The following is a 288,358-nucleotide window of genomic DNA, read 5'->3' on the forward strand; positions in this document are numbered from 1 at the left end:
AATAGGACTTGGAGAGCCTGGGTCTTTGTTTAAATCCATACCAAATCCTGCAAATAATTCTCTCTTCAAGCCAGCTGGCTGGGGTTGAAGCTTTTTACCATGGATGAGTGGACAGAAATAAAATGGTTCATAAACACACACACACACACACACACACACACACACACACACACCTCACAAGGAAGAAATGGATGAAAACAAGAGGACAGACTCTCATCATCTGAATTTAACTTCGTCAAAAATAGTGATTTAAAGCAGTACTGTTGAAATGCAATTGAATCCACAGCTCTGAGAATTTTTTTAAATCTAATGATATTTACATTAAAAAAATTGCCATTCCCCACTTCGGATGCAGGCTGAAATTGGGTTTGTCTTTTTAAAAAAAAATCCAACCCTTCCTAGACAGCAATTTGCTTTGTAAATTTTTTTCCCATTTCCCCAAAGGGCCCATCCCCCCAGGCTCCTGGTTGTTGATAACAAAAGAGCTCTGGGAGGTAATAATTACAATCATTAGTTCACAAAGGAGGCAGCAGACTGGGAACGAAGACTGATAGCTTTCCCTCTAAAGTAGGAGACCCACGCCAAAATCTCCAGAATAGCCCACTGCAAGGTTTTGTGGGATTACCTATTCCTTGTTCACGCCACCCAGAAATCCCTGTGGGGGGGGCGAGGGGGGAATCAAAGAAGGATATTTGGTACAAGTTTTCTCTCGAGTCCTTTTGTTGCTTAAATGTGGAGGGACTGAAAAAGGCTAGACAGAAAGAAAGGATTTGGAAACAACTAGATGTTGCAATCTTCCTTTTCCAGCCTCACTTAACCTGGGATGCTGGGTCTGCAGGAGATGTGCTTGTTGTGTTTCTACTCAGCAACTGAATATACCTTCGCAGACGGTCTTGCCAGGACTATGCGATGCAGGGTCCACTAGAACCAGGATTAAAGGGTAGCTCTGGCAAGCAGCAGAGCCCAGCTCCACCCTAACGCACCTCCTCCAGGTGGGACGGTGGGGCACAGGAAGCCTACTAGCCTGGACACCTGAACGTCTGTCTCCCCCGTATCATCGGTCTGTGAGCTCTGCTGTTCCGCTTTCTGGTGCCAGGTACAAGTTCTGCCGCTCCAAGGGGTTGGCATAGTTAGGGTGGGTCTTCTGTCTTGTCTGTGTGGCCCCAAACTGGAGCAGAGCTATTTAGAGTGGGAGCAGGGAGGGGGGGCACTTGAATTTGGGGACTTGGTCCTGTCACAACATGAGGCCACTCCTTATCAGGATCCTACTTGTAAAATGCACTGGCTACACAGAGCTTTAGAGACTGATCTGCAGAGACTGTGACCACGCCCAGAAGCAAAAGTTACCAGCGCCCTCTCCAAGTAGCAGGAGCCAAGCTTGACCTGAACAGAACTTGTTTGCCCATTCAGTCCTCCCTGGAACCCTGCCTGAACCTTGTTTATCCAATCTAGGTGGTGTAGACCTGGAAAGTGTCTCTTATGGAAGGATAACCTGAAGGGTTTGTTTCCTTCTCCTTCTCCTTCTCCTTCCTTCTCCTTCCTCCTTCTCCTCCTCCTTTTCCTTCTCCTCTTTCTCTTTATCTTCCTCCTCCTCTTCCTTCTCCTCTTCCTTTCTCTCTTCCTCCTCCTCTCTCTCCTCCTCCTTCTCTCTCTTTTTTTCCTCCTCCTCTTCCTCCTCCTCCTCCTTCTTTTGGATAGGCTATGGCTACAGCTAAGTGGTAAGGAAACTCCTGCCTCCCACCCATTGCCCTTCTGCTCACTTTTATGTGGCAAACTTCCAAGGAGGGGAGGGCTACTTCAAATCTGCTGAATAAGAGACCTTAAAATCTGATGGTCCTCAGTCAGAGGACCAGCCCGGCATGGACTGTCTGGGAAAGGCTTATGTGAGTGGTGAGGTTTGTAGGTTTGTCTGCAGCAAACGCTTCTAGGTGACTGAGGGCTGGCAATTTGTTGGTGAAGACAGAGGTCGTCTTAGCTCCTGCCATAGGCTCAGCTGTAAATCAGACAGAGGCCTCAAGGCACAACAAGCCCATATGAAACAGGCTTTCCAGGACACTTTATTTAGCAGAATAATCAAGAGAGGAGAAAACTCAAGTTTGAGATGAGTTCACTTTGAAGGCTCGTTCCACTCCCACCTTGCCTTTATTCTGGCATACCCAAGCAGGAGTAACTGTCATTTGGTCCTGGGATAACCATTTCAAGAAAGAAGAAATCTCTTAAATCATTTAAAAAACGAGCAGAGGGGTGGTGACAGCTCTGGCACAGTAAGTAACCCAAATCGTGATCAAGTAAGTAGAGGGATACATTAGGGGAATGGGGGTTACAGGTAGGTGGGAAAGTCCAGTATTTGGAACTACCGGAGGGATTTCAATTCTCTTAATCCTAGGGTTAAGAGTCTCTGTGTCAGGGCCTCAAGCTTTTGAGAGGGAACAAAGCTGGCAGTCTATCAGAGGTCTCAGCGCCTGCGCTTCCGCTTCCGGTTTGAGAGGGTACCCCGCGGCTGCTTTGATCCTTGTTCAAGGTCCAGGGCACTTTCGGAAGCTCCTTAGGTGTGCTACAACTGCTGCAGGAGGCGCTGCCGCTGGGAGGTTTTGCGCAGGAGCCTCCTGTAATCATAAGGGTTGGCTGAAATCCTCTCTTCCTCAGGGATCTCACTCTCTGAAGCGGTCCAACACCTGCAAGTCAAACCAGGTTCTGACCATCAGTGGCAACTGTTCTTGGGCATGCTCCATCCACCCTCCCACAGCTAGGCAGTTCTCACAATCAAAATGTCAGGCTAAATGACCCACCTCTCCGTAACTGTAACAGCTTTGCAAAGTGGAAACTAGTGGCTTTTGTGTTCGGATGAGAGCAAAGCAATCGCAGGCAGGGATCACAAAGGCTGGTTTTGTTTGGAGTGGTAATAATTCACAGCTAATAAAGAGATACTTGTTCTCGTGCCTTATTTAGTTTCTAAAAGACGTTCATCAAACAGGAAGATTCAAGGTGCATAAATAGATGTCCTCCTTCTGGACTTTAAGCCAGCCAAACATTTCTTTTAAAACCTGGATCTGACCAACAGCTCCAGTAGTGACACAGGTACTGTTCTATCTTTGGCTTCTCCAGGCTTCTATGTTTTTAATGAAACTGCGCTGCTGGACCCCTTGTAGGAACTCCAGTCCATGTTTACCTTTGCTTTCCGCAGCTTGCTTGAGGAAATGGGCATGCTCCCTAAGACACAGCTCCATGGTTCTCACAGCCATTCGGCACATACACAGTACCAGCGTAGATGGGTGACAGGAGGACATGGAGTTTTAAAAACCCCAGATCTTAAACTATCAGGTGATGAGAGAAAACTTGGAGAAAAAATCAGCAGTTCAGTAAGTCAGCAGGGTAACAGGACAATGAGGGTGTGTATGCAGGTGATCAGGAAATGGTGTGTATGGTGGTCAATGTAGGCCTTTGGTAAAGCAATATTTGAGAAGAGGTTTGAGGGAAGACCCAGTGAACCATGATGCTCTTCTGGGTGGGAAGAGGGAGCAGTCATTCCAGGACAGTAGATGAACCAGGGGAAAGGTCCCAAGACTTCAGCAGACAGGCTGTTTCAGGAACAACATAGGTTATGGTAGCCTGAGTGTAAGGAGATTACAAGATCTGAGTGAGTGCTAGAAGAATGAAGGTAAGTGTGGAAGAGAGCTTGCAAGCTTGGAGACTATGGTCTATACAAGCCATTATCTAAGTGGCCATGCATGCTGATAGAGAAAAAGAGTGGGATGTGCTAATGTTGAAGACAGGGAGAGGAAGAGGGATTAATGAAGGAGACTGGAAAAGAAGAGAGAAGTAATAAAGATATTTTTAAAAGTTGGGCAGGTGCCAAAAGTACAGAGTAAGGCTATACTTTCAAAAGCAAAACCAAAAATAAAATGTAAAGGCATTTGTAAAAACAACAAAATAATTTTGAAGAAAAAACCCCATAGGTGTTAAATACTGCCAACAGGGATAGGTGGACACTGAGAGAAGATGGATCATGGAGCATGGCAAAATGGCAGACACTGACAACCTTGGCAGGGTGAGTCAGTGAAATGGTGGGAGGGAAGGCTAAGTAAAGTGGTTGAAGAGCGAGTGGCACAGTAGACCACGAGAAGAGTGTCTCTCACTATCATTCCTGACCGAGAGCAGAATATATGTGGTATTGAAAATGGGGTGAGACTGTGCTATATGATGACTGCTGTCTGCATCTGGTTGACTGGTTACCAGAAGTGATTTCGTAAAGAGATTAGACATTAAAGATGCAGAGCAGGGGGGAAAAAGAAGGAGGGCAGAGAGACACACAGAGAGAGACAAAGACAGAGACAGACAGAGAGAGACACAGAGACAGAAACAGAGAGAGACACAGAGACAGAGACAAAGGCAGAGAGATAGACAGAGATGGAGAGACTGAGAGAGGCAGAGAGAGACAAAGAAAGTGATAAAGACAGAGACAGAGGGGGGTCAGAGAGACATACAGAGAGAGACAAAGACAGAGAGACAGAGAGAGACAGAAACAGAGACAGAGAGAAGAGAGGCAGAGAGAGACCAAGATAGAGAGAGACAGAGAAAGAGAGGCAGCAAGACACACACAGAGAGAGAGAGACAGAAACAGAGAGAGACACAGAGAAAGGCAGAGACACACAAAGACAGAGAGACAGATACACAGGGGAGGGCAGAAAGAGACACACAAAGAGAGGCATAGAGAGACAGAGAGGAGAGAGACACAGAGAGACAGAAAGAGGCAGAAAGAGAACATAGACAAGGACAGAGATAGAGATGCAGAGACAGACAGACAGACAGAGAGAGAGAGAGAGAGAGAGAGAGAGAGAGCACTGCAAAACTATATTCTTGTAAAGACCCAGACTCAGAGAACAACTGGAAGGTTAGGCTTTATCTAGGAGGTCACACAGGTCCCCTGCATCCCTCTGAGGGGAGTTTGAGTGACAGGTGTGTAGACTTGTAGTGGAAGGTGTGTCTATACTTGCTACTCCATTCTTCTTAATAAAATGGGAAAGACGATTATAAGAGGGGAGCCGGCAGTTAGATGGTTTGAGGAGAGGATGGGCTCTGAAAGGAATAGCCTTTGAAAGGTGGGTAATAGACTTTTAGGGGAGAGTAGCATTGGCAACAACTACAAGTACGTGTTTATGTGCGGCTGTAATTTTTCATGTGATGTTAGACTGAGCCTTTAGCCAAGTTCAACTATAAGGTAGAGAAACAGATCAGACACTAGGGCTTGTCAGGTGAATATTATTTAGAGAGAAAGGGGCAAAGTCACTGAGGACTTATTCTGATTTAATAATTTTATTTATTTTTTAATTTATTTTGGTCTATTTTGAAGAGGTCATTCAAAAGAAACTTTGTCAAGATCTTTCAGGGCATTTGAACCTAGCAGATTCCTTATAGGGAAGTTTTATACAGCACTTCAGTAGTTATCAACAGAATGCTCTCCTTTGAATTGTTGACCTGAATGCTCAGGAGTAGTTACCCCGTCAGGCTCAGCACACATATCAGCTCTAAATTTACAGACACTACTGCAAGGCATAGATACTTATACATAACACTAGTTCTCACAGCTAGTGTGATGGTTTGTATATGCTCAGACCAAAGAGTGGCACTATTAGGACGTGTGGCCCTGTTGGAGTAGGTGTGTCGCTGTGGATGTGGGCTTTAAGACTCTTATCCTAGCTGCCTGGAAGTCAGTATTCTGCTAGCAGCCTTCAGATGAAGATGTAGATGCCTGCACCATCCCTGCCTGGATGCCATCATGTTCCAGCCTTGATGATAATGGACTGAACCTCTGAATCTGTAAGCCAGCCTCAATTAAATGTTGTCCTTTATAAGACTTGCTTTGGTCATGGTATCTGTTCACAGCAGTAAAACCCTAACTAAGACAGCTAGCAAGAAGCCCAAACTGTCATGCTTCCTATGCCTTCTCTGTTGATACCAACTTTCATGATTCTCTTCTTCTTAATTGTTGTAATCTGATGTCCCCCCTATGTTTTATTTCTGCCTCCACTTCCCCTACATCTCCTTGCCTTAATTAAAGACTGAATATTCCCTGGACACACTACATTCTTCATGACTGTTCAACAGCACCTTCCTAATTTCAATCTTGGGAGTAATTGAGAACAAACTTTCTACTGTCCTCTAGTTAGTGCTGTTCTTTAACCTCTGATTCCTCTCACCAGTTTTATTTATTCGGAGTCCAATAAAAACAACAAACTGCAAAATCAAAATCAAGAAAACAATTTCAATGATGATTTCTGAAAATATAAAATACTTTGCAAGAAATATAAAATTTAAAATATAAAATATTTTTATATAAATATGTAAACATTAAATTCAAAATTTAAGCAAGAAAATGAAAGATCATAAAGCTACAAAGCACTGTTAAAAATGAAAAAATATGCCCTTTCCCCTGGCTGGCAGCGCGGAGGCCACACGATGCCTGGAGTTACTGTAAAAGACGTTAACCAGCAGGAGTTCGTCAAAGCTCTGGCAGCCTTCCTCAAAAAGTCTGGGAAGCTGAAAGTCCCCGAATGGGTGGACACAGTCAAGCTGGCCAAACATAAAGAGCTTGCCCCATACGATGAGAACTGGTTCTACACAGGAGTTGCTTCCACAGCACGGCACCTGTACCTCCGTGGTGGTGCAGGGGTTGGTTCCGTGACCAAGATCTACGGAGAACGGCAGAGAAACAGTGTCAGGCCCAGCCACTTCAGCAGAGGCTCTAAGAGTGTGGCCGGCCGGGTCCTCCAAGCCCCGGAGGGGCTGAAAATGGTGGAAAAGGACCAAGATGGGGGCCACAAGCTAACACCTCAGGGACAGAGATCTGGGATCGCCGTACAGGTGGCAGCTGCCAACAAGAAGCATTAGAGCAAAGGATGCTGGGTTAATAAATTGCCTCATTCATAAAAAAATGAAAAAATACAAATAAATGGAAATGTATACATTGTTCATTGATAATAGTTAATACTATTAAACTGTCCACATCATATAAATCAACCTACAAGATCAACACAGCTCCTATCAAAATCCCAACTTTTACACTTTTTTTTTTTTTCGGAGCTGGGGACCGAACCCAGGGCCTTGCGCTTCCTAGGCAAGCGCTCTACCACTGAGCTAAATCCCCAACCCCAAAATCCCAACTTTTTAAAAGAACAGAATAGGGCAAACAAATCCTAAGAATCTATTTGTTAGTACAAAGGGTCCTAAATAGCAAAGCAAAGAATAAGGCTTGCAATATAACATTATTTGGTTTAAAAACCTATAAAAAATTGATAGCAAGCAAAACCTCATAAAAACTGGCATAAAAACAGACACATAGATAGTGTGAAAATGAAAATGAAACAGAGGTCTTACACATAATTAGATTCATTCATAGCCTATTGGGTTTGACTAAGATGCCAAGATCTTACAACATCGTAAGGACAGTGTCTTCAACCGTTTTGGAAAACCTGGATATTCACACACAAAAGAATGATATTCAAGACTTACTTCACAGCATATATAAAAGTTCACTAGAGAATATTAAAGATTTAAGCTACCACCTAAAATAGCAAATGCGCTAGAAGAACACCCAGAGGAAACTGTTTACAACACTGGATTGGACAAAAGATCTTTAGATGTCACCACCAAATCACAGTGGTAAGAGTAAATACAGATTGGATTATAACAAAAGAAATGAGGCTAATAGGATAAGAACTTCTATACAGCGAAGAAAAGAATCAAAACTAAAGGGTAAGAAATGATCTGATGACGAAGGGGGACAATATCCAAAATCTCAAGGAATTCAAGCAGTTCACTAAAAACAAATGAACTGGCTAAAAACAGGCAAAGGACCTGAAGAGACCTTTTTCAAAAGGAGGCACACGAATGGCCAAAATTCACATGCAAAAAATTTCAATGCAAGATTAAATGATTATCATTTTCTAAAGATGTCAGAACCCATACAGCACTACTCAGACTAGAAATAAGAAAGAACAAAGTTCCTAACTGTCTGGCAAGAAGACTGGCCGTCTAAAGTTTGAGTAAACAATAAAGTGGTTTAGTCATTAAGTAGGACCAGAAATCTCCATGTTCAACACCTTAATAGACTGTGTAACCGTTCTGTTAGGCTGGAGAGATGGCTCACTGGGTATGCACAGTTACAGGCCTGATAACTTGAGGTCAGATCTCTGAAATTTGTAAAAAGCCAGCTGCAGGGTTGGATATCTGTAATCCCGGCACTCCTACAGCAAGGTAGCAGAGAACTGCTCAGAAGTCTGGAGTATGTAGTGTAGCCTCGAGAAACAAGAAGTCTTGCCTGAAAACAAACGTGGAAGGCAAAAACAACTTCCAAATGTTTCTCCTGGCTTCCACGTGAATGCCACGGCACACAATACATATGCTGCGCACCCCAAAATAAAGAAAAGAATATGCTAAGGGAAGCAGCCAGAACAGTCAGGCTACATGTGTATTTCCATTAATATGAAATGTTCCAACTAAGCAGTTAAAAAAAGCAAATTGATTCGTGGTTGCTAGGGAACACAGGTAGGGTTATGATATTGGGAGTCAAGGATGTATCGTGAAGTTAGTGATGGATATGTAATAATGTAATTTTTTCTTTTTACCTTTTCATTACCTAGGATCGTGTGGGCCTGGCTATTCTAGAACTCCCTCTGTAGACCAGGCTGTACTAGAACTCACAAAGTTCCACGTTCCTCTGCCTGTTGAGTGCTACAATTAAAGGCATGAACTGCCACCACCGCCATAGTACTGTTATGTGAATATATTAAACACACTGAACTGGACATTTTTAAATGGTCAAACAAAAAGGTCAAATTATGTGAGCTTTATCTTAAAATTAAAAAAAATATGGCTAACATCATCAATCGTCAAGAAGGTACAATTTAAAGTCACAATGAGATATGACCTCACACTAAGTTGTCAAAGTGTAAATGCTGAGGAGTGTGGGTGAGGATGTGAAGAAAAGGGCAGCCACGGACAGTAGTGGCGAGAATGTAAGTTGGCACAGCCATCATAGAGAACAGCGAATACATTTCTCAAAAACATGAAGCAACTACTGTTAGTGAGAAAACGAATCTCACGACCAGGCACATAGCCAAAGGAAATGAAGTGAATATCTGAGAGTTACCTCTAGTCTCATATCCACTGCAGTCTTATTTACAACACTCAAGACACACACTCAAGCCGCATTTACATCAACGGGTGAATGAATAAACAGGTGGTGGTGTTAAACACCATCGGTTATCATTCAGCCATAGAAAAAGTGAAACTTCTAGGAAATATGGATAAACTTGGAAGACATTATACTAAGTGAAGAGTCAGTAAAGTTTTGTAGGACCCCACTCATGTGTGGAGCCTAAAGTGTCAAACTCAGAAAGGTGAGCATTAGGGGTTTGAGACAGGAGTTTGGGGGATGTATTGACTAAAGGCTATAACATTTCAGTCAGTAGGAATACATTTAAGAGATTTACTTAGATAGTGAGGATAATTCATAGTAATACATTGATAATTTAAAATTTGCTTTAAGGTAGATTTTTAGGGCTATGCAATTGTAATCAGTTCAAAGGTAGGTATTCCTCAGTATATATGTATTTAAAATATTGTTTTCTATATAATAAATGTATACATTTTTAATTTATGCTGTATACTATGTTTCTGTGGTGCACCCTTCCCCAGGCATACTTAAACCTTACTGGGCAATGTCAACAGTTGGCGTAAATCTAGTTGTAGCACACATACATGTACATCTACATGTAGTACACTCACATGTAGATGTGAGTTGTAGCTCACATACACAAAAAGTTGTTCTTTCTGAAATAATACAACTGAGCACATAAGTTAGTCTCAAATTTTGCCAATTGTTGCACACTGCAATTTAGAGCTATTCTTTTGTGTTTGTTTTTTTAAACCCAGGGTCTTATTGATCTTATACTATGTAATGAGTTACCATCTCTCAGTCTTCCTTAGTTTAGAAAACATCCGAACCATGTGGGTTATTCTGTTCAACATTGATATGTGAGTATTGTTTCCCTCTAACCTCAAGATCTTTTGATGTGATATCTGCCACTTCCTTAAGCTACTATCATGATGCATAACTTGGGAATATTAAACAGCGGTTAAAAATCATTGACTCTTTGTTCACAATATCCTGTGTTCAAATTTTCTGTCTCCATCAATTATTATGTAGGTGATTCTTTACAGTCCCTCAACTCTGGAGGCTTAGTTTCTGCACTCATGAAAGAGGGCAGCCATAGAGTCTCACCAGTTCAACGAGGTAACAGACCTGTTGCCTAGAACAAAGCAAGCCCTCAACCATTGCCAGCTCTGGAATCCTTATTCTGGTGGCCACTAAATACACATCCACAACAGGAAGGGGGAAGCAACCTCATGAGCAGACTACGTAAGTCTGGGTTGGAGAACCCTCACTTAGTTTGTGACCTTGGACAAATCATTTGCTCTCTTTGGCACCTTCCATTCTACTCGCTGCTGCTGCTAGAACCCACTAAGCTTGAACAGGTTATAGTTTTTGGTTCCAAGATGGAAGAATGCATCTTCCTTTTGGAGACAGGCACTTAGAAATCAAAGTTTGGGTAGATTTTGAAAAAGCCATGAAGATAGATAATAATAGCCATCAGTCTTTATAGAAAACCTCTTTCATGGACATAGTGAACTAATCAGGTTATCATTTCATTTAATCTCTATCATAAGATAGTGAGGCAGGAATTTGAAAATTCCTCTGGAGTCATAAAACCAGTGGTGTAAAAAGCCCAGAAAACACAAGAAGCTTCTCAAGTGGCTCAATTAGTATCTGAACCCAAGACACCTAGACTCTAAAAAACCCTTCTCTATAACCATGTTTCACCGTGTAAGAGGGGGGTGGGTCTATGAAACCAGGGCTAACAGGATGATGGCTAAGAATTTCAGATTAGCTCCCAGTTGCCTGCCAGTGTTCCTACTTGTCACACACCATGTTTGAACTCTATTACAAACCCTGACTTTCAAAACTTTACAATGAGTTTTGGACAAAAGAGAAAAATTATTCCCAAAGTTGTAAATAAGCTGCAAGGTAAATTATTTAATGCCACAAAATCAGTGGTAAGATGGAAAAAAAACCCATATCCAAGACACTTATTTTTTCTATTAATTTTATTTTTATTGTCATCCCTGATTATTAAAAATCAGAAACATAACTAAAAAGCCCAGTGAGCAAGGTCAGTCATGTGGCACACACCTTTAGTTCAAGTACTTGGGAGGCAGAAGTAGGTAGATCTCTGTGACTTCTAGGTTAGCACGATCTACATAAAGTTCCAGGCTTGTAAAGGTAAATGATGAGATCCTGTCTCAACCCCCCTCCCCCAGAAGTGATTAAAAATTACACTATTTAGACCTTAATACAGATAAAAATGTGTCATGTTACCTATAGTTAGGATAACCATACAGTCTATTACTTTTGTTTTATCATTGACACATTTAAAAGGATATTGATAACTGTATCAAGGAAACATGTGAATGGGGACTTTGTCTAGGAAAAATAGGATGCGTGATTGTATGGCCATGATATACTTTGAGCAATATATTACCAATACTTTGAGCAATATATTACCAATAAGATGAAAGATTCAATAAAACATGATGTCAGCTTTCTATATATAAAACTGTTGGGAATTGGTTCTAATGCTTTGTCTTATTTTGATCCCAAAAGTCACACTTCTAAACCTGAGGGTCCCTGATCACTGCTGGCTTCAACTGATAATAAAGAATTGCCACACAGCCAATGGCTGGGCAGGGAGACAGGGTGGGACTTTTAGTTTGCAAGGACAAGGGACCAGGGGAGAGGGGTGCAGAATCACCTTGACTCAGAGGGAGCAGGATCAGATTTCAGAGCTGCAGGAGAGAAAGCATCCAATGATGTAGGAGGAAAGGGAATGTAGCCCAATGGGGTGCTGTCCAGAAGGAAAACAGGGCAGCAAAGATAAAAATAGATTTAGAAAGTGTGGAAGCCAAGAATACTGGAGGGGAGTGTGTGCTAGCCACAGGGAGGTTTAGAAGTGCCCAACCATTGAGCTAATCAAGGCATATCAAAATTAGCTGGTGAGTGTGTGTGTGTGTGTGTGTGTCTGTCTGTCTGTCTGTCTGTCTTTTATTCATAAATCAAGAGAACTCTTGGGCATGTGCAGTGTGTGGAACCCACCAGGGCCAAAGTGGTTTAACTAATTCACCACTATATAAAACAAACTTGCTTAAATTAGAATTTTTGAATTTCTATTCAAAGTTTATCACTGAGTGTGATACAGACTGAATGTTATTACCTCTCATTACTCTCAATGCGCTGATCCTGGGGTTCCTCCTGTGCTTTCCATTCTCTTGCATTAGAGCTATGTGCCTTGGGTCCGAAATGAGTGGGCAAAAGTTCCTTATAATAGAAATCTTCCAAACCTAATAACTTTCCTTGACTGCAAATGAACACACAGACATGCTACTTATCAGTCTGGTTTCTAGTCACTTGACTTACACGCTAAGTGCTTTCTTCTTTTGAAGCCTTTTTTGTAACTTAAGAGCATCACATACATGCTCACATACATGGGAGAAGTCTTGAAGTGCAAAAATAAGCACATCCTGTTAATTAAAAGAATCCCCTATCTCTTACAATGAATAAAACATCAATTAGCTGCTGAATTTTTTTTAATCAGGTTTAACTTAACATGAACTGGTAGTTTCTAGAACTGCCAGAGGCAATGGTTTCCAGTTTGGCCAGCCTACATTCACATTCACATCAGACTCATAGATAACTGTCATGAAAATTGGCCTTGATGAATTATTACGAAGTATTTTCAAATGTTTCATCCACACCCTCAACTGGTTTTTGTGATAGGTACCACCAGGTCATAGGGAACTTTATTCATGCTTTATTTATAAAGCCCCTTCTTCCATTCCTACCATTGTCTGAAAGTCATCGGACAGGATTGAATGTCAAAGATTAAAATGCCAAAATATTGAAAGACTGAAATATTATAGGAAAGGAAAAATCATGTGACGATAAGTGTACCATACCTACAAAAATCACAACACTTGCCATCCCCAAAATCCTCAAAAAGTACAAAATGTGACATTTAGCATGTATCAAAAGACCATAAAGTAAAAAGGGAAAGAACATCTGTAGATATTGAAGTGTTCTGATTACTTCCTCACCGTTATTAAAAGGGCAGAGAAAAGTAGTCAGTCTCAATGATGTAATGCATCCAATCATAGCTGGGTTCTACACAAACACTTGGTATAGTTCTGGCTCAGTATGTTTAATTTATAGGTTTCATATAGTCCTCACACTTAGCATATACATATGTTGGGGGTCATGCTATTTTACAAATATATGATTTGCAATTAAATTTGAGCATAAAGATTTATAGTTTTATTTGAACAAAATGGTGCTATAGTTTAGAAAAGATAATTACCTGTCTTTTCTTGGTCTCCGTTTTTCTTCTTGGGTTGACTTCTAAAGGGAGCAGAAAGAATGAAAAGATATATAGTAGTATTAAATCATATTGTATAATATTTATTATTTTAATGGTAGATGAGAGAGAGGGAGAATCAGGATAAGTGATTTCTAGCTGACAAAAGTATTTCATATAACGCATACTATGTGATTCTGTTTATATGGGATTCTAGAAGAGGCAATACATAATTGACAGTCGATGAGTGATTTTTCTAGGACATGGCTCAGGAATGGTGTGGAAGTGACTGATAAAGGATAGAGTTTCATTTTGGAGTGATAAAAATATTGTAGAATTTGCTGCTTTGATGGTTATACTAAAAGCCGTTTTGTATTCTCACGGCAATTTGTACGACATGCGATATAGCCCAACCCAGCTGTATGAATGAATATACCTGGATCTCTCTGGGTGTATGTCCATGTAGATTATGTAATAAACTTTAGGTGGCTTTCTATTTGCTTTTGGAACTAGAGGAGAGATCTAAGCCAGGGACAAAGGTTCTGACCTTGGCAATGGTCGGCATCATGGTGGTCAATGAGATTAGTCTAAGGAACTGAAAGGAGAAGAAGTTGTAAGTCTGAATTCTGGGCAACATCACGAGGGAGCAAAGCATCATGCAGAAACATGGCACACTGACCCAGTGTGAGCTACATTTTCTGCCTGTGGTGTGAGACTCCTGTTTCCAGTGAACTCTCAGATTCTCTGGGTTTTCAAGGGCATGGGGAAGTCATTTTCCTCTGTGGCAGCACAGAATGTAGATTGAATAAATATTAGAAATGGAGGGAGCTCTGGGGCCAAAGGCTTTGGAGGCTTAGAGGATGTTGATCACTGTGAGAGTTTAAGCAATTTTGTATTGTGTGTCAACATGGGTCAGAAGTTCTATGCCCAGTGAAGAAGACGTTGGATTCTGGACCTTATGCTGGGCCAGTCAGAGGAAAAAAATAATCAGATTTACAGTTTAGATATATTTTCTGGTGTAGGTTGGGGAGGATGAGATTTGAAGCCTGAAATAGTCTGACTGAGAAGTGGTGATAGTCACAATTGGGGCGTGGTGTGGGGGACTCTTGCTTGGTTGGAGAAGGAGGATACTTGAGTAACTAAAAGGTATAAGGTAGAACAACTGGCATAGGTGCCAGGTATAAAAGGAAGGACATGATCCTCTTGGTTTTGGAAACCAAGGTGATGTCAGTGGTGTGTAAGGAGGACTGAAGCATGAGGGGAAAGGAATAGAGTGTAGTAGAGGCCATACCAATGACTTCTCATGCTTGCCAACTGAGTGGATCCTGGAGAGCTCAATAAAGTTAAGGGTCCTGATGGGAAGGCTAAGCTTTTCACCTGTGTCTCACGATTCTGACCTGAGATGTGAACATAATATTAAGAGCTGGTTCTAGGATCAGCTCTCACAATGGTTGTGAATACATCTCACTATTGGCCTGGAATTAGCAGAAGCACAACAAACATTCACTTCTCTTTTACTACTTGGTTGACAACATACTCACTTAAATGAAGGTCTCTATCTGGAGGGGTTTCCCACAATGGACTAGCAGTTCTGATGCTGTCCTGTTTCCCAATTGGTCTTAATTTATCAGTGAATAAAGTCATGGGCCAATTGCTGGGTGGAAGGGATAGGTGGAACTTCCAGGTCCCTGGAGGAGGCAGGTAGATGCAAGAAAGGAGAGGGGGAGAGTTTCTGCATGCTTTGGAGGAAAAAGAAGCCAGCAGCCATGTGAAGTCAGGGAGGGGCTGGGACCTCTGGCCACTGCTACAGGTGGGTGGTCACGGATGTTTGACAGTGGCTAGGTGAGACTAGCCACTGAAGTTTAGGGCAGGTGGGAGGAGCAGAGATAAAAATATTGTTAAGGGCATGCTTTTCCAGGTGGGAGATAGTAATGCCCAGCAATTGTGTCCTAAGACAAGTTGAAAAGGAACAAACTGTGTGTGTGTCTTTTATCCACATATTCAAGGCATGCTGGAAGGGGCTGGTAGTGTGGTTACCTCCTGGAGCTAAAGGCAGGTAGAACAAAAGGAAAGCTGGAAGGGGTTGGTTGCACAGCCACCCTCCTGGAGCAAAGGTAGTAGCATAAAACTACACACAACATAAACTTTTTTTTAAGGTTGATATTTGTATGTAAACTCAGATAAGTGATGCAGTGGTTTGAATAGGAATGTCTTCCATAGACTCATGTTTGAATGCTTGGCCCATAGGGTGTGGCACTGTAGGAGGTGTGGCCTTTTTGGAGGAAGTATGTCACTGTGGGGGTACTGTGAGGTCTCCTATGCTCAAGCTATGTCCAGTGTTATCACATTCTCTTTCCTGTTGCTTGCAGACCAAGATGTAGAACTCTCAGCTCCTTCTCTAGCACCATATCTGTCTGCATGGTGCCATATTTCCTACCAAGATGATAACGGACTAAACCTCTGAAACTAACCCCAATTAAATGTTTTTCTTTATAAGAATTGGAGTGGTCATGATATCTCTTCATGGCAATGAAACCCCAACTAAGAAAAGCAACTACAGAAAACATTTCTAGGAGAACTCAGTGTAGGTCCAAGATTACAAAGAGAGGACAGGACTGTGAGGAAGAGGACTAGAGGAATACAAAGGTGCCATCAAGTGGGGTATCTGTGAAATAGAATCTAAGGAGTGTCTTCATGTTGTAAGGCCTTCTTCTGAGGCAGCCAATGCAGTCACAGTTTCTACTGGTCTTCAGTTTAATTGTAAGAATGAGCCACTTACATGGAGTAGATAGTAGTACGTGGAGTCTTCAGGGTTATTTAATGTTTTAGGTTTTCGAGGTCGTCTTGGAGGTCTCAATATTTTTGACTCTTCTCCTTTAGAGACACCTATAAGATGGGTGATCATAAAAAGTTCTGAACTCTGGAAACTGTACAGTGTTTTCCTTTAGATAAATAAGAGCTTCCGTGCATGCAAACTGTACTTGTTACCCATCCACCCATATTCTTCTTCTGGTTGTATGTTTTCCTCCGGTTGTCTGGAGTCTAGGACTTTGGAAGAGGGGAGATATAATAAAAGGCAAGAAGAGTTTGGCGATGTGGAAAAGGGACACAGGTTCATAGGAGAGATGAGATCAGGACCTTTCTTAGAATATATAGGTCAAATCTACTTATCTCATTTTTATCTGAATGGCAAAAATAGAAAAATACAGTATTAGTTTATATATAGATTATATAATATATGTATATATAATAAAGATGTTTTATATATACTTGGTATTTTTAGCAGGACCGAAAGTTGCCTGTGATTAAATTTTAATTTGACTCTAATACCACTTAAAGTTTGAATTGATGTATCAGAATAAGGCCGTTGTAACAAAAATAAACGGAAGATGGCAAAGAATTCGAATAATCGCCAGGCAAGCAAGGAACAAAAAGATTCTGAGAATAAAGAAGTTCTTGGCCCTGCATCTATCAAATTATCTCTATTTAGTCTAAGTATTCTTGCGGATCCCATTGAACATGGCTACCGGAACTGGTTAGGCACAAAGGAGGAAGGCGGCAGAGAAGGGCAGTGGAAGAAGAAACAACTAGACACATTTTGTTTAAGTTGCCACAATGAAGCCTAATATGTACAGGTGAGTAGTCAATCTGCATTGAGCTCCTGGCGGGTTGCAGGCCTTTCTATCCCCACCAGAGCTCTTTGGATTCGCCAGTGAAAGATATATATATATGTGAACCTCTCCACAGCCAGCACACACTTCCCTCTGCTATTCCTGAGTTAACATTCTATAAATCTATATTTTCTCTTTGCTGCCCTGCTCCCTTCTGGGCAGCCCTACTATGGGGCCGCTTTCTCTTAGTACCTACACTTTTGCCGTCTCATCTTCCTTTCCTTCATGGAGTGGTCACTCCCAAGCCCCTCTCATGGTGGAATTCCTTCTTCCTTTTCCGTGTTTCTTGCCCAAGAATCATAGAAGTCCTGCCTCTTTCACCCTGCCCAGCCATTGGCCATTGGCAACTTTATTTCCCAGTCAGAGCCAACTGGGGGGCAGGCTTCCTTTAGTCTATGTGCAGGACATTGTAAACAGGTTTGTGGGTAACATAATTAGTATGAGAACACAAGCTGCTACACTAATTCTCGAATAAGATCAAGTCAGCCCTATCCTAGCATGGCTTGTGAAGTCCCAACTCTTGACTATGAAGCTATTAACAAGTGATGGCTGTTGGGGGAAGGTGTTTTTTTCCTGTCCGAGGCCCCTGACATGCTACCCCTGCTCCAGTACTTCATCCCATACAATAAAAAGACTCAGTAGGTATTTAAACAAAGAGAGAGCACTGGCTGGAGAGATGGCTCAGTGGTTAAGAGAACTGACTGTTCTTCCAGAGGTCCTGAGTTCAAATCCCAGCAACCATATGGTGGCTCACAACCATCTGTAATGAGATCTGATGCCCTCTTCTGGTGTGTCTGAAGACAGCTACAGTGTACTTATATATAAATAAATAAATTAAAAGAAGGGGAAAAAGAAAGAGAGAGCACATGGAGTTGTTTGGGAAGCAACACGGTGAGAAAAGAGGGAGAGCGAGAAGATAGGAGGGTGGACTTATATAAAATATATTATGTGCACGTGTGAATATTAAATAAAATATTTCATTATTTAAAAAAATTGTATGTTTGCCTTCTGCATATGAGTGCTTTGTCAGCATAACGCATGACTGCCTAGTGTCGGTGGAGACCAGAAGATGCTGGATCCTCTGGAACCAGGATTATACAAGGCTGCGAGCTACCAGGTGGATATTTGGAATCTGCTCCACAAGAATAGATAGTGCTCTTAACCACTGGGCCATTTCTCCATGAACAGTTATTCTGAAAAAGAACATACCTTCCGGAAGGTCAAGGATGCCCCCATAGACATACTGTATGCCCCTTTCTGTCCTATTATCCCCAGTCCCTGCGTACTGGAGCATCATCCACCATTTCATACCGTCCAACCTAAGGACTCTATTTCTAAAGGTGGAATCCCTTTCTTGTTTATTCTTGAATCCCCAGAACTTCAGGAAACATATAAGAAAATCTAATGAAAGTTTTCTGGCTGGGGTTGGAACAACAGTTCAGTAGTTGTTAAACGTGCTTGCTGTTCTTCCAGAGAGCCAGAGTTTGGTTCCCAGCACCCACTATTGCGCTCTCTCTCTCTCTCTCTCTCTCTCTCTCTCTCTCTCTCTCTCTCTTTCTTTCTCCCTCCCTCTCTCTCTGTGTCTCTGTCTCCTTCTGTCTATCTCGCCGTCTCTGCCGGTCTCTCTCTCTGTATGTTGGTCAACAATAGATGTCTTTTTTTTTGTTTTTGTTTTTTTGTTTTTTTTTGATTGTTCTCCACTTTATTTATTGAGCCAGGGTTTCTTGATGAACCAGGAGTCTGACAATTCCTGACAGTCTAGACAGCCAGCCTGCCCCTGGGATCCCTGTCTCTGCCTCTCTACTGCTTGTCTTGTGGTCACCACGAATGCCTGGTTTTTATATGGGCACTGAGGGTCCAAACTCCGGTCCCTGAGCTGTTGTCCAACTCTGGCTGCTTTAGACTTTTGTCTATGATGCTTTTATTCAATGGGCATAGAAAGCTGCATGTGAGAGAGATTCTTATTTAGGTTTTGGATCCTCCTGTTGGACTCCTGGCCTTGGATGGTGGGCATCACTGGGGAGGGGTTTGGAGCTGTCTGGCAGTTTGCATCCACATTAGCTGACAGGCATGGTGCTGTGTGAACAGTAGATGTTCAGCACACTTTTATTAACTAGGTCACTGGCTTGTCATCACATATAAAACAAATATCCAATGCTCCATAGATAAATGTTAATAAGACAACCCAACGAGGCTCTGGGAAGAAAATCCATGTGAATTCATGAAGCACTTAAATACTATAAATACTTTAATCAGAATCCAGGAGTCAGAAAGCATACATATTTGCTCACCATGAATAGCTAAGGAACTGGGGGCTGTTAGTGGCTCAGTGATGCAACCCTTGCTTGGCATGTTCGAGGATCTAGGTTCAATTCCTAGCTCCATAGAAGAAAGACAAAAGCCCAAATGAACACAGATAAAAGATCCCAATGTGAAGACCAAGATGAGCAAAGTAATAAAATAAACCTGCACCAAGAGTGCTTTGACAGGGTGGGGGCATGCTGCAACAAGGATCATTTTACCCTAGACTCATGAGCAGTGCTTACAAAGGGACATAATTCTTATGGACAGGATGTCAGAACAAGTATACGTTCACAGATCGCTGAAGCCAATACCAATTGTTACAGTCTTCAAGGAAAGAAAACTCACAATAAAAAACAAACAAACAAAGCATCTCTCCTCTCAGCAATCCTGTCACCCCTGAAGTCTATCTCAAGCAATTATAATGCTAGTAAACAAAAATAACTTCAAAGATGTTTACTTCAACACTTCCCATAGCGGTAAAACTTGAGACATAGCAAGTAAGAACATAGACACATATTTACAAAAGGTAGGGAAGAATTTGTGTTTTATAACAAGGGTTCCAAAGAGGGGAGGAAAGCTGGTTGGAATGAGGGGAAGGGAGCAGAAGAACAGAAGAAAAGAAAATGCATGCTAAGAACACATTTATAAAAATATTTAAAAATACACACGTGGGTATGAGTATATCATAGCCCGAGCAAAGTACAAATTCACTGAATTGAAACTTCATAATTTCTAAGTTATGTTTATGTTTTATAAAATTCATATCTGCTTAGTTTTTCAGCCTCTCTTCTTCACCAGAACAACCTAAAACAGGGGGCTGAATATTATTCAGGGGTAGCTTCCTAAGACATTGTCCTCTGAGGTGGATAACCAGAAAATAAAAGATAAGTCTGATTGCTCTGCCAAATTTCCATGGACTGTTTTGTTTTCTGTTTTGTACAAACTTTCCCTCTCCTTTTTCTGTGAGTTTATCAGCACAGAAGAAAGGCACAAGTTTATTGTATGCCCTGATGTCCTTCCTCATTTTGTTCCTTTGGAGGAACACAAACCTTGTCAACTAATCACCCTGTCCCCATAATTACAAAAATGACACAAACATTTATAATCACGACTTTGCACAGTGTATCAATGTTGGCAGTAGCAGAATTAGGTCTGTGGCTATTTCATGTGATGTGAATGATAAACGTTAGCTTGCAAAGGTTACAGCCATGAGGCAAGGCATTTATTCATACTGTAGTGCTGGCAATAATTTCCCTAAGTGTTTTAATTTATCAGAAGTGTACCTTTTGGATAATAAATTGACGAGCATTTCAATATTTTGCACTCAGAAGGAGACAAATGTGAAACTCATTGCTGGCAGTTGCTTTAGAAAGTTAAACTCTAGTATTTTTTTTTCATTTTGGTAATAACCACACTATTTTATTTAAGTGATCACAAAGAGTATGATTTGCAGAAGTGCCTAAATCAGGTGTCAGCAGCTGCATTAAGCTACCTTAATCCTTTTCTTCAGAAACCATTGTTCAGTTTTTGTAAAATTCCATTTCCTCTCGGCAGGCTGTGACCTTCAAGAAATAGAAAGACTTACAGAATTCTTCAGAACCTCTTAGGCACCGTAGAAGCAATGTCATCCAGGGATAGTGACTGTTGGCATTTCCCCATCTGCCTTCCAGCCAGGGTCAGAAACCTAGAGATCTGAATCCAGGTCCTGAGTGTACAGCGTAGGTCCAAAGCACTCCTCTTTGCCTGGCTTGAGCTCCTTCCTTTCTATTTGGGAGACCTGCTCAGTTCTCACTGGGCTTACTTTACTCTTGCTTTTCTTCTGGGTACTCCTGGTTCTCTTGAGCTAACCAAGGGGAGCAGGGGTAAGGTAAAGGGCTTGTTTTGGCTGAGCATCCTTGCAGCATGGATGGGGTGTGTTTTCCTGTTTGAGTGGATCTGTTCCAGTCTTCTGACCTTCTCAACATGATAGCTACTGCTCCTTCCCCATCCAAGCGACACATCCCAAGACTTTGGACATCAGGACTGGCTCACATCCATTGCTACCATGGACTTTCAGTGTTGTTAATTCTCTGCTTTGGGCACTTGTTACTAACACATGGAACTTCGAGATTGTTTATGTCCCTGCCTGGCTCTCCTATCACTTTTTAAAAGATATATTCCCCCACATGTGCTGGAAGGTATTCTGCCTGCTATTGGAGGAGGAGAAAGGCAGTCATAAATATAACTCAAATACATATCCTGTGACCTCCAGCAGTGACCTGCCTGCAAGGTACTCTGTTGCAGTAATGGCACAAATGTTATGGAGTAACCAATCACTTTTTGATTGGATTTAGGCCCCAACCCATGAGATGGAATCTATACCTGACACTGTTAGTGGCCAAGATCCAGAGACTTCTAAGATAGATCATGGGCCTAACCATTACTCTGCTAAATAAACACAACAATAAAATAACTCCTAATGACATATCACTATACCCATAGATCAGCCAGGGCCTCACTCAAACCTCATCAGAGAAGCTTCTTTTTGCATTAGATGCAAATAACATAGAGATCTACAACTGCACAGTGAGCAGATGGTGACTTTGGAACACTTCGTCCTTAGCAGAATATTTCCATCAAACTCCTCCCCTCAAGGTTAAGTGATCTCTGCATAAGAGAAGGCAGAGAGATTGTAAGGGTCAGAGGTGATGGCCGTCTCCAAGGCAACAGTGTCTCCCAGAGACACATAGGACTGATGCGCACATGAACTCAGAGACAGTGTGGCAGCACATACCTCCTGCCATTTTTTTTAAAGCAACATCAAAGAAAACAAGGAAAAAGCAATCCCTGCTAGTAGAAGGAGAGCCATAGCCCCCCACTTGGTGACTCTTGCCTCTTGAACATATCCCTACATATATACTATGTAGTTTTGTCATCTTCATTGAGCTGAAGTCGGCCATTTTAGGTCTCAAAGACTGGTCTTGTTCTAGCCTATGGGATTAGCTCTGGCTTTTTTTTTTTTTTAAAGGAGTTATTTATTTATTTATTTAATGTATCTGCATACACTGTACTGTCCTAAGACATACCAGAAGAGGGCATCAGATCCCATTAAGATGGTTGTGACCCACCATGTAGTTGCAGGGAATTGAAATCAGGACCTCTGGAAGAGCAGATGACTCCCGAGTCATCTCTCCAGGCCCTAGCTCTGGTTTTTGCCCAGACATCTTGCACGGCTGTGTCAGAGGAGGGTACCCCAGCAGAGGCACACAGGGGCATATAGTGGTTCAGATGGTGACTGGGAGGGCACTGCTGTCCTAGGACGGCGAGCCTTCATTGTGAACCGAGTCAGCAGCTTTATCTTTATGATTTGCCTTTTTCTGAGCACAGACACTGAAGTAGTCAGGCCACGCGTGGTGCTTTCTGTATTCCTCAACCTTAAAGGGAAAACAAATCTGGGAAAGGTTTGCATGGTCAGTGAAGAGTAAGAATCTATGGAACGTCTTCTCCTTCAAATCAGAGACAGTTTTAAGCATCTTGTTGGCTTGCAATCTTCCGCTTAATAAATACCAGGTTGATTTTAGGCCTGCTCCATCTCATTATTGTGTAGTTGACTTTTTATACTGCGTGTTTAGTGAACACATTATTTTATTCATTTTGCTAGTCACATGCTTTTTTGTCTGAAATTTGTGAATAATCTTTATGAATATTAATGTTCTAGGGCAGACATTTTGAATACAACACTTTAAATCCTTCCAGTTTCATGATATCTCACTTTGCACACACCATCCTGTCATGGATCTTTGTGGTTTCCTGGTAAACCTCATTTCAACATATTAATTTTCCACTATTATTTCTAATAAGTTCTTTTTCCATTGTACTATTTTATGAGAAAGGTTATCTATTATATCTATCATCAATGTATGTATCATCTACATATGTATGTATGCATGTATGTATGTATGCATGTATGTATCTATCATCTATCTATCTATCTATCTATCTATCTATCTATCTATCTATCTACCTATCTAATCTCTATCATCTATCTACCTATCTATCCCATCATCTATCTATCTATCTATCTATCTATCTATCTATCTATCTATCTATCTATCTATCTATCTATCTATCTATCGATTGATCGATCTATCTATCGATCTATCTATCTAATCTCTATCATCTATCATCTATCTACCTATCTATCCATCATCTATGTATGTATGTATGTATGTATGTATGTATGTATCTATCGATCTATCTATCTATCTAATCTCTATCATCTATCATCTATCTATCTATCTATCTATCTATCTATCTATCTATCTATCTATGTATCTATCTATGTATCTATGTATCTATCTATCTATCTTCTATCTCTATCATCTCTATCATCTATCATCTATCATCTATCTATCTACCTATCTATCCATCATCTATGTATCTATCTATGTATCTATGTATGTATCTATGTATGTATCTATGTATCTATCTATCGATCAATCTATCTATCTAATCTCTATCATCTATCATCTACCTACCTATCTATCCATCATCTATCTATCTATCTATCTATCTATCTATCTATCTATCTATCATCTATCTATCTACTATCTATATCATCTCTATCATCTATCATCTATCTACCTATCTATCCATCATCTATCTATCTATTTATCTATCTATCTATCCACCTACTTATCTATCTTCTACCTATTATCTGTCTTTATATATCCTTACTTTACTTTGTTGCTGGTACAAATTATTACTGAGACCCATCCTTTGCATCTTTAAGGCCGGACTCATATTATCTTGTCATTCTTACACCATCTTATCTTTCCTCTTTGATAATTATGCCCTTCAGAAACTTCTCTACTTTCCGGTATCTGCAGCAACACATATTGTTGCTCTTTCGCATTTAATTTTACCTCACCTCTTTAATAGAAGTTTCTATTGTTTCATAGTTAATTGTGATATTTGTATTAGCTTAGGAGATGTCCATATTGCTAAAAATATCCTTCAGTTTTTAGTTTACGAGGCTTACACGTTATCAATACAGGTTCTGAATTTTATTAAAAATGGCTTTGCTATTTATAAAGACAGCTTTTTCTTCTGACCTTTTAATATAGTATTATATCCACAAATTATTTGGACAGTCTTTCCTATATGCAATTGCATTCCACCGGCAAGCACTATTTTCAGGAATTTATTTCTAAGTCTATAACAGATTGACTGACTCAACTTTTAAGGAAATGTTGCTTCCAGAACTTTTGTTCTAAGACATATGGACTTCTGAAAATAGATGCCTTTATTTTTCACAGTTTTCTTTCAAGCATAACACATACACCATGGATATTCACTATTCTCTGAACATCTCAAGGCATTTGCCTAAAAATGGTTAAGTTCTTTGAAAGGTAATTCTTGTTTGCAAGTAATTATTTGATGGAATTACTATTGCAATGTTTTTCTTAGAAAAGCATATTATATCAAGTAATTACTTGTGCAAAATTAATTGCTGTTACAGAAGGCAGTAGTTTAGTATTCTCATAGTTTAGTCGGTACAATCTTATTTCTATTTATTTGTAGATTAAAAACAATCCGGCCCTAGCTTCATTTATATAACCATATTTTTGTCCTGTAGCCCCAATTAACACCATCATATTCAAACTCCACAAAGACGAATCTATCCATTGGGTGAGTCCTCATGATCCGTGGTTTCAGGGAATGCCTTTCCAGACACATGCAGAGGTGTGAGTCACTAAATCTAGTTGAGTTGGCAATCAGATCAACTGTGCCACTTCTTTATTTCAAGTGTGGTCTTTATTGACAAGTTTATAACCAAGAGTCATTTAAATTAATATTGAATGGTGATTCTTAAAAGTAATTTAAAACATTATATTCATAAAATATAAAAAGTAACAGATCAAATATTGTTTTAAAGCTGTTTGTCTTACTTCCACAAGAATGGATTCCTGTCATGCTGACTGAATTCATCACAATAAAACACTTCAAAACTAAAAGCTTGAAATGCAAACAATTAAAATTTCTGCAGCCAAATTATTTTTCATAACACATTGATTTTTATCTTTTCAAGACTACAGAGGATGTGGAAATAACACAAAAGGAGAAAGGTAATTACCAATGTGCTTCCAACTGCTCATTAAATTTTTAGTAGAGACACACACACAAAGGCCAGTAACTCCAGCAGCATCGACACTGAAATGTTTCTTGGCATGTTTGTACACTATAGCACTGACTAATACAAGATAGAGTCCAACAGAATTATATGGTTCACTTAATATAATATATTAATATAATAATATTAATATATTATTAATTTATTAATGCAGTGATAATAAATATCTTTTATACATTAATAACACAACAAAATAAGAGATTGTATACTATACTAGAATATAGTTATATAATATATAAAATGTATAATGTAATATAATAATAACATTGTAAGAAGGATAAATTCACATATGATGCATTTATTATTTCATACTACTAGAAAGAAAGGCTTTAAAAGAACTAGCATGGGGTCAGGTACTGGTGGTGCTTGGCTTTAATTCCAACACTGGGGAGAGAGAGGCAGGCAGATCTCTGAATTTGAGGCCTGGTATACAGAGTGAGTTCTAGGACAGCCAGGGCTACACGGAGAAACCTTGTTTTTAAAAAACCTAAAGTAAACAAACGTACAAACAAACAAACAAACATAGCATATTTTTAGGCACTGATCTTACAACTAATCTTCATGGGTTAGTATCTAAACTTTTCAAAAGAATTATCAGGCCAGGGTACTTTCTCTGATTGTCATGAATGCCATGATAGTCTAAGGGAAGAAACAGATGAAGCCTTTGCGAAATCCTCCTGCTACCAGTGCATCCCTCCCCCACAAATGCAACTGAGCATAAGTCCTTGGAAGCCTGAGTCAATTCTCCCTTGTGTTGTTCCTGCAGGAATTTTATCACATGACAAGGAAGTAACCAACACATCCACACTATTTTGTGAATGACATTGAAATTTCAAAATAAGTAAAAATGTGCTATTTCCCCTCAAGAATTTACTCTGAGAACAATATTAAAGTTTTTCCTTTGATCAACTGTATATGTGCAGAGCAAGGAGCTTCTTTGACTTGAATGGAACAGACCAACAATACTATATCAATGAAATATTATAGCATCCTTATTCGTTAGGCATGTGCCATCCAAACCCAGCCTGGTAGATTAGTCAGGCTTCTCCATGGGACCAGGGTTATTTATCCCACAGTCAGTCTGTTTCCCCTCTTTACAATGGTCCATTCAAATGCCAGGTGTAACATAATGAAGAAGACCCTCCCATCCTCCCCGCCTCCTGCTGAAAGCACTGGGCAGGAGAAATCATGCAGTTCAGGTGACATGACTGGACATGGCTGAGTGCAAGAGAGTTTCTTAGGATTTGTAACCAAATGGCCAACTTCTAGCTCACATATCCTAGGCACTGTGTTCTTGTCTTAGTTACTGTTGCTATGTTGAAACACCATGGCCAAAGCAACTTGGCGAGGGCGGGGAGGGGGGAGGGTTTATTTGGCTTACACTTCCACATCACTGTTCATCACCAAAGGAAGTCAGGGCAGGAGCTCAAACAGGGAAGGAAACTGGAGGCAGGAGCTGGTGCAGAGGCTACGGAGGAGTGCTGCTTGCTGGATAGTTCATCATGGCTTGTTTATCCCTGGACTGCAGCCCAGGGAAGGCACCACCCACAACACCCTTGCTGATTAATCATGAATTAAAATGTCCTATGGGCTTGCCTCCAGTCCCATCTTATTCTCTTAATTGAGGTTTCCTCCTCTCGGTGCTTTAACATGTGTCAAGTTGACATAAAACTATACAGCACAATTCCTGTCAGTGAAATGTGGTACAGTTGGCTCTTATCAAGTTCATTTAAAACAGGACCAAATACATAAAATGAATACACACTGCTGTGATTTCTAAACTTTGTAATTAGCCAGTTAGCCTTCATTTGGACATTGTTCTACTTGACATTTTGGTATAAGCTCAATATTTCACAGAAATATATGAAGTTCTCTTTAAGGGCATACTTAGTTAAAATTAATTTGAAAAATATATGGTTCCTCCTAGGTTTTATATGTTTTCTAGGGCTTTGGGGGGGTATGACTAAAACATTCCAGTTTTTGCATAACCTATCAGAGGCTTACTAAGTTCTTAAAAAGAGAATTGGACATAGCAATGAAGAAAGATACCTGCAGACTTTGATGCATGAAACGATTAATCAAGTCTGCATCATTTTAATGGTGGAATTATTTGAAAGTGAGCCTTATTTGGTTCACTAAATGGATTTTTTCTTACAGGTACAGGGTATGGGAGGAAGTGCAGGAGTGGCTTGCTGAGTTTGTGCTCATAGGGGTTTACAGTATATCAGCTGTCTGCCTGAATCCTTTCTCTATAACTGAAGAAAGTCTCCAATATAAAACCCTTTCCTTACATGAACTGTCTGCTGTTCCAACTAAGAATATCTGTTTCAGGTCTTCTTTGACCAGAGGAGCTTAGAAGCAAGCCATATAAGAAAACCAGCAAGGACTGAAGGAGTGAATTGTGTGTTTTGGACAGGAACTAAGCCTTGGCCCTGGGTGTCTGTATCTACTTTGTGAGTGCTGGTATTATGAGCAGGCAGCTGCACTCAGCAGGCTCCTTGCCCCTGTGCTGGGGATCCAGATTCTGGTGTTCGTGCTTGCACGGCAAGCACTGTATTCTTTGGACCACTCCCCATTGCCTTCTCTCACTGTTTTCAGCGAATTCTGCTCACCGTGCTCACTTTCAGTTGTCTTAATTCAACATACGAACATCTGGGCTTCCCCTTTTCATAATTGGAGCCACATTCAAATTGGAGAGGAGGGGGAATGTTAGCAGCTCCTTGCCATTAATGTAGAGAGGCCGTTTACTCTGTGGTCACATGTCAGTATCTGCTAGGCGACCACCTCATCTAGCTCTGCTTCATGATGGAAGGCACCTCCCAACACTGCACTTTATTCCTGGGCTCTGCTCTGTCGAGCCGTGTTCGATCCAGATCTCTCCTAGGCACTTTCTTGTTACTACTGAGCGTGCAGGACATTAGAGGTAGAGTATAACACAGGTTCTCTGCACACGCAAGGGACAACACCTGGAGTTACAGCCTTCTTCCTGATACACATCAGCTCAGAAGGAGACAGTGGGAGGTTGGGGAATAAAGTGAGCACCTGTGGGCTTTGCTCTCAGTCCTGCCCAGCCTTCCCAAGAAGAACAAAGCAGAAAGCTGGGCAGCATACCAGCAGCCTAGATTCCTCTCCAAAACTCTGCCTCCTACCTCACCTCCTACCTTTGTTCAGTGGACTGAGTGTGAACTGCTGGCCTTTGCCTGGCTTTTCTGAGTTCTCACACCACCTGCATCTTCAGCTGCATATGAAACCTAGAGCAATCTTCAGCTACTGTCCTCTACCCCATTTTGTCCCTGTAGCACAGGACGTGGGCAGGAGCCAACCTAATGGGCTCTTGCTGAATTTTTTTCTTCTCACTGATAGATGTTCTGGCTAAAGCCAGGGGGCAGGAGAATAGCAGCACCCAAGGCCACTGTGTGTACAGCTGTGTTTGTTATGTGTCACGACAAACAATGTGACCTGGTAACTGACAGGAGCTTGAAGATACTGTTCCTTTCTGCCAGGTCAGGCAAATAGCCACAGTCATTTTTTTTTTTTCACTCAGAGATTTTGGAAAGGAAAGCAAAAGAAGCTAAACAAGCTCACAGGACTCTCCCTAGCTTTGCTGAAAGCTACACACTGGAGAAATGGAGTTGGATATCTGTCAAGAGAGCAAAGGTCTTGAGAGTGAAGGGAAATAAAAGATTTTCTTAGAAGACTCCTGAAGAGTCAGTAGGGCTGGGCTGGTTGGGTAGGACTCCTGAGGCTTTTTAGTAGCAGCACCCCCACTGCCTCCCCACCCCTACCCCATTCCACCCCACAGCTACCCCAGAACATGATAAGCCACAGAGAAAAGGCTTCCTGGAACGAGAGTGAATGAGGTAATACTTTGGATTTCTGGTTTTCTGATCCTGCTTGGAGGACATCCTGCTCCCATTCTGGAGGTTGTAGAGGCCAGCAGGGGTCATGGTTGTCCTGATGGTAACTCATGGACAACTAACTGGGGACTGTGAGCTCTACCTGATCCTTCAGAGACATAGAGGACCCTGAGGCCTTTGCATGTCCTGAGAGAACCAGGACTAGATAATTCCAGAGATGGAGCAGACTGACTGAGGATGCTGCTGCTGAGGATGTGGACTCAAGAGACCCCTTACACACTACTAGTGGGAACATAAACCAGGCCAGCCTATCTGTGGAAACCACCATGGAGGTTTCTCATAAAACTGAAAATAGACCTACCATATGATCTAGCTAGACTACTCCTGGCTATTGGGATCAAAGGATCCCAAGTCATCATATCGTGGAGATAACTTCATGTAAGTGCTGGTCACAATGCTTTTCATACCCGCTAAGTTACAGAACCGGCCGAGGTGGTCAACCATAGAGACATGGACACAGAGAGCATGTCATCCACACACAGTGGAATTGTTTTCAGCCCTAAAAAAATGAAGTTGCAACCTTTTCAGGAAAATGGCCATGTTAAGTCAATTAAGTCAGCCCCAGAAAGACATTTTTATGTGTGTTCTCTTATTTGTGGTCCCTAGGTTTTGTGCAGATGTATGACATCTCATATGTATATATGACATGGAAGGAGAAAAGAAACTGAGTAGGGGAACAAAGGGGACTAGCAGGAAGGGGAAGGGGTGAGGAAGGGGAGGGTGGAGTTATGGAGGAGGTGAAGCTCAGCCTGCAACATGTATGAACGTATTCTTAAACAGCACAGTACCATGAATGATCAATAAACAGCATGGAAAGTAAAAGACAGCATAACCCTTATACTTCCATGTCTCTGAACAGAGAGGTTCACGGGCTTCACACTCTTCCAGATGTGATCTTGAAATAAGGATATTTCACGTTTGTTTTTCATATTAATCTGACATCACAACCCCCTCTTTGAGCTCCCTCTTGCTCTCTGATGGTATGATAGGTCAAGTTAAGGTTAAGCTGTATAAAAGGGAGAAAACAATGAAGAAAAATACCCAGGAGAGTGGTATCAGAGACAGCAAGAGTAGGTAGAACATTCTGGAGAATTATGTGTCTGCTTATAAGATATAGAATGAAAGACTTCAGCTCTCCCATTAGGCAGAACATTGCCTCAAGTCACAGAACACAAGTCTAAGACGCAAAGAGTTTGGCATTTCCTTCTCTTTGGGTGGCTCTACCATTACTGATCTTTACCTGAGAGGCATTGATGAGTAGAAATGTGTCTGTTGATAGGTTTATGTCGACAGATACCCAGATAAAGTGGCTTCAGTTGCTGGGCCAAAATAATTTCGTTCAAGTTTTTCTGCAGAATGAAATATTCTTCAGATAACTTTGATATCTAAAAAAGACCACATATCAGATTAAAAAAGAATTCCAGGTCTCTACAGGCACACAAAATGCACAGTTCTATACCAGACTCCCTAGGACTCTCAAATCCAGGTCTAATAAATCCTGACTTTCCACAACCTTCCACTCTTAGCTAACTGTTCATGTCACTTTACTTTTTTCCTCAAAAGTTACAAACCCTCAATGCATGTTCCACATCTATCCACCTGTCATCCTGGGCATCGGCACTTGTAACTGTGGTGGTCTACTTCTAATGTCCCTACTAGCCTTTGGGTATGTTAAGTCTTCTTCTGTCTTCTTGGCTGGCTTGGTCCTCTTCCTCCCTTGCTTCAATCCCTCATGTCCACATTACCACACACAGTTACTCTGCCTTCTGTCCTTTAAAACCTGGCCCTCTTACTAGGGTGAGTGCAGGGTTCATGATTTTCTGATTTTAGGTTTGGACTAGCCAGTCCTTCTACCTCTCTCAGTTGCAGATCAGCTGTGAGTTTCTCATGCCTAACTTAATCTTTCATTAAGAAATCTTTAATACATTTGAGAAAATTTGTGCAACAAAGAAAAAGATTACAGGCATGTAAAACTCACTTTTCCAGCTGTTTAAAACTAGAAGAGGAAGGGTTTAGGGAAATTAATCAAAAGCAGATCTCCATTGAGAACTGAAGGGCAGAGATGCTTGGGCCTCACCTCAAGCTCAGGTGTAATACTCTCTCAGGATGCAGCTCTCACAGGGAACAAAACTTTGATTAGGGACCAGGGATATTAGATATCCTCCTTTAAAACCCCCACTGCAGAATTTCCTCTGTTATTTTACAGACTACTGGCTCTGCTAGTGATTTATTCACTCAGAAGTCATCTAGTTAACATCTATCACTTGATACAGGATGAAGTAAAAGTGCTGATACAGAAAGACATTTTCTTGAGGTCAGATACCTAGAAAGAGAGGGCAGGAAGAGGCCTTTGCTGCTCTTGTGATCTCTCCCTGGACTATTCTTGTCAGAGATCTAGAATTGCTTATTGTTGGGAGACTTTCATGTTCATCAAATACAGACCCTGCTCAGCCACCTATCAGACTTTAACAGATCATTATGCTGTACAATATAAAATTTGGGGAAGGGAGGAAACCTATGCTTTCAGTTTTTTTAAAAGTTTTAAAAACCTCACGTTTTTACTGATAAAAAAGATCTCATGCATACATGGAACTCTCTACCATCCAGTAGCCTCACTAACGTAAACCAGCGTCTGGGGTCTTATTACACGTGGCTTCTATCATAATTTTATTCTTTATCCTATCACCATGTATGGGCATGAAAGTACATGGCTGCTTAAATAGCACATCCATCAATAGAGTTTATTAAAAATGTCTGATAAACACAGATAGAGCACGCCTCCAGTCATTTATTATTTGTTGAATCAGTTGTTGGATAGTTCTCAGAGACTGTCAGTGAATAAGTTTATTTACATACCTGTCTTGAAAACATTGCCAAATCGCACGCTTCTTTTTTGGAAGCCAGTTTTGATTCTCTCTCATCCACCATCTTGAGATGATGGATCCCCTCCTGCTTGGTCGGACAGGAATAAACATTGCGAGTGTTTCTTGCTACTTCTGTGGGTGATGAAAGGATCTTTTCATTCTTAAAGGGAGGGGACAGATTGTCCTTTCCCAGCTGTTGCTTTTGCTTGGAATTCCGGTATTTGCTCTGAATGAACACAGCGGCCTTGTCTTCCTCCTGGGCCTGGTCCACTGGTCCAGTGTCTTTTTCTCCAAGGAACCCATGCAGGTGATAGTCTCTCCCTAGGTTGCCCAGCGGTGCACTCTGGGTAACCACTGATGTTTTCTTTTCTTTTTCGTTGCTGTTTGTATTTTGATGGACTGACTTTTGGCTAAGACTAGGATCCAAAGTTTTCCTCAGGTAAATCTCCTCTGTCAGCCACAGTCCTGGGCAGCTTGGCTTTTCCCATGTCGCCTTCCCTTCTAGACATGTTGCTTTTGATTCTTCAAAGTTGCTCCCCTCTGTGTACCACTCACAGTAACTCTGGATCACAGCATCTCCTTTCTCCTCTTTCCTCAGCTTTCTGCTTTCTTCCAGGTCTTGCACATACTTCTGCCTGGGGCTTACTTCTACCCAAGAGTCCCCCACAATATACAGCTCTTGATTCTGTCCTTCTGCATACACATTGCTCATTTTCTTCTGAGTCTGGTATCTTCTGTTGTTACTCTCAACATTGGTGGCTTTTGCCTCTGTTCTGAAGGGAGCTGTCATCCCAGCAGATGGGCTCTCTTTATTGTTTGGAGTTGAAATGTTGGATTCATTAGTAGGCACTGCATTTTCTGTGTGTTTCTTCACAAAAGATTCCCTGTGCAAAACATGGAACTGGACATAAGATACCGCTAAGCTAGAGCACATTGCTTTTGGTAGTAGCCATGTGCGATACTGTGTTGTAAGAAAGGCAAAGGAACGAAAGAAAACTCAAAATAAGAAGTCAAATCTCATTAATAAAGAACTTCACAAAACATTCTCTGTACTGATGCCTGGGATGGCTATTTGAATAAGAAAAACAGTTTCAACTTGGAATGAAAAACATGCTAGAATGGGAAGAACAACATTTCTATTTGATGAGATACCAATATTCTACACACGATCAAGTCAGTCAAACATTCAGAATAGGTGAGAGGGTCACAAGCTCCACTCCTGGCTGAGGGGCATTGGCCTTGAAGGCGAAGAGAGCCAGTTTTCTTCAGGGAAATGACCCTTGTTAGGTTGGCCATGCTCCAGTGGATTGCCCTACATCCATGCCCACAACAGTGTAGATTGGAGTCAGTGGGCTATGAAAGAGAACATGGAGTTGTGAGGGGATGTGGCAGGAGGTGAGGTGTTCTGGGATGCATTGGACAGGAACAGGGTGGAAAAATATCAAAAATTATAGGAATTTAATCCTTTCAGAATATAACCTTAATGACAAAAAGTACATAATGATAAGATGAAGAAAATGAACCTACTTTTGGAGACAGTAATCAGTGTGTTCATCAGGGTCATGTACTGGACTTTACCAAGTGCCAAACTGAATGAACGCAGGAAATACCTTGCAAAATTAAAGTTAAGTCAGTGTCATCTGTCCACTCATGATTGTGCAGTACACAATGATTCTCTGCCATTTTTTGAGGGTCTTCCACCTCAGTATCTTAAATGAAGGGATTACAGGCCGCACCACGCCTACTTTCCTAGTTTTATTGAATACTTCTTAGACACCTGGTGGCATGTTCATGCTTGTATCAAGAGTATAACAGAGTCCTGGGATGATCAGTCAGCAAATATGGTAGCGAATTATAAATCCTCTTAATTTCACTTTAGTAGTTACATTAGTATTTTAAATTCTTTCGTAGAACCCTGACGATAGTAATATTTGATCAAAATATAACCAAGATAAGGCAGACATGTAATCTCTAAGTGGCTATGTGGCAAGATCCATTGTAAATTTGTTTTGAAACTTTTATCTTACTGCTGAGACCCAGTTTGCTGTCTGCATACATGGCTAAGATTCCAAAGTTTGCCTCACCACAAAGACACATATGAGTTCACTGTGTACCTGAGGTCATCCAGCTCTTGGAGGACCTCAGTGCCACATACAGGATGCTTCCCAGGAGAACATCTCAGACCTCCAGCCTGGGAGGAGCAGCTGAACATTTCTGACATCTGCTGACAGGCTCGGAGGGCTTAACCTTTCTAAACATGGGGGTTTTGTAGGCCACAGATTAGGAGTGTTTGGTAAGGGTAGAAGTAAATCTAGGATGCAGATGGAGAGGGGAGCTATGGGGTGTGTGACTGGGAAGGAAAGGCAGAGGCTGTAAGAGAGCTCTGGAGCTCAGGTCTTGGGAGGAGGTGTGTGCCAGGCCTCTCCTTTGCTGGCCTTCTTCTCTGTTTAATGTTTCCTGTCTTTCTTTGAGTCTACAAGTTGCAATTTCTAGAAGCAGTAAAAGTTGTGTGCAGTATGTAAGTGTAAGTGTACATGTGGTATATGCATATGCTCATGTAGATGTGTGCATGTGTATGTATGTATGCATGAATATGGAGACCTGAGGTCGATGTTGGCTGTCTTCCTCAATTGTTCTCCATCTTTTTTTTTTTTTTTTGAGACCAGGACACTCACTGAACTCAGCAAGTTGACTTGTCAGTCACTTGGCTGCAGGGATTCATCTGTTTGCTTCCATTTCTTTTCTTTTTTAACTTTTTTTAATTGAATATTTCTTATTTACATTTCAAATGTTATCCCCTTTCCTGGTTTCTCCTCCAGAAACCTGCTATCTCCTCCTATCTCCTCCTGCTTCTATGAGGGTGCTTCCCCTCCCCCACCCACTTCCTCTGGCTTCTCTGCCCTAGCATTCCCTTACACTGGGGCTTCGAGACTTCACAGGACCAAGGGCCTCTCTTCCCATTGGTGCCTGACAAGGCCATCCTCTGCTACATATGTGACTAGAACCATGGGTCCCTCCATGTATACTTTTTGCTTGGTGGTTTAATCCCTGGGAGCTCTGGGGTATCAGGTTCATTGATACTGTTGTTCTTCTTATGGGATTGCAAACCCCCTCAGCTATCTCAGTCCTTTCTCTAACTCCTTCATTGGAGACCCCTTTCTCAATTCAATGGTTGGCTGCGAGCATCCACTTATGTATTTGTCAGGCTCTGGTAGTGCCTCTCAGGAGACCGCTAAATCAGGCTCCTGTCAGCATGTATCTCTTGGGATCCCCAGTAGTTACTGGATTTGGTGACATATGTGGGATGGATCCCCATGTGTGGCAGTCTCTGGATGGCCTTTACTTCAGTCTCTGCTCCACACTTTGTCTCCTTATTTTCTCCTGTGAGTATTTTGTTCCCCCTTCTAAGAAGTACTGAAGCATCCACACATTGGTCTTTCTTTTTCTTGAGCTACATGTGGTCTGTAAATTGTGTCTTGGGTATTTGAGCTTTTGGGCTAATATCCACTTATCAGTGAGTGCATATCATGTGCATTCTTTTGGGATTGGGTTACCTCACTCAGGATGATATTTTCTAGTTCCATTCATTTGCCTAAGAATTTCATGATGTCAGTTTTTAATAGCTGAGTAGTACTCCATTGTGTAAATGTACCACATTTTCTGAATCCATTCCTCTGTTGAAGGACATCTGGGTTCTTTCTAGCTTCTGGCTATTATAAATAAGGCTGCTATGAACATAGTGGAGCATGTGTTCTTGTTATATATTGGAGCATCTTTTGGATGTATGCCCAGGAGTGGTATAGCTGGGTCCTCAGGTAGTGCAATGTCCAATTTTCTGAGGAACCTTCAGACTGATTTCCAGAATGGTTGTATCAGCTTGCAATCCCACCAACAATGGAAGAGTGTTCCTCTTTCTCCACATCTTTGCCAGCAACTCCTATCACCCGAGTTTTTGATCTTAGCCATTCTGAGTGGTGTGAGGTAGAAATCTTAGGGGTATTTTGATTTGCATTTCCATGATGAGTGCTAGGATTATACAGTTGTGTTGCCACTCCTGGATTTTTGTGGTAGTGGAAATTAGAACTCAGTTTCTTATTCTTGTATGGAAATCACTTTGCTTTGCATTCTTTCTATCTGTCCTATCTGTCTGTCAGTCCATCCATCCATCCATCCATCCATCCATCCATCCGTCTGTCTATCTTAGTCTTTATATGGTTTATAAAAGCACATAACTATATATCAATGGGGTGCTATGTGATGTTTTATACATTTATATAATACCCAATCAGATTAATTCTACTCATCTCAAACACGTATCAGTTTTTTATGGTGAAAATATTCAGTATGCTTGCATGTTTTCAGTGTCTGATTGTGTGATCAATCTGTCCAATGTCAAATATTCTAGATTATGTTTGGACAGTTTCTTATTAACACATGGTTACCTTAAAGGGAACTTGTAGACAGTAAATTTCTAATCATAGCACCTGTATTTGTAATAACCAGAAACTAGAAACAACTTAGATGTACCTCAATCAAATAATGGATAAAGAAAATGTGGATACATTTACATAATGAAGTATGACTCATCTGTTAAAAAGAAAACATCATGAAATTTGCAGGCAAATGGATGGAACTAGAGAAAAGAAAATATCCCAAGTGACATATACCAGACCCAGAAAGGCAAAGTGGTATGTACTCACTTTTAAATGGATACTAACCACTTAAAGGTTAAAGGGTCACCATGTTAAAATCCATAGTACCAAAGAAACTAAGTAAAAAGAAGGGCTTAAGGGGGATGAATGGCTCTCTCTGGGAAGGAGAAAAGGAAGAGATATTGCAGGAGGACTGACTGGGCTTGGGTGAGGATAGTATTAGGAGGGATCAGGTTAGGAGAAGATGGAGAGAGACAGTACTGGGAAAGCCAACTGGAATTGGGAGGCATCTCAGAATGAGCTAGAAACCTAGTGCAATGAAAACTGCCAGCAATCGATGAGAGTGACCCTAGCTAAGATTTCTAGCAGTGGAGGATATGGAGCCTGAACTGGTCATATCCTGTAACCAGGCAAGACTTCCACTGCAGGGTTGGGGACACCAAACCAGCCCCAAAACTTAGACATACATCTTGTGCTGCCTACAAGATGTGCTGGGGTAAAGGAGGCACAGAAATTGTGGGAGTGACCGGCCAGCCAATGACTGTTCCAGCTTGAGACCCATGTCACAAGAGAGCCCACTCTTGACACAACCTAGGGGGACAGGATCCAGAGGCTGGATAGCCCAAAGACGTAGGATAGAACTAAACAGAACATGAAAAAAGCCAATGAAATGATCCCTAATGATGCTCATAGACTGAAGCCTAGCATAATCATCATCAGAGGGGCTTCATCTAGCAACTGATGGGAGCAGATGTGGAGACCCACAGCCAAGTGTTTGGCAAAGCTCAGAGAATCCTTCAGAGGGTGGTAAAAGGGAGTGTCGGAACCAGAGGGGTCAAGAACATCAAAGAAAACACAGAATCAACCATCTTAGACTCTTAAGGACTCACAAAGACTGAACTGACAATCAGGGAGACTGTGTGGGTTGGACTAAGGTCCGCTACATATATGTTATGGTTGTGTGTAGTTTGGTTTTCTTGTGGGGCTCCTAACATTAGGAGCACGGACTGTCTCTGAGACCCTTCTGCCAGCTTTTGGGACCCCCTTTCCTCCTACTGGGTTGATTCATCTAGTGTTAATATGAGGGAAGGTGCCTAGTCTTAGTGCAACTTGATATTCCATATTTGGTTGATATCAATGGTGTGCCTGCCTTTTTCTGAAGAGAAATGAAGGAGTGGATGGAGGAAGGAAGGAGAGAAAACTTTTCTGGATGTAAAATATGAGCAAAGAATAAATAAAACAATTTTAATCAGTGTTTATATGCTGAAAACAAGTCCTTGGTGTCTGCAGAAGAAAGACAGAAGCAAGTTGGTATATAATTGAACTGTAGATTTCTTTGATACATGCAATGTCTACAAGCAGTCAAAGTATTAAATTTAGTCCGTCTTTCTTCCATCTCCTATCTGCCACCTGTTTATATTTTTCTGACTCCTGTCATATAGGTCCTGCTCCTGAGGCAGACTTGGGGTCTCTGTGGAGTGAACAGGCCAGTTTCACATCATTTGGATCATTACAGGCAACGTCAAAGGGCACACATACAGGTCTCTGAGCACACAGAAACCTGAAAATATAAGATGTCTCCACAATCTAAATCAACATTGATGTTTCTTGAGTAAGGAACTGAGACTGGCCTGTGTGATATGGGGGTGTGTGCATGAAGGGAGGGGCGGTAACAAGCTCCCATAGCTCACTGCTGCATGAGTTTTGGGTGTGAGAATAACACATGTTGTTGAGTGGAGATGAAAGGACTCCATCTTAGTAGCTTGCCTCTTCCTCAGCTAATTCTGATGTCGAAGACAAAGGGTAAGGGGCTAAGTGTAGAGTGGCCTTCATGTCTCCAGAGAACCGTTTACTCATATTTTCATCAGTTCATCTTACCATGTGGATCAAAGCTATTTTACCTCCATTTATCTGTAGTAATCAAGACAGAATTCTCTACACTTTGTCCCTCCATGCTCTTTGCATAGTTAAATGACATTTTCCCTTATATAATACTACTAAGGATTGAACTCAGGGCTTTAATTATACCAGGTAAGTGCTTCACCATAGCTATGCGTATATATATATATATATATATATATATATATATATATATATATATATATATATAATCTAGCCAACTTAACTAGCAATTTATTGGTCATATTCTTTTTTAAGATGCTGTGAGTCATTCGAGAATAAGGATTTGTTTCTTCCATCTCTGTATCCCCACTACCTAACATAAAGTCTGATGAATAAATGAATTCTTGTGCTTCTTCTAATAGGTTCTTTGGAATCATACATAGGAAGGTTCATGGGAGGAAAAGGCAGGTGGTGATTACAACTTAGAACTGTTGGCCTATTGGCTGCTGTGCCACAGGAATAAATGGTAAGGGTCAGGGCCATTTACATGGGAATGGAGATGTTACTGTGGATGTCAAGAGAATTATTACCAAGGGACATCCCAACATTAAAGTAGAACTGCAGAGAGCTGTTCCCTAAATGTCATCATGAGCATAAGATGCCCACAGACTCACAAGAGGACAAGGTGGCTATGCATTTCACTGGTATTTGATAAATCAGTATCAGAAACCCAGACAGGAGCAACAAACACTGGGAACATTATTCTATGATCACCATGTCTTATTCTAAGACACCATGTTGACCAAATAGTGTCAGAAAGAACATTATTGTACCTTTTAGTTTCAAAGTTTTTCTTGTAGTCAAATTCCTGATCCTTGGCACGGACACTCATTCCTGCTGTGCTTTGCACGTTAGATGTCTTTTTTCCTTGTTTTCGCAAGAGATGTCTTCTTGCAGCTGAAACCCATATGGAGCAAAGGACTGGTTATCAAAAGCAATAAAAAAATATCAAATGAATGCAAGCCAGTAGTTCTAACCATCATTGTCACAGAGGAAAATGAAAGTAAAGATGCCAAACAGATCAGTTCTTTCTTCTTTTAAAGATGGGTTCATTAACAAGACTATTTTTGATATAGAGTACATAAATGGAATCTCCATGGAACTACAGAGGCAGACACCGAGAGCATGGAAAACAGCATGCTCCTTCACTTGAAGTTATCCCCTTTTCTGCTATGTCCAGTTCTTTATAGAGAAGGCCCTATTTATCTGTGTGTTTAGTCTGGACATTTTCACCAATTACCCCCAGGAGTCATATATATTTCAGAATTTCAAAGTTTCATTTAATTTAGAAAGGTAACATGGAGTACCTATATATCCAGTAACATTCCTGTCTGGAGAGCTTCTCAGAGCAAAACTCAGGCCCATTTCTTCACAACAGTAGACTATTCTTATAACTTGGAATGAAGGAATAACTAAATAGCCTTACTTCTTATCAGGATACATTTAACTGACATGTGACTTATGAAAAATCTTTTAAATCAGAGCTCTGTGCATTTCAGAGCTGAGTATGAGATCCCAAAGTACTTTAATGTTTTGGGAGGAAATGAACAGTTTGAAATCCCCAAAAAGAAACGGTGGCCCATTACTGACTGATGGAACTGGGAATAGAACATGGGTTGTTTGACAGTTAGCTACTGTGTTTCCCATGTGAATGTTCTTCAGAATGTGGCTGTGTATGTCAGTGAGCTAAAATCAATTTAGTGAGCCCAGGCTAGCACCTAAAACAAAACAAAACAAAATAGATCAGAGGTAAATGTCAGAGTGAAAGTAAGGTACATTTTTCATTATGGTAATTTGGACAATTAAAAAAATATTGTGGCAAGTCATCCCAGGCATGATTTAAATTTATATCTGTCTTTAGAGGCAAAAATAGCAAAATCCAAAATCTATCCATATATTTTAATAAAAATTTGTTCAATATGGTTCTATATATAACTTTTATGAATTAATACAGAGAAATGAATGCCCTTTAACAAAATAAAATTTAATTAAATTGTCAAAAAATTATGAAAATTGTAACCTTTGGAATAGAGTTTGAAGAATCTTATCACCTTATGAGTAATGCTATTGTAATGTGGTTTTTGAGACCCACAATTAATCCAATTGTTTGCCACATCAAGCAGGATAGGTCAACTGTGTTTCATTAATCCTTGACAGGAAACTCAAAACCTTAAATTATTTGATTTAAGACAAAAATATTTACTCAAATATTAAAAGTGTCAATCAGTGTAACAATCTAATTTACAGCAGCACAGGAATAAAGACATGTCACATGAGAATCAGAGGTCTGTGCATAAGAAGATCCAGTTTTTACATTGGAAGATCACCCTGGTGATCTACCAGGAAGATCTTACCTGACTGTATTATTACAGCACTAGTCTTCCTCTTCTGCTGTAGTTCTTGGTATCTTTTGGCACCCAAGAATGCTCTGACACTGGCTTGAATCAAAACAAGCTTGTCAATGGCTTCCTTTCGCATTAGATTCAACTGTTCTACATGATAATATTTAAGGAACACCTTAAGAGAATTAAAATAAAATACAGTAAGATCATGACACATAGATGTCACATAGATGTATAGTGGCCGTGCATTAGGTTTAAAGAACAGATTGTATGTTGAACCTTTTTGGGTTGTAGAAGACATTATTTGCTTCTTGGGCTTTTCTGTTGCTTAGATTTTGATGCTTAAAGAAAACTTGTCTTTGAGAAGAAAATAAAACATAGACTCATGAAACTCTGGGGTTCTTTGGATCTGATATTTATCATCATATATTTATCATCAAATATTTATCATCATATATTCTGGGTGGATCTCATTTTCATACTTAAAACATTTAAAAGACAATGCTGTTTCCCAAATTTTAAAAGAATCATACAAATCTACCTGTAAATTAAAGAAAGGGCAGTTTGATCACAAACTATTCATTTATCAAATGATTTATAAAACATTGTATTTCTTTATCTGCTGTATTTTCTTTATTTACAAAGATGAATATGGCAGGGGACTTTCAAGGCATTGTCAGTGGGGAAAATGAGGCAGAGAGAGGGTCTCAGCGGAACCAACAACTTTCTTAACAGACTGAACAAGAGTTGACTTCAGATCATTCTAAAGTTAACTTGAACTTGAGACCAAAGGCATTTTGCACACCTAAGATTTTTACCTTTACCTATCCCTTAAGGGAATAATATATTACTTTTTTTAATGGATAAATTCATCAACAAAGATTACTGCAAAGAGTTCATTGTGCCCATCAAGAAAATTACTTAAAATCAAATGTTATAGCTGAGTCATAAGATCTGGTAACCTTGACTGTAGAACTCTCTCAGCATGCCATTGAACATGGGGGCCTGGCACCAAAAGCAAACAGTTCAGCATTATGGATTTTGATTGAATTCAATTTTAATTTCTACAGGATTCTAGATGTTAATATATTTAGTCCATTCTGTTGTTGACAATTCATTTAAAATTCAATGTGTTTAAAAAGGTCATCATTTTTTTGCATAGCATTAGAAATGCTCTTATATTAAACACTTTTATCCATGTTAATGAGTTGGAAAGGTGAAGTGGAAAAATACAAATAGCTTTAAAATGCTACTTAAATATCATGCAGACTGGGTAGGCAAAGGGCCTTTTTACAAGTTAAAACTCCATTTGAAGTCACACATGCATTTCTGACCATAAATGATGAGGTTTTAGCCTGACAGAGTTCATCCTTGTGAGCATTTAAAAGAAAACAGACTGAATAAAATATATATCCTCTAAGCACCTTGAATTCTCCTTTATCAAATATCAAAGTGTTACTGATGATCAGAAAAATCCCTTAAATTGTCACATGGATTCTCTGAATATCATGAAATTCTCTCCCCTCCTCCTAAGCTCAGGACACAATACTCAGACTTCTTAGCAAATGAGGGTGTGTGTTTTGGTTGATGGGGTGGCTCATAATAGTTATTCTTGAATGGTCAATCTGTGAGTATTTCCTTCCTTTAGCTTTGTTGTTTCCCCATCCTGTCTTGGGGGGTTATCTGATATACATTCAAGATACAATTAGAATGTACTGGCACTTACCCCACCTCAAGATGTTCTAAGCACATGTGCCTTTTTCCATCTTCAAGAAGTTGTTTTTGTTTTTAAAGTTTTGTTCTCTAAGAGGTTAAATAAGATCCCCAGGCTCCCAAATTTAATAATATATGTACCAGTATTCAAATGTATAGTGACTCTCATGATGATGCTTAATATTTTACTTGAGATACATTTCAAGTTTATAATAGATACCAAATAAGAATTTAAAAAAGAAGAGAGAAGCAGAAATCCCATTCTGATCTTTACTCTAGCTTTCTGACTGCTTGGAAGTGATAAGAAGCAGTTGTGTCTCTGTGAGTTCAAGGCCAGCCAGGACTATAAATTGACTTTCAGGCCATTGAGGAATACACAGTGAGATCCTAGTCCCTTCCATAGATAAACACATCAGTTTGCCTGCAATACCATTTGAAGTTAAGTGTATTTATTGCCAGTGTCATTGGGATTTTTCTTTTGAATAAATAATTTAAATAAAAATTTCTCATACTGTTTATATCAGGTTTGCCTATGGGCATGTTTGTGGAACTTTTTATTTTTTTAAATTTTTTTCGATTTTTAACTGATAGAAAAGACCTAGCCCATTGTGGGCAGTGTCATTCCTAGGCAGCTGGTCCTGAGCTTTATAAAGATCAAAAGTGTTTTTATCTTCATTAAGGAAGGCTATATGAATTACGTTTCATCCCCAATTTTACATATTTTGTAACAAAACTCATAATAGTTTCAACCATAGTAAAATGTTACAACTCCTATAAATCCAGTCATAATTTCCCCATTAAAATTATATGAAAACATTACTTTCGTTTTTCCAAGAGCCCAATTATCAAGACCAGCCTTTTCCAAAATGGTAGCACAGGTGTCTGGGCTCACTGGGGGCTCTTCACTCGATTTGTAGCAGAGAACATAGTACCTGAAAATGATAAAAATGACTGGTTGGTTTGTGCAGTGGTACAACATCTCAGCTGTGGTAGCCACCCAGGAGCTCTGTTAGGTTGAAGGGATGAAATTCCCAGATTTAATGCTTGTCTTCCTTATATATCTCCAGAATGACAGCAAAGTAAGACAGATACAAACTGAGAGCCATTTGTAGTTTCCCTCCTGTGGTTGCTCTCCATTGGTTCATATACTTCATATATACGAAATCGTTTAATACTCATAAGCACATGAAAATAGAATGTTTACGATCTGTGTGTGCAGATCACTAGAAAGTCACATTGAAAGCTTACATAACTTAAGTCACATTGAGGATAAATATTTAGAAAATGACAAGATTGGAGTTCATGTGAATTTGACTTTAAAGTGCAGATATTCATTGTGATGGCTAAACTGGCCTTCACTAGTTGAAGGCAATTGAAGAAGCGCTTGCATCAGATTTGCATATGCATATGCGCATGTCTGTGGGGCATTTCCTCATTGCTAATCCATTTAGGAAGGGCCACTGTGAGTGGTATCATTCCCTAGGCAGGTGGGCCTGGGCTGAATAAGAAAACTAGCTGAATGTGAACCTAGGAACACACTATTAAACAGTATTTCTGTTGGTTCTCCCTTCAAGCTCTTGTCTTGAGTGTCTGCCTTGACTTGTCTCAATGATGGACTAAAACCTATAGGCTAGAATAAACCTTACTTCTCCAAGTTGTTTTTTTGTCAAGGTTTTATCACAACAACAGAAAAGAAACTAGAATCTACTATACTACCCTGCCATCAATGAACTGTGCTCAGGAGATTGTGAGCAAAACGATTGTGAATAGATATCACTATGAAGTGGAGCTCCTTTCTCTGGATCTGAGGATAGGGCTCATTTGGGAAAAAACAAAACCAGTAAAACTATGTTACAGTTTAGAGTTCACATATCTTTGATGGCCCATGTGTTAAAGACCTGTTCTGTGGAACATCTTTTGGATGACTGCAGAAATCCTCAGATCCAGTGGGAAGTCTTTGCGTTTTTGGGGATGCACACTTAAAGAGATTTCTGGGACCACCATCCCCTTCCTTTTCCATTTTTCTTTGTTCCCTGGCTTTGATGAAGCACCTTGTTTGGTTTCAACATGTAAGTGTGATGTGCAACCGTAGGCCCAAAGACGTTGAGCCAACAAGTGGATTGGAAGCCTGAACCAACCTTTTATCTTTATTAGTTGGCTATTTCAGGTGGTTCATTATGATTGGTGGAAAGCTGATACATATGCCTAGTGTCTTATGCAAATTAAGATCATATTGGGTACCAGGAATCTTGCTAAGGTAGAGCGGGTCTGAGACCCTGATACTTGGGTACCCACCCGAGACAGTAGGTGCCTCTCTGCTTCCTGCCAGATTCCTGGCCTGGAACACATGTCCATACTCCACACGTTGGTCATGTAGCCCAGAAAAGTTTTCCAGGCTAATGAGGTTTCTAGAGCCCCAAGGGTTTAACTAATAAGCTTCCTTTCCCAGACACTCCTCCCTGCAAAAGGTATTTAATCTCTGGTCCACCCTGAGGAGGTGGTATGCACCCATTTTCCATGATGAGCAGTCAATAAATGATATGGGTAAACATGGACTGTCTCTTCCACCGAGAATCACTGTGGGGAGCATGGAGGCCTTTGCCTACACAGCCACAGCCTAAGTCTCCCATAGACGGCCTCTCTGTGCTTCCAGACAACCACAACCAAGCTAAGGACAATTTCTGATGAGCTAAGGCAGAGTTCACATTTCCTGGCCCAGGCTAGTTGCTGTTCAAAGCCCAGGCTAGTTGCGGTTCAAAGCTTGTGGGCCTCCAAAGGTCCTGGCCCATGGACCCCTCAATCCCATTCCTGACTCTTCTGTACAGCGCCCCAGCAGTAACTGGGTACCTTGGAGCCAGGGAACCCCAACTTTGGCTGCACCACATCTTAGACTGCATTTTCCCACCCCTAGTGGGATGGTGCTCTGTGCTTCCCTAAAATGGCTGCACATAAGATAAGCACAGTCAAGCTCCCCACGTTTCGCTTCCCTGAGTGGACTGCAGAACTACATTACCTTAGGGTTGTTTTCTGGTAAAGCAGAAAAGCTTATCTGTAGTCACTGAGAAAAGGTTTGGAGAGTTCTCCATCTGGGGAGGATTAGTCAGTGCCAGAGAGCTATGAAGTCCTACTGAGTAAGCTCCAGGGGACCTTTCTAAATTATTCTGCCTTATGAACAGTCTCTGATGAGTTAGGTGACAGCTTTCAAAACAGTGACAGAGAAAAGATTTAGCCTTTTATTTCTGGTACTTCCTGTTGTTTATAACAGAGATTTATTTTCCCTCTACTATATCCATAGCTTTTACCTTCTTTCAGATTTATCACATAGAAATCTGCTATTTTATCATGGGGCTTTGAAACATAAGTAATTCTGTTTATCCCCCCAACACAAGGTTTCTCTGTGTAGCCTTGGCTGCCCTTGAACTCACTCAGAGATCCCACTGACACCACTGCCCATCTAATTCTCACTTCTTAATTTCTAAAGAAATAATTTGCCTACAACCAATGCATCACCAACACAATGGATTTAGTTTTCCTTGTGGTCTATACTACAAAACCATGGGTATTTTGAAAGCATAAAGTTCATACCTTTTAACTCAAATGGTTGCCTCATTTTCTCTCTTGTTACTTCACTAATGCCTACTCTTCCAATCCAACGTAATCCAAATCCACATAGGTTATTGGCACATCGTTTTTAATTGGGACCCCAATAGCTTCCTTTCCATTTCCTTTTCACTTCACTCGCTAGTCCCATGAGGTAAGCAGTTTTTCTTGAATACATAACCTGGTGAGCCATTACAGTGACCTGTATAAAACCCTACTTCCTGTCTTCCCTACTAACTGCATCCTCTGGCAGATCTTGGTTTGTGAGTCCTCATCTTGACATTTTAATGTAATGGTCCTTCGCCCTGTAGACTCTTGAATTGTGCATACCAGACTCATGAACACATTGTCATTTACTAAATTGCTTGTTAACTTCCTCTGTCTTTGGCTTTGATAATCCTAATCAGATTGCCAATTACTGAAGATAAGCCAGTTTTGAAACTGTCTTTACAGTTCTTAGCACAGTAGCTTAGCACACATATATTAGTAATAGTACTGTATTAGTAATACTTAAGGAGAAGGTGGAAAAGACCAATTCGTAGATGATCATTATAATGGTTAATATATGTTTGGCCCAGGGGAATGTCAGTATTTGGAGGTGTGGCCTTGTTGGAGTGGGTGTGTCACTGTGGGCATGAGCTTTAAGACCCACTCCTAGCTACCTGGAAGCCAGTATTCTGCTAGCAGCCCTCAGATGAAGATGTAGAACTCTCAGCTCTTCTTGCACCATGCCTGCCTGGATGCCGTCATGCTCCTGCCTTGATGGTAATTAACCTCTGAAACTGTAAGCCAGCCCCAATTAAATGTTGTCCTTATAAGAGTTGCCTTGGTCATGGTGTCTGTTCACAACAGTAAACCCGTAACTAAGACACTGATTCATTGATTTATTTAGTAATTTACTTAAGAAGTGATTTACTGCTTATTGCCAAGCATGACTCCAGTAGCTGCCAGAAACAGAATGACCTGAAGAGATAACTAAATAGATGAAACAACAGTTGTTACCTTTGGCAACCTGGGGGCAAAAGCTTACACCTGTCATATGCCTTTAGAAACCAGACTCCCAAGCTGACTGCCATATATGCTACACTTCTGGGAAAGTCCCACTTGATTGATTGTTCTACTTTGTGGTTTCATAACATAAAATGTAAACTGGATATGGACTGAAGTCTTTCAGGAGCTATAGGTCCTGGGTTGAGTCCTCTGGTGAGTATGTCTCCTCTCTTTCACTCTTGGTGGTGTAAGAGTGTTTACTCAAGAGAGATTCTTGTAACAATATTTATATTAACATTTAAGAAAGGTCTACTTTCCTCATGACATGAAATACATGATAACAAATCAGATTTTAATTTTAACCTCAAAACTCCTTTACATTTAATATTTTTAGGTTATGCACAGTCATGAACAGAACTATTTATATACTGACTAAATAAAATTTCCAATATTTTAAGATTTCTCATTTAGGTACATATTTGAGACTGAGCTAAAGAAAATAAAAGTAAATTCAATTCTATTTCTGAACTCTAAAATTTAAATGTATACAGTTGACTTAAACATCTATAAAAACCCTTTAATATAAAATCCAGAATATAAATAATATATACATATACATATATATATATATGTATATATATCATGAAAAAGTGGCAATGTCTTCTTGATTTCAGGGCATTGTAAAAAAAAAACTGCCTTTATTTTCCTTTTTGTATTTTTAAAGAAAAAAAAAGCTATGGTGAATGGCTGAAAAAAGAAGAGAATCATCAGAAAGAATTTTCACTACACTGAGTCTTAGACACTCTTATAGGTCGGGTAGGAAGTGTTCCCCCAAAGGCACAGGTGTTGAAGGTTGATCTGTGTCTGGTGTAGTGGTGTTGTTGAAAGGAACTGGATCACAAGGATACTAACTTGTCAGTGTGAGAGCTGATGGGCTGTTAGGAGTCGGGATCTCATTGGAGGAAGCAGCTACTTGAAGGCATAGAGGCAGATTCCTGCATCCAAAGGGTGTACTATTCTTGCTCCTTTCTTCCACTACACCTTCCTATCGTAAAGCTTCTACCTTGCTACAGGTCTGAAAGCAATGTAGCCAGCTGACCACTGGGCAAAACCACTGAACCTGGCAGCCTAGGCAAATGTCTCCTTTATCAAGTTGCTTCTCTCCAGTATTTATCACAGTGACAGACTACCAACAGTTATGTAGGCTATGTAAAAGACAGCACGAAACATCTTTCTTCTCCTTCTCCTTTTCCTCCATCTCCTCCTCTCCTTTTCCTGTTTTATCTTCCTCCTCATTATTTATTATTATTATTTACTTATTATTATTATTGGTGGAGGCATGTAATCAGAATTTGTTGAGCAATCAGAAACAAAGCTTTGTTTTGTTCCCAATCTTCCTTTGCATACTTTAAAAAGAAAGACTGGAGATTTTACTGATGGAGAATTCTTTAAACATTAAAATTTCCTGAAATTGCAGAATATCTAAAACTTGAAATTTCTTTAAATATGATGATGAACAGAAATGACAGGATTGACAAGTATCACAAACATGGGCATTTAGAATATTAAATATTTAAAATATTGAACCTTAGCATCATCACTAATGTATTGGTTAAAATACATTTGCTATATAAAAATTTAATTTTATAATAATTTTAAGTGTTAAGAACTCTTTGCACTTAATGGATTCTTTCTTAAATTAGAAAAGATTAAATTGACATATAAATTTAATTGACTTTCTATATCTGCCAAGTCTCCATAGACATGACAATATTCAACTTGATCATTATAACCATTCTATCAGATGGTCATAGCAGACTTAGGAGGTGAGGAAACGGAAATACCACAGGGGCCAGTGTTTCCTAACCCAGCATTGAGTCTGGAGAGCTTTGTTGTGGGAGCAGCCTCTGAGCTGTAGACACCTTGATTAGCTGCATACTGAGCTCCTACCCTTCAGGTGGGAGTACCCACCTCTAAGGCATGGCATTCCCAAATGTCTCCAGATACTGGTAGGTATCTTTTGAGGTACCTACTTCAGAACTGTTGGTGTAGTCCCATCGCTACATAGCAAGAGGTAGCATTGGGCTGAGAACTCAGATCTCTCAGCTCTTCAGTACAGAAACTTAGACCCTTGACCCTCCAGCATCTACTTCCTAGAGCCCACCAGATTCTCCCAGACTCAACTAATAATAGCTACATTCTCTTTTTACCACCTGAATAAAATGCTTCCTCCATAGGCTGCCTAGACTAGTCACTGTTTTATGTTCTTCAATCCTCCTGAAGATTTTTAAAAATATAGACAGCACAATGGAAACTTAGAGCATCCACGCACCTCTTTATAAAGTTAGCAAACAGTATCCGATGTGAGTAACCAAGCCTTCGAATTCTTGCTGTTTCCAAAATCCCGGTGCAGCGCAGCTGCATCAGAACTTTCTCTTTGTCATACTTTCTTGCCTGTCGCTCATTATTTGGCTTGATGCAACGGACAAAATGAGGCTGGCCCACCACCATTTTAGATAACAAATCCATCAGGGAGTACTGTAACATACAACAAGAATCAGTTTCACTCCATGATCCTTAGAAAGTCTGAGTTTGTAGGTCTTCATTTTTATTACAAGGTTACAGTTTTTTAAAAATTAATGTTACAAATGGCTAATCACAGCAAGTGGAAAAAGATCTGAAATAATGAAGATCAGTCCTCCAAATATTACAGATTCAGTGATAAACATGTAGAGGCAATAACTAGGAGGTTGCCTACAAACTCTTAAAGTAGCACTAATTAAGCGATAAATGTATTTACTTACTTTTACATACTTTCTAAGTAATTATATCCTATCAACCAAACATACCAGATTACAATATCGAGACACACAATTTGGATAATTTACTTTATATGCTAATTTCCTTGTCCTACTCTGTCTTTGTAGAAAGTGTAAGAAGCAAACACTTTAATTTCTGTTGGAATCGTCTAGTTTAAAATTAGGGCAGAGAAGTTAGTTTCCTATATAGGACACATATAAAAATAATCAAAGGGATATGCGTTTAACAATTACACCGTGTTATAGTTTATTATCAAATTGATTTGGGGAGAATATTTTACTAATATAGATATTAAAACTATTTTCTGTACCAATGCTTTATTAAAATAGTAACTGCTTATCGGTCAATTAAGGATAACCTATTAGGATTAACGGAGTCCATTAAAAGTGGAACCTCAGTAAAGTAATCATCCCTAAGACTAGGATCAGGATCAGAACTTCCCGGCAAGAGAGAGAAGAGACACAGCATGGCAGACCGGGTTTTAGTGTTAGAAGCACACATATCTAGAGCCCCAGCACCAGTGCAACCCAGATACTGAAGTTAGACAAATCTGCTGCACTGCATACTTTCCTAGGGGACCAGCTCAGATGTCACCCTCCTAACCAGTTGCATCTGCCAGTCAGAAGTCCTCTCGTTATATTATCTGTGAGTCGTCCTTCCTTTAGTCTTCCAAGCACTGGAATCCAAAGGTGACAAGGGCTGCTGGCTTTCTGAGCAATTTAGGCACCTGGAGTTTCTTAGAACTAAGGCATAGTCACCCTTGTTCCATTCCAGTCAGCAGAATAAAAAAAAAAATAGCTCGAGAGCATATTACAGACTGCATGGAATTCTCCTCTGTCAATTTTTACTTCAGCCCTATGATGAATATGATCTCATGCCCTGATCTGATTTAACATACACACGGTGTTTGATGTTAACCACAGTGGTATGATAATGGTGTGGACACATAACTTAAAAAATAAACTAGTCTGCCTGTAAGTATGTTTAGTGGTTTGCATGTGCTTCCTTGACGACATAATGGCACTTATTAGGAGTGGACATAGGCTGTAAGCGTGTACGTGTGCCAAGCAATATTCAAGGAGGATTTGATGGTGTCTGCTATAGACTTAGGGCCGGGAGAGCATACATATTCTCATATACATGAGTATTCAGACAGCTTAGAAAGTGGCTCATGACTCCATTACAGAAATGCCTAGGTTCACTAGACACCAATAGTATGTTCAATTTGATTGCATCCCCATCTTCCATAGTAAGTGACATTACTAGTGATTAGGTGGCATTTTCTCCACCATTCTGGTTGGCTGGTTCAGAAGAGATAAGTGAAGCTGGAACTAAACTGGGAGTGGTTACCTCAGGTGCTTTAACACAGGGAGGAAGAGTGCTTCCTTCCTTTTCTTTCTCCCATAAAGTCCAAGGAAGGTCACCTTGCTCTTAAGCCCTGGTGTGCTCCTATGTCTGGTGATCTCTTCCTTGCCCCACTCCTATAATGGGCTCTCTCCTCCTGCTCAAGGTATCGGTTTGTGTATGTGAAAGGAAATATGGACCGGAGAGCCATGCTCAATCTTGCCCCATCTGTCCGTCTCAAAACCGTTCAAGGGCATTGAATTAAAAATCCTCCTTTTAAAAAATTTATATTTATTCTAGTTGGAGTTCATTTGCATGCACAGACACATCTATCTACCTTCTATCTGTCTGTCTATCTGTCTGTCTATCTATCTATCATCTATCCATCAACCCATGCATCCATCCACCCACCGATCCACCCATCCATCCATCCATCCATCCATCCATCCATCCATCCATCTATCTATCTATCTATCTATCTATCTATCTATCTATCTATCTATCTATCTATCTATCTATCTACCTATCTATCTTTCAAGATAGGGATATCACTATGCAGCCCAAGCTGTCCTCCGTCCTCCACCTTACAGAGATTTGTCATCCCCTGCCTCCTGAGTGTTGGGATTAATGGTATGCACCATTCTCTCTCTCTCTCTCTCTCTCTCTCTCTCTCTCTCTCTCTCTCTCTCTCTCTCTCTCTCTGTTTCAAACAGGGTCCTGGAACTTGCTGCATAGACCAGGCTGGCTTTGATCTTAACAGAGATCTGCCAGCCTCTGCTGGGATTAAAAGCAAGCGCCACCATACCCAGTTCATAAGGAAAAACTAATGAAATTGTAGAATTCCATTACAATTTTCCTGGGGTTCACTACATCACAGGAGACATATCAAAATAAACCAATCCACAAATGAAACTATGTGATAAGATATCCTGTATTCATTGCAGTTAATGGGTACAATAAACATTGCATTTTGCCAGTTATACTTTTTTTTATATCTAACTCATTTAGAATGAACAGTAACCTTAAATACAACGTATCACAGTTTAACATCTTACTCTAAAGTATGATGAGACCGTTTGCGTTTTCACGTTGGTGGTTTCATAGGCATGGCGCGTGACGTCTCTAGTTTCACTCTAAGGAGACCAAAGAAGACAGTGAGGCCTTACCATCTTCTGCACATTGTGATCTACAAGAACTATGTGGTATTTTCCATCATCTTAGTCTAGGTGTTAAATTCACACATTCACACATGTTATTGCTATTTGTACTTTAAGAACTGCTGGGTTAGCCTCATTGGTATATAGACTGGTTCTGTGCAGAACATGAAGGTTTCTGACCTTGGCCACATGCACATTTTTATTTGGCGATTTTATAACATTTGAAGATTAAGAAAAGCTATGTAACAAAGGCATGGTGTTTTAGGAGCAGTCAGTAGAACAATCATAATGTACACATCTGCTAATAGAGAAGAAAAAGCAGAGGGACACAGAGAGCTGTTTGCTTTCAGGGGCACAGAAGCATCACCAAAGGGAGGCATAGACGGGCAGCCCGGGAGTTGCATGATCTTACCTTGGTCAGGTTTGTAGATTTTTCTGAATTCTGCATCTGATAGTTTATTATATTTTTAGTTTTAGAAAGTGGCAAATTACCTATGGGAATGTAGATAACATTAATTTGTCTTTTAGAATCCTTAGCGGCTGGACAATTTTCCACTTATTTAAAGTATTCTGAACATGTTAAGACTCAGAAGTTTGGTTACTTATTTATTCAAATAAGGATAAAGGGAATTATGTGAAAAATAATTTTATCTGTTTTGTTTTTCCAGACAGGCTTTCTCTGTGTAGCCGTGACTATCCTGGACCTCACACTGTAGACCAGGCTGGCTTCAACTTCACAGAGATCTGCCTGCCTCTACCTCATGAATGCTAGAATGAAAGGCACATGCCACTGCAGACAGGCTATAATGAGTCTTTTCCTGTTTTTGCTTTTGTTTCCTCCTCCTCTCCCTCTTCCTCTCTTCCCTCCTCCCCTTCCTGTTCCTCTTCCTCTTGCTCTTCATCTTTTTTGAGAGGATCCTGCTATGTAGTTCAGAATGACCTTATACTCCTGCGTCAGTCTCTTGATTTCTAACGGCACAGACATGTACCACCACACTCAACTACCACACACCCCAAATTCAGAAAAAGAAAGAAAAACCCAACCTCCTCATGATCCAATGGGAAAGATAGAGGTCACTGACAGCTTTCCTCTCAATTATGAGAAGAGATGGGCAGATTATGATGAAAGATGAACTTACTTTGCATTCAAGGTGTGTGTGTGTGTGCACGCATCTGCATGTGTGCATGTTTGTACTTGTGTGTGTGATAGGTAGCTTCTGAGTTTTTTTTCTAATTCAAGCTGGGCTTCACAGTGAGCTCTAAAGTCACATGAAGTGCTTTTAGCGAATCAAATGGGAGTGAAGTCAATATGAACTTTCAGTCTTAGCCTTCAGATGTGTGCTCTGTACCGTTCAAGGCGGTGAAGCAGTGAAGGTTGTAAAAGTCAGCAAATTGAATCACAGCCATCGTTCTTACTTGGGGTGCTATTCTACCAATATTCTGTAGTTTCAATACTTAAATAAAGCTTAATTATTTAAGTATTTAAATAAAACATGACCATGCAGATGACATGCAAAGGGTCCAGAACAAGACTTTTCCATACATGTTTGAGGATATGGAAGGAATTCAAGGGAGGGAGAATAATGTTTTCAACAAATGGTGTTTGGACAGTCACAGAAGGGTTATGGGGAGGGGAGGAGAGATCGCAGGGGCTATGAAGGAGATCATGTGTATGATCAATAAGCTCTCTATTAGTTATGGGGATGTATATATAGGGTCTTTATATATGCAAAAACATCCAATTTTATTGGCTAAATATATCAGTTATACATCAATAAAACTACTAAAAAGTTTACAGAAGTGTTTTAAACTACAATGTGAAAAACTTGAACCAGGTATTTCCCACAATTAATAAAAGTGAGGATGAATAAGGAGAGGAGTAAGGGACAGGATGACATGAATTTAATAAATAGAGATCTTGCCAATACCGTGGGCCATCTCCGGCTCTCTGTTCCAGAAAACAGCAAGCTTTCTTTTGTGGAGAGCGAACTCTTCCGTATTTTCTGGTGAGGTTGTTATATACTTTTCTTTATAAAAACCTTGCTTCTTTATATTACTTTTTTGCCTCTCTTAGGTTAGGAATAAGTGAATATTTAGTGAATTGAAAAATAAACACACACAGAATATTGAGGACGATGGTCACAAATAAATCACATCAATAGAAGCTACTGGATGGGGCTTAGAGGAACTTTTCCGAACATCAACTGTCTTACCTGTTTTGGTCAGAGGGTGGTTGACAAGCTGCCGAATTACACTGTTTTCTGATGACCTCAAAAGCAACACAATATCAGTTGGGAGAGTGTCTCTGTTTTTAGCCAAGAACCCACTAGCACTATAGAGGACCTGTTGATACACAGTGTTGTGGTGATTATTACAACCGGTCACTGTCATTCTCAACGCTTTATGAGAGCTCAGTCCTTTCTGAGCAACAGACATACAAGATTCTGTGTGCAATTCCTTACCGTTTGGTCAGAAGTGTTGTGAATCTGGTATGGTCCTTTTCTTTATTTGGAGGGATGGGAAGATTAGAACCTTCCCCATTTCCCTGAGGACTGGTCCAGCTCTACTGACTTCAACATGAAAGGTCTTACCTAACTTGGAGACTGCATGCTTTAGGGGTATGTTTCTGGAACTTCTAAATAATTTTAAGACTTTAAAATTATGAACACATTCCCAAGATTTCTGATGAATAGCCAAAATGTGTAGTTATGGATTGAATCATGTCAATCAGAACTTGTGTTAAAGATATCTATAGTAGTCACAGAGAGAATAGACTATATGATGATTGGGTGAATTGACATCTGTCTATAAGCCAGGAGAAGAGGCTTCATTAGGCAACAACCTGCTCAGGGTAACTTGGACTCACAGTTTCAGCTTCTAGAATAACAACAGTAAGTTTCTCCTTTTTTGGGCATTCAGCCAGTACTCTTGTTATAAACAAAGAAGGGTAACCAAAATGCAGATGCTTCATTCCTTCTTTAAAAGGGGAACAAAAATATCCATAGGAGGGGATGGGGAGGCAAAGTTTGGAGCAGAGACTGAAGGAAAGGCCATTCAGAGCCTGCCCCATATGTGATCCATATGTATATAGCCACCCAAACTAGATAAGATGGATGAAGCTGACAGGAACTGGATATAGATCTCTCCTGAGAGACACAGCCAGAACATGTCAAATACAGAGGTGAATGTCAGCAACAAACCACTGAACTGAGAATGGGACCCCCATTGGAGGAATTAGAGAAAGGACTGAAGGAGCTGAAGGGGCTTGCAACCCCATAAGAACAACAATGCCAACCAACCAGAACTTTCAGAGACTAAACCACTACCCAAAGACTATACATGTGTTCCAACTTCATATGTAGCACTGAATGCTTTGTTGGGGCACCAGTGGAAGGGGAAGTCCTTGGTCTTGCCAAGGTTGGACTCCCAGTGTAGGGGATTTTGGGGGGGGCGTTAATGGGGGGTGGATGGGGAGGGGAGCACCCATATAAAAGGTGAGGGAGAGGGGTTAGAGGACTGATGGACAGGAAATCAAGAAAGGGAATAACATTTGAAATGTAAATAAGAAATACCCAATTTAATAAAAATGGAAGAAAAAAGTGATTGGATAAAATGATCATAGGCAACTCTTCATTGGCTGTCAAAGCAGCCTTGATTTGGTAAGGCAAACACTAAGAATCAGGAAGGGTTATAATGAAAATATCTTAAGATATATATTTCTTAAAAAATTAAAAAGATAGGTGTATGTATGTTTTGCCCACATGTATGCCCATGCACCATTTTGCATAGTGCCTACCAATGCCAGAAGAGGGCATCACATCCTCTGGAATTGTAGTTACAGACAGTTCTTAGCTGCCATGTGGGTGCTGGGAACCAAGCCCTTTGGTCCTTGGGAAGAGCAGCCAATGTTCTTAAGCACCGAGCCATCTCTCCAGCTCCTCAACTTAAGTGATATATTGTTAATGACAGAGATCACTGGGACATTCTTTGGCCCATGGAAGTGGCCAAATGAATGAAAATATCGACCTTCTCAATTAGTTTATTTGTCAATTATTTCTTGTATCATACATTCTTTCTTGATTTTAATCTTCATATCTCAACAATTATGGCACAGCTCTGAGGAGATGGCCCATTATTCTCCATGAAGGAGAAAGTGTTACCTGGGTATAAGACAATATACCTGAGGTTTGACAGATGTGCAGCTGTGTTACAATAAATGTATGAATGCCTCCCTAAAGTCATGACCATCCATTAGTCAGCTGCATACATCTGAGGCAGCACTACTAGCTGACTACTTCTCTTTGTTTCTCTCTCTCTCTCTCTCTCTCTCTCTCTCTGGCCCCCTTTCTCATTTAGAGCATTGGCTGGAAGTGTTCAGATGAGGAGAGAGGCAGGGGGAGGGAGGAAGAGAGAGGGAGGGAGAGGAAAGAAAAGGGAAGAAACTATGAAAGAAAGCGGGAAAGAGAGAGGAGAAGAGGGGCAGAGAGAGGAGGGAGGGAGAGAGAGATGGAGAGACAGAGAGACAGAGAGACAGAGAGACAGAGAGAGACAAAGAGACTGCCCCAGCACCATTCTTGGACAAAAGGTAAGAGACAGGTCTGGAAAATGACCCAAACTACTGTGTAAAAGAGTAAAATATAGTTAACCACTGCCAGCTAGTCATTGCCATCAGACTGAATGATCAGGAAGATACAGGCTGATAGGAGAATTAGGACCAGATAGAGGCAGGATATTAGGGATATGGTCACCTCATTAGAAATATCTCCCAATAGTTTGGGGTCAGCTCCTCCGATACTATTGGTAGAATGGTAGACAGACAGTCACAATTCTTGCAAGTTCTTACTTTTCCTGCATAGTGGTGAATGCCAAAACTGAGCTCCATCCTTTTGGGTCTCCAGAAGTATTGTGATTTCAGGTTGTCTTCAAATTTTTCTGTGGAAGAAAATTGAACTCTAATATTAGGCACACAGGAAATCCTCAAGTAAAATTGATGGTCAGAAGTTATTTTTCCCACACAATGCATGATGAACAGAGAAACTTTAATAAAGCAATTCATGAAGATTAAGAATATTAATGATAAAGCAAAATTCTCAAGCAAATGTTGGCCACTGCTTCACGGTTTAGAGCAGGTATCAGGTGTCAGGATGGGTCAGTCATCTGGAAAATAGGTATAGGTGCAGGGTATTTACCGCCATCCTGTGATCCTGTGATTGCAACACTTGGTAGGGCTGGAAAGAAGCCATGAATTCAGTAGCTCCAAGTACTGATGACGCTTTCAGTGTGAAAGCCATACTGTGATGCCAGGCTCTGACCCCAAAGCCCTAGGGGCTTGGCTTTCCTATCTATTTGATTGGGTTCATAAATGTAGGGGGTAGTTCTGAGGCTTTGTTCAGGAATCTGTTTACCGATCCTGAAGGTCCTTGCCTTCTGTTGGTTCTTGATCTATCAATAAAGTTGCCAATAGCCAATGACTGAGCATGGGGCATAGATAGGACTGGGAGAGAGAGAAGGGGATAAAACTGGGAGAGCAGTAATGGAGGAGATAAAACCAACCAGCCATGTGAGTTTCAGGGAAGTGGCCAGACTCCTGGACTGGTCCTGGGATATCAGGGGACGATTTAGGAGGGTCTAGCCATTGAGTTAGCCAAGGCATTTTGAGAATAACTGGTGTGTGTGTGTGTGTGTGTGTGTGTGTGTGTGTGTGTGTGTGTGTGTGTGTGTGTGTGTGTTCTATTCAGAGATCTGAGATAGCTCCTGGGCGGGTGCACTCATGCTACCAGCCAGGAACACAAAGTAGTAAAGACAAAACTACACATACACAGAAAGGCACAATGGGTTCATAAAGGCAGAATTTTAACACATCCAAGCAGTTGCTGTGAAATTATTTTCCCCATGACACTGAGATATTTTTTTCTGTCTGATGTACAAGGAACAAAGCAACCAATGTCAGGAGAAAGCAATACCACATTTCCCAAAAGTAAGTACGGAAGAAATGAATCTACACTTTCTTTAAGTACTTGCATATATGTTATGACTATTCTCACATGCAGGGAATAAGGTGTTCCACGTTAAAATGACCTCTTTTCTATTACAAGCTGGACATTTTCACTTTAAGTACTTTCTTTCTGAGAGTGTCTCATGTCTCCCTTGCTATGTAGACAAGGATAACCTTGAACATTTGACCCTTTAGCCTCCATATCCTGACTGCTGGGATTCGAAGCAAGCACCACTGAACCCAGTTTGCAAAGCATGAGCCATCAAATGCAGAGCTTTGTGCATGCTGGTGTGATATTTAACCTCCATTGTCACTTTGATGGGATCTGGAATCAGCTGAGAGGCCTGTGGGCAAGGAGATTTCCTGGAGGGAAACCCTCCCCTAGAATGCGTAGGGCTCTCTGGCTGTGGCCCAGACATAGAAAGGTCTGAAGGAGAAGCAAGATGTCTGTTTGCCTTCTTTCACCTCTGGCTCTTGAGCTCACTTCCTCCTTTGGCGTTGCTGCTATCCTCCTCTGGGACATCAGAGCAGCTTCTTTGGCCTTCTAACATGGGCAGGAGGTAAATAGCCCTCTGGGAATCCTACAGGGGCTTTAGTGCTAGACTAGGGCTGCTGAGGTATCTAGCCTTGTGGACAGAACAGTTACCAGTCCTCAGCCTCTCCAGCATATAGACAGCCGCTGTTGAATTATTCATGCTACGCCATGCCAGCCAACCTAAACACCTTCCTTTTGTGATGTGCATTCACCCCATAGGTTCTCTTCCTCTAGAGAACTCTCTGTACACTAAGCAAGTGCACTTTTTACCAGCTGAGTTGTGTCCCCACCCTGGGACATTTTTTCTATGGTTGTGAGAGTCTCGCTTTATCACTAACATCCCAAATCTGCATAAATTAGATATATTGATATAAAATTTTATTTTTTTGTGGGGGCTGGGGAGATGGTTCAGTGGGTAAAGTACAGAGGACCTGAGGTCTGCTGCCTAGAGCCCTCTTGTACCTGTAACCCCAACACTCTGAACAAAGGTAGAAACAGGCAGAAACAGAGGCTTGCTGGTCAGCAAGGATATCTGAAACAGTAGGCTCAGGTTCAGTGAGAGATCCTGCCCTCCAGATGAGGCAGATAGTGGTAGAAGAATGCATCTGAAGTTGACTTCTGGCTTCATTCTCACATGTACACACACACACACACACACACACACACACACACGCACACTCACACACACATGCACAAACACACACACAAATACACACACAGACACACACACTTACACATGCACATGCACACAAACATCTACACACACAAACACATTTACACATGCACATGCACACACACAGACACACTCTTTCTTACACACACACTTATACATGCACAGACACACACACAAAAACACACACAGACACACACATTTACACATGCACAAAGACACACAGACACACAGGCACACACACAGATGCACACTTACACATGCACAAACACACACAAACATACACATAGACACACGCACACTTATACAAACACAAATACACACACAAACACACACACAGATACACATACACACACAGACACACATTTACACATGCACAAACACACACAGACACACAGACACACACACATGCACAAACACACACACAGACAGACACACAGACACACACACACAGACACACACACATATTTACACATGCACAAACACACACAGACACACACACTTGCACATGCACACACACACACACACACAAATAAAATTTTTGCTCATGGCACTGACTTTATCTTTCTGTTTACGATTTCTTTTACCATTCCAGAACTACCTCTCTGTTCTTCCCATCAACTTCTAACTTGGGGTTGGATAATTTTTATGGTTTATAATGATTTATTATCTAAGATCCAGCACTTGGGTTTCTACCACAAGGGAAGCAGACATCCGATCTCCAATGTTGTTTAATTCCCCACTAAGAATTTTACCCTATTATAAACACTTACTGGTCAAGGTCCAAAATCACTTCTTGAAAACCAGTTACTTCAGGCATTGTGACAGCGGTTTTCTCCTAAATAATTTAAGATAAAATCATTGCAACTTTTCTGGTGCCCCCATAATGCCATATAGTCATTTCAGGCTGAACACTCACCTACGAGAGTCTGGTCAGTGGCCTTGGGAAACCTGCTTTCCTCATCAAGCAGAAACAATAAGCCCATGGGTTTCTGTAGAAACATGTCTAAGAGGGGGCGGTTGTCTTCATATTCAATAACTCTAGCATCTACATCTTCATTTAGGTATTCATTCTGTAATAGGTTCAAACAGAAAAAAATCACTCAAAACTGAATAATGTATAGGTGGATAGGAATTGACAGGGTTTCTACTTTACATATATTATAATGAATTGCTCTCTTTGGCATTACCTTAAACGGAGTATATAATTTTGTTTCTCCCTTTGCACAGTTTCTAGCTTATTAAAATCAGCACCAATCATAATCAGGAGACTAGTCAAAGGGTTGCCAATCTCTCAAAATTACAGAGGACCAGGTTGTCAATGGAACGTGGAATGGCTGTGTCCCAGAATTTGTGGAGCAAGGAAACTGATCTCGGGGTTATGCTGTTCCCATTGTCTCTGTCAAGAACCCTCACATAATGTCTAACCATGATTTTAGATACTGACATTGCTAGCAGTAGCAATGGGAACAATGTATAGGTTCAGAATCAAGGACATCCATGTCCACATCTCGGCAGCTTCATAATTCATTAGAATTTCCTAACTCTCTAAGTATTTTCCTTTTCAACCATTTAACCAACTCATAAGATAAAAATATCTGGTATACTGATAATAATTTGTGAGTATATAATAAGATGTGTGAAATATAACCACACATAATCAGGAGCCACTGACCATGAGTGCAGAACATGGTGTGGTGGCTTGAATATTCTCAGTCCAACATATATATTTAAAATAAGACAGAACTTACATCCTAAAGAGGTGAAAAAAACCCACTCAAAAATAGTTTGCCCAACATTAAATGAAAAACATTTTCTTGAAGCTTTACAACTCTTATTTTTGAAGGTAACCTTGGGGGAAATCTGTAAACCTAGAATTATTTTACTGTTAGACACATTATGCTGACAGCCTATAATAGCTTAAATCACAGCTGCAAAGTTTAAAAGAGTTTCCCATGCTTTATAAAGAAAGTGCATGAGGTTACATTCTTAACTGATGCAACTGTCATTTCTATTTGTTGGTGTCAAAATCCACTGCACACTTTTGTGGCAGATCTCGGAGTGCAGAGAAGAGTAAGCTGAGGACAATGGTTTCCTTTGAGTACTTTTGTTATTATGGACTCCAGATAAACCATAGAGAAAAAAGATACTATTATTTTATTCAGGGTTTATAAAGGATGTATTGTAAACACACACACACATAAAACAACACACTGAATCTTATAGGAAAGATTATGGGAAAATGCTCAACCATTTTTAAGCATATGTGGACACAATGCTCATTATCCTTAGTCAGTTCCTGGTTCTATCCAGCACATCAAAAACACATTTAAAGACGATCGTGGGAACAGTGGGAACTGAATACAGCTGAAGTGTTGAGAACATGGACGCCCTCCACTGCTTGTACTGTCTAAATTCCCATTAGAAAGTGGGGAGGTGCTTTCTAAGGCTCAGGGACCATAGTGGGAGAGAGGGAGGAAAGACTGCAGGAGCCAGACGTCAGGGAGGATGGGAGGGAGACAGTGTCTTCTCTTCTGGACAAGACAGGGCCACAGCACTTAAGAATTCAGAACAGCCATGTTTGGCTGCACAAGACTTGCATGAGATTAAGCCGGTTAACATTTTAGCAGGGGAGAAGGAAGAGCTTATGAACCTCAACCACTAACTGAAGAGCTAGCAACAGTTGACTGCTTCTGAGAGAGAACAAGTAGATCAGCTCCTGGTAGATCAACTAAGTTGCACATTCTCCTATACAAAGTATATGGACAGCACAAATTGGAGTTCATTAGGGGCACACACACACACACACACACACACACACACACACAAAGTTGGGAAGAGGTAAGGACATAGGGGTGGAGGACTTAAGAGGAGGAATGGGGCTTGGAAATAAGAACAAAACACATAGTATGACTTTCTCAAAGACACAATAAAAACGTTAAAAACAGATAGAGGTGGAAAATCATTTAACTACATAATAAAAGGCAAAGGAAATCAGAAGGCTTGAAGGTTCTTCAAGCTACGGTTCTCACTGCAATTTGAGTGTGAGTGGGTAAGAGCCCATATGAGATGCATCTGTGAGGCCGTGGCCCAATGGAACTTAAATACGTCATGCTTACATCATCATCTCCACAGGGCAGATGAAGGGTAATTCCACTGAACCCTTGGATTCACACAGTAGTGTGAGAGAATGGTTCCATGTTCTGATAGAGGCTTTGGCAAGGCTTCTCGGTGTCAATTTAAGCGTACCTTCCTTAGCACAGGTTAGTAACAAGGTAAAGAACATTCATTTTCACTTTGGTCTCACCTCCTCTGACAGAACATCCCTTGATCTCTCAGACTAACTTAACAAATTCCGTTGCCCAACTGGTCATTCTTTGTGCATCCTACCATACTTTAAATTATTTTTATAGTATTCATAGTGTGTGTATTTATTACTTTCCATGTCTCTCATGTAATGAAAATTCCACAAAAAAAGAAATTTTCTATTATTTCCCTCCATATCTAGAAGGAATCTGACATATTACACATCACATGTATGTGAATGGGAGTTCACATGAGCTGCACTCTTATGTTCAGGCACTAGCATGCAGTCTGATTGCATTTAAAGAAAGGATTTTAAGGAGGCAATTTGTAAAGAGGTTCCTAAGTGTGGGGCCCTAGTTCAGTATGACTGCTGTACTTCTAAGGAAACTAACAGACATCTTGAGTCCCATGCACAGAAGAGACCCCTGTGAGGACACATGGACATGATGGGTATTGTGACTGTAGAGATGCCCTGGCAGAAACCAAACCACCAATGCTTTTATCCCAGACCTTTAGGTCTAGAGCAATGAGAGCATTAACTTCTGTTGGTTCAACAAACTTTCTTAAGGTCCATAGTAATTTATTACAACAGCCTCAGCAAACTAGCACAATGACCTTTCTGGATTCTTTCTATCTATAAGAATTGTTTTGAAAAAAATCAGTTTTCCACAAGTGACAGCTCACAGTGGAGAGGATGTGGAGTAAGGTGAATACTCATATTGTGTGTAGACTGAAAGCTCATATAATCACTATGGATATTAGTGTGGTGGTTCCTCAGGAAGATAGGAATTGATCTTCCTCAAGATCCAGCTATATAACACTTGGGCATATACCCAAATGATGCTTCACTCTACTATAAAGACAGATGCTTAAACATATTCAGTGCTGCTCTATTCACAACACCCAGAAATTAGCAAGACATTTAAATGCTCCTCAACAGAAGAATGGATAAAAAAAAGTGGTACATTTACACAATGGAGTATTACTTAGCCATTAAAAATGAGATCATAAGATTTGCTGGTAAATGAGTAGAACCAGAAAAATCATATTGAATGAGATATCCAAGACACAGAAAAACAAATATGGTATGTAGCTTGTACATGTGAATATTGCCATTAAGTTAATGAATGATAACCACGTTACTATCCATAGAACCACAGATGGTAGGTATGGCATAAGTAACTAGAGATAACAGATAGCTCTCATTTGGAAAGTGAAATAGAATAGATATTTATGGATGTATGGGGGATTTGAATGGGATGATCAGATGCACTGAGAGGATAGTGGGAGGGAATACGGGGAGAGAGAGCTAAAATTAAGGACCGTTGGAGTGGTGGTGTGGAAACTGCCTATAATATATGCATATCTGAAGATGATCTAAATCACCAAATACTGGAGGAGACAGAGACACAACTGGCCATCTCTTCTCAGTAAATGAAGCATCCAGTTCAGAGTTTGGATTACATCTAATTGAGTTGTTGGCCAAAGAAACCTCATGGGAATCTCCAATCAACCTAATCTGTTGCCAAGAGTTGCTCTCCACAAACAGACAGGAAGGTCCCATTCCTAAAGACAATACCTACATAATTCATTGAACATTGAGATGTCAAGCTGTTGTCTACATAGAGCCTTCATCCTGTGTTCCAGCATCTTTGCTACAGGTGCTTTGCATGCTATCAAAAGGAGTATGTAAACATCCAAACAACCACAAGCCCTTTACCTACAATGATGTACTGCCTGCAAGACATGCTAGGGCAAGGGTGGCACAAAGCTTGAGAAAATAACCAAGCAATATCTGATATGACTATAGGACAACTTCCCAAGGCAGAATCCATACTGGATACTGCTTGGGTGATCAAGAATCTATAACTTGGTAGCTTAGGGACCCAGGGCAGATTCAAACAATACCAGTCTTAAAAAGAGAAAACAGTGAAAAATGACTAATGGTATTCTGGCGTACTCACAGATTGGTACCTTGTCCAACCATCACTGGAGAAGCTTCCTCATTCAGCAGATGAGAACATATATAGAGACGCCCAACTAGACATTGCACAGAGAGTGAGAGACCTTGGAACACTCAGCCCTAACTAAAATTTCTCTATCTAATCTCTCCTTTCCAAGCTCAGGTAACCTTGTGGATGAGGAAGCAGAAAGAGAGGATGGAGGAAACCAAGAAAACAAGGCCCTCTAAATTAACATCAGCGGCATGCACAAGGCCTGCATGGGTCTGCACCAGGTCCTTTGTGCTTATGTTATGGCTGTCAGTTTAGTGTTTTGATAGGATTCCTGAGTGTGCAAATGACTGAGTCTTTGGCTCTGTGTTCTCTTTGGGCTCTATTCCTTCTGTTGATCTGTCTTGTTCAATATGATAGCCTTTTTCTTTTAATCTTGTTATACTTTATTTCGTTACATTTTTAAAAAGGAATGAATGAGGGTAGAGTTAACAATGGAACTGTTTATTCCTGCTGGGGAAGGGAAAATCTGTTTTCTCCAGTGGAATGACACTGGGGTTAATTAGTGATAGTTTGGTAGATTTTTTTGGGGGAGGTGGTTTGTATCTTATTTCTGGTTTCTAGGTTTTGTTGTTGTACTGGATTTTGGTTTGTTTCTTGAGAAAGAACTTAAAGTTGGCTGGGCAGAAAACCCAGCAAGTAGGCCTAGCTGTCATGCTGTCACAATGTCTTGACTAGCATTGACTGAAGCTGCTCGTAGGAGAATCCCCAAGAGCTAAAAAATGAAAGTCTGGGATATGATAGCAAGCAAATCTGGATGAGGCTTGAAGGGAGGGGAGGACTATACCAAATAATGGATGACCCATCATGCCTGATTTATGCAGTGGTAAGTCTTTATCCCAGATTGTGGTTCATGGAAGACAAACATTCTACCAGCATTCTCATGTCATACTATAAAACTTGCAGATCTGACAAACTTTTTAAATAAAGTTGGAGTTTACAAGATCAACATATAAAAATCAATAGGTTTTCTACATAACAATAACAAACTTGCCAAGAAAGCATTTCCCACTGACAAGAGCTTCTAAGAAGCTAAAATATGTAGGACTAAACTCGGAAAAGGAGGTAAAAGACTTCTGAAATGAAAGAACTTCAAGCCCCTGAAGAAAGAAATTGAAGAAGATCTCAGAAAATGGAAAAAATCTCTCATGCTCATGAATTGGCATGATTAATATAGTAAATATGGCCATCTTGCTGAAAGCAATCTACATATTCAATGCAGTCCTCATCAAAATTCAATCTCAATTTTTCAGAGTTAGAAAGAGCAATTTGCAAATTCATTTGGAAAAACAAAAAACCAAGGATATCGAAAACTATTCTTGACAATAAAAGAATTTCTGGGGAAATCACCATCCCTGACCTCAAGCTGCATTACAGAGCAATAGTGATAAAAACTGTATGGCATTGGTACAGAGACAGGCAGGTAGATCAATGGAATAGAGTCGAAGACCCAGAAATGAACCCATACACCTATGGCCACTTGATCTTTGACAAAGGAGCTAAAACCATCCAGTGGGAAAAAAATAGCATTTTCAAGAAATGGTGCTGTTTCAACTGGATGTCAGCATATAGAAGAATGCAGGATGATCCATTCTTATGGCCCTGTGCAAATCTTAAGTCCAAGTAGATCAAGGACCTCCATGTAAAACCAGATACACTCAAACTCTTAGAAAAAGAAGTGGGAAAGAGCCTTGAACACATAAGCACTGGGGAAAATTTCCTGAACAGAACACCAGTGACTTATGCTCTAAGATCAATAATTGACAAATGGGACCTTACAAAACTGCAAAGCTTCTATAAGTCAAAAGACACTGTCATTAGGACAATATGGCAATGAACAGATTGGGAAAAGATCTTTACCAACCCTACATCTGACAGAGGGCTAATATTTACTATAAACAAAGAACGCAAGAAGTTAGAGTCCAGAGAATCAAATAACTCTATTAAAAATGGGGTATAGAGCTAATCAAAGAATTCTCAACTGAGGGATACTGAGTCGATGAGAAGTACCTAAAGAAATGTTCAACATACTTAGTCATCAGGGAAATGCAAATCAAAACAACCCTGAGATTCCACCTCACACCAGTCAGGATGGCTAAGATCAAAAACTCAGGTGACAGCATATGCTGGTGAAGATGTGGAGAAAAGGAATACTCTTACATTGTTGGTGGTATCAAACTGATACAACCACTCTAGAAATCAGCCTGGAGGTTACTCAGAAAATTGGACATAGTGTTACCTGAGGACCCAGCTATACCAGTTCTGGGCATACACCCAAAAGATGCTCCACCATATCACAAAGGCACATGCTCCACTATGTTTATAGCAGCCTTATTTATAATAGCCAGAAGCTGGAAAGAACCCAGATGCACTTCAACAGAGGAATGGATACAGAAAATATGGTACATCTACACAATGGAGTACTACTCAGCTATTAAAACAATGACTTCATGAAATTCTTTTTGCAAATGGATGGAACTAGAAAATATCATCCTGAGTGAGGTAACCCAGTCATAAAAGAACACACATGGTATGCACTCACTGATAAGTGGATATTAGCCCAAAAGCTCAGAATACCCAAGATACAATTCACAGACCATATGAAATTCAAGAAGAAGGAAGACCAAAATGTGGATGCTTCAAGTCCTTTTTAGAAGAAGGAACAAAATAATCATATGAGTTAGAGGGTTGGAGGGACTTAGGAGAAGGAGAGGAGTTGGGATTGGAAAAAGGGGATCAGGTATGGAAGGAGGCAGATATGATATACAGAGGTCAGGAATTTTAACAGAGGTGAGTAGCAATAGGGGATGAGGAACTGGGGTAGTTAACAGAAAGACCTAGATGCCAGGAAAGCAAGAGGCTCCCAGGACATGGATGAGATTACCTGAAATGCCCAACAAAGGGGAGGGAGAACCTGTAGAGACCATATTCAGAGGTTAAGCATGGTCCCCTGTTGGGGGATGGGGCCACCCACCCTTCTAAAAATTTTAGCCCAGAATTGCTCCTGTCTAAATGAAATACAGGGACAAAGAGTGGAGCAGAGACTGAAGGAAAGACCATCCAGCGACTGCCCCCCCCTGGTGATCTATCCCATCTGCAGACAACAAACCCAGACATTACTGCTAATGCCAGACACTATTGCTGACAGGAGCCTGATAATGATGTCTCCTGAGAGGCTCTGCCAGAGACTTACTGATACAGATGAGGATGCTTGCAGCTAACCATCAGACTGAGCATGGGGACCTCAATGTAGGAGTTAGGGGAAGAACTGAAGGAGCTGAAGGGGTTTGCAAGCCCATAGGAAGAACAACAATATCAACCAACCAGACCCTCCAGAGCTCCCAGGGCCTAAACCACCAACCAAAAAGTACACATTGAGGGACCCATGGCTCCAGCCACATATGTAGCAGAGGATGGCATTGTCTGGCATTAATAGAAGGAGAAGCCCTGGGTCCTGTGAAGGCTCGTTTACCCAGTGTAGGGGAATGCCAGGGTGTTGTGGTGGGAGTGGGGGCATCTTCATAGAAGTAGGGGGAGGGGGAATGGGAGAGGGGGAATGGGGAAAGGGGATAATGTTTGAAGTGGAAATTCATAAAAATATCCAACAAAAGAAAAAAAGGAAAAAGACACCAGGAAGTAAAACAAGCAGAAGACAAAGGAAAACTTCCAATGTTTATGAACTTGGCAAAAATCAATAATGCAGAAACAACTGTATTACCAAAAGCAATTTGGACAGCCATTACAATACTCACCAAAATTTCAGTGACATTCTTCATAGAGGAGAAACTATATTTAAAAAAAATCATATGGAAACACAAATGATAGTAAAGTAAGCCAAAGCAGGGAAAAGAAAAACACATGCAACGACAAAACAAACACATAAAAAACAGAAACAAAGCGAAGCAAATACTCTGCAGGAAAAATAACAACTGACCTTAAACTGTACTGCAAAGCCCCAGTGATGGGGACAGCACCGTGCTGACACAAAACAGTCATCAACAGGAAGTGATAATGGAGCCAGCAAGTAGCATACACAGCCATGTCCCCATAGCCCCTGAGAAAGCTTTCCTATCACACACCAGAAATAAGGTGGCTTATGCAATAGCTGGTGCTGACAAAGTAGATATCCATATTAAAAATGAAATTAAACCCATATCTCTTACCCTGTACAAAGATGAATTAAACCCATATCTCTTACCCTGTGCAAAGATGAATTAAAAATGGATCAAAGACTTTAATTTAAAACTTGGAATGTTGAAACTGTTAAAGGCAATCATAGGGAAAATACTTCAGCATGCAGGATTTGGCAAAAATTTCTGCTAAGGATTCCAGTAGCTCAGGAAATAAACCCAAGAATTGATAAATGAGATCACATGAAATTGAAAAAGCTTCTCCACAGTGAGCTATCAGCAGGAGCTTCAGTTCAGCTTCAGTTCAGAAATGAAGTTAATATCCAGAATATAAAAAAAGTTAAATGTCAAGAGCTCCAATTGCCAATCGATTAATGCTAACAAACCAGAATGTTTTCAAAAACAGAAACCACAAATGGGCAATCAATACTTTTAGAAGTTTTAAAGAAGAAAACATCCATAGCCATTGAAGAAATGCAAATTAAAAGCTAATTTGAGATTCCACCTGATGCCAATCAAAATGGCCGTCATTGGGAAAACATAAGACAACAGATGCTGATGAGGAGGTAGAAAAAGAGCAACCCATAGTCACTGTTGATGCGAGGGCAGACCTTTAGTTAAACTTGGAAATCAGTGTGGAGGGTTCTCATAAAAGGCAAAGGGAAGCCACTGTATAACTTAGTTACACCACTCTGCATCAGACCTCGGAGATGCTTGCACATGCTTATTGTGAGCTGTTCACACCAGCAAGGGAATGATGCCAGTCTAGATGCCCATCAGTGGATAATGGCCGAAATTATGGTATTCGCACCCAGTAGAATTTCATATAGCCATTGAGAAAAAGTCATGAAATTTGAAGAAATTGGATAAATTTGGAAATGTTAAGTAAAATAATCCTGACTCAGAGACAAATGTTCAGTGTATGAGTTCTAATGTTTAACTAGATACATATATATGTATCTAATATATACATATATATGTATTCAATTAGAAAGAGAATTATAAAAGGGAAAAAGAGGTTTTAAAGAAGGCAGGAGAGAGCTGGAGCTCAATGGTTAAGAGCACTCACTGCTCTTCCAAAGGTCCTGAGTTCAATTCCCAGCACCTACATGGTAGCTCACAACTATTTGATACTGTTTTCTTGTGTATGGATGTAAATGTAGACAAAATATGCATATACCTAAAATACATAAATAATTATGTTTTTTAAAAAGTCAGGAGATCAGACATTTGACATGAAAGTGGACAGGAGACTACTTGGAGTGTACAAGTGGGGAAAGAGAGGGAAGGGGAGATAAAAGTGGGGGGTGGGGCATTACACTAAAAATAAACAAAATTACAGCAATCATATGGATCTATGCTAACAGTGCATTTCATTGTAATCATCTTTATTAAAAAACTTTGGAATCTTCAAGGAGAGCAAAAGACCAAAATGAGTACTAAAAGTCCTCACACCACACTGTTGTCCCAGCTTCATCCAGGAAGAAAGAGACAGCGTGAGTGAGTGATAAGGATTCTGAGATGAAGGACTGTCTTCCCACACTGCCCCTGTTACACTTGAGCCTCAGATGCTGTGTGTGAACCAGAGGGAGGGAGGCATCAACAGACTTCCATCACAATCTGCTCAGAGCTACAGAGAATGATCTGAATATAAGCTTCTGTACTCCCTGGGCCAGAAGCTAAACCTCTATTTGGATGAGCTCTCAATCCCTGAACCTGGGAGTATTTGAAAACAAAGATCTGTTTATCAAAGGCTTCTAAATGTACTTGACTGTCTTGAAGATTAAATAAAATGGTTAGCAGAGTGTGCTGGTGAATGCCTTTAATCCCAGCATTCAGGAGGCAGAGATAGACAAGCAGATCTGCACTAGAGACTGTGTTGGTCTAAAAAGTAAGTTCTGGAATAGCCAAAGCTACACTGAGAAACCCTGTCTTTAAAACAAGCCAAATGAATCAATCAACCAGACAAACCCTAAACAAACCAACTGACCTATAAAATCTTTTTATTAATTAGAAAGCTAAAATATGACAAAAAAATTTTCACTGGTATGCATCAGTTTTAACAGGGAAGAAATTAGGGCATTAAAGCAATCACTCTTCCACAAAACAACTTGGAGTCATTCACAAAAGGTCTGTTTGAATTGTCTGTATGTGTTTTTAAACATCAGATGTCTACTGATTTATTTATAATATTAAAAAGTTTGAAATATAGGCATTACATATTGAGTACGTTTTCATTCTTTGGAAGGGCCACAAATGATGTATGGAGGGCTACATTAGAAATGTGCAGCACTCCAGGCTGTGAACAGTGAGTAGAGACAAAATTATCTACATCTCTTTCCCCAGGAATGGCCAGAGCAGTAATTTTCACTTATTGTTTTGATGTGTACTTTAGTTTCCTGCTTATAAAACAGCTTGACTTTCAACTTTTACTGAGAGGAGCTTATTAAATGATATATGTAATGGACTTTGTCTGTGTAGAAACTAATATGAACATGTCACCTTAAAATCCAACTTTAGTCCAGTTAATTGCTAGTTAGATGTGTTACTTTAATGCATGAGGAAAGCTTATCCAACATATTAAGAAGAATATATGGAAACAGAGTGTGTTTTCAGTAATCAAAACAATGTCTTGCTATTCCCATACATCTGTACAGAGTGACCTGGTACAGAGTGACCAGTGGTTCTTAGGAAGAGTGGCATTTGTCCCAATTCAGACTATTGAGTTGAAAACTATTCAAACTGATGCGTTTTCCCTCAGTTCTAAATGTAAATCTGTAGAGAAGCTTCATACATTGTTTACATGTTCGATACCACAGTAAACACACAACATTATAAAATTAAATTAAATCAGAGGACAAAACCCACTACAGAACCAACATGGAAAACCTTTGACAATGGACACACATTTCTAACATGGCAAATGTGATACACACAACTTAAAACTTTCTAACACACTTGGATTCCTATTGGGTTCTCTCTCACATGAAAGAAAATCAGAAGACACACACACCCCCTCCACACACACGTGCATGCACACACACACTTCAAACACAACTAAACACTTGGAAATTCAGACTAAAGGCTCTTGTAGGACTGTGCCTTCTCATTGAAAATCAGATAACCTCCTTGCTGCCCCAGGCTCTATCAAGGAAGAGACTTTCGGAAAATACGAACATCAACAATGTATCTATTATACAAATGTTAACAGGGGAGGTAAACATGAGTGTTACATCTGTACAACTAATACCATTGAGATGCCCATGTACCTTCCGCTACAGCTCATTAGGAAGATTTCAGCAATACATTTTAAAAAGATTCTACAGTCACACTCTGGGTGATTGTCCTGGGGTTTCAGGGAGAGGGTCTAGGTAACTACTGATCTGTCTCACATTATCGTTTTTAGATACTATTGATTTAAATGTTCTTAAGATCAATATATGTATGTATGTTTGTATTATGTATGTATGTGTATAAATTTGTTCTATAGACAGGGAAAAATAAAGCATTAAATATCATATGAATACTGTATGCTAAAAATTGTCCAGAACAAATTGGAAAAACAGTGTTATCATAGGATACCTAGATGATAAGAAAAAAAAAAGAGGTATGTATGGATGCTTGGGATGTTTAGAGATCTTGATATATTTAATCAATGTCCAGAGAAAAGCAGGTTATGAAGAGAAAAGATGCATAGCTGTCAAAGAATGGGTATGTGTTTTGAAAGTAAGCCAAATAGTTCATTAGTTGGACATCAACTTCCCATTGACTGTAACACTCTATTTGAGAAGTTATCAATTTAGATACCATTATATGTGTTTTATTACACTGTATGGTTTGAGAATGTCTACAAATAAGTGTCAAAGCTTGACCTTCAGTTGGAAGTGCTATTTGAGATGTGATGGGAGTGTCAGGAGGTTGGCCCTAGCTGGAGACAGTGGGTCACTAAGGGACATTCCTCTCAAGGTTGTAGTAAGCCCGGTGGTCTCTCCCTTTTTTTTTTCAGCCACAGACAAGATCCTCTTCTGCTACACTCTGACTGCCCAAGCACACAGGGCAAACAACCAGAGATGGAACGTTCAGAAATCGTAAACAAAATAATTTTCCTTTTAAGTTGTTCTTTTAGGTGTTTTGATCACAGTAATAAAATGTAACTAATACAGTATATCCTATCCGTTTTGTTTTACAACAAAAGGAATGTTTTACTCTTAAAACAGAGTAGTAGAAGTAAAACCTGTGGGTGATACTCAAAATATCTTTGTAACCAATTTTCTTAAAGTGTCCTATGAAACACTGCAACAAAATTAAATTTACAAACTCTTACAGTAAACCATTGTCTACAGTTCACAGTCATCCCTGCTCTGCCTTTTGGCTAAGATCAAGTGTAGAGTTCACAGTCAGAATAATCCATGTTTTTGTTTCCACAAGACAAGTGCTCTACTTGTGAAGATACTGTCTGGGGCATTTTGAGGGGTGGTATTTCTTTTAAACCTCTGGAAAATACTTGAAGGTTTCTATGGAATAGTCTCCTTTAGCAAGCCCCAAAACATAAGAAAAACATTAGAATAATGGATAAAAGGAACATTTACTAGTCAACATACTCAGTAAACATCAACATTCTAGATGATATAAACATCAGTAACTGCTGATCCATCTGTACATGGCTCTAAGGCTAGCCACAATGAAAGCAGGTTTTAACTCTGTGAGAAAGCAAAGACAGTGGTCTGACAGCACAAGTCAGTAACGTCTCAGGTGGGTGATTCATGTGCATAAACTGCTCCCTTATGGTAGTCCATAGACAAACAAATCTACTTATTTCAGTCTCTTGTCTGAATGAGTTCTGTATTGAGGTATTAGAGAAAGTGACACTACTTTAATTACTATGTATTAAAAACTTGTTTTTGAGATGGTCTTGATCTTGGACATAGGAGTTTGTGGAGAAGGCCATTTCTATTGTAAGGCTGGGGCCATTTCCGTGTTGCAGATGAGGTAGAAACAGGTGGTTTGTACTAAATATGTGGAGGTGGGGGAAGCAGTCAGTGCAATGAAAGGGATGTTAAACATGCTTTCCTGGAGGTTGGCTTTGAGGATGATAGAGTGAAGGTTTTCGCCGTAGAGACATACAGAGTAAAGAAAGAAATGAAGGTTTCTATTTGCTCTTTATGTTAAGGTGATTTAATGATACATCTGAGCATTCAGAGGATGCTAATGGAGAGAGGTGGCAAGTGGTTAGGAAGAACAAGACACTGATTATTCCCACTAGAACCTGCTATGTGGAGGGAGAACTGAACCAATGAGTTCTCTTAAATGTGTGTCCCTTGCTTGGACTAAGGCGTGCCAAGATTGACAGGTCTTCTTTTGTGACCAGTGTTTTCAAACTGTAGTTTTGAAATGAAGCCTGAACCTTCTAAATAAGAAAACTCATGCATTTCCAATTTACATAATTTAAATTAAAACATCAGTTCTAATCAGTGAACACCAAACAAAGCGATATAATTTGAAAGTGACAAATGACAAATGGACTGATATTAAGTACGGCTCTTTTAGATTTAATAAAATAATTTGAATAGTATTAATAGGACAGTGTGCCAAATGCAATTCAAGTAACCCTCTGCTTTCTCTAAAGAGAAATATTGTTGAAGCTGAACCGTAAATTATACATCGTACCTGACAAAATTAGTGCTTCATGGCATTTGCATCAAACCCATTATCTTCAATTCTGTTGCCTGGATACTAGGATTCGAAAGTTTAACGCACCGCAGATGAGTATTGAAATTTCAAATGGCATGTCAGCAGTGCAGTCTAAAAACAATAGATACTCATGGGCACAAAGGAAATGTCTTTGTTTGCAGGGGCTCACAGTGGTTAAGTTTTAAAGAGAAGTGCACTGGTTCTGAGAGAAGAACTTAGAATATCACGTGTCTAGTCAAACCAAATTCACACTGTACCTTTTGTTTGCATTTTTATTACAGACATGGAGAAAAGTAAACATTTTTCTTGCCTTTGAATTTTAAGGCATGAAACATATGGCCTCTGTCCCGTTTATTCTATGTAATTGTGAACCAGCACACACACACATACATCGTTAATCCTTACTTCAACATACCTGCTCCCATGCAAACACGTGCTGATTAAAGTAATACTGGATCTGTTCATTTGCAATGTTAATGCACAGCTGCTCAAAGGAGTTCTTTTTGAAATTTTCAAAGCCAAATATATCAAGAATGCCGATGTTTAGCTCCTCGTTCCCACTGGAAGAATTAAAAAGTGTTCGTTGAGTTATTGCTTATTTCTTTAAGAGGCCATGTGAAACAGAGTGCCTCAGAATTCCCAGTGGTGACTGAGTTAATTACACATCTCTCTCAGAAGAAAACAAATACGATGGAGGTGAACTAACTTTGATATGCACACAGAACAGCGTTTTTCTTACTGCAGAACCCACTCCCGTCCTCATCTATACCTAGGAAGAAGTGGGGATTTGCTGACATGGGCTGGAATCACAAATTCATAAACCTATGCCAGTCAAGCATCATAGGGCAACCTGGCCAACACTCAGAGCATTGTAAACATAGAGACAATCAAAACTGTAGCAGGAAAGCAAACATTCTTTTAAAATAGAAAATGTCTTTCTGTAAATGCCTGAATTATTCTCAAAGAAATGGTATTTATTTTTATTTATTTGCTTGTTCATATTTAAATACAGATCAAGTGATGACATAGAGAGAAAGAGAGAGAGAGAGAGAGAGAGAGAGAGAGAGAGAGAGAGAGAGAGAGAAAGAGAGAGAGAGAGAGATACAAATATGTAGGGATTCATCTTATAGTTGACTACTGTAAGCCAGCTGTGGTGCATACACCTGTAGTCTCAGCAGGAGACAAGACAGTTCAAGTCTGGGATGCATAGTGATATCCTGCTTCAACCCCCCCCCCAAATAATGAACGCAAGGGGGTGGAAATCAAACAAACTTTAAAATACAAGTAAATATTATTTTACACATGAATTATCTCAAATGCACATTCTGCTATTCTATTTTGTTGGTGGCAACCATTGGAAAACCCATATTCCTAATGGTCTTAGGAACCCCACAACAAATGTATTTTTGTTGCTACTTCATAATTGTAAAATTTTGCTTCTGAGTGGTGTCTTGATTCCTAATACCACAGGAAATGTGTGTTTTTTGATGGTCGAAAACTCAGCCATCTTAACAACCAAACCAAAACCAAAACCTAAGGCTGGGCATGGTGGCACATGCCTTTAATCCCAATAATTCGGTACCTGATAACAATGTTTGTGTCTCTGAGTAAGACCGAAGTAGTTTCGATGTGTTCTTCAAAAACAAACTCTACAAGAGCTTTCATTTGTGCCCACCTTTAGTTAGTGTAGGCAATGCTCAGTGTTGTGCTTGGAAGAGGTGGGACTGGCAGCAGAAAGTGACCAAGTATGAGCTCAGAGTGAAAACCTAAGACTTCTAAAACGTTAATCCCACTGAGTATGAAGTCACACATCTATGATCTCAACACGGTAGGAGAATCCAGCTTGGGATGCACAACCAGACTGACACCACCACCACCACCAACAACAACAGCAACAGCAACAACAACAACAACAGCAACAGCAGCAGCAGCAGCAGCAACAACAACAACAACAACAACAGAATATCTTAGTGTCTGTCTTGACAGAACTAAACTATCACAGCAGGTCTTGGTTCAGTTTTTCAAACTAACTTCAATAAAAACCCTAAGTCTTGGCTAGCTCTGGTTAATGTATGGGCAATTATTAGTTAGTGGATATGGAACAATGGGGTTTGAGGCATCACCCACTGGGTACCAGCTAGTGCGCTACCTGCAGACAGAATTACTTTGGTACTCTAAACAGACTGTGGAAACATTCCGTGTTCCATTTTATAAAGATATTGGTGTCCATTGGTTATTCTAATAAAAGCCATTTCTTTTATTAAGTCATTCTGGGAAAATAGTATTATGGTCTGAGACTCTGTCTAGTAGGCCTTTGGTGGGAAGTTCATGGACAATTGTGACATTCAGGGAGTTAAGCCCACAGGACAACAATGGGTAATCTACACAGTCTAGCTGTATAATATGATATAGAATGTGCTTTAGTCGAAAATAATGTAGAATTGAATATGTGAAGTGTGTGTAAGATGATGTTTTTGAGCTTAGTAAGGAGCTGCAAGTGAAGACAAGGTCATCTTAATCTTGGCTTTTCTACATGTGACATTCCTAAAATTCCTATGACCTATGGCAGAAAAAAAATCAGAATATAAGGACTTTCATCTCTGCAAATCTGGTCAGTGGTGGCTATGATTCCCTTTCTTTCAAATATGAGGCTGGAGGGCCACAGATAAAAGGTCTGGTGTCAGTGCTCATATGCAGGCTGCGATCACTATTACCCACCATGCTCTTGTGCATTTCAGAATCAAATTTCAGTAGAAGTCACAGCATCTATTCCTGCAGGGTGCAGTGAGAGTTAAATGTCGAAAAGATAGTCTGGCTTTATAGTCACGGTTTACTTTCAGCCCATGAAACAACAAAGAGCTACTGGACTGACATTTTATACAAGTGTAAAATAGTAGACACTTCATGGTACATAGTCTAATTAACAAAAACATTTGAATTGATAATATGCTGCCACACAAAATCACTTTCTATCACAATTACTAACATTGCTACAGTTCTCGGTATAGCAATCAAGATGTTTCATGGAATAATGATGTGACGGTGCTAAGAGATAAATTGATTAAATTAAACCCATCAGAAACATATTCAAAGAGACTCGTACAAAACAAAACAGATACACTGCCTAACACTTATGGAAAACAGTTGTGTAAAACATTTACCTTGGTGATGTGTCATGCTTCAGCAAACTGTTAATACAATTGACTATCCAGCTAAAGAGACGTCCGTATAAAGTTTTAGCTGTGGCATCTCGGACGTCCGTAGCCTTTTCCACTGTGTTGGGTCGTATGATTGTTTCTCCTCTAGTGACCACACAATGTGAGGTGAGCGCTTCCTGCAGCTCATCTGCTTGAATGCAAAGCAAAGAAGCGGCTGCAAAATCGGTAGATTATTGTTAGAAGACAATGAAAGCGACCCTAGTTTCAGAAAACAGAAATATTTAAATTCAACCGCGGCACCTGACATTACATAACTCAATGACTGTTTTGTGGTCTCTGAAGGAGCCACTGTTGAGCATCAGCCCTCCCTGCCTCCATGACGGTCCTCTTCTTGCCTCCACTGTGCAAACTGGCTGCTGCATGCTACAATACAAACCAAACCGTCTGGAAGGCAGAAACGGCTGCGCCGGTGTGCCACTGCTTACGCGATGCCAGCACCAATCTCTCCAAATTAGGCTAAATATTTTAAAAGCACACTAAGTAGATTTGGAGTCACTTTGACATGATTATTCCGTGATTATTTCTAGGATGTAAGCCATTGAACCGTCCTTTAAATACTTTCCAATTCTGTCCATATCGGCCAATGAAAGTCCAAGAAGATAAAAATAATTTCATGGATGCCAGGCGTTTTACATTTTTAAAGTAGCCAGTTTGATACGAAAAATTTATTTTATTTCAGTGGTTTTCCACCCATGGGTCATGACTCCTTGTGGGAGGTGCTAAACAGCCCTTTTACAGCATTTGCATATCAAATATCCCACATATCAGATACTTACGATTCATAACAATAGCAAAATTACAGGTATAAAGTAGCAATGAAAATAATTTTATGGTTGGGGATCAGCACAACGTGAGGAACTGTATTGAAGTGTTGCACACTAGGAAGGGTAGAACCACCATTCTCTTTGTCTTGATTATTCCTTGTAAAGATGAATACTTCTGACCCCAAAGTTTTGTGACTAATGGTTCTCATTTTATGGCTGCCTCCCGGGCTCATCTTTTCCCACCAACTTTTGAGAGCTCTTTATGTTTAGAGAGAGCGATGTTTTGGTGTGTAGATTACAAATATTTTCTCCCATTTTCATTTTCAAAAAACGTTCATTGACTTTTAAGTTTTACAGTTAAAAGCAACTTTTAAAGATCGTATGTCTTTGGTCTTCTGGATATAAAGTCATCTCGCACCTCAGGATTTTGTAAGTGTGTTTCATGAACTTTCTGGCAGTGGAATTTATAGCATTCAGAATTCTTTAGAGGGCCAGTTAGAAAGCTTAGTGGGTAAAGGTGTTTAATGTCAAACCTGATGACCTTGGTTTCACTCTGGGATCTGGGTGGGAGGAGTGAAGCAAGTTGTTCTCTTACCTTTACACACGTCATATAATGCATACATAAACAAACAAGTGCAAATCAAGGTTTTATGGATCCATTTTGTCATATGGTTCATGTCCCTCAGCTGTCTCTACAATGCTGTCTCAATTGAATTGTAATGCCATCGTGGTCATTTTAGTCCAACGCATTGCTGAATGCTATCTCCCATGAACCTGTATGTTCTCATTCAGATACTGTTCATTCATCTGACATATACCCATTGACTGTCAGCTACATACCAAGCATTTTGCATGAGGATATAGTGTTATGTACAATGCTTTGGAAATCAAGTTTCAGTCTTAATCGTCTTTGGCACAGGAAAGGGAAGCCAAGCAAGAAATTTAAGTGGGAAGAAAGAGGAAAGAGGAAAGAGAGAGAAATGGATGGGAAAATAGAGGGAGAAGAAAGAGGAGAGGAAGAGGAGAGAGTGCAATGAAAGAGGACAAGGAGAGACGAGAGCCCACAGATAATTGGCTAAGTGGTTTCTGAATGAGTCAAGTAACTGGTGAAAGGTCACTCACTTCAAGCAATATGTAACCATGTTGTGGATGTAATGGTGACCACAAACATAACAAGCAGAAATATGGAGATGATTCCTGTTGAATGAAGTTATAAATAATTTTAATGCAAATTAATAAACAAAATTTTCTATAAATGGCTATTCTGGGAAGTGATTTGTTTAATTCTAGTTATATACATATTAATAGTACTCCTTTGTGGACTATTTGGTTTTTATGCTATATAAAAATAGGTTTCAATGATCCGAATAACTTTTTAGTTTGTTTCTAAGTATGTTCTTCTATGCACCTATTATGTTTGGGTTTTAAGTGTCTCCCAATGGCTCATATGCTCAAGGCTTCAGTCCAGAGAGTGGTACTTTTGAAAGGTGTTGAAACCTTCAGGATATATAGCTCAGTGGGTAAAATTAGCTTTACAGTGTTGTGCTCTTGAAGGGATGCTAGATGTTATTATAAGGTGAACAGTTTGCAAGTGTTTCCTGCCTTGATATTTCAATAGGCCTAAAACAGCAAGCCAACTGACTACACACGAGAAACTCTGAAACCACGAATCGACATGTATCTATTTTCTCCCTTTAAAGTGGTTTATTTCAAGTTTGTGTCTAATTAATGCAAAACATAATAACATAAACCAACAGTATGTCTCTCATTCTGCTAGCTCCTGATAATATTTCAGTTATGACTGAGGTCTTGGTGGTAACAACTGCATGTTATCAATGATGTTACATGGTTATTACTTCCTGTCTAGTAATTTAGCATCTTGGGCACTAATCAATTACTTTATATGTAGAGAATCAGGTTTTCTCAAGGTTTCCAGGTACATGGAACCTTAAACAACCTTAAACATCTACTCTCCTCTACTACAAACTACTTCCAAAGCCACGAAGGATAAAAAAATTAAGCATCTTAGAGACAGGAGACAGGAGACAGGTCTGGAACAATTAAATAAGTAAAATGGAAGAAAAATTATTTAAAAATTAGCCTTATGATTTTCTAGGCTGTAAATGAAATTCACAACAACTGAGGTAATTATGGGATTGTATGCCAGCATTAAAAATAAAAGGACAAGATATATCTGAGTAGGAAAAAAAGCTTTGTCACTGGAGAAAATCAGTGGGATGTCTGAAATTATTGAGAACACTTTGCCAAACTCTACTATTGAGAGAAAATTCGATTTGCAGCAATAATGATGTGCATCTTTTGTAAGAAAAATTAATTAACCCATGATAAATGAGTGAATGGAATTCAACAGTAAAAACAGTACACACGTTTTTATTGCTTTTTAATTGATACAGGTCCTAAACACTAGAAGACAATTTTAATTCTTTTTCTTGTACAGGTCAACTATATCTTATGAATATTTTTTGCATTTTCATATTAAAACCCAATCTATAAAATAGTCTCTAGAAATACTGTCCATGGCAATCAGTTCGCATGTGTAAAGATTTGTTTTGTTTGTTTGCTTTTGGTTTGCTAGACAGGATTTCTCTGTGTGGTCCTACCTATCTTATATGCTACACTGGACTAAAACTCAGAGATTCACCTGTTTCTTCTTCCTAAGAGCTGAGTACATGACCCACCACACCCAACTCAATAGCTTATTTTTGCAACTTGGTTTTATACAACTGAACCAGAGCATGCTTTGTAGAATCCTTATGAGTATCAGTATTTGAAATTATCCCCATGTAACCCAGCGTAAGACATGGAAGAGTCCACTTTTGGATGGAAGACAAAACAACTCACAGTTTTCCAGAGCCGTGTGGTTGCAGATGTAGCTCTTGTCCATCTGGTACTCAGTTGCCACAGAGGAGAATTCAATGTTCCCAACATTCAAGATTGCTGCGAGCACACTATATACACTTCCAAGTTGCTAAAATACATCACAGAAATAGTAGCATCACATCTGGACTAAAACAACGTGGGGAGTATGGCTGTGGACAGATGGTGGGAAAGCCTTGGGTTCCAACTTAAGAAGGTCACTGTGAATACTGCAATGCCAGATGCAAGCATCAAGGATCTATGTAGGCTCAGCCTCATTCATGACCATAACTTTGGAGATCAGCACTTAACATATTTTGTGAACATTCATATGATCCTAAATAGAAATGAGGAGCGTTCCTTAGAGGAAGTAGAACTATTCATTGGGTTATAGATAATCTATTAATGTGAAACTTTAGAACTTAGTGTTGTTTTTATTTTACGTATATTTCCTCATCTTGGAAGTGAGGTTATGTGTGTGAACAGAGGAGAGTCTAGAAAGGAGAATCAAAAGATTGCAGCACCCAAATCCAACGATACATGCAGGTTGAGACTAGGCATAAAAGCTATATACTACAGCTCAGAGTTTAAAGTATTTATTCCTATTTAACCTAGATATTAAATGTTCAGGAAGATGCATGCACCCATACACATGTGCACACTTATGCTTCTCTCTAAAAACACTAGGAAAATTTTTCAAGGAGTCTTTATAACTCATGGTGTTATTCCAGATACCTTCATGGTACAGGAGGCTCAGAAGACAGAAAACTATTATCCCAACTTAGCATGCCTTGCAGCTATATGATGGGGCATAGAGGAACTTAGCCTCAGGTCCAGGCATGGTTGTGACTGAGAGAGAAGTTGGGTTGTTCAGAGCATAAAGACTCAACTGTCCACCCAATTATCTACCGATCTCTCCATCTCCAGGGCTTACATCAACAAAGTGCCTAAAGTAGTTTGTGTTTGATAGTCAGTGAAATGTTTCTTCTTACATATACAGTCAAGGAAAACTTTGATTGATCTAAGACTTTCCATGGATTTTGAATGGACTGGGAGTTGAATCCTGTCTCCCAGCTCAGGATGCACTGTCCTTTTCCACTGAGGAAGAGGAGCAGCTTGGAAGAATGGACAATGGTCCCAGTTCTGTGGACCTATGCCAACTCCAGCTCTAGTTTCTCTTTACCTGAGGGATGAACAGAATGTGAGACATACACAACATGAAATTCCAGAGTCCCAGCCACTTCCCAGCATGCTTCAGCACTAACCTGAAGATATTATCAGCCTTAAATTCTGGCCCTTTGGGAAAAAGTTTTTTGTTTTGTTTTAAACAAAGAAATGAGATAAAAAAGAGACTGTAGATTCTAATGTGATTTTGTGAACATTCAATAGTATCAGTGGTTCATGGCTCTTGATGCATTTTATTTCTAATTTAATTTCAGCTTATGTACTTTTTCTGATACAGTTATTATTAATACTGCGAATATAAAATTATTGCTTGGGACTGGTAAGATGGCTCAGCAGGAAAGATGTTTGCTTTCCAGTCTGACAGCTGGAGCTTAATCTCTGAACACACATGGTAGAGGAGGAAAATCAGCCCCCAGCTCCCACGAGTTTTCTTCTGACATTAACAAGCATGCTGTGGTACGCATTCACTCACACATGCGCGTGTATACACACAACCACACACAAACCATAAGTGTACTAACAAGCTCACTAAACCCTGAAGTGCAGAAAGCAGTTCTTTTATCATAAAGCTTATGGGATAGGTAAACCCAGTACAACAGTGAAGAGATTTTATTGGATGAAAGTCAAAAATCTTTCCCATCCAAATCTGTACAGAAGAATCTATTCCAAAGAAGCCATGTTGGAAAGACTGAAATTAGTAGGAGTGACACCTGAAAGATGCTCGTGTTGTTTTCTTCCCATACGAATTAACTCTTCAAAATAGCAGAGCTGCCTGGATGGAGAAGCTGTGATACTCATTGCTCTGACTTTGTTCTGAGAATGGAAGCCAAAGTCCTTTGGGGTTGGTGACCCTAGTCCTTCTGGTGACATTCTTCACCTGACAAATCCACACCTGATCATTCCTGAAACCCATGCAAAGGAGTGGAAGGAGAGGAGGCCACTGCCCGTACCGAAAAGCAGGTCACTAGACACATAGTAGGTCCGGACAAGGGGATCATTTCCCTGTAGAATGCGACACCACACACTCTGGTCCCGGGAAGATCAAGGTGCTGATGTTCCCATTGACAAAGGACAGAGGAGGCAGACTGAGGACCTGATGCTATGGAAACTCACAAGCTCTATGCTCAACCTAGGGACACTGAGACCCTAGCATGGAATTAGTTTACTCCAGCTGCCTCCTTGGTCTCATTCATCAGCTCAAGCCGTCATTGATGGCTGAATCATGCAATTCTAGAACTGTAATTTGTTTTATGATTTTTGGATGAAAGCCATACTAATGCATCGAAGTATTTTATTTTTGTATTTAGCATTGTATTATTAGTAAATGATTGGGTAGAAGGGGCATGCACACTCCTTCTACAACTGGCACAACTAATCTTAACAACTGAGGTATTCAGGGAAGCACAGAGCTCTTTGTGATGCTTAAAATGCTTAATTTGTTTCATAAGTACTATTTGACCTCAACTAAAATTCTGGCTGAGAATCCAAAGAAAACATGTCAGGTTGCGATTTTAGATTGTTATAGGAAATGGAAAAAAAAATTAAAGGAGGAAACAAAGGTCCCTCTCATTTTAGACCTAACACATGGCTTTATGCAAAGAAAAACAAAAATACCTGTTTTAATGTGGGACTAAATGGCATGGTAAAAATGTTCTGGAAATGAGTTGAGTCATCAGACCTCTCATTATTTATTGTAAAAGTAAAGAAGCAAAGTGGTTTAGGACATCACATGGTTTAAACGTTTTGAAGTTTTCCAATTTGTGTTATTTTTAGAAAGTGTTTAACTTTGATTTGTCTGACATTACTTTGGTTTGTGCTGAATCACAAATGCACATGTGGATTGTAAACCTTGGGAAGATTTTGAGGGACATGGGGACTGTGGGTTCTGTCTAAATGAGGACAGAATTGGGGGAAGGAGAGAGAAAGGCAAAAGGCTGTGAAGATGGGATGCTGTGCCCAGAGTGCATGGGAACTGTGCTCCTGGACCCTGGACTGAAGCTCTTCCTTCAGCTACTGGAAAAGAAAAGATCCAAGAAAGCCAGAAGGAGGAGTGTAGTTGAGACTGGGATACAACAAAAATAAACACCCACGAAGTTCATGTCTAATGACTCTGAACCAGGCCAGGCTGCTGTCATTTAGCACTTGGAGTAAGCCTGAGATAGAACTTCCAGGGAGGGTCACCTTGACCCAGAGGAACAACTTTCAAAAAACAACTAGCATAGATGATGCTTCATGACCAGAAACAGACGTTCTAGACTCTTCTAACCTAAGGTGCACATTTAGATGTTCAGTATACTCTTAGTATGTTTAAGTTTGGAAAACACAGTTTGGCATGCATGAACAATAATTTACAGGTTGATCTAGGTACAAAGTCGTTCTCATTTCATTGTTACTCAATGTTGTCTGCCATCAGGAGAGACGTAAATGAACACTGCCTCTTATAAGTATGTCTTAGATGTAAACAAACCAATTTAAGCTAGCTCCTTATTTCTAAGACAGAAAGGGACTGGTAAGAACTTAGGAAGAGAAGTGATAAAGAAAATGGCCATGCCAGATTTGAACTTGAACTTCGACAGAGGCATCGGAAGTGGCTATGTCCAAGAAAGGATCAGCAGAGGGATGGAGTTAGGGTTATACTTGTTGTATTACAAAAGGTAGGTGCAGGAGGTCGGGGAGATCTTTGTTTTTTGAGCAAGAATAAGAGCAAATATTTCAAACCAGTCCTGGTGGTACAGGTTGTAATACCACCAGTCCGAGGCAGGAGGATCACATGTTTAAGATCTGCCTGGGCCTACAGAGTGTCATTAAGAAGTTCAAGGCCAGTCTGAGTAGCAAAGGGCTAGACATGTATTTCAATGGTACAGTATCTATAGTGCAAGACTATAAATTAAAGCATCAGTATGAAGAAAATGGGGAAAAAATTCAAGTGGTCATTTCTAATACCCTGGACCCCGATTAGAGCAATATTAAATAACACTGAAATGAATTTAGTTTTCCATCAATCTGTGAATATCATTCACTTATTTCAAACAATGCATTTCAAATTTAAACACTTAGGGTTTATTGAATAGGAAAGTATGAAGCTATGTTTGTAAAAGAATGGAATCTCCATGAGGCATCTCCACAGCTTTCCTTCCACTTCTTCATATCACCCCCATATGGCTGAGTGTATAAACTCAAAGGCTGAAAAAGGCTCTCTCAGACTGAAAGCCATTTTGATCTGTTTCCTGAGAGCTCTCGGTCATCTACATATCTAGATGCTATAGTTTAGACCTTGTTCCCTAAAATTAAGACCAAAAGCAACGATCTCAACATGACTGGATATCTACCATTTAGACTGCATGGAACATATAGACACAGACACCGCCACCCTTCACATGGTCCATAATGAGTTCATTCATATCACGGCACATAACATGCAAAGGGTGTTATTATGCAAATTCTCCTGTCTCCACACAACAATGCAGTCACTCTGCCCTGTCCAGTGCCTTCACTACTGTCGTTTCCTCCTCCTCTTCCTCCTCCTTCTCCTCCTCCTCCTCCTCCTCCTTATCCTCCTCCTGTATTTTGAGTACAAACAGGCAAATGAATTTCATACAGTAGAGTCAAGAACCAGATGCTCTCTCACTGGAAGAAAATTCTTGATAGTCTGTGACTCAGCTAAGAGCAAAGTCTGCAAGCTTTAAAGAGATATTGGATTTTTGTTCCATTTTTATAGGCTAGAGGCTATTTTGTGCATCAGTAGAGAAAAGGGAACTAGTCATCTCTCTTTGCCATGGAAACCACAGCACCATCAGATTCCCAAGTAACAGCTATAGCTTACTAGTGACAGAATAGAGAGCCTAAGCTACCAAATGTGTGTGTGTGTGTGTGTGTGTGTGTGTGTGTGTGTGAGAGAGAGAGAGAGAGAGAGAGAGAGAGAGAGAGAGAGAGAGAGAGAGAATATGTGTCACTGAAAAATATTCACAATGAAGTTGGAATGTCTACTTCTAAAGCAAACAGTTACTCAGCTTTAACTGGAGGCTGTAAGTGAAATAATTTCCTGAGGATGTGTTCACTGTGTTCAACCTCAGCTTGTCACTGAATTTAGACCATAGTTTTCTTGCCCTTATAATTTACTACCTTGTTGTAAAAATAGAGAACTCCTATAGAAGAAGCAAATGTAATGTTACTTCTGATTCCAGAAAGAGTTAATTCTCCTTGATTGGTTCCTCCAACAAATTTCCATGTCTCTTCTGGTTCCTCAAATGGTCTCTCACTTAATTTTCCCTACAATCAGCTGAACCATTTAGAAACAAAATAGCCATGTATATTCAGAACTTGATCTCCCAACCATAAATTCCAAGGCTATAAAAGTAGCCAGGTAAGTAGGAGTCTCTCCATCAAAGGTAGATTGTTCTTAGAAGGGAGGACTTCAATTCTGCTATGCTAGTCCTTATTCCCCTGAGTCAGGGTCTCTGTCAAAGCTGGAGCTAGGCTGGTGGCCAGCAATGCCCTGACATCCTCCGATTTCTGCCCCTCACAGTGTTAGAGTCACAGGTGCACCTTTGTATGTGGGGTCTGGAGATTTGACCTCGGCTCCTCAGCTTGTATACCTAGTGCTTCTACCCATTCAGCAATTTCCTCAGCCCTGTTTGGTTTCCAAGAGAGTATCTCACTATGTAGCCTAGGCTGGCCTCAAACTCACGATTCCCCTGCCTCTGCCTGTTCAGTGCTAGCTAAGCAACAGTGGTCAACAGGAACAAGTTGGAGGGGCTAAGACAAAAGACACCTAGATGTGTTCTGTGAATTCTGTGGGCACACACACACACACACACACACATACACACACACACACACACACCAAAACAAGATTTAAAACATGTGTAAGCAAAATTAAAGCCTTTGTACGTGGAGACTTTGAAAGGAAAATAGACTGTAAATAATGTTAGAGACCAGAAGCTGTCTCCAACTGATATAGTAAAGAGAGGTCAGAATAAGGGGAGAAAAGGATAAATTATATCCCCAAAAGAGAAAACACATTGAACACCACAGAGAAAATGACGAGCATCAAATGTCAAAAAGAAGCAAGACAAGCTGAAGGGTGGGGAAAGAGAATCAGAAACCGCATCCTAAGGGAAACATGAAAAAAGCAGAAGACACAATAAGGGGGATGTATAGGGGAATACTCGTATGGGGGGAGGGGAGGGAATGGGGGCTTATGGCCAGGAAACTGGGAAGGGGAATAACATTTGAAATGTAAGTAAAGAAATATATCTAATGAAAATTAAAAAAAGAATATATATATACATATATATACATATATATATACACATATATACACATACATATACACACATACACACACACACACACACACACACACACACACACACACATATCAGAAGACAGATTATAAGGGACCAGCAAGGAAGGCAGGAGGTGTGGAGGACAATTGGGGAGGGGATGACTTGGAGTAAAGAATAATACCACACACTTATGAAGAAGACTCTATGAAACCTTTTACTGTCTATGCTAAATTTAAAAATTAATTCTTTATTTAATTTTTTCTTCTCTCTCTCTCTCTCTCTCTCTCTCTCTCTCTCTCTTCTACTGTTTCAAGACAATATTTATATTTGTTTCAAATTAGTCCAGTGACTCTGGAGTTAGGATTTTTTTTGTCTTAACACAATTTCTTAATTCTTTCTATGAAATACAAATTAATGCTAATTGTTAGTGGTTTATCACATGATTAAAATATTGGCATTTACAATTAAAGTAACAAAAGAATATTTATAAAAGCAGTATGGGAGTTCATAGCACAATCCCATTTCAATTCTGTGTGAACATACTCTTTCACAGAGGTGAGGTCTCACCATGCATTTTCAGTGCTCTAGGCTGTTGTAGATTAGAAATGGTGATGACATCTACAGTTCAAGAAATAGATTTCTTCATAGTTCCAAGCCACACCCTGTAGAGAGCTGCGACGTGCCACACCTCAAAGATGGCGCTGGTTTCCGCCTTCCACCCTCCCAATGGTGAGAGCTCCTTGCAGTAAACAAGTCCTTATTTGGCTATGTCTGCCTGGCCCGCTAGCTTCCGCATAGTGACAGCCTATCTACATGACCCACCTGGCTTGCTAGGACTGGCCAGTGCTAGCTATTTAAGTGTGGTGCAGGGCGTTCCCCGGAGAGAGACAGTCAGAAAGAGAGTCAGGGAGAGAGAGTCAGAAGAGAGTCAGAAGAGAGAGAGAGAAAGAGAGTCAGAAGGTTGTATCAAGGTTCCTGAGTAAAACTGCTTGAAGAAGATCTCCTGTGGTCGTGTCTTCCTTGCTAGTCGAGGTTGGGCTTTCTACCTAGGCCAAATTCTTTTCAGATTAAGATCTGTAGTAGGTTTTATTTAATTTTTAAAGGAAAGAAAAAGCCACACAGGCCTGGTGAAGAGACTGGCAGTCCTAAATACAGGATAAACTCACAGCTATCGCAAGCCTCAAGTCCAATACCAGGTTTTGGTAAGAAGGAGATTCCCCTAGCACAGTGGTTTTCAACCTGTGGGTCTCGACTCTCTTGTGGGGTGTCACATATCATAAGATATCCTGCATATCAAATATTTATGTTATGATTCATAACAGTAGCAAAAGGAAGTAGCAACGAGAATAACTGTATCATCTGGGGTTACCCTAACACGAGGAAACGTATAAAAGGGTCTCAGAATTGGGAAGGTTGAGAGGGAACAACTGCTCTATCAGAATGTCAGCAGTGAAAGAGAACACATGTCATCATTCTGTAGGACTCAGGGGCCTGAGGTGGTGTCTGAGACCTGGCACTGTCTCAAGAAGGACTTAATGCTTAAAATGGAGCTATCCTGGGGCCTGAGAACAGAAGATAATCACACGTTAGGAAGACTGGGTTTAACCAGCTCTGGTCACACGGTAGAGGGCAGTCCTGTGAGCCAGCTATGAAGAGAAGGAGACTGGATGGCAAGTTAGAAAGCAGAAAGCAGTTTGGCTCAGGTAACAACACACCCAGAGAAAAATGCCCTCCACTCTGTGGCCAGGAGTACAGCTATTCTACTAAGAGTAACCCCAAAGTCTGACCCCTGACCCCGAGGTCAGCTGATGATCTCTCATAGAGTCTATGATCTCTAAAGCTCAAACCAGAATATCTGATACCAACAGCACATTCCTCCAGCAAGGTGAATACTTAGAAAGTATTTGTGGAAAGTACAAAGAAAGTTTCTGTCTGTTTGGATCTCAATGCTGAGGTTGTTCCCACACTTTCAACCCACGTTGGAGTTTGGGTTTCCAGACAAAGTATTAGCCATCCATGTGGGTACAACCTGAGGGATCTCAGGCTGGTGGAAAAAAACTATTCTGTCTGCAGGCTGCAAGGTTTCTGTAGCCAACACAGGCATCAGGAGTGCAAAGAGGAGTTCCTACAGTGACAAAGTCATGGTGGACATCAGGCGCTTGTCCAATACAGGCTCAATATCAGCATAACCACAGGGTAGGAGGCCTGACACTCCTTCTACCATAACTGGAGGTCTCTAACTTCCAAAGATGTAGACAGAAGCTGGTTCAACACCTCATTGTTTCCTTTTTTGTCCATTTATTTTTCTTGCCTTGTCTTTGTACCACAGTCTTCTGCTCTTTTTCTTTCTACTCTTTTATTAGTAGCGTTTTTGCTTTATTATCTAGAGAAGACATGTCAGGGTTTGTTTTGTAATTCCCCTTCATACATCTATTTTTATTGTTTTCACTCTTTTTACCTTTTCATTTCTGAGATTATAACTTAATTACATTTCTCCCTTTCTCCCTCTATACCCTCCCATAAAGCCCTCTGTGCACTTCTTCAAATTCATGTCCCCCTTCTTACTGATAGTTATTGCATGCCTATATTCCTTTATACAATTGCTCAGTCCATATAATACATCTCATATGCATGTTTTCAGGATTGACCATTTGGTACTGGACAACCAAATGGTTGTTCTTACTGGAGAAAAGGCTTCTTTCTCATTCCAGCTTTCCATGGTAGCCCAGTTCTTTGGAGGTCTGACATCTCATGGGCTTTTTCCTGTCCAGTTTAACTCACTAATTGGTGTCAACCCTGTTCATCTCACATTTGGGAGGTCATGCTGGTGAGACTTAATGGGCATAGCTTCTGACAAGAACAGGAGACAGAATCTTGTAGAAAAGTCCCAGGCCCTGTCTCTTAGAATCTTTCTGCCCCCTCTTCCACAATGTTCCCTGAGTCTTAGATGCAGGAGTGGTTTGTAGACATATCCACTGGGGCTAAGCTCCACAACTCTGCATTTTGTTTGGTTGTAGTATTCTGTAATGTTCTCCATCTGTTGCAAAGAGACATTTTCTTGACAAAAGGTGATGACTATGATTAATTTTTATTATGTATTTTTCTTTATTGGGCTATCTTTTTATTCTTTCTTTTCTTATATTTAGTTCCATGGGTTTTACATTTTTCAAAACAACAAACAAACAAACAAACAAACAAACAGTAATCCATCCAACCAGACAAAGAACCAACAGAAAAGTTACAAAGAATCAGTAAACATTTCTCAATAATTATCTTAAATATATATAGCTTCAACCCAATAACCAAGATACAGATAGAGATTAACTGAATGAACAAAGGATTCACTCTGCTTTTCCCGTGTTTCTCCAAGAAACACATTTCAATGGAAACTATACACAAAAACTGAGAATGAAAGAATATAAGTCTATTTAGCAAAAGGACAGAAGCCCTAAACTGGCTGTCATTGCTGTTCTGATATGAAATAAGGTAGATTTATATATAAAACTATCAGAAGAGATAAAGAAGGCCACTGTAGACCTGTGAAGGGGATGGTTTACCAAGAAGATAGAACAATTGGAAGTATATATGCATTGACAGGTGGGACTCCTATTTTCATAAAACAAGCATTAAATGCTGTGAAACTTTAGCTCAGTCCTGAAACAGTTATAGTAAGTGAGTTTAATACCTCAATCTTATTTACATAAGTCTTTCAAATGAAAAATAATTAAAGGAACTGTAGCATTAAATTATGCTATAGATAGAATGATTAATAAATTCATAATACTTAATCTAACTGATAACTTCTCTTTAGTAGTCCACTGAATCCTCTCTAAAATAGAGACTTAGGTCATAAGTCAAGTCTTAACAAATATAAAATTATCAAATAATTTCTTATGCCTTTCACATTACAATGAAGATAAAACTAGGAATAAATAAGATGAAAAACTATACAATACATGAAAACTGAACAACATATTCTTGAATGACCAATGAATGACTGAGAAAACATCAGGGAGAAGAAATTTAAAAAAATAGAGCCCAAAAAAATAAAAGTAAAAATTACCAGCATGTTTAGGATACAGCTAAGGCAATTCCAAGAGGAAAGGTTATAGCTATAAAATTTAGATAATTTCACATAAAAGCTTAATGATACTTATCTGAGTGCTATAAAACAAGAACAAGAGAAACTCCAAGATGTTAAGAGATAATAGTGATCAAGACAGAAGTTAATGAATAGAGATTAAAAGAACAATGTATAGAATAAATTGAACATATAGAACCAATCAATGAATTGATGTTTTTTAAAAAAGTAAATGCCTAGATAAATTAGTCAAAAGACAGATGTTCGAAAGTTAGAAAATTAGATATGAAAAGGGGCAAATTACAATAGATTCCAATGAAATTCAGATAATCAGTAAGTAACACCTTAAATTTGTATTAGAAAACACTAGGAAAGTCTAAAAGAAATGATAAACTCCTAGGCACAATATCACATACACAAAATGAAATCAAGAAGATATAAACAAAGCAAGCAGATCCACAGCAAGTAATGAGATTGAAGAAATATTAAAAACTCTCCCAAAAGACTCTAGGAACACACTGGAGGGATTCATTGCAAAATGTTATCAAACCTTTAAAGAAGAGTTAAGACTCTTCAAACTGTTCCTGAACAGAAACACACACACACACACACACACACACACACACACACACACAAAACCCACTGCCAAAGTCATGCCATGGAGCAAGCATTATATTAACACCAAACTGGAAATGGACACTACCACCACCACCACCACTACCACCACCACCACCACCACCACCACCACAGCAACAACAATAACAACAACAACAAAACCTGTAGACTACATTTCCCAAGAAGGCCATTCATAGATATAAACATCATTAACAGAATTTCTGCAAGTTGAATTCACTAAGAAGTTAGTACACCATGCACAAATTAGTTCATTCTAGAGATGGGAAGATAGGTCAGTATAGAAATGTAATATAGTACATGAACTTAAGAACTAAAATCACATGATATTGCAAGAGATGCAAAGGACCCTTGACATTGTCCAGCACATAAACCTATAATTAACAAATGAGGAAAATGGAAAGGTGTTTTTTTCCTCTAAAATCAGAAATGAAGCAAAGATACCCAATCTAGTGTTCAAAGTCATAGCTAAAGCAACAAGAAGTAAAAGAGATATAGGTGGGAAAGGAAGGAGTAAAATTACCCCTATCTATTGACTTGATGATTATATCCTTAAATAGAATAAAGATTCCACAAAAAGGAAAAACAAAAAACCTTGGATCTGATAAGCATGTTCAGTAAAGTAGCAAGATACAAAACTAACACCAGAAACTACCACTTTTTCTGTATCCCAAGGACAAATCTGTCCAAAAAGGAAAGCAGCAAGCCAATTTCATGTATAATGACTTCAGTAAAACCATCATAAAATACTTCAGAATAAGTGCAACCAAGGAATAAAGGGCCCCTACAATGCAGACTTGAGGGGAGGGAGAACTTGTAGAGATCAGATCCAGAGGTTAGGCAGGTCCAAGTTTTTAACCCAGAATTGTTCCTATCTAAAGGAAATACAGGGACAAAGAGTGGAGCAGAGACTGAAGGAAAGGCCATCCAGAGACTGCCCTACCTGGGGATCCAGCCCATAGACAGACACCAAACCTAGACACTTTTGCTGATGCCAAGAAGTGCTTGCTGACAGGAGCCTGATATAGGGGTCTCCTGGGAGGATCTGTCAGAGCCTCTGGCAAATACAGAGGCAGATGCTCCCAGCCATTGAACTGAGCACCGGGTCCCCAGTGGTGGAGTTAGAGAAAAGACTGAAGGAACTGAAGGTGTTTGCAACCCTATAAGAAGAACAACAATATCAACTGACCAGATACCCCAGAGTTCCCAAGGAGTAAACCACCAACCAAAGAGTACACATGTAGCAACCCATGGCTCCAGCTGCATATGTAGCAGAGGATGGCCTTATCTGTCATTAATTGTAGAGAGGCCTTTGGTCCTGTGAAGGTTCGATGCCCCAGTGTAGGGGAATGCTAGGGTGGGGAGGTGGGAGTGGGTGGGTTGGTAGGTGGGGGAGCACCCTCATAGAATCAGGGGCAGGGGAATGGGATAGGGGTTTCGCGGAAGGGAAACCAGAAAAGGGGATAACCTTGGAAATGTAAATTAAAAATATCTAATAAAAAAAGGACACTGGGAGAATTGAAACCTCCATGATCATGGATGTGCACAATTTACCGTGAAATGGCCTGTTACTAAAAATAATAACACAAATCCAACACAATTCCCATCAAAGTCTCAATGACATTCTTTATAATATTAGGAAATATTAATCCTAAAATTCATGTGAAAACATAAATGATCCTGAACAATAGACACAATAAAAGCACAAAACCCAAGATGTTAAAACCTCAAATTACAGTACAGAGCCACAGTACCAAACTTGCACGGTAATGTCATAAAGTGAGCAAGCAGACTAATGGAGTAGATTAATGTTTCAGAGTAGCCTAGACAGCTTCAGACACTTAAAAATGCTGTCAAAATGCATTTGACAAGATATAGCTATTTAAAATGGGATTGGGAGAACTGTATTCCACATGTCAATTAATAAAGCCAGATACTCATGTCCTACCTACCCCAAATCAGATCATAATTGATCAAAGATGTAAGACCTGCAACTCAGAAACAGCTAGAAGAAAATCATGTCAACTCACAGTCACAGCCAAGCCAGGCATGATGAAGCCTGTGTGAAAAGGACTCAAACCACACAGGAAGTAACTCCATAAATTGACAGGTGGGGTTGCATGACACTGAGAAGTTCTGTATAGCAAAGAAAATGGGACAGCTTACAAAATGCAAAAATTTGCCAGCTTTATATACATTAGACTAGGATTGATATGTAGACTTCATAGAACTGTAAAACTTTAACCCTAAACAGCAATCAATCAATCAATCAATAAGTGGAGTAACAAATTGAGTAAACAATTTTCAAAAGAAGAAATTTATGTTCTTTGAAAAATATGGTATTTCATTATGTTAAACAACATAGGCTAGAGTCAGAAAGATAAAACATTACCTGGTTTCACTCAAACGTGTGTAGATTGAAATTTATAAGACATGCAAGGGCATATGTGTTTATGTGAACCATGAATGTAGAAAGAGAGATATCATGGGAGGGTGACGAGATGTAAGTGAAAGTAGGGGAGGAGAGGAAAGACGAGGAAGCCATTGGAAAGGAAGAGGGCAGAGGTGGAGGAACAAAGGAACCAACCAGAAGGCAGCATGGGACAGGAGATCATTAAGTGGGCAAGTACGATGCAATAATACTTATAATAGAAATGTTACAATAAAACCCAATAGTTTATATGCCACCTATAAACATATTAAAAATGAAACTAAAAAATAAAGCTAGAGATACAGGAAAATTTAAATAGTACAAGAAAACCCAGCAATCCAATCTATAGCTTAAATGTGAGAGTTTATTTTCTAGCAAAATTCAAGTAACTAAAAAGGACATTAAAAACATGAATAGGTATGTATTATAGAAGAATCAAAAACATGATAAAATACTTTATATTGAGGCTGAAGAATTGGCCCAATTATCTGCTAGAAACATGAGGGACCCAAATTAAGATCCCCAGAACTCAACTGGGGGTTGGAGTATGAGTGGAGGCATAATGTTTTTGTGAACTGTGTTGTCCTTGTGTTATTTAAATGCTGATTTCTCTGCCCCGACATCTTGTTTCACAACATTGTAATGCTTATTCTCTGTCTTGTCACTAAATGCTGATTACCCAATGGCTGGGCAGAAGAGAGATTAGGACGGAAACTTATGCCAGAGTGGAGTGGGGTCAGTGTAGTTCAGATTGTCTTGAGTAGAAGAGGATCTGAGAAGACACCATGAAAAAAAAAACCTGAAGCCCCAAAAGCCAGGTCAATAATAAAATGTGTAAGTATCGCGGGATGGGGCTGCAAGGAAGCCAGATCAGCAAGGGCTTATTGAGGTACAGCTTGAAATAAATTTGGTTTTTATGTGTGGCTATTAGATTAACTCACTGGTTACTGCTTATATTTTTATTAAAATAATTAATTTTATATAGAAGGGTCCCTCAAGTTATCTGTCAGTCAGGCTAGCAAAATTGATAAGCTTCAGGTTCAGTGAGAGACCCCATCTCAAAACATAGGTGGAGAGCAACCAAGTAATGACACCTGATCTTGACCCCAGGGCTCTAAATGCACTGGTAGACAGACATATGTGTACATACCACACACACATAGAGAAACACCCACATCTCCACCCGTACTCATAATAGGAGTGACTTCTATATAAAACTCTGAGCAAATTTCTGACATGTTAATCAGCCAATGAGTTGGGTAATTCTCATCATTAGTGAAAACTTTTAAAAAGATACTTACAAAATTGGTTCAAATGTCTTTGGTACTTACCTCCATTGTAAAACCTATGACTTTGAAACATTGTTCAATTAATTCATACTGGGATTTATAGAAACTATTGTTCATCATGTCCTGTACCGTTCTGAGGTTATCATTTTGTAAGTACCTGAAGAAAGTATGAGAAGGGGAAAAATCTAAAATTACATTGAAAGAGAAACATCATCCCAGAACTTGGGAAGGCAGAGGCAGGAAGATCTCCATGAGTTCAAGGCCAGCCTGATCTACAGAGCAAGTTTCAGGGCAGCCATGGCTACACAGAGTAACCCTGTCTGGAAAACCAAACCAAACCAAATCAAACCAAACCAAACCAAACCAAACCAAACCAAACCAAACCAAACCAACTAATCAACCAAGTACAGCCTGGTGGCTTACCTGGGCGGCTTATTTTCAGGCAATTTGTAAAGGGCCAGTTTCTTCTTTTCTGCTAACCCAGCATAAATATAGTAAAAAATATGGAAATTTTTTTCTCCTCTGAAAAAAAATAAACCACTTTCAGGAAGATGGTTAATAAGAACATTATTGACTATTGAAGTGATTCACTTATACTGTTGTTAGATCTGTGATTGCCCACCCAGGGGTCCTTGGGCATCAAGTTCTGACTTTCTGTTGCTCGTGCCATTATTTTCAACTATAAGCATCACAAGGTGGTAGCTCTTAACGTCGAGACATTTGTGAGTGACTTTCTAGGAATTTTTCTAGGCACCAGGAACATAAAATGAAACAGTCAGGAACTTTAAGCTGCTAAGACATCGTATGTCATCAGAAATGGCCAGAAAAAGAAATGAAAGGCATAGCATGCCAGTTATCTCAATGACTCTCCGAGAGTCCTCAGGGCAGGTCTGGGCTTCCGCTTTCCATGTTTAGGAAACTGATATGTAGCACGTACCATCTCAAACACAGCCACAGAGCTGACTTCAGACCAGGCCTACCTGACTGCAATAGCCACATATGCAGTGGCTTCATCTTTTTATATTATGTTTTCCATATATGTGAGACATCTAATAATAGTTAAGGTTCCATGGCTCCCTGGTTCTCAGTATGAAGAGTACTCCCCACATGCTAGAGTGAATCAATTAAGGCAGAAGGGTTGAACCTCTGGCTTAGAATGTTCCACAGCATGCTGGCGAGGAGTTAGGGTCCTATGTCCCCCAACTTCTTCCCTCAGATCCCCCCTTTGCAAGATAGAGGAGGAGTCATCTGGCTTCCTATTGTACTCTTTCTATAGTCTCCTTTCTGTCATGCTTCAGTTTCACCCCGATGACTCAGGTGACCATCTGGCTGTGCAGGATTCACCTTTCCGTGGCTTTCTTGTTTCTGTTTTCCTGCTCAACCCTACTATTCTAGGATGTTCCTAAATCCTGAGTGGACCTTCCAGTATCTCCAGGCCCAAGGTGGGAGTCCAGGTAGGGTTGGGAACCTCTTCCAAGGGCGAAATTCATTATAATGTCACAGACCGCTCGCAAGCCATACCTTGTCTCCCTATTGTTACTCATCTTCCAGTTAACATAAAACTTACCCTCTCACAAAGGTCAAGGTGTTCCCACAGTCACTGCTGTGGATTCTCTCCTCCTGGATGCCATTGGCAGTGCCTGACCTGGTTTCTGGTCCCTTTCTATCATTTCTCCCCACACAAAAATGCGAGGGCAGATTGTCGTGCTTCTTGCTCCCTGCTCCTTTCTTTCATCACTACACAGCTTGGGTCAGTGGGCTTCAGGGGCCATTGAAAGATTTAGGAAATGAATGATAATTATCAAGTTGATACCTTTTCCTGAACAAGAACTTTTTTAAAAAGTCTTCTACATGAAGACAGAAAAGGCATACATTTTAGTGTATAATTCTACACAAACTAATTACTAAAGGATTAGAAAGGACATTAAAACTCTTCTACTTCTTATCCTAATTATGTAGTATACCCTTAATGGAGACAGATTTTGGATGATGTTATTATTCTTATTATTATTACTACTACTACAATTGCTACTATTATTGTCATTTTTGAGAAGTCTCCCTATACCCCCTAATCTAGCCTTAGATTCACAATACATCTGCCTTGGCCTTTACAATGCTTGAGATTAAGGAATATACCACAATCCTAGCCTTTTAAATAATATTTTGTTCTGTTACATAGAAAAGTTCCTTAGAATAAATGTTAATTGAAACTTATCTATACAGATCTGTGAAGATTTGAAAGGTGTTAGATTTTCCATGGGTACAGGGCCTAGCTCAAACAGAGACTATGGGAAAAGCACAATTTGGGGATGGGCTTGGTTGAACTGAAATGCAAGATATGTGGGTGGTCCAAAATGGAAACGGTGAGCTCAGGAACAAGTAAGAAGTGCTGACTTCACAGAATTACATGAAGTCAGGGAGTCAAAGAGAATATGAACTGATAGTAGAGAGGGGAGAGAAATGCCTCAAGGACAAATCATAGTAAAATATACATTTTAGGAATGGATGAATGAAATTTATATGAAGAAAATGTATCATACAGGAAGGAGAAGAATCTGGAGTAGCCAGGGCGGGGGATTGTTAGTTAGGGTTTTACCGCTGTGAACAGACACCATGACCAAGACAACTCATTTCCTGGTAACCAATGAATATGGCTACAGCAACAGGGTAGTGGACCTCATGGCCTACATGGCCTCCAAGGAATGAGAAACCCTGGACCACCCAGCCCAGCAAGGATACTGAGAGCAAGAGAGAGGCCCTCAGTTGCTGAGGAATCCCCATCCCAACTCAGCCCCCAACACTGAGCATCTCCCTCACAATTCCATCCCAGACCCCATAATAGCAGGAGGGGCCTAGGGAGCCCTCCCTTCTCTCTTGAATACCATCACAAAAAAATAAAGGACAACATTTAATTGGAGCTGGCTCACAGGTTCAGAGGTTTAGTTTTAATCATCATGGTGGGTGCATGGCAGCATCCAGGAAGGCATGGCATGGGAGGAGCTGAGAGTTCTATATCTTGATCTAAAGGCCTCTAGAAGACTACTGTCTTCAAAGCAGCTAAGAAGAGGGTCTCAAAGTCCACCCCCACAGTGACACATTTCTTTCAACAAGGCCACACCAACTCCAACAAGGTCATACCTCCTAATGGTGCCACTCTGGGCCAAACATATTCAAACCACCACAGGGATCAAAAAAGACAGGGTTTCAAGGCTGGGTGATGACCCAAGAGCAGATACACCCTTTATTTTACACTTTTTAACTTAATTCTGAGCAGCGTAAGAATGGAATTGAGGGCCTCGTACATGCTAGGTAAGCAGTATACTGCAGAGATTCACACAGCCTCCACATTCTTCCTAAAAGGCCATGCAGATTCTCATCTTCAATGCCACCACCTGTTGCTTGTTGCAGGTACCACTGAAACAGAAGAAATCTATTACAGACAACATACTGTTGTGTGTATGCTGCATTGTATGCGATATGCAATTTGTACACTGCAAAAGGACTCATAAAGACATGAAAGTGGCCTGGGAACCTGGTGCAATGAGGGAAGCTGTAAGGGATAAGAGAGGATGCAGACTGAGCATGACTAGAACTCATTATATACTGCTATGTCAAAGAATAAATTACCTTCTTAAAAGTTAGAACAAAATCAACAACTTAGTTTAGTTCTCATCTATTAAGCACTACCAACTAATCAAGCGTCTCTAGGATTAGCACGGTATATAATTTATTTGCTTTGTTTTCTAGGCATCACACTGATTGCCCTGCACGTCACTTCTTAAAGCACTTCAACAATGCAATGTATAATTAGTGAAGTGACTCATAAATGTAGACACAGGAACCTAGTAGATTTCTCTAGCATTATCGGTTTACATCAACCAAGATGGTAATTTTACAAGGCCTGGAGTTACTATGAGAAATGTACTGACCTTCAGTAAATAAACAACCAGAGAGTTAAAGGAAAAAAAGAAAGAAAAACAGCTCCAAAGGATTCTCATCTCAGGTCAGCCACAAACATCAAGTGTGCACTGAAGATTGAGTGTTACAAGGCACAGGTACTATTCCTATATTAGTGCTCCCAGGACCAATGCGGGGTCTCAGTGAGGTACAAAACATGGTTCTCTGACCATGGCCCCACTATTTTTAGCCTCTGCTATTTCTTTGGAGTTCTGCTCAGCCACTTGTAGAATGCCCTCAGGATGATCTTATATGAGTTCAATGGCCTTGGGTGGTGAGGATTTATCATGCAGGAAAGTCCCCTGAAACCTGCAAAACTGAGGCAAAATCCTCAGTGATGTGGATTCACGGTTTAACTCTGAATCTTTGCAGGAGATGCTCAAAGGCTGAAGATAAAGCTTTGCACACCCAAAGCTCCACAGCACGTCCGCACATTTTGTCCAATTAGAACTTCTTCCCCGTAGACACCGTCTCCTCCATCTTTCTCCTTATGATTTACACGCTCATTCTCAGGCAGCTGAACTCATTTCCCACTCTCCTGACTAAACTAAGTGGCTGGTGAGTTTGAGTCACAGAACACAGAATTCTTAGAGAATGATGAACTACTTTGTTGAGTTAAATACTAATTAATAAATCTCAGCAGTGGGTTCGCGATCCACCTCAATGGTTTGTGTTCTTGAAAGACACATGCACAGCCTTAATCAGCACAATAGCTAGGCCACTGCCAAATCTCCATGTGGTTGATTCCTGCCAGTCATCTGGAGTTATTACTTACTAAACTCTATAATCCATCTTGGCTGCTCTAGACACAGGGGGCTGCCCAAATGGGCTACACTCTGGGCTGCCTCTCCTGGCTCATTAACATGGTGGCCATGCCTCTCTGTACTGCACTCTTCTCCGGTATGGTGTCTCTCTCTCTCCTCTCCTCCACACTCTCCTAGCATGGTGGATCTCCTTCCTTCTTCCTCTCTTCTAGTCCCAAGTGAGGGGATACCAAAATCTTTACCTCTGTCTGTCTGTAGAGAAATGAGGAGAGTGCTCCCAGCTTTCTAGTTTCAAGCAACATAGGGTCTTTGTGATTCTTAGCAGACTGAGACAGACAGTGGAGGAAGCAGACATTCTCAAGCAGAGAATCCTGATGTTCTGCCAAGTAAGCTGCAAACCTGAGGAAGAGACCTTCTTGTTTTTAAGAGTTTTACTGCTGACAGATTTCTCAGTCTGCAAGGAGGTTTGGGTCACTTTGAACCAAAATAAGCTATTGCTAGGTAAACAGCACCTGGTATAAACTGCAAACTGTGGGAAAATTTTCATTCTGCCTTTTGTATAAAAGATACTGAAACGTTCAATAAACTGTGCATTGGCCGACTTGGCTGAGTACCCCCTGTGTCCTGGTTAGGGTGGCTCTAATCTTGGGACTCCAACACACTAGACATTGACAAGTGGTGACCCGACAAGGCTCTGTTGTTGCAATATATGTCGACATCTGTCATTCCCAGGTATTGACTGTTGGCATTTTTAGTTACCAATCAGAACCAACTGGGAGCAGGATCTCCGAAGCTAATGCAGGGTATGTAGTTTTGGGGACCCAAATTAACATTAGAATACAAGCAGCATCAGACCAAACCTACTACACTACTTCCACCAAAATCTAAGTTGGTTTTAAATCTCCTGTGTTCACCACATAGTAGACATTCAAAAAATATTTGTCAAATAGATGAATGAATGAATGAATAAATGAATGAATGAATGAATGACTATGGGGCTTTGGAGACACAAGATTCAAAGTTGAGCTTTTGGCATTAATCCATGTGTTCTTTTAGTCTGTATCCTCCTGAGAGATGGAAGAGACAATATAGCAAGACACAGACAGTGAGGTGCTTAGCACAGTGCCCTATTTGTCCATGACAGCAGAGAACGTGCCTGCCGGTCTGTTTACGACTCTTAGCGAGACTTTAAAGGGCTGAGGTGGGAGATTGATGCAATCAATGCTTGCTGAACTCTAGCCATTGCAAGAGAAAACCAGCAGATACAGCTATAATTTATATTTACGAGAATTATCCAGCATTGTCTTCAATGTGCTCATTTTCTCCCAAGCAGCCTCACTTTATTTTTCACCTTAAAATCCACTATATTTAACAAAGGGCTTTAGTCACAAGCTATTAGTTTACCATTGTGACAACGGTGCTCTAAAGATGAATGCAGTCAGACACTGACGTGTGCAGAACAGGGCAGAGGAAAAAGGGAAGGAAAGAATCGATCCTCTTAGTTAGATAAGATACATGCCTGCTCTGGTTCCTTTCTGCTTCTCAGATTGGCTCTCCAACCTTGTTATGATCCCTGTTCCTATTGGCTCTCCAATCTTCTGTTTTCTTTATGACCCTTGTTCCCCAGTGCTCTATAGACTGCCAGGACCTGAGTCCCTCGTCCTCTGGCTCTTGAAGAGAGGAAGCAAATGAAGGATCTATTGACTCACATTCTACTTGGTAGAGGATGCAGTCCTGTGAGGGCTACAGACCTCCAGGCAGCCCCTGTCCACAGCTGTGGTTGTCCTTGGGCTCTCAGATAAATTTTTCCCCTGGTCCCAGAAGCCTTGGGGGTACGAATGTTTTTTTTGCCCTTGCTAATCTGGACTGAACTATTCAGCCTGGGCTTAGCATTCATTCCTTCTTGATTCTTTGATGGAATTTTATCTTGTAAATAGGGTTTTCAGATAAACACATTGAACTTGTTCCTTCTTTGTAATCATGATTGATACAATCCACTGAAATTCATAATTTAAAAGATGTATCTATGGAGCTGGGGAAGTGGCTCAGTGGGTAAGAGTGCTAGCTGTATGAAAACGAGAATTTAAATTTGAATCCCTAGAACCCACATAAAAAGCTCCCCATGTATGAACGTATGACCATTCTTATGTCAACATTGTGGCTCCTCAGAGCTACCTGGCCAGGCAGCCTGGGACAAATGGCAAACAATTGAGAGACATGGCTCAAAAGACTAAAACAGAGAATGATGATAGAGGGTGACACCTGACACATTCCACTGGCTTCTCATGCTATGAGCTTCCACATATGTATAGATGCCACACACACAGAAGACCAACATCTATCTAGATATAATGCTTCTTCTAATTTTTAAAGACCACAAAATATTTCTGCATCCTGCCTCCATCCTCTTCCTCTGTTTCTCTTCAGAAACTGGCAGGCTTTCATGGATTTTGACCAAACAGGTTATATCAAGTTGCAGCAAGACTAGGCACATCCTCACGTTAAGACTGAATGGGCAACCCGGTTGGAAGAAAGGGGTCCCAAAAACAAGCAAAGGAGTTAGAGACAGCCTTGATCCCACCAGAAGGAGCAGCAGCTCCTAACAAGAAGATCAAGTTACACATGGTGACATTTGTTTAGAGGGCCTACCTCAATCCTACAAAGGCTCCTCGTTGGTTCACTCTTTGGGAATCCCTATGAGCCTGGATTAGTTGATTCTGTGGGTTTGCGGTCTCCTTGACCCCTCTAACTCCACCTAACACTTGATTGTGGGTCTCTGTATCTGTTTATATCAGCGTCTGAATGAAGCCTCTCTGATGACATCTGGGCTAAGTACTAATCTATGAGTAGAGCAGAGTATCATTAGGAATCATTTCATTGACTTTGTCTTTTTTGTTTTTGTTTTTAACAGTCATATTTGGTTCTGTCCTTGGCCTCTGGGCTATCCAGCCTCTGGGCCCTGACCCTCTAGGTAGTGTCAGGGTTGGTCATGGGTTTCAAGTTGGACCTTTCGTTGGTTGGCAACTCCCATAATTTCTGCACCATCTTTATCCCAGGACATTCTGAAAACAGGGCAAATTGTACGTCGAAGTTTACGTGTCTGTGTTGGTGTCCCAATCTCTATGCTGCAAGTCTTGCCTGGTTACAGGGGATGGCCAGTTCAGGCTCTGTATCCTCCACTACTAGGAGTTTTCACTAGAATGACCTTTTCTGGGAGTTTTCATTGCATTAGATTTCTAGCTGGTCCCCAAGATGCCACCAGTTCCTGTTATCTTTCCCAGTACTTTCTCCTTCCATCCTCTTCACCTGATCTCTCCTGTTCCTTCCCCATATCCTCACAACCCCTGTCCACTCTTAATGACTATTCTGTTTCCCTTTTCCAGGGAGATTCATGCATTGCCCCTTGAACCCTCCTTGTTACTTAGCTCCTCTGGGTCAGTGGACTGTAGCATTGTTCTCCTTTATTTTATAGTTAATATCCACTTATAACTGAATACATGTCATTGTTTGTCTTTCTGTGTCTGGATTACCTTGCTCAGGATGATTTTCCTTTTTGCCTGCAAATTTTATGATGTTATTGTTTTTAACAGTTAAGTAGTGCTCCACTGTACCACATTTTCTTCATCCATTCTTTGGTTGAGAGACATCTAGTTTATTTCCAGTTTCTGGCTATTATGCTATGAACATAGTTGAGCAAGAGTCCTTGAAGTGAAAATTTCTGGTGTCTTTGGAGACACAGTTGTATCTTGTGATGTTTTTCTGGAAACTGTCTTATGAGAGGATGTTTTGTTGAGGTAGATATGTGGGAGGGTATTTTGCGGAGAACAGGTGTGATTTTTCTGGAGACTGTCTACCAAAAGGGCATGTGATATTTTGTTAGAGCAGATGCTTGAGGGAACATGTGATATTTGGAAAGGGTATAAATATAACCCAATAGACAGTGGACAGACAATGTAGTGTGGCACGGGTTCATCTTGTCATCTTCACTGATCATCATTTGTAGTGACATTGTAGAGAGAAACTCACCAATGAAGTTCTCACGATATTCCAGTGGCTTCTTGCTACATCTACAGACTCAGGCCAATTGGCAGAGTCTTGTGGTTTTTTTCTGGATTGAACTGTGATTGCTGATTCGTGAATAGTGTTTGCAAGTAGATTGAGTTACCTTTGCTGATTTGTGTGAACTGAACTGCTGATATCCTGATAATGAAGAGTGGAACTGTCCAAAAGAACTATGTCTAGACAGGACCATATCCCTATTTTTGGGGTTAATATGCCATATTAACATTTCCTTTCCACTACCTCTTGTGGGTGGTGGGCTAGAAGGAAGGCTAATGCAACTTAAGAACCCTTATTAAAGTAGGTTTTGAAAAATCTAAGCTTACATCACCTTATGATAGGATAGCGTATCCTTTGGGCATATGCTAAGAAGTAGTATAGCTGGGTCTTGAGATAGACCAATGCCAAATTTACTGAGAACCTGATATAATGATTTCCAAAGTGACTGTACAAGTTTGCACTCCTCCCAGCAATGGAGGAATATTCTCCTTGTTTCACATCCTTGCCAGCACGAACTGTTTTTTGGTCTTAGCCATTCTGACAGGCGTATGATGGAATCTCAGTATTATTTTGATTTTCATTGACCTGATGGCTAAGGATGTTGAATATTTCTTAAGTGCCATTTGAAATTCCTTTGTTGAGAAGTCTATGTTTATATCTATACCCCATTTTAAAAATTGGATTACCTGGATTGTTGCTCTCTAGTTTCTTGAGTTCTTTATATATTTTGGAAATTAGCCCTCTGTCAAATGTGGGATTGGTAAAGAGCTTTTCCCATTCTGTAGACTGCCATCACAAAACATTTCTTTAGAATATAAAATGCAATTCAAATGAACTAAAATAGAAACAAATATAGGTTTTAACCAGTTTTCTAGCACTGTGTATGAGGTCCTCCTGTAGAGTGAGACTCTTTTTGAGGTATTCCTGTAGCACAGACCTAAAATCCAGCCAGAGAATACTTGGGATAGCTCAAGTGGTGCATTTGGTTTCTGCAGGTACTTAGGAAGCAGGTGGTAAACCCATAGCAATCATGTCACTAGTACATCTCACTGGGAAAATTGGTGTTGTAGTTCAAATTTTGACTGCTATTGATGGATTTTTTCCTTCCAGTGACCTGCTAGAACCTTTAGGCATGATGAAAGGTAGCCACTGGGGAGGAAGTAACAGCTCAGTTTCAGCTCAATTTCAACTAAAGTGTATAGTGTGTATGCAGCCTTATGACCTTATCATTAGTTTGAGTAGACAATCAAGTCGATTGGCAAGAGTCTATATTATTCTGTGGCTTCTGGGGCCTCCATAATAAACACTTTAAAAGAATGCCCCACACCCAGCACTGAAAGTCTTATTTAATAACCCATTGCTTCTGAGAGCAGCATATGCAACCACGCAGGTTGTCTTCTTTTAAGTTCTATTTTTTTTTTACTTATATCTTTAAAATCAGCTTACATAACATCAGGTTTCTATGTAGTTTTTTCATACACAGTTCATTTGGGTTTAACCTCCCCTCAATAATATCTCCCCACCCTTCTCCCCCAGCCCCATGGAAACCTTTCCATCTCCAGCAATCCTTTCCTCTACTATATTTGACTATCTTCCCTACCTTGCAAATGTCTCTCTTCCTGAGTGGTCCCAGCCTAACTTCCTGGCCTCTATAGGTATTCTAATTTAAATACATAAACCTAAGAATTCTAAGCTAGGATTGACACTTGAGAAAGATCTAAGGTTTGTCTCTTGGGGTGTGGGGTACCTCACGTAGTATATTTCCCAATTATGCCATAATTCTTTTTAATAATTTTATTTATAACTCAGTAAAATTTCACCACGTATGTCCAAAGGTTCTGGGAAGGCTGTAGACCCTGCAGAGGAGCACCTACTATTGTTATATTGCCATAAAAACATTTGTTTAGATCTATGTACCACTCTCCCCCTTGGTCAGATAAGCTTCTATTTGCAGTGATTGTTAGTCCAGAGTTTCACAACTGGTGAATGTGCTTAGATCACATGACTGTTGGATTCTAATACTGCCCATGCTCAAGGAACACAAAGAAGCAGAGACACAGTGAACGTAAGGATGGGAAGGAATGCTATAAAAGCTTGTCTTCTGGCCATGACCTGACTCCTGTATCCATAAACTCACAGCAGCAGGGTCTATCTGCATAAGACCTGCCAATCAACATTCCATCAAGGATGGGAGAGGGGCTCATAAGGCTATAAACATAGTATGCAGGGGAGGGGCAGTCATACCCTTAAAAGGTGTAAACACTAGTATATTCCCTCCACTTAAGCAAATGACTCTCACCAATGCTTATGCAGACAACTCTTAAACACAGTACTTATCATACATATGCAGTTTAGACATGAGAATGGGAGGGGGATTGGAAAGAAGAAAGACTTTAGTGAGAAGGAAAGGAGTAAGAGGATAATGGGAGGCTTTGATCAATGAATATACTTGTATAAAATTGTAAGCAAATTCTTACAAGAGTAAAAATGACAAATAGGACCATAAAAGTATATATAAAAATGAAAAAAGCCATTGTATAGAAATTACAAAGTAATTGGTGTCTAATTTTATCTGAGCTATAGTTCAACTCAATGGCAAATTGGGGCCTTAAAGATTCCTCCCCCCTCCCCATAAGTAATGTAGTGAAACTAAAACAATTTCTCTAGATTATTTAGGAGATTGAAAAGCTTGTTTAACATACAATATGCCTCAAATATGTTATGCCAATCATGTTGGTTTTGGAATACACGTTATAATACTTGATAATCATAAAGGGATTAATTTTAGGACTACAAACCCAGGACTTCATTGGGTTACTCGAGAAGGTATTGATCTCATGGTATTCAATATGAGTGATATTCTGGCTCTTAAGTCCATATAAAATGCTGGAAATATGTGTCTTGACATTGTGTAACACGATGGCTCGCCTTGAAATATCAAGGTTTCTCTCATATAGTTCTTTACGCAGGTGAAGGAAAGGGTAAAACTGTTATGAGTACAGAATAAAGAGTTTCAAGGTGTAGTTGTTTCTATACATGAACAAGACTATAGGACTATAGTTTCCTTTATGGGCAGGTGGTATGGTGTGGCTACCTGATTCTGGGCATTGGGCACTCATCAATAATGTGATGTGACATTCATTAATTATCTTCAATTCACTAGATGCCATTTCTAATCTTTGCAATCACCACAGCAATTATGACTATTATTGGTGTTCAAGCATGCTCAGCCTTTTCACATTGTGACACACAGTGTCATTTACAAAGCTCATGTCACAAATCACATTACAAAATAGAAACTATAAAACTGTTGATAGTATTTTAAATGTATTTACAGTTCATTGATGGGTGGCACTTACAGCTGTCCTTGGCTGCACTGACAGCATTCTTATTATGTATGCTTCATTATTCTAAATTCTTTGCTACAGAAATTATCTTAACAGAAATGGATGCACTAATATTTTGCTAAGTTAATGGTGAAAACATGCAGAGAGGTTAAGTAAACTGTGTTGAATCACATACACAGTACTTTACAGAGTCAAGATCTTATGAGGGTCTTAATTTTAAAATATCATACTCTGCGTAGACTAGCCCATTCCCAGCCCACCATGTAAAATCCATAGTTATCAGTTTTTTGTTCATTTATATTTGCTCACTGGTAACAAAATAACCTATTATGTACACGGAGATCCTTAGCATCATAAAAGATGTACCAACAAGAATTTGTGTTCCAACAAAATTAGCTGACATATTACTGTAGTGTAAAAGTACATTTAACAAGAAATCAACATGAGAGATTCTAACTTTATACCCTCTTTAAAAATAATATCCCTTCTCATAGGGGGAGGGGAAGGAGAGATGGGGAATGGATCAGCTGTGATCAGGATGTAAAATGAATGAATGAATGCATAAATAAAAAATGAAAAAAGAAAATAAAGAGGAAACACAAATAAAAATATTAGTAGGGTAAAATCCAAGAGTAACAATAATTTTCTCGTAAGAACAGTAGGATGTTTTAGGGTATTTCAGCAGTGAAGAAATCCGTCATTTAGGTATAAACAGCTAAAAGGAACTCAGTAAATCTAATATCAAAACAAAATGAGACCTTCTTGTTCTTGCCTGAGCCCAGAGCTGAAAGCCAGTCACCAGGAACGCCTACATACTTGAGAGCAGAGGTAAGACCATCTCTTCTACTCTTGCCTAGTGGCCTCAGGACACACAAAAGCAGAAGTCATCTGAGACAGGACACTATTGGTTTCTTCCTGCTCCCGGAGCTGAATCACTCCCACAGCTCTCTGTACCCAAATTCCATGAGGGAGAGAGCTGGACTTTTCAAAATGCATACAATCCTGAGAGCTCAGGAAAGACAACTACTTGTGCCCACATTCCTGAACCAAGAGGAACCCGCCTAGTGCCCTCTGAGCCCTCTGGGCACAGGAACCTAGGAGCAGGCAGGGGTAGGACCCTTCCGGTTTCTGTTTGCTCCAAGAGCCAAAAGCTAGTCACCTGGAACACGGACAAACCTGAGAGCAGAGGTAAGACCAATTCTTTGGCTCCAAGCAACCCACCTGGAGGATTCAAATAAACAAAATCAGAAATGAAAAGGAATACATAACAACAAAATCTGAGGAAATTCAGAATATCATCAGATCCTGCTACAAAAGCCTATATTCAACAAAATGGGAAAATCTGGAGGAAATGCACATTTTCTAGACAGATACCAGGTACCAAATTTAAATCAGGATCAGATAAACCATCCAAACAATCCCATAACTCCTAAAGAAATAGAAGCATTTATTAAAAGTCTCCCAACAAAAAAGAGCCCAGAACCAGATTGGTTTAGTGCAGCATTCTCTCAGACCTTCATAGCAGACCTCATACCAATACTGTCCAATCTATTCCACAAAATAGAAACAGGAGGACTACCCAATTCCTTCTATGAAGCTACAATTACCATTATACCTAAACCACACAAAGACCTAACAAAGAAAGAGAACTTCAGACCAATTTCCCTTATGAATATAGACACAACAATACTTAATAAAATTCTTGCAAACTGAATCCAAGAACACATCAAAATGACCATTCATCATGATCAACTAGGCTTCATCCCAGGGATGCAGGGTCGGTTCAATATACGGAAATCCATCAACATAATCCACTATGTAAACAAACTCAAAGAAAAAAACCACATGACCATCCCATTAGCTGCTGAGAAAGCATTGATAAAATTCAACACCATTTCATGTTAAAAGTCTTGGAAAGATCAGGAATTCAAGGCCTGTACCTAAACATAATAAAAGCCATATACAGCAAACCAGTAGCCAACATCAAACTAAATGGAGGGAAACTTTAAGCAATCTTACTAAAATCAGGGACTAGACAAGGCTGCCACTCTCCCCCTATCTATTCAACATAGTACTCAAATTTCTAGCCAGAACAATCAGAGAACAAAAGGAGTTCAAGGGGATACAAATTGGAAAGGAAGAAGTCAAAATATCACTATTTGCAGATGATATGATAGTATACTTAACTGACCCCAAAAGTTCCACCAGAGAACTCCTAAGCTTGATAAACAACTTCAACAAAGTGATTGGGTATAAAATTAACTCAAACAAATCAGTAGCCTTCTTCTACTCAAAGGATAAACAGGCTGAGAAAAAAAATTAGGGAAATAACCTTCACAATAGTTCCAAATAACACATAATACCTCAGTGTGACTCTAACCAAGCAAGTGAAAATCTGAACAAGAACTTCCAGTCTCTGAAGAAAGAAATTGAAGAAGATCTTGGAAGATGGAAAGATCTCCCATGCTCATGGACTGGCAGGATTAATATAGTAAAAATGATCATTTTGCCAAAAGCAAACTACAGATTCAATGCGATCCCCATCAAAATTCCAATGCAATTCTTCATAGAGTTAGAAAGAGCAATTTGCAAATTCATTTGGAATAACAAAATGCATAGTGAAATCTATATTCAACAACAAAAGAACTTCTGGGGGAATCACCATCCCTGACCTCAAGTAGTATTACAGAGCAATTGTGATAAAAAAAAGTAACAAAACAAAACTGTATGGTATTGGTACAGAGATAGGCAGATAGATCAGTGGAATAAAATTGAAGACCCAGAAATGAACCCACACACCTATGGTCACTTGATCTTTGACAAAGGAGCTAAAACCTTCCGGTAGAAAAAAGATAGCATTTTCAATAAATGGTGCTGGTTCAACTGGAGTTTAGCATGTAGAAGAATGCAAATTGATTCATTCTTATGGACCTGTGCAAATCTTAAGTCCAAGTAGATAAAGGACCTCCATTTAAAACCAGATACACTCAAACTCTTAGAAGAAAAAATGGGAAAGAGCCTCGAACACATGGGCACTAGGGCAAATTTCCTGAATACCAGAATACCAGTGGCTTATGTTCTAAGATCAATAATCAACAAATGGGGCCTCATAAAACTTCAAAGCTTCTGTAAGTCAAAGGACACTGTCATTAGGACAATATGTCATCCAACAGATTGGGAAAAGATCTTTACCAATCCTACATGTGACAGAGGGCTAATATCCAATATATACAAAGAACTCAAGAAGTTAGACTCCAGAAAGCCAAATAACCCTAGTAAAAATTGGAGTACAGAGCTAAACAAAGAATTCTCAGCTGAGGAATATTAAATGGCTGAGAAGTACCTAAAGAAATGTTTAACATCCTTAGTCATCAGGGAAATGCAAATCAAAACAACCCTGAGATTCCACCTCATACCAGTCAAAATGGCTAAGATCAAAAACTCAGGTGACAACAGATGCTCGAAAGGATGTGGAGAAAGAACATTCCCCCATTTTTGTTGGGTTTGCAAGTTGATACAACCACTTTGGAAATCAGTCTGGAGGTTGCTCAGAAAATTGGACAGAGTACTACCTGAGGACCCAGCTATACCACTTCTTGGCATATACTCAAAAAATGCTCCAACATAAAATAAGAAAAAAATGCTCCTCTATGTTCATAGCAGCCTTATTTATAATAGGCAGAAACTGGAAGGAACCTAGATTTCAAAAGAGGCATGGATACAGAAAATGCGGTACATTTACACTACCCAGCTATCAAAAAACAATGACTTCATGAAATTCATAGGCAAATGGATGGAACTAGAAAATATCATCCTGAATGAGGTAACACAATCACAAAAAATCACACATGGTATGCACTCACCGATAATCAATATTAGCCCAAAAGCTTAGATTACCCATGATACAATCCACAGACCACATGAATCTCAAGAAGAAGGATCACTAAAGTGTGAATACTTCAGTACTTCTTAGAAGAGGAAATAAAAATATTCATAGGAGGAAATACGAAGACCAAGTTTGGAGTGGAGACTGAAGGACCAGACATACAAAGATTGCCACTCCTCCGAATTCATTCCATCTACATAGACAATAATCACCAAACCCAGACAATATTGCTGATGCCCAAAAGTGCATGCTGACAAGTGGCTCATATAGCTGTCTCCTGAGAGGCTTTGCCAGATCCTGACAAATACCAAGTTGAATGCTTACAACCAACCATTGAAGTGAGAGCAGGGTCCCCAGTGGTGGCATTAGAGAAAGGGCTAAAGGGTTTCTCATCCCATAAGAACAACAATATCAACCAACCATACCTCCCAGAGCTCCCAGAGACTAAACCACCATTCCAAGAGTACACAGGGATAGACTCATGGCTCCAGATGCATATATAGCAGAGGATGTCCTTGTTGGGTGTCAGTGGGAGGAGATGCTCTTGGTCGTGTAAAGACTGGCTGTCCCAGTCTAGGGGAATGTCAAAGTGGGGAGTTGGGCAGGAGTGGGTGGATGGGTGGGGGAGCACCCTCATAGAAGCAGGGGGAGATAGCTAGTTTCTGAATGGGAAACCACAAAAGGGGATAGCATTTGAAATGTAAATAAAAAATATTCGATAAAAAGCTGAAAAAATAATTTATTAATTATTTAAAAAACAACTAAACAAAACAAAGCACACAAAGAACCACACAAATAAAAAACCCACAGGAAAATAGTGGAAAATATGAGTGATGAAAATGAATGAAACTATCCTTAACCTGAAAATAGAAATAGAAGAAAAGGAAAACGCAAACTGAGGGAGTCCTGGAGATGGAGAACCCAGGGAAGAGAACAGGGATTACAGATGCAACAGAATACAAGAAATGGAAGAGCGGATCTTAAGCATAGAGAACATGATTGAAGTCATCAATTTATTGCTAAACCAGAAAAGTTCATGACACAAATATCCAAAATATCTGGAACATTATAAAAAGACCAAACCTAAGAAAATAGGAGTAGAAAGAGAAGATTCCCAGATACAAGTCCTAGAAAATATTTTTTAACAAATCATAAAAGAAAATCTCACCAAGCTAAAAATATGTTTACAAACACACAGGAAGGTTACTGAACAGCTAATCAATTGGACTAGAACTGAAAATCTTCCTACCATATAATATATATTACATTATATGTATAGAACAAAGAAAGAATATTGAAAGCTGCAAGGGAATGAGGATAAGTAACAGATAATGGCGGATGCATCAGACTTACAACTGACTTCTCAACAAAGACTGTAAAAGACAGAAAGTCATTGGCAGATTTCTTAAAGACTCTAAGAGAACACAGTTGTCAGCCCAGACTAACATACTGCAAAACTTTCAATTACCATAGATGGAGAAAACAAGACATTCCCTGACTAAATCAATTTTAAACAATCTTTGTCCACAAATCCAGACATATAGAAGGTATTAGAAAGAACTACAACTCAAGGAGGATAACTCTACACAAGAAAACCCAGGACATAAATAACTTCATATCAGCCAACCAAAAGAAGGCATAAACACACACACACACACACACACACACACACACACACACACACACACACACACACACACACACCCTATCTCCACCAATATAAAAGTAATAGGAATTAATAATCACTGATCATTAATATTTCAGAACATCATGAACTCAATTCCCAAATAAAAAGACATTGGATAACAGAATAGATGCAAAACAAGATCCATCATTCTGCTGCTATAAGAAACACACCTTAGGAAGACATATAGTCATTATCTCAGTATAAAGGCCTTGGAAAAAGGTTTTCCAAGCAAACAGACCCAAGAAGCAAGCTGTCATAACCATCTAATATCTAATAAAATAGAATTTCAACTAAAAATAATCAAAAGAGATGGGGAAGTATATTTTATGTTGATCAAGGAAAATTCCACTAGGATGTTGTCTCAGTTCTGAACATCTATGCCCTAAATGCAAGGGAATCCACATTTGTAAAAAAATTACTAAAGATTATATCACACATCGAACTCCACACATTAGTAGTGGTAAACTTCAACACCTAACTCTCACTGACAGGGAAGTAATTGAAACAGAAACTAAACAGAGAAATAATGAACCTAACAGGGGTTATGAATCAAATAACCTAATAGATATCTATAGAACATTTTGCCTAAACTGAACAAAAAAGAATATACTTTCTTCTCTTCATCCCACAGAACCTTCTTCAAAGTTTGTCGTATACTCAGTCACAAAGCAAGCCTCAACAGATACAACATAATGGAAATACCGCCTTGCATCTTATCAGATCACCATGGAATAAAGCTAAACTTCAATAACAGAAGCAATAGAAAGCCTACAAACTCATGGAAACTGAACAATTCTAGACTCAATGATCACTGGATTAGGATAGAAATAAAGAAAGAAATTAAAGACTTTTTAGAATTCAATGAAAATGAATGCACAACATCCCCAAACTTATGGGACACAATCAAGCAGTGCTACAGGGAAAGTTCATATCACTATATGCCTTCATAAAGAAATTGGAGAAAATCTCATACTAGCATCTTGAAGCACACCTGAAAGTTTCAGAACAAAATAGAGAAACTAAACTCAAGAGAAGTAGACTGAAAGAAATAATCAAACTCAGAGCAGAAATCAGGAAATTAGAAACAAAGAGAACAATGTAAAGAACCAAGGAAACAAATAACTGATTTGTTGAGAAAATAAGCAAGATAGACAAACCCTTAGTCAAACTAACTAAAAGGCAGAGAGAGAGAGAGAGAGAGAGAGAGAGAGAGAGAGAGAGAGAGAGAGAGAGAGAGAGAGAGAGAATACATCCAAATTAATAAAATCAGAAATGAAAGGGGTATATAACAACAGATACTAAGGAAAACCAAAGAATTATTAGTTCTTAATTAAAAACCCTTTACTTCAAAAAAGTGGAACGTCTAAATGAAATGGAAAGTTTTCTTGATAGATACCAGTTACCAAAGTTAAATCAAGGTAAGGTAAGCAATGTAAACGGTTCTATAATCCCTCAGGAAATAGAAGCAGGCATCAGGTTTTTCAACCACACAAAAGCCCAGGGCCAGATGCTTTTAGTGCAGAATTCCAACAGACTTTCAAAGAAAAGATAATACCAATATGCCTCAAACTATTCCACAATGTAGAAACAGAAGGAACACTGGCCAATTTATCCTATGAGGCCACAGTCACTTTGATACTTAAACCACATGAAGATTCAACAAAGAAAGAGAATTTCAGACCAATTTCCTTTATGAACATTAACGAAAAAAGATGCTCAGTAAAATACTGACAAATTGAATCCAAGAACACATCTAAACATCATCCACCCAGATTAAGTAGGCTTCCCAAGGACACAGGGTTGGTTCAACATACAAAAATACATCAATATAATCTATCATGTAAACGAAATGAAAGGAAAAACCCCACATGATCATTTCACTAGATGCTGAAAAAGCCTTTGACAAAATCCAACATCCTTTCATGGTAGTCTTGAGAGTTCAGGGATACAAGGTGCACACCTAAACATGATAAACACAATATACAGCAAGCCTATAGGCAACATCAAATTGAATAGAGCGAAACTTAAAGCAATTCCACTAAAATCAGGGACACAGCAAGGCTGTCCACTCTGTCTGTATCTCTTCAATATAGTCTTAAAGTAATAGGAAGAGCAAAAAGACAACTAAAGGAGATCTAGGGGATTCAAATTGGAAAAAAAGAAGTCAAAGTATCAGTAGTAGCAGATATTATGATTATATATCCCCAAAAATTCTACCAGAGAACACCTGTAACTGATAAACTCCTTCAGCAAAGTGTTTGGATACAAAATTAACTCAAAGAAATCAGTAGCCCTCCTTTCTATAAATGCTAAACAGGCTGAACAAGAAATCAGGGAAATAACACCCTTCACAACAGTCACAAATAAATAAAAATATTTTCGTGTAATTCTAAGTTAGCAAGTAAAAGACCTGTATGCCAAGAACTTCAAGTCTCTGAAGAAAGAAATTGAAGAAGTCATCTAAAGATGGAAAGACTGCCCATGTTCATGGACTGTTAGGATTAAGATATTAAAAATGGCTATGTTACCAAAAGCAATCTACAGATTCAATACAATTCCCATGAAACTTTTGACACAATTCTTTACAGATCTTAAGAAAACAATTCTCAACTTCAAATGAAAAACAAACAAACAAAAACCCAAACAGTCCTGTATCTAAATAGGACTAAAACAGTCCTGTATAATAACTATGTGAACTGGCGGTATCACATAACTGATTTCAAGAGAGCAATAGTACAAAAACAACATGATATTCACATAAAAACCAGACAGGTTCATCAATGGAATCAAACTGAAGACCCAGAAATAAATACACACAACTATGGGCACTTTATTTGTGACAAAGAAGCCAAATCCATACAATGTAAAAAAGAGGATCTTCCACGGATGGTGCTGGTTTAACTGGATGCCTGTGTGTAGAAGAACGCAAATAGATCCATATTTCTCACTCTGTACAAAACTCAAGTCCAACTGGATCAAAGACCTCAACATAAAACTGATCAACCTAAATTTAATAGAAGAGAAAGTAGGGAACTGCCTTGTTCAAGGCACAGGAGACAACTTCCTGAACAGAACACCAACGGCACAGGCACTAAGATCAACAATTAATAAATGTGACAGCATAAAACTGAAAAGCTTCTGTAAGGCAAAGGACACTGTCACAGCCTACAAATTGGGCAAAGATCTTCACCAACTCTACACCCAACAGAGGACTAATATCCAAAATATATAAAGAGCTCAAGAAATTAGACGCAAACAAACCAAATAACTGAATTAAAAAGTGGGATACAGAGGTAAAAAGAATTCTTAGCAGAGGAATCTCAAATGACCAAGAAGAACTTAAAGAAATGTTCAATGTCCTTAGTAATCAAGGAAATGCAAATCAAAATGACTGTGCAATTCCATCTTACTTCCCATCACAATGGCTAATATCAAAACTCAAGTGATAACACATGTTGTTGAGGATATGGAGAAAGGGAAACATTCCTCCATTGCCAGTGGGAGTGTAAACCAATACAACAACTCTGGAAGTCAATTTGGTGGTGTCTCAGAATATGAAAATAGTTCTATCTCAAGACCCAGCTGTAGAACTCTTGGGCATATACCCAAAAGATTCCTACTATACTATAGGGACACTTGCTCAACTATTTTCATAGATGCTTTATTCATAATAGCCAGAAACTAGAAACGACCTAGATGTCTCTTAACTGAAGAATGAATAAAGAAAATGTGGTCCATTTACACCGTGGAATACTACTATTCAGCTATTAAAAACAAAAACATCATGAAATTTACAGGCAAGTTGATGGAATTAGAAAATATCATCCTAAGTGAGGTAACCCAGACCCAGAAAGTCAAGTATGGTGTGTAGTCTCTTATAAGTGGACATTAGCCATAAAGTACAGGTCCACAGACCCAAAAACCTAAGTAAAAAGGAGGCCCAAGAAAGGATCCTTGGATTGCACCTAGAAGGGGAAATAAAATAGACATTGGAGGTGAGTGGAGGGAAGGAAAAGGGGTTAAGGAGGGGAACAGGGCTGTTGATCAGGTGTGGGATAGGGAGGGCAGGAAAAGGCTAGGGGAGGGAATAGAAATCGGTGTGGGAGGGCATCTCTGGGACGAGATTCGGGAGACCTGAGAGACCCGGGAACAGGAGGCTCCTGGGAGTCTATGGAGGGTGATCTATCTGAGACTTCTCTCAGCTGGGGATATGGAGTCAGAAATGGCTATCTCCCAGAGCCAGGTGGTACTTCCTGTGGAGGGAGGGATATTCCAACCACAAAACCTTTGACCCAAATTTGTCCTGCCTACTAGATGTGTATCAATAAATATGGAGCTGAGATTGAGGGAATAGCCAACCAATGACTGACCCAACTTGAAAACCATTCCATAGGTGCAAAGACCCACAGACAAACACTAGACAGAGCTCAGGAGCCCAAGGAGTCAAAGAACACCTCAAGAAAGCATACAGAATTAACTAACCTGGGCCCATGGTGGCTCACAGAGCCTGAACTACCAACCAAAGAGTACACTTGGCAAGATCTATACCCCCTACACATTTGGAGCATATATGCAGCTTGGTCTTCACGTGGGTTCCCTAACAATTGGAGTAGGGGCTGTCTCTGACTCTGTTGCCTTCCTTTGGATCCCTTTTCCTAGTTAGCCTGCCTGGTTGGGCCTCAGAGGGTGAGGCAGTGCTTAGTCCTGCTAGGACTCAATGTGCCAGGGCAGCCCCTTGGGAGGCTTTCCCTTCTCCAATGAGTAAGGAAGGGTGAGTTGGGGTAAGGGTTTGTGAGGGAGAGACTGAAAAAAGAGGAGGGAGGGGGTTGTGACTTGGATGTAAAGTGAATAAATAAGTTAATTGATGAAAAATTGTAATAAGAATTGAAAAGCAACAACAAAAAGCAAATATGAGTTGTTTTAATGGTCTAAAATCAAGTAGGAATAAAAATAGCCACACAGCAGAACATTCCTGAATATTTTATTAGGTCTGTTGTGTGTAAACACAAGAAGGAGAAAATAAAAATATCCATGTTTATTTAGAAAAAGAGTAATAGTTATATTTAAAAGAGAAGCAGAGTCTATTCTTTTTTTAATTAAATTCCTCATTGATTTTTGTCTGGAGAAATGAGGTCTTTTTACTTGCTCTTCCCAACTCTGTTCATATCTCCTCTGTGGTAGCACAATTATTAGAGCATTCATTAATTCCTCTATCAGGTGCTAATATATGTGAGAATAAAGCACTGGTGAGGGGGGTCTCTTTACTTCCAATAATAAGTAACTTACACAATGTAGACTATCACTAGAATAAGGAGTTTGGGAGAACTTTTAAATATATAGGCATTATTCTTGCATAATATTATTACCCAGAAACTGAGGTACCTCTGACATGCACTTACATGGCTTGATGAATGACACGGGATTTTTCCAGGAGATATTCAGAAATCTGTGCTCCAACTACAGCTCCAGAAGAGGTAAATTTCATTTCTAAGTATTTTCCAAATCTGCTGGAATTATCATTTATAATAGTGCATGCGTTGCCAAAGGCTTCAACCAAATTGTTCATTTGCAAAATCTTCTCTTGCAGGGATCTATTATTAGCCTGGGTAAAGATGTCAAGATATAAAAAGCAGTATAAAATCAATTAGTTGCTAATAAGTTGTCTTTTTATAAGTACTTTATATGCAAACAAAAACATAGGAGAACATATCTTGGTACACTGCCAGATGCTACAATGGGGTCCATATGCCCCTCCTGTACATGTTTTCACACACTTTCTCAGGAACACAGGAAGAGACATTTTCTCTCTCCTTATTCACACACAGTTCTGTGCTTGACATGACTTGAAAACACACCCTCAGGTGGTCTGCACAGAGTATACTGTCTCACTTTAAACCTAGATATTGGACTACATCTAAATCTTTCTTAAAGCCTAATCAACTTTCCTTGTGTTTACAGAAATTTCCAAGCACCAAAGTAAGAGAATAAAGATATTTTGTGAATGCAGACATGGAGGGAACAAATCACAAACAATCAGAGCAGCTCATCAGAGTGAATGGAAAGAATGGAGTCCAAGCCAGGTCACAACTTACCTGGCTGCCCAGCTATCCCACCCCATCTTTTAGAAAAGCATGTTCACATCCTATCCCCTTCAAGCAGTGATTCGCGACCTTCCCAGTGCTGAGACCTTTTTGTTTTTTCCATCTTTATTAACTTGAGTATTTCTTATTTACATTTCAATTGTTATTCCCTTTCCTGGTTTCCCAGCCAACATCCCCCTACCCCTCCCTGTCCCCTCCTATCTGGTTGTTCCCCTCCCCACCCTCTCCCCATTACCACCCTCACCCCCAACAATCATGTTACTGGGGGTTCAGTCTTGGCAGGACCAAGGGCTTCCCCTTCCACTGGTGCTTTTACTAGGCTATTCATTGCTACCTATGAGGTTGGAGCCCAGGGTCAGTCCATGTATAGACTTTGGATAGTGGCGTGCTGAGACCTTTTAATACAGTTCCTCATGTTGTGGTGACAACCCCCCCTCCAAATCAAAATATTTTTGTTGCTATTTATAATTATAATTTTGTTACTATTACATATCATAATGTAAATATCTGATATGCAGGCTGTAGGTGATATGCAACCCCACAAAGGGTTTGCAACTGACTGGTTAAGAACTGCTGCCTTAGAGGGTTAGGGGTACAAGTCATTTTGCATCTTGTTGGACATTAGCTTAAGGACCTTAAGCCTAGAACCTTGCTGAGGCCACATTTAAGGAATTAGAAGTTTTCAAGTTGATGGAGAAGGCTACTACTTAGAACAAACCTTTAATACAGTTCCTCATGTTGTGGTGACCCCCAAATATAAAAACTAATTTTGTTGCTACTTCATACCTGTAGTCTTGCTACTGCTATGAATGATAATATAAATATCTGATATGTAGAATCTCTGATATGTAGCCCCTCAAGGAGCCATGCAGCTGACGCTGAATCTGTCTTGATGAAAGAAAGAGGCTATCACAGTGAGGCTGAAAAGTAGCACAGAGATTTTCAAGTATAGAGAAGCAATATGGGGCAAGAGAAAACAAATGGATTCTGAGACAAACTTGGCTCTGTCAAACATTTTTGGGTGGCTTTTACCTATGACAAGCAAAAGAGCATCTTCACTACCTGTATTAAATAACCTTAACCTGCTACGTGAGGACGAGAGGACTGCAAAGGAAAATTCCATTCACCAGACAACCTATTTGGCATCTGTGAAATCTTTATCAAGGACAAAAGTAACAAACAAGACAAGACCAGGCAAGGGCAGAATTAGCTCTGGGTGTGTGTGCTACACACACACACACACACACACACACACACACACACACACACACGATCTAATCATGTCAAGATCTAGAACAAGGTAAAGATTAGATTAAGCAATTTGCTCCCGTCTACAGAACAGCATCCACAGATTTCTAATCCATTATTGAAAACCTCTATCAGCTTAGAAATCAAAGACTAGCAAGGCCCTTGTAGACAACACTTGTGTCCCCTAATTCCCATGTTATATTGTAGTGGTCTGAGTCCCACTCTTCCCCTGTTATATTTCATTTCAGTGTCCTCCAAGAACTTTAAAATGTTCTTTACTGTAGCAGGAAGTTAATGGGCACGGGGACAGGAAGGGACTGACATGAGATCCTTATGACAGCACAACCCTGAAGAGACATGACCTGGAGGGCATAGGTCAGAAGAAAGCATGCTTACGTACGCTCCTTATCAGTACATGTGGCAGGATATATGGAGGGAATTTCCCTGAATGTAACATGAGCATGGAGTTCTTTCTATGCATAATCTTGAAAATAAGTTAGGCTCAGGTGAGCTGTTGCCTTTGGCTATGCGGCTCTTACCTTTTATAATAGATTGTGAGCCATGTACCAGGTTTTAGTTAAAACAAGGTTTTAGTTTTCTTACGTTGCCGGGAATAGAGTCCAGAGTTTAAAATATGGCAGACAAGTACTTTATCATCGAGGGGTAGTCACAGCTCTATAACATTTACCTTTTGGGCTTATTAATAGTCACTGTAAATATTTGTATGTACATGGGCTTTTATTTCCTTGCTAGGTAGCAGCAGGGTTCTTGAGTTGCATGGAAAATGCAGTTTCACTGTTGAAGAAGCCCTAAGTTGCTTTCCAAAGTGACTGTGCTGTCTTACTACCATTGTTCTCAGTCACCACTAATTGGCATTGTCATTAAAAACAGATGAGAGCCCAGATGCTCCAGGACTAGTCAACACTTCCTCTTCTCAAACTCTTAAACAACAATCTTTAGCCACTTTAGTAAGCATACGGACGAATCTAATTAAAGTTGTAATATGCATTTCCCAGTGTTGAATGATATGGAGCAACCTTAGGAATGGTGACAGACATATACACAGCACTTTTAGAATTGACCATTCAGTTGTTGTCCATTTCTTGTCATTTAATTTCTTAATTTAGGGTTTAGTGCATTTTTGTATTTCTATCTTTTATTAGATATAAATTTGTTAACATTTCCTCTTGAACAAAGCTTACATAGGCATTTGCTTTAACGTTAACAATATGGTCAGATCATGGAATCAAAGTCTTCTTTTTATGAGTTGTGTACTTTGTGTTGAATTTAAGAAATCTTTTATTAATGTAATACCACAATAGCCTTCCCTACTTTGTTTTATAGTCTGTGGTTTTCTATTGATACTTAATATCTATTCGAGTTAACTTTCTATAACCCGAGGTCTAGACTGAGGTTGTGCTTGTGAGGGTACACGAAACTCCTCAATACTGTTTTTTGAAAATTAATTATATTAGGTGACTAACCCTGTTTGACAAAAATAAGTATGTGCAGACTCTAGTCTGTTCCACGAGTCTGTCTGTCACCATTTGGAACCCTGTAGTAAGTCAGAAAGAACACAGCCCTCTGAATTCGTTCTTTAAAAAAACCTGTTTGGTTCCTTTGCCTTTTCATGCAGCTTCCCCCCTCCAACTTGGCACACTAATGCCCATTCAATACTGCTGCTGGAGGAGAAGGAGGAGGGGATGGGGGATGGCAGGTTATTACATACAAATAATTTTATAGGGAAGACAGAAAGGGGGGCCTTTTTAGAGAAGGGGAGGGAGGTAAACACAGAAGGAGGGAGATGGGTAAAATAACAATAAGGAAGCCTGAAAAAGCCACAAGGAATCAAACTATTGACTACTCGATTTAAAAAATTATAATACACATAATTATGCAAATATAGTTTTAATGACCTTTTCTCTTCTGGGAGGATGGTGCTCCTTCCAAAATCCAAAGACCACCTACCAACTGCTCCAATACCAGACACGAGAAGCTCTTTCTGGAGTTATTCACCAGGGCTATCCAGGAGATCCCCAAAGCATCCAGCCTCTGGCTGTTACCTTTGTTTTACCCCGAGAGGTGAAAGGCCTCTACTGCAGAAGACATCATGCACTTGGGAAGCAGAACCCAGAGATCTTTGAACTGAAATTGATGTAAACACACCGTCTCTGAGGACTAGCTTTCATGGTACCAGAGGGAACTATGCAAGTTTCCAAAGGAAGAAAGCAGCCAACAGTCCTATCCAGCCATGATGCCTGTGAACCACATCAATGATCAACCCAGAATGATAGCTTAAGTGTCCAGTATGGCATGCATACTTTTAGGCAACTAATGGCTTTTTAATCGGACTTCAGACCCACTCAACAGAACAGAAAGCCTTGCCTGTTACCAGAAACCTAGCTAACAGCTCAGTGCCAATGAAGACACTGTAATTGGAGGAGAATCTACAATCACTAAGTTACTAAACCAGCATAATCTCTTAAACCTTATAAAAACTTTTGTCCTTGTACTTACAGATAAATGTGGCATCCACCCCTCACCATGTAAACTCCTTTTTGTACCAGAGATCATGAAAGAAAACCACGATCAATCAAAACACAGAGTTGAAGAACACAGTCCCAGTGGATACGTCTACAAAACACTCCCACACATGAGGCTTAGGGAATGTTGCTCCTAACCACTGAGATCGCTCCCATCCCTGTTGATATATTTTAAAATTCAAATGGTAAGAATCGTATCTCACCATTTGCATGCATTATCAAGTATGGGAGCTAGTGAATACTAATGTAATTATTTATCGAAACACAAATATTTCTATTATGACAGGAAAGAAATAATTCTACCTTTCCAAGCACAGTGAGGTGTTGGACCAGAAGATGAGCACTCTCTGTCTTGCCAGCACCACTTTCTCCAGAAATAACAATGCACTGCAAAGGAGGGAAAGGAAGTCGTGAGAGGACTGCATCTCAAGGAAACTCAGTGGCTCCCAGTGAAGTAAGGGATGTGGGAAAGCCTGCCTTACCTGATCTGCATTATATGTCACCATAGACTGGTATCCCAAGTCAGCCATTGCGAAAATGTGAGGGGGATTGGCAGTTCTCTTTGCTCCAATATACAACCTCGAAAGCTGCAGTTAAAAGTGGATAAATCTTATAGAGATTTTTTTGTCTTGTTTCTGTTTTTATAGATTATTTATATATATATATACATATATATGTATATATTTATATAGACAGTTTTATTATTGGAAGCCAAAGATAAACAAAATCTACTGGAGCAAAACATTATTCACATATGTTCTTCATGTATGTATGTATGTATATATATGTAGTATTATATATGCATGTATGTGTAAATATGCATAAAACATCCACAGTGTGTGTGTGTGTGTGTGTGTGTGTGTGTGTGTGTATGTTTGTGTGTGTGTGTGTGTGTAGGGACTAGTTCATATACTGAATACAACATGAAATGACAAAGTGACAGAGTGGTGGTGGCATTTAAATGATTCTACATGCTATTTCAATGGAGAGCTTAAGGCTTCCAAATGTGATTATTTGTTTATGTGAAAAACTTCACAAATAATAGAATCAGAAATTCAGTTTTGACTACTTCTTGGATATGGCAATGTCTGACATGTGACACCTTTTTCCTATCTCTTGATTTAATTTTTACAATCTCACTTGATTTGTATGAAATTGTCTCATTAATTGAGAGCAGAATTTTACTAAGCCCAACCTTTTTATAGCCCAGGCCAATGTTGGGAAGCATATTCTTATCCTGTACATTTTAGACTGGCATTTAAATGAGCTATTAAGCATAATATTAAATAATGTTTTAAAATGAATAGATAACTAAAAGACAATAGGTCTAATTAAAAATGAAAAACAGTCTTGTTTCATTCTATATTTAAAGCTTTAGTGGCTGAGTAATTGATAATTAAATACTTTTCCTCATAAAGCATACAGTGTATGGTAGCAATGAACCAATTACCACATTAAGAGAAATTAAAAATATCACAATGACAAATTTTACAGTCCTTATGTATGCTATATGTAAAAATGATGTAGCTATATTTTGACTCTCCAATGCTCAGTTCAGAGACAGACATTGAGTATATTCATTTTTAGATATCATTTGGGAATAGGCTGTTACTAGGAAAACCATGTAATTCACAATCTCACACATATTTTTTGGAAAAAATACCATAAATAGTACTTACATTGATTTCATATATTTTTCCTATGAATATATCTATGTTTGAGTGACCAATTTGTAACCGTTTTCTCAAAGGGTTGGCATCCATTTTAATTAAGAGTCTGACTACTAAAGTTATTTGTACAAAGGGAATATAAACCACACACATACCTTTGTGGAATAAAGACCCAGGCTCTGAAAAGGGTTAAGCGCAATGAGTATATCTCCCACATAGATATAGATCTGATCTCTGGAATAACACTTCTCAAGGTGTTCAGACACTGTGTTCTGCAACAAGATAAAAACAATTTCCCTCTCTTAATCAGCATTAAGTACAGCGTCAAAGGCCTGCAGTCCTAGCATGCAGGATGGTGAGTCAAGAGGATCCGTGGAGAGGGGGAGGAGAAGAAACAAAGTCGTTTGAGTCCAGCTGCACTTTAAAAGCTGAACAGGAATTAATATAAACACTTGGAATCTTGACTGAGGCTTAGAACGAGATCCCAATAGCGAACCAAATACCACCATGCTTGTAAACCAGGTGACTTCACAGGCCATCATGCTCGTAAACCAGGTGACTTCACAGGCAACCACATGACTTTGAAGGGTAAAGTAGAATATCATTTTTATTTTTTTTTAAGATGGGGTCTCATGATGCAGTCCTGGTTGGCTTGGAATTCATTATACAAAAAGGCCAGCTTAGAACTTACAGAGTCTTTGGCTATGCTATGCTGGCATTAAGGTTGTGTACTGCCATGCCCGCTGGAAATGCTGATCTTAAGTGCACTTTACGAAGGGTCTATATTTTGCCCATTATATATTGTATGTTATATCTACATACAGTATGTTAAATTACTAGTTAAATAATCTTCAAGGAAATAAGTCAGTGTAGCAGATGAAATAAAGAGGACTCTAGAACAAAAAGAGAAGAAAGAGTGTGCATGATTTTATCCCAATTCAAGGTGATTTAATGGTGGTGTGCCTTCTACTTAGACATATGGGTATGTGAAGTAAAAAAATTCAGAAAGTAACCTGTCCAGTTAATCACATGATTATATGAATTGATTTTAACAGTGTTCCAATTATCATGGGAAGTCCACAACACAAAATAAAAGCAAAAGATCTCGAGTAAACCAGGGAGAAAAATATAAAACTCAGACAGGAAATTAATATGCAGACTGATAGCTGATATGATTGGTGAAATATTTACACTACTCAACCTATGTCTTCACAGCATTGGGAGATTTGGTAGGAAATGATTCAGAAAGGCAAGAACGATCTCTGGCTTGCAAATACTATTGGATTTCAAGATCTATGATGATCCTGATGGTTATTTTGAGGAAATTGTTTACATATTCTGAGTTCACTACAATGACTGTGTTAATCATCTTTCCACAAATAGTTGAGATAAATCAACTTGTAAACAGAAATGGATTGTTTTGTAGGATTAAAGTGGTATTTGTTCTTTTGTTTTTGGTCCTGGATGGGGCTATACATCGCAGTGGAAACACGTGTCCCATATCACATAAAGAAAAGGCCAGGATGTACCTACATTCCCCTTCAAGGGCGTGCCTCATATTGGACTAAGACTTCCCATCAGGTTCTGTACAGCAGCCCCTTCCGGCCCAGAAAGCCCATTGTTTTCATCAACTGATGTGGGAACAGGACTGAGGAGGTGGTGGGAGGTGGGATGAGAGGCAATGGTGTCAGCGAATGAATGAATGAATCCTGGGAATCAGACTCCGGAGACCAGCATCAAGGTACAAGTCTCCATCACACTTTTTTCTTCAGAAGATTGATCGCCACATCCCTTATAAACTGAAGCTTTGCTCACCCTTGTTGATGTAATTTGGGTTTGGGGCTTTATAAATCCTAATCTGCCTTTCTCTAGGATTGAAAAATGTTGTCAGCATGAGCGTCTCTTGACTACATGCCATTAAAAGACTCTTACTCTGACCCTCCTTGAATGCCATTCTTCTGTATATTTTGTGGGTAGGACATGAGTCAGACATGGTGGCTCATGTCTATAATCTCACCACATGGGGAGAACAGACATAGGATTGATGCAAGGTTGAGAACAGCCTGAGCTATTTACAATGAGTTCCAAAGCAGCCAGGGCTACATAGAGAGACCAGGCCTCAAAAAAAGCTAGAAAGAGGCACATACACAGAAATATATGCATGCATGCACACATACTGTACACAAGCAGATATCATGTATGACATTATAGATGATATTTAAAGAACCTTTTGTATATATCAGTTCTCGAAATAAAAAAAACATGTAGATGGAGTGGAGAGATGTCTCAGAGTTTAGAGCCATTGTTTCTTTTTCGGTAGTCCCAAGTTCCATCCCCACTTCCCACATGGCAACTCACAATTATCTATAACTCGAGTCCTAGGGAATCTGATGCCCTCTCCTCTCCACCAGCTATGCACACGGTGCACAAGTAGGCAAAAGATTCACACATACAAAATACAGTAATTCTAGATCTCATAAAAATTAGAATGTTTAAATTTAATTAAACTCAATCTTACCTCATCCAAAACATCTAGGGTGGCCAAATCATCTACATCCTTCAGACTGGAAATGAGAGATCTATTTAAGTTACCTTTCTTGGTATGAATTCGTTCATGCCTGTGAAGAAAATCCATTTCTGACTTAGGAATTTATTGCTGATCTGTGTGGAAGTTTTAGGTACACAGGGTACTGGAAATCTCTTCGGTGCTGTTTATAGACTGAATGAGAGCATGCTAGAAAATATCATCACATATTTGGATCTTTAATTTTCTCCTTGGCATTAGAAAAACACCACATATTAAACTTACAGTACCTCACAAATGATTGAAGGGACATCATTTCTAGTATGAACCTTCCTTGAGTAATTTGAAATGGGAAAAGAAGGATTATCACTGGTTAAAAATATGAAGAAGTATCATTGACATTTCGATATGTGGTTGAAGCTACTACAGATATTGAATTTAGAACTCCTGAATTCACTTGGTATATGATTTTTTTCTGAGGTAATGTCAGGCCACTGACAGTAGAAATACAGTCATTTTCAAATCTTTCCAGGAATAAACATTACAAAATTTTGAAATATTAAATGAGTACATAGAAAATTGATTTCACTTTTGGCTCTGAAGTCTCCCACCCCTAATTAGGAAGCTACCTGAATTTGCTATCTGCTAGCAAAGGAAAATTAATTTTCTCTACTGGTGTCTCACTGGGTATATTAACACACTTAGGAGTAGGTTCTGTGGTCAGCCATAGATGGTCAACACAAAACAAACTCCATGGTGTTTTCGTAGATCCAGAAGGTTCTATACGAGCTGCTATAGGAAGAAAGCAATCAATATCAGTAATGCCCATAATCCATGTCAATGGTCAGCATGTCAAGATATCCCCCTAAGTGTACAATAGTGGCACTTATATCCATGTAGTAACCAACAGTTATCTAATTGGATGTGAGTCCTGCTCAACAGGAGAGAAATTATGCAGGGTACATCCTGACTTCTCCAGCAGGATTTGTGCATAGTTTTTCCTCCACATTTTCTATATTAAGCAGACAACATCTTTTATATTCTGCTACACACAAAGAGATTAATTTGTTTTGATATATCCTTTTTTAAAAAATGGAAAAAGAAATCCAATTATCCATTTTGACTGAGGACAGTCTCTAGATTTTTCACCTATTGCTACGAGTCCATTTAGCATAAAAATTGTTGCCGGAGGATGACAAGGGGCAGCTGGTAAAGAGCAGAAAGGTCAATATTTAGATGGCTGAGGTCCAGCCTGCCTTTCTGTGAAGCCAGCCTCTGTGATGCTTTTGGTTCTGGCTGTCAAAAACCTAGGCAAAATGTGGTTATATGATGCTTAATAATTCCAGATGGTGCCTCATTGTCTACAGACAAACTTAACACTTCCCTGGCATGAAACTCATGATCTTCACAATATTGTAGCACTTTTAGTATCATTGCCTATCTCTGGGCATGACATCCTCCAGGCCAGGTGTTTTAAAGACTCTGTGCTAGTCTCTGTTTTTCTTGCTCAGAATTGTTTCACTTTTATGTGTGGAAAATTCCACTTATCCTTCACAGATAAGTGTAGATATACCTGCCCCATGAAGTCATTAGAAAACTTGACAGAACATACTATGAAGTTCTCCAATTGGTTAAATGGGTATATGCTCATATTTTTCTACCAAACAGTGAAAACCTAGGTTTATCCATATCCATATCTGTGGATATAAGATCTTCTTCTTCTTCTTCTTCTTCTTCTTCTTCTTCTTCTTCTTCTTCTTCTTCTTCTTCTTCTTCTTCTTCTTCTTCTTCTTCTTCTTCTTCTTCTTCCTTCTCCTTCTCCTTCTCCTTCTTCTCCTCATTATTATTATTATTATTATTATTATTATTATTATTGTTTGCCATTTGCATTTCCTCCTTTTTTAAATTGTCCATTCAATTCATTTGCCCATCCACTAACTGGATGATTTGGAGTTCGGTGTTTAATTTTTGAACTCTATCAAGTCTGTTCATTAATCTCCTGTTTTGCGGGCAGTTGGCAAAGTTTTTCTCAGATTTGGAAGGGTATCTTTCCATTCTGCTGATGTTTATTGTTTTTGGTTTGTTTTGTTTTCTGTGAAAAAGCTTTCAATTAATTCCCTTTGTCAATTCTTGGGAAGATTTCCTGTGTTCCTTTTAGAAATTCCATGAGCATGGGGTAGAGTCTCTCCCCTTAGTGGCTAAGTTCATGACTAGGTATTTTATTTTTATATTTTGATTTACCATGAATGGGAATTTATTCCTGATTTCTATCTTGCCAAGTACCCTATTGATATGGAGAACAGCTACTGATTTTGGTGTGTTGACACCAAAGAGTAAGGACAAAGAGTAATGACACTGGGCACAATTCTCATGTTCCTGGAATTAGAAGAAGTGTTTCACTGTCCTGCATTTAGTGTACTGTTGGCTGTACATTTGTTATACTGTGGTCTGTTCCTTACTTTCCTATGTTTGTCTGTATTTTTATCATGAAGTGATGTGGGGCTTTGTCAGAGGCCATTTACTGCATCTGTCAAGATAATCATGTAATTTATCATTTATGTCTATTTATGTGTGTATTACACTTGTTGATTTTCATATGTTGAAGTAGCCCCACCTCCCTGGAATAAAACCAAGATCTTAAGATTTCTTTTTTTGTGCTGTGAATGTCCAGGGGATCTGTAGAAATGTGTTCTCTTTTGTTTCTTAATTATTCTGGATGGAGGCCTAACAGTTTTATTGATCATTTCAAATTGCCAGCTTTGTTTTTTTATATTTCCTGTCTTGATTTCCTGTTTTAAATGCCACTATTTTCTGTAGTAATTTTCAATCATATATTTCTTTTAACATACTTTGAAATTACTTTTGTAGTTACCTAAAGTAGAAGCCTAGAAGATCGAATTTTAGATTTATTTCCTATTTTAGGCATTCAGTACTACGAGTTCTTGATCTGATGATCTCATGTGTCTACCATCTCTAAGTCTGGCTATAATACTTGTTTTGATTCTTCCAATTGTATTGTCACTGTATGTATATTTCAATGTTTTGGGGTGGGGGCTCTGGTATTTTCTCTTGATAACCAAATAGGATGCATTGGGTAAAATGAACACCCATAAATTGGCTTCATTATATCATGGAGGGAGGGGCTGAAAATCAATGCAGCATGCAGTAGACTGCTGTGCCGATCCAGTCTGATCCTCCCAGGGATCTGCACTGAGAACATAGCAAGCACTTATGATTCTCCTGTGTCTCACCTCTCCTCCCTGTTCTTGGAAGGTAGGGTGGGGGGTGGTTGATTATTTTCCTTTTTCCAGGTGGGCTAAAGTTGAAGAACCCAAGTCTCTCTAGCCTGTGTTTTACTTTGATAAAATACATCCTGTTGAACTCATTTTTTCTCTCTCTCTGATGTTTTCCAGTATTCATTCTGAGAAGCCAGTTGGTCTCCTAGAAGCGAAACAGAAACATGGGAGTTTCTTGTGACTGTGACTTTTGTTGTTTTTAACTCTCTAACTTGCTCAAATGTGGCATCCAGGAGGTCATCAAACACCGTGCTCTTGTCTCAGCACACTTCTAGAAAAGCCCTCTACTCATGGGTTCCTGCTCAGTAAGAAGAAATTCTCCTCATCTGCCTGCTCATTAGTTCAAACCTGCAGGCAGCAACTCCTCCCATTATTCTCTGGGATAGACTCAAGAATTACTAATGATTGCATCTGTTTACCTTTCTGCTAGCTGTTAGGAGGAGCAATGACCTCTGAGATCTTTTACACAGTAGAATGGAATGAGCCTTTAAGAAATTGTATTTGTGAATGACAATGACAAGAGAAATACTTGTTACTCTATTCTTATAAATTTAAGGGGAAGAGAATATGGTTGAATTGTAAGACTTCCTCTTTCTTACCAATATGTCTGAATTACTGCAAATAATGAGGATGGTCATTTTAAACACAAGTCCAAACTGCCACCCTGCTCAGTATTCTTAGGTATCACTCAAAGAAAAGTTGTCAGGTCTGACTCCAACCCTACCCTATTGTCCCCCCTGTCTTCTATCATTACATCATTATGTTTTAATTTAGGATTCTAATATAATTACACCATTCTCCCCTTCTTTTTCCATCATCCAAGCCCTCTCTTATAGACTCCTCCTTGTCCTCTTTCAAGTTTATCTATCTTCTATCCTAACAACCTCCCTACTCACCACTCTCTAGCCTAGTGACTCCATGTTGGCAATGTCTCTGACACTCAGAACACTCCTGTGTCTGTGACTCTGCTGTGACTTTTTTCTACCCAGATAGAGAGCCACACAATCATACACCACCCCAGGATCAGAAATCTAACTGACTACTTTTAACACTGGAGTCACACTCCCCATCCAAAGAATTCTTAGTCCTCCTTTCTGCCCTTTTTTTTTTGCTTTGTTTTAATTTAGTGTGGATAACTATCTAACTATCTATTATACTATGACTCTCTCTCTCTCTCTCTCTCTCTCTCTATATATATATATATATATATATGTATATATATATATATATATATAACCCATAGGCATTTAAGCCCTGCCAGAAGAGAGTTATTTTGTTGTAATTTCCTGGCTGATAATCCCATATTCTCCTTGAACAGATTCTTGTAAATGATAAGTACCCAAAATTTATTTCTTGGGTAAATCGGTGAATTTTTTACTTTTGGTAAAGGTTCATTGCTGTAATACTGAAGACAACTCATTTTTTAAAAAAATCATTTTTATAAACAATAGAAATACCCAAAGAGAGATATAACTGTATATTTCAAGATGGTTTTATACTTTTAATATCTTTTTTCTTGGTCTTTATTTCATAGACTTGGCTGACATTTTTGTTCCTTTATTGAATGTTTGCTTTCTTTAAGGCTCAGAGGAAGCAAAGCCAAAGTCCTTCTATAAGACTTCGTCCTCTTGTGAGAAGTACAGCTTGTGAACCAGACCGTATCTCCTATTTACTCTGTAATACTGGAGAGACATAGCTTCACGCTGTAAATAATTTCTTTTTGTTGTCAAAGGTCACCAATACCCTCAGGGGTAGTTATTACAGCTTTGTGTGTGTTTCAGTTTTACACACTGAAGAAAGAAATAACTCTTGCTGCCCTGAAGTTAAAATTTCATCGTTACTATTTAGTTGTATGCCTGTAACAGAGCAGCCTTGTTTGCTTTACTTTAGTTAAAAATACTCGTGTAAATGGCAACTTTTATCATCTAAGGTGATCGGGGAGCCACTGGGGTTGAAGAGCAATCCTTGTCAAACAGAAATCTCATCAATGCTTTTGTGTTTGTTCTTTATCCATCTTTACATTTCAGTAACAAAGACAACTGTTAGGACCAATGGGGATTCAGACTCTCACTACTGTGCCCTGGAAAGCTAGTCTTTATTTCCTTGCTTCTTAGCTCCTTTGCCTTAAGTGTGCTATCTTGAACTGATGGTGGAAAAGAAGGCAGCACCAGCCCAGTCAGCTCTCCAGACCGTCCTGTCAGCTACAGTAATTGATGCTACAATTGCCCAGTTCCTACTAAAGTTTGAACTGCCCTCTCCATTCACAGAGACCCAATACTTCCCTAAAGATGTATTTCCATGTGACATGAAGAGATACATACATGTTCATTAAACTTGTGGCTGTACCAGAAGTGGGGTGAAGTTGGAAAGTTATGTAGAAAAGTATAAAAATTGAAACCTTCAGCTGATACTTAAAGCTCACACTTCATTGAACAATTACAAACAAGTAAAAATAATTTCATCTTTTTTGTCCAGTTACTGTTTACCTCTTTGTTTCCAATGGAGGAGCTTCCTGGACCTTGCACAAAGGCCAAGTCCTTTGCTATGTGATTGTGTTCTTAGTTCACTGCTGTGACTATCTCCTCTCCTGTGTATTGAGCTAGCCCAGTCCTTCCATGGGCATCCAGTAGTCTAGGACCTCTCATTTGCAAATACTCTTTGATCCCTGTCTTCCTAGCCTCTCTTCCTTTTCATTTCTTTACAGTTAGTTAGCAACTTCACTGTCCTGTCTCTTCATCTCCCTGTTTTCCTTAATTTCTCTCCATTCTGCTAGTCAAAACCATCAGAGAACTCCATGTTTGTCCCTCACTGACACAGGCAACTCTTCTTTTCTAGCTCTGGTTTATCTGTCTGTCCTTAAGTATGGGCTTCTCCATGAGTACCACCTACGGCCTTCACCTTTTATTGTTGGCACCCACTCAGTAAGCTCATTGCTTACCATGTCATTGAACACTTCAACAAACAAGTGACTCAAAAGCTGTGTCCAACATGAATCCCTCCCACAAAGTACAAACTATAAATATACCAGACTACCTACTCAATTAACTCTATCTTGATAGTTACTTGCCATGCTAAATTCAACATGTCTGCAACAGAATGCATCACTACCTTCACCTTATGTGAATAAAAACAAGGGATTATACTATCATCCCTGGTCTGAGGCCATAAACACTGAAGTTTGGGTTGCCTACGTGAATATGTGAATACATGTATCTATATACATATTTTATTTGTATATTACACATATAATTTTTCTACATATAATACAATCAGGTATATGTAACACACACATACATATGGTTCTCTATTGATGCAGGTTTCGAGTTGATAGATTCAATTAATCTAGATAGAAAATAGTTGGAAAACTTACATCTTCATGTAACTTGTTTTTCATGTCATCATTTTTTAAAGAATGCATTATAATCTAGAGGTCACTTAAAGTATACAGGAGGTTATACTTTGATTATTTACATAAGGGATTTGAGTGTCTAAGGATTTTGTCACCTGTGGGAACCCTGTAAACAATTCACTGTGAATATCACATGATGACTACATACATGTGTGGATATACAAACACAAGCACACACAAACACAAATATACACACTTCGTACATACATACATACACACATATATCACATGATTTTAACAGATTGCAATATTGTCAAATTTATATAAGAATCAAATACAAGTAATAATAACCCATTCAAATTTGTTTCTATTACCAGAATTGTCATAGTTAGATATTTATTAGATATTTATATTTTTCCTTTTCTTTCTTTTGATAAAATATTGTGAACTTGACTTCAGATTTTTCACTCAAAAATAAAGCTTCTCTCTCTCTCTCTCTCTCTCTCTCTCTCTCTCTCTCTCTCTGCGCGTATGTGCGTGCGTGTGTGTGTGTGTGTGTGTGTGTGTGTGTGTGTGTGTCTGTGTGTGTCTGTGTGTGTCTGTGTGTGTGTTTGGGCCTGTGTATGTTTGATCTCTGACTTCAAAATGAATCAGAATTTTTCCAAACTTGCTAAGTCTAGTATTTTTATTTTCCTCCAATTCCTTTCTCCTTTCTCCTATCCTCCTCTGTCTCCTCCCCCTGCCTTCCTCTTTCCTCTCTTCTTTTCCACTCTTCTTCAGCCATTTTGCAGGGATTATGAAAACAAACTAGGAAGCAAATGAGATCAGGGCAGCTGAACAGCCAGCAATACATTTCAACAAGGCTGGCAGTAAGGCAGGAGGGAAACATGCTGAATTCTACTTATAATATTCTACTTTAAACTTGACTACTATCCTTAAGAAGCAATCCTATTTGTGGTTGGTGAGATGGCTCTGTGGATAGAACACTTGCTGTACAAGTGTCTCTGGTTTCTTTTGTTCTCAGCCATAGAGATTGCAACACACCTGGTGCTGCCTTGGGCAGGACACCTTAATCTTCAAGGTTAAGGATAAGGGACCAGAGGTTAAATAACCCATAGATGTAGACTAGAATCAAACAGGACCAGCAAAAAATAAATGTCAGTGAAATGATTCCTAGTGGTACTCTATTATACTCATAGACCAGAGCCCAGGGTCATTGAGCACATACAGAGACCTACAACCAAACCTTTGTTTGAGCTAATTAGGGGAGTCCTGCGGAAGAGGAGGCGGAAGGATTATAGGAGACAGAGAGGTCAAGGGAACCACAAGAATATGGCCCAAAGAATCAACCAACCAGGGCTCATAGGGGCTTACAGAGACTAAACAGACAACCGTGTATGGGTCTGACCTAGGTCCTCTGTATATGTTATGGTTGTGTAGCTTGGTATTCCTATGGGACTCCTTACAGTGGGAGTTGGGCTATCTCTGACTCTTTTGCCTGCTTTTGGGACTCCTTTTCTCCTACTGGTTTGGTGTGTCCAGTCTTAATAAGAAGGTAGGCACCTAGTCTTTCTGCACCTTGATATGCCATGTTTGGTTGATATCCCTGGGAGGCCTCCCCTTTTCTGAATGGAAAAGGAGGAGGAGGACGAGGTCTGGGGGAGAGGGGAGATGGTGGTGGGATACTGGAGGAGAGGAGAGAAGAGAAACTGCAGTCAGGAGGTAATATAACAGAGATGAATTAAACACAGCAAAACTTTTTAAAAGAGAAAGTATAAACCTTATGAAGAAATTATACAGAGAAAAAAAATAAAAATGAACTAGTTATAGCCTAAAAAGGAATTGAGGAAATAAAATCGTGACTGAAGAGTTCTGAGACACTGCATCAAATGTGACTGCACAGAGAGGAGAATATTATACACACTGTCATGATTGGCAAGCTCTGCTAATGGGAAGAATACAGAAACTTATAAAAAAGCATTACTCTGAGAGGTCAGACTTAAGGGATGGCTTGAGAGGGATTCAGTTTCTCTACTTTTCAAAAGAAGGAGCCACATGAAAAGCTCTTTTCTAGAAACAACAATCTAGGCTTGTATGACTATTCTTTGGAAATTCGAAAGGTACGGAAGATTCAGACAGAGACCTAAGGCCACATAGAATCTGGACCCAACACCTCTGCTTTGTAGATCTGCTGTGTGAGCATCTGCCCCTTTCACTCTCAGCTTCCTCCAGCAGTGATTGAACACGGATGATGGGTAGATGGCGAATGTTCTTCCCTCAGTTTGGAGGCATCAACATAACATAAGTTACTCTTAGAATTACAGTGTTCAAAGGTTTTTAGGTTTGTACTGATATTTCCTCACCTTGCCTAGTCCAATTTCCTTTATATAGTGTTGCTTAGGAGTAGAGATATTCAAAGAACCTCCCCAAGTGATTACTCAACCAGCTGCTTAACTCCAAACAACTTAAGAGAACCCACAACCCTACCATATATTTATATACAAATCGAGAGGTTTATAATCCCCAAACGCACAAACACTAGCTGCTGTCTCTTGATCTCGGCTTGGTAACTATCCGCCAAGTCCAAAGGCAACTTATCCTTTCAACACTCACAATTTACCACCAGGCTTTGTTAATATTAGAATTGTCTCTCTCTGGACTGTTCTTCCTTTTCTATTTTTGTTCTAAACTAGCTGCGACCTTTAGTCAAAGTACTGGATTGACAGATTCCTACTTAAATAAAAACAAATGCTGATTATCTTGTTCTTAAACTTGTGTCCTATTGAATCTTTGCTAATTGGAGATACTCGGAGCTCTTGCCTCATGCTCAAAGCCGTAGAGTTAATGCACGCTCTAACTGACTGAAGAGAAAATCCTGAGTCTCTCATTTGTTGTTGTGAGTCTTGCATGATGGAGATGCCACCCTGGTGGTTGAAGCCAGGGGGTCTGTAATGAGAACTGGACATGTGCAAGGGTTGCACCTACTATCATTGGCAGGCATGGTCTGAAGTCAAGTCCCAGCCAAAGCCATTTAAATATGAATGTTAGATGCACACAGTAGGGATTGAGTTAGCTTGCTACCCAAAATTATAATAACTGAAATTCAGAAAGAAGCACAAGGAGAAAATGGTCATACAGTTAACAAGAAAGATGGCAGCATTGCATGTCTTGGGATAGGCACTATTCACTTTTAGAACTAAAGAAATACTTTTGCATTGTAGGACATATGAGATTTGTAAGCTAGCACAGGCCACCACCTCCTGCTGTGAAGGATGTGGGTTTAGCCCTTCTGAACATCAGTGCTATCTGACCTCCAGAGCTCTCGAATCCTACCCCAGAGTTTAAGAGCATAAGTACATGACTTCCTTTGAGTACATCTTACCCTCATGATTTTGCTCAATCCATATAACATTTATTTTGTGGCAGCTCTATTTTCATAAGATCAAGCCAGTTCACCTCTTCTATTCAAAGATTTCCTATTCCTGCTAGAAAAGGAAAATTTTGCTTCTTTTGGACTTCCACAAGACATAATTTGGATCTCCTTTATGGTGCTGAAGCTTGCTACTCTGCATAATGGTTATTTACACACATGTCCTACCTCATCAATCTACTAGAGGATAAGCCCTCCTGCCCCACCCCAAGCAGACTCTCGAAAGCTTTCTCCAGTCAGATCTTCCCATACACCCTCCCTTTCCCCATCTTCAGTAAATATGGAGACCACAAGGATGCATCACCACCTATGACTTAAACAGTAGCAAACGTAGTCAATGATAAGCTTGCTGTTCATTTGAGTAGCAGCCCTGGCCCCTCGAAGCTGGAGTCTTGCTTTTGACTAAAAATGTAAACTAGAAGAAGATAACAAGAGTCAACCCGGATTTTCAGTTGCCACAATAAATGAGGGAAGGTAACATTGTGAACAAAGAGAATAAGAAAGTAATCTGGGGTAGGGTAGCAAAGAATCGAGTTTGGAGATGTTGAGTTTGAAGTTTCCTTGAGACATGCACATGGAGAATAGAATACTCTTGTAAGAACTACTAGAATAGCATCATAAAGTCTTGTCTGCTAAGGAAGATGGCAAATGTCCCCAAAAGGTGACTAGTCCCTACCATGACCAGCAAAGTCCCTAGAGAAGAATTATTGTGCCTAGAAAATAGAAAGTAAAATGGAGTCATCCGTTATGTCTCATTAAAAGAAGCGTTTTATTACTTCCTATTGATTTTCCTGTTTTCTTAGCTCACCACTCTGTTTTGTAAAATTAAAAACCCGTTTGTGTCACTTTATACTGCTTAAAGTCCCATACCTAATAAAGAGTTGAAAGCTCACACCAGGCATGGTAGCACTAAATGGTCGAACAAGTTTTCAGTTCATCTTTCATTTGTTAATCCTTTGCCTTCGACTGCATTTATGTGTCAAGGGGGACAAAGTGCCACAAAGAGAGGTAGTATTTGGAGTCTAAATAACAATGTTTAAGTAATTAAACCTTGTACATAGTCCTGTTTGCTTCTGTAAAATTATATATAGAATAATAATTTATACACATAAACATTAATCATCATGAGAATATGGAGGTTACCATGTAAAAGTACTAAATTAATTTTGATTATTATATAAATATGAAAAGATATGCTAATTATTATAATTATTAATACTACCAAAGGAAATCTTAATTTCAAAACTGTTATCATTTAAGTGGATGCTGTGCTATATCTCCCAAGGACTGTAAACCATACTCTAAATAATATTTTAGGTAGAAGTTCAAGTTTTTTAAATTTTTTTTTTTATTAACTTGAGTATTTCTTATGTACATTTCGAGTGTTATTCCCTAGAAGTTCAAGTTTTATAAAATACTTTTGGGATATAATTTAATATTCTATAGAATAGTCTATAATATATTATATGTTTTATATATACATACATATTATATGTATGTCACCTATCCACTGTTTTTACTGCTCAGAATTTCTTTCTGAGAATGAGGAGAATTTCTAAAATGGCTAGAGCACAGGGTAGAGGGCACGTCATGTAGAATCAGATGGTCCTGAGAGGTTCCAAATCTTGGAGGAATGATGACAAGCTACAAGTTAGTTTGTGAGTGTTGAGAGGCTGTTAGGTACCCAATCCTCAGGCAATGATGGGGGCAGGTGAGTGGGCCCCAGTAGGCCAGCAGTTCTTGAGGAAGACAATGGGATCTGGATTCCTTTATTACACATGTAGGTCAGCCCTTTGCCTTCGTCTCAGTTCTTATGAGACACTAAGCTGCTTGCCCATATTTGCTGACATGCATTGTCTTGAGGAACATGAGTTACTCATAACTGATTTTTATCTATGCCCATTAACTGAGGTAACTGCATATTTATAAACATCATATTCAGAACTTGAAACTATACTTCAGATTCTTCCTGATTTAGTACACATGCTAACACTGTCAAGTTTAACTATTGTGAAACCGTTCCCCAGGGTTTGGGGAGTCTGTCATGTGCCCATGCCCCTTCATTCCTCAGAACAGCTGGACAAACAGCTGGATGAGATCTAGGTGATTGGTTAAGTCAGGTCTCTCTTTGCTTATGACAGAAATGTTCCATATCCATCCCCTTCCCATCAAAGATGCCTAACTTTGAAGGGAATGGTAAATGAGACATCAATACCAACGAACACATATTCCAATGCTGTTATAAATTATAATTTTTGTTCTGATAAAGTCATTTTAAAAATGCTGCCAACATTTTGAATAACATGGGGGGACAAGACCTGGACTCAACAAGTAACACTCTCTCTCCAAGCAAATACCCCATTAGATTGAAATCACACCAAGAACATGTGAGCTGCTTTCTCCTCAACAACTATTACATAATAAAACTTTCTGGAATCTTGAGATGCTTCCTTTCGGAAACCTGAGACATTGTTTAATTACCTGGCCTTCTCTGTGCTTCCCAGGCATTGGTGAATATCAATGAATTCCATGAGTTGTTTCTGCAGTATCGCATCTCTGCCTTCAATCTGAGTAATGAATTTATGCTTCAAGAGATCTGACACTGTTGGACGCTTCTCGTAATCTTTGGTCAAGCATCTGCACTGGCAAAAAAGGAATACGTAATTATTAAATAACAACGTTTTGAAATTATCTTTCAGGTTCTTTTTTTTTTTTTAAATCTACTCTGACTTGATGTTTCTCAAAGATGTCAGTTCAAAGCACATCTCAGAAATATGAAATGGCAATGTGAAATGTTAATGAAAGTGGCCATATCTGTAGGAGATCAGACTGTAGTGATATCACATCTCTCCCAATACTACTGTTGTTTATCTCCCAACAGGCACTGCTGCATAGTGATAATCAAACTGTCTCCACTCCAGTCTCCTTCAAAAAATCACTCAAAACTGGAAGTCTTAATGCTTATTTAAATTTAACACAAACCTTTAGTTTTACTTCACCATGCTTTTAAGATTTTTAATCAACATACTTCTTTCTACATATTTAATCAATATATCTGCATACATTTCTGTTAACCCAATAGAAGGCTAACCTGGTAAGGCGGCTTAGACGCTATGCCAGTAGGTATTTCATGAGGCCCTGTGGCAGACATTCTAATGACTATCTCGCCTGTCTGTGTAGAGGTCAGCCAGGACATATCCCACAGGAAGATTAGGCTAGTGAGTACATTTGCCTGGGCTGTTATCACAGCAAAGCACTTGAATAAATATGGGATGTTTATTCAGCTGTGGCGGCTGTCTTCAAATATTTGGAAGAACGTTTTGTTGTTACTAGAGGTCAAAAATCCCATGAGTGTGAGAAGAGACCTCAGATCTGTGTGATTTTCATGTGCTCGCCAAGGTAGAAGGCACTGCACTGGACGCATACGTCTCATGAGGGTTACAAGCTCCAAATGAATGGCTGCACATGCTCATAAATCCCTTTGTCCCTGAGATATCGTGCCTCCATTGTGAAAAATTGGACTGTTATTTGGGGATATCAAAAAAAAAAATAAGAAAACAACCAACAACAAAACCAAAAACCAAACAAAAGCTGGGCCTGATGGCATAGGCCCCAAATCATAGAAGTTCAGTCTAGCCAGCTGCAGAGTAAATTTAAGACTGAACTGGGTATCTTAGACACTGTCTTTAAAAAAAAATTCCAAAAGAGCTAGGGAATGTAGTTCAGGAGTTGAACACTTTCTGAGGATATGTGAAGCCCTAAATTCAATCCCAGTGCCTAAAAACAAGAAGAAGAGGAAGAGGAGGAGGAGGAGGAGGAGGAGGAGGAGGAGGAGGAGGAGGAGGAGGAGGAGGAGGAGGAGGAGGAGGAGGAGGAGGAGCAGGAGGAGGAGGAGGAGGAGGAGCAGGAGGAGGAGGAGGAGGAGGAGGAGGAGGAGGAGGAGGAGGAGGAGGAGGAGGAGGAGGAGGAGCAGGAGGAGGAGGAGGAGGAGGAGGAGGAGGAGGAGGGAGGAGGAGGAGGAGGAGGAGGAGGAGGAGGAGGAGGAGGAGGAGGAGCAGGAGGAGGAGGAGGAGGAGGAGGAGGAGGAGGAGGAGGAGGAGGAGGGAGCAGGAGGAGGAGGAGGAGGAGGAGCAGGAGGAGGAGGAGGAGGAGGAGGAGGAGCAGGAGGAGGAGAAGCAGGAGGAGGAGGAGCAGGAGCAGGAGCAGGAAGAGGAGGAGGAGGAGGAGCAGCAGCAGCAGCAGCAGCACCTGCTGCCCAGTCCTTGGCTAATCAGTGCCATTAGTAATCATCACCATTGACCTCCCCTGGGATGATAACTTGGCAATTTCTTTCATTGAGCTTAACTAAAAAGTTTCCCTAGAGATGCTAAAATATGATATGGAATGAGGTTGGTGCTATCTAGACCCCCAACAGGTCCCCTCTGGTTTCATTCAGTTTAACAGAAAGAAACAATTCTGTATCTAAGCACATTTGCATCTGCCTTAAGAAGCATGACAATTTTTTTTTTATTCAAGGTCAACTTTGCCCAACAGCCAATGACAATCCTGGCCTTGTTAGACAGGGGAAGTGACAGTAACAAAGAAAGCCACAGTGTTCTAGAGTTGCTTATTATCTAGTTAGACAAAAGGACATCAGAAAAGGTAGGCTCAATAGGGTTGGAAATGTTGCCAGTGGGAGAGGGACAGAAGAACAGCACACAGGACAGAATATTAACAGGGTAGGGGAAGGTGGGAAGTGAGTCTCAGGAGGAAACTGAGAAAGAACTCAGACAAGCCAAGATCCACTGAGGGCCTGCACAAAAGGCTCTTGTATACCCAAGACAGACACTTAGGGGAATTCCAGCCATTATCAGTAATTTCCCCCAGAGACTTGAGGAATGATGGGATAGCATGCCCAGTGAATGCTTATGGCACCTTGACCATGAAAACGTCCACAAAATTATCAATCCCTTCTGAGTCCCTACAAACTCTTTAGGTAAGTCTCTGTCTTTAGAACATGTGGCTATCTTGGCAGGAACCCCAGTGACAGCAATGTGCCCTGTCTGCATTTGCAGAGTGATTTGGCACACCATATTCTTACTGTCCTTCCCTTCTATTCACAACCAGGAGCCTACCCCTACCTTCTTTGTTTTAGGTAAAGACAGTAAAAATTGGGGGAAAAGTTCCAAGGACCTGACTTTTCTAAATGGCTGACCCACTTCTAAACAATTGTGGAGAGGCAAATCACTTCTGTTAAACTGATGTCACGTGAAATCGTTCTCTGGATTTAAAATGCAAAAGCCTTTGATAAATATGATCCTTGGAGCCACTGACTGCAATGAAATACCTGTGGCTGTAGTGAGAGTCAGTGAGGCAGACAAATGAAGGGTTAAATCACTGAGCGCATAGGTAATAGATGGGAGCAGGTGGGAGATGCTGAGGCAGTGCCTCCAAGGCAGCTGCTGGGCAGATGAGCATGTCCCGGGATGGATGCTAAAGGGTCCTTGGAAACATGACTACAGACAGGTGAATGAACTTCACTCAGAGGTTACTGTTTAAGTAGCAGTAACTCCACTAAACCCTTAGCAGATGATACATCTTTTCTTTCTCTTTCTTTTGCTTGTTTTAGGGGGTTCGGTGGGGTTCGGTGGGAATAGTGGACACCTCCGTAGCTGCTGAATAGAAAAGAAAATAGGATTCTGAAAACGGTGGTAACCTAGAAGCCTCTGTTCACATAGTTCACAGTCACAGCAGTCTGGCTTTGTTTGATTTGTGTTTCTGACTATTGTTACTCACTTGCTAATGAAGTCATTGAACTCTGCGGACCACAGCTCAGGCTGCCGGAGTTTAGGGGGTGGATTCCTGGAAAATAACAATTCAGGTTGGGAGCCTTACGTGATCAGAGGGTGAAAGAGGAGAAGCAGAGCCCAGGGCAAAGAGTTACTGCCGTCCCAGGTTCCGCCTGTATCATCAAAGATTGTCAGTTCCCAATTCCAAGAAAGAGAATTTGCTATTCATCATTCTTTATATAAAATGACAGCTTCCTCGATTCTCTGAAAGCATTTAATGTATTAACCCAATTTTCCTGTTATTATTTTTTCTCCCAAAGAATCTTCTTGGCTTTTATGTGAAATCACTTAGTAGGAAATGCCAATATTTATCAGAACAGAAACAGTGAACAACGGCAAAGACTTCTACAGAGTCTCCCAGGAAGGTACAGGTGCACAGAGGAGCCCTGGAGCAGGTAGCACGCCACAGTGGAGGGCCAAAAGCCTCCCTGAGCTGTTCTTTTGTTCCTAGAAACATGGCGCGAAGCATGCGCGTTTGTATGTGACAAAAGCAAAGAACGGGAAAATGCCATTAGCTATAGTGCTCTCAATGCTGCTTAAAAGATCTTGTTATTAATTCTTTTCGTTTTTTAGGCTGAACAAATTTCTTTTGTTTTTGGAGCATCTGTGCACACAAAGGACCGTCACTTGACTGTGAGGCTGATGTGACCGTAATCAAGCAGCATTGATCAACCATGATGGCTAAATTTGCTGAAGTGCCGCTTTATGTTAATTCTAACAGCTCTTTGTTTTCATTAGGGGGATGGAAATACTTTGTCCTCAGTCCTGCACTGCTCCTTAAACAGCTTATAATGAAATTAATGTACAGTCGGTACAGGCTCATTAAAGCCAAGTGCAGCTACACATCTAACCGGATCACGCCGAAGCGCCCCAAAGCACCTCTTAGTCTGGAGGACTAGTCGAAGACTGCTGATTCGTGCATTTGAAAATGTACTGTTTTTCAGCCGATAATTTTATTTTGTTTCTTGTCCACTGGAAACTTCCTTTTATGAGCTATAATTGGAATGCTTTGGGTATAACAAAGTTTGTCAATTTCAGAATACCCAGAACTGTAGCTATTCAGGTCCCCCCTTTCCACATATTTCTACAACCGTCACTCAGTGTTTCATTTAAAAGACACGCTAGCTGCAGAACAGTAAGAAATAATTAGCATGATGCTCGCTGTACAGCACCGGGGGGGGGCAGGGGGGAGCAAGTGTTATCAAGGCACAATAGATCAGGGCTCTCCCTCCTTCCTGTTTGGGTCCTTACCACCCAGTGTGAAAACACAGGGTAAATAGGAAGGTTTGCACTATGACTAAGGAGACTTAGGTATGTATAGTTTCACCTTATACACTGAATTACAATAGAAGTCAGAAAAAACATATTTCTCTTGAAATACTTTTGGTATATAGTGGATTTTCTCTTTCCGCCACATCTTGTTTTCCCCACATAATCGATATGTTTTATAAGACCCAAGATAACACTGGACACTGAAATATAAAGAATGATGTATTATAACTCAGAGATAACACAGGAAGTTCCAAAGCAACAAACAACTTTTAATGCTTTGTTACTGGAAAAACTAATTACACATAAAATATTCCAAAGCGATCCCCATTCAGGAATAAGTATGACATGGTGGTATCATTTCTTTAGGACTACAGAACTCAGTGTCCAGCCTCCCTATCCCCAGCTCCAGGTATATATTCACATGTTGATTAATAGAGTGTATAAGTATTGACTATCTCAGGTCTACTCTCTCTGATTCCCTGGCAACACAAGCTATGTGTGTATCTGCCTTAAAATCAATGGGTCAGAAGAAATTCTTATGATTCTGAAAATAGCTTACTTATAATTGAGATGGATTCTGTCACATTCTGAGACACCTAGAACTTAGTAATACATATTTAAAATAGAAGAGAAATATTATCCAGCCGAAGTAGTACAAGCTGGCAGGTAAATACTGTAGATAAGAAGGCCAGATGGTCAGTTGAAGGGTAGCTAAGGCTACATACACCCTTCAGATGGACATAGTAGGGCACATCTTTCAGCCCACAAAGGAGATGAAGTAGGAAGATCATCTTCAAGGTCATCTTCAGCTACATAATGATTTCAAAGACAACTTAGGTTACTTGGGGTTTTAGTCTTCAAACTTTCTAGAACACTTCTGCCTATTTCCACGGTAGGAAGTCAGTCCCTAGAAGAAAAAATATGGGCTGCTGATCTTGGACCTGCTGGTCGCCTGACCTTGGTATTTTGAAGAGTGCCCGCATGGGATGCAGCTCAGCTAGTGGAGGATCTCCGTCACCAAGCTCGATAGCCGTGATGCCCAGGGACCACGTGTCACACCTAGCATCGTAAGTGGTATCTAATTGCTGTTCGCAAGCAATCACCTAGAAGACAAAAGTAGAAAGGAACGCTTCAAGGTTTCAACAAACAAGCAGCAAAATGTGCAGAGAGAAGTGCTTAATCTGGCAAAGTTGAAAGCTGAGTAAAGATAAAAGCAGGGATTTAGAAGGAAAAGGAATGATACAAGCAGTCGTATTTTTATTCCAAGCACAGGCAACACCACAGCAGGCTGGCAGATAGAGGATTTGCAGTATAAGGAAAGCACCTCTGAGAAGAAATAGCTTAGAAACTATATTGCAAAGAGGAAAAAAAACCCACAGCTCCCTACGTGGAATGGGATCAAACGAACAGCTAATGACCATGGCCTGTTCTCTCTGCAGTCATATGAGGAGGGGAGAGGTGAGGTGGTCACCCAGGAGCAGAGGGCACATCTCAGAATGAAGACAGTTAAGGAGGCAGGGAAATAAACTCAGGGCAGTCTAGTTAAATAGCTTGTAACCTTACGTGCAATTAGAACACAAAAGCACCCTGGGATAAATAAGGAAAACTGGAAAGACTGCAAATGGCTTAAACCATTAATGACAAAAAAAAGTCAAATCAATAAAAATAAACACGGAGGGAAGGCTACAAGGGCTTATTTGAGCCTCACTAAATTTTAAAACTGCAATCATTGCCACCAACCAAACATGACAGGGTCTAAGGGATAAAGGGAGGGGAATGGTTTTATAATATTGTAATATAGTACTATACAGAAAAGTCATTACATTGATTTCCTTTACAGCATTTCTAAATGTGTAAGTGCAAATACAGAAGCCCATAAATGATCATTGCTAACGGCGATCACAAAACGGAAATTCAACTTTACATTGTGAAAACCACTAATTATTATTATTTCTTTTATTCTGAGATTATAATCTAATTACCTCATTTCCCCTTTCCCTTTCTTCTCTCCAAACCCTTTATATAACTCTCCTTGTTCTCTTTTTTAAATCCTTGGTCTTTTTTTCCATTAACTTTGTTACCTGCAACATGTATATACATATACATACATACACACACACACACATATATATATACATACACATATACATACATATATACATGTACCTCTAAAGATATAAATATAACCTTCTCTGTCTATAAAATGTTCACTGTATGTTTTGGACATTGGACAACCAATCGGTGTGCTCTTCACTGAGGAAGACTCTCTCTCCTGCTCTCAACATTGCTTAGTTGCTTGTAGCTTTCTGTGTAGTTCGTTGTGTGGGGCCACTGCTCAGTTTGGCATGTTTACTGTCATCAGCCTTGCAGTTCATACTTAGGTAGTCATGCTGGTGAGATTTCACGGGTATAGCTTCTGCAATTACTACAGACGAGTCTCACAGCCAACTTCCTGATCTCTGTCTCTTTCTACCTCTCAATAATCTCTTGAGCCTTAGGTGAAGAAATGTTTGTAGACGTATCCAAGAGGACTGGGATCCACAACTGTGCATTTTGATTGGTTGTGGTTTTGCTGTAATTCTTTAATTGCTATAAGGGGGAATTTCCTTGATAAGGATTAAGAGCTACAGTTATCTATGGGGATAAGGACAAATATTCAAAATGTAGTTATGGGTTATGTTGCTTTAGCAAAGTTCTGATATCCAGTTTTTAGCATTATTTATTTAAGCATGTGTGTGTGTGTGTGTGTGTGTGTGTGTGTGTGTGTGTGTGCAACTGTGTCCATATACACATGGAATTCAGAAGATAACTTGCAGGAGTTCTCTCCTTCCACTGTGTCGGCTCCAGGCTTTGAATGTAGGTCATCAGGCTTGATAACAAACACTTTTTTACTTGCTGAGCCCTCTTACTGGCCCTTGAAAACCAACTTCTGTTTATTTTTTTCATTTTGTGAATGTCAATTCACTAGACAAAAGTTAATTCTGAGAGTGATGGCAGCTTTAAGTTGTACCACTTAATTACAGTATGGTAGTCTCTGAGGGAAATGTTCTTATCTGGTGACTCCAACACACATCAAAATCCCACAAGAGTTGAGCTGGTAACCGTCACATAAGCTTTCCAAGAAAGGGTACTTCTTCATGATGGATGAGTCCCTTCAGACCTGTTACTGAAACCCGTAACAGGAAGTATCTAAGTATAATCATGGCAGTGTGTTTAAAAATAATAGGCAGATAGATGATTAATATAGTGATAGATGATATATATATATATAGTTACATATAGAGAGAGTGATATAGATATATAGATATAGATAGATAAAAAAGATAAATGATAGGTGATAGCAACATGAGTAAATGGTAGGTACATGATAGATAGGTAGATAGATAGATAGATGATAGATGATAGATGACTGGTAGATGATTAACAGATGAAAGATAAATGACAGATATACTATACACTATCTATACACATATGAATAGCATATCTGTATATTTATTATTGGTCTTTAAACAGTGATCTGCTTATGCCTTTTTGTTTACTTCTTGTGAATTTGCCCATAGCCAAGAACAAAGGCCTACCGGCAGCACTTGTCTGCATCTGTCTTCCTCATCCTTACCCCAAATCCTGTGATGTCTCATAGATCTGTGGCTTTTTCTTTCTCAGTCCTGCTATATGTTTGTGGCTTCATCCTCTAAGGCCCAGAAGCAAGCATGAGGGTCCTAGGTTCTACTTTAAAATTTCATATGCAGATTATTAAGGCAGTATTGCCCACAAACAGAAAAAAGGGTAGAAAAACCAGTATCTCTAGACTAAAGAATAGGTGCACATGACATGATATATACATACAGAGAAATTTTACTTAGACATAGAAGGAGTACTGATAAATGCTACATCAGGGGTGAACCCTGAAAGTAAACCAGGTGAAAAGAGCAGGCACAAGGGATACAAGCTCAGATTCCATTGTTTCAAGCTGTTCAGAATAGACCAATCCATACATTGAAAACTAGATCAGTGCTAGACTAGGGTCAGGGAAGAAACGAACAAACAAACCAACAGTCGCACAGGGAAAAGTTAGTTAGGAACATAAGAATGTCTCAACTTAGATTGTGGAGATGATGGTGCAACCCTATCTACTCTCAGTCATAGAACTGCATATCAATTAACTGTAGGGCCTGTTCAAGCTATGAAAACACATTCACATGAACTTTATGTTCAAGTGTTCCTCTCTGTTGTCTAATACATCATGGCTTCTATGCAATTTTTGCTTGTGTGTAGAATTGGGAACTCAGGGCTTTCATCCTTCCTCCCATTCTTGTCTGATAAACAGTTAGTCAGGTCATGGGGTCTCCTATCCCATTCTCTAATCCCCTAAATGTCTTGTATGTAACTCAGAACTCAGCCTTCTCTAGCATTAGGATTCTAGCCTTTCCAGCATACCCGGTTTCATCCCTCACTTTTTCTAGTAGCATTGTTCTATCAAGGTATGAATACACATCTTTCTGGATAACAGTTATCTGGAACCACAACTTGGGACACTTCCCTTTATGTTTGGGTGAACTTATACACCAATTTGCCCAGAACAATCCTGGTTTGTGCGTCCTTGGATCTGTACACACATCTTGTACATTCCCTAGGTTAGTATAATAAGTTGTATGGTTACTTGCTATGGTCACTTGACCCTTCGATTCTGGTACACTTATTCTAGACTGGAAAGAATGGCTCTATGTAACCAAAGGATACTGTCCTTTGAGTAGAATTAAAATTTAAAATGTTGGGCTGGCTAGATGGCTCAGCAGTTAAGAGCACTGCCTGCACTTCCAGAGGTCCCGCGTTCAATTCCTAGCAACCACATGATGGCTTACAACTATCTGTAATGGGATCTGGTGCCTTCTGGTATGTCTGCAGACAGTGACAATGTACTTACATAAAATAAATAAATCTTTTAAAAAATTAAAATGTTCACCAAAAATTTTACTTTCTAAATGATTAATTTTAAACACTGAAATATTTCTTAATGATGAACATATTATATATGTTTACCTAGTTACTTCTAATTCTTAGAAATGTCCCATTAAGTGTTTTGATATCCAAGTGCCAGGGGTTGAACTCAGGGCTTGAATGCAAGCTGGACATTTCCTCCTCATAGAGCAGCATCTCCACTTAACAGAAATGTTATTAGTAACAATGTAGAAGGAGTAGATGTGGGATACCTTGCAGCTAGAAAGCTGGTTATTCAGAATGTTCTTCAAGATCAGAGAGTATGCAGTGCAGAGAGAAGAGAATAGGAACAAAACAATGATGTCAAAAGAGTGACTACTGGTCCCATATAAAGGAATGCTTCTACTATAGGCAAATATGTAATAGTGATTTTCTTATCATAAACTCATATAAAACATAAAGCCTCAATATTTCTTATACAATGCTTAATCACCTTATACTCTAATTATGAGTATATGCAAATAAATGCAATATTTAGCATAGAATTACATTTTAAATACTTCATTTACATTTATCTGAACATTTTATTACATTTTAAAATTTATAAAACTGAGGACTTCTCATTTTGAGAATTTTAAAAATACCATTATTAGGTCTGAACAAATTCTGAAGAGGCTCTTATCTCAGATTCTGTTAATAAATTTTGTGCTGGCTTCTATAACTATAATTCCTTTTCTTCTCAGATGTGGACCCTGCTAAAAGCTTTCTAAACCAATGCAGCTTCAAAAACACTTACTGAAATTGTATCTTTCCCCTCTATGTTACATTTTAACTTTTCAAAAGTAAGTAATAACTGAATTAATAGTTAAACAGAAACAGCATACAGGATTTCATTTTCAAACAAATTTAATTGGAAGATTTTGCAATATTAATGTAGCATTTAAACCATTTCTCCCTTTGCTCCCGAGAACATCATATATAAATAACAGAGCTTTTCCCAATGGATGCAGAGTTTTCAAAAGTACGTGTTCTTTATCGATCAACATAATTAAAAAGATTAAAGGAATTAAACAGGGACTTTTGTGAGAAGATTTAAATCTTGAACTTTCAGCCACATTAGCAGTTTATCTGCAAGACCCTCAAGATAATAATGAAAAAAAAATAAAAAATAAATCCTACTAGAGTTGTACTTACTTCCCAGGCTGTCGATTTAACATAAGAACTCAGCACATGGGTAGGTGAGCTGGAATCTTACCTAACAAAGTCAAGGGTTATCATAAAATATTTATTATTATTATTTAAAAACAAAATATAGTCAGATAGTGGGCATAAGTGGGAGTGCAATGAAACCACTGGACTAGACTCTGTGGGTAAAATGAACGGTTTATTAGGGATCACACTGCCCGGGCCATCTCTTGGTGTGTGTGGGGGGCATGGGGGCCAGAGAGAAGAAAGAGAAAAGTCCGAGAGAGCAGCTGACTGGGGATTGCCTGAGTTATGTCCTGAGCGCACAAATGACAGTGGAAATGATCTGTTCAAGGGGCGGGGCATCTTGTCAGTTTCAAGGGGTTTTGTTGTAGTAGGAGGTAGGTCAGTTACCTGAACAGTCTGGGAATTAGCTTGGAGCTTTGATCTGTTGGGGGCTTGTTTGAGTGACTAGAGAACTAAATGCTCTCTCTAAATTTGAGGGCTGTAGGATCCAACAGGAAAGTAACGACTTTTCCTGAGAAACAGAAACCCACTTTGCAAGGGTGTCATCTGAAGATGCTGAGTGCTTACTGTGTCAAAGTCCTGCTTGAGCTGAGCCCTGGCTGCTACTTTTCGGGTTTGGGCCCTGACAACGATTACACCTATAGTCCCAGCATTCAGAAGAATGAAAGAGGAGGATACAGAAGCCTTGTATCAAAACATCAATCAATAATGGAAATACAGCAGTAATAACACAACATAGAAAGAAAACAATATGCAAACCTCCAGACTACAGACACATGTGTGACAACTAAAAGTAAATTAAAAAAAAATAAGGCCCCATGAAGCCTCTTCATTTGACTTGTTCATTCACCTTTCATTTCTTCACACATTCCTCCACAGTTAGTTTATCCAGAATGCCCCATGATCCTCCTTGCCCACATAAAAATCCCACGTTAAAACAACACAGGAGACATTTTCTTAGGGTATAGTCTAACGTATTTAGGGAGAAAAAGTATCTGTGAAGAGGAAAGGCATGAAGAGTCTAAAAACATTAAACCTGGCTCCCTCAAACCTCTCACCTCGGGAGCCATCCAAAATGGTGTTCCTACAGAGGTGTTCAGGCGGTGACGCGTGCTGCTGAGCTGTGCAGACACACCTGGAAGAAGCGACAAGATGGAACCTTGTATTAGCCACCCGTGTAAAGAGACAGTAACTGCTGTGCACTTTCTTACACATTCACACGAGAAGTCTGTTTCCTCGGAGCTGCCACTGGGCTGAAACATCACCTTCAAGGAGCTTAAATCAGGACCTGCATGGAGCTAAAATGCAGAGTGATCCTGGTTCTATTTTTATGTCCAAATTCTATACAACTGCAAGTCCCATCTCAAGTCGCAACATTCCCACAGTGTCTTTTGTTGGGCCAAATCACACTGGTCTCCCTCTCTTTGGACAGTCTCCATAGTAAACTATTTGCACCCCATTATTTGACAAGTGTTTACTTACTGTTTGAATGGTGTTCCCTATCCTCTTCCTTCCCCTGAACAGATTTTGTGAACCAACGTTTCATATGGTATTATACACACAGCAGTTGAATTGAGAGTATACACACAATTACTCTACTCTCATTAACCTTGTTCAAGTTACATGTCATCTGACTCAAAGTTTCAAACTGCGCACATCTACCTAAACCAGTACTTACAATGACATCTGTTCTTTCTAAAAATTTAAATTCACTTTAACTGATCGAAAAATTCACAAAATTATACACATTTATGAGAAATCTCATTATGTTTCAATATACACATAACAGCTGCACAGCAATGTTTAAATCAAGCTACACACATCTGTCTCCTCGAATGCTTCCTTATGTTCAAAGCACTCACGATCGCATTACATATATCATCTCATACTTCCAGTGGCCATCTAGCTAGGATCAGTTCTTTCTTTGTTAAGATTGCAATCTGTAATAGACAGGTATGACCAAGTCCTCCAATCCTCGTTCTGTCATGTCCACCTGGTTACAAATAACACCTACTAAACATCATAAAAATGTGGATTGAGGTATCTTCCCTTAATTTTCACACACACTGTGGCTCCTCATGAAGGAGACTCGGTCACCCTCAAAGGCACAGTGCTCCTGACCTCTGGACTTTTAGGCCTCCACACATACCCAAGGTTTTGCTCTCTGATGTCCCCTGCTCAGTGAGTCCCATTAAGGAATTTCTAGACAAAGATGGCTCCCAAAGACTTTCCTTCTTCATGACACAGGGAGTATAAATGGGAAGGACATTAAGGACAGAATGTAGGGTGTGGCATGTGGCCCTGTGGTGTCACTGTTTTTCTTTTTAAAAATGGGAATCTTGAATGGAGACACCTGAGGGGACCAAGTATCAGAGCTCAGCTAAGCAGCAAGGCCTTATGGTTCCATCTAGTACTCTTCCTCCCGAGGTCCAGGGTGGCCATAGCTGTCCTTTGGAGACCACGCCCCCTGCTTCTCTCTCAGTTCTGAGAGTAGCCAGTGCTGTTTGCAGCAACTGGATTTAACATTGGTCAGAGTTAGTTTATAGTGCTTAGAACAAAGGAACCAAAAATACAAAGCCTCAGTAAGCTTAGACCTTAAATACCAAATTCAAAAGGACAATAGGCAATCTTGAGTTTTACGTCTGAAGAGGCTTTAGATTTATAGGAAATCATATTACATTTCTAGTTTGCAATTGTTTGGCATTAAGAATTTTCTGAGACAAACACTTGGCCTCTAAGAGTTTTGATCAAACAGCTCGAATGTGAAGAAATTCTAAGGAAGTCCACTGCCTATAGAAACAAAGGCAGTTCTCCATACATTTACTAAGAGGGTAAATATATATTAAGAATCACATTGACAGTCACTTTAAGGGATGGCATTATAGTAATAACGTGACAGAGGTATAACTATTCCTGAATGCTAACAATAGTGTGCACGCACGCGCGCACACACAAACACACACACACACACACACACACACACACACACACACACACACACACACACACTGGTGCTGATACGCCCTATGAAGGCCACTGGCAGGGCTCATGTAACAGACTACAATACTACAATAGAGTCTCATGCATCATTTGGTGTGTGCTGAGATCTTTAGGAAAAAAAGATACGTATTACTCCCCCAGAGCAAACTGTAGTAAACTAGGAAAACACAAAGACACAAATGAAATAAAAAAAAATACAACCATGTAGAGAAAGGGGTTCCTGAGAATATTAAGTGATTATAACATTTAAAACAGGCACACATTCGATTCTGAGACAGCAAAACCCAGCATTGGCTAAACTCTACATTCAATATGCTTCTGCAGTGCCCATTAAGCCTCACGATCATTTTACCCACAAAGATCTGAATCCATAGAGAGCATGTCTAACTTTCATGGGGTGAAATAATGCTGAGAGGAACTTATCTTCTGAGGATTAACTGCATTTCTACTTTCCATAAATTCCCATCAGGAAAACAGCTAAGGAGATTAAAAAAAACACGAAATCATGGAAAATTGGCATAAATGACTTTAAAGGGCTACAAGGATCCGAAGCACAAGTTCAGTAGCCCGGGGAAGTAAAAAGATTAGGAAAGGCATTTTGTCCAGAGAGTAACGAAAGGGATAAGTCACCAAAGTGGATCGTTATATAACTGCCTCCAAAGGGAGGATGCTGAAGGCTGGAAAATTCCAGGCAGAGAAGTTAAGATGGTGAGGTACTGTGGAAAGGAGCAGGATGTCAAAGAGAGATCAGGGCTAACAGCCAGGGCAGTACTCCACTGGAGTCACAGCCACAGGGACACGGCAGACACAGGTTTGTGCTAATGATCTTCAGCTTTCTGCTTTGTTGGGGGAATTTGCAGGCTACTCCAGGCCCAGCCAAGAAGTCTTGCTGGCTGTTCCTATTGTAGAAGTCTCAAGTCCGGAATGAGAGATGTACAGGCTTGGTGCTCCAGAGTCTCTTTGGTGTTTTTGAGAGATGGTAGAGATATCTAACACGTTATATGTTTAATATGTAATCTAATATGTACCAGACATGGTTTCCTATAGCCCATACAACAAAATTCTAAAAGTAATGAGCAACAGTGACAAAACTACATGAATGAGAGTCAAATTAAAAACACATATACAGAACTTTTCATGGTAAAAGGCCACAGAACACATCCTCTAATAGTATCAGTATTCTGCATTAAGACAGTGTGACCCGTAATGCCATATGTCTAACTGATGTGGTTATAATGCACAGATACTTGCTCAAACATTATTGTGGATATTTCTGTGGAGGTGCTTTTTGGATAAATCAGTATTTAACCTTATGAATTATAAGCAGATAATACCCCTGCAATGTGGGTGAGTCTGAATCAATCAGCCAAAGGCCTTACTAGAATAAAGGTTGTGCTTCCAAGCAGAAACAGGACACTGCTTGCAGTCACCCTTTGGACTTTGACTATAAGGCATTCCCCATAGCTTATACTGCAAACTGGGGACTGGCCAAGAGTCCCCAGCTAATTCTATGAAATCGGTTTTGTTAGGTTACAGGCATTCTGCTTCTGCTTTGAGAGAATCAGATGTGATGTCTTTGGGGAAATCAGACCACATCCCCTACATCTCTCTCTTGGTGGTTTGGAAAGAAACTCTGCCATGGCTCTGGAATTCTCCCATACCCTCTGTAGCTGTAAGGTTGGCTCCACTTGTGTCCCTCTTGAAGTCTTCCTTTTCTTAAGAGACAGGAAATTAAAGTCTAGAACATTCAGAAGCAACTCCCTCAATACCCACCCCCCAATGGGGATACAGCTCAAAGGTAAAGTGCTTATCTGTTATGCATAAGGCCTGAGATCTGATCCTTAGCCTGAAAAAGAAAATGTAAAATTAAGCTTTGTTTCAGGCAGGGACTTAGATGAGAAAATAGATGCCAGGCTTTAGAAGAGCCTAAGGAGATTCTAAGTTTGTATTTTAGAGTGACCCTTGGCAGAGAGAAAGCAAGCAAAGCACATACTTATATCCACAAAGTCTGGAAAGGCAGGAGAATCGGCTTTTCAGAGTTGCTACATCGTCAGACTGAAAGACCTAGTTTCAGTAGCAAAAACAAACTCAAAGGCAAACAAAAGACATGGGGAATACTGGCAAAGAGAAAAGAATAAGCCCATAAAAAGCAGGCCTGAGAAAGAACTATTCAGACATGCTCAGAGAACTAAACCGAGACACAGAAATACTTGACTCTAAATGAAATTGCAGAACAATTAAAAAAAAAACTAAGAAGTTCTTTGTGATAGCTAATTTAGACTGTCAAATTTATTGAATGGAGAATGACTAGAGTAGCAGTTCTTAACCTGTGGGTTGCGGCCCCTTTGGGAGTTGAACGACTCTTTCACATGCGTTCACTAAGACCATTGGAAAACACAAATATTTACATTGAGATTCACAGCAGTAGTCATATTATAATTATGAAGTAGCAACTTAATAATTTTATCGTGGGGGGTCACCATGACGTGAGGGACCAAATTAAAGGGTTGCATGGGAAGTTTGAGAACCACTGATCCACGGTTAATGAGATCTACCCTTGGGCTGTCTGTACAAGGTTTCTAGAGAGGTTTAAATGGAGAGGAAAGTCTCACCTTAAATGTAGGTGGTGATGGATCATGGACTGTAGTCCCAACCTGAATATAAAGGTAACAAGGGACAGCAAGCTGAGTGCTAGTTCTATTGCTCTCTGTTTCTTGGTCTATCTTGGATGAGGATTCCTACCCCTTTATCCTTGCCACCATTTCCTCTTCTATGCTCTTACCTCCAGAGCTGTACTCTGTTAAACTGTGAGCCTGTTTCTGATACTTCATCACAGCCATGAAAGCAAAGTAATGAAACATATTCTTACGGGAAAAGTACGAGTGGACAGATTTAAAGGTCTGAGAAAGCCATCAGTGAGTTTGAAGGAAAACAGGTGAAATTTTAATCATGCAAACACAATTAAAGATTGAGGTGAACAGAGCCCAAGAATTTATGACACACTATTGAGAGACACATAGAGGCATGGTAGGAATCCAAGGAGAAAAGAGAGAAAGGGGAAAGACTATTCAAAACGTAACAGCCAATTTCTGAATTCTATGGAAGGTGCGCATGAGCACATATGTAGGTTAATAAACTGTAAGCAGGGTGAGATCAAGGACCCTGCTTTACATCTGAACCTTCACCAAGACAGTCTGAGGCAGGGTCTTGGAAAGGAATAAGACAAGTGACTTCAGATACAGGGACACACAGAAAGAGTAGAATCCATCTTTCAGGAAGAACTTTGAAGCCAAAGATAATGACTGTAATTTTGAGAAATGTCTATTACTATTCAAGAATTCTATATCTGTTAAATTATCTTCCCCAAATAAGGGAGAGACTCAGACATTCCCAGGTCAACAAGAGCTGGAAGAGCTTGATACACTACAGTTTTCCTGGTAGGAAGTTGAAGGAGTTCTGCTTATATTAAAGACCCTGAAGGATGACTGGGACTAGCATGGTGAAATAAAGATTTCTGCAATCACACAGACTGAAAAGAGGGTACTTTCAATCTGTTCTTGTGGCTGCTGCTGTTGTTATTTTATTTTTAGAGACAAAGTCTCATTCCCAAGCCTTGGTTAGCCTAGAACTGGCACACACACATTTCATTTTGTTTTTCAATGTCTGTTTCATTCGGTAGTAAATGGCCCAAAACAATGCTATTTTCATCCCTAAACATTTTATAATTAACTACAAACAAGGATACTCTTACTTTATAGTCATCAAATTTTTGATTCATATATTTCTGTCATGAAATCTACAAACCTCAAATTTCAACAATAGTATCAAAATTGTCCATTATAACAAAATCAAAATGCAACCAAGATCATGCTCTCTTTTTGCCTTGTCCTATCTCTATGATCTGCAGCCTGACCAAGAACTCCTCTATCATGCCTTGAGTCTCCAAACCTAGTGATTTTTAAGATTTTAGGCCTGTTAGTTCATAGACTACTCCTTAGTTTGACCTGATATACGTCACCTCATTATCTGAGCTTTGGTGGGAATATAACAGGCTGATCCTGTCAGGTCAACTGATTTTCATTCTTCTTTTGACCAGTCATGTTCACTAGGATCACTTGATTGACACTTGACAGTAGATTTCTCCTTCATGAAGTTTCTCTTCTTCCTTTGTGCCTAACAGACAGGTATTTCAAGTTTCTGAGACAGCCCTGTTTCTATTAAACATCTGACCCACTAGCATAGGGCATCTATTGGATAAGTTAATTATTACTATAGTGGCAAACAAATGATGACTTGAAATCCCATATTCCTTCTATCTTTATCTGAGATAAAAGGCATTCTCTTTCCCCATCTATCCATGTGTACATGTATGCCAGTGTGGTTTAATGGACTTCTGTTTTGTTCAGTGAATTTCCATGAGCTCATCATTATTATCGTCTTAAAACTCAAATGCTCCCAGGTATGGTGAGTGGGCCTTTCTCTAGTTGGTGTCTATGTTCCTTTGACGTGTGTCTTCATTCACTAAGAAGTTTTTTAATGTTTTGGACAAAGTAGGTTCCAGGTGACTTTATTCAGCACTAAAATCATTCTTTCTCTAAAAGCCCTAATTTCCACCTAGTTGGGAACTATTATTTTAAAATTAAGACCTACAGGAGTGTTGTGCTCTGCATTAGTGGAGATGGTGAGGGAATATATAACATACACACATTTCACATCACATGTGCTATATTTTAAAACTGTTTTTATTTATTCTTTGAAATTTTCATACAACATATTTTGATCAAATTCATTCCCTTCCCCCAACTCCTTTCAGAACCTCCCACTTACCTAAGCACTCAATTTTACATTCTCTCTCTTAAAAGTAAAAACGGGAAGTCTACCTAGTTTGTGTTGACTGATTTCTCCTGAGAATGGAGCTTATATTGTTATACTCATTTTGATACCTACACGCACATTTATCCCTCTTCATAGTTGTAATCCTTTTATCTATCAGGCAAAAGCTCGACTCTTATTGTCCTGGCTGCAGTGTCTAGTCTTCACCCTCACCTCGTGCAGACGCTGACTCCACCTTACTTAGAACTGAAAACTCACTTGACATCACCACTACTACCCCTCATACCTTCCCTTCTTGTTCCACTTGGGGAACCAATACCCCATTCCATGCTACCATGATCAACACCCTACCAGTGTGAACACTTTCCTTACCTCTATGAAGGTTTAAGTTGTGTGGAACTGCGTTCCATTTTCATTTCTTGCCTGTCCCACCTTCTAATGGCTCTTGTTTTGAATTCTTAGGGAGAAAGAAAGGGTACTTCTAGTTCTAAAGTTTAAGTTAACCTTCCTCATTTGACCCTAATAAGTGGCTTATTAATGACTAAGTCACAACTTCTCTTTGACCTACATTACACATTAGGGATTAGTATAAAATGGGGCATGTAGATAATGAGAGATTTAAGGCCATAAACTATTCTGTCATAAGAACAATGTCTAAATAAATCACTAGATATGTATCTCATACACCTGCTCTGAAATGCTAAGTGCCCTATTAGAAATGAAGCTCCCCAGGGAAAAACCCACAGAGAGGAAAGCTGGGGCCTGGTTTTAAACTGAGCCTCTTTTTAATTTTCTATTCAAGATACAAATTGCTTTTTTTTTCAGCATTAGTTGACCTGCCTAAAGAAGCTGATCTCCTGAGAGCTCATTTTATTTATTGACTGACCACGTACCCGTGACTGCTTATGCAGCTCATTAAAGATGTTTACCACCTCACTAGTCTCTTAGCTCTCTAAGCGGTCTGGTGGTTTTCTGCAATAGTGTGTCTCACTTAAGAACAAAAACTGCTCTCAGACAGACTATGCTTATTGTTAGTAGTATTATCAAGCTAATACTACTTACTTTTTGTGTAATTAGATTTCTTAATATTTAAAATAATACTGGCTTTGTTGTAATAAAGGGCTATTTATTAGAAGCATAAGGACACACTGGGAATACTGATTTCATAATTTAACAATCGTGCATTAGGTATTTACTAAGTTTAAAGCACTTAATAGAGATGAAAGGCAAATATTCTGAGTTTTAAATGGTCTTACGTTTTTGTGAGATTCATGCATGCACACTGCATCACTCCTGTTCCTCCCTCTACTAGCTCTGACTCCATTCTCCCTTCCATTCATGATTTCCTTGATTACTGTTGTTCAATGCATATGTACATAAATGTATGTATATATATGGATACACACATAAACACACACACACGCACACATGCACACAGACACACACACTTACTAGTCTATTTAGCTTTGCCATTTGTAAAAGAATGAAAATAGACCATATCTATCACATGTCACAGAAAACTCAACTCCAGATCAATCAAACTCTTCAATGTGAAACATGCATGACATGCTAAAATTGCTGGAAGAAAATATAAGAAGAGCCCTCTAAGATTCAGGTTTAGGAGAGGACTTTCTGAATTAGGATTCCATCTGCCTGGGAACCAAGACCAACGATTGACAAGTGGTACTTATAAAACTCAAAAACTCCTATATGGCTAAGGGAACAGTCAACCAATTGAAAAGGAAGCCTACAGAGCAGGATAAATCTTTACCAGTTACATATCAGTCAGAGGATTAAAATCTAGAATATATAAAAAACTCAAAAGGCAAAGAATCAGGAAACCAGATGACAAAATTAAAACTGAGGTATGGAACTGAACATAAAGTTCTCCAAAAAAAAAAAGAAATAAAAATGAAAAAAATATCTAAAATATGTTCAACATCTTTAGTAATTAAGGAAATGCAAGCTAGAACTACTCTGAGATTTCCTCTTATTCAGAATGGCTAAGGCCAAGGAAACAACTTGACAAGTGCTGTTAACAGAAGAGGATTCACAGCTTGTGAGGTTGCAAACTGGTATAGTCACTTTGGTCACCAGTGTAGAGAGTTCTCAAAAAGCTAAAAAAGAAAATAAACTTACCATATGATCCAGTGATAGCACTCCTTGGCATATACCCAAAGGGTGCAGCATCCTACTCCAGGGGAAGTCACTCGGTCATGTTGATTTCTACCGTATTTACAATGACTAGGAAATGAAAGCACCGCGATGTCTTTCAATAGATAGATAACGCAAATGTGGCACATATACTCTATGGAATAATGCTCACCCGTAAAGAAAAATGAAATCCTGAAACATTTAGGAAAATGGATGAAAGTACAGCATATTATAGTGAGTGACGTCAGCCAGAACCAGAAAGATGAGCCTTGCATGTTCTCTTTCCCTGGTGGTGCTTCGCCCTGGATACTTGGCTGTGAACACTTGACCTAGTGTAATGGCCACCTACTACCTCACTGTACTCTAATGAGCTCAGAGCACATTTCATGATACAAGAAGGTAACGGAAAATCTTCTGTTGCAAGAAGCAGCCATCACTGAAAATTTGATTGACACGTAAAATGAGGGTATTACTTTGGATGTTGTAATTTTTGCTTTACTATATCTTGTTCCTTCTGCTCTCAAAGAACATTGCTACATTATAGAACCCTAGAAGTTTTAATTCATAAAAACCCCAAAAGAAACAATAACAACAACAACAGAAACCCCACCAAACTACCCGGCTATTTTAATCAATTAAATCCTGTATCTGCTTATTATGGAGAAGGAAACATAAGCATTATGTTACATGTAAATAATATGACGTGGGTATTGAACAGCAAGAGAACATTTAATAGACAACTGGCCCTATTTTCTAATGATTGATGAAAGTCTACAAGCAAAATAATCTAAGGCCCGAGCTCTAATTTTGTTTTATTAATCCATATATAGTAAACTATAAAGATGTCACATACAAGATTACCTAGGCTGGGAGCAAAGTTTGACACAGGGTTTGCCTGAGATGTATAAGGTTTAACACTACAAAACAAAACGAACAAAAGACAAGCAACAAAGCAATCATCTTACTTATAATTTGGATATATGTTTTTACTTGACATTGGAAAATATCTTTGAAAGTACATTTGTTAATGCCACTGGCTTGTCAGATTTTTCTTTGGTATCTGGAGATGTTTTTATAGTTGCTTTTAAACATCTTTCAACTAAGATGGTGTATCTGAGAGCATAGGAATGGTGAACGCTTAGGTCCAACATCAAGTTCTTCACTGGGCGTGCTTAGAATGGACACAGCATCATTTTCGAGGTAGATAACGGAACACTGTGGAGCAATGGAGCCAAGGGTTTCATCGTTCTTGCTATATTGAATTTCAAAAGGAAGTCCTTATCACACTTTAACCTGCCTGATCATTCAGTCATATAACTCTGAACTCAGTCAGCAACATACACAGGAAACACTCAGTTTAAAAATCTGACATTCACTGCCAATCTCACTGCTGCTCAAAAGTTTGTGAAATTCAAGGGAGATAAACAATAGTGTGCAATGCATAGTGGGTAGGCATGATATTCATGTGGATTTTTCTGTATCCCCTGAAAATCAAGCCTGGGCTAACTCAAAATACACAGGCATTATAGACTGATTTTATAGTAATTTCTAAAATTAATCAGTTATTTTGTGAAGCTTCAGTTTCTAGAAAATGCAAAATGAAAGGAAGTTTGCTGATTCAATTTATATTCTATGAACTGCTCTGCACAAAGCAGCAATTCTGAAGACTAGAATGAGACAGACTTGATTTTGAAAGACTCTCCTCATCTCCTCATACCTTATATTTCTAAGTGTCTTAGTTTACCTATTATGCCCAAATAATTCTGTTTGATAAAATTAAAATGAAGGAAATTCATAGGATCTTGAAGCACAAGGTTAGGGTTAGGGTTAGGGTTAGGGTTAGGGTTAGGGTTAGGGTTAGGGTTAGGGTTAGGGTTAGGGTTAGGGTTAGGGAACCTTGACTAGCTGGAATTCTCCAAGAGGAAAGAAGAGAAGCTTAAGAACAACACTGAGATCTCCTGCAACACTGTCACAGGCTTAGATGTTCAAATGTGGCAAAGTGCAGAATCATTTTCAACATGAAAACCATCTGACTACATAAAGCACATACTGTGTGTCTTGAACTATCACACAGAAACAAAGCTGGCCTAGTAAACATGAAAATTTACTGTTATACAACCGAGAAAACAGAGGACTATGACTGATTTTTTTTTTTTGGCTCAATTATGTCATCTAGGACATCCACCTAGTCTTTTTTTGCTCAGCTGGGCCTTCTTTGAGAACCATTAGTTTCTCGAGGTGAATTAAGATCTTTTGGGCATCATGATAAGACACACAGAATCTCAAGAACATCTTTCCCTGTTTCCTGCTTTGGGGGCAGGGAGTATTCCTCAGTGATCCTTGTAGAGCTCCCCATGTCAAAATCTCAGAGTTGGACATGTGTTTCTTTATGAATATATGTGTATACATACATACATATATATATGTGTGTGTGTGGTATATGTATGTATGTGTATAGGTATGTATGTATGTATGTATGTATGTATGTATGTATGTATGTATGTATGTATGTATGTTATGTGGGGCTATGCTGGGTGACTCAGGAGCCGTGAGGATCATTTGCCAAATTATCTGAATGAGATTCTGATTGATTTTCCTACTTTCAACTTGGAAAATGTGAGCCTCTTGGAAAGAGATAAAAATCACGCTACTCCTTGTACACTTGCAAGAAAACTTACCAAAATCTACCAGTTTGACTCCACCTTCAGTAGTCAACAGGATGTTATTTCCTTTGACATCACGGTGGATGGTTTTGTTGCTATGCAGATGCTGAAGTCCCTGGAAGATGGAAAATGTATAATGACTTTTAAAAGTACAAAACAATCATTTTTCAGGTAGTGTACTTGTGCAGAATTAATCCAAATGTGTTAAAATCAGCATTCAAAATCCAGTGGTTTGAATTGGTTAGTGGAATCCAAATTTATCATTTCTAACTTGAACTATACAAAAAGTCACAAAACAAGAGCACATTTCTCAGCTTTTTCCCAAATCTCTAAATGTTTTAATTACATTTATTTATATCTAAGTGTGTATGTGTGCGTGTGTGTATGCATGTGTGTATGTGTGTATATGTGTGCATGCATGTGAAGTCAGAGGATAATCCATGGGACTCAGTTCTCTTTCATTTTTCAGGTCCTAGATTGAACTTAGGTCATTGCGTCTGGCAGCAAGCGCTACCACCTGCTGAGCCATTGGCTTGCTCTCCAAAGTCTTAGAAATGTGTTGATTCCAATGAAGGATATTATTCTAGATACACTTATTTAAGATGGTGGCAAACAAAAACATAACTTTTAGAAACATTATTTTCTATCACAAAGATATTAAACTATTAAAGTTAAAAAATACTTAAGACCAGAAATAGGGTTCCGAAGACACAGACAAAGCTGGCATCTAAAAAGAGTCCAAATATGACCCTGTACTAGTCAATACTAACGTAGTTATAGTTTTCTAAAAATAGAATGCACGTTTTTATTCAGTTAGAACTACCTCCTAATTATTGCACAAAGAGTTCAAATAGCCTTACCATTAGTGCTTCATGTAAAATGTATGCAATTATAGGCTCGCTCATCCTTTCTCCCCTCTTCAGAAATCCTTTCACAAGATCAGTCACTGATCCTCCATTGCACAGCTGGAAATGAGCAGGTCAGATGGACATTAAAGCAAGCGTGGAACTGTGAGAGTTCATTTTGTGGAACTGGGGATATTTGCTAATGTAGAAGTGCTATGTACAAAGCGGTCATAGCTGGCTGAGAGGGAAGGTCATGAAAGAAGTTGTCCTGTCTTAACTTGTGCTGATGGGCACTATCCCACTGTATATTTTTCACTGATAGCACAGCAAATCTACTCACTTGTGGATTTTGTTTCACTGAAAGAGTTAATGACATTTCACAATACAATATATTTTGATTTAAATTTATTCTGTTCATCTTTCTTAAACAGTAAATTATTACAAATGCAGCTATCCATTACTAAGAGCAGAATTATAAAAAAGTAGGGGAGCTTTTCAGAACATATATGTCAGAAGGACATTTTGAAATAAAGCTTTAAAATTTTTATGAGAAATAATGCATACATACAATGGGTTTGTTATGAGTCCAATTTGCTAGCTTACAAGATTACTGCCAAACCACAAAGGCTGAGTTAGGCAAGAGTCTACCTAACTCAGAGAGGAGGCTTCTAAAAACAGACAAGATGATCTAGCCATGGGTGATTTCTTCTCTGCAAGTCTAGAAGTCTAGATTGCTATCATAAAACAATATTTGACTCATGTTGTCACATATATAAATTGTGTGAAAACATACATGAACATTTATGTACTCTAAAAAACAAAGGATTTTTACATAGGATATATTATGTCCTACTCCATCTACACAATGCTATTTGTATGTATGTTCTCAGGGATGACCATTAAAATTGGATAATCAATTGTTGTGCTATTCCCTGGAGAAGCAAGAAGGATATATAGGGAGAATTAGATAGAGGAAAGAAAAGAGGAAAATGATGGAAGATGACATCAAAATAAAAAGAAATCATTTAAACTAAAAGAACGGATGCTTGTTATATGAAATAACAATCTTTTTTTTTTTTTTTTGTTCTTTTTTTCGGAGCTGGGGACCGAACCCAGGGCCTTGCGCTTCCTAGGCAAGCGCTCTACCACTGAGCTAAATCCCCAACCCCGAAATAACAGTCTTTAAAGAGATTTCCTCACTTTCTTCAACTCTTCACTATTGTCACTGTTCCCATTCTCCATGAAATAGAGTTCCTGTGTCAGCCTCTGAAACACTGATGGACCTACTCCTTGTGTTACATTTTATATAAGTAAGCATATTATTACCAATGGGAAAAAGAACAAATAAGCTTCCAAACAATTAGGAAACTTCCCTAATTTTTAAAATGACATTTTCTTAAGAGGTAATTGGACAAATGACATTTTCTTTTATTATTATATTTTGTTTGTTTTCTAAATTATTCATAATATCATGTAAATAGTTTTAATAAAAATCATATTTTTCTTTAAAAACAAACACATGATGTTTTACACTTCTTACTCTAAAAGCTTCCCTTAAAATGTTTCTAAAACTTGTTCTGGTATCCTGTTGTAAGAGGTCTCCTGAATGACTCCTTCTCTTCACGGTCTCCAAGTGAAATGAGCAGAGAGTTGTACTTGCATAGGACTGACAACTAGAGCACAGCTTTCATCTAAATTAATCTGCAGAGGAGAATCTCCTACTTAAAGTTAGGGATAAGAACTGTGACTTTACAAATGTATTCCCCAATTTACGATGAAATCACCAGAAGCTATTCTGGTTTCTGATATTTCAGTTAATATAGTTCTAAGGCGTTGACGGATATACAGTGCTTTAAATGTACACTGTTAAAAGAAGAAACAAACCCCCCTTTTAGGCAAAGTTGGCAAGCACACTGAAGGAAAGATGAGAGGACAATACTCTAGGAAACAATCTAGAATATCACGTAGCCTCTGCTCTTCGGCATCCTCCCTCTCTGTACACAAAGCAGGAAGAATCTAAATAAGACAAGAAGAAAGAATATGGTAGAGAAAAATTTCATATTTGGGCTCTGCAAAATTAGGTAACATTGAGTTCCACTAAAACCATACCAGGGAGGCATCCCATCTGCAGTAAAGACCAACACTGATACAGCAGTGGATATGAGAAGAGAGGTCAGAGGTTGAACGATCTTGGACTGAGACAACATTACAAGGATGGTTGGATTCTGCAAGTCATTGATCCCCTGATGCCATATACTATCATCCTTCCCTCAGCGAGGGTGAAGGCCATTAGCCAGGACTTTTATCTGTGGTCTCCCTTGCCCCAGATCTGATCTATGGGCCCTCCTTCATTACCTGCCTTTCCGTCACTGCCTGGGACCCTACACAGCAACCATTTTGACCCTCTAACTCACATATAGGCAGGGAAGAAGAGTGACAGCAAATGTATCTTTAGCATTCTAATTGGAAATATTAAGTGCATTTTCTCCAACATCTTTTCTAATATGGTTGAATTTTACTGGGATGCTGAACACATCAGGGTTAGATAGCATCGGACAAGATTCAGCACTTACTGGGCACAGGGCATATTCCTAACACATTGGCACAGATTATCCATGAACCTCACCATTTTTGGAAGCAAGCATCACTGTCTCCATATTAAAGATGAAGAAATGGAAGCACATTCATTCCAGCTAATGTGGGATTATGTACAGCCTGGCATTTCAGGGGCCGTGCTTTCTTTTGTATCAGGAAGAAGATATGCTTGTACCATACAGGGTCAGGCTGCCTCCACTATAGGTCGGCAGATTGTATTACAAAATTATTCTGGAGGAACTGAAAAGAAATGGAGTCCTTTAACATGCAGGCTCATCTTTTAAAAGACCCAGACGTTACAGTTAGTTAACAATTAGCAAGATTCTGAAAGCTAGAGATTCCATTTCTTCTTCCCCTTCCTTTGTTCCTTCCTTCCTTCCTTCCTTCCTTCCTTCCTTCCTCCCTTCTTTTCTTCCTTCCTTCCTTCCTTTCCATTTCTTCCTCCTCGTTTTCTGTCCCCTCTCCTCCTTCCTCCTCTCCTTTTGTAATGTGTAGTTTTTTCTGATTCACATTCTGTGGTTGACTTAAAGTGGAGTCCCTTATGTCAGCCCTATCAAAAGTAAAAAAGAGAGACTCTATGGCAGTATTGTCGGAGCATGCCTATGACCAAAAGCTGTCAGGACCACACACTCAGAGGCCCCCATTGTACCAAGTAGCTTCTCAAGCACATCTGCCTAGATCTGCATTCTCAGCCAGACTGATGTCACCCAGCTAATGTGTCTTTGAAAGCTGCCTCCTTATCTTACTGTCTTTGAATGTTCCTGTATTTACTCTGGTTGTTGCATTTCCATAGTTCTAAAATATTGGTATTTGGAGAAAATCTCTGGCTAATTGTTTTGTTTAGGTTGACACCACTATGCTTATAAAGAAGTCTGAATTCTGGCTTCTTTGATTCAGCATAGTCCATTCACTGCTTTTTAAATATTGTTTGACTGTTGATCCTCCTCTTCCTCCTGTCTCTTCCTCTGCCTCCTCCTTCTATTCCATGAATACCACTGAATGGAGGGCCACTCTTTACTTGATAACTGAAGAATGCCTGAATTGTTATCAGTTTGTAGTATTAGGTTATGTATCATTATTGGCTTGTGAATGGCAACAAACACACCCCTCTACTATAAAATGTCAGGGCAGTGACCACTTGAGTAAAGGGCTTTATCATTATGATCTGTATTTTCAGTTCAATCTTTCTGTAAATCCCAAACGACTCAAAACCTAACATTTGTTCACTAAACAAGCAAACAAGCAAAAAGCCAAGCAAAAGCCCAGAAGCTAACACTAACACAGTGAAGGGCCATACAAACCTAACCCCAGTTCAATAAGAGTTAAAGCCCTTTCCAGTGTATGCTTGGAAACAATTTAGTCTTGGTTAAACTTTTTCAATTGGCTCATTATTATTCTTTCATGGTGTTAAGCATGGATATAATGAATTTTAGTCATTTTCACTCCTGTTACCCTCCCTCATCCCTTATCCCTCATCCCTCATCCCTCTCTTGTTGAAACCCTTCTTCCCAACAGATCACCTTCCTACTTTTCCTGTCTTCATTCTGTGTATGCCCTACCATGTGTAGTTAGAGTTGTTTGCATGAGTGGGTGGTTATTTACTGAATCATGAACAATGGAAGAAAATGGCAATCTTCCCCAATAACCACTAACTGTCTACAGACCTTCAGAATTGAAGTTTATATCCAGTGTGAAGTGAGGTGCTGACCCAGGAAATAGTCTTGACACAATGCATGCAGATATGAATTCATCATAATAGTATTTCAAGATAAATGTGTTTTTCAAGAATCACAATTCATTTCTTCATATTATGCAAATACTTATTGAGCTATTAGCAGGTACGAAGAATGGAGACAGGTCTTCAAGTTGATCAAAGGTAACAAGGACACCTGTGGTTCTCAAATCCAATCCCAGGGATACCTCACAATACTTAGAGACACATTTTTTTTGGGTTGGGGCTGGGGAATTAATTGCTATTGGGATCTGAAGGTGAGCGATGAGGCCAACCATCGGAAAGCTCAGAGAACAGCCCTCCCTCCACAATGCAGAATCACTCAGGGCAAAATGCTAACAGTGCCAGGATTAGAATAAATGATTCCTAATTAGAGAAATAATATCCAATCTCATGAATTGTTTGTGGATAGGAGATGCATATGAGAATACCCACAAAGCTCAGAGAGGCAGGCAACACAGATGGAGTCTGCCATCAAAGGCAGAGAGTAGTTCCCACCAGGTTATTTGAACATTTCACTGTGGCTACTGTGAAATTTACCGTGTCTTATGAAATTCAGTAATGTCCTTTGGAGGGTGCAGCTTAGTTTTATCCGATTTTTCTTTATGCCCCCATCTTTCTCATTATTGGGATGACTAGGCTTTTCTCCAAACATAACATTTTGTGACCCTCCCAAGATGGAAATTATATAATTTTCCTATATGATTCTACTAAAGCTCACTAAACTTTAAAAAGGTGTGTATATTTGAACTAAAATAGGGGAAGTTTTTTAGTGGCAAATAAAGAAAAATGTTCTTCACACCAGTAAATATGGACACTGGCCTCGGCTGCGCAGGAGCCACTGGGCAAGCTGGCAGAGAGAGAGCCAGGGCATGAAAGACACAAAAAGGGGGTTGTAAGCAGTGCTGGATTGTTCTGTCTAGAAAGATCAACTGAGCCACCCAAGGATATCAGAAGAAAGACACGACTGCTATTTAAGGAAGAATTCTATGAAGTCACCAATGACCCTCAAAAATTTTATTATCCTCTAATTTAAGGCTTAATGGGACAACATAAAAAATTACAAATCTTTCCAAACAATAAAATAATAGACAAGAGATCACAGTCACATTCTTTACATTTTGAAATTATTAACCAAAAATATCCATCATGGCTTACACTTCATTATCAACTTGAATAGATACAAAAACCACAAGGAAAACAAACATGTAGGTGTGTCTGTGAGGATATTTTCAGGAAGGGTTAACTGAGGAGGGAAGGCTGTCCTCAGTGTGGGTGGCATTATCCTCTCTGTAGCCTCTGATCCCAGATTGAATAAAGAGGGGAAGAGGAAGCTACTGGTACTAGAATTCAACTTTGCTTCCTGATGGTGGACACGGGAGCATTCGCCTCACTCTCCGGCCACCATGCCTTCCCACCATTGTCCCCACAAACTATCAGCCCCAACAAACTGCTGCTTTAGTATTACACTTTGTTACAACAAGAAAAGTAACAAGTTACCTTCTTACCCAAAGCATAAACACACAAACTGTCTGAAAATATAAATGCAGAGATTTAAAGTGATAAGCAATCTTTACTCTTCAAATTTACATTTTGTCCTTTGAATTTCATTTTTAAATCCCACAAAAGAAAGTGTGGGTTACCTAAGTAATTAAGACAGTAATGTTTTACACAAGATCTATAACTATTTATCATCTAATATCTAGTACTTAGTATCATTTACAGACATTAAAATGCACTTTAGGGAGTCATATTAGTTAAAACTTTCTTTAAAAAGCATAGTCCAGATAAAAGTTAAAAAAAATCAAAATCACTATCTGGAAAGAATAGACTCAAGAAAGTCAGATTGTTTGATTTTATTTAGAGACAACACGGTATGCTTGAAATAAAGGAATTTTATATCCTTCATTTTTAATTTTATTGACATCTTATACTATATTATAATATGGTATGAAAACTTTCCATACTAAGAAAGCAGAGTTTTGGATATAAAAGTCGATCAATCAACCAAATAACCAAACAGCCAATCACAAAACTGCAGAGAGGGCAACACTGAAATCACGCAGAATCTGTCCACTTGCACCAGATTCAGTGAACTCCTCCAGGATGTCCTGGCAATGGCACCTTTCTCAATTTGGACACAGTGGAATGGTGAAGAGAGAGGAGGAAATGCTTGCCTTTGTCTTTAAGGTCTATTCTACAAGATGGGTCTCATGCCTGGGATTGTAATCAGGGCCTAAGCCTTAGGGGAGAACCTGCTATTATTCTGCTAAATAGACAAAGAACACTGACAACTAATGATTTAATGCTAACCATAGATTAATTTATCTCAGCCCTTCCATCAAAGCTTCCTTCTGAATTAGATGCTGACTAATAGAGGCCAAACTAGTTCTCATCAGAGCACAAGAACCTGCAGGGCACACAGCCCTACACAGGACATCTCATCACTCCCTCTCACCAGTGCACTGGTTCACTGTGGTCTTATCACCATGTGAATCACAGGGGAACGTCTACCTAGACGTTGATTAGGAGGAATACAAGCTCTAAATAATTCCTTCCATCCAGATGTGTCGAAGCTCAACAATATGTTTTCCATCCAAGAAATCCATTTCCCAGGCAGCTTTTGGCAACAGTGGTTTAGCCTGAGCAACACAAAACTTTATTACTGAATGAACTGGATAGAGTTATGGTAAAATGGAAAACAAATGGAAAGAGGTATAAAATATGAAAATTAGTGTAGGAATAAAAATCAATGTTTTATTGATGACTCTGTGGCTCACTCTCTTAAGCAGTCAACAAACAATATGGTTATGGCCCAAACTCTGATTCTTCCCTGACAGTTAGTGAAGATTCAAATACTGTCCTGATGAAATGAACTGTCTCTACCAGTCTAAACACCATCCCTATGAAGGGCGCAGAGTAAAATTTAAAGTGAAACATGACAATTCTTAATGGACAAAAGAATGGAAATATCTAAAATGAACTGCAGACAATCTCAAGTTAGACAATAGATCATCAAAATAAAATGAATGCCACCACAAAGAGTGAACGGTGCTATATTTATCCTAAGCGATTTTACATCTCCAAGATAGACTGGAAGGGAATTCATGATAGGAATTTATAGCTCCCACCTCCCAAAGTATATAGCTTTGCAACATAATCTGAAAATAGATCCTGGAAGCTCTTTAATCAAACAAAATTGAGGGATAATTTTCCTAAATCAGAGCTCCACGAACTAGGAGCATTCTCAAGCCTCTAACACAGCAGACGTGAGCCCAAACAACCAGGAGAAAAGTGAGGTCATTCCGTAAGCAACAGTGCAGTGCTTCTGAAAGGCAGCTTTTGCAGATCCTCTAACTATATTCTGTTCCCATTGAGACAAAGAGAGCGATTTTGACGAAAGGATTGTTAATATCTGCAGTTAGAAATTCTTACTTTCCCTGCCTTTTCTTTGCTTTGTTTTGCTCTCCGTGTCTTCTGAGGTCGTCTGCTGAAATAGACCGTGTTCTGTACTGAGTCACAGAAGCGCCATCATTTTCCAGAGCTTAGTTCGATTTTGCTCTGTTCATTTTAGAAAGGCCAACACTCACGTTGGAGCCTTTCTCTAGACATGTGTCTACATCAGCACACGCGGGGAAGGAGGTAAAAGCTTGCTGTGAGTCACACCTTCCTGGTGACTACTTCATTTACACTGCCATGAGCAATGAGCAGGAGTTCAGTTTGCCCCACAACCTTATCAGTTCCTGGCATCATCAGCTTTTGTAGGTTCAGTCATATGACTATTATACCAAGTAGTATTTTTTATGCTTTTAGCTTAACTTTCCCCATAGCCTAAAAGTGTTAGACATTTCTTTTCATTATAAATTGGATATTTTATTTATTTACATTTCAAATGTTATCCCCTTTCCCAGTTTCCCCTCTGCAAACCTCCTATCCCATCCCCCTTACCCTGCTTCTATGAGGGTGTTCCTCCAGCCACCCACCCACTCCTACCTCACTACCCTAACATCCCCGTACATTGGGGCATCAAGCCTGCATAGGGCCAAGGGCCTACCATCCCACTGATGCCAGATAAGACCCCTTTAGCAACTTCAGTCCTTCCTCTAACTTCTCCATTGGGGTCCCAGTGCTCAGTCTAACATTCAGCTATGAGCCTCCAACTCTGTATTGGTCAGTATATGACAGAGCCTCTCTCTAGAGACAGCTATATCAGGCTCCTGCCAGCAAGCACTTTTTGGCATCAGCAAGTGTCTGGCTTTGGTGTCTGCATGGGGATGGATCTCCAGGTGGGGCAGTCTCTGGGTGGCTTTTCCTTCAGTATCTGCTCTACTCTTTGTCCCTGTATTGCCTTTAGACAGGAGCAATTCTGGGTTAATTTTTTGGAGATATGTGGGTAGCCCCATCCCCAGGGCAGTGGGGAGAGTCATACCTAACCTCTGTATATGGTCTGGACAGGTTCTCCCTCCCCTTTGTGGCTTTTGTGGGGTATTTCAGTTAATGTCATCCCTGTGGGGTCCTGGGAGGCTCTTGCTTTCCTGGCATCTGTGACTTTCTGGTTGCTATCCCCAGTTCCCCATCCCCCATTCTACACATCTCTGTTCAATTTCCTGACCCTCTGTACATCTTCTTCTCCTCCCATAGACACTTCTTATAAATTTTGTAGCGAAGCACTCACTAATATGTGTGGTGGGTCCATTTTATTAGGTGAGATTTCTACTATTCTTATTAGCTGAGAGCATTTAAAGCATGGGCATTGAATTTCAACATACAGTTTCAGTGTTCCTGCCTACCACCCCACCCCCAATTTTATTAAATGCAATTATTGTGTGAGAATTTTTGTTTCATCAAACTTATTTTAAGATTTCAATAAACTAGTATTTTTGGAACAAATCCCTGTCAGACAACGCAAGTGCATGCAGAATGCCAGATTTGCTCCTTACAATGTCTTTGTCTTCCTTCGTCAGTGTAAGGCTGGTCTCCAGAAAGCAGTCAATAAATCCAATTCTCTTCAAAATATTTCAAAAGATTCTTGTTTCAAAAAAAAAAGTCAGTATAAAGAATTCATGGATGCAGTCATCAATAAAAATCAGAAAAACAGAGAATTATTTAAAGTAACAGGGACAAAGCTGCATCCAAACCACATGCATTTCTCATGTACTCCCAAGCCTGTGCTGTAGAAGCTACATCCTAGGTAAGGGTGAGGGGCTTCCTTCCTCTGCTGTGTCCTCATTCACAGGATGGAGGCCCTAATTCTGGTAAGCAAGCTGATAACACTCACTCGCTCCCGGCTTGTTCGTTAGGTATACCATAAAAGGCCAGAAGAGAAAAGTTGAGAATAGAGGGTTTTTCCTTAGTCCAGAGTTCTGCTCATTCTCGAGGTATCTCTGCAAGAGATGTGGACCCCTGCCCCCGCTGGCAGCTCTGAAACAGTGGACCAGAGATTTTGCCCACAGGCTGCCATAGGGACAGAGGGCTGCAAAGTCCTCCCCAGTGTACCTGATATTACTCATGAGAGAGTGAGATATTCAAATCTAAGGAAGCTTTTGAAAATAGTGGGAACTCTGGTAATTGTGCAGCTCAGTGAGAGCAGCAGGCTAACTACAGACTGTGTAGTATAGGAAGCAGGATCAAAGAAACAGCTAAGAACTCTGTTGGGGTCCTCAAAGACTACTCACAGAAAGTGTGCCTGCATTTAGCTGATCAAACTGTGAAGCAATTCTTTGGCCCAGGACATTGCTGAAATCTATAGAGAAATCAGCAGACAGTAGGTGGTGTTCAACAGCTTGGTGTCATACAGAAACAGACTGGTTTAATAGAAAAATCAAAGGAAGATCTAGCTAGGGCTTGAGAGATAGCTCAGTCAGTAATGTGTCTGCTTTACAAGTGCAGGAACCTGAGCCTTGTTCCCAGAACCAGTGTCGGGGTAGCCGAGGTAACATGTGTGTAATCCCAAAATTGGGGAGGTGGAGCCAGTAAGATCCCAGGGCCTTGCTGACCTTAGCCTAAGTGCTAAGAGTACCTGACTCATGAGAGACCATGTTTCAACAAAAATGGCAGACAGAGCCTAAGGAATAACAACTGATGTCTCTGACCCCCACAGATCCAAACACCTACATGCATGCACCCACACGTATATGTGCACACTCCCCAACCCAAGAAGTTCTTGTTAGAAAGCACCGTCAACTGTGAACATGCCAAAGCAAGGCCTCTAAAGAGTAATGTAAGGGAAACCCATTTTATTAAAATACTTAGTCATATTTACTAAAGTCCAGACAGTAAGCACTCCGAGAGAACTGGCATTTAAAATACCTACAGGAGGATTACCTAAAACATCCAGTTTTCAACCACACTATGAGACAAAGGAAGACTTAAGAAAATGCTACCATCTAGACATGAAACAAATAGGCAGCAGGAACTGTATGTGAAAGGACACTGATGATGTACCTGACAGACAAAGGCATGAAAGCAGGAGTGAAAAATGTTTTCAGACTCTAAGGGAAACCATCATTAAAGTGAGAAAGGTTTGATGCTAATGCCGCATAGAGAATATTAAAACGGAACTAAATTTTTTTATTATAGTTACTTTATTTTCTTCTTCCCTTTCCTTCCTCCCATGTACCCCTGACTACTTGTGCTCTTTCAAATTCATAGTCTCTTAACGGGGCTGGCTTAAGAGTTGAGAGGTTTAGTCCATTATCAGCATGGCAGGAAGCATGGTAAGCCGCAGGAGGACATAGTGTGGGAGAGGTAGCTAAGAGTTCTACATCAGGACCAGCAGGCAACAGGAAGAGAGAGTGACACTGGGCCTGGCTTGAGCATCTGAAGCCTCAAAGCCCATCCCTAGTGACACACTTCCGCCAAGGTCATACCTACTCCAACAAGGTGACACCTAATGGTGCTAATGCCTGGGGTCCTATGGGAATTGCTTTCATTTAAACCACCACAATACTTGTCTTTATTTTAACTGTAATTTGTGAATAATTTAGTTGGGTCTTGAATTCTAACATGACATCAGTTTTTACTCAGGACTCAGATGTCATTCTGGGGTGTCCTAGGAAATGTCAGACTCCTGTGTGTCTTTTGTCCTTCTCTGCTCTGCTCATGATTATCTCCAGTATTAGTTTTTGGCATTTCGATTAGGATAAATCTTAGTATAATTCAGTGTGGGCAACTGTGATGTTCCTGTATTTAGGTCCATACTCTTTTTTCCTACCACATATCTCATCTAAAGTTAACCTCAACAGTTGTTGTTTATTTTCTTTTCATAGTTACTGCCATTTCAGTTCTAAAAGTTCTACTTACTGCTTTACAATTTCCATTTAATTCAATTTCATTAATTTTCCTTTCTTAAAAAAAACTATTTGCAACAGCATTGAAGTTCTAACTTGCTAATTCCAATGTCTCTTTCTACTGATCACATTTTCTTCTGACTGGTTCACATTGTTCATATACATGTATATTTATATGTATATATAAATGTATATTTATATATATCTATACATATAATACAGATGTAAACATGTATATTATATATTTATAGAATGTAAAATATATATACATATGTATATATATATATAAAACTTAATACTGGAACTGGCCATTGTTAATGTTATGTTATTGAATTTCTGGGTTTTGCTGTCTTACATGAATGAACACTGAATTTCATTCTGGAAGGCAGTTAATTAGCTTATAGATCAATTCAAGTCTCCCAGGAAGCTCTTCTCCTAAGGTTAACTTACCCTTCCCTCTAACTTGAAGCCTTTCTGAGGTCTCTAGTAAATGCTTCAGGTGTAGTCACATCACTCTGCAGCGAGCTCATCCTGTGCATACTGCAGCATCACAGAGATTCATTCCTCCTCTGTTTTGTCCTCTGCCCAACACCCGCACACTCTGTTCTAGTCTAAGAATGTCCTCACTTGTATTTCATCACATACACACTTTTCCCCTTTGGAGGAAGTTTACTGCATGGCCTCTTCTAACCATGGACACCTTTCCAGTCTTTTCAGATAGATGGACTTGCTTTGATCTTGGCATTAACTGCATTTCTCATCACTGTGGTCAAATATAGGACAGAAACAACTTCAGTGGGGGCAGGCTTCATTTTGGATCATGTCAGAGGGTATGTTCACTCTGGAAAGGAAGGCATGGTGGGTAGCACAGCTTCTCACACGGTATCACAAGAGGTTTATCTGGAGAAGAAGTGAGGCTGAGCCATAATTCTGCAGTACCACCTGGTTCTCTTGGTGGCTTGCATCTGCCAGCTAAGGCCTATGTATTAAAACAATGGTTCTCAACCTGTGGGTTGTGACCCCTTTGGAGGACACGATCATGCATCGGATATCTTACATATCAGATATATACATTATGATTCATAACAGTAGCAAAATTACAGTTGTGAAGTAGCAACAAAAAATAATTTTGTAGTTGGGGGTCATCACGACATAAGGAACCGCATTAAAGAGTCTCAGAACCAGGAAGGTTGAGAAATAGGCTAAAAGGTTTCACAACGTCCCTAAATATCACTACCAGGTGGAGACTCATTTCAAACAAGAGATTTATAGAGGGATTAATATCCAAACCTCCTAAGTGATGCCTTTCTGTGGCCTGTGGTATAGGCTTGCCTCTAAGACTAAAGGAGAGCTTCATAATGTTCAGCGCTTTCCCATTGTTCGAAAGATGCTGTATATCTGTGCAATTCTGTCCAGTGTTCTGTCTGTGCATGTAAACACTGCATGCTGACACCAGTACCATCATGTCAGAAGTCAGAGATTTCCACTAATTTCTCTGCTAACTGGAGAACCTGTAAGAGCGCTTTCTGGCCTCTCTTTAGGTAAGAGTCATCTGAGTGTTTGAGAACAGCTTCAAACTGGATATTGTGGTACATACCTTCAACCCCAGCATTTGGAAGGCAGAGATAGGAGAAGGACAGCCTGGCCTACTGAGTGAGTTCCAGGAGAGCCGGGGCTACATAATAGAGAGAGCATCCCGCCTCAACCTAAATAAACGAAGTAGCTTCCAGATTTCATTCATGAATTTCTCCTTCATTGGTACAAGCACTCTATGTTTATAATCAGGAAGTCTGGGGGATCTACAGAGAAGCAAGCCTCTGCAACCACATTTCTTTTCTGTCAGCAAGTTAAGATGACAGGCCTCCATTGTGTCTCCTTGCCAAATGCCTTCTCTTTTATTCTCTACTATTATGCCTGTTTATACTCTCCACATCACTAGCAATAATAAGTAATTTAGCTTTGAATCATTTCTCCACCACTATACTAATCACCTCTAATGTACGTTCATCTTAGTCCCCTACTGAGAGCCTCCAACCTTGGCCAGCCCAAAGTAAGAGGTGAGTTCAGGAAGCAAACAACTGACTAGATGTAAATTCTACAAAGGTATCCACACAAGTACACATGTGTGCACAGTAAGTAACAGGTCAGCTTTTCCTATGGTATAGATAGGGTCTGCTTAAAGTGTGGTGTGTTTCAATAAAATGTGTGTGTGTGTGTGTGTGTGTGTGTGTGTGTGTATAAAATTCTAAATGCCAAAAACGTGATAAAACGATTCTGAAAGCAGACACCACCTAAGAGGCATTCCCTAATATGTGCTCATATACCCGTGTGACGTGTCATGTGAGCTTTCTAGTGTGAAACCATTGGTTTGATCTTGTCACCGACAACTGATTCCTTTGGGATGTATTTTGGGAGCTCCGACCACCAAATTGAAATTCAAAACAGTTCTCTCACTCTAAGATGTTTCAAAATTCTCGGGGAAACACTTGATAACTAAAAACCTATGAGAAAGGAAAATAATTTATCAGATGAAATACTTGAATGCACATAAAGAAAACCTATTAATCTATCAATTAGCAACACAGTCCCTGAAGCAACACTATCTGTACACTGCACTCCTGTGCAAGCAACACTGACTTTGGCACGCTCTGAGGTGTACGGTAGGGCAAGAAGGACAGTGAGACTTATTATGTTATTTATGCATTTAGGACAAACAACATAAAGGAGGACGCTAAGGTTCTTTTCCCATCTTGCCCTTTAAACAAAACCATAAATAAAATTACTCCAGGTAATCGCTGTCTCTTCTGTTGCAGACACATGAAATACTAGCCTTTCAGATGAGAGCTGGGAACGGTTTTCCAGCCCGAGAGCATGAAAGGAATCATGCTGTCAGTCTGCAGCTCCACTGCAATCGTGAGCTGCCACAGGGAAGAAGGAACAATACTGGGCTAGCAGAGGAAGGCTTCTGCTCCTGTCCTGCTTCCCGACACAGCAGAAAGATTGCCATGGCTTTGCAGCCCCTCTGCGCTACATAATATTAATGTGTTAATACCGAACAAATAGAAAACCCTCATTCCCTGTGTTGTCTTTTATTATCCAATTTTCCCCCTTATGGCAGACCTTATATAACTTCTAGATGTAAGTATAAGAAAACCCAGAATAACAATGCCTGACACACGGTATACTAAGACACCCCAGTGACCTACAATGCACATTTGAGAGGCTTCGTTACTATTTACTGAATTTTTTGTGCTTTCAAACACCACCTGTAATTGACAGCCTTTGATCTCCTGAAAGGGATATAATTTCAAAGAGAAAATTTTCTATACTTGGAAGGCCATGAAAGAAAGCAGCGTCACTATTACAAATGAACAAATCAGGGATGATTGAGATGAAGACCAGGACACGCTCTGCAGCACTACTACCAGGGAGTAATTAGCACAGAGATGCATTAGGCCAGAAAGACTCTTTTAACAGGAGGATGTCCTATTCTGAATTTTGTCTCATTACTGCTGAAGGCACACTAAACAAATGGCTTGAGTCTGGACTCTCCTTCATAGTTAAAACGTGGCTGTTAATTCCGCCAAGGAGCGGAAATTACAGGAAAATCTCAGGTCTTCTTTTGTGCTCAGCAGCAGCAGCACGGGATTGATGGAAATGTTTTAAGTCAATATGGCTCTGTGGGTTTGCTCTCCTGCTTTGGATGATAAGAATAGTCAGAAACCTAACCCACCTTTCACTTTCTCAGGCCCACACCACCCTTTTCCTTTATGGACCTCAATAGGAGACACTAGGGGTTAAGGAAATTCAAAGTCAAAATGTCATGCCTGTATTTTACCAAACAGGACAAATTGATACATTGTATAAGGAGGCATGGGGAAAACAGATACAATCACCTGTCCTGCTTGAATATGTTCATCACTACAAATAAAAACCCTCCACAGGTGTTCCATAGACTATGGACAAAGGCTGAGCCACGGCTACCATGGCGCCCTTGTCTTTTTATGAAGTGGTTTTGTCTAAGTGGAATCAGGAAGCAATGGCTGCTTTCACTAAGCTGGGGAAACTTTAGACTGCACATGAACATACAGACCAGTCAAATGGAAGCGGTTCCTGAAAAGAGGCTGGTGCACTGTCGATGCTCAGACATTTGTGGTGTTAGGGGATAGATGAAAATAAAAGAAAGATTGATCGATTTGAAAAAGATAATTTAAAAAAGAAAAACACAGTAAAAAATAGACTGCCCTAGTAAGATACGGAGAATTTCTATTCTGACAATCTCAGTTCTGGATTAAAACTTAAATGAAAAGAGTCTTCATCTCGAGTTAGAAGCTGCTACAGCCATTTGCGTTTGCTGGCCTTCCGCCTGGCAGGCTGATGGCTCTGGAGGCCTGTCACTAAGAGCTCAGATTAACCCCTCCTGTGCATACCTTATTTATAGGGACTCACATTAAAAGCAGAGTGTTATTAGCATGCTTCTTTGGGTAACATCACCCCTCTTTGCCCAGTCTTTGGATATATTCATGTAAAATAATTTATTTGGGCTTTATTATGATAAGAGGTATAATTAGCAGTCATTTCGGAGCACACAGTATTGATGCCACAGCCAATTTTGTAAAATGTGCCTCTAAGTAGCACCTGCACCATTCACACTTACAAATAAGGTAATTGTACTTCTAGCCACTTCTGAGTATGTGTGATTAGTATAATTTACATATTCAAATTATAATAATTATATCCAGTTTACCAACTTCTTACTTTCTTTATGCCCACCCCAACTTTGTTAGTTCGGCTAGATCAGATTCTTGAAATTTATATTATTTGCTTTCTTCGTTATTTCCTAAGGGAGGGGGGACTTATTTCGGCTCACAAGCTAGGGATTCACGGTGACAGGTGACAGAGAAGCCCTTGATGCACTTGGTCACACTGCAGACAGGGACGATGCTGATGATCTCCGGATGCCCTTTTAATGCTATCTGGGACCCCCTGGAAACTCCCTCACAGGCACCTGCAGCAGTGTTTTACAAGGGGTGCCTGATCCAGTCAGGCTGACAATGAAGAATAGTCCTCATGCTAGCTTACTAAATGGCATTGTTATCTTCTCGAGCCATTTAGGGAAATGTTCGATATTTCCGTATGGTGAAGCAATGGCATTCCTTTTTGTCAGTTTAATCCACTAAAACTATTTGGGTCAACCATTTCACCTTTTCTCAAAAAGCAAAACAAAAATTCAACAATAACCACAAAGAAAAGCAAGAACAACAAGAAAAAAACCCCACACTTAACTATCATTGGCAGTCTTCAATTCAAATAAACCCTAGTTTCAAGGCTTTATACTAACAAAAACCAGTGTAATCAGAATGGAAGTTTGACAGGTTAAAAGGCAAAAATTGATCTTATTTTGAGCTCTGGGAAAAATGTCATAAATTGTTTCCTTGCCCATTCAGATTCACATCAGCCAAAGAACTCAAGTCTTTATTTCAGTGCCAATCTATTTTTAAGCTAAACAGACATATTAAAAGTAGTTGATGTCTACACAAAATTGCATCCAAGACTCGCACAGCAAAACACCTCAGATATATAAATGCAAAAATGAGATAAAGACTCTAAAATTCTTCACTTATGTTAAGAAAAAAGATTGGAGTTCGCAATTTGCATTCTGTTTCTTGGATAATTAAATCTACATGAGTTAAAGGTTTAGCTTTGTTTAGTATGTAATTTAAGATTTAAAGCTATCTTACAGTAGAAAAATATAAAGCAGCTTTGAAATAATAGATTGCCTAATACTAAAGGGCAGTGATTTAAATTTTATAAATGTCATACAACAAAATATACATCTTCAGAATCCAAACAGCTTCTTAAAATATTATTTTATATTTTTGAAGGTTCTATGATATAATTAAAGGTTGCAGGTGAGAGACAGGCTAATTTCCTCTTTCTCATGAATATCTATTTAAATGCTAATAAAGGAATAAAAAGTCTAAGATAAAGAAAAGAGAAAACGGGATAGTGATGGGCCAGAGATTCCAACTCTTACGTATGGAATCACATCACATCCGCACGTCAGAAATGATGTAGTGGGGCTGAGGAAGCTACGGACTGGAGAGCTCGCGGAGGTTCATTTTGTGCTTGCCAGAACAGATTAACCCCATACAGTATGAGGGAGGGAAGGCCTCTGTAGAAGGCAAGAGTGAGAAAACAAAGGGTCGTCTGAAAGCATCCAATCATAAGATTGAACACGCTCTCATTCAACACACATCAGCATCCAGGAGCCTGCCTGGGTGTCACACACGCACGCACGCACGCACACACACACACACACACACACACACACACACACACACAGACACAGTAAGAGAGTGGCTCTCCCGTTACATTAGAAACAAGCAGCAGGAATCAAGGCCATCATTGGAGTGGTTAACAGAAGTGATGCTCATACTATTAAATGATAGGCTATGGTTTGAATATGCTTGGCCCATGGGAAGTGGCAGTATTTGGAGGTGTGGACTGATTGCAGGAAGTATAGCCTTGTTAGAGGAAGCGCGTCACTGTGGAGGTAGGACTTTGAAATCTCATATATGTTTATGTGCTTGGTTTTCATTTCAGTTTTTGAATTGAAGGCAGAGTCTTACTATGTTGCACTGTTTTTCTTCTTTATAAATTACGTCTGTGATATTTTTTATTATAGCAGCACAAAGACCAGCTATCCCAGGAAAACAAATAGATGTTCACAAGAAGCGATCAAATACTGAGACAGTAGTTGACACAGAAAAGATTATGCTGTTACTTCATCAAATAAAGGCTGTGGTCAGAGGATGCTTTTCAGGAGCTGGTTCTCCTCTTTTACCATGTGGATTCTAGTTACCGAATGCAGACAAAGGGTTTGGTGGAAGCACCTTCACTTTCTGAGCCATTCTGCTGGCCAAAAAAGCAACATTTAAACTTCCTTATAGTTTTTGTTTGAATTAATGATTACTTGAATAGTGGAAAATTGAACTCTAGAACTGCAATCAGTGACCTTAGGGAAGGGTGGGCTCTCAGTAACCTGCCCCAGAGCACACTGCCCGGTATAAGAAACCATACTCTGGAGAGAGATCCTACAGAGCTCTTCACTGCTATACATAGCAATTCACCCAGAAAACAATTTGTTTTCTCTCTAAAAGTAGAATTTTAGTTCTGTAAGTCATTAGCTTTCAAATAAGAAAGTCATTAGGTCAAATAAGAGCACAGCTATTTCTAAGGAGGCTTACTTAGCATTAATATCCTCTTATATCCCAAGCTAAGAAATTCAGTCATGTCTTAACTAAATATTTATTTATCTATTTAGCTAGTTAGGGAATTTTTTGTTGTTGTGTTTTGTTTTGTTTGAGATGGGGTTTCTCTGTGTAGCCCCTGCTGTCTTAGAACTTGTTTTGTAGACAAGGCTGGCCTCAACCTCATAGAAATCTGCCTGCGTCTGCCTCCCAAATCCTGAGATTAAAGGTGTATGCCACCACCACCTGGCCAAATATGTTAAAAATACATATGATGATGAGATTCCCCTGTAATTTTTTTCCCTGTATGACAAGATCACTTTAGTTTCTTTCATCGTTTATCGTGGACTCATTTTCTTTTAATCTTTTGTGGTCTTTGTAGACTTTTAATTTCCTGACCTGTCTAAGAAGTCAGTGCCCAAATTGGTTCAGTATTATACTGGAGACATCAGCAGCAAGGAACACACTAAACACAGGTTTTGCGTGCCAAAGATGAGACGTAAACACTAAGTCCCACAATACAAATCCCCATCACACAAGTAATGCTGGCACTCACCTCAAGAACCAGCCATAGCTTATCTCCATTTATCTTGTCCTTCTTAAAGTAAATCCCATAGAATCTGACCACATTCGGGTGGTCAGAAAGTGTTCTTAAGATGTTATACTCTGCTTCAATCTCTTCATCGATATCCTACGTCCATGCAGGTCATAAAAAGACAACCATAAGAAAACACATATGTCAATAAAATAGTATTAGGATATTAATATTATTCTAGCTTCATAAAAGCAAGGTCGTAGTTGTTGGGATTGTGTTTTGTAACACAGTACTGAAATCTCTCATTACATTATCTTTGTACTGATTCAGTGCATCTCAATCTGTATTAATTTAACCAAATTTTAAAGGGAAGAAACAAAAGGCTACCCTTGCATCCAAACAGAGAACTAACTACTTCAGGTGATTTTATTTGCACTATATTAGTGATTTGATTATAATGACAAAGACATTGGCCTAAAAATAAGACTGAAAAATTAGTGTATTTGGTTCAGAACATGGTATATTTGGAAGTTATCAAAAATATGTTACACAGGAAATAAGTTTCTAGTTGGAACACTGAAATGGTGTTAAATCATATGATACAACATATGGTTAAGTTAACTAACAGCTACCCACCCGAAGCAGACTGAGTGGACAAAGCGGGAAAACCACTTGGGCATGTTTCTAGAACACCGTGTCTATGTGAAGCAACTTACAGACAATAAAAGAACATCTTAGTGGCACTGTTATAATAAGCATAATCTCTTTGTTGTTTCACCCCAGAATTAACAAAGAAAGTGTAAGTTCTAACAAAGAAGTTAGACTCAGAGATGATCAGAGAAAACATAGGTCTATAAGCCTACCTTTTTCTGGTTCTACTCATGTCTACCTTTCATTGCAGATGTCCAAACCTCAACACTTTGATAAATCTACAAAATATTAAGGCCCCTTCATCTTAAAAATAAACTCTATTATTTATTTTTAAAAATATGTGTCTATTTGAATTTCTTCAAATGGAAATCCTTGGCTATGCCTTATTATTATTTAACTTGTAGCATCATGAATGAAGAACAAACAATTTTTAGGAAAATGTATAGATTTTATGATAAGGATAAAATCATTATAATAACTAATTGCTCTAGTTATGATTCTTTCATTAAAGCACAGTAGAAAGCTGCAGAACTGGCTCAGCTGGTAATTCACTCACAAGCCCGGGGATCTGATTCTGATGCGCAGGACTCAGTAAAAATGAAAGGTACAGTGGTGTGCACTGTAATCTAGCACTGAGGTGTAGAGACAGGAAGCTGAAGGCTTGCTGGCCAGCCCATCTTGCCTAACTGGTGAGCTCCGGACCAACATGGAGAAAAGACATGGAAAGTATGCCTAGATAATTAATTAGATAGAGGTGTTCCTCTGGCCTCCGCATACTTCCTTTGTCTGTCTGTGTCTGTCTATCTGTCTCTGTCTGTCTCTGTCTCTCTCTTTCTCTCCTTTCTTTCTCATCCTTCCTTCCTTTTCTCTCTTAAGCATATTTAAGGACTTGATTTCCAAGTATTGTAAGAACATCATACACAAGTAAGTCTGTGGAAGAGAAAGATCACGTGCATCATAAATTACTTGTTCTTACTGATGAGGAAAGGAACGGGAAAGACAGGTTCATCTGGGGTGCATGCAGGAGTTGTTCTAAAGTGTTTTCTGCTGCTGTTCCAAACAACCCTAATACCAAGGTAGCCGAAGGGAAAGAATTGTTGCCCCTTTAGCAGAGCACAACTGTCTCTCTTCCCTTTATGTAGATGACACATTGTTCCAACCAAGTGCTGTGAACATGCAAATCAATGGAACCTGGACTTACATTGCCTGTTCTTCCCTTCCACCCTGTCAGATTTCCTACTTTCAAATAAAGCTTCCTTCCCCCAATCCTCTGCTTAAAGCAGCAGAGAATACTGAAGTTAAAATGGCTTTAGCAGGAATAAGTAATTGAAAAATAATCACTCTCAAGATGAATAAGGAACCAGGTAGTCTTGTAGTAGCCTTTGTTAGTGGACAAGCCATGTCAAGGTCTCAGAACTGCAGTGCCATCCTTTATCATTTCTACCTTGGCACACTTCCACAGTGCGTGCAAGAGTCTCTTAATAAATGTGAGTCTCAGTAGAACTTGGGGAGTATACGATTCTGATCTATTCGACTCCCTGGTCTGTTATGGGAAACTTAGTTATTTCTAGGAGGCTCAGATAGTTACAAAACTACCAACTCTTGCTGGGTAGTTCAGTGTAGGGAACCCCTGCTGGTACTTCAGGGAACAGCACGGCTGTATAGGAAGCTCAGTTCTTCAAAGAGAAACTTGACCCTGATAAACCAACATTTTCTGCTGCGGAAACACGTAGGCAAGTGTTAAAATTTCCTTCTCTGAACAAAATTTAACATTTTTCTCTATGAAAACTTTATTAACAATGCCACTTTTTAAATATGTATTTTTTAATACTTGGAATTTTCACATATAAGTACTGAATATATGTACTATATATATAATATACTGAATGTATACATATATATGTACTGTATATATAATATATAATTTCTACCCCTCCCTCTCCTTCTCCCACCTCCAATTCCCCCCTCTGTACCTGCCCCACTCCCTCTCAAATTCATGAGTTCTCTTCTCCTTATAGTAGTTATACACACACACACACACACACACACACACACACACACACACACACACACACAGTACTTTTAGTGCTGATTCTGTCTATTGAAGACTGACTACTTGGAATTGAAGTAACAGGGGACTCATCCCCATAAAAGACTGATTCACCCCTCTCTCCGAGGTCAATAATCGCCTGAAGCTCTTCGTCCAGCAGTAGAACCTGAGTGCTTTCCCCATGCATGCCCGTGTATCAGCTGGGGTCATTGTACAATTTAACACTTTTTAAAATCCGCTCCAGTTTGGCTTAAGAGGAATACTACCGGAAGCCCAAGTGAATATAGGATAAGTGGAACTCAGGTTACTACAACCAGATTTTCAGGAGAACTTCTCGACCCAAGACTTTGTTTCAATGACATTTTTTTAAAATGAATAAAGTGCTATACAATCAACCCAATTCAATAAAGCGCTTTATTATGGAGAGTGCATTTATGTGCCGATGCATTTGTTTAGGTACTTATGGCACTTTGTTACATGTGGAAAACACGTAATAAATAGGAGGAGCAAATAATTCACCCTCTACTTACTTTTCTGATTGCTCCTTATATCACAATGACACTTCACTGAGTGCGCCAATGTAAGACACTTTCAGACTTTCAAAGTGCTTAATACAAAACAAGGGTAGAGGCTTGAAAAATAAGAGCTAGTGATTGTAAAGTGCTTACCTTATAAGCAGGAAAAACAAGTTCATTACCCGCTACTCCTAGTCCCAGGTAAGAGTTCTGAATGTGGTGATGCATGCTTAGAAACCCGGAACTAGGACGCTGGGTGGGTCGGCAGAGTCAGGCAAATCCCTGGCCAGCCAGGTGAGCCTAAGTCGTGAGTTCCAGGCCAATGAGAAACTCTGCTCCCAAAACAATGTAAATGTAGGCTGAGGAATAACAACTGAGGTTGCCTTCTGGCCTTCATGTGCACCCATAGGCACCTACATGCACATTTGCCTACACATGCACCTCCACACATGAACATGCATAGTCATATATGTAAACAAACAAGTAAATGAACACATTCTTTAAAAAAAAAAAAACCCTTAAAGTGACTCACATGGATTGGATCCAAAATTTTGACTGCTGCTTTCTGGCCATTTTTCTTGTTTAGGACTTTAAAAACCTTCCCATAAGTTCCTTTGCCGATGGTTTCAGTGATTTCCCATGTATCAGAAGGATCAGGAAAGTTATCAAAGATGATTGTTTTTCCAATTAACGGAAGCATCGCAAAGGTTTCTGTCACTGGAGAGACAAGATACAGTTCCACACACATTTGATTGGCGGTATTACAATGCATGCATAAGTTGATGGGAAATTTCCAATATTTTCACCAATGTAATAGAAAGTGTACAACTAACCAAATATTCCTCAGAGGCAGAGGAAATTTAATTTCTTCTATGCAGGATCAATTTCTATATATAATGTTATTTCATATTGATTCATTAATACACTCTAGGTAAAAATGACTAGTTCTCGTTGTTTTGATGTTATTTTAAGTAACTTTTTCCTCCTTGAGAATCATAACAAAGTGAATAGCTTTAGAATAAACTCAGATATAAATTCTATGCTTTATAAGTGATCCTATTTTTTTGAATCTGTCCATAAAACCCAGTAATAGGTTCTCTTATTTTCTTACCATAAACTATGATGTCCTTTAAAAAATCAACCCATCACCTCCTTGGCCTCCTATTTCATCTTCTGCTTTCTACACTAAATGCAGCTACTTCTGGCTCATCAGCCGGTTTCTTCATAATTTTAACTCTGAATTATCTATCCTGAGGTCTCATACTTCCAAATGTGACCACTATGTATGTCAACGGTACCCTGTATTGCCACTTGACATCTTAACTTTCCAGAATTTTGGCACTTGATACAGTGCCAAAATTTTCATTTATGTATATGAAAGCACATTTTCTCAATGTTAAAATTTGATTTAGAGTTTATATGTATGTACATAAACATCTACTGCTAAATACATTGGCTTTCTCTTAGCTGCAATGAACTACCCGGCATAAAAAAAACTTAAAGGAGAAAAGACTTATTTTGGTTTATGGTTTCAGAGGTGCCAGTCACTCATAATGCCAGGAAATATCCAAGTAGAGTAGAAATGCTCACGGAGAACAAAACAAAACAAAACAAAACAAACAAAACAAAACAAAACAAAACCAATAACAACAACAACAACAAAATCAGAGAAAAATGGAATTCAGGAAGGAACTAAGACAGGTATATATAACTCCCAAGGGCACTACCCCAGTAACCTACTTTCCCCAAATAGGTCCAGCTCCTACTCTTTACTACCATCACACTGTGAATCCATCAAGGTATCAGGAATCATAGATCAGACCTCATCTCTGGAAAACCACTGTACCCATAGTTGTGCTGATTTAAGAATCCTTGAAGCATCTTAATCTGGTCAAACTGATTGTGAAAATTAACCATCATAACAGATATATTAATACTCTATAATAAGCACACAAAATTCACTTGTTAGGCCACACTATTGGCTTTCAACATCATCCACATGCGCAATCTGTGCACTGTCTGCTTCCTTTACCACGTCAATCAGTCTTCCTCTGCCTCCACCCCATATTTGCTTACTTCTTAGAGTAGACCCTCTGACTTACACTACTCCAAGTCCTTTCAATGTTCTTGTTTTGCTCTCTGTAGAAACTGCAATCCTATAGGTAAACTAATCAACTCTGAGTAAGCTTTGAGTGTTTACATCTGTGGATTGAAACGAAAAGTCGCACACAACCATGCTGACCTCAGCACACCTACATGTAGACCGCCCATAGCACCTAACTCTCGTACTACACTTACCTCATTTGCAGTGTCTCCTCTAACAGGAGTCACTGCCGCACACTACCCTTCTCCCTGTCCTCTCAAATTGTTCCAATGCTGTCCACTGCCTCCTGGATCACCTTACAACTTTAATTTATGTGACAGCCTTTACATCATTAATTTAAAAATAAAATTCTTAATCTTCTTAATCAAGAATTACAAACTAATCTACCTCAAACCCAGTGCACTCCTTCTATTTGCCATTGATTGGTTCCTTCTTACCCTTACCTTCCAGGTGAATCAGGTCTTCCTGAGAAAGGCCTTCCCAACCTCATACTGCCCCCACTTCCTGTTACTCCACCATGAAGGACACATGAGCTTCTCTACTTCTAAGCTTTTTCTACTGCATTCATATTGCCTAGAACAATGGCTCGCATGTGGGAAGTAGTCATCAAGCATCAGCTAACTGAGCAACTGTCTGTTAATCTGTTAATTCTGACAGCAACGACCCCACCTTTCTTATTCAGTTCTAATCTAATAATGCTTAATTCTGTGTTGGTCTCACAGTTGATTTTAAAACAAAAGTCTGTTGGATAAGTGAGTAAATAATAGTCCTTAAGGAAACCTTTCTTTCTTGAAAGTGGGTGGGGGAAATCAGAATTACAGAGAACCGAAAAGAACATGAAAATTTAAATCAAAGTAAGCACCATGTCCTGATTAACTACACTAAGGGGCACATCATCTCGTAAGTGTCTATGAATAGCTGATAAAAATTATATCACTGCAGAAAAATGTTTCTGAATAGTTCTTGGAATACTCAATCTTTATGAAATTTGTGCCTTTGATCCAAGATGCAAAGAGGTGAATCAGTGATAATCATTCTCGTTAATGATTTCATAATCAGCGATGAAACGACTACTTCTCACATCTCCGTTCTTGAGTCATGCAAATGAGAATTTATGCCATGCATATAATATAAGCATTAGACAAAGAGAGCAATTACGCCTTGTTAAATGTCTAAAATGGAAGTTTCTAAGCAGGAGAAACAGTCATTACTTGGAACACATGCTTCCATATAGTTGTATTACTGAGCACAGGTATCCTTTCTGAAATATTAACTATTGAGTTTTCACCAGACATGCATAAAACTGGAAAAAACCTCTGAGCACAATATATGGGCCATATACTTCAATGAGTCTTGAGATACAAAGATAAGAAACACACATATAGGTTAAAGCACATGACTACCTCATTATGATAGATATGTATAAAATGCTATAGTAGCCCAACTGACTAAGTAATTACTTGTAAAGTGATAAGAAAAGCTACTGGGAATAAATAGTTTGAGCTGGACACTAAAAATAAATGGAATTTTGTCCATAACATGGCTTACATTTTAACAGTGGCCAAATATTTAAAGTCACAAGTTAGTCACTGTATTACAAACCAATGACAGAAACAGGTATTTTTGGAAACAGTATAATTAGTCAAATCTCATTTAAAACAAACAGGCCTCCCTCAAGCAGAGTAAAGCCATTGGGAATGCTTTTTTTAAAATCACATGGAAGGAAGGAATTTCAATAATGAGACTGGAGAAATGCTTTAGAGATGAGAACAGTGGGATGCACATGATGTGAAGGGGAAATGAGAAATGGTGTGGAGTTTTCATTAGTAAGGGGGCAGGAAGGATGATATGGAAAGAAGGGGAGGGAAGAAAGATTAAATAATACTAAGGGTATTTGAAAAAGTCATAATGAATCATGTTATATTAACCTAAATTTATTTATATATAAATATGTAATATATAATTAATATATAACACCACACATAACACAAAAATATACTTAACATGTTATGTATAATATAAATTGTGTGTGTGTGTGTGTGTGTGTGTGTGTGTATGTGTGTGTGAGTAGGAAGAGGCAGAAAGATTATAAGAGTCAAAGGACTAGGAAATACTATTGCAAGATTGTTCTAGATAAGACAGGGGCTCTATACCCATGAAACCTCAACAGTTTGGCTGGCTACATAAGTCTTAAGCAATGACAACATTAGCCAGCATGCCAGGTGGGTGGGGGAAATCCCAGGGGCCCCACCCCTAGATGAAGATCCATGCTACCTCAAGGATGAGCCCCTAATCCCAAGTGATCAGCCTTAAAACAGGCACATATGAACAACGGTCAACAAACTTAACAGGCTTTATTTATATTGATTTATATGTATTGTATATGTATCGATTTATATGTATGTCCAATAATAATTAAAGAATTATAGGCCATAAATTTGAGAAAGGAGAGGTGTTCAGGACAAAGGAGGGGTGATGAAATAAATATAGCTCATATATAAAATTTTAAAAATGTAATTTAAAAACTCCACCTGTTTACTAACTACTTCATAATCCTTACAAATAAAAGAGATTGTCTTATTTAGTAAATAATCCATTACTTATTGACTACAGCAAACTATATTCTATGTAACAGCAAATGTTTATACACTTTGTTTAATCATTTAGCACTCATGGGGTGAAAAATAAGCTCTAGCACATAGAAGCATATAATTAAGTTCTAATTATATGAACATGTGAGCCACAGAATTGTTTTCACTATATATACTTAATGTATTTTAATATGTGTCTGACATAATTCTAAAGTGATACTTCTAAAGTGACATTTCAAAAATGAAGATTTATTTTTTAAAAACGATTTAGTATATATTGAAATTTTATATATTTTTACCAAGATATAAGGTCCCAATTCAGTGAGAAAAAGTATGTTACTAACTACAGAAGGGCTTTAATACTCACCTCAGCAACTATTCTCTTGTTTTTGTAGCCCCTCACTTGGCTATGTCCTAGAACATAACTGAACTTCTGTGCTCACAGCTGGCCCTGTCTCACATCCTCCAGATCTTACATCAGCCACCACCCTCCCAATAAGCAAGTCCTACCTTGATCATCTTAGTCAAAATCTCAGCCTTCTCTCCTCCTCTTCTACCCCTCTCTTCCTCCTGATCCCCATCCCCATACGTTATAATCCTCTATAACACTTTCCTATTCTTGTATCTTAGTATTATATCTTTTTTCCTGACTAGAATGGAAGCCCCGGAAGCTTTATCTTATGACTCCTGTTACCCGAGCTGCTGTCTAACTCTATGTTGCAATTGAGGTCGACTTTAAATTCCCAATTCTCTCACCTCTACCTCCCAAGTACACAGATTCAGACGTGTTACCAAGCTTGGCTTAAACGCTGAAAGTTTTGTCTATCTTATTTTCTAATTATCTCAAAGACTTTATGACTAAGACTATCAAGGAGAAGATACATACTCACAAATACTAAAAAGGAAATGTTAAAAAATTAAGTGGAAAAATTTCAAATTACTTCAACAATGAACTCCATCAAATACTTTAAAAAGAAATATGTCTTCTCAGCAAAATTTTTAAGCAACTAAACTCACAAGAAACACTTGGAACTATCTCTAATCCAATTGATTGCATAAAGTCTGACAAAACTACGTAAAACAGAGAAATAAACATAAATTCTGAATATGAAGAAAATGAAATAAATGGAATGAAGGACTCAGAAAAGGGGCTCCAGCTCAAACAGGATCAAGTTGAAGAAAGAATCGGTGAATCTGAAGGGACGGCCTTTGAAATAATTACCTAAGAAATAAAAATAATGAAGCCCAAGGACCTGCAGGAGTACCAGCAGTCAAACCGATATGCATGTCCTAAGAGTTTGTGACATGACAGAGGAAGGGAGAGAAAGCTTGTCTGAAGAAATATTGGCTAAAAGTTCACATATTTAGGAAAGACACAGATCTATGAATCTGAAGGCCCTAGTGAAGTGAAAGGTTACACCAAGCTCAGAGAAACCTCACACAAAACATCTTGCAAACACTCTGTCAAAAGACAACCATGGAATCCTGCAAGTAGCAAGAGAAAAGAAACTCAGCATATGCCGAGGACTCCCTGTAAGTTTATAAGTAGACTTGACTGAATAGGCTACTAAAATAAAAATTGCCAACTAAGAATTACGTATTGGGCAAACCTGCTCTTCTGAAATGAGGAGGAGCTGTCAAATGGCTCAGAAGGTACAAGGACTGCAGTCAAGCCCGATGACCAGAGTGTGATTCCTGAGGCCCCAGACCCATACAGTAGAAGGAGACAAGTTCTTCAAGTTGTCCTCCGAACTTCACACGCATGCCTGCAGCACGGCACACACACATTTACTTGCTCAAGTATATGCATTTACACACAACAGGCAAATAAAATATAGCTAAAATTTGTGAAATGTGGAAGAAATTTGGACCTTCCCAAAACATGCAAAACTACAGGGAATGCATTCCATAACCCCCTCTGAACAAGATACGCTAGAGAAAGCCTTTAAGATGAAGTGGGAAGACGCCAGACAGTAGATCTGAAGCCATTAAGAAATGTATCGTTTTCCAGTAAACACAACTATATGCACCAATGTAAAACAACATTATCATTATTTGAGTTTACAACTCTATTTTAGAGAATTCACCATGGCATAAAATATGTGCATAAAAAGTTGCAGGGCTGGCGAGATGGAGCAGTGGGTAAAATGCTTGCTGTGATGGGTCCCCAGAACTATAGTAAGGGTGGAAGGAGAGAATCAAGTCCACAGATTACCCACACGCCTCCACAAATGCACTGTGCCGTGCGTGGCATAGAAATGCATAAAAATAAATACTGCTACTACTACTACTACTACTACTACTACTACTACTACTACTACTACTACTACTACTAATAATAATAATATAATAACAACATATTTTACAAGGTATAACTATGATAACAGGTATATAATACATAGAGATTTGATTTGTGACATTAATAACATAAAGTTTGGGAGTGTCTTAGTTAACGTTTCTATTGCTGTGATAAACCACAGGACTAAAAAGCACGTTGGCGAGGGAGGGGTTTATTTGGTTTATACTTGCATGTGACTGTTCATCACTGAAGGAACTCAGGACAGAAACTCAAACAGGTGAGGAACATGGAGTCAGGTGCTGATGCAGAGGCCATGGGGAGTGCTGCTTATTGGCTTGTTCCTCATGACTTGCTCATCCTGCTTTTTATAGAACCCAGGACCCAGGGATGGCACCACCCACAGTGGGCTGGACCCTCCCCCATTAAGAAAATGTGTTACAGCTGAATCTTATAGAGGCATTTTTTTCAATTGAGGTTCGCTCCTCTCAGATAACTCTAGCTCCTGTTAAGGTGACATAAGACCAGGCAGCACAGTGGGGGAAGAGCTGCAAAAGGGAAAGAGAAAGTATGCGCAGTTGTTATCATTTTTAAAGTACAGATCTGAAAGAGATCAAGAAAGGTTATGTGGAGTGGTTTGGAGTGAAGAAAGGAAAGAGAGAGGTGTTGTAATTATATTATAAACTCAAAAAAATTTAAAAAGTAAAAGAAAAGTTGCCAATTCAAGGTGCCAAATAGTTTTCACAGGAACCACAAAGAAACCACAGAATCTATAGAAAGGAAATGAGAGTGCAGCCAAAACTTGTCATTACAATTTTTTTTAAACTGAACACAAAATTCGGCACACATGGAGGAACTGAGAAGACTGCCATGACATACCAAAACTACTTTCTTCAGAAGCAATAGCAAACCTTTCTCCATTGTTAAGAGAAGATAGAGAGAACTTGTCTTAAGCACTGCCATTTTGATTTCAGACTCCATTTTACCTAAGCTGACCAACTTCCTCTCTAAGCAACATTAGTGACCCGTAACATAATGCCTGTTCCTAACAATAGAAGGGCAAGTGGATTTGATTGGTTGGGAAGAAACACAGTCAACACCAATCGACAGCGCTGGAACACTGGGGACATTCCCTAGTCCCCTAGCTCTTATTGATAAAACTTATAACTATAGCTTGGCCCAGATGCTTGTGGGATTTATGCCTCAGCCCTCAAAAGAAACAAGGTTGCAGAGTCCTTGTCTGGTGGCCAGGATCAATCAGTGGCTCCACTCATGTGGTGGGAATAATAAAAGATGTTGTTGTTTCACAAGCCCACTGGTGTTTGCTCTCTCCTTCCTTGTGGAGCATGGTGGACATAGTGTAACACTATTAGTATTTGGAGTGAGATAATAAAGGGAAGGAGAAGAGAGAAGAGGAGGAGGAAGAGGATGAGGGTGTAGGTTATCGAGGTGAAGGTCAAACAAAATAGATTTTAGGTTCAAAACTTTTGTGTGTGTGTGTGTGTGTGTGTGTGTGTGTGTGTGTGTGTGTGAATGAACTCACCAAGAAGGAATAGCAACTATATACATATGTGCATGAAGCATCAGAACTACAAAACTTATCAAGAAACACTGACTGAACTCGGGGGAAAGCAACAGCTTGATAACAACGTCCATGCAACAGCAAGACTAGACACAAATTTTTGAAGTATTTAGGTGTAATTTTCAGCATTACTATATTTTAAGCTTCAAAATAAATCTGAAAAATTTTATACCTAAAATACGTGTAATATCTTTACTCTAAAAGATGGAATGGAACTGGAAATAGACAAGAAAGGATACATGGAAAAGCTAAAACACATGTGAATTAAACTATACATTATGGACCTGCTAATGTCCCAAGAGACACAGAGAAGAGATGGGACAAGGAAAATGCTACGAAACCTTGTCGCCTGATGGAAACAGGGTAAGAGAGACCAGCAGCTGCAAAATGGCACATTAAAGGGGGAGGAAACACTGAGTGATCACTCAGCTTGTGCTCTGAGGAACCAGAAGGAAGAAATACAAACCTGGGATCAGTAAAAGGAACTACAGGGAAATGCCCAGAAACAAAATAGAGAGAAAAAGTGAGGAAAACAGCAAATCCAAGAATTGATTAATGAAGACCCTCTCTAAAGTGGTCAAAATTTCAAGTGTATTTATAAAGGATTGTTGACAACACACTTGTGCATTTCACAGTGTGTGTGTGTGTGTGTGTGTGAGAGAGAGGGGGGGGTAGGAGAGGAGAGAAGAATGGTGGAAGGGACAAAGGGAAGGCAGTGGAATACATGTAGGTAGCATGGAAGCTTCAGCAAGGGCTCTTGGGAGAGGAAGAGGATTGGCAAGAAGAGGTGGCAGGGCAATCCTGAAGGCCAATAAGAACATAGTAAAATATATGTATGAAAAGATCATAACTCAACCCACGACTTTATATTTTAAATATGAATAATAAACAAAAATGAATAAATGTTGAAAACAAAGAAAGGCGATCGGTTCTTAAATTGTGTCTATCTTTTAAAACTGGCTGTGGTCAGAAACCCTCCAAACCCACAAATGTCATCAGGTGACTACGTTTTGGTGTAAAAGTGTGAGTGGAGGACTACCGTAGAATGGAATAACAATGTGCTTCTGAGCAGTGATGAGAACTGAGCTTTATGAGGAATGTCTGGAGATAGCTGTCCCACTCCCTGGGGGTGGAATCTGGGTCACAGTTTGGACCACATCACTATTTAAGCCTAGGGAGGAGTATTTCCAGAGCTAGAACTCACGATCCAAATGTCTGCAGGGATGAATTAGGTACAGTTCATCGGGGAAGCAGGTCTGGATGGTGGGTGGTAGTTGTATTATGTCTAAACACTGGGAGTTTACCACATCCAAATTAGGAAAACCCTTTCTGGTTTTTCAGGAAATGTGGGACTTCAGAAAATGTATACAAAAGCAGCTAATTTTTTAAATGTTGGTAAATTATTTTAAAGAACTTAAATGACCCCCAAGAAGCATACCCAAAATGCCAAGTTCAACTCTGAAACTACCAGTTAGACGAGCAATGGCCAGGAAACACAAGCCCATCCAGTGTCTAATCATCCATACATAACAATGGCCATAACTCACATGGGTTTGCTTTTCTATGTCCCAGATACCTAGTGTGCTTATACTTTATTCCATCGTCCTATCATTTTGTGATCTTAAGAAACTTCTTAGAAAGGCATTTCCTGACCTCTAATTTTAAAAAAGATTGGGGATTAAGGAGTTTCTGAAAGCATAATGGGTCAGTGATTGAGCGTCAAGAGCAAATGTTACCCAAGTCGATGGTAGAAATCAGACATTTGGTGACAGACACCGGTTCAAAAGATCAACGTTCCCAACTCATGTCCCACACTGAAAAAATGTCTCTGATGAAGTGACTGAAAGCCGTTAGGCTTCTGCTTAGATCCAGTGGATAACTGTTTCCTATTACCAGGGAAAAGAAGTATATGCTAGCTATCACCTTTCAAATGACCAATTCATAAAGAAAACCAATGGTGGAACTAGCGTTTATTTGTAAAATCCTACAAACTACATTGCAGAAATATTTTAAACCAAAACCTACATAATTTACGCAAAAGAACTATATTCTGAAGTATATTTGAGCTTTCCAGTGTTGGTTCATTATGACCGTTAGCATCACTACCTTGGGACCTTCAAAGGTTGTTTATGTGACAGAAACTTTTCAAAGAATATAAGCACAAAAATATATTAGTCTGAAAAGGAAAGTCTGGGTGATGCTATGCCATAATGTGATCTACACATGCGCGCGCACGCGCGCGCGCGCGCGCGCGCGAGAGAGAGAGAGAGAGAGAGCGCTTGTCAGAAAGGCCATCAAACCAAATGTAATCTTTTCCATTGTGCTTTTGTCCCTATAGTAGCAAGAGGGAGACAAGACAGATGAAACTCGTCCTTCTTAGCTAGACATCACACCGATGGACACATTGTCTTTGAAAGGGCATACATCTTTGCCTTTCCCCATTTTAGAATAATTATCTTTTAGAATATAACGAAAGGCCCAAATGGCACGGATAGCACGCATCCTTGTTCATCTGTCAAAACTTGGCACTTAAGCCTCGGCAAATCCAGAAAACCTGTCAACTTTACCACCTACCTTTAGTTAAGCTAGAAAACAGCGCATAATGTTTAAATACCAAAGCGTATGTGTCCCCACAGCAGACAGTAATGCAAGAGAAAAACATCATAGCATTATAGGAATAAACATTCAAGATCTGAAAAAAGACATCAGAAATCGAACTCAGGACGATCTAGCAGAAATGTTAGCAGTTTCACACAGCCACCAGGGAACACGAAGCACCTCATTTTTTTGGTGCTTGGTGTAAGGCTCTGAAGCTAATGGGTTAAGGCGAATTATAAAACCTGAGAGGTTAAGAGCAAATGGAAGATCAGTTACTTCACCAAGAAACTCATGAAGATGCTCAGGGTTTTCCAAGAGATACATGTGCGCGCCTGTGTGACATACACAGGTGCTTTTAGAGTCACTGCTAGTTAGTTCAAGGAGCAGGACCAATTACAATATTCCTTTTAGCTCCCTAATGGGAATTTCAACAAGGTGCAAAAACAGAAGTCCTGAACTGGGCAGCAGATGAAAGTTGAAATGCCCTCTAGCGCCTGCTCTGTCTTCTCTACAGACCCTAGTCTGCAGACCTGGCAGCTCCTCTGATTACCATCTTCCCTTTGGAAGCAGGGATGCCACAGGTCCGACGGTCCAGGCAGCACAGCTCAAGTCCCTGCCCGGTCCCCACCCGCACTTACTCTGCACTCGCACCAGGCGTCCTGAGGTCCGCGGGCTCCTTCCGCAGGTGGGGCACACAGAGTGGCCACTCCAGTTACTCTACCAGCCCAGTGCTTGGGAGTTCTGCAACCCCCTTGCGTGCTGGCCCGGGCGCAAGGATGGCGGGGAGGGGCCGGGCGGAGCGGGGCGGGACAGGGCGGGAACCATGGCACCTCCCAGGGTGGACTCAGGACGCTAGGAGCTGCTGTCCAGCGGCCAACTGAATGCTCGACCCAGCCCAGAAGCTCCTGATCCCTGCCCTAGCCTCCCAGCCCTGCTTCCAAATCACAGGGCTGCACCAGCGCCAGGGACAGTCCTCTCCCTCTGTGGCCCACCTAACCCCCAAAGACCCTCACCCCCACCCCGTCCCCTGGCCAGGCTGCCACACACACTTCTAGCAAAGTAACTGAGCTCTAAAGATGGAACACCTTGGAGGGGGCAGGCTGTCACCTGTAACAAGCTTGTGCTCTAGGCCCTTGAGAAAGTTGGGGCTGGAAGCATGGGGCTGGGACCTTTGCAGTGCAGACAGAGCCTATCATAACCAGACCTCCACCTTCACCTGTCTCTTAGCACAGTACATTTCCACACTCCTTCTCAGAGACTGGGCTTTCAGAGTGTGTCCATTCAGGCTAAGTTCCCCAGACAGCCCCAATAGGCATTTTGGGTTATCTCTTTTTTCCCCTTCACGGTCAAAATGTCCCTAGATTCTGTCACTGATCTAAAAGGGCCTACTATTTATATCAAAAGGAAAAAAAAATATGAGACCTCTAAAAGGTCATCCAGCTCTCACCTCCCTTTATAAAGAAAAAAGGAGTATTTGAGCAGAGGTACATTCAAAATCCTCCCCATAAGATGGCTTTCTATATAGGAGCGTAACTGTGGATTTTTATTTTGTAGAACACCAAATCATAAACAGCTCAAAATTTTTAAGATATATCATTTTTTAAAGAGATCACAATGAATACATTTTAACACAACTCTAGTCGTTGTTGGATGGACCGAAAAATTAATGAGGCCAGGTACGAGAGCACACTCATGCATCATGGGTTCAAGGACAGCCTGGGTTATGTAGTGAAACCTTGTTCAAAAACCATAAATAACGAATAACCAAGTGTCCACATTCGGTGAAATGCAGAGGTTTTACTACAGGCAAACGATACCTAAACATGCAGTAGAGAATCTGATCTCATTCCCAGTAACACAGAACTGGGAAATAACCAAATGTTAACAAAACAAAACAACAACAACAAAAACAACAAAAGGGAGGAAAACTGCGGGAGTGTAGAGTTTTAAAGCGGGTCTATTGGGAAAATATTTATAAAATACTTTATTAGGGAGGTAAAAGATCCCTAAGTGAAAAGCTAAGATTTTAAATCTTTAAATTTAAATGGATCCTTGAACAATGTGGGAGCTCATTAGTGTTGTTGCACCTTTTCGAATGAACGGTGTCTAAAGCTCTTACTGGCAGCAGGAGGCAGCTGTGACATTGTTACCATAGGGCATTCATTCTGCACCACAGTCAGAGATAACAGACAGAGAGAAAGGTAGATATCTAGTTACACGAATGATGAATAATAGACAAGCAGATCGATGATGGGTATATAATTATCAAAGATGTGTCATTACTTTATAGGAAGTCCCATATCTGCTTTTGTTGACCGGAGGCCTGGGGTCAAGAAGGCTACAGTCTGACTGCAAGTCCAAAGTCTAGGGATCAGGACAGTCAATAGTATAAATTCCAAGCTTAAGAACCAGGAGACTTGAAATTTGGTAGCAGGAGAGTGGATGTTTTAGGTCAATCTACAGTGTATTCTGACCACAGTTTTGTTCTACAGAGGCCCTTCATGTAGTGGTGCCTAACTATACTGGTGAGGAAGGCTTTTGTACTTAGACTGAGTTAGAAACTAACCCCCAGAAGTCCCCATACGCACATACCTACAAATAATGCGTTTTAAGTTTGCCAGCTATCCAAGCTCCTCCTTCTCCCAGTCGAGTTGATGTGGGAAAATTCATTGCGAACTTGTATTTTAAACTGTCAATAGGAAGGGCAACGGGGTGAACTATATACACTTAGCTTTGTTTATTTCCAGTTGGCCATGTGCCTCCACCAGGTAATATCTGGCTGTATTAGACTGAATGAGAACATTTTTTAACTACTGCACCTCAACTTACTTCTCTAGGACATGGTAACTAATGGGGCAGATAACAGGGTTTCATAAAATTATCCTTATAGAGACTTAAAACAGTACATGATGTGCAATGCATAATTAGTATATATTAGCTATAATTATGTCTGTGCTGTCTTTATTTCAATTATCACTCCACCACAAAAGGATTTAGAACCCATACCACTGAACTGTTTGTTTTTCCCCATATACCTATTATTTTAATCACGAGAAGTACTGGCCTTGTGGAGAGTGGCTCGTTATCACTGAAATCCACAGTACTAAATGTTTCATGAATTTTTGCACATTTCTTTTTTTTTTTTTTTTTTGGTTTTTTTTTTTTCGGAGCTGGGGACCGAACCCAGGACCTTGTGCTTCCTAGGCAAGCGCTCTACCACTGAGCTAAATCCCCAACCCTTGCACATTTCTTTTTAAATTCCTTCAGCCTACTAGGACTTTTCTCGTTGGTGCAAGATACTCTTAGCTCCTTCGTACAGATGAGAATACTCCTACTTAGGGATATTATATGTTCTAAACAAGAACACATGGAAGCCCCAGCCCGTCCTTGTCTTAATTTACGTTAACTATTATCTTTGGCTTTTATTCCCTTTCATAAAATATTCTAAACTATAGTTCTGTTCTTCTTCACAGGGAGCCAGTCGAAGTCAAAACTGGTGGAGCTTTATCCCTAACGACGCTACAGATCCTCAATTGAGACATTGCCAACTGCAGTGATGTTGTATCCTCAGTCAGTGACCACCCAACCACTCCAACTCATGAGAAGAGTAGCCCCATTAATCGTCAATATATTTGGGGATAATTCTAGCCCAGAACTTTGATACTTTTATCTTCAAGAAGGTGCAAACGTTTCACTCTGGCAGAGTCTTCTTGTTGGAGTTGAGAGAATGAATGACCCCTAGCATAGGGCAAACTATGTTCCCAGAAAGTAAGGGTCAACACAGGTTTTCTCTGTGGATTACATCTTTTTATACATACATATTTGGAGACCAATTAAAAGTCATCAGATAGCTACATTTGGGCTTCTGTGAGTTCTTGCTTCCAGTAAATTATAAAATCTAGAAATACTTCAAGGCACGTGGCATCTTACATGGACAATCTAATGCATATTTCTTATCAGTGTAAACTACAGGGAAGAATGTCTGACAGGTGGCAGAAGTTTTGGAGAATCCATCACAATTGAGGTAAAGCCATGCGCAGACAATGTCACTGTAGAAGACAGTGGCACATGGGCAGCCTCTCTCCATCTCTGGCCTTCATCTCTAGTTCTACCAATCAGTACTTACAATGTGGGAGTGCTGCTGGGTCTCGACCATGAAAACTTTTGCTACTGCTTTTGCTAGTGATGCAAGGTTATTTTACACACACACACACACACACACACACACACACACACACACACACACACACACTCACAAACACACAGTCTTATAAATTCTGCCGATAGTGTAATAAGAGCTAGGAATTAATTCTCAAGAATAACGTCGATACACTAAACTAGAGTGAGCATAAAGAGCTGGTAGTTTCGTGGTGGCCTGCATGGTTTAATAAGTTTATATAACCGGAGTAATGGGGGTGTGTGTGAAGGAACAACAAACACCTACAGAAAACCTGGGACCAGACGGACTATGTGCTCTGGAGAGACACTATCAACAACCTGGAAACTCACATCTCACTTGAGGTAGCAAGTTATCTAATCTTGGTAGGTGAGGTTTTGTTTGTAGTCTTCACAAGAAAGTAGGAGAATTTCATCAAGAAGTTCAACTGCTTCTACAAGGAGGCAAAGATTATAATTTGCAATTTGAATTATGCTCCTTCAGCTTAGATAATATTTAGCGTTTTATTGCCTTGCTTTTTATATGTGAATTGCCGGGGTTTTTTTAGTATCTTAAAAACATCACACTGTTAAAAAAAAAAAGTCTTTAGAAACCTGCTATTAAAATGTCTTGATGACCAACTTTTTCAATTATATATGACAAAAGTAGAATACATTGCATATTATCTACTCTCTCGAAAGTTGAAGACAAGCCTGTGGGTTCTGAGAACCCAGTGTTTTGTATTCCACTGTTTTTATTAACATGTTTTTTAATCACCATGTTCTTTCTGCCTTAAACTATCATTTTATTTACATTTTTATTTTAAAATTAAGATTCTTTATGTTCTAGGAACTTATCTGGTGCAGATCTATGCAAATCCTATGCATTCTGTCACAGCCTTTATTAGTTCCTGTGTGTGTCTATCCTGCTGTGTTTTCAAGTCCTGTTTCCTTGGTGTCTTTCAAGCCCTCTGGCTCTTAAACTTTTTCTGTCTCCTCTCCTGCTGTGTTCCCGGATCCCTGAGAGCAGGGACATCCGATTTAGGGTTGACTGCCCCAAGATCTCTTATTCTTACACTCTGCATGTTGTCTAGCTGTGGGTCTCAGTATTTATTCTTAACTTCTACAGGTCAAAGCTTTAATGATGATGGCTGAGCAAGGCACTGATCTATGAGTAGAGCAGAATGTCACTAGGAGTCATTTTATTGCTATATTCCTTTAGCAGAACAATGATATTTGGTTTTCCCCTAAGTCCATGACCTATCTACTCTTGGGTTCTTGGCCACCCAAACAGCTTTGGGTATTGGTTGGACAAGGAGACACAACCTATCCCTAATCTGGAAATTTTCTCCAATTGACAGCCATTTACAAATGAAAGAATCAGTTTTCTCCAAGGGGGTCTCACTGGGGAAACAACTGTATTTTTCTTCTTTCCTTTTTTGGATATTGTCTTCATTTACATTTCAAATGTTATCCCCTTACCCGGTTTCTGGTTTCCTCTCCAGGAATGTGTTTTTGGATTCAGTTTCCCAGAATTTAATTGAGTATTTTGGCATTGATATTCATAAGGGAAATTGATTTGAAGTTCTCTTTCTTTGTTGTGTTTTTGTGTGGTTTAGGTATAGGTATAATTGTGGCTTCATAGAATGAATTGGATAGTGTTCCTTCTACTTCTATTTTATGGAATAGTTTGGAGAGTATTGGTATTAGGTCTTCTGTGAAGGTCTGATAGAATTCTGCACTAAACCCATCTGGTCCTGGGCTTTTTTTGGGGGGCAGGGAGACTTTTAATGAATGCCTCTATTTCTCTAGGGGTTATGGGAATAGGGGTTAGATGGTTTATCTGATCCCGATTTAACTTTGGTGCCTGCTATCTGTCTAGAAAATTATCCATTTTTTTCAGATTTACCAGTTGTTGAGTATAGGCTTTTGTACGAGGATCTGATGATCTTTTTTTTTAATTTCCTCAGATTCTGTTGCTGTCTCCCATTTCATTTCTGATTTTGTTAATTTGAATACTGTCTCTGTGATCTCTAATTAGTCTGGCTAAGGGTTTATCTATCTTGTTGATTTTCTCAAAGAACCAGTTTCTGGTTTTATTGATTCTTTGTATAGTCCTTTTTGTTTCTACTTGGTTGATTTCATCCCTGAGTTTGATTATTTCCTACCATCTACTCCTCTTCTGTGCATTTGCTTCTTTTTTCCTAGAGCTTTCAGTTGTGCTGTCAACCTGCTGATATATGCTCTCTCCAGTTTCTTTTTGGAGGCTCTCAGAGATATGAGTCTTCATCTTAGCACTGCTTCCATTGTGTCCCGTAAGTTTTGGTATGTTGTGCCTTCATTTTAATTTAATTCTAAAACGTCTTTAATTTCTTTCTTTTGTCTTCCTTGTCCAAGTTATCACTGAGAAGAGCATTGTTCAGCTTCCATGTATATGTGGGCTTTTTTTTTTTTTTTTATTGTTGTTGTTATTGAAGATCAGCTTTAGTCTGTGGTGATCTGATAGGATGCAAGGCATTATTTTAATCTTCCAGGATCTAAAAATGGAAGTAGAAACAATAAAGAAATCACAAAGGGAGACAACCTTGGAGTTAGAAACCCTAGGAAAGAGGTCAGGAGTAGTAGATACAAGCATCACCAGCAGAATATAAGAAGGTGTAGAAGATACCATAGAAAATTTTACACAAAAGTCAAAGAAAATGCAAAATGCAAAAAACTACTAGCCCAAAACATCCAGGAAATCCAGGACACAGAGAGAAGACCATTCCTAAGATCATAGCTATTGAATAGAATGAAGATTCACAACTTAAAGGGCCAGTAAATGTCTTCAACAAAATTATAGAAGAAAAGTTCCCTAACCTAAAGAAAGAGATACCCATAAGCATAAAAGAATCATACAGAACTTCAAATAGACTGGACCAGAAAAGAAACTCTTTCTGTCACATAATAATCAAAATATCAAATGCACAAAACAAAGAGAGAATATTAAAAGCAGTAAGGGGAAAACGTCAAGGCCACATAAAGGCAGACCTATCAGAATTATACCAGACTTCTCACCAGAGACTATGAAAGCCAGAAGATCCTGGACAGATGTCATACAGACCCTAAGAGAAGATAAACGCCAGCCCAAGTTACTATACCCAGCAAAACTCACAATTACCTTAGATGTAGAAACCAAGATATTCCATGACAAGTCCAGATTTACACAATATCTTTCTACAAATCCAGCCCTACAAAGGATAATAAATGGAAAAGTTCAACACAAGGAAGGAAAGTACATCTTAGAAAAAGCAGGAAAGGAATCTTCTTTCAACAAGCCCAAAAGAAGATAACCACACAAACATAATTCTACCTCTATCAACAAAAATAACAGAAAGCAACAATCGCTTTTCCTTAATATTCTTAATATCAGTGGACTCAATTCCCCAATGAAAAGTCATAGACTGACTGGATATGTAAACAGGACTCAGCATTTTGCTGCTTACAGGAAACGCACCTCAGTAACAAAGACAGACACAACCTCAAATAAAAGGCTGGAAAAAAAATTTCCAAGCAAATGGTCCCAAGAAACAAGCTGGAGTAATCGTTCTAATATCTAATAAAATCAACTTTAAACCAAAAGTTATTTAAAAAGACAAGAAAGGACACTTTATACTCGTCAAAAGAAAAATCTCCCAAGATGAACTTTCAATTCTGATCATCCATTCTCCAAATGTAAGGGCACCCACATTTATAAAAGCAACTTTACCAAAGCTCAAAGCACACATAACACCTCACATAATAATAGTGGGAAGCAACTCTTAAGGATAGCCCCATGCCCAAGGTAGGTGGTCTAACAAAATGAATTCAACAGTATCTTTGGAAGTTCTTTGTCTTATAATGTTAAGTTATGAAATGTCTTTTAACCTTGCTGTTTTTTTCTGTGTATAGTATGGCTCCTAATTTTGGATTTTTATGGGATTCCTGAGTGTGCAAAATTGTTTGTCTTTGAATCTATATGTGTTTCTTCCGTCTTTTCTTTGACTCTTTGTTTGTTTTGTCACTTTCTGATTTGTTTGTTTGTTATTTATTTTATTATTATTCATTAGATGCCTTTTTTTTCTAATAAGAGACAAGGAGGGGGTGGATCCAGTTTAGAAAAGAGGTGTGGAAGAACCGGGTAGAGTAAGAGGGAAGAGAAACCATAATTAGTCTATACTGTACAGGACGAATATATTTCAATCAAAGAAAAAAAGATTTTAAGTTATCACACCAAGTATTGTGTTTCCTTGAATGAGAATTATAAGCTATGATTTCCATATTTCTAAAGTAAGTGACTAAAAGTATCAGAAAGAAGGCCACATGTAACAACTGCTTGGCTCTTTTGAAATGCTAACACTGTTTGGCGGGCCAGCCTTGTCACTGCAGAATGCCTCAGAATCAAGTTGTACCAGAGCAAGACTCGGAGCCACCACCTTGAGGACTCAGGTGAAGCAGCCATGCCTTCATTACAACTGAACTGCAGCTCAGAGCCTTTCATTCTAAACTTGACCCGGCTGTTCTAATCATTTGGTAAATTGCGGGTGGACAGTAGAACTGATGAAAAGAGTCATTCTTTAGAATCAATTTCTTGCCAGAGAAGAAGAGAAGGAAAAAAAAAATCAAGTCAGAAAGTAACTTTTCTGTATCCCGATCCAAAGCAAGCCTCCTTCAACGCTGTGAAAAGGGAAGAGATTGTACAAAGGCAGTTTAATCAACATGAAACAGAGTTTTTAGGGCAAACTGTGTTCAGGGCGAGCGTCTGCAAATTAGCAGTATAATTAGTCTTCCCTCTAATTACAAGAGATAATTAATAGGCCAAGAGTTCAGAACACATTCATCTGTAGAAGTTTATCCTTTATGACTTAAACAAACACCAACGACGTTCCAAACGCATGCTCTTTTAGAGAGGTCACAGGTTCAGATGAGGACACATCTTGATACTTACAAAACAAATTCATTTCTGATCCGAAGTTCTGCAAATTTTTTTCTCCATGTAATTAATTCATTGGGTGCCGAGTGGCATCAAATGATGGGCTCATGGAAGCTGTCTTGGCCGTGTTAAATTACACATTTACCTAAAGCCGAGGTAAAGTAATCCCATGGAGTTCGTTAAAATATTTACGTTGCCAATTAGTGTAATGGGGAAGAGAAGATTCTGTACGAGATAGCTTTAAAATGCAGGAAAACTCACAAAGCAAATGTAACAAACGAAGAATGAATGTCACCTTTGGAACAAGGTTATAAAATCTCTTCTGAGCCTAACATGGTCATTTTGCTTTTGTTTTGTTTTGGTTTTATGTGAGCACAGGAAGAACACAGTGTTTACCCATCCTTGAGAATTGGTTGGATGGGGCTAAGAATCCTATGCAGAAACACTTTTTTTTTATTGGATATTTTTTTATTTACATTTCAAATTTATTCCCTTTCCCGGTTTCTGGGACATAAGCCCCGTATCCCATCCCCCTCTTCTTTTTCTACAAGGGCGTTCCCTTCCCCATCTACCGCCGCCCCCCACCTCCGACATTCCCCTACACTGGGGGTCCAACTACACCCTAGAAAAAGCAAGAAAATAATCTCCTTGCAGAAACACCTTTCAAGCAAAGAAAATCAGAACAGATAATGTGAGAGCTGTGTTGAAGGGGCTGTGGCAGCTGCTGGTTTGGAGAGAGTCCAGATCAGATGGGTGGATAGGTGAATGCTTCCCGTGTACCAAATAACTGCTATCAAATTGGGAGCCTGTGTTCTGTAAAGCTGCTAGACCCAGCAACCTCGAGGAAATGGGGCCACCTTTCTCAGTTTCCGATGATGTCTCTCCTCTGATCTTAGTTGATTGTGTGCTGTAGGTGGAATTAATTATTATTTTGATGAGTTTATCTGTAGAAGGAAACAAAGCGTATTAGACTGCGATCAGTGCCCCAAGCCTCCTGGTATATTTGTATGCATCATTTAATTTGATACGCATGAGAACCTTATTAGGGAGAAACTCCCATCTATTAGCATGATAGCATAAATGAGGTAGAGTCTACATTCTAGACTGCAGTATGCATGAAAGACTTGCTTCATGAAGTCACACAAATAAAAAACAAAACATTTATTTTGCAGAAAATTGTACTGGTAATATATGAAAGATGTTAATATGCTGGACCAATTGTCTTTACAAAGAACTGTGGTAAAATATGCATCATATCAAACTTACCTTCTTAATTTTTTTTAGTTCCCACTTGGTGTTTCTAAGGACAGGTATATGCTTTGTCACCCCCTCCCCCACCTCCGTCATTCACAAAAATTTTCATCTTGTCTATTGAAATTGTATCTGTTAGATAACACCTCCCTTCCACCTTTGTACTCTGGGTCTATGAATTTGATCACTCAAGTCATCTCTCACAAGTGGGGTCGTAAATCCATCTGTCCATAACTCATTTATCACAATTTCTTCAAGGTCCATCCTTATTGTGGGACCGATCGTAATTCTCTTCTTTAAGGTTGAATAATATTCTGTTGCATGTTTGCATTTTAAGCGGAAAACGAAATCCACATTCTGTGTACACACTTGTCTATCCAGAGACATTTGTGTTGTTTCCATGTTACAGGTAATACTGCCTTGAACCTCTGTGTACCAATATCTCCTCGAGGATCTGCCTTCAACTACGTGGGGCATGTGCCTGGGGTAGAATTCTTAGGCCAAATGGCAGTTCTGTCGTTAAGGAATTCTTAAGGAACCCCCATAGAGTTAGCCCTACTGCCTGTGCCATTTAACACTGCCTGCAGCAACATAAAAGAATTAATGTGTCCCTCGTTCTCACCTATAGTTGTTATTATTTTTTATAGTTGCCATGTTAATGATTTCTGTCTATGCTCTGAGAAAATCCTTGGCAATAGCAACCGAAGGGCAGGGTTTACTTGGTTTACACTCCTAAAGATTGTTACTTGACAGCAGGGTAGCGAAGGCTGCAGGAGCACGTGACCGCTCACACGCACCCACAAACCGGAAGCTGAGAGATATTGTGAATGCTGGGCCTCAGCTTGGTTTCCTCCTCTTCACACAGCTCAGGATCCCAAGCCATGGAATGGTATGGGCCACAACTGATGCGAGTCTTCTGATTTCATTTAACCTCAACTAGAAAATGCCTTGCGGACATGCCCAGAGGGTTTTCTTCTGTGGGTCGTTCTAAATCTCATTACATTGGCAATCACGATTAACCATCACAGTAACTCTCCTCACGGACCTGCGTCAGAGGGTGTCACTTGCTTTTTTTTTTTTTTTTTTGGTTCTTTTTTTCGGAGCGTCACTTGCTTTTTAATGGGCAGGTATAGCTAGAAAAGTCAGAAGGTACGTAGGTGTTCCAAAGAATTTCTTATTCACTTATCACTATGTCTGAGTTTCTCTGCAATAAAATGAGTAGTTAAAAATCCTCAAGACAACAAATATTAGTGATTAATTAATGCCATTTGAGCAGCTCTTGCCACATATATTTAACTTTCCAACAGCTTCATGAGATCCCATTTGTCATCCAGATTATTACAGAACAAGGAGATTCAAACACAGGTCCTCTATGCTAGATTATCCAGTTGTAAAAACAATAAAGGAAGAAGTGACTTAGTTGCACATTACTGGACTGAGTTGCATAAAGCAAACCCAGAAAATGAGTTAAAAATGTTGGTGTTATCAGTAAAAGACCTTAAAGTTGCAAAACTATGAAGAGTCAAAAATTAGATACAAATAGAACCCAAATTCTTGAGCTCATGAAAATTATCCTGAATTAAGAAGTGATTGCTGGCACTTAGGTGTTATAATTTGCCTCTAACTCGCTTTCTCTTCAGAGGCTTGTATGTTAACAGTCTGGTTGCCAGCCTGTGGGGTTACTGGGAGGTAGAGCCAAGATAGTCAATGTGGGTGTGCCTTTGATGGGAACACTGGGACTCTAGCTTATTTCTCTTTCTTGCTCTCTTCTACTGCCCTGGGTGAATTGTTTTAATCCCCTGTGTACCCCCTGCAATGTTCTGTATCACCTCAAGTTCAATAGCAAAGGAACAAATTGACCAGGGACAGCAACCTCTAAAATCATGACCCCAAGAAATTTGCCTCAGTAAAAGTTGATTTCCTTCAAGACACAGTCTTGTGTCTCTCCCTCTCCATTTTATATCTAAAAACTGGAGATCACTTATTTTTTTCCAGGAGAAATCAAAATACCTGCATTTTATCTGTACATATATCTGCATATTGTATCTGCAACATTTTTTACACTATTCTGGAGAAAATGCTTCTTAGATTCTGTTTGCTTAGTTTAACTTTGAAGATAATGAGTGATCAAACATTCTCTACATTCTATGTGGAACCTACATGTTTAAAATGAAGATCTATAAGTGAGAGTACTAAATTCTCTTTCAGAAATTATTGTAGCTGTAGAATTACTGAGGATACTATTGTTTTTAAAATAATCTTTTGCCAGGTGGAGGTGATGCATACCTCTAATCCCAGCACTTGGGAGACAGAGGCAGGTGGATCTCTGAGTATAAGACCAGCTTGGACAATAGAACTTGTTCTAGGACATTTAGGGCTAGGCAAAGAAACCATGTCTCAAATATCAACTGTGACTAAGTAAATAAACATTTCATAGTATTTGAGATTCTGATAATGAAACTTTAAAAATCACTTGAAGATCAACAGTCTAAGGTACAGTAGACAGTAAGAAATGACATGATCAGATGTCCTTGCCCCACGCATTCAGCATTATTTGATTAACTGATATTGGTAACTTCTAAATACAGATGATTATTTAGTCACTGGGCAGCTTTCAGTTCCTTAAATATTTTGGAAGAGGAGAATAACTATACATTGAATTTGGAAATCAGATTGAGTTAGAAGCATGGACAATCAGAAATGTACAAGAAAGACTATAAAAGCAATTTTACAATCATATAACATAAAGAGATATGTTTAATATCCTCAGTAGTTCCTATCCATTTCAGACCATTTCTTTGTTGACACTAAGGCTGGGTCAGTCTTCAGAAGCAGAGGCAAAAGAAGAGAGGGGCCTTTTTAGTAGATAAATTAATACTAAGGGCAATTGGACCAGGCAGTGAAGTGTTGATCTGCAGAGGAGGAAGGGAAGGAGAGAGGGAAGGAAGAAAGAAGGGCAGGAGGAAGAAAGGGGCAGGAGAGGGGAAGAGATTGTGCATGGAGCAGGAAAGGCATCTCTGGACCAATGTAAGAGTTTGTAACAAGGAAAGTGGAAAAATAGAGTGAGATGCAGAAGGACAGTGTGGGTGAGTGCGGAAGGACTGTGTGTGATGTGGGGAAGGACTGTGTGATGTGGGGAAGAATAGTGGAGTAGTGGATGAAATAGATCTGATCAGAGGTAGAAATGTTTTCCTCCCTCAGTTTTTGGCAGGAAGGACTTAATCGGTGGACTACACATACCTGGGAACTGGCAACAGGGACAGCACACAGTCAAGGGCAGAAGCGAGGATAAACTGGTGACAGGTAGGTTATCTAATGCCAGCCTAGAGAAGGGTTTTTAAATTTGGTCCATTTGAGACGCCTTGCCTTTGAAGACATTTTCGTAGGACCTCAAACAGGTATACAAAGCAAGTATCTTCACTCAGAGTAAACCATACATTGATTTTCAAACATGTTTTTGTAGTTTCCATTCTCCAGTAAGGACAATGGGTTCCGCTAAGCAGTCTTATTTGAATGTCTGAACGTCGTATTTCTGAGGTTTTCACATTCAGTTATGTGACCCCCACATGGGTCATGACTTAAGAAACTGGGTTCTAGAATCGAGTGTGGGGACTTGGAAAGACAGATTAACCAACTAAGAGTGAACCAGGTTTCTTTCCTTTCATTAATGCAAGAAAAAGCCCTGGACCAAGACTATAAACCCAGTGTTGCGCTCTCATAGAGAAAGTGCCAGAGTCTGTCCGAATACTAGCCTGGTTTTTCTCATATGAATTCTTATCCTATAGAATTAGCTTTGATAGTGGAACTGCTATTGCCAACCCAAGCCAGAGGCTACAGAGGGGCAGAGCAGATGAACAGCCAGAAGTAGGCTGATGACAGGATGAGCCCTGTTACCTGCTCTCTCGGTCCATCCTTCTGTGTGAATGTGAACACCTGTAGTGAAGAAGCTGAGGCTGCTGGCATTTCTGTGGGGTGAAGTATAAAGAAAAGCTGTAGTAAATACAACATTCAAATAAGACTCCTTAGAGGAGCCCATGAATATTTTAACTAGAGAATTTGAACTCCCCACGCAGCACACTAGAGGTCTGGTCCACTCGACAAGCATGCTTGACAGTTATTGACATCATTATAGAATGAGCTTTTGTCTGGGGCTTGTATATTATTTTTTCCATGTGTGTAATTATGAGCCATTTCCATGGATTTTAAACTCTGCACATTTAAATATTGTTGAAAATAATTTTAAGGAATTAGATACTTTGATCCAGGATATCACAGTCCTTTATTTTTCCCCTCTCTAAAAAATATTATGCTAGAGACCATCTAATGCCAACACTCTTGGCCCATTAGTAGGAGTAATGAGAATCTGAGAAAGACAAAATGACTCTGGCCATTGTATCAAGTGCATTCTATAAGCAATTGACCTGGGTCTCCCTCCACCATGCTTTCTTGTTTCCTCTTCAATTTTTATTGAATAGTTTTCCTTAAATTATCTAATTGTTTCATCAATATTGTTCTCTGTGACCAAGCATGCAACTATTTATTCCACATATATGTGTTAAACATCATGCTAGATTCTTTGTGTAATTACAAATAGATGAAATGATGTCAGATACTTAATAGTTATCTGTCACATTCAATAGTGTGTCAGAAAAATCTAATAGCTGTTGTTTGCTGTTGGCTAAGTGAATTCTTACACAGTTTTTTGTATTGTCCCTTCTTGTGATCCCTATGGGGAGTTAGAGATAGCATTCAAATGTAGTTGTCTGGGGGTCTAAATCCTCTAGTCCTTTTAATATAGCATTGGCTATTTTTAAAACCTTGTATGCATTCAGGACTCAGGGTTCACTTTGTAAACAAGGATATTATCAGGAAGTTCTTTACCTGTAAACCCACACCTAGGTTTTTGTTTTATACGGAACTTGTAATAGCCTATATAAAGCCATTCTCTAGGTCAAACTATAAATGTACCAGCACGTAAGCTTTGATTTTCTTCTCAGTTGCAGTGATAAAAGATGACCAAAAGCAACTTGGAAGGGAAGGGTTTATTTGGCTTACTTGTCCTGATCACTGTCCAGCACTGAGGGCAGGAAAAAAAGAAGGGGCAGAAGGAGGAAGCACAGAGGAAAAGCTCTTTATTGGATCGTAGTTTTTATTTTTTAATTAATCCAGGATGCATGCCCAGAGTCTTACCACCCAGAGTGGTCTGGGTCCTGCCACACTAATAATTAATCGAGAAAATGCCCTCAGATATGCTCACGCTCACGTGCCAATCTGACAGAGGTGAGTCTTCAGTTGAGGTTTCCTCTTTCTGTCAGAGTCACAAAAACTAACCAGAACAAACTTTAGTTACGTAATTATTTTTTTAATGCTTGAGATCTGAAAATATTTCCTTCTATATTTCTCAAAAATTTGAGAAGTACCCATCTACATAGATCACCCCATGACATCATTATCAGAAGAAATCCCCTGGCAACAGCAAACTTTCTAGGCAATAAATCTGAGTACCTGAGACAGAGATATTGTTGCACTTGATAGTGATTTGCGTGAATCCGTTGTGGGCATTATTGATAGCTGCCGAGAGTAACTGGCCTTCTCTTTGGGGGTGATATTAACACCTTTTGTCTTTGTTTGGCTGTTTGAGTCTGCTCGATGCTCGCTGCATTCACGAAAGCCTGGGATCGGAGTGGTAGTTTTTATCATCATTCAGTTCTTCGGGCATCTACCCTTTTTCAGGCTGCTTTGGCATTACTCCTCTTGGCACCATGTCTGGCACTTGGTTGGCACGACAAATGCCGTTGCCCTACTTTCTGCCTCTCAAGCACTATTTCCATTCTTCTTCTGGCTTTAAAGCTAAATTCTACACTTGGGTCGCTTGTAAATGGTCTGGCAATGTAGCCCAGGCTAGCTCCCAACTCGCATTCCCCATTTCATCCTCACAAATATTAGTTTCCAGGAAGGTGCTACCTCTCCGGCTTCTCTCTGGGTTTTTAACAAATCAGATTTACTAATGTAGCAAGGTTGTTCCCCAACCAGGTCTGCTGAAAGTGAGGCGAGTGGAGGAGGATTCTTTAAAAGGGAAGGGAATACCCTGGAAGACTTTTTGTGCAAGGTATAGTGGCTCTTAGAGCCCTTCTTTCCCAGTCCTTCTCCAGAATTTAGAGGACATCTCCACGATTCACATGTTCCCACCATCTGATGCAAACTCACACCAAAGTAAGAACGCAAAAGACAGAAAACAAATGGCAGCAGGCTGTGATTTCAGACTTTACCTTTGGTTCAGTATATTGGTCAACACCATCTTCGTAAAGTTCAAAATCTTTAAGGAACGTAGAGATTGCCCAGATGAAGTGGGAGATTAACTAAGTGGGGATAATATATCTATCTCTATCTCTATCTATCTATCTATCTATCTATCTATCTATCTATCTATCTATCTATCTATCTATCTCAGTCTAACTGTTCTGAAAATGGGACTGCTCCTTATTGTTAATTGCATTAAGATTAGAAAACTCATGAGCTACAGAAGTAAGCTATGGGACACAGAGCTGTATAATGTCTATTTAGTTCCATTTTAAGGGAAAAATCTGAGGGTGACACTGGGGTAGATTAGCTGTACTGTAATGAGGGTAAAGGAAAAAGCATTTGAGGGTGGTTCTTGAAACTACTGATCATTGCTCCCTCCAGTGACTATTGTATAATATATGGTAGATATCAAATGGGGATGAGTGTTCACAATCTGATCTGCTTGTTAGTGTTGCTTATTGGAGGAATGAAAAGGAGAAAAGTAAGAGTCTATGCCCTTGTCTTAGGTGGGTTTGCCTTCTATATAGAGGTCCTAACTTTGGCGCTAGTAAATCACACTATCATCTAAATTTGTGCCTAAGAACCACATGAGAGATGTCAGAAGCTATCTAAGACATGGTAAGCTGTTGCAGCAAATATTTAAAAAAGTACGGAACCTTTTATCACTCTCTGGTGCCAGTCACAGCCCCTTTGGGCCACATGGCACTGTGGGATATTTTATCTTAGTGGCTCCATGTTGCCCCCAAATACTCTCAGACTCAGGCGATCTGCCAGTTGTTCCAGTGTGTCACCTTGCCACACTGGCCTCTAGAGTTAATTCCAGCACTAGAGGGCCATATGGAACTAACCATAATTTATCTCTGTAACTAGCCATAATTTATCTCTGGTTAGTATCTCTCCCAGCAGCTCTTTACTAGCCTTGAACTCTCTGGTTCCAGCTACCCAGTAAAATCAGTGCTCTAGAAGTCCAGCATGGGGCTTGCCACAGACTAAGGTATAAATTCCTAACTACCCAGTGAAATCATGACTCAATAAGCTGTCATTTACCAATTAGATTTATATATTAAATTTTCAATACACAATACATCCACACAATAAACTCTCAATCAATTTATAAGGATATAAATCACCCATCTAGATAAGATACATTTACTTATAGAAGTCCATCCCTTAAGAAATATACATAAACTCACAATCAATTGATAAGGATATAAATCACCCATCTAGATAAGATACATTTACTTATAGAAGTCCATCCCTTAAGAAATATACATAACTACCTAGGGCCATTCAAGACCACCTGGATCTGGGTCGTCCTTCTCCATCTCCATCTTGATTCTACTCCTTTCCCTTTTCTCTCACCATACAAAACCTTTTTCCCCACCTCACGTTTTACTCCCCAATCATGGCCTAACCTAACTTGTGCCAGCCCTCACCTGCATATAGTTATCAACCTACACTTCACCCTTTCTGTCTAATTAAATAGGAACTTTTCTCTCAAATATCTGTTGAGTACAACTATTACCATTTTGTAATTTATAAAGCATAGTGAGATATCTGGAGATGGCCCACAATTTTGCATGGCTGCCATGGGTGCACTATAAGATGTAGGGTCTTCAGAGGCTTCATCCCAGGATTGCTTCTTGCTGCTGATATGCCTTTCCTGCCTTTCTTACATAGCCCACTGTATTGGGCAGATCTCCTGCAGAGTCAACATGAAGATCTACTTTCATGTGATAATGCTGTATAGACGAGTTGATGATTTCATAATTCCTGATAATGATTTTATAGAATTCCTGAAATGGTACACATAATCTCAAGCCCCTTATAAAATAAAAGCTGCAAATAGAACTCTGTAAACCTTCATGTGATACTGGCTAATTTTACCAAGGAATCAAAACAAACAAACAACAACAACAACAACAAAAACAGGTTTGGACCTTCTAGGTTAGGAGTGTTGCCACTATCAGGTAACTAAAGGTTATAAACTAGGAACAGACAATTTATTTTAGGAATAAGGACAGAAAATAAAAGATTGGCTAATTTATCTACACAAGACTTCAAAATAATAAGATACAAGGCAGATGACAAAAGCCTGCTAACTTATGGCATAAAACTATTGCTTTAAACTCATAATGAACTTGTGGATCCAGAAAATGTACAGTTTATGTTTAGTCAAGTGCTAGTCTTAGCAGACATACATGTAAACAATTCTGATGCAACTCTTTAAGCCAATCAACCTATGACATGAACTATTGCCTTAAACTTCCTATGAAGTTAAGAAATGTTAAAGTGCTTAGAAAACCATATGATCAATTATCCTGAGAAGGTATAAAAACTAAGAATAACAATAAAGTGGTGGTGTAGCCCCTTTTTGCTTTATCCAGTATGCATATGTCTCCATTTGCTTGAGCCTCCCTCCTGGCTAATGAGAGGCCAGAGTCAGAAAGTCAAGAGCCAAAGTAACTAAATTTCTGCTTTAATTCCCTTGCTGCTATCAGCAGGAGTTAATCACCAGAAGCCATCAGCCTTGGTCCTACAACAGTAAGAGAGAGTTAATGGCCAGAGGTCATTATCTGTGCCCCACCTCAGTACCTGAATATCAGTGCAGGGCCTGGCAGGTAGAGTTACAAATAATGAGAGGGGTTCGGGAAGAGAGAGAGACAGAGAGAGAGAGAGAGAGAGAGAGAGAGAGAGCGTTCAAAAGAACCATATAACATTAATTCTATGTTGAGTTAGATTAATATTGATCTTGAGGCCCAGAGCTGAAGTTGGAAATGCTGCTTCTAGTTCCTAGGTCTGGGCTACCTACGAAGAGAATCTGATCAGGGATTTGTTAGCCATTATAATCTAATCTGGTTATGTATAAAATGAGTTTTTTTCATATTTCAAGATAAAAATCTGGATTAGAGCTTTGTTTGTGAGCTGATATTTAGTTTGCATATTTGTTTATCATTTACCATAATTTTTTGTCTTTCTCCCATACATTCCATCTTGGTTGCCATTTCTCCTCTCCCTCCACTCCTCCTAGACCTCTTCCTCCACCTCTCTTTCCCCTATGATCCACTCAACCAGACTTCAGTTCCCTGGTAATCAAGTGGATTCCTACTTCCAGTGTCTCTGCCTGTCCCCATTGTCTGTCATGGGATCATCTTGACCTTTGACTTCTAGCTGGTAGCCAAGATCAAGCTCATGTTGAGGTAGTCATCTCAGAGCCTGGCTGTGCAACCTTGCTGAAAACAAGAACTGAAAGCCAGCCAGTCATATGTGGCAGCTATTTTGCTGGGAGAAAGATCAGGAAAACATCATGACAGCAGCCACCATGATCCAACAACCATGGTTGAAAACCCTTGGAGTAATATTCACCTTTTGTCATGTATCTATGTTTGTATCAATAACCTCCAGAAGTAGGGTTTACACCAGTTAGGACATATTTGATCAAAATGAATCAATGATTGACGTGGGCTGCTGAAAATCCAATTTACTCACCACCTTTATCATATCAGGTATCTGTGTGAATTATATGCCTATGTGGTGATTTTATCTCAAAATAACCAAGCAATAAGATATACATATTAAAGGAGAGGTAAGGATAAGAACATTAAGGTTAGAGGAGAAACATCAGAGTTGGAATGTGGATAATTCAGTCAAACAAGTTGGGATTCTTTTCTTGTTCATATTGTTTTTAGCTTTTGGTTCATTTGAGCATATAAGACCTACTGATGGCATTTCTAAGGGGTGTTCTGAAATAGGGAAGGAACCTTCCTCCCCAGTTTCTTGTCAGCTTGGCATTACTTTGTCTTCCAGTACTACTTCAATTCTAATGTGTAACTTTGATCACAGGTAGAGCTTAATTCTCATGAATATATGCATGCTTCAGACAAACCTGGAGAGTACCAACCTGGGCTAAGCAGGAGAGTCTGTTATGAAAATGTAAAGGAAAAGTAAATCCATACTACCTTAGCTCTAACTACCGTGTTGTATTTTCATTTAGCTAAATTCACATTAAACTAGATATGATATTCTGAATTAAAACATTCAGGAGTGGTAGCTTTTAATGAGGACTCTGACCAGGAAAATGGTATTCTTACCACAAAAGTCCTCCTAATATGGTTCACTGAGTGAATTCTAAAGCCTGTAGAAACAGGGTTATGCAGATCTCCCAGAGTAGTTTCCATTGACAGGGATCTAGAGGCTTGGGGAATTTAAGAAACAAAACTGGATCTCCCATGTTAACTCTCTGGTAAAATCATACAAAAGTCTCATCTGTGCTAATCACATGCAGAAATGGGGTGTCCTAAATCAGACCTGACAAGAATGACAGAGCATAGCACACCCAGAGAAGGATCAAGCCAGCACTGTTAGCATTTCCCTGAGGAGTAATCATATCTTCCTAGCATTCTTTCTAGAGCATACTCCCCAGGAGCATATAGGGAGGGAGCTGCTGAGGCAGGAAGCTCTTGCTTTTCCTAAGACTGTAATTCAGCTCTCTGAAGCACATTTGGAGAACTGCAGAATGCCTCCCACAAGCCTCTCCATGCCTTGCTGAGGACTGTACTAAGAGAATATTTCCCCAAGGGAAAAAGGACTCGTGATAAGCTTGACCCAGAAACAATGTCTTAGTCATCAGAGTACAGAGCAGAACTTGTCACTCAAGTCTTGGAACCTTGACTACATCCAAGGGCATCTGAGAAGGCAGAAAGGGACAAAACCAAATAGCTGTCACACCAGTGTCTTCTAGTGGGCGAACTCAGATCTGATGTTCTTTAATAGCGTTTACACAAAGAGAATCAATACCCTGCCTGTACCATAGGCTAAAATATTGTAGTCCTAATGCCTCAAAGTTACCTAAGCATCAGTGGTGGTCCAGGAATGAGATGGGAGATATAATGGTGCCACAAGGAATCCAAAAGCCTCAGAAACAATGACTGGAAAAGGGTGATCTAAAGGATCAAATAAACATTCTTTCCTAGGGGAAATATGCTTGTGTATGATTTTTAATTTAAAATCTTAAGTAAGTTAAATTTCTTATTTTCTTTAATTAAGTACTTTGACACATTATAGTCAAGGCTTACATTTGGAATCACTAGGCTGCTACATAAGATATACCTTCTAAATTTCTACGTGGGAAGTGGAAAAAAATGATTTTTCTTTATATTTTGATAGTTTCTCTTGTAGCCCAGCCTGATGTCAAAAGTAATGTGTAGTTGACGTTAACCTTGAACTCCTGATTCTCCTGCCTCAACTTCTCTAGTGATTACAGGTATGTAACCATGCCTGCCATAGAACTAAGTGAAATGATTAGTATTCGGTTCCTAACTATACATGTCTCTTTTTATAACTAGACCACTTTCTGTTTCAAGAAAGCCTTAAATATTAGTGACAATCTAGCCAAGATAGCTTTATGGATCTTATGTTTCAGGGTACAACATAAAGAGTCAACCCAAGAGCAGTATAAAAACAAAAGGAGGTGTTCATAGGACTGAAAGGATGAGGCTGGAGGAGACAGGACTATCAGCTCAAGATACCTACACTGAGCAGAAATACAGGAATGAAAACAAAGATGGTCTGGAAAAAAACAGGTCATGCGCTGAAGAATCTATGAGCTGGAGACATTCTGAATCCCTCCTAGGAATGCCCCTGGCTCCCATTATCAGACATGCTCAGGACATTTAAAGGGCATCAGACAAAACCCACAGATTATAACAGACATCCTGTAACAGAGTACTGCAGAACTTGTTCCTTTGAACAAGGAAAATTATTTTCTTACATTTCTAGAGTCTAAGAATTCAAGATCAAGGAAGGTCTGTTTCTCCCAAGGCTCTTCTCTTCAGTGAGAGGATGTCTGGTTTCTCTTTGTGTTTTTACAGTCTTCCCCTTTCTGTGTCTGTGACTTTGTCTCTTCTAATGGATGTGGCAGTATGCTAGACTGAGGAGTACAAATGACTTAATCAGCAGATACCCTCACATTCTAAAGAGCTGGGAATTACGACTTCAGTATAGGAACTTGGTAGTGTGGATGCACACACACACACACACACACACACAGAGAGAGAGAGAGAGAGAGAGAGAGAGAGAGAGAGAGAGAGAGAGAGAGAGAGAGAGAGGTGGGGGGGGAAGACTCATAGCTGCTGCCGATTTGTGTATTATTTATATTTAGTCTCATAAAGTGAGTGGTCCTTTGTACATTGTTCTTTCTACTGGAGAGACACTGACATAGAGGAAGGAAGTGGATGCTGCTTACATTTGGCAGTGAGCCATCTAGAGACTGGCAGCATAATCTCTAATCTGCCATCAGTGTCAATCCATTTCTGGGAAGGAGTTGTGCCATAGATGCTTTATCCACTCTTTTCCCATAGGAATTCATTTTTCCTGTTTTAATTTTATTTTATGTGTAGGAGTGTTTTCATTTACACACATGTCTATGCATCGCCTGAGAAGTGAAGTACCCAAGGAAGGCAGAAAGAGCATTGGATCCCCTGTAAGTGGAGCTACGTTGGTTACTCTGTAGGTGCTGGGAATGGAACTGGAGTCCTCTGGAAGAGCAGTTTGTGCTTTTAATCACTGAGCCATTTCTCTAGCCCAGAGGAGTTCTTTTTTGAGAAAAACAAGGAGAAGGGTAGGAAAATATGTTTTCAGGATTAAAAAATATGTAGAAAACAGAGCAAGAAGGGTTGGGCAAGAAGGAACAGCTAAACTCAATGTCTCTAATGCCAGTTGAACAAAGGTTGAGGCATGCAGTCAGGTTGTTGTGTTATCCTGAAGCAGTCAGATGCCAGAATAAACCCTTAAAACATCTTACTTAATAAGAGAGCTAGACCTCCATATCTACTAATGGCCAACACCAACAACAGATGAGAACTGTTTCTTAAGCTAGTCTATGACCTTGAGCGGTGCTTCTCTCTTCCACAATATCCTAGCATCTGGAAGAGAGGGTCCTCAAACCCAAGAGACTTCGCTTAGGTGACTACTAAAGAATTTACTGTAGTCGCCTGTATACATTGCACAAATTATAAAGAAAACATTCTATGACCAATAAGATCAAGTCAAAGAAGAAACATTCATCTAAAACAACATCAACAACAAAATACCTTTCCTTGCCCTTGATAAAAGGAGGATGAATCTTGTGCATCACATAGCTGCAAGGTTACTTCAGAATATTGTCATGTGGAATCCTAAGAGAATGTTAGCAATGACCCATGTGACCCAATGGTCCTGAAAGTGTCAATTAACTGCAATCAACAAAACTCCTGAACTTGTTCTTGCTTCTTTGCCATGGCCTCTGTCTAGGAAGTAATGAACTCTTAAAAACTGGTCCATATAAAATCAGATATCCCTAACCTTTCTGCTGTAGCTAGACACATTAAAAAGCCTTGTCTTGCCCTTTTCCCCCCTCTTAGTTGTTTCAATCAAAAGTGAAGCTAAAATATTTTTCCTGGAAGATATATTTTAACGTAAAAATTTCTAAGTGAAATATTTCATTTTCTTTGTTTTCAACAAATGTCCATTCAAGGTCTCCCCTATGCCAAGTGCTATAGGTAACGCTGAACCCCATGAAGACAAAAATTCAAAGGAAATGTGCCTTGACTTTGTGTAACTGCTTAGAGAAGCAGGTAGGGAGAAATTTAAAAAGCAAACTAAGAACAAACAAACAAAATTCTTTGGCTGTTGTTAAAAAAAACAAAAAAACAACAGGGTGCTGATGGAAATTGAGATGAATGGGTTGCCTGCTTTGCTGACAAGGATCCTCTGAAAAGTGGCTGCCACAGACTTCTATTGCTGTGAAGAGATACCATGACCAAGGCAACTCTTACAAGAAAAACTTTCAATTGGGCCTGGCTTACAGTTTCACTCATCCCGGTAGGAAGAATGATGCTCGTGGTGCTGGAGAAGAAGCTGAGAGCTCTACATCTTGATATGCAGGCAACAGAAGAAGACCGTGTGCCACACAGGGTGTAGCTTGAGCATAGTAGAGCTCGAAGCCCACCCCACAGTGACACACTTCCTCCAACAAGGCACACCTACTCCAACAGGGGCATTCTTCCTAATAGTGCCAGTCCCTATAGGCCATACCAATTCGAACCACCACAGTCACCTTGAAGATTCTGACCTGAAAATCCTTTCATACATCTGTGAAACAAATGGAGAGTAGGCTTTGGCCAAGAGAACAGTATATGTAGAGTATGTGGAGTAGGAAAGAACGTTCTTTCTTTATATTTTATTTATCTTTATCTTTGGAGACAGGGCTTTGTTATTTAGTTTAGGCTGACCAGGAAGTTGCTGCCCTATGGCACCAGTCTCCCGGGTACTAGGATCACGTACAGGTTTGCAACATCAAACCTGGCAGGAAAATGGCTTCTCCAAGGGACTGAGTTGTGGTGAAGAAAGGAATGATGGGAAGAGGTATTCAGGCGGTATTCTGCAGTGGGAGTCAAATAACTCAATGTGTTTGCATGTCTTTAGAAATAGAGCAGGAAGTTATCAAAGGGCTTCAGACTAGGAAACAGGGGTAGCTTAGCTTACATTTTTAAAAGATGCAAAGTACAAGAAAGGACTCCAAGGGAAAGCCCAGAGATTTCAGAAACTGTTATATGCATCCAGGGGGAGATTCGGGGAGGATTAGAAAGGATGGAGTCAGATGAAAGTGGGGGCCATCCAGTGAAGGAACAGAACTATGAGCAGTGGATCCTAAGTGTCTGCTGCCACTAACCACATAGGTAGTTACCCATTAGTAATCTGGGTAACAGTGAGAGTAGTGAGATGTGTAGGTGGTGGGTTGAGGTAAGCACTTATTTTCTATTTCTTATCTCACATTTTCTCTCTCTGTAAGCCCATGAATACTTTCAAGCCAAGTAGGTGTTAATTACATGCAATTCAAGTATATTAATACTATAATAATAATAATAATAATAATAATAATAATAATAATAATACACTAACTCTTTGTGGTTGTATCTGTTGAACTAGGGATTGGATCTAGAATTTTACCCATACTAGGTTAGTATTCTAGCACTAGATTTGGCCCTAGCCCATCACTATGACAACTCTTATTAACCATTATTCATAAAGACTAGGGACTCTTCTATTGCTATCTATAAGTATCACACTGAAATCTTAAACTCCATAATCCCATGCTCTGGCAAGCACAGTTCTGACAGACCTTGCCCTTCTTCTTCCTTCCCTCCGCCTTGCTAAAAACCACAAGATTACATTCACAAAGCAAGCCCCCAAGGTCTATTCTCTTGTTTGGCCACTTCCTCCTCCTGAAGCTGATTACCAGTTATCTATGTATTGAAGATTAGCAGTCAAAAGCCCCCTTTGGCTCACCTATTTAACATGCTCAATTAAAACACACCACCACATCCTAGCTTATTCTAATGCAGACCTCCCCCTTTTCTCTTCTTAGAAGTTATACCTGCAAGGTCAGTGGTTGCTGTTTTTCTGCCCGAGTCACAAAGCAGCCACTTTAACTTTTCTTCCCAGATTATTGAAGAATCTTTCAGTGAAAATAGGTATTTGGGTGTGGTTTGTGCCTAATGCAGGGTCCTGGGGGGAGCCCCCACCTCCTTCACTTATTGTACTGGAACTTATTCTGCAGCTGTGCACTCGGAGATCTGCCTGTTTCTGCCTCTGGACACAGTGCTGGGATTAAGGTCCTATGCCATGAGAAAAAAAACAAAGACTACAGAGTTCAAGCTATAGGTTATGTCTCTGTCTTGCTTTCACCTATCTGTGGAATAGTAACTCAACCAGCATCAACGCTGATACAGTTTTTCTAATTTCTGAGCTTAAGCCTTCTGCAGTGTTAATTTATTTTACTGTTTCTATGACACTTGTGAATAGTCTAAGGAGAGACGTATTTCCTTCACAGCGTCATATGGTAGTTTCTGCTCATACTTCCTTACCATATGCCATGTGTCTGGTTTAGCATCAGTAGATGAAAGTCTGCAAATATTTTGCATCAACAGAAGCATCCTGGCTGACTTCAGATACGCTGCAGCCAAGCCAAGTAGGATATATTCCTGTACTTAGCTTCAAATCTAAATGGCTAAATGGGTAATATACTTAGTATATTCTGTTCTTAGCTTCAGATCTCAAAGGTTAGCTACACTGATATTCTGTGATATTGAGCAGGTCCATTAGAATGGGAAAACAAAAAAGGATTTTGTGTCTGCTGGGATGTATACCATGGGGACTCACTCTCACTACCCTTCTCTGGACATTTTGAACAATTCAGGTTCCCCATGTGGTTTAACATAAACAAGTACAAGGTTGGATGGCACCATTCACCAGCCCCTGGAATGGGATCATGTGGAACCATGGAGTAGGAACCCCCCACCAGTTAGGTTCTGTCCCAGCTCAATTCATCTCCCTCTAGCTCTGCATTGGAGATAGTCAAGGATTGAAGCTGTATTTTAACAGCTACAGAAATAGAGTCTGACTCACAACTTAGGGAGTGGTTCTTTCTAGAGCAAAATGTTGGGTTGTCAATGTGTCCTTTCCCATGCTGTCTGCTTGAACACAGCCAGCAGTGTTCGCACCTTGAGACAGCTTTCTGATCAGATGCTTTCTTTATTTCCCTTTACACATTAGTTGATATTAATTACTGTTGTGACTTCAACTTTTATTATTAAAATTATTCTGAAAATTGAGACAAATTATGTCTCAATATAACAAAAATGTCAGCCATCTTGTCATTATGCACGCATGTCCATTATCAAAACATACTAACTGTAGGTCATATGGTTACATACAGAATCAAAATTTTGTGTATTATTTTTATTGTTTTTCTATTTATTTATTATTGAATATGTATGTGTGTGAGTGTGGGTACAAGCCTGGCATGCTGCACATGATTAGGTCAGAGGACAGTTTTTGATAGTCAGTTCTTTCCTTCTACCATGGAATCCAGAGATGGAGCACAGGTCTCCTATCTTGTGTGGCAAGTGCTTTTATCACTTTTTTTTCCTATTTGTTTCCATTCTGAGTCTCAGCAGCAGTCTGTCCTCTACCAAGAAGTTTCAATTTAGAAGATTACTAAACCCTTCTCATGGTCCTCTTTCTGGTTTTGTGATTTAACCACCTCCACACACATGTGTACATACGTAACAAAATTAAATGTAGGATTCTTCCATGAGAGAATATCCCATAATCTTTAGACCCCATCCCAGTTTCTCAGTTGGCCTAGGAATATCATTTTTATTTAAAAATGTGATTCACCAACAAAGTCAACTAACCTGGACCCTTGAGGGCTCCCAGAGACTGAACTGCTAACCAAAAAGTGAGCATAGGCTGGACCTAGGCCCTCTTTACATTTGTAGCAGATATGCAGCTTGATCTTCATGTGGGTCCCCCAACTGAACCAGGGGCTATCCTTGTGGTTCAGTCCCCTAGCTGGGCCTCGTTGTCTGGCCTTAGTAGGAGAGGATGTACCTAGTCTTGCAGAACCTGGGAGGAGAGGGGAGTCCGGTGGGGATAAGGTGGGTGGGGGAAGTAGGGAGGATGGGGAGACAACATGACATGGGATCCAGGGGTATCCTCCTCAGAGATCAAGGGGAGGGGCGATGGGAGAGGATCAATGTGGGGGGGACTGGGAGGAGGGGGGCTGACATTGGGATGTAAAGTGAATTAACACATTAATAAAAACAATGTTATCCAAAACTTCCTTGCCTCCATTTGTTGTTCTGTGGTGTCTGTGAAGCAGTTCACCAGTTCGCCATATTGAAACAGCTCACCAGTTCACCATAGTCTCTTGATTTTCAGAACTCTGGCACTTTTGAAGGTTACAGAGGAGTGATTGTGTAGAACATCTCTCCTGAAAGAAACCATGCTCCTTCTCTAGAGCTCACATGAAAAGCCAGGATATGGATAAGGAGCCGGGGGTAGGGGGTAGGGGGGATGGTGTGGTGGTGGGGGTGGAGAGTTGGGGTAGAGCTAGGTAAATTTTGCTCCTTCCAAACACAAAGGAAAGCTGAGTTACTTAAATTTGATTCATTTAATGACTTTTTTTTTTTACTCATTCTTTTGTTTCCTAGTTGCTAGGTGACATTTGGAGGAATCAATCTGTACTTAAATGCAAAGCCAGGTAAGTACCATAAGTAGTAGAAAATCCACCTAAATTAGCCTTCAACTGTGAAACACCGGTTTTCATTTTCACAGGGTAAAACCTGAAGTGTCTGTCTCCTGACCTCCTCCATGCTTCCCATTTGCTGTTTGTTTTCTGGTGGCTGAGAGAGCTGTGCTTACTGGTGTTTGGGTTGCAGTGTGGCAGGCAGCAAGGCAGCATGTCACCTTCATCTTCATTGCCATTCACAGTCAGGGGACCAGTGCCTACTTCATTTCATGCTCCACTGATTTACAAATGGTAACTGTAGAGCTGAGATCAACACAGTGGTAGACTAATGGGGGAAAAAGCCCCTAATCTCTTAAACGGTCATCAGGCAAATGTCCAGAAAGCATTGTTATCTGAAACAGCAGAGTTACAATGGAAACATAGATGTTGAAAGATAATAGTCACATAGCTAGATGAGAATGCCGGGCTACTGATGCTTAAACGTGTCATATTGCTTTCCAAGCTGCTGTTGTTATTCAGGTCTGAAAAGGTGCCATTTCCCAGAAATACTAAGTGGTCATCAGATACTAATGCATTAAGTTAACTGAATAGGAATGTATTACAGAAAAGCCATTTCAGTATTTCAGTAACCACAAGGCTTCAAGGAGGCTACAGAGCCACAAGACATTGTCTTTACTTTCCGACCACATCTTTAAAAAATGTTTTCATATTTATTATCTCCCATTTTAAGATGCAGAGATTTACTGAAGCCTTATTTCACATCATACCCTGGGTCAAAGGCTCAGAGCATCGTCTCATTAAATTCTTCCAAGAGCCACACAGAGAGGCTTTTTGGTTGGCCTGTAACCACAGGAGAGAACAGAGTGAATACTCAGGAAATGTCCCCCCAGTCTTGGCCTGTAACCACAGGCACTTGCTAAGACCCAGTCCCTCCTGCTACGTTGGATGTCTTGGCAGCTCTCCGTAGACTTCAAAGGACACTGTGGGAGTTTCTTGATAAGCCACATTTTCCAGTATTAGATATCCCCTAGTGCTTCTCCATCCTGATGTACTACTTCCTTCCAAATCTCTTCTGGTAGAAGGAGCTCTTCAATACAACACCCGACTGGAGCAGCCAACTTCCCCTATTAGAAGGGTAAGAAGGGGATCAGGGTCTGGGGACATGCATTTAAATACTTCCAAGACCTGAGAGATGCAGGGTAGTTGATATGCTTTTCCAACAGCATCGCCACACAAAGTTAAGCATTTTGTCCTTGTAAGAGAAAACAAAATGTTGATTCTCCTCTTTAGCTCAAGATGTAAAAACAAAAACACAAAAAACAAACAAACAAACAAAAAAAACAGCAATAGCAGCAGCAGCGGCAGCGGCAGCAACGACAACAACAACAACAGCAACAACAACAACAGCAACAACAACAACAGCAACAACAACAACAACAACAGCAGCAACAACAACAACAACAACAGCAACAACAACAACAACAACAGCAACAACAACAGCACGCCACCCTTCCTTCCTCCATATATATCCTTCGGGAAAGCCTGGTCTGTATCTGAATCTTGAAAGCAGCCTCCACAGAGGTTTTACTTAGGGCACTATTCTCATCTAACCTCCTTTATCTTAGTGTTCACATGGATAACAATGGTGCTTCACAGTAGGGATGGAAGGACTAAGATAGAGAGATCCAACCACAAAATTAACTCAGTCTTGTTACTTAAAAAGATACACCTAACCAGGCCATGTTGCCTTTATTTCCAGAACTTGGGAAACAGAGGGAAATGGATCTGTGTGAGTCTGAGGCTACAGGCTAGCTAGTCTATACAGAATGGATCTAGACCAGATGGGGCTGTATAGTGAGAACTTATTTCAAGAAGAAGAAGAAAAAGAAGAGGAGGAGGGGGAGGAGGAGGGAGAGGAGGAGGAGGAAGAGGAGGAGGAGGGAGAGGAGGAGGAGGAAGAGGAGGAGGAGGAGGGAGAGGAGGAGGAGGAAGAGGAGGAGGAGGAGAGGAGAAATGATTGTGGTCTAAATGCCTTTAGTTGCCAGGTACTGCTTCCCCTTGTGTTCTTTTAACCCATGACCTCTTCCTCCATTTCTGCTACAGAGCAGCCCAAGAAATGAAGACCTTAGTCTTCATATTAAAGACCAAGTCAAATTCGTGAAGCGTTCCATATTTAAAAAAAAAAAAAAAAGACCAAGTCAGGGACCACCATAACCTCCCTACTCCAGTGGATGCAGTGTGGTCGAATGTTAAGCATTTCTCCAGGGCTTATGGTGATGTCTCTTGTCCTTGTATCTTCAGTAGTTGGGGAACTGCTCTCTGTGGATACTTGCACCACCCTACATTTATGTTATCTTAAAATCAACTCAGAACATTCTCCCTCCCCTTCTCAGACTGATTGTTCTAATTCCATTTCTCACCATTAGAAATATTTGCGTAATTATGACAGTTAACTAAGCAGAACTTCCAGTTCTACCCTTAGCCCTCACCTGCTACTGCTATTTTCAACCCCTTGAACGGTTAAATGTAAACAATTTATTTGCAATTTTGTTTTACACCTCTTTGTATTGACAGTCTATTCCCTGTAATAATATTAGTCTGTGTAGCTGAGTCATATATGTGCAAGGGGCTGGGAGTGTGGGGAAGAGCTCTGCATATCCTTGTATTTTTAAATGACATCATTGAAGGAATCTGATTAATATAGGAACTAAAAAGACTAAAACACCCAGGAGAGATTTTTAGCTTTACACGTACATGGGACATTCAAAGGAGAGTCAATCTAGATAAATTACCAAAGCATCATACCTTAATGGGTTTTGACAAAGAATGATCAATTTGCAGGAGATTGACAGGATAAGTGGATCTCCAAGCAAATTAGAGAATTACAGGGACACCACTGAAATACAGAGACAAGAGACCAGTGAAATTGGGGTTAGCTGGCATTTGCTTACTCAGGTTCATTGAATACCCTATTACCAGTTTGGGCGACTGAGGCTGTTTTGAAGTATTTGTATGTGAAGAGCATTTCCTTCAAAGCAAACTCCATGGCTTGTACATGGAGGAAAGGTCAGTCAGAATGGCCCTTTCCAATGTCCAAACTTAAGTAATTTCAGTATGAAATAATCATACCCATATAGTTCAAGGTGTCTCATCTCTAACTCCATCTGTGTTCTTAGTACTCAACACAAGAGCGGAAATGAATGACAACCAAAGTAACCATTGACATGTTCTGCAAGATATTTAGTTTTTGACCCCTCTCTTGTGATTCCCAACAACACCCATTCTAATGAAATTGTCAATGGCTGTCTCTTGGATTTAAAACTCCTTCCACTAAGGATGTTCGGGTTCTCAGACAAATGTACCGTCCTGGCACGAATGTAGATCTTCCAAAGAGACATGTGCATCCTCCCTTCAGCTATCAGAGTATTGAAAACAATAGTCTGAAACAAACTGGAATTTCTCCAGGAATCTTTCAGGAGAAGATGAAAATGCTGAAGCCTCTCTCTGCCAGGCAGAGAAGGACCTTGCCTCTGAGGAAGAGATTTCACATGATTCTGACAAGTTGTCAGACCATCTTACAGAGACTCTACAGCGGAGGCAGTGATGAGTCAGTGATGTGGGGGACCACACCGTGACCAGGATTGCTTACTTATACCTATGTCTTGCCTTCTGTTTAGACCTAAACTTCATGTCAGGACCTGAAGGTGGACTTGGTATGTTAGTGGAGGGATGGCGGGGGTAGTTACTGGACCTCTTCGTTTCTCTTCCTGTGGATGAATATCTATTTTTGCTCTCCACTGTTGTTTGGTTATTTAATTGCCCTATTGAGGATACCGTGCTGAGCCTAGCTTGTTAGGGCAGCCAGAGCTCATGCTAAGATCCTAACAGCTCTGATAATAGCCATATGAGTCTGTCATTTGCTGGTGGCTCTGTCATTTACCAGATATCTAATCTTAGGGGCTGTTTTGATCCTTAGTTTTCTTATTGCTAAAATGGAAATGATAGAACGCACCTACACAACGGGAGTGTGAAACGAATAAACATGCTGAACATGCTCTGGACGTGCAAACACATGGACCACAGGGCAAAGCAAACTGAGGAGCATAAGACAAATGCCTTTGCAATTACCAACATGCAGGAGGTTTCCTACACGGGAACTCTGTTTTCTCTTCAAATCACTCTGAGAGTCTGCATTTCATCCCATGGGACTTGCTGCTTCCGTTTGAAAGTAACAGCTAATCTAGACCGTGCTAATAGTGGGTCTCTTGGGGGCTTAATGTCTTGCCTCTCTTACACTATTTGTCATCTTAAAGGATCAACAAACAATTGTCCTAAAGACAAACCATTTAGGCACAGGGCAGGTAGCCTGGTAATTGTGGATCCTGCGATATTTTTCCTCTCTTTTGACTTTCACCCACAAGATCAACCTGTGCTAGAGACCAGACATTAGAGGAGGTCAGTCTGATGGTCTGAGACTCTACTCTGAATGGGGCGCCGGGGACCAGTTCTACTCAGATCTTCATTGCTCTCTTACCCAGTGTCAACACATTGAGAATACCAACCATGCTGCTCTGCTCTTCAAGTCTTGCCTCTGAGACCTCCATTTTCGTCTTTGCTCTGAATCCTTCAATCCTGGCGGTTCCCGGCTGTTCTCTGATAAACTGTCAGTATCAGTTCCCTCTGCTCTCAAGTCTGGTATCCATTTCGTTTTTACTTGCCTTCCTAGAATGCCCCCTCTCTGCCACCGTTCCAATCACATACCGGGGAGCTTCAGGTCTTTCGTGTCAGCTCTTTTTACAGTGGGTTCACATCGTTCAGACTGCAAAGCCAGAAGAAGCACAGCCAAGAAATAAAAGTATAGAGGGGGCTGAATTACTGAAAGCATGTTAGGAGAACAGGGGCTGCTGGGCGATGTGCCCTTTGAACACAGAAAGCTTAGAGACTTTATTTAATGTGTTTACATACTGGAAAACATTTCAGGAGTGGACATATTTCTGAACATGCTTAGGAGTGCATTCTTGAGCATGCTCAGTATAAGGTTATTATTTAAGAATGAAGGATGGCTAACACATTTTGAGAGGCTGCTTAATGTAAGATATTGGAGTTTGAAAGCTTAAAGTAAAAACCAGGGATACTATGGGTTATGCTCACCAAGCACCAAACATCATAAAGTTGGTATCTAGAGGTCTAGAGAGATGGCTCAGCAGCTAAAGGCATTGAAAAGGGGCTGGTTTAATTCCAAGCACCCACGCAGGTGCCTCACACCGATCTGTAATTTTAGTCTAGGGATCTAATGCCCTCTTCTGGCTTCTGTGGGCACCAGATTTCTGTCTGGTGCCCAGATGAGGCTATAAAAATTAATACACGGAAGATAAATAAATTAAAAAAGAAAAGTACCTAGTGATACTTTTGGAAATGCTCACTTTTTTTCATTAGCTGAGGGAAAAAGTCACTCGGAAGGTATATTAACATGAGAGTTTGCTCCTAGGCCTGCCTCACTTCATGGCTAAAACTTAGACAACTGAAGAGGTTCTGTTTATCAGAACCTTGTACTCTCCTCTCACCTGGTTTAGGCAACTTACTTATCTTATTGTAAGCCCAGAGATAAAAGAGACAGAGAAGAGCTATTGCACAGGCCAACCATTTTGCCACTGCTATGCAGGGAGCAAGCGTCTTCAGTTCCTTAAAGCATAAAAGAGAGCTGAACAAGGGAACAATAAAGCTCCCTTACATTGAATTGTGACTTACTCTACGTTTCTGTAATTGTAATAAAAATAAGCATATCTACAATACAGTCATGTGACTATGACATGAAATAGTTTTACTTGTGACATAATTTGAAAATCCTACAATCTTCAGTTGACCCCCCTCCCCTTTCTTTTTGTCAGGAGACCATCCTAGGGCTACTGACAAACATCAAAAAATTCCAGACTTGGGAGGCTGAGGCAAGAGGATCCCAAATTTAAAGCCAGCCTGAAAGAACCAAACACTAGCACCGAAACAAAGCAGGAGAGGCCGGGATTGCAGCTTAATGGTAAATACCCGCCTAGCATGTCCAATACCTATGTCCTCTGTGTATCAACTTCTATAACAGTGTCCATTCTGGGTTGCTGGGAGGATTAAATGGATTAATGTGATGGGGCTTTTAGAAAAGAACCAGGCACATAGACGGTATGGTTGGTATGCAGTGTGAATTAACATTGCTATTTTAAGCAGATGTATTTGTGGAGTATTAAGTGTCTGATACTGATATTTCTTAGCCACAAACTGTGTGTTTAAATTTTCTTTGTAAGAGACTAGCATTTTAAACATTTTCTTAAAGATGTAACTTTCTAATAAAGATAATCTTCAGTTTGATGTAAATGTATATTTCAATGAAACACATTTGTTCTCTCCACTCTCCATAAAATAGACACAAAAATGTAACGAGGAAAACTAACTTAATTATCGTATTTCAATCAATAATCAAATTCCCATTTGTGATTTCTGAAGATCATTTTAGCAATCTCAGTATAAGTAATTATTATTTTCTGAAAAGAAATGCAGGGAGAGAAAGTGAGTTTTATTACCATTGATTATATTGACTGCTTTCATTTCCAATAAATAAACATCATCCAAATTGAAACATGTATGGGAGCCAAGGGAGAAGTAGTATTGATAGAATAGGTCCAAATGTCAAAACCATGCAGAATCTGTGGTTTTGGAAATGTGCTCCAGGATCCAAATGCCATAAACCTTCAAGTGACCTTTGTGTTCCAAGCAGTTACCAAATGGCCAAATCTGGTTTGTGTTACCATGGAAACACACTTTGATGGAAAGACCTCTGATGGGGTTGAGCAGCGTGAATGATTAGCCGGCAGTGTTGTGATAAATAAGAATTTGTGTCACTGTAGGGCTCTCTGCAAGAGATTAAGCATGTGTGTGCAGTGCTGATAGCATTGTTAAAGGAAATATCTGATATGGTTAATGCCTATAAATGAAGAGCACATCGGAAATGCTTTTAATGTTCTCCTTGGTGTTTCTAGTATAAGAATTACAGGATGCAAAAAGGACATCAATATAATTTAATAACAAAAGTCAGTGAAAAGCATGGTTCATTTTAATAAGTTTCTTAACAAATATTTGCTATGACAATGATACTACGTAATAAGGCAATTAAAATTGTTATAGAATTCTCACACAAGCCCATGATAAAAATGATTTTTGTCTTATTGATAGGAACCGGATACACAGAGAAATTTATTCAACTCATGCTCCATTGTTTGTACCTCGTACATGGGGGATATTCCTAAAAACAATGGAAGTGCAGAGATAGAACCTGTTCTCAAGGAGTGGTGTGGTCACAGGAATTAACTAATAACTACTTCTGGATTTCTGGACCTGTAAACACTGTGTATGGTGCATAGATGCTGAAAATGTTATTATTTTCTGGTCCTATGAATATTGTTCTTTAGCTGGCATTGTAACTGCATCTACAAAACCCAATGGGCTGTTCGAAGAAAGAAATTACAATATGACAGTAGAGACCATAGTAAAACTTACTGAATTGCAGAAACCTGGGCTCATTGCAGAGCTTCGACTGTGGACTGCATAGATCAGAAGCAAGATGAGATAGGCCACCATGGTGATAGGTGAGGTATTATGTAAGTCCTTGAGTAGTAGCTTTCATAGAAGGGTTTTAGGCAGGCTAAACAAATTGGTGTTCTGACTAAGTATCTACTCCAGTAAGAATAAAACAGTCCCCTTCCTATGATGGAACTGACTCATTGAAATCAATCTGCCTTTAGCTAGCTGACTTGTCACTGGGAATGGTTATCCCAGAGGCTCTGTGTTGGCCTCTGTTACAAGTGGCTGAAGTCAGGCCAGCTTGGGTGAGTGTCCATGTTGCTGAACTTATGTATAAAGTCTACACCTGGTGTGCTGGATACTTTGCTCATGAATCCATTGGCTAATGACAATGATAATGAAGGAGAAGTGTTCTTTGAATGGCTCACTTGGTCTTAAATGCCTTCTTTGCTGAGATCATCTTTTTGAGCATTCACAGGGGATACCTTGTGTATTTTGCCCTTTCTAAAATGTGCGTTCTCATACCTTTTCCCATGAGCTCTGTTTTACTTTATTTTTGTTTGTTTTGAGACAGGATCTCACGATGTATCCCTGGCTGGCCCAGAACTCACAGAGATCCAGATGCCTCTGTCTCCTGGGTGTTGGGATTAAAGTTATGTGCTACCACACCCAGCAGCTATGATCACTTTGTCACCAGTCTTTCAGTCATATGTCTTCCAAATCCATTGGCCATCCTGTCACAGCTCATAAATGATGCATATCCTTTCCCAAGGAGTTGTCCTTCCTAGCACATTGAATTAGGAATACTGGCTTGCCATTGGAAGGAATGCTCTTCATTTGACTTCAGGAACATTCTAGAAAATAGCTCTAGAGCTATACCTTCCACTTCAGGAAAAGTGCCTGTATATCATGGAAAACCATCTTTAGATAAAGTTTGAAATTTCTCACCTGCCCACTGATGGTAGGGAAGTTTATGTTATGCTAGAGGTTCTGGTTACTTCATAGGTGTAGAAGCTGTGGGAACCATGGACAACTTTCTTTTCATTTACCTTTCTCATGCATCAAGGACTTGATGCTGGAATGATAATTGTGTAAGTCGAGCTTCGTGGTCTGCAGAGACACGACTGCAAATATAGCTCCTTCCACTTATAAAACACGATAAAGTAAATGGTAGAGAAAATATAATAAGCACAATAAAAAGCAATAACAAGAGTAGTGATAACACATGTGATGCCAACTGGACTTCATCTACAGTCATCTAAAAACCCAAGATGCTTGGTAGTCCTATGTGGGATTTTCTTAATCAGATTATTTAAGGCACGAAGAACTACACTAAACCTGGGCCACAGCTTCTGTTGGCAAACCACAGAGGACATGGAAGAAGGAAACTTTTGTTTTTGTCTGCTTGCTCTTGCTCTCAATGGCACATTCACCTATCCTGTTGCTTAGGCAATCCTTAAACAGTATTAAACTAAACTTGTTTGGGATTCCAATAAAGACTGGAGATCAACAGCCCTCCAGGAACCCTCTGGGATTTCAGCATCATATTGGGACTGCTGAAACATCTAGCCTTGCAGACTGAACAGTTTTTAGGTTCTTGGACTTCACACCTTTCCATCATGAAAGAGACATTGTTGGACTTCCCAGACATTTTCTATCAATTATATTCCTTTAGCGAAGGCTAATAAATACACTACGCAATGAAGAATGCAATGTAGTTTTATTATATGGGTATAGGAGATTTCAATTCAGTGCTCATTCTTTATACTCTATGTTCCTGGCTCCAGGGAAGAGTGGGCATAGAATTCCAAAAGGATGTTAGGGCTTACGTGGAATGGATTCACATTCAATTCACATAGAATTTACCATTCTATGGTCTGGGTGGGTAAGCAGATATCTGCCTTGACATTCCTCTTCCTTAAGCTTGGAATCTGAAGTAAAGCAGACAGTTTGGGCTGTGTAATGTCCTTTACTGTGGTCATTGTTTGGTTTGTTTTTTTGTTCATTAAACAAAAGTGTATAACCTGTTATGACTTAGGTATTTTGTGCACCCTGAAGGCACATAAATAGGAAAGGCTCACACTGCCGTCTTCCTGACGTACTCAGCATCATAAAAAGTAATCGATATGTTTTATATCAGAAATGTTCTGATAGATGATGCTTGAAAAATGAAAAGTTTTCCATTTCTGAAAGCTGAGTTGCTGAGGCCATTGTGTGACTTCTGTGGGCTCCCCTGGAAGCCAGAGGAGGGGGGCAGTGTCACAGTGTAGAGTTGGAGTTGCAGTTCATGAAGGCTTGGCTATGCCATTCCAAGGAGCTTCAGTAGAGGAAGCAAATGCTGAGCCCTCACAGGAGTCCTTCACTAGGAGCCCTGGAGGTCCTGTACGCCAGCATCCTTTGACCTTTGCTAACAAACCTGCTCAGCTCAGTGAGCTAGAGCACCATGAGCATTCTGGTGAGCACTGTGTCATGCAGGTACATGGATTGGACTGACCTAGACAATGACACTGAAGAAATGGGATGTCTGCCCTTGTGACTAAGGTAATTCAACATGGAATACAATTGATAAAGAGACAGTAGAGCATGGACCCAGGAGATGGATCCTCCTGCAGCATCCCCCATTCTTTACCTCACAGTGGTGGGAGGTTGTCCTTACTGGGAGGAGATGGCTGTAAGATGTGGGACTTATGGGCAGGGTCAGTGATTTTATGGCTCCTTGTGAATGGTTCTGGTGCTCATCGCTTGTGGATTAATCAAAACAAAGTGATTTTCTTTCAGAAAGTGAAGAGCTTTGTGCTATGTGATAAACAATTTTTAAAAAACATTTTACTTATTTTTTTATTTCATATGTGACTATTTTGTCTGCAGGTATGTCTGTGTGCTGGGAGTGCACCTGGGGCTCAGAGGCCAGAAGAGGGTGCCATATCCTCTGTAACTGAAGTTATGGTGGCTGTAGGTCAGCATCTAGGATCTGGGAATCAAATCTTGGTGCTCTTAACCATGGAATCATGTCTCCAAACCCAGGTATATAATGTAAAAAAATACACTGTGTCCATAGATGAGAATGAAATTTTCTATCCTAGGTGACAAGTCAGATATCTAACTGTTTGAGATGAAAAAAAAACACAAGAGCACAAATGAGCTTCCTTGTCTATAGTTTGAAGGCGATAATTCTTCCACACTTGTCTGCCATGATTAAGTAAGTTACTGTATAAGGAAACGTCCAGGGATGTAACTGGGAGCTACTTATAGAAGATAATACTTTGATAATGTTACTGTAATCGCTGGCTTTTATTCTAGATTCTTTTCATTGCTATCCGGGGAAGCATTTACCACCAACTTGCATGGTTTTATGTGGAACTTCAAGAAAATGATTTTACAAATCAGTAAATATTGTTACTTAAGAATGTACCAGAAATTCCAGCCAGTGAATTGTATTGATAGCATTTTGCCTGGATCTTCCATTTCCTGATCTTGATCCCAATCACTGTGCTCATGCAGGCCTCAGGACTACCTCCACTAGCAACTGACTCAGGATGCCCACTAAGTCATTTCTCCCTGACTCTTATATTTATGTCATTTAATGAGAAATCTCTGCTGTGTATTACTAAGGGTAAAATATAATTAGGCTAGGCTAAGGAGAACCATAGGCCTTGTGCACTGTACCACTGAACTACACTGCTAATTCCATACTCATTTAAATATTCTGAATTTCCCAAAGTCCCCCAGAACTGTAGTCTCTCAGGGCCTATCCCCAGACATCTTTACTCTAGAATGCCCAGGAATTTGAGTGTGTCTTAGCAAGGAAGGTCAACATTGTAGTCTTACCTATCCCATTTGTGACAAAGAAATCCTCTGACAAGACAGAGGGCTGAGGACATTCCAGTATCCCAGAAAGATTAGAACAGGTACTATTTCTTACTTTTGTAAATGAGAAAGCACACACAGGCAGGCTAGGCTGCTTGTTCAAGATCATGTGTCTAGATTTTTGCTCCTAGAGGTCTGAATCACAACCCAGGGTATGTTACACCATAGCAAATTAAAGAAATTGGTTACGGAAAAATAAAGAAGCTCTGACTGGGATAGTTGGGAATTATGTATCTTCTTTCTGTGTGTGGTTTTTTAAGCCAATATGGACCATATAAACTTGAAATCTTTATACAATTCAGGAGGAATGTTTACTAAAACTGGATATCCAAAGTCCTTCATTCCATCTGCCACTGTTTATGGAAAATGCACAAAAGCAAATCCATCTGTTCTGAAAGTAGATGTTGCGATTTAATACTATGCTTCATTTCTTCTTGGTTTGAGTTTGGAAAATCTATAGTTATCTCCTGGCATCTCTTGCAGTTGACCCCATGATGTAGATTAATATTGTAAACCTATTTGGTCTTCCTTTCCCCTTGTCTTCTGAATGGAGAGTTTCAAAATTGTCATAGGAGTCTCTTAGTTTGGCTGATTAGTTGAACATTGATTTCTTTTTCTGTGATTCTGTCTGTGATCCATCAGTCAGTACAAAGTGAAGGATTGACATTTGGTTAAAATGTATGTAGATTTTCATTGCTGTGACATGTTAATAATTTCAGATGACTCTTAGCCTTTTCGAGCCCTCAGACCCCTTGTGTTTGACTTTCAGTGATGGCCTTGATTCCTCCTTAACAGCACAATATAGATACTATCAGCTAGGATTTCTCCAAAAGTTTCTCTTCCCTGTTACCCCAGCACATTCTCTACTGACTAGAAGTCCTTGTTAGCTAATTCTAAGAACTGTTCACAAGACATCCTTTCCTTAGATGTCACTCAAAGTTAGAGCAGTGAAAGCACTGTTTAGATCTGATACTATCTACTAAAATATAGCTAATGCTAAAGTATTTCTAATACCATCTACTAAAGCATATGAATCTACAGAGGAATGAACTTGCTGGGAACTTTGTCCCAGCAAGTACTGAAGGATTCCAAGTATTTGAGAGTCAGTCTCATGGGTATTTATGCCTTTACTGTTTATATGTATATTAAATATTAATTAATTAGTTAATTAGTATATGTCTATATACACATATGCACACATATGTACATATATACATATATATACATAGATATATATGTATATATATATATACATGTATATCTATAAAATATAGTGTTTCACAATAACAAAGCCAACTGCTGGCTTGAGAAGACTGTACTGGGTAGCAACCTTCTCTCAGACTCACCTTAAATCCTGCACTTCACAGAGTTCTCAGTTCTGTGCTTACAGTTAAGGACAGCTTTCTGGGATTTACCTTTCTCCATCCCTAACTGAATTATTTTTCTCCTACTTCCTACTTGGCTGCTGAGAAATTGAACTCACATTTGGTCTATTTCTTTTTCTCTATGCTCTTCTGACCTTTACTTAGTCTCTCCTTCCCCACATCACAATGGTATCCTCCTTTTTACAAGGTTCTGTCTGTCTGTTTCTGTTTCTGTCTCTGTCTCTCTGTCTTTCTGTCTCTCTGTGTCTCTCTGTCTCTCTCTGTCTCCCTGTCTCTCTATCTCTGCCTCTCCCTCTCCCCCCTCTTATTCTTATACAACATTGTTTACCTATATCATTTATATAAAGCAACAAGGGTGGGGAACACTGTCCTATATCTGCAACCCTTTCACTCAGGTAGCTCAGGTAGGAGAACAGTAAGTCTCAGCCTCTCCTTGGGCTACATAGCCACTTCTTGTCTCAGTAGCAAACACCTCCCACCCACACCCACTAAAACACACACACACACACACACACACACACACACACACACACACACACACACAATTAACCCAGTAAGAATATGGAAGAATGGAAAAAAGGTGAAGAAATAAAGGCTTGCAAGAAATTTCTGATTATTTCTCCATAGTTAAAATGTCAGAAGAACAAAAAAGAAAAATAAAAAAGAAAAGAAGAAAAAGATCAGAAGATATTTAGATGGGGTGAAAGGGGAAGCTGATTCAGTGGAGTGGAGGGACCCAGGTTTTGCTTCCTTTGGGAAACAGGAGAGGAAACTAGAAACAGAGTCAGGTACCAAAGCAATTCCACCTAACTTTATTTAATAATATTCATTATTTTAGAATTAAACAAACAGACAGAGAAAGGCTCAGAATTTAGCTATAAAATCTTAATAAGGTAGATTTGAAATACACAAAATTCTACATTACAGTGAAGTCCCAGAGAGCACATGTGGACTGTTGTAGATCAATCAGTTCTGACCACTGTTCCTGGTTCTAATGTGATGCCATAATCAGATCGTCATGGAAATTTATCCTTTTCTCAGGGCTACTTGTCCCTCTAGGAAAAAGAAATATGCAAAAGTTCATTTCCTAGAGGGATTTTCAGACTCAGCAGAAACTACCATGCACCACTCACTCTGCAGTCTAATTAGCCCCAACTTCAGAAACTGAATGGAAGCAGGAGAGACTTGCTGAAAAGATTATCAAGGATCAGGTCAAGGCCCAACAGAGACTAAACATAAAACTGACACAGTAGTACATGCTTGTAATTCTAGCATTCAGGAGGCTGAGGCAGGAGGATTTTGAGTTCGAAGTCACTCTGGGCTACATTGCATCAACTGTAATAGCTATGGTGTAGATTCCTGTATTTTGTGGAACTATGTGCTTCCCTCTGTGCTCACTTCACAAATAAGAATTGTTATTAGGAGCTCGGGAGATGGTTTGGTAGGTAATGCTGTGCAATCGTGAGGAACTGGATTGAATCCTTGGCATATAAGATGCACATTGTTGGCCCCAGAACTTGGGGTCAGAAATAGGCATATCCAAGCAGCTTTCTGACCACCCAACCTAACTTTAGTCAATGAGCTTCAGGTTCAGTGAGAGACCTGTCTCAAAAGAATAAATAGACAGCAATAGTAGAAGACAGTCAATGTCCCATAGCCACTCCATGTGCAATAGGTCTACATGTTTCTTCCCCAATGTACAGATGTATACACACACACACACACACACACACACACACACACACACACACACACACAAAACACATGAGCTGCTATTAAAATCACTAACACTGTAGTAATCATTTTCTTCTCTCTCTGAAATAAACACCTTTAAAAATGCGCACGGTTCTTCACACATACACACATAGCCACGTATTTTTCTTATTGAGTTTATCTGGATTTGTATTTCAACTGGTTTAAAAATGGCATGAACATGATTGGCTAACATTGCAAATGAAAGTCACAGTCAGTGAATTTAATATTATACAGTTATTTGTATAAACACTAGGATAATGTAGGACCTGGGGGTGGGCAGATGGCATTTTTTAAGATCTCATTATTGTATTGAAAGGTCTAATTGAAATGATGACCCTTAGGCCTGGGGCTGTACCTTGGTGTCAGAGCACATGTATGAAACTCTGGGTCCTATCCTCAACATTGTAAAAACCAACTAAACAATGGAAGAACAAACCCTTAGATGCTGTCTTAACAATGCAAGCAAGAGTTTATACTATCCTGCCTTTCTTAATCTAAATGTTTGTTTCCTTTTCTTGTGAGCTCATGTGGGTTATAAGGTAGACTTGCGATGAGGAGGGTGGTTTATGTGAGGTACCAGAGATCGTCAATGACATCTTCTCTATTGACCTACTTGCATTGGGAGGCTGCCCTACAAGGATCCTGCCTTGATTCTTCACTAGGTTTACCATAATACCTGGAGCAATTGGCTTTATTAACCTTGATTCTGGTTTTCTTTCTGTTGCCTTGATAAAATGAAAGAAACAAAGAGGAAAGGATTTATTTGGTTTATACTTCTAGGTCACAGTTCATAGCTGAAGAACTCAGGACAGGAACTCAAATGGAGATGGTGGAAGGATGCTGCTTGCTGAGTCACTCTCTGATTCATGCCTAGCTAGTTTTCTTATATAGCTCCAGACCATCTACCTAGAAATGCTTGGGGATTTGTCTTAGGGTTTCAATTTCTGTGATGAAACACCATGACCAGAAAGCAAGTTGGGGAGGAAAGGGTTTATTTGGCTTACACTTTCAGCTCATAGTCCATCACTGAAGAAGGTCAGGACAGGAACTCAGGCAGGGCACAAATCTGGAGGCAGGAGATGATGCAGAGGCCATGAAGGGGTGATGCTTGCTGGATTGTTCATCATGACTTGCTCAACCTGTCTTGTTATAGAACCCAGGACTACCAGCTCAGGAATGGCATCATTCACAGTGAGCTAGGTCCTCCCACATCAATCACTAATTAAGAAAATACCTTATAGTAGAATCTTATAGAGTCATTCTGTCAGTTAAAGTTCCTTCCTTTCAGATGACTCTAGCTTGTGTCAAGTTTTCATAAAACTAGCCAGAACAATGACCCCTTGTTAACACAGAAATATAACACTGCTAAGACATAACCTTAGTTTCTTATTCTTCCCCAAGATCACACATCAATATCAATATTACATTATAAACATTACAAATTTTAAGTCAGACAATCTTTAAAAATTTAAACACTTAAAAATTGTCTCTTTAAAATACCAATCTCTTAAAATTCAGCATCTCTCAACTGTGGAATTCTGTAAAATCAAAAATAAATGAAATACTTTCTTACTTCAAAAGGGAAGGACCAGGGCACAGTCACAATAAAATCAAAGCAAAACCAAACTCCAAAAGTATGAATAACTCAACACCCAATGTCTGGGACTCACTCATGATTTTCTGGACTCCTCCTTTGGGCTTGAGTCACTTCTCTGACTCTGCCCTCTGCAGTAGGCACACAGGGTGTCTTGAAGGCTCAGGCTGGCTCTACTCCACTGCTGCTGTTATTCTTGGCAGGCAGTCCATACTACTGGCATTTCAAAAATGCTGGGGTTTTCTGCTGCAACTGGGGGCAGTTTCACCAAAATCCTCTCATAGGCTTTCTCTATGGTGCCGAGCCTCAACTTCTCAATACTGGACCTTCAGCTGCTACTGAGGCAGTACCTTCACTGATAGCCTCTCCTAGCCTGTCACAGAGCCAAGCCTCAGCTACTTCCCATGACATCTTCATGCCTTTAAAGTCAGCACCACCTGGGTGACTATTAAGTCATCAAGTTCAGCTGTGGCCTAAAGATCAACCTTGGCAGCCACTTCTGGAACACAGCTTCTACCTGCTGACCCCAAGGAAACACTTTCTAGAAGATTTTACCTTAAAGATACCGGTCTCTCCTTAATCATTGCTAAAATCTCAGCTTCAGCAGAGGAGCATCAAGTAACTTAGCAAAGCAAAGGTTTCATTTTAATAGTTCTGGTATCTTGTTAATTATAGCTGATTCTCTAGCCCCAGCTAATCAGAACCACAGAACCTTAATTCAAATTAATAAGTGGCCCCTATAGAATCTTTAAACTGCTCCCTAAAATTTTACAAACCAAATCTCTATCATTTGCATTGCTCTCAACATCCTTATCTTCCAACGTCCTCTAGAATACTTCACTAAACTCTGACCACTCAATGGCTTTTCTAAAGCAAAGCTCCAAACTCTGACAATCCTCCCCAAAACAATATGGTCAGGTCTGTCAAAGTGATACCTACAATCCTGACATCAACTCATCGTAGGGTTTCTACTGCTATGATCAAACATCATAACCAAAAAGCAAGTTGGGGCATAAAGAGCTTATTTGGCTTACATATTTATATTATTATTCATCACTGAAAGAAGTCAACATAGGAATTCAAACAGGGCAGAAACATGGAGGCAGGAGCTGATGCAGAGGCCATGGAGGAATGCTGTTTACTAGCTTGCTCTTCATGGCTTGCTCAGCCTGCTTTCTTGAGGAACCCAGGACCATCAGCCCAGTAATATTACCCACAATGGGCTGGACCCTTCCCCATCAATTACTAATTTAAAAACTGTCCTACGTGTTTTCCTACAGCCAGATCTTGTGGAGGCATTTTGTCAATTGGGGTTCTATCTTTCCAGATCACTCTAGCTTGTGTCTGGTTGACATAGATCTAGCCACCACAGGCTTCTTATGGGGAGTTGCTTGCAGAATTGTGTCCTGGAATCCCCTTCACTTCCAGTTGTCCCAGTTACCATCCTGTCAGGAGATTTGGGGCTTGGGAGAAAGTGCCTTCTACACAAGCATGAGGACCTGGGTTTGGAACACCAGCATTGTAAACAGACCTGTCATAGTGGAGCATATCTGTAACTCCAAGAGTTTGGAGTAGAGACAGGAGGATTGCTGGAGCTCATTGGCCAGGTTAACTTAATCTATGTGCTACAAGCACAGACACACATATGCAAGCTCATCCTTGTGCACATGTGTGTGCAGATCACATTAACATGTGCACACATATAAACAATAAAAAACAGAAAGTATGTTTATTGCTTCTTTTCAGCTGTCGGGCATTGAAAAAGATGGCCCTCCTGAAAATGAAAATTTCCCCAGAATTTCATGCTGGGAGAAGAGAAAGCCTGAAGTAATAGCCAGCAGAGAAACTTCTATTCCTGAAGATTTCACACACAATGACAGGTTACTGGAGCTTTTGCAAGATGGATGGAAGCCAGAATAATGATGTATCAGTGATGTGCAGAACCACTCCTTGACCAGGTCTGTTTAACAATGAAAGCCCTTTACACTTTATTTAAACCTATGGAGAAGATGGACCGGGTGATCTCTACATTCCTTTAATGCGCTCCTCTCCCCAGTGTGGCCACATTGAATAAATTCCCTTTTTCTGCTTTTACTACTATTAGTCTTTTTAATGGGCACGCTGGGGGCAGGTAACTGAGCCTAGATTGTTGGGGCTGCTAGACTCAATCCTAGTCCTAAGATTTCTGTTGACATTCTCATATTCATTCCTACAAATCACCTTGATATCGGTGTTCAAGCTGGTTGATAAGAGGTAAACAACAAGTAAACTGCCATCAGTCACGAATGTTTTATTTCACATTATGCCACCCGATTGGCCACTTGGCCACCCAGCATGTTCTTCCCATGAGCTGGAGAGCAAGAAATGTTACTTATGAGAAAAGTGGTTATAAACATTGAAAACTATTGAGCAAGTTTGGATGAGAACTGGTATGAAAAATGATTCTACAGGGTGGGGATGTAGCTCAGTGGCAGAACACATGCTTAGTTGGTGTCACTGTGATCCCCAGCACCCGGAGAAACAACAAACAAACAAACAAACAAACAAACAAACAAACTCTCATGCGAGAGCCCATAAATCCCTCTTAAGACAGGGATTGAGTTCTGAGAGCTTAGCATGAAATAATGTTATAGATCAAGAGCAACAAAACATTAATTCTTTTTTTTTTTTTCTTTTCTTTTTTTCAGAGCTGGGGACCGAACCCAGGGCCTTGCGCTCACTAGGCAAGCGCTCTACAGCTGAGCTAAATCCCCAACCCCAAAACATTAATTCTTAAAATAGACCTTGAATAAAAAAGCCAAAAGTATGAATTTGAAAGGCCTTAAATATGAAAAAAAAACAGCAAATAAAAAAATCTGAGCAAAATCTTTGGACAATAAACATCCCCTCTCGTTCTCCATACTCAGTAGCCAAAGGATATCATCACCCCCACGCTAAACTCCATGCTCCCTCTGGTGAGCATCTCTGGAAGTGCAGGAGCTTGCCCACTTACATAAGCTTTCCTTCTCAGATGGTCACTCTTATCCAGCACACCTGACTCCAATAAATGAGTTTTCTCTGTTGATTCTTTCTATGGTCAATTTGTTTCTACTTTTTCAGTTTATTTTATTTCCTGCCTTCTAAGAATCCTGGGTGTATTTGACAAAATTTTTTGTTCTAGACTTTTTTAGGGTGCTGTCAAGCTGCTGACACAAACTTTTTCCTGTTTCCTTAAAACTAAAGGCAGAGCATGAGTTTTACCTCAATGGACAGTGTTTCATTGTGTCCCATAAGTTTGGGTATGTTGTATCCATTTTCATTAAATTCAAAAAGTCTTGACATTTTTTTCTTTATTTTCTTTGACCAGGTTATTTGAGTAGAGCATTGTTCAATTTCCACGATAGGGCATTCTTTCCTTATTGTTATTGAAGACCAGTTTTAGGCCGTTGGTGGTCCCTAGCACGTGAATGCCTGGATTATTTCTATCTTTCTGTTCCTGTGGAGGGCCGTTTTTGACCCCCATAAGGCACATTTTGGAGAAAGGACCATGTGGAGCTGAGAAGAAGGTATATCCTTTTGCTTTGGGTCAACGTGTTCTATAAATAAAAACCACAAAGTCCATTTCAGGGTTTTGATTCTGTTAGTCTGTCAATAATTTCCCTCTGTTTAATTTTGTTTAAATGATCTGTCCATTGATGAGTAATAGAAGTTGAAATCTCCTAATTATTTGTGAGGTGCAATGTTTTTTGAGCTTGTAACCTGGTTTCATCAAAGGCTGTAGGTCCCTTTGTATTTTTTCTGTGTTTGATATTTAATTGAGAGTTCATCTTGGGATTTTTCCTTTGATGAATAAGAAGTGCCTTCCTTATCCCTTTTTTGATGACTTTTTAGTTGAAAATTGATTTTATCTGATATTAGAATGGCTACTCCAGCTTGCTTCTTCTGACCATTTGCTTGGAAAGTCGTTTTCCAGCCTTTCACTCTGAGGTAGTGTCTGTCTTTGTCTCTGAGGTGTGTTTCCTGTAGGCAGCAGAATGCAGGGTCCTCGTTGCGTATCCAGTTTGTTAATCTATGTCTTTTTATTTTGGGAGTTGAGGCCATTGATGTTGAGAGATATTACTGAATAGTGATTATTCTATGGCTGGGATTCATATTTTGGCCCTAGTGGCAGGTTATGTTTGTGCTTTTTCTTCTCTTTGTTTTGTTGCCAAACGATTAGTTTCCTTCTTCTAGGGTATAGCTTGCCCCTTATTTGGGCTTTTTTACCATTTATTATCCTTTGTAGTTTGAATTTAAAAGATATTGTCAAATTTGGTTTTGGTTCCACATGAATATCTTGGTTTCTCCATCTATGTTGATTGAGAGTTTTGCAGGATACAGTAACCTGGGCTGGAATTTGTGTTCTCTTAGGGTCTGTATGACATCAGTCCAGGATCTTCTGGCCTTCATAGTTTCTGGCGAAAAGTCTGGTGTGATTCTGATAGGTCTGCCTTTATATGTTACTTGACCTTTTTCCCTTACTGCTTTAATATTCTTTCTTTATTTTGTGCGTTTGGTGTTTTGACTATTATGTGACGGGAGGTGTTTCTTTTCTGGTCCAATCTATTTGGAGTTCTGTAGGCTTCTTGTATACCTATGGGTATCTCTTTTTTAGGTTAGGGGTTTTCTATGATGTTTTGTTGAAGATATTTACTGGTCCTTTGACTTACTTCCAAATCTTCTTCATACCTATTATCCTTAGGTTTGATCTTCATTGAGTCCTGGATTTCCTGTATGTTTTGGACCAGTAGCTTTTTCCGCTTTTACATTATTATTTGACAGTTGAGTCAATGATTTTATGGAATTTCTGCCCTGAGATTCTCTTCCATCTCTTGTATTCTGTACTTGGTCAAGCTTGTATCTACAGCCCTTGTCTCTTCTTTTGGTTTTCTATATCCAGGTTGTTTAATAAACCATTGTTGCTTCTTGATTGCCATTTCCATTTTTTTAATTCCTTCAACTGTTTGATTGTGTTTTTCCAGTGCATTTTTCAGGGATTTTTGATGACTTTCTATGGGCTTCAATACTTGTTTATTTATGTTTTCCTGAATTCTTTTTAGGAAAAAAAAAACCCAAGTTTTTTATGATTCCTCTCTGTAGGCTTCTATTGTTTATTTATCTCACGTTTTTCCTGTTGTTTCTATAATTCTTCATGTCTTTCTTGAAGTCCTCCAACATCATGATCAAATATGATTTTGAAACTAGATCTTTGCTTTTTCTGGTGTGTTTGGATATTCCGTGTTTTTTTGGTGGGAGAATTGGGCTCCGAATGATGCCATGTAGTCTTGGTTTCTTCTGTTTGGGTTCCATGCGCTTGTACATCACTGCCATCAGATTATCTCTAGTGTTTTTTGTTCTGCTATTTTTGAAAGTGGCTAACTGTCTTATAAACCTGTGTTTCAGGAGTGCTGTAGACCTGTTTTCCGTTTTCTTTTCAGCTAACTGTTATGGGGACAGAGTGTTCTGCAACGGCAACCAAACCATTACAGGTCTTCAGCTGTTCCAAAGGAGACCTGTGTCTTGAGTTCACCAAAGGAAGTCGTTTTTGTACCAAAAAAGTTTGTCTTTTGGTCCCCAGGCTCAAGTTTGCTAGTGGGGTGTTGCCTATGAGCTCATTTAATCCTCTTTTATTGTAAACTGCTAATTTTTCTGTGTAATGAAATGGGGATTAAGACTTTGCTCAATATCTCACTCACTAAGAACAAGATAAAAAGTGGCATTTTCAAAAGTCTCATCTATGCTATGATTTCCCTAAATTCCTTGTTCCCCCATGTTCATTTCAGTCTTTGTCATAGTCCTGCAGTGTTTTAAATGTCTATAGAAGTTTCTCCTTGGATTACTAAGGCCAAATTCATCACTACCTTCCACCCCCATACTCACTTACTGATTCATTTCCACTAGCTATCAATGGCACCATCATTTTCTGCACAGAAAAGCCTTATTTATTTGAGTCACCATTGACTCATTTTTTCATCTGATTCGAGCCACCATGAAATCCTATGTCATTGTTTTGCAAAATAGTTTTGGATATCATCCATCTGTCTGTAATTTCATAATCAAGTCACCTTGTCCTTGAGCAGCTTGATGAGTCCTTATTTCCTGAATCTCTATACCATGGTGGTTCAGAGCAGAACAGGCTGAGTAAACAGTATACTGGATGGTAATTCACCTTTCCTGAATTCTCTAGAACTTCACAGAGTAAGTCATTGAAAGCGGAGGAGGAGGAGGAGGAGGAGGAGGAGGAGGAAGAGGAAGAAGAAGGAGGAGAAGGAGAAGGAGAAGGAGAAGGAGAAGGAGAAGGAGAAGGAGAAGAAGAAGAAGAAGAAGAAGAAGAAGAAGAAGAAGAAGAAGAAGAAGAAGAAGAAGAAGAAGAAGAAGAAGAAGAAGAAGAAGAAGAAGAAATGAGTTGATTTGTTGAAATGATTTCTCATACACATTTTGTGTTTAATATAGTTCTTCTCTAGTGGAGAACCTATATTGCTCTTTATTTTTCTTGCAACTTTATGATTATAATTTGAACACATTTCTAGTTCAAATTCCCCACATGAGCTCTCAACTCTGCTCCTTTCAGATTCTCACACTATTAGCCAAAGAGATGATAGTGAAAGAATTCTGCCAGGGCCAGGGAAAAGGCTCATCTCACCACAGAGAATGTTTCAGACAGTCCTTAAATGGATAAAAATCATCTTTTAAACATTATTTTCCTGAGTCTAAAGACTGCATCAAGAAATTGATTTATTCAGCTTCTCTCCAGTGTACATTCCTGATCTCCTAAGAAATGATCCATGTTACGTTGTCCCTCAAAATCATTCTGCCAAGAGGGAATGTCCCACATATCAAGCCCAAGGTCATATTTGTTTTAGTTTTTGATTTTGTCTCAGTTCTATCATTCATATTTTAGTTTAATTAATTTTAGCTCACGCTTTCTCACTTAGCTTTTGCTTGCATGTCTTGGTTGCTTTCCGTCTTTCAAATCTTCTTATTGCACTCTGCCAGCCCATCACTAAGACAAATCATTCTTCTCATGCTTATTGAACTAAACCTACTTTCTTTTTTAAAATACTCTTCCTTAGCAACCAGAACTTACATTCTCACCAAACCAATTACTCTCCTGTTTTCTGACCTGGTCCACCTTCCCTTAGGCACACTGGGGGTCCCTTCTTCCCTAGAGGCCATCGGCATGCTGAATTTACAATGTCATATAGCACACTATAGCCCTGAACTCCTGAACTCAAGTAATCCCCCTGCCTCAGCCTTCTGAGTAGCCGAGACTAGATTTCAAATGTTATTCCCTTTCCCAGTTTCCCACCATAAGCCCCCTATCCCATACCTCTCCCCTTCGTCTATAAGGGTGTTTTCCCTCTTCAACCACACCCTCCCAAATCCCCTGACATTCCCCTGCACTGTGGGGTCCAGTCTTAGCAGGACCAAGGGCTTTTCCTTCCATTGGTGCCCAACAAGGCCATCCTCTGCTACATATGCAGTTGGAGCCATGGGTCAGTCCATGTGTAGTTTTTGGGTAGTGGTTTAGTCTCTGGAAGCTCTGGTTGGTTGACATTGTTGTTCTTATGGAGTTGCAATCCCCTTCAACTCCTTCAATCCTTTCTCTAACTCCTCCAATTGGGACTGCATTCTCAGTTCAATGGCTTGCTGCTAGCATTCACTTCTGTATTTAACAAGCTCTGGCTGTGTCTCTCAGGAGACAGCTATATCAGGCTCATGTCAGCATGAACTTCTTGACTTCATCAAGATTATCTTGTTTTGATGGCTGTATATATATATATATATATATATATATATATATATATATATATATATATATATATATGATATACCCAGGAGGGGCAGGCTGTGAATGGTCATTTCTTCAGTCTCTGCTCCAAACTATGTCTCCATATCCTCTCCTATGAATATTTTGTTCCCCCTTTTAAGGAGTGAAGCATCCACACTTTGGTCATTCTTCTTCTTGAGCTTCATGTGGTCTGTGAATTATATCTTGGATAATTCAAGCTTTAGGGCTAATATGCACTTAGCAGTGAGTGTATACCATTTTTTGTTTGCGTGTGTGTGTGTGTGTGTGTGTGTGTGTGTGTGTGTGTCTGTGTGATTGGGTTACAACACTCATGATGATTTTTTCTAGTTCTATCCATTTGCCTGTGAATTTCAAGAAGTCATTGTTTTTGATAGCTGAGTAGTACTCCATTGTGTAGATGTGCCACATTTTCTGTATTCATTCCTCTGTGGAAGGGGATCTGGGTTCTTTCCAGCCTCTGGCTATTACAAATAAGGCTGCTATGAACATAGTGGATCAGGCGTCCTTGTTGTATTTGGAGCATCACTTGGATATATGCCCAGGAGAGGTATAGATGGGTCCTGACATAGTACAATTTCCAACTTACCGAGAAATCTGCAGACTGATTTCCAGAGTGGTTATACCAGTTTGTAATCTCACCAAAAATGGAGGAGTGTTCTTCTTTCTCCACATCCTTGACAGCATCTCTTGTCACCTGAGTTTTTGAATTAGCCTGGTGTGAGGTGGAATATGAGGGTTGTTTTGATTTGCATTCCCTTGGTGAGTAAGGATGTTGAACATTTCTTTAGGGACCAACTTGCTTCTTGGTCATGTTGTTTGTGCAGGAATAGAAACCCTGACTAAGACAGATACTTTCTCCCCTTTTCTTGACAATAGATTCTTTTTGTCATACTGTGTCATGATTAGGATTTCCCTTCCCACTCCTCGTAGATTTTCAGCATCTACACTTTCATCCAGATCCACCCCGATTCTGCCTCTCATTAGAAAGCAAACAGGATTCAAATAAAAAATAAAAACTAACACATCATAATAAACAAACATAAGTATAAGAACCCAAGAAAGGGCACAAGACATAGATACAGATGCAGAGACTCACTTATTTGCACAGCTCGCAAATGCCCTCAAGACACTTCACTTGAAGCTATATACCAAAAGGAGCCCTGCAGGCCTGTGCACACCACCTCAGTCTCTGTGAGTTCCTGTGCGTATCGGTCCTTGTTTTCCTGACGTCCTCTATCTCCTCTGGTTCTTCCATTATTTTTGCCTCCTCTTTCATAGGTTTCTCTAACATTGAGGTGAGAGATTTGATGGAGACGTCCCTTTTAATAAAAGGCTGAGTTTTTCAAGGTCTCTCCCTCTCTGCATATTGTCTGGCTGTAGTTCTCTCTGTATTTATTCCTGCTTGCTGCAGGAGGAAGCCTCTCTGATGATGTCTAAGCAAAGTACTGATTTACCAGCATAGCACAATGTTATAAGAACTCTCTTCATAATTACATATCTTTAGTAGACAGTAGTATTTGTTTCTACCTTAGGTATCTGGGCTGTCTCGTCTCTGGTTCTTGGTTATCTAAACAGTGTCAGATATGGGTTCCATCTTGTGAAATGAACCTTAAGTCAAATTAGATATTGATTGGTTACTCCACAAGCTTTATGCCACTGTAGTCCTAGCATGTCTTGCAGGCAGGTAACCATTATAGATCAAAGGGTTGATAACTGGATTGGTATTTACACTTCTCCTTTGGTAGCTTGCAGAGTACCTTCTGGTACCGGGAACACCAGGCAGTAGTGATAAAGGATTGATGTAGATACCAGCCTTGACTTCTCCATGTTCAATGGGTTATATAGGTGTTGTCTTCAGCAATAGGGTCTTGCTGCCAGTTTGTGGAGAGCAATCTACAGTCTTGGGAACAATTCGGGTTGTTTTGAAGCTCCCATGAGACCCTTTTGGCCAACAACTCTATCAGACATAACTCATTCTTGGTGTTAGAAGCTACATTTTTGGACAAAAGATGTTCAGTTGGTGCTCCATCTACCCAATTATTTGGCAATTTCCTTTAGATCACATATACATACACACTTGTATGTATGTATATATGTATGTGTATATGTGTGTGTGTGTGTGTGTGTGTGTGTGTGTGTGTGTGTGTGTGTGTAGTTAGGAAATTTCTGCTGTTCCAACTTCCCCTCAAAAGGCCATGTCTCCCCATATTCCCTCCTTCGTCCCTGTCTTCTCTCTCCTTCCCTACTCGATGCTCCTGTTTCAACTCCCCCAATTCATCCTTAACTACCTATTTTAGTTCTCTTTCCTAGGGAGAATTATATAACCCCTTCCCCAGGCCTTTACCCTCTGTAGTTCCACATACTGTAGCAGGGTTATCATTGCCTTCACAGCAAATATCCACATGTAAGTGAATACATACCATGTATGTCTTTCCGAGTCTGGGTTACTTCACTTAGGGTGACCTTTTCTAGTTCTACCCATTTACTTGTGAATATCATGATTTCATTTTTTTTAGCAGCTGACTAATACTAATGCTAACACTTTGGTGTAAATATACCACATTTTCTTTTTCCATTTTCTGTTGAGGGGCATCAAGATTGTTTCCAGTTTCTGGTTATTATGAATAGAAGAGCAATGAACATGGTTGAGCAAGCAGCTCTGTGGTGAGATGGTCTTTCCTTTAGCTCCATGTCCAAGGATGGTGTAACTAGAACTAGAGGGAGACTGATTCCTATCTTCCAATCCACTGATCTCTACAGTGGCTCTGCACTCTAACCAGCAATGGGTGAGGGTTTCCCTCACTTTATATCATTGCCAACATGAGCTGTTACTTGTGTTTTTGAACGTAGTCACTCTTATGGGTTTAAATGAAATCTCGAAGTAGTTCTGATTTGCATTTCCCTGATGACTGAGATAGTTGACCATTTAAGTGTTTCTTGGCCATTTTAATTTCCTCTTTGGAGAATTCTGTTTAGATCTGTTTCTCATTATTAATTGGGTTATTCACTTTCTTAATATTCATTTTTTGAGTTCTTTATATATTTTGGATATTAGTCCTTTATTGGATGTGTAGTTGTTAAAATATTTTCCTATTCTGTTGGGTGCTGCTTTGTCCAAATGATGTCATTACATAAATGAGAATGTAAATTTCTGTGTTTTTATAAAAGCCAAAACATAAAAACTATCTAATGCTGCCTTTATACAGACACAAACCCAAGATTATGCATTACTTTAAAAATGTTTGTCATCTTAATCTTCTTTCTATTGCTGTAATAAACACCCTGATAAGGAACAACTTGATGAAGAAAGGGTTCATTTTGGCTTACCACTATAGTCCATTATGAAGAGGAGTCTTGGCTGGAACTCAAGGCAGAAACCTGGAGGCAGGGATTGAAGCAGAGGCAATGGGAGAATGCTGCTTTCTGATCCTGTTCAAGACCACCTACCTCAGGGTTTACCCTCAGGTTAATCTGAAGCATTTTCACAATTGAAGGTTCCTCTTCCCAGACAACCCTAGCTTGCAACAAGTTGACAAAACTAACCAGCACACTGGCCTATCATCAAACCCTTTCTTCGTTGTCTTTTAGAACAGCTTTGAACACATAAATCCTATTTAGTGGAAGAATTTTTACACTGACTCTTTGTCTCATCTATTCTTCAGACGCTTGGTTGGTATATTCACTCCTTTGTCTTTTCCACCCACACAGCTTCATGAGTATTTTCTCTTTCCCAAGGATTATGTGGACTAGATATAGTGAGCAGCATCCTAAAGCCCCAAGTCTCTGAAAGAAACTATAAAGAGTGGTTATCATCTACGCCTTTAGATGGTTATGGTCTTTATACAATGTTGCCTTTTCTTTTCTTTTTTCTTTTCTTGTTTCTTAGTTCTGCTCATCCATCTCTCCCCCTTTGCACTGGCTTTAGAAGAGCTGTCTTCTTTGCACAATTCCTTTGGAATTTCAACCTTCATATTTGTCAATGGCTGTATTTATTCAGGATCCTTCTTATCCCACATTGGGCTCTTGGGACACTATAACGTCAAACACACTGCATCTCAGTTATTACCCAATCTGTGTTTTGTACTCTGTCTGTAGCTTGTCCTAGTTGCTTTAACTGCAAAGATGAATCATGCTGATAGGGTAGATACGGCGTTTTTACCTTTGTTAGCAGTTTCCTGCCATGTTCTGCTGCTGATGGCAGAGTGTCTCTTGCCACAGGATGCTTCTCTATTACAACACACAATGTGTCATATACAAATATCAAAAGCATATATTTCCCCTTCAATTAAAAATATAAAAGCTGATGGCATTTTTTAAATGTCTGTGAATATCCACATATCACCAATGTGACTCTACCAATTGCTGGCATTTTCCTACATCTGTACCTCTCTGTGTATTTTTCTGGATCACTTGAAAGTAGCATAGAAGATGCAGACTTTATGGCACATTAGTTATTTTTTTTTGCACATAGCTTTATAGAGCAAGCTCACTGATTAGCAAACCAAACTATTACTGTGTTTATTAATATAAAATTATCTAATAATATTTGAAATATTTTTAAAAATATATATTCATCATTTGTTCCAATAATACCAGTTATTTTTCAGTCTAGGATCTAATCAACATCAAGTATTATTTATTTGTAATTTTTCTTTGGCCTCTTTAATTTAGAACAGTGATCTTGATTTTATAGTTGAAGTGCAGATATCAATGCAGCTATAGACAGAATGCCTTGGGCTTATTGAAAGCATATTTTTCTGAATTATAAGTTCAATAGCATTATTTTTTCTTGAATTGATTATGTTCCAGTTAGAATGAATCATTTATTTGGAAATCAACAAAGAATCTTTTAATGGCCAACACCATGTCTTACTTTGTACTGTTAACATAAATTAAACAAATTACACTCGTTATAACATTTATAGCTTGGAAATTGTTGTTTAAATTAGAAATACTGTAATTCACAAGGCTCATTTCCCCCATCACTAAGATACATACATATTGTGTCTTTAACTATCAACCACTTCTGTTCATGTTGATTTTATTTTACTTTCCCCCAATTTCTCCTAATTGTATCACCTCTCCCTTCTTCTCTTTTTTCATCCTATTCATTTTTCCCTTCCTGCTGCTTTCCAGAACACCAATGAAAAGCTTATCTCTGTTAGGAGCCTTTTATGGCAAGTAATAAACATTGAGACATTTAGTTAAAAGGCATAGTGTTGACTTCTGGATCAATTACAGGCTGGGTGACTGTTAAGGGTGACCTAAATGAGTCTCAGTATATCAGTGAAATGAAAGGCAATATGGGCCAAGGAAAGAATCCAAGACATAAAAGAGTAGTTCACCTAGTGGCTAAATGGTATCACTATCATGTACACATGAGCAGACAGAGCCTAATTTCAGGATCCCCATCATCCTGTTTCATTGCATCTCCAAAATCAAAAGCGTAAAAACATATGAGTTTACAGTTTCTAATTTTGTCTTTCTCACCCATTTTGTAGTGAGTTTTCCAATGGTCTTCCTTGGCAGTCTTGTCCCTTGGTATCCTTTCTTGATGGCTCCCTGGTCTCCTTGTATACCTCTAGAACTCACCTTTTACTGTCCTCTGTAGATAGCAGGCTCCCTGTGACTGTGGGTCATGGTCATTTACTTCCACTAACTTTAGCTTCTGTTTGTGACCAGAGAAGGAGAGTTGAGTGTGTTAGAAAACACACACTGTCTCCTATGGTGCAACAAGCCATTTTCTCTGCTAAGACAATGTTCTCATTTGATTTCTGTTACTGAGATAAACACAACGACAAAACCAACTTGCCAAGGAAAGGGTTTATCTCAGCTTTAGCTTACAGCCTAACATCAAAGGAAACCAGGGCAGAGGCTCACGATGGAAACCTGGAGCCAAGAATGGAAGCAAAGACATTGGAAGAACACTGTTTACTAGCTTGATCCCTCTGGTTACTTGGTTACCATTCAGATGCAATCCAGACATCTATGACTGGGGATGACGGCCCTGCCCAGATGAGGTAGGTCTATTTTAAATCAATTAGCAGTTAAGACAATGCCCTTAGAGATGCCCATAGGCAAAGGTGATCCAGGCCGTTCCTCAGATTCTCTTTTGTCAGGTAACTCTGGGTTCCTGTTAAGTTTACTGCTGAAGCTAACTATGACACACAGATTTCTTATCTATGCTGCAATGCCCCCTCCCCAGTTATATCCTAGTTATTACCTATCAGATACCCAAAGGGGCCTGAGGGTGGAGGAAGGATATTTGATATTTGAATTTGCTCTGTTGGTTAAAATCCTTTATTGCTTTGTTGCCAAGGGCAACGCATCTTCCCAAGGAAGAATACCTATTCCATATCTCAAAAGCATGCTTATAAATATTAAATAAAATAAATCACATAGTTTGAAAGAAAGAAAGTAGTAAACAAGAAAGCATTCTTTTTATATTATCTTGACAAATAATCTTACATGAATCGAAGCAATTTTCTCTGAGACTGACATTATTTTTTGTGGCCATTAGTATTCCCAGGATCATAAAAGTACATTTATTTCACTGGAGCTTGACATATATCCAAGATGCTTAGAAATGATTCTGACTATATTGATCTCATTATTTTGGTAATTTTTGGTATACTGGCTATTTTTTTTGCTTTGCTGCTTTGCAGGAGCCTTACTTAACTATAAAGATGTACGATCATGACTTTATTTAAATAGAGTTGCTGATTTTCTCAGAAATTTTCCTGAAATAAATAGCAGCAACATATGACCTTTTATTTAAAAGAGTGAATATATTCTTCATAAAATTTGCAAGAAATAGATACAGCAGGTGTCAATTACTTGCCTATTAATACTTCTTTCTGTTCTAATTTTGGAAATCATTACAACTAGGACTCCCATGGGGATAATTTGAAAAGGCAAAAACCAGAATTAATCTGAAACTAGGACTTTTCAACCTCAGCACCATTGACATATGGTGCTGCAAGCTTCCTTTTAGGGGTGCAAGTGGTGAGCTGCCCCGTGTCCTAGAGGCTATTGTGCAGCATCTTGTCCTCTATTTGTGTGCACCTTTGTTTTTGTTGACTTGATGCAGCCTAGGGTCACCTAGGAAGAGGGAAGGTCAATTGAGAAATCATCTCCATCAGTTTAACAAGTCTGAGGGGTATTTTCTTGATTCATATTTAGTGTAGGAGGGCCCAGACCACTGTGAGAAATGCGTGCACTGGCAGGTGATTCTGGGTTGTGTAAGGAAGGCAGATGAGCAAGCTATGGGGGCAAGTCAATAAGCAGCATCCCTCCATCATCTCTGCTTCTGCTCTTGCCTCCAGGTTTTTGACTTGAATTAATGCCCTGGCTTCTCTTCTTAATGGACTGGTAGGTAAATAAACCTTTTCTTCCCAAAGCTGTCTTGCATCTTGCTCTTATCAAAATAGAATGTAAACTAGTACAATATGTTTGTGGTAAGTGCTCCTTCTGGATATGATAATCAAATGTGCCTCCCTAGACTGTTTCAGGTTCCATAAGAAAAGGTTGGTGTGGTTGAAAATCAGTCATTGAAAAGGAAGAAGTCAAAGTGTCTTTTTGTGTATGACATGATATTATACGTAAACGACTCTAAAAATATCATTCCAAACTACTACAGCTGGTAAACACTTTTACTAAGGTAGTAAGATACAAAATTAAGTCACAAAAGTCAGTAGCGTTTCAGTAGGCAAATGATGATTGGATTGAGAAGGAAATCAGAGAAACTCTACCCTTAACAATAGCTTCAAGAAAGATAAAATATCTTCGGGTGACTCTACCCAAGTGAGTGAAATACTTGTAAAATAAAAACTTTAAGACATCAAAGAAAAGAAATTAATGAAGATGGAAAGACTTCCCATGCTCAAGGATCATTGGGATTGATATAGTAAAAATAGTTATCCTATACATTCAATCCAATTCCCCCTTAAATTCCAACACAATTGTTCACAGATTTTAAAAGGACAATTTTCAGCTTCATATGGAAACACACACACACACACACACACACACGCGTGCGCACATCTATATCTATCTACATCTATATCTATCTATCTATCTATCTATCTATCTATCTTTCTATGGGTAAAAAAGTGGTGCATTTATATAATGAAACATTACTGAGCTCTGAAAGAGAATAAAATCTTGAAAATAGGTAGATTAGAAAAAGTCATCCTGAGTGAGGTATCCTAGATCCAGAATGACAAATATGGTATGTATTCACTTATATGTGGCTATTAGCTGTTCAGTCAAATGATAACAGTTCATAGAATCATACAGGCTAAAAATAGAGTAACAAACAGGAGGGAGCAGCTAGATCTCCCTAGGAAAGGAAAATAGAATATATATTAATGGATGGGTGGGGGAGCTGGAACAGGAGTATCAAATGGTGATAAGAGGGGGATGAGGGAGGACATAGAGGAAGAACAGCTAAAATTAAGGGTTATTTGAGGGGTAGCATGGAAAACTAATACAGTAGAAGCTTTCTAAATCATACACATATATGAAGGCGATTTACAGGAAATTGTCAAATGAGGAGGTAGACAGAGCCCCAACTGGACATTTTTTGACATTGAAACATCTAGTACCAGGAATGGATTAGATCTAATAGAGTTGTTTGCTAAAGGGGTGCCATGGGAACCCCCAAATAACCCAGGCTGTTGCCAAGACTGTAGATTGCTCTCCACAACTGATGCAAGGCTCTATTGCTTAAGACTATACCTACACAACCCATTGAACATGGAGTAGTCAACCTGGTGTCTACATAGAGCCTTTACCCCTACTGCCTAGTGTTCTTGGTACCTTAAGGTACTCTGCATGCTACCAAAGGAGAAATGTAAACACCAACCAAGTTATATAAACCCTTTGATTGTCAATGTTTTCTTGCCTGTAAGATATGCTAGTGCAATGGTGGTATACATTTGTGGAAGTAACCAACCAATACTTGCTTTGACCTAAGGCCTACGTCATGAGATGGGGTCATACCCAACACTGCTTGGGTGACCAAGACTCTCCAACTAGGTAGGCCAGAGATCAGGGCAAAACCAAATGCACTATTTTACTAAAATAAAGTAATAGTAAAATGACTCCAAGTGATATTTTGCTTTACTCATAGACCATTGCCTTGCTTAGACTTCGTCAGAGAAGCTTCCTCTTGTAGCAGATGGAAATTAACTTAATACAGAGATCCGCAGTCAGCCAGGCATTATGTTGAGAGTGAAAGACCTTGTAACGTGCAGCCCTAAATGGGAATTCTCCACCAAGTTTCTCCCCTAGACCTCAGGGGACACTCCCAAAGAGGAGTGGAAAGAGTGTACGAGTCAGAAGGGATGAAAGACAGCAAAGTAACAAGGCCCACATATGAACTCACAGAGACTGTGACAGCATGCACAGAGCCTGCATGGGTCTGCAATAGATGAGGGTGCTACAGCTGACAGGACTGGAGGACACATACCTCCATCCCTAACCCAGAAGCTGTCACTAATTGATAACTACTTGCAAATGAAAATTTAGTTGACTGCAATGGAGTCTCACTGGAAACAAACTACTCTTAAAGGTAGTCTGCATGGCCAACAGCAGATGGCCAAAGGAAAATGAACTCAAAGGCACCTTTAGATGTCCCTGCTCTCATAATGTGTCAGGACTTTTTGTTTTGTTTAGTTTTAAATTATCTTATTTTATCTTGTTTTTACTCTCTTTTTACCCTACAGGTCTTTGGAGGAAATTTTATGGATCCCAGTTTTGTTTTGTTTTGCTTTGTTTTGCTTTTATGGGACTCCTGAGTGCATGATTGAGTGGGTCTCTATGTCTATATGTATTTCTTGTGCCTTTTGGAGGGTTCCTCTTCTTCTGTTGGTTTGTTTTGTCTTAATTAGTATATATAGTATAGTATAGTATAGTATAGTACAGTACAGTACAGTATAGTACATTCCCTTAGAAGCCTAGTTGTTTCCTTGTGAGAGACAAAAAGGAAATGGATCCAGATTGGAGAGGAGGTGGGAAAACTGGGAAGAGTGGGGTGGGGGGACTGTAATCAGGATATATTTATGTGAGGAAAAAAATTATCTTCAGTAAATGGGCAAAGAAGGAAAATCACAGTCATAAACCTACAATGTAATTTTTTTTTCTGCAGTTCATCAAAGAGTTGAAAAAAAGAGTTCCCATTCAGTGAAACAAAGATACAGAAAAGAAAGAAGGTGAGATGGGGCTGTTCCTATTTGATTCTGTATTCAGGGCTTTCTTCTGGTCAAGATGTGTCCCCTAAACTGTAAAGGATCACCCTGCTGCCTGCTGTCCTCTCGATTGCACTTCCTGTTCTCACTGCTTGACAAATCTTTCCCAGGCACAGCAAAGTACTCCTGATGGCTGCAATTTTCTGAATCCAACGCACCAATTTCCTCCTCACAGTTGAGCCATTGTTCTCTTTCACCGTCACATGAACACATTTACCTCCTGCCATTTCACAACAGCCATTTTTCTCAGACTCCAGAAAGTTAAGAACCCAGTGTACACAATTAAATGGTCCTTTTAAAGGCGCTGAAAAGCTCCACAGATTCATTTAAACAGTGACTCATTATATTATCCCTCTCAGGGGCAAACCCCACTTCCAGTCTTGTGTTTATTGCTTTCTTACGTAGGGTGCCTGATGTTTAAAATTCCAGAAGTCTGGTAAAGTAAAAACTTAGCCTTTCTTTGAATCACAATGGTACAGAATTCAAGGATCACTGAAGACATCAAACTTGCAATCAATCTTTGATGGTGACAACCCTACTTGGTTTCATCAAGCAATTTCCTGCCTTCCCCTTTGTCACCTAAACTAACTTTAGATCCATACATCAAATTGCTATAGACTAAAAAATTTCATTTCATCTGAAATTCAGACCTGATCTCAAAGAGGATCAGGAATACTAGAATGAATTGATTTCTTCTCCTGGGTGCTCCCTTCAATTCCTGACTTTGATAGCTTTTCTCAAATCGAACTGAGAGAGATAGTGAATTGGGGATAGTTTTTTCTAAAGGTATAAAATGTAGCTGAAGCTCAGGAGTCTGAGAGGCGATTGTGGCTTTTTTTTTTAATGGAGAAAACGGGAGCACAAAAGTGATTTGAAGTAGTTTCCATGCCTTTTGTAACTCTAGTCCTCTGGAGCTGGGAGAGGGGTGAGTCCAATCTATCAGATAGGAGAATTGGCACTGAAAGGACCACTATGTAGCATCCCAGTTCTAGAGTTCAATATTGACCTGTCTTGTTCAAACGCTTTGCTTTCCAGGCAATTTTCTCACTCCATCCTTCACTCCTGCTTCAGAGGTTTAGCAAAGCTTAGTCTGTGAGATAAGCTGGGTCTATGTGGCTGTCAGACTGCAGTAATGCAGTCCTGGGCCACCTCCCTCAACCAAAGGAAGATGTGAGACACGGGCTTGAAGTTACTCAGCAGGCTTCGCCTTTAGGCCACACCTAAGGTTGTGATCTCCTGGTTTTCTACCCTAAACTGGGCAGGGTTGGAATAAATGCCTTAACTTCTTTACTTCCATCTATACACAGCGATTGCTTCTCCAAGTGTTGCTAATCAAGCAACAATTAAGTTATACTTGTCAATTGATGAAATCTGGATCTTTGGACAGATTTTTTTTCCTTCCCTCCTGTCTTAGGGTTTTATCGCTGTGAATGGACACCATGACCAAGGCGATTCTTATAAAGGACAACATTTAATTGGGGCTGGATTCCAGTTTCAGTGTTCCAGTCCATTTTCATCATGGCAGGAAGCTTGGCAACATGCAGGCAGACATGGCAAGAGGAACCAAGAGTTCTACATCTTGATTTGAAGGCTGCCAGGAGGAGGGTCTCATTCCACACTGGGCATAGCTTGATCATTAAGAGACCTCACAGCCCACCCCTACAGTGATGTAGTTCCTTCAACAAGGCCATACCTCCTAATAGTCCAGCATTCAACACAAGAGTCTACTGGGGCCAAACCTATTCAAACCACCACACCTCCCCCCTTCAATCTTTCCTTCTTTCCTGCCTAATTGTTATATCACCTACTTTGTGGCAGTTTCTTTAGACTGTATGGAAAGTCCTTGGGTTATTGGGGGCTGGCTTCCTGGGGATTGTCAAAGTTTGGTCTCTGTTCTTGCCTCAGTTTCTCAGCAGTTTACTTTGCTATGTGCTCCGTGTTACTGGCATCTGGCATATAGAATGCCTAATGCAAAGTGTCCGTCTATTTGGGAACTGGAACACTCAAAACTGTTAGCTGATTGCCCTTTCCTTTTTCAGGTAAATTATCTCACATAGTTCAGTAGAATGCTGAAAGTCAGCTCACTGCTTACCAGTCTGCTTGGGATGCCAGTATTCTGAGTTTTTTTTTAATGCCTTCCATTCCCTCCAAATGGGACAAGGAAGCAGTTTGTCTTAGAAGGATAGAGCCACATGGAATAGCTTACCTTTCTGAACAGACTTATTCCTTCGATTTTTTTTTCATGATTCCAGTAACCTCAAGAACAATATGTTCCAAATCGTCAACTCATCTAGGAAAAGAAACTCATCTGATGAGAAATTGAAACACAAAGTTCTCAAGGCTAAGAAGAAATAATAAACTTGTCTTGCAAGTTCTTGGGTGATTTGGCATCTGACATGTTCCTTCACTGGTATAATGAAAAGTTCTTGCTCTAAATAAAGACGTCCCTCACTACTGGCATGTCACTGGTGGAACACTTCTTGAATGTGAAAAAAAAAAGAAATTTAAAAAAGGATGGAACGAGCCTAGGACATCTAATTATATCCAGCACAGGGACATGGGCTTATTGAATCCTGCCAATGACATGGGCTGTTTTTATTTCAAGAGGCTTTTTTACCATAAATTTCTAGTCTACCAACAGAAATGTAAATTGTTACAATGCATTCTTTTATGTTTGGACTTTCCAAGTGGAGTGTAATTATTTCTATTTTTTGAGGAGGCGAAACAATAGTCAATTTTAAGCTAGCATTTTAGAAACCTATGGATCACTAAGCTGGTAAAATAAAGACAAAACGATTATACATCATCAGTAGAAAGGAAACTGAGCTCCCACAACGACACAATTGATATATTCAAAGATTTATTTCACAGGGAAACGATTCCCCTTCCTGATGACAGTGTGTCCGTCATCATGATGCGGTGTGATAGGCTCTTGGGTGGGAACTGGCTTCTGTTTCTTATCCCAACAATTCATCTGGCACGTACAGGGAGCCACTACCATAAACAAGGCCCTGGACATCCATCACTCACCCTCCTTCCGTGTGTTTATCCAGCCACTGTCCCGTTTGTTTCTGAAGAAGTTATTTTTATTTCCATTTGCTCACGTTCTATTTCATTTTCTCTCCTTGGCAAGCATTTTTTAAGATGTCGGATCAAGGAAGCATCATTCATCCTCCTTGGAATCTGCTGTTGTGCCTTCAAAAGAGTGTTTAGCTCTCCCATCTCTAATAGTTTTATCTCAAGGCCACAGGATAGTGGGGCTCCATGTGCCTCCTTCTTTAGATGCATTTCGGTATTAGATGCAAAGAGAGGATACCTGGCCAGGTTGTCAGGTGAGAAAGCCCACTTAGATGCTGCATGAAGTCAGAGTTAACATAATGCATATTTTATCCTTAATTAAATGTTGTGAAATAACAGGCCTAGTGAACTTACCTCCAGTTCCAGGCAAATGGGGTCATTAAGACCTCTCATATTTTCCTTGCCTTTTATACCAGAAAATGTTTTGTGGATCACTAGCGTCAAAAGCTCCTTACACTGAGAACAGGGTTCTTCAAAACTTTTGCTTCCATGAGAGTTATCCTTCTGCATGAACTCAGATTTCACGTCGGGCATCTATCTAGTCTCATCTCTAATAACAAGAGATCCTCCCATTTGTACAGGCTTCATTCTCTATGACTGAGAACGTGACTATAAAGGAACATGCTGAGGACAGGACGCCAGGGACAGACAGCCCTGTAAACAGAATCAGCATTCAGGAGCTCTAGGTCTTCCGATGTTCTAGACTTGTTCCTGTTTGTACAAATAATGTATAGTGGCATTTAGGAAAATGATAAGATTATTCTTGTACTCCTGCACTTTTTAAAAATTCTCATTTCAAGGTATTTCCTCATCTCTGGCAACATAATATCTTTTAGTTTCAATGACATGGGTTAGTTATTGTCCTCAAGAGGTTTCTGTATCCATGGTTCTGTTTTCCAGACCTTTGCTCTTAGACTGTGAAGATCAGTAACTATTGTTTCAAGTCTTGGCATCAGTGTTACCTTATAATCACATCTTCTCTGGCATCTACCTTTTCTCATCGGTGCTCTCTGCCCTCCAACTTACCCCTCAGGCTAGCTGGACTCTCTCTAGCTTTTTCACGTCATTGATCATCACAGGAATGCATGTGATTTCTGCCTTTTTACATTAGACTGTAAGGAGATTAAGACTACTGTGTACAATGTAGAGGGTCTTAACAGATATCATTGACTGAATGAAGTGTATACTTCCTTAAATACTCCAATGCATTTATTTCTTTAAACTTCTGAGCTTAACATGTACTTAGTTTTATTCATAAACTCTTTAAAATCCAAAAAACTTCACATTTTTCTGTTAATTAAGAATTTTTTCTCCTTTATCGAAAAGAGGTTTTTTGTTTTTTTTTTTAATACAATATACCGTGGTTACAGTGTCCTCTCCCTCTACTCCTCCCAGTTTCTTCCCATCTTCTCTCCTCTCTAGATCCAATTCCTCTCTGTCTCTCATTAGGAAAGCAGGTTTCTAAGTCAGAGGAGAAAACATAACAAAATAAAATCTAACAAGATAAAACAAAGCCCATCAAATGAAAGTTGAACAAGGCAAACCAACAGAAGGAAAAGAGCCCGAAGAGAAGGCACAAGTTATCAGAGACCCAGTTAATACACATTCAGGAGTCCCATAAAAATACTAACTAAACTGAATATATGTGTGTGTGTGTGTGAGTGTGTGTGTGTGTGAGTGTGTGTGTGTGTGTGTGTGTGTGTCTCCTGGTTGCATGGGCAGATATTAACAAAATAATGTATCAAGGACATGGTATACACAGTAGAAAATTAGTTTTCTTTCTTTTTTCAGTACTGTGCCTTGAACCCCAGATTTCCTGTATATTAGGAGTTTAAATTTGTTTTTGTTAGTTTGTTTGCCTGTTTATTTTGTTTTGAGAAATATTATCATTTTGTTTGTTGTAAGTGAGAAAACTAGCACTAACCCTGGCCTGGCCTTGCTGTTGACTAAATACTTAAAAAGACATGGTGTGGTCTAATTGAAATGTCTTTGGTAGGGATTTTATGTTCATGGAAGAAAAATATGTTAACAACGGTGCTGTCTATTTCTGGTCCCTAACCAATACTCATAACCAGGCCCTGACCATTAGCCTAGTATTTCTCCACAGAGTTGTAAGATTGCTGTGGTGTTAGTGATCACCATCCCTGTCTTTCCTGCTTTAACTTCTCACCAGCCCCTCAGATCCTCAATAAGCCATGATCAGCAGACAGAAAGAACACTTTTTCTGTTCCCTAAGTAGCTACTCAGTTTATACTGTTGACGCCACACTACTACAATTGTACTTGTCCTTCCATCCAAAGCTCAAAGGACAATCTGCACACAATGCCAATGTGGGGTATTATCATTCAAAACCAAATCTGCCAATGTTATAAACAAACTGGGACCTCACTGATAATCTGTCAGAAATGTGTTTCTTAAACCACTTGAAGGAACATTAAAAACAAACTTAAAAATCCACAGTGGGCTGCTTTATAAGTAACAATAAATCTTGAGTTACTAGAAGAGAAAATTAAAAAACTTAGACTCAGTTTATGCTTAGGCAGCCATGTTTGGTGAGACTTAATGGGTGTATCTCTGACATTAAGACACATGCTTACAGCAAACTCTCTGATCCACTGGCTCTTATCGTCTTTTGATCCCTCCTTTGAAATGCTCCCTGAGCTCTAGGTGTGCAAGTGTTTTGTTGTTGTGTCTGTTGGGACTGGGCTCCAAGATTCTGTTTCATCTAAGTGGAAGAGGGAAAGCCCATGAGGCCTCAATTCTATATAAAGAACTACAAGGAAATAAAGAATACTGAGAGTGAGAGGCATGGTTTTCTACAGAGAAGCGTTCCAGTTAATTATCCAATATGAGACAGCCATCCCTGAAAATCTACATACAAATAGCATTATACAGAGTTAGCAGGTTATATTTAGAAAATACATATGTTCACACATTCAAACATGTATACATATGTAAGAACAATTGATGAAAAAAGAAGATTTGAATTTGAAAGAGATGGGTATATGAAAGGATTTGGAGGAAGGAAAAGGAATGAGAAATGATGGAATTATATTATAATCTCAAAAATATAAGAGAAAAAAACACTGAGATTCAAGATATATAAAATTGTAGGGAGATATAGTAACAGAGTTGGCTAAGCTAGCATAAAGTCTGGTAACTTAAACAAAAGACAAATAAATCTGTGAAAGCATAATTAACCTCATACGACATGGGAGCCATATAATAGAGTATTATTTGTCCATGAATAATAATCAGTGTTAAGGGGAATAGACAGACACAGAAAAATAAGAATCACATGTTGTCTCTTATGTGGAAAGTAGGGAAGGGAGAAGTTTGTATAGATAATATAATAAATATAATATAATGTTAGTAGTTACTTTTTTCACTGCTGTGATCAAATACCTGACAAGAAGCTGTAGAGTTTATGTTGTCTTACAGTTTTATGCAGATGGTATTTAACATGGTGAGGAAGTCATGCCCCCTGCGTTTGGGGGAAATGGTTGCCCAGAGATTAATGCTGGCATTAGACTCTTTTTGTGCATGTGAGTTCCCACATGCCATCACATCTGTATGGCGATCAGAGGACAGAAAGTGTTGGTCCTCACTTTCTCTCTCGTTCGCTGCTAAGAATGCCATGCTAGCTGGGCCTGGGCTTCCCATGATTCTCCTGCCCCATATTCTGGAAAATGCAGTGCTAGGATTATAACCATTTTTGCTACTGCTCTGTGCTTTTAAGCAGGTTCTGGGTTCCAAACTTCACCTCTAGGCTTGTAATCCAAGCACTTTACCTACTGAGCCAGGTCCCCAGCCGGTTTTCACTTTTTTATTCAGTCTGGGACTATAGGCCATGGAATGTTGCTGTTTACATTATAATCAGCCTTCCAACGTCATCAATTCTAGTCTAGATACGTCCTTACAGATATGCCTCCAGGTTTGTTGTCTGGGTAATTCTGTACCTTGTCAAGTTGCCAATCAGCATTAACCATTATAATGTCTTAATGACTATCAGTAATACATTTTGCTTTGTATTTTTATGTTTATGTTTATGTTTGCATTTTTATTTATTCATATTTATGTTTTTACTTTCATTTTATATTTATTTATGTATATTTGTATTTTGTATTCACATTCATTTAGATTTGGATTGTTTATATTTATAGGTATGTATCTGTATATTTAAGTACAATATTGAGGATCTAAAATAAACCCATAAAATTAACCCATGGTGAGACACGCAATTTCTGGGAAAACCTACAATGGCCAAGTTGCATCACGTCAAGACTTCCCACACTTCAAAGCATTAAGTTTAACTGACAGGAAGCTTTAAAACGAAAGGACACACATATCCCTACCTTGTCCCATGCTACAGACACTCAGACAAGTCCTAATTAGGTCATTAAGCATTCTCAGTTAAACCAAGTTAAACAAAATGGCTAAGCTCAGCATCCAGAGAAGAAACTGGGTGAGGATACAGCAAGGCTAAGGGATCGGTGTTCAGAAGACAGCTAAAAGCAAACAAAACAGCAGCTGGCAATATGAAGAAGATTTATGGATGGGCAGAAGATGAATAGCCAATAATTTTCCCTTGGATAAGCTTTTATTGCCTAAGGCTATGTGTATTATAAAATATGATGGGCAAAAAACTAAAAGGAGTCAAATGCAAGCTCATGTGGATCATTAATCATTGATAAAGACAAGAGACAAGGTCTAGTTGAAGGCTCAGAGTAATGAGTTTGGAGATCCTTTATTGCAAAAATATCAAGTAAATTGTTATTATGAGGCCAAATGTGATCAGCAGAACACTGGGATTGCTTGAGACATGTGGGCAGAGCTTAGAGTCCTGCTTTCAGTGGACACAGAGCTGAACCTCATCAGGAACATTCAAGAGCATATATTCTATTCTTAAATCGGGTTCAGAATTACTCGAAAAGCTCAAGAAGTGCAAGTGTGGAGAGCTCAACAAGTCATGGTTTGAGATGCATAGGTTTTCCCAATGCTATTGCAAGAAGCCTTCTTCATCTGCAAAACCCATCATTAAAAACACCAACACTTGGCCCCCAACACTGAGCATCTCCCTCACATTTCCATCCCAGACCCCCAGAATAACAAGAGGGACCTAGGGCGCCTTCCCTACTCTCTTGAATACCATCTATAAAGTTCGCTGCACCCACAAAACAAAACAAGACAAAACAAAAAACAAAACAAAACCATCAGCACACCTCGTAGGTGGTACAGAACTCTGACCTGAATTTTGGCAAATCCAACTACAGACATATTTATCTTCCAAGGAATTCATTGAGTGTTTTGGCTTGTCAATCACATTATTTAAAATATGGTAGTAAAAGTAAACCCTACATGGTCTGCTGGACCGCGCTCCTGTGAGGATGAATTCAAATCTTAAAAAGAAAGGACCACTGTGCTCTCAAGTGTGCATACACACTGGTAAAATTAACAAGTGCTTAACTCAGCCTTGATTTTATACATGAAGGAAGCTCCATCTGTATTATATAATTAAATTAGGAAATTTAGTTAGTTACCTGTTACACAGGTAATCTTTCTGGGGCTGGTGGTAAATGAGTGTAATCTCAGTGCATAAGGCAGGAAGACTGACAGTCTAAGGTGAGTCTGGGTTACAGATGAAAGGGCAGCATAAACCCCATTTGTCTCCATTTAAGGACCAGGCCTGATTTAGAAAAGAAAGCCATAGGCACCAGCTCCAGGAAGAAACCATAAGTCCCAGAAGCAAGGGCATGAGATACCAACTTCAGGAACAGACCATAAAATCCAGAAACAAGGTCATAAATCCCCTCCCAAAAGACAACCTGGGGATAACCACAAAAATGGGGAAATATCTTATCTCAGAATGGCCATCTATGCTGGGCAGCCCTAGTTTATCCTGTGGTTAAACGTCCTATTAACATATGAGTGCAGACCACTGACCACCTGTTGCCTCCCCAGCACCCAGCAATGAAATCTCAGATTATATCATTCTTTAGAGAATTCCCCCATTTCCCTAAAAGAAGGTCTGCATGCCTAGGTCTGGGGTCATCACTTTGTAGAATGAATGGTTGGACCCTGCAGCTGGAAGTTTCTGCAGACTAAAAGCTCTTTGTCTTTGCCTGCTATCTGAGTTTGGGGTTTTTTTTAGTGAGTTTCAGAGCCTTACACAGAGTGAATCATAAAGGAGAAAAAAATTATCCCAGATAGTTCTAAACATAACAAAATACACTCAATTAAGCTCATGATTTATGCAATAAAATCTCCTTTATTTTAGGTTAGCATTTGTCTTAGTTACTTTTCTGTGGCAGTGATAAAATGTCCTCACAGAAGCACCTTAAAGAAAAGGCATTTATTTTGGCTTAGAGTTGGAGAGTACGCCCATTGTGGCGTAGAAGTCTGGCATGAAGAGCTTGTGGTCATGTTGCCTTTGCTATCAAGAAAAATGGAGACTATTCCTTGTGCTCAGCCATGTCTTTTCTTTTGTTATTTCTTGGACTCCAGCCCGTGGAATGGTTCTGTCCACACTAGGTGGGTCTTCTCACCCCAATTAACCACTTCGACATAATCCCTTGGCTCTGATGCTTGATTCTAAATTCTGGTAAGTTGGTCAGTTGCCAATCAATAAATACCAGCATCATAACACTGAAGAATGAAAAAGTAAAATATATTTTAATATCAATTAGTTTGTATTTTTCTTGCCCAGACACTAAATATTTCTCACTGGAAGTGGGCTAAGATCAAATGATCAATATGAGTCTTAGTGTCTTTTTGTCATTTAACTGTGTAGTATTTTCAAATAAGTGCTTTATGGCTTACACAGAAAACCTACTCAGGCCTAACGTGACACTACTGTTTTGGGGGTATTTCGAACACTGGATTAGGGAAGAGAGTGTTGGTGCTGATGAGAATATGAACTTTAGAATTCTGGTTTTGTTCCTGTTAACTATTTTGTTCTTTTCAACCCAAGGGAACTGTAACAAGTTTGATTGGGAAGAAGGCTCAGCAAATAAGGTGCATGTCACATCAAATATGAAGAACAGAGTTCAGACTCCCCAGAACCCATCTAAATGCTGGGTGAGCATGGTGGCCCATTTTAGTTCTAGCACATGGAGACCAGATGAAAAGCTGGCTGGCAGAACCAGTCAGAAAAATGAGCCCTTGGTTACAGCGAGACACATGCCTCAATAGATGAGGTAGGGAGAAATAGAAGATAGAAGACATCCAGTGTCAGCCTCTGGTCTCCACAAACACATGCAATGAATACACACATGCATGTATGGAGCCCCATATGCATACCCACACACATGAAAACACATGGCCTAGGTTGCTGGCCAGCAGCTAGTCTCACTTTCTTGAGGCCTGCTTGTATGTAAATGTCTACAGTCAGCTGTCTGTCAGGAGCAGCTGCTAAACCCCAAGTGCTTTAATTATTGGTGCCCATTCCGTCATATGCTTTTGTTTGTTCTCATGTCCAACTAATGACATACAAATTACCATAATTTATTTATTACAGAGGGTCCTGCAAGCATCTAGTACTTCTGGGGAGTGGATGTCTCCCACAATAGCACTGTCCTCACTCTACAGGAAAGGGACCTCTAGGGAGGCCTCTCACTTTCTGAGATACATTACATCTGATTTAAGTGTATTTTACTCTCCACTTCAGGGGCATAAAATTCAAGTGTCTCAATTCTAGGCTGTTTCTGGTGAAAAGGGCAAATTCTAACTGCTGAATCAGTAAGCCTCCAAACAGTCTTCATTTCTAGGTGTGAAGGTGAAACACTGAGGAATAATCATTAAAACCATTTTATCTACAAAGTCTCGTTTTTATTTACAATCATTATCCATGGTGACATGTGTACGTGATATATGCATGTATCATGCAATGTTCTTATTTACTCTCCTTTATTCATGTAGCGTGTGTGCATATGATGTGTGTATAGAGTTTAAAGCACGACTTTTGGGAACTGGTTGTCTCTTTCCACGGTGGGTACCAGAGATAGAACCCTGCTGTCAGGCTCATGCAGAGATCTCTTTTAGGCTCTGAGGGATCTCGGTGACTCATCAAGCCTTCTTGTGAGTCTATCTGGAAGCACAACTGCTGGTAGAGTTGGGGCAAAGGACTAAACAGTCTCTGGGGTTTCTAGGGAAAGATTCCACAAACTATTTTCCTATTAGTTTCAGTATTTTCTAAGATAATAATCATAATAAGCATATATATATATATATATAGTTTTCACTTCAAACAATCAAATGTAATATTCATAGCTTGATTTTTTCTTTTCTTTTTTATTAATTAATTAATTAACATCAAAATGGTACTCCCCTTCCTGGTCTCTCCTTCACAGAACCCCTCTCCTGCCTCCTTTCCTTCTCCTCTGAGAGAATGGGGCCCTTTTTAGTGCCTCGTGTGTTCCTTGTTTGATGGCCCAGACTCTAAGAGCTCCCAGAGGTCCAAGTTTGTTGACTCAGTTGGTCTTCCTGTGGTGTTGCCATCTACTTCCGGGTCTTCCGTCCTTCCCCCAACTCTTGCATGAGTGTCCTCGACCTCTGTCTAATGGGATTCCAGCTGTGGGTGTCTGCATTTGCCTCAGTCTGCTGCTGGGTGGAGTCTCTCAGAAGACAGTTATGTTAGGCTCCTGTCTGAAAGCACAACTGAGAATCTTTAATACTATCAAGGACTGATGCTTATTCATGGGAAGAGTCTCATGTTGGGATGATTATTCGTTGGCCCTTCCTTTGGTCTCTGCTCCAAACCTACATTTCTTTTAGACATGACAAGTTTGAGGTCAAAAGTTTTGTGGGTAAGTTTGTGTCCACATCCCTGAGGGTCCTGCCTAGCTATAGGAGGTGGCCTTGTTAGATTCCTTGACTTTGCTGTTGGACATTACAGCTACAGTCACCTACATTGACTCCTGGGAGTCTCCCCTATCCCAGGTCTCTGGGACTTCCTGGAGATTCTCCCTTCCCTCCAACCCCTACTCCTCACACCTGCAGATTTCCATTAATTCTCCTTGCCTTCTGGGCCTCTCTCCTGTCTCACTCCACACCAGATCCTGTCTCCCCATTCTCTTATCTTTTCCCTTCTCTCACCCATTTCTCTCCCTCCCCTCCATCTGCCTTCTATGACTATTTTTATCCCCTTCTAAGGTCTTCCTTCTTGGTTAACTACTTTGGGTCTGTGGGATGTATCATTGGTATTCTGTACTTTATGGCCAATATCCACGTATTAATGAGTTCATACTATGCATGTCCTTTTGGCTTTGGGTTACCTCACTCAGGATATCTTCTAGTTCCATCCATTTGCCTGAAAAATTATGATGTCTTTTTTTTAAATAGTTAAATAGTATTCTATTGTGTAAAAGAATCATACTTTTTGTCTCTATTCTTTGGCTGAGGGATATCTGGGTTGTTTCCAGTTTCTGGCTCATTTATTTATTTTTCTTTTTTTAATTTACATTTCAAATGTTATCCCTTTCCGAGTTTCCTGGTTTCCAATTCATAAACCACCTATCTGAATCCTCCCTTCCCCTGCTTCAATGAGGGTGTTGCCCCACTCACCCACCCACATACCCCTTCCTACCCTCCTGCCCTGACACTGCCCTATACTTGGGCCTTGACAGGACAAAGGGCTTCTCCTCCCATTGATGCTCAACAAGGCCACCCTCTGCTACATATGCAGCTGGAGCCATGGGTCCATGTGTACTCTTTGGATGGTGTCTCTGGGAGCTCTGCTTGGTTGATATTGTTCTTATGGGGTTGCAAACCCCTTCAGCTCCTTTGATCCTTTCTCTAACTCCTCCATTGGGGATTCTGTTCTCAGTTTACTGGTTGTACGCAAGCATTAGCCTCTGTATTTGTCATGCTCTGGCTGAGCCTCTCAGAAGACAGCTATATGAGGCTCCTGTCCGCATGCACTTCTTGGAATCAGCAATATTGTCTGGGTTTGATGGCTCTATATGGCTTGTCAGGTGGGACAGTCTCTGGATGGCCTTTCCTTTAGTCTCTGCTCTACACTTTGTCTCTGTATTTCCTCCTATGAATATTTTTGTTCTCCCTTCTAAGAAAGACTGACGCATCCACAGTTTGGTCTTCCTTCTTGAGCTTCATGTGGTCTGTGAATTGTATCTTGGGTAATCCAAGCTTCTGGGCTAATATCCACTTATCAGTGAGTGCATACCATATGTGTTTTTTTGTGATTGGGTTACCTCACTCTGGATGATATTTTCTAGTTCCATCAATGCACCTAAGAATTTCATGAAGTCAATGTTTTTAATAGCTGAGTAGTACTTTATTGTATAAATGTACCACATTTTCTGTATCCATTCTTCTGTTGAGGGACATCTGGGTTCTTTCCAGCTTCTGGCTATTTAAATAAGGCTGCTATGAACATAGTGGAGCACGTGTCTTTGTTATATGTTGGGGCATCTTTTGGGTATATGCCCAAGAGAGATATAGCTGGGTCCTCAGGTAGTGCAATGTCCAATTTTCTGAGGAACCTCCAGACTGATTTCCAGAATGGTTGTACCAGTCTGCAATCCCACCAACAATGGAGGAGTGTTCCTCTTTCTCCCCATCCTCGCCAGCATCTGCTGTCGCCAGAGTTTTTGATCTTAGCCATTCTGACTGGTGTGAGGTGGAATCTCAGGGTTGTTTTGATTTGCATTTCCCTGATGACTAAGGATGTTGAACATTCCTTTAGGTGCTTTTCAGCCATTCAACTACTATAAACATGGTGAACATTTGTTCTTGGGGTATGGTGGAATATTTTTTGAGTATATGTTCAGGATTCGTATAATTACATCTTTAGGTCAACTATTTCCAATTTTCTGAGAAACCACTACATTGATTTCCCAAGTAATTGTATAAGTTTGCACTCACACCAACAATAAAGGAATGTGTTTCTTTCTCCACATCCTTGCCAGCATGTGCTATGAGTGGAGCTTTTTAACTTAGCCATTCTGACTGGTGTAAGGAAGAATCTCAGGATCGTTTTAATTTGGGTTTCCTTGGTGACTAAGGATGTTGAGTATTTGTTTGAGTGCTACTTGTCCATTTGAGATTCTTCTCTTGAGAATTCTGTTTAGTTCTGTACCCTATTTTTAAATTGGGTTAATCAGTTTGTTAGAGTTTAATTTCTTGTGTTTTTATATATATTTTGGATATTAGCCCATTGTCAGATGTAAGGTTAGTGAAGATTATAGATTGCTGTCTCTAAGCAGGTGAGAGCAGTAAAGACAAGGGTAGAGACTGTGATTGGACAGTAAAAATGGAAAGCAGATACAGGGTTTTTGAGAGGGTGGAGAGATAGGAGAGAGGGAGAAGGAAGGAAGATGGAGGAAAGAAGGACGACCCCGATCCATGTGACTTTAAATAGACACAAGTAGTTATGAATATCATTTAAGGGATGGATTATTACCGGACAATTTGTCCAATCTAAGTGGACAGCTTATATCAATATCAATTGATGTTGAGCTCTTTGGGCATTTTGTGGGTTGGGAATTTACTGAAGTAAATCTGACTGATAAATTATTAGCCCCTAGAGTTTTGATTTTACCAGGTTACAGAGATTTGTGACAGCTAACCTTGAGATGGGTGGTCACCTCTGCATGGGGCTGGTGTGGTAGCGACCCACTATGGGAACTTAGTGAGTCGGGTGGAGAGATTTCAGAGCAAAGGGTCAGAGAGTTAACAGAGATGAGAATACCCTGCTGGTGCCATGTGGCCCACCAGTGCCTGTCATAGTGTGGCATGGTGTTTCCTTTTTTATTATTTCCCGCTACAGAAGATCTTTTCCCAATCTTTAGGTTGCCATTTTGTTCTGTTGACAATGTCCTTTGCCTAACAGAAGCTTTTCAGTTTCATGAGGTTTCATTTTTTTAATTGCTGATTTTAGTGCCTGTTCTGTTTAGGAAATTGTCTCCTGTACCAATGCATTCAAGGCTATTCTCCAATTTCTTTTCTATTAGGTCTGGTGTATCTGGTTTTATGTTAAAGTCCTTGATCCACTTGGATTTGAGTTTTGTGTAAGGTGATAAGTAAGTATTTATTTGCATTCTTCTACATGCAGACAACCAGTTAGACCAGTACCATTTGTTGAAGATGCTCTTCCTTTATGGTTTTGGTTTCTTTGTCATTTCAAGTGTCCATAGTTTGTTTCTGATCTTTATCTCTATTACATTGATCAACCTATTATATTTTTACTACCATACACTTTTTATTAATATTTATCTGTAGTACAGATTGACATCAGGGATGGTGATTCCTCTAGAGGTTCTTTTATTGTTCAGGATTGTTTTGACTATCCTGGGTATTTTGTTTTTCCATTGAGAACTGCATTTTTAAGGCCTGTAAAAGTTGTGTTGAAATTTTGATGGGGATTGCACTGAATCTGTAATTGCTTTTGGCTAGACGGCCATGGTCACTATGTTAAACCCATTGGTCCATGAGCATAGGAGATCTTTCTGTCTTCTGATATCTTATTCCATTTCTTTTTTTCAGGGACTTGAAGTTCTTGTCATATAGATCTTTAAATTGCTTGGTTAGAGTTACCACAAGATATTTTGTATTATTTGCAGCTATTGTGAAATGTTTTATTTCTCTCTTTTTTTTTTTATTAACTTGAGTATTTCTTATGTACATTTCGAGTGTTATTCCCTTTCCCAGTTTCCGGGCAAACATCCCCTTCCCCCCCCCCCTTCCTTATGGGTGTTCCCCTCCCCACCCTCCCCCCACTGCCGCCTTCCCCCCGACAGTCTAGTTCACTGTGGGTTCAGTCTTAGCAGGACCCAGGGCTTCCCCTTCCACTGGTGCTCTTACTAGGATATTCATTGCTACCTATGAGGTCAGTGTCCAGGGTCAGTCCATGTATAGTCTTTAGGTAGTGGCTTAGTCCCTGGAAGCTCTGGTTGCTTGGCATTGTTGTACATATGGGGTCTCAAGCCCTTCAAGCTCTTCCAGTTCTTTCTCTGATTCCTTCAACGGGGTCCCGTTCTCAGTTCAGTGGTTTGCTGCTGGCATTCGCCTCTGTATTTGCTGTATTCTGGCTGTGTCTCTCAGGATCGATCTACATCCGGCTCCTGTCGGTCTGCACTTCTTTGCTTCATCCATCTTGTCTAATTGGGTGGCTGTATATGTATGGGCCACATGTGGGGCAGGCTCTGAATGGGTGTTCCTTCAGTCTCTGTTTTAATCTTTGCCTCTCTCTTCCCTGCCAAGGGTATTCTTGTTCCCCTTTTAAAGAAGGAGTGAAGCCTTCACATTTTGATCATCCGTCTTGAGTTTCATTTGTTCTAGGCATCTAGGGTAATTCAAGCATTTGGGCTAATAGCCACTTATCAGTGAGTGCATACCATGTATGTCTTTCTGTGTTTGGGTTAGCTCACTCAGGATGATATTTTCCAGTTCCAACCATTTGCCTCTAATTTCATAAAGTCGTTGTTTTGATAGCTGAGTAATATTCCATTGTGTAGATGTACCACATTTTCTGTATCCATTCCTCTGTTGAAGGGCATCTGGGTTCTTTCCAGCTTCTGGCTATTATAAATAAGGCTGTGATGAACATAGTGGAGCACGTGTCTTTTTTATATGTTGGGGCATCTTTTGGGTATATGCCCAAGAGAGGGATAGCTGGATCCTCAGGCAGTTCAATGTCCAATTTTCTGAGGAACCTCCAGACTGATTTCCAGAATGGTTGTACCAGTCTGCAATCCCACCAACAATGGAGGAGTGTTCCTCTTTTTCCACATCCTCGCCAGCATCTGCTGTCACCTGAGTTTTTGATCTTAGCCATTCTCACTGGTGTGAGGTGAAATCTCAGGGTTGTTTTGATTTGCATTTCCCTGATGACTAAAGATGTTGAACATTTCTTTAGGTGTTTCTCAGCCATTCGGCATTCCTCAGCTGTGAATTCTTTGTTTAGCTCTGAACCCCATTTTTTAATAGGGTTATTTGTCTCCCTGCGGTCTAACTTTTTGAGTTCTTTGTATATTTTGGATATAAGGCCTCTATCTGTTGTAGGATTGGTAAAGATCTTTTCCCAATCTGTTGGTTGCCGTTTTGTCCTAACCACAGTGTCCTTTGCCTTACAGAAGCTTTGTAGTTTTATGAGATCCCATTTGTCGATTCTTGATCTTAGAGCATAAGCCATTGGTGTTTTGTTCAGGAAATTTTTTCCAGTGCCCATGTGTTCCAGTTGCTTCCCTAGTTTTTCTTCTATTAGTTTGAGTGTGTCTGGTTTGATGTGGAGGTCCTTGATCCACTTGGACTTAAGCTTTGTACAGGGTGATAAGCATGGATCGATCTGCATTCTTCTACATGTTGACCTCCAGTTGAACCAGCACCATTTGCTGAAAATGCTATCTTTTTTTCCATTGGATGGTTTTGGCTCCTTTGTCAAAAATCAAGTGACCATAGGTGTGTGGGTTCATTTCTGGGTCTTCAATTCTATTCCATTGGTCTATCTGTCTGTCTCTGTACCAATACCATGCAGTTTTTATCACTATTGCTCTGTAATACTGCTTGAGTTCAGGGATAGTGATTCCCCCTGAAGTCCTTTTATTGTTGAGGATAGTTTTAGCTATCCTGGGTTTTTGTTATTCCAGATGAATTTGCAAATTGTTCTGTCTAACTCTTTGAAGAATTGGATTGGTATTTTGATGGGGATTGCATTGAATCTGTAGATCGCTTTTTGGTAAAATGGCCATTTTACTATATTAATCCTGCTAATCCATGAGCATGGGAGATCTTTCCATCTTCTGAGGTCTTCTTCAATTTCTTTCTTCAGAGTCTTGAAGTTCTTGTTGTACAAATCTTTTACTTGCTTGGTTAAAGTCACACCGAGGTACTTTATATTATTTGGGTCTATTATGAAGGTGTCGTTTCCTAATTTCTTTCTCGGCTTGTTTCTCTTTTTGTGTAGAGGAAGGCTACTGATTTATTTGAGTTAATTTTATACCCAGCCACTTTGCTGAAGTTGTTTATCAGCTTTAGTAGTTCTCTGGTGGAACTTTTTGGGATCACTTAAATATACTATCATATCATCTGCAAATAGTGATATTTTGACTTCTTCTTTTCCGATCTGTATCCCTTGACCTCCTTTTGTTGTCTGATTGCTCTGGCTAGAACTTCAAGAACTATATTGAATAAGTAGGGAGAGAGTGGGCAGCCTTGTCTAGTCCCTGATTTTAGTGGGGTTGCTTCAAGTTTCTCTCCATTTAGTTTAATGTTAGCCACTGGTTTGCTGTATATGGCTTTTACTATGTTTAGGTATGGTCCTTGGATTCCTATTCTTTCCAGAACTTTTATCATGAAGGGGTGTTGAATTTTGTCAAATGCTTTCTCAGCATCTAATGAAATGATCATGTGGTTTTGTTCTTTCAGTTTGTTTATATAATGGATCACGTTGATGGTTTTCCGTATATTAAACCATCCCTGCATGCCTGGGATGAAGCCTACTTGATCATGGTGGATGATTGTTTTGATGTGCTCTTGGATTCGGTTTGCCAGAATTTTGTTGAGTATTTTTAAATCGATGTTCATAAGGAAATTGGTCTGAAGTTCTCTTTCTTTGTTGGGTCTTTGTGTGGTTTATGTATAAAATGAGTGTGGCTTCATAGAAGGAGTTCGGTAGTGCTCCATCTGTTTCAATTTTGTGGAATAGTTTGGATAATATTGGTATGAGGTCTTCTATGAAGGTCTGATAGAATTCTGCACTAAACCCGTCTGGACCTGGGCTCTTTTTGGTTGGGAGACCTTTAATGACTGCTTCTATTTCCTTAGGAGTTATGGGGTTGTTTAACTGGTTTATCTGTTCCTGATTTAACTTGGTACCTGGTATCTGTCTAGGAAATTGTCCATTTCCTGCAGATTTTCAAGTTTTGTTGAATATAGGCTTTTATAGTAAGATCTGATGATTTTTGAATTTCCTCTGAATCTGTAGTTATGTCTCCCTTTTCATTTCTGATTTTGTTAATTTGGACACACTCTCTGTGTCCTCTCGTTAGTCTGGCTGGGGTTTATCTATCTTGTTGATTTTCTCAAAGAACCAACTTTTGGTTCTGTTGATTCTTTCTATGGTCCTTTTTGTTTCTACTTGGTTGATTTCAGCTCTGAGTTTGATTATTTCCTGCCTTCTACTCCTCCTGGGTGTATTTGCTTCTTTTTGTTCTAGAGCTTTTAGGTGTGCTGTCAAGCTGCTGACATATGCTCTTTCCTGTTTCTTTCTGCAGGCACTCAGCGCTATGGGTTTTCCTCTTAGCACAGCTTTCATTGTGTCCCATAAGTTTGGGTATGTTGTACCTTCATTTTCATTAAATTCTAAAAAGTTTTTAATTTCTTTCTTTATTTCTTCCTTGACCAGGTTATCATTGAGTAGAGCATTGTTCAATTTCCACGTATATGTGGGCATTCTTCCCTTATTGTTATTGAAGACCAGCTTTAGGCCGTGGTGGTCCGATAGCACGAGTGGGATTATTTCTATCTTTCTGTACCTGTTGAGGCCTGTTTTTTGACCAATTATATGGTCAATTTTGGAGAAAGTACCATGAGGAGCTGAGAAGAAGGTATATCCTTTTGCATTAGGGTAGAACGTTCTATAAATATCTGTTAAGTCCATTTGGCTCATGACTTCTCTTAGTCTGTCTACGTCTCTGTTTAATTTCTGTTTCCATGATCTGTCCATTGATGAGAGTGGGGTGTTGAAGTCTCCTACTATTATTGTGTGAGGTGCAATGTGTGTTTTGAGCTTTAGTAAGGTTTCTTTTACGTATGTAGGTGCCCTTGTATTTGGGGCATAGATATTTAGGATTGAGAGTTCATCTTGGTGGATTTTTCCTTTGATAAATATAAAGTGTCCTTCCTTATCTTTTTTGATGACTTTTAGTTGAAAATTGACTTTATTTGATATTAGAATGGCTACTCCAGCTTGCTTCTTCCGACCATTTGCTTAGAAAGTTGTTTCCCAGCCTTTCACTCTGAGGTAGTGTCTGTCTTTGTCTCTGAGGTGTGTTTCCTGTAGGCAGCAGAATGCAGGGTCCTCGTTGCGTATCCAGTTTGTTAATCTATGTCTTTTTATTGGGGAGTTGAGGCCATTGATGTTGAGAGATATTAAGGAATAGTGATTATTGCTTCCTGTTATATTCATATTTGGATGTGAGGTTATGTTTGTGTGCTTTTCTTCTCTTTGTTTTGTTGCCAAGACGATTAGTTTCTTGCCTCTTCTAGGGTATAGCTTGCCTCCTTATGTTGGGCTTTACCATTTATTATTCTTTGTAGTGCTGGATTTGTAGAAAGATATTGTGTAAATTTGGTTTTGTCATGGAATATCTTAGTTTCTCCATCTATGTTAATTGAGAGTTTTGCAGGATACAGTAGCCTGGGCTGGCATTTGTGTTCTCTTAGGGTCTGTATGACATCAGTCCAGGATCTTCTGGCCTTCATAGTTTCTGGCGAAAAGTCTGGTGTGATTCTGATAGGTCTGCCTTTATATGTTACTTGACCTTTTTCCCTTACTGCTTTTAATATTCTTTCTTTTATTTTGTGCGTTTGGTGTTTTGACTATTATGTGACGGGGAGGTGTTTCTTTTCTGGTCAATCTATTTGGAGTTCTGTGAAGGCTTCTTGTATGCCTATGGGTATCTCTTTTTTTAGGTTAGGAAGTTTTCTTCTATGATTTTGTTGAAGATATGTACTGGTCCTTTGAGCTGGGAGTCTTCACTCTCTTCTATACCTATTATCCTTAGGTTTGATCTTCTCATTGAGTCCTGGATTTCCTGTATGTTTTGGACCAGTAGCTTTTTCCGCTTTACATTATCTTTGACAGTTGAGTCAATGATTTCTATGGAATCTTCTGCTCCTGAGATTCTCTCTTCCATCTCTTGTATTCTGTTGGTCAAGCTTGTATCTACAGCTCCTTGTCTCTTCTTTTGGTTTTCTATATCCAGGGTTGTTTCCATGTGTTCTTTCTTGATTGCTTCTATTTCCATTTTTAATTCCTTCCACTGTTTGATTGTGTTTTCCTGGAATTCTTTCAGGAATTTTTGTGTCTCCTCTCTATGGGCTTCTACTTGTTTATTTATGTTTTCCTGAATTCTTTCAGGCATTTTTTTTCCTCTCTGTAGGCTTCTACTTGTTCTCTAAGGAGTTCATCATGTCTTTCTTGAAGTTCTCCAGCATCATGGTCAAATATGATTTTGAATCTAGATCTTGCTTTTCTGGTGTGTTTGGATATTCCATGTTTGTTTTGATGGGAGAATTGGGCTCCAATGGTGCCATGTAGTCTTGGTTTCTGTTGCTTGGGTTCCTGCGCTTACCTCTCGCCATCAAATTATCTCTAGTGTTACTTTGTTCTGCTATTTCTGACAGTGGCTAAACTGTCCTATAGGCCTGTGTGTCAGGAGTGCTGTAGACCTGTTTTCCTCTCTTTCAGTCAGTTATGGGGACAGAGTGTTCTGCTTTCGGGCGTGTAGTTTTTCCTTTCTACAGGTCTTCAGCTGTTCCTGTGGACTTGTGCCTTGAGTTCACCAGGCAGGTCACTTGCAGCAGAAAAGTTGGTTTTACCTGTGGTCCCGAGGCTCAAGTTCGAGGGGTGCTGCCCACAGGCTCTCCGTGGCGGCAGTGACCAGGAAGATCTGCGCCGCCCCTTCCGGGAGCCTCCGTGCACCAGCGTTCCAGATGGATTCTGGTGCTTTCCTCTGGAATCAGTAATGTGTGCAGAGAGTAGTCTCTTCTGGTTTCACAGCCGTGTCTGCCTCTCTGAAGGTTTAGCTCTCCCTCCCACGGGATTTGGGTGCAGAGAACTGTTTATCCGGTCTGTTTCCTTCAGGTTCCGGCGGTGTCTCAGGCAGGGCTCCTGCCGCTCCTGGGCCCTCCCCCACAGGAACCCAGAGGCCTTGTACAGTTTCCTCTTGGGCCAGGGATGTGGGCAGGGGTGGGCAGTGTTGGTGGTCTCTTCCGCTCTGCAGCCTCAGGAGTGCCCACCTGACCAGGCGGTAAGGTCTGTCTCCCACGGGCTCTGGGAGCAGAGAGCTGCTGCGGGCCACTTCTCTCATTTTTTATCTGCCCATTTATTATTTGTATAAGGCTTCTTTGAGGTTATTTTATATCCTACCACTTTGCTGAACTTCTTAATCAGTTGTAAGAGTTCTCTGGTAGAATTTTGGGCATTGCTTATAAATATTATCATATAATCAGCAAAATGTTATACTTCGATTTCTTCCTCTCCAATTTGTATCCCCTTGATCTCTTTTTGTTGTTTTATTGCTCTATCTAGAACTTTAAATATTATATTGAATAAAGAGGGAGAGAGAGGGCAGCCTTGTCTTGTTCCTGAATTTAGTGAGATTGCTTTAAATTTCTCTCCATTTAATTTCATGTTGACTATTGACTTGTTGTATATTGCTGTGATTATGTTTATGAATGTGCCATTAATTGCTAATTTCTCCAAGACTTTTAACATAAACTGTTGTTGGACTTTTTTGTCTAACACTTTTTCAGCATCTAATAAGATGATAGTATGATTTTTGTCTTTCAGTTTGTTTATATTATGGATTATGCTGATAAATTTTTATATATTATACTATCCCTGCATCCCTGGAATGATGCCTACTTGATTGTGGCGAATAATATTTTTGATGTGGTGTTGGATTTGGTTTACAAGAATTTTATTGAGCATTTTTGCATTGATATTCATAAGTGAAATTTGTCTAAAGTTCTCTTTCATTGTCGAGTCTTTGTGTGGATTAGATATCAGGGTGACTGTGACCTAATAGAATCAATTAAGTAGTGTTCCTTCTGTTTTTATTTTGTGGAATTGTTTGCAGAGTTTTGGTATTAGCTCTTCTTTGAATGTCTGGTAAATTTTGCATTAAAACTGTTTGGCATCAAACTTCTTTAGTTCTTTGTATATATTAGATATTAGCCCTCTGTTGGATGTAGGATTAGTAAGAATCTTTTCCCAATCTGTTGGTAGCCATTTTGTCCTATTAAAAATGCCCTTTGCCTTACAGAAACTTTTCAATTTTTGAGGTTCCATTTGTCGATTCTGGATCTTAGAGCATAAGCCATTGTTTTTCTGTTCAGGAAAATTTCCCCTGTGCCTATTTGTTCAAGTCCCTTGCCCACTTTCTCTTCTGTTAGCTTCAGTGTATCTGGTTTTATATGGGGGTCTTTGATCCACTTAGACCTGAGCTTTGTACAAGGAGATAAGAATGGATTGATTCACATTCTTCTACATGCTGACCACTAGTTGAACTAGCACCATTTGTTGCAAATGCTGTCCTTTTTTCCATTGGATGTTCTTATCTTCTTTATCAAAGATCAAGTGACCATAGATATATCAGTTCATTTTGGGGTCTTCAATTATATTTCATTGATCTACCTGCCTGTCTTTGTACCAGTTTTTATAGCTATCGTTCTGTAGTACAGTTTGAGGTCATGGAGGGTGATTCCCCCAGAAGTTCTTTTATTGTTGAGAATCGTTTTCACTATCCTGGATTTTTGGTTATTTTAAATTAATTTTCAAATTGCTCTTTCTAACTCTGTGGAATTAGTGAGTTGGAATTTTGATGGGGATTGTATTGAATCTGTAGATTGCTTTTGGCAAGATGGTCATTTTTACTATATTAATCCTGGTAATCCATGAGCATGGAAAATCTTTCTACCTTCTGAGATCTTTGATTTCTTTCTTCAACAACTTGAAGTTTGCAGGCAAATGGATGGAACTAGAAAATATTCTGAATGAGGTAACCCAGTCACAAAAGAACATGTATGGTATGTACTTATTGATAAGTGGATATTCAGCAAAAAGCTCAGAATACCCATGATACAATTCACAGACCTTATGAAGCTCATGAAGAAGATCAAAGTGTGGATGCTTTAGTCCTTCTTAGAAGGGGGAACAAAATTCTTTCAGGAGGTAGGGGGTGGGAGGGACTTGGGAGGAAGAGAGCAGGGGAAGGGGAAAAGGGAGGGCAGAACCAGGTATAGGAGGAGTTGGCGGGGGATATGTAGAGGTTCAGGAAATTGAACAGAGGAGGGCAGCAATGGAGGATGGGGAACTAGTGGTAATCACCAGAAAGTCTCAGATGCCAGAAAATCAAGAGACTCTCAGGACCCAGTGGGTATTAGATTAGCTCAAATTCCCATAAGAGGGCAGGGAGAACCTGTAGAGACCATATCCAGAGGGTAGGCAAGGCCCTCATTTGAGGGATTGGGCTACCCACTCAGCTCCAAAATTTTAACCCAGAATTGCTCCGGTCTAAAGGATATAGGGACAAAGTGTGGAGCAGACACTGAAGGAAAGGCCATGCAGAGACTGCCCCACCTGGGAATCCATCCCATCTGCAGACAGCAATCCCAGGCACAACTGCTGATACCAAGAAGTGCTTGCTGATATAGCTGTCCCCTGAGAGGATCTGCCAGTGCATGACAAACACAGAGGCAGATGCTGGAGCAAACCATTGGACTAAGCCTGAGGACCCTAATGGAGGAATTAGGGGAAGGACTAAAGGAGCTGAATGGATCTGCTACCCCATAGGAAGAACAATATCAACCAACCAGACCCCCCCCCCTCCAGAACTCCCAGGAACTAAACCACCAACCAAAGAGTTGGTAGCTCCATGGCTCCAGCTACATATGTATCGGAGGACAGCCTTATCTGGAATCAGTGGGAGGGGAGGCCCTTGGTCCTGTGAAAGCTGGATGCCCCAGTGTAGGGGAATGCCAGGGCAGTGGGGTGGGAGTGGGTAGGTGGGTAGGGGAGTACCTTCATAGAAGCAGGGGAAGGGGATGATATAGGGAGTTTGAGGAGGGGAAGCCAGGAAAGGGGATAACATTTGAAATGTAAATAAATAAAATATCCAATTTAAAAACAAATCATTTGGCCCTGGAGTTGTTTTGGTTGAAAGACTTCTAATGAATGTTTATATTTCTTTAGAGCATATGTGACTGTTTAGACAATTTAGCTGATCTTGGTTTAACTTTGTTATGTGGTATCGGTCTAGAAATTCATCTATTTCATTCTAGTTTTGTGGAGCACAGACTTTTGAAGTAAGACATAGTGATATTTTGGATTTCCAGAGTTTCTGTTGTTTTGTCTCCCTTTTTATTTCTGATTTTGTTAATCTGGATACTATCTCTGTCTTTTACTGAGTTTAGCTAAGCATTTGTCTGTCTTGTTGATTTTCTCAAAGGACCTGCTCTTGGTTTTATTGATTCTTTGTATTGTTCTCTATGTTGAGTTTCGAGTGTGAGATCTCTCCACTTTCTTTATGAAGGCACTTAGTACTATAAATTTTCCTCTTAGCACTGCTTTCATTGTGTGCCATAAGTTTGGGTATGTTGTGTCTTCATTGAATTATAGAAAGTCTTTAATTTCTTTTTTTATTTCTTCCCTGACTAAGTTATCATTGAGTACAGTTGTTCAGTTTCCAGGAGTATGTGGACTTTCTGTTGTTTCTTTTGCTCTTTAAGTCCAACCTTACTCAATGCTGATCTGATAGAATGCACAGTTATTTCAATCTCCTTGTACCTCTTGAGTCTTGCTTTGTGCTAAATTATAAGGTCACTTTAGGAGATGGTTCCATGAGGTGCTGAGAAGAAAGTATATTTTTTTGTTTTGGGATGAAGATTCTGTAGATATCTGTTAAATCCACATGGTTTATAGTATCTGTTAGTTTCATTGTTTCTCTAGTTTCTGTTTCGATGACCTGTCCATTGGTGAGAGTTGGGTATTGAAGTTTTCTACTATTATTTTGTGGGCTTCAATGTTTGGTTTGAGCTTTAGTGGTAAAAGGATTTTACACTTCATTATAGAAAAGTCTCAAAACAGGAACTTTCAGAATTCTTCAGAAGTGTTTTTTTCTTTATAGAAGCTTTTGAAGAAG

General features: G+C 39.7%; 2 protein-coding genes and 1 pseudogene across 3 annotated transcripts; 2 read left to right on the forward strand and 1 right to left on the reverse strand.

Annotated features, from left to right (window-relative positions):
• Positions 1 to 2,554: 2,554 nt before the first annotated feature.
• Myo3a (myosin IIIA) lies at positions 2,555 to 188,957 on the reverse strand. Its single transcript, XM_032884634.1, has 33 exons — positions 188,778 to 188,957; positions 185,051 to 185,185; positions 165,641 to 165,745; positions 164,796 to 164,895; positions 153,189 to 153,265; positions 146,938 to 147,083; positions 144,656 to 144,721; positions 141,362 to 141,517; positions 128,800 to 128,899; positions 126,437 to 126,553; positions 125,094 to 125,198; positions 124,915 to 124,998; positions 120,119 to 120,321; positions 97,443 to 97,541; positions 97,062 to 97,176; positions 82,098 to 82,224; positions 78,415 to 78,625; positions 75,669 to 75,813; positions 61,034 to 61,187; positions 57,758 to 57,846; positions 55,128 to 55,257; positions 53,327 to 53,406; positions 52,813 to 52,890; positions 49,926 to 50,131; positions 43,824 to 43,935; positions 41,303 to 41,465; positions 39,722 to 39,845; positions 32,387 to 33,278; positions 30,771 to 30,915; positions 16,246 to 16,352; positions 13,470 to 13,510; positions 12,330 to 12,473; positions 2,555 to 2,675 (listed from the first exon to the last, which is right to left on the reverse strand). The coding sequence occupies exons 1-33, from the start codon at positions 188,943 to 188,945 to the stop codon at positions 2,555 to 2,557; spliced, it is 4,845 nt and encodes a 1,614-aa protein (XP_032740525.1). The 5' UTR covers positions 188,946 to 188,957.
• LOC116883480 (40S ribosomal protein S19-like) lies at positions 6,433 to 6,908 on the forward strand. 2 transcript variants are annotated; one of them, XM_032884636.1, is made up of 2 exons: positions 6,433 to 6,673; positions 6,802 to 6,908. In XM_032884636.1, the coding sequence occupies exons 1-2, from the start codon at positions 6,457 to 6,459 to the stop codon at positions 6,906 to 6,908; spliced, it is 324 nt and encodes a 107-aa protein (XP_032740527.1). In that variant the 5' UTR covers positions 6,433 to 6,456. The 2 variants fall into 2 exon arrangements, with proteins under 2 accessions (XP_032740527.1, XP_032740526.1); XM_032884635.1 differs by having other exon boundaries at positions 6,433 to 6,888.
• Positions 73,915 to 74,071, forward strand: LOC116884105 (annotated as a pseudogene).
• Positions 188,958 to 288,358: the final 99,401 nt, after the last annotated feature.

Source organism: Rattus rattus, chromosome 14, assembly GCF_011064425.1.
Source record: "Rattus rattus isolate New Zealand chromosome 14, Rrattus_CSIRO_v1, whole genome shotgun sequence".
Taxonomy (NCBI): Eukaryota; Metazoa; Chordata; class Mammalia; order Rodentia; family Muridae; genus Rattus; species Rattus rattus.

Coding starts and splice junctions, on each gene's coding strand:
- LOC116883480 (XM_032884635.1), top strand. CDS start 6,457: ATGCCTGGAGTTACTGTAAAAGACGTTAACCAGCAGGAGTTCGTCAAA.
- Myo3a (XM_032884634.1), bottom strand. CDS start 188,945: ATGCTTCCGTTAATTGGAAAAACAATCATCTTTGATAACTTTCCTGAT. Junction 185,186..188,777: donor AAATTTTGGATCCAATCCAT/GTGAGTCACTTT, acceptor GCATGGACGTAG/GATATCGATGAAGAGATTGA. Junction 124,999..125,093: donor TGACATATAATGCAGATCAG/GTAAGGCAGGCT, acceptor CCTCCTTTGCAG/TGCATTGTTATTTCTGGAGA.